The sequence below is a fragment of the Diadema antillarum genome, unplaced genomic scaffold (genome assembly GCF_040938485.1).
Source record: "Diadema antillarum isolate AM-2024a unplaced genomic scaffold, OU_Dant_1.0 seq00000931_RagTag, whole genome shotgun sequence".
Classification (NCBI taxonomy): domain Eukaryota; kingdom Metazoa; phylum Echinodermata; class Echinoidea; order Diadematoida; family Diadematidae; genus Diadema; species Diadema antillarum.
In genome coordinates this window covers 706,294-964,975 of record NW_027271782.1, presented here as the reverse complement: position 1 = coordinate 964,975, position 258,682 = coordinate 706,294, and the positions used below count along the sequence as shown (strand labels likewise).

Genomic DNA, 258,682 nt, shown 5'->3' with positions numbered 1-258,682 from the left:
TTTTTACTCAGCACAAAGAAAATGTAATATAAACAGGTCTCTTTTAAAAAGCACCTTAGCCCTTCACTCCCATAACCAACACCACATGCAGGAATTGATTGCCTGAACTTTTGATATCTGTTTTTTGCTCTTAAATTGCTCATTTTGCAGTACAGTGTAAGTGCTACTAAAATGCCAAGTGCTTCATGAAACTATTCATGAAAATAGACATTTGGTATTGCTAACAACATGAATTAACGCACTGAATTACCTGCAGAACACAATACAGAGGGTCATCTTTCCTACCAAGGAACACAAAGGACTGGCACAGCCTCCCAGAAGAAGTAATGGCTGCTTCAACCCTTGATACAATATGTCAAGGGTCAGCAATTAACCAACCGCTGCATCACTAGCATTTAAATTGTATGAATGAGGGTACCACCTATCGGCACCCTATGAATTTGCAGCTCATTTATTCCAAAAGTATAAAACAAATTCACCAAAGTTTTTCCTCAAATAAGCTGTAAATACTGCAGTTTCAAATCCTGTGACCGTTCTGTTGATATCCAAATCTCTGTTGTAAAATTATGCAATTTTAGTATGTGCGATGCATTTTCTTCGCGTGGCTGAAAAAGGGTACCTCACGATCTGCACCCCTTCCCTCCACAGGTAATACATGTGAATTTCATGGTCATGTGTTGTTACTGTGTGGATGTGTAATTGAAACGTGTTTAGTTTGTTTTGTTGGCTTGATTTTCATTTCTTTGTTACTGTTTTCATAGCTATAAAATGGCACTTAATCCCACGCATACATTTTTGTTCTATACGCAAACAGCCATGATACGCAGGGTGTCGATGTGCCCTGCCGATAGCTGGTACCCTTACCATACATTGAAGAAACCGTCCAAGCCTATTGATTGTGGGAAATGTGGGCATCTTTGGAAAGGCAAGACAAGATAATGCACACGTATGCTTACCACCTACAGTACAGTTACAGTTAAAGTGATTTTAAAACATTACCCTTAACTTGGTCAGACTCAGCCTGAGACTCATGAGAGGATTTGATTCACTTTCTAACAAGACAAATCAGTCCTACTTCACTGCCTGTCTGATGATGCGAGACTGAACGCAAGTAAATTCAAGTACCGTAGATTGTCTTTGTCATGCCAATGCCGATGGACAAAGTTGTGGTTATGTGTATGCATTTATACCAGTGCGGTTGCAGTATGGCAGCACAAAAACACCTACGTAGTACATGACCTAGATCTAGGCCTGTATAGAGGCAGAGTCAATGCCCAGAACATACCTAAAGGGCCTAATGCACATTAGGTCTAGAAACTTTAGACTAGAGTCTAGAACTGTGTCTAACGTTAACAATAACAGTATCAGGCCTAGAGGCTAGGTGTTTCTGTTGTTGTTTTTATTTGAATTTATTTGCCGTTTATTGACCATTTTTTCCCCGTATTAGCTCTAATCAACGCCAAATTTTTACTTATGAATTACCTTCTAATTAAAAAAAAATTTCCCTCTAACAAGATTGTTAGGCAGGGCCTACATTATTTTAATTCTATCAACCGTTGTTAGAAATAATTCAAAAATACTCTATGATATCAAATATATCTCACGTAGAGTGTCTAGTCTACTAGCGTAATAAGAAGCATTGTGACGTTGAATATATTACACCTGCCTACGTAACTTTTTTTTTTTAATGAGGATGTAGACGTCTAATAGGGCCAGGCCCTACCGCCTGCCTACCGGTATACAATCGACCATATTGTGGTCCATTTATCATATGAGAAGCCCTTCCCATCTATGGACCCATACATTACTGGTCATTAGTAGGTGTGGGACTAGTCAGATAGTAGGAGTGCTCCTACTGGACCAAGTAGTTCTAGATCTACTCTAGACTTCAAGGCTTCAGTACCACGTTGGCAGAATACTCTAGACATAGATACGCGTATATGGGACTGTGATATTGATAGACTGCTTTCTTTCGCTGGCGAGTCTGCGTCTATGGCAAAATACGTGGAAAGTTACAATCTGCAATGTAGCCTCTGCAAGAGAGTGACCGCTGTCAAGGGTCGAAACAAATGGCAAAACCTTGAGAAAACCAAATGAGCAACTTACCATTTAGCCCGATTTCATCACCAATGGTCTCCAATTCGATATTTTCCTTAAGAGTGTTTTTGTGAACATAATTGAGTTTATTGTACAAAAGTTGTCTTTTCTGGACGTCTTCGTTCCGCTCTTCGACCGACGTGTTGCACCTTCGCGAGACTCTTTTTCAAGCTAAAGTTTATGACCCCACCCCCATAATAACGTCACGAACTGAACTCTATTATGATTGGTCAATAGCAACCTCGCCGCAGCGGCAGACTAGAAAAATCGCTCAGCGGAGCGATTCGAGAAAACCGCTTGCGGTTGCCGCTCTGAAAAGTCACCGCTACCGCTCCAGTGTGAACGGTTGTACATGAACAACACGCGAGGGATTTTTGCGGCACGCCGCTGCCGCTGCCGCTGCCGCAAAACCGCTCCAGTGTGAACGGCCCTTAATACATACATGCGTGACTACGAATCCATCTATACAGCATGGTATGGCAGCGTGATATAACTGGTGAAGAGTGTTCGAGCGAGCGCCGCATGTGTTGGTGTGTGTGTGAAGCAGGCACACACAGGTTACATACCTGCGCATCCATTGAGAAAGGCCCACCTTCGTTTCACACACACTTCCTCAACATGCATGTCTACACGGGATGGGCACCGAACTAAAACATAGTGGAATGCGTGTTCACCCAGGAAATACGCAGCCACCAAAACTTGCTACCACCGCCATTTTGATAGGTCAATTTTTCCTTATATGGAGTGCACGCTATGTGGATCCAACCACTCTCTCATTTTCGATTGTTCATGCACGCGTCATAATCGCGCACCCCACCCCCACTTCCTCACCAATCGCGCACACACTGGTAACACGGGAGGTATATGGTATGATCAAGGAGGTATGTTCAATTCGGTGTAATAATGGCATAGATAAAAATGGCAGAGGTAAAAATGGCAGAGGTGAAATTGTCAGAGGTAATGGCAGAGGTAAATAATTAAGACAGTGGTACAAATGTCAGAGGTAAAGTTGTCAGTGGTCGAAATGTCAGTGGTCAAAATGCCAGAGATAAAAATGTCATTGATAAAAATTTAGTCGTAGAAATGCAAGATGACGAGGTAAAAGTGACAGAGATTTTATTTTCCTTCATGTTTCTGACACCTTTCTAGCAATACGCGCTTTTCGTGCCTTCTCCTGAAATAATTAAAGCACGGGGGAGACCGGGGAGAAATGGGACACGGGGAGAAATATAAACTCATGTATATAAGTTGAAAAATGGTCGGCAAGTCAACAATCCAATTATATCAGTATGAGCCTCGGTACACCTGAAAAAGGACATATTGACTACCATACAGCTCTACAGGTATCTTGTCTGTAAAATATCAAACTTATATCTCGTAGGTCCTATACTATGTTAATAGGTATTTTAATAAGCGTGCAAACTTCTGAAAATAAAATTGCTTGATAGCAGACATGCAGGTATGAAAAATTGGCAGGGATCTTTTACTGTTTTTGTTATCACTGGGAGAAATTTAATAGGGCATAGTGTTACATTTCTCCCCGCAGCACATGTAAATCCTACTTTGGTCATGATGGTTATCTAATTTCTCTCCAGGTTGTCTCATTTCTCAGCGCTTGATGTCCCATTTCCCCCCAAATTAGGGGTTAAACAAATCATTAATTACACGAAAATGTTATATATATATATATATATATATATATATATATATATATATTATATATGTAGCCCAGATGGCTACTAGCACATAAGATAAAGAAAAGAATCGAAGAGGATAGAAAGTTAAAGAAAACAGAAGCATTACAGTTGTTTTCCAAGTCACCCAGGTGACGTCAATATGAATCAGTCTTTTCCCCTTCTTGGAGTTTTTGAAACTCTTTATTTTGCTTCCAGCTAGACTTCCTTTTTTGTTTTGTCAATTCTCCTCTCCCAAGAAAAGTTATTGGTCCTAGGAATTTATGAGTTTGGCATTGGCTATACTTTCTCCAGCTAGTGGTCAGTTCCCCCGCACTCTCCATCCCCAAAGCCCCAATCCAAATTATGGGAATGACGTGTTTTTGCCCTCTGATCCCTAAAACATGAATGACCCTCGCCGGTCTAGAAGGTCGTTCTCCAGCAGAACTTCTCCTTTATTTCGATGTACTTTAGTGCAGTAGGTCAGACAGGAATTCCAAAGACAAATTCAGGGACAACAACCCAGAAAAATGATGACGAACACGTTGGACGTCATAAGGACACTATCTTCCATTTGGTTTATTATTTTGTTATCCAAGAAACAATAAAGTCTTGACCAGTAGTTACAGAGAAGAAGGAGATAAAGAAACTAAAAGACAGTGGGCGAATTAATCAGAAATTGAGATGAATCAGAGAAAACGGAGTTCCACAGAAACGAATGGGGGGAGCTAATGGAACAACTGACCAATAAGAAATTAATTTCCAGTGAAGATCACACCCCAAAATAAGATTTAGCCAATGAAATACTTTTAGGGAAAGGATACCAATAGTAAATTTGTTATAAAAGACCAAGTTTGAGCAAGTAGGAGGAGTGAGGAGAGGAAGCATGGAGAGCATCATGGGAGCGGCTTCACACTATAGTGAAGCAAAGGCTGCAGAATACTTTGGAACTTTGAGGTACTTTGAATAGTTGGAGACCACAGAGATAGAGTCAGGAGATCCCCCTTTCCTTGTACATCATGCTCCCCCTCCCCCCATATTAATCAACTAAACTCTATCAACGCTGCGAATGTGACGAGGATCTTGGTTGAACTGCCCAAGAGTTAACGGGTTACGCGAGTAACTGGTGGACAACGACAAGTTGAGAAACTATACGCCACGACAAGACACAACTTTGGTTTACACCAATGTGGGGTGTAACGAACTCCAAATAGTCGACTGGTACGTGTCATCAGAGATGTTGAAGCGTCCTGTCAGGTTGCCACAACGTGGACGGCAATGGTGACGAATCGTTTAAGGAAGCAGTGAAAGCAGACCGGTTAACAGACGCCCCGGCCCCGTGGACGAGCTCGATATGCAGGCGAGAACTTCATCCCGCGACCATGCCGATGTCGAGATAAGTGGCCACACCCACTAACATCATTTGCCCTATTAACAAACCCCTCCCCTTCCCATAACGTAAGATGGTACATATGAAGTAATGGTCTCCAAAGGTGTAGAATAGTTAAGTGATGAGTGATGTGTTCCATTGTGTAGTACGGGGATTGATTTGTTTATGATTAATTATCTGTTTCAGACCTATACGAGAAGGTAGGTCGGTGAATAAAAATATGCTGTTAGCAGCATTGACATTTCCTACGTAAATTCATTCTCCCGCATTTTATATTCACTGTTGTTGTGAAGCAATATTAATCTCTTTCTGATGTTTGGAAATTTGTTGATGATTGGTGTCTATGTGATTAGCTAACCCCCGACCAGTACAGAGAGAAGCTAACAGACCAGACCAAAATTTATCCGCCTCTGTACAACATTGGTCAGCCCCTGAGACAGTTAAAGGGGTGTGGGGGTTGCATATATATATATATATATATATATATATATATAATAGGGGTATCACAAAATGCTCTACTAATGTTCCTACACTCCTGTGCTACATACTCTCTCTAAAAAAAAAATCGAGTGAAAATATTCACTCTTAAAGGAGTGAATACAAAAAGAGTGAATTTAGAGTGAAATTGGAGTGAATTTTGAGTGAAAATGTTCATTTTCACTCATTTTGGAGTGACCTCAGGGATCACTCCTAAATCTTTGAACAATGTAATGAAATATTTTGCAAGAGCCTACTGATGTCTGCCGATACATCTAGCTGTAGTTTGTTTTTTGCGTTTTGTATTTTTACTTCTATATTATGTCGTGATCAGGCCTTGTGAGAAAGATATAGGCTCCTACGAAACCTGAATGTGAGAAAATAACATAAAACAGGTGAAAAATTAGCGGTTCGCTTCGACAATGTCTCCTTCACTTCTTTACACTAAACAGTTCAAAAAATGAAAAATAATGACAATATACTAGCCTGGAAGTGAGCGGATTTCGTTTGTGTAAGAGTGTGTATATGTGAGAGTAAATGTTGTATATCTGCGTATAGAAGTATATGTTTATAACAAAAGTGGGTTCGTGCGTGTGTGTGTGTTTGTGTGTGTGTGTGTGTGTGTGTGTGTGTGTGTGTGTGTTTGTGTGTGTGATAACTTCATTGGGCGAAACAACGTATAGGATTATACTGTTTAAAGGGAACACAAACCCAAAGAGCAATGTGGATTGAGTAAAAGCAGTAACATTAGTAGAACACATCAGTGAAAGTTTGAGGAAAATCGGACAATCGATGCAAAAGTTATGAATTTTTAAAGTTTTGGTGTTGGAACCGCTGGATGAGGAGACTACTAGAGGTTATGACGTATGAGAGGACCACAATATAAAGAAAATAATAAAAGGAATTCCACAAAAATTCACTTTTCTAGCAAAATGAAAGAGTTCTTGACTAACCGCTTTCAGAAAGCAGGGGGAATAAGTGCTACCCCTAACATATGTCAGTATCAAGTTGATGGAATGTGTAATTTTCATGAAAAATGAATTTTCATGGAATTCCCTTTTTATTTTCTTTATATTGTAGTCCACTCATACGTCATAACCTCTAGTAGTCTCCTTACCCAGCAGTTGCAACACCAAAACTTTAAAAATTCATAACTTTTGCATCGATTGCCCGATTTTCCTCAAATTTTTACTGATGTGTTCTACTAATATTACTGCTTTCACTCAATCCACATTGCTCTTTGGGTTTACTTTCCCTTTAAGGGCTATGTAGCATTGTTGAAACCCCCTTTAATAATAATGATAATAATGATAATAATGATAATTTCCCATAGGCCTATACTAGGCTCTTTTTTAGCTGGTTTATTATTCCTCTGAACAGACAGATTACGCCACTGCACTTGAATCAAAATCAGAATAATGATAGTGCTGTCATCTTTTTAAAACATAATTCAATAAATATTCTTCAAATCTGCAATTTGGATTTGATAATTTGATAAATACAGTTTGCTCTGGCTATAGGTCATTATTCAAAACCTCTTCATACGCTTACCTCTGACGAAATCACTCTCATTACTTCTGCCATTTTACCTCTGCCATTTTTACTTCTGCGATTTTTACCTCTGCCATTTTTGCCTCTGCCATTTTTACCTCTGCCATTTCTACCTCTGCCATTTCTACCTCTGCCATTTTACTATGACATTTTTACCTCTGTCATTTTTACCTCTGCCATTTTTACCTGGCACCAATCAGGTTCCATAGCTAGATAGAGCTAGGGCCTATGACAGTGACACTGACAGCGTGTAGATTTATGATGATCGATGGTGATGATGTTGATGATGCCATGATTAAGATCAAATCCCCAAATGAATGTTCGTTTTGCCAAATTTTGGTGCGTTTCAAATTCCATGAAACCGTGGTCCCGAAACCGTAGGCCTAATGTTTGTATTTATTTAAATTTTGAATGACAAATTTATATCAATAATTTTCCTTAACTTAAGGTTGAGTCTATTTTGATGGCAAATTTTCACACACACACACTCACACACACACACACACAAATCAGCTCGCTCTCTCACATATCATTGAGTATCATGCATTGACCCTCTCCCCCAGCTCACAATTAATCATGTATTTGTAGCCTGTTTGAAAAATTCCAGGATATTCTTGTAAATTCCAGGAGTTTGTAGTGTTGATTTCAGGAGGACTGACCTTGAAAAGTGGAAGCACTGATGATATGAAGCAATAAGACAGACGCAGGATCTTGCCTGCTTTTGATGAGCAACTGAAACTCTGGGCCTAACTTCTTTTAGTGGCGAGCATTATGCCTAAATTAAAGTGCTTATTAATGAAGAAACTTGATTTATTTACGGTGCATATGTAATTCTAGGTTTAATAAAGCAATCTAGAAATTCAACAGCAAGAAAAAAAAAAAACGCCGCAAACATGTTAAAAGAACTAATGTGAGTCCTCCGCATAGCCGCCATACAGCCTATACACACAGCGCCCGTGCCTACATGATTTCGTCTAGCTCTGGACCCTTTTTATCGACTTTGTCAGACTGGCAAAAGATCGAGAAGTTTAACTCGAAGTTTTGCCAGTGTGACCGCAAACTTTCCACGTAACTTTCCGCCAAACTTCTCGATCTGTTTGTGGGCTATGTATCCGAAGCGCAAGGCCAGTGTCATGTACAAACGTGCATTGTTACGTCATAATCACTAGCCACTGGACGGCGTACTCTTGCTTGCGCGCGTACCAGTGGCCCAGTCTGACCGCGCCTAAGCGTGCACTCCATATAAGGAAAAATTGACCTAACAAGATGGCGACGCAACACGGTAAATTTGGCTGCACGGTCTCGTGTATGTTGGGAATAGGGACACGCATTCCACTATGTTTTAGTTCGGTGGGGATGGGGCGCATCGCATGCAATTGATGCAGTGGACTGGTGAACCATTTTTGAAGATATCTACACTGGCGTGGCACTACGTCAGTACGGTGAGGTTGCTAGAAAAAAGGATTGCCGTATTTATGTTTATTTATGATGTCAATTTGAAAAGAGTATCTGACATATTAATTCATATTGTTTTTAAAGCTTTTTAAAATATATAATTTATCATTTTCAACTATAAAATTTATTTTTAACTAGAAAATAATATATTTTATGGTAGTTGTTGATCTTAAAATTTTGCAAATGTTGAAGTTGTCAAGGTATGTACAACTAACAAGGAAAGAAAATGAAGGCCTAAAACAACGAAAAATCAGGTAAAATTTTAGATTTATCATTTGGAGATTTTGATTGATTCTCGTTGCAATTCACCGTTATTTTCCGTTAATTTTCTTTCACATAGTTTGACGAATGGTGAGCTTAGTGTTTTGGGGCAAACTGCGAAAGTTGAGGCCACTGTCGGGCCCGTTACTCTCGATTTTTTTTTTCCTCGGTGGCGAACGCTTGCCTCTGTGTGTTGCATGTTAAACCCATGTCGCGCCTGTGCTGTGTGTGTGTGTTTACCAACCTGTATGAACTGTACGAGTGTGTATCGTGATTTGTGTGTCTTCGTCTGCGTGTTGAGTGTACGGTGCGTTAATCACGATTTTTTTCCTTCTGATCCGTCACGAAAACCGGTGGCAGACTAGAAGTCCGCTTTCCTCTGCCAAATAAATAAACACGAATTGATGCGCGATTATATGTATTATCTCTTGGCTTTCTGTTAGTGACACAATTGGAAGTGTTAGCTGTTGCCACTAAAGAAATCATTTGGATGCACATTCTAGACGACCACAGTGACCCGACATGCCAACCCAGACAATTGGTGGTGTACTGCCCAAACTAGAGTCCATGTACCCGAGCTGTTTCAGCTAGGGGCTACAAACACATGGGATGCACACACAACCTGCATATTGTTCACAGCTACGGCCTGAGCTGGGGACTGGGCTGGGGTACACGGCTAGCTTACACTAGACCACCATAGATCATTTGCAATCATTGTCATATCAGGGTTCAAATTTATAAAATGACTAGAGATCTAGATCTAGAATGTTGAGGGAATTCTAGATCTACATCTCCCTAGATTGTAATTGTAGATCCAGCAGAAGTCAGAACTGTGATGATAATGGTAGCATTGTGAACATCTTCGACCTTGTGTCATGCCAGGGATTTTCTACCCATCATTTCTAATTTGAAAGTCGAGGATGAAAAATGAAACTTTTCAAGAAAGAGTGTACGTTAGAGCTAATGTTATGTAAAAGGTACAAAATGTGACAGCCGAATGTACTGGAATAAAAATTAGTTACTGTGACAAGACTCGAGTGTCTGTCACTCAAGTTTGGCTATGGTGAAAATGGCCTTTTCTGTTTTTGATTTTTAAGTTTGCATAGAATTATGCCAATATTTATGTTAAGTGTATGATATTTGCTTGATTTCCAGCAAAACTGAAGCTATTTATCATAAACTAGACATGATCATTTGTATTGCCTAAAGGGATCGTGTATTATTGGTTGAGGTGAGATTTCAGAAATTATTTTTTTTCTTTGCCAGAAACTAACTTTGAAACTTTATGAAATGCTAAAGAGCATACAATTCTAAGAGGAATTTGAACTTTTATTTGATGAAAATCAGTTTTGCAATGTCTGAGATATCCGAAGACTAAGTAAAAAAGGGATCCTAATAAAAGGTGGGTCCTACCTTTTATAAGAATCACTTTGTTTTGGATATCTCATACAGCTATTTCAAAACCAATTTTCATCAAATGACCTTTGCATTCCTTTTAGAATGTATATGCTCTTTCATATTTCATTTATAACAGGTTTCTCATTGTCTCAAAAAATCATTAAAAAATGTTGGAAACATGAAGTCCTGTCTCAGCTGAAACTGTCCTATCCCTTTAAATTCTAAATGGTATAGATCTCAGTCCTACACTAACTAGTGTACATTGTATTTTCAAGAAGGAAAGTTTTGATGTAGCCTGTAAGTGTAGGCATCTCAAGTTTCACAAGTGAAAACACACATTTTTCATGCCATATACAAGTAGTGTAGTACCTGGCAATTTTGCAGTTCATACATGTATGGCATTCCTTGCTGGTAATTTGTCTATTTTTGAACTAAACCTACAAATTGTACCTTAGTGGCCACCTGCCATAATACAGCCACTAAGAACAAGTTTCCCCAAGAAAAGAAGCCATGTTAAAGACCCTGTCTATAGCGGGCACCTGTCTATAATGACCACTTCATCTCCCATGGGAGGCCTCTGTAGACATGTTTGACTAGATGGAGTATTTTCGATTACACAAAAACTCTGCAAGTACAAGTACACTGTTTTGTATTTAGAGACAATGCATTCATCGACATGATTTTATTCATGTACAGGTAGACCATTGTAGGCTACAAACTGTGTTTTGGCTAAAATATTCTTGGCTGGGGTCACTGGCATGGTAGGCTTCCCTCTTGCTCTAGGTGTGATAAGATGTGTTTTAACTAGTCTAGATAAGATGGAAATTGCTCTTTTTCTTTTTTTTTTTATTGCACTCCCTACCAACATGGAAATAATGATGAGCACTACTGAATTCATGTAGATAAAACATGGAACAATAAATCTTATTATATATGGATTTTTTTATTTTTACATCGGTATCCCAAAGCACAAATAATTGTCAATGTTTACATTTTATATGTTCATGAGAATTGACATCATACTGAACATTTTCATGCCTTGGTGTTACAATGTATGCTGGCTAAAGTTTGTTTTAGATATTGCTGTAGGAGTATATGATTGACCCTAGAATATCATACTGGTATTACATAAATTTCAGGTCCCGTATCATGAAGAAAGTAGAAAATGCTCATGTGGTATCTTTTCACTGGTCGTGAAGAGAATGACTGTGTGAAGTTGCTGTTGTATAATGTACACATGTACATTTTTGACTTGTGTTAGAAACATGGGTGAATATTGTGATTGATGGATGATGAGTGTATGTCAATTGTCATTCTACAGTTATAACAGCAACACCTGTCATGCATTGTCCAAATGAGCTGCTTATAATGTACTTTCCCCTTGTGCTGGTGACTTGTACCTATGTTTTTTTGTTTTTTGTTTTTTGTTTTTTGTTTTTTGTTTTTTGTTTAAATGGAAGCATTATCACACATGTAGCTTAATTTAAAGACAATTTGCCACTCATCTTCAATCTGTCATCTTTCATACTCAAAATTACAGCCTGCATAAGCTTTCATTTCTTTTCTAATAACATCCATGCATTGCCATACACATTGCAAGCACTGCAAGTGTACTGAAAATGGTGAAGCATGCATGACAGTCGTGCGATGCCTTGGAATAGGTAGTGCTTGTTCTGTGCATTTACATGTGAATCTTGAATACATAAAAGCTATGATTTTTGCATGCTTTTTGCATTTTGCAAAACAGAAAAGAAATTGAGACTAATTAAGTTTTGTGACTGACAATGCCTTAAATTGTACTAATAGCTGTATTTTGCCTTCATTCTTAATTCTTTGTATGATATTCAATGGCAGACAACTCTGTAGAATCTCATTATTTGATGATTTCCAAAGTCTGTTTCACACAGTAGATATTTTGAGTACATTCTGCACATCTAAATTTTATGAATACATGATATAAATATGTAATTTGTCTATGAAGGGTAATCTGTGAATACATGTAGTTGCAAGTCCTTTCCAGGGCCCATGTGACCCAGTGACAGAGATATGCACATATAAAGTAGACATAGCCACTTAGAATGTTGTTGATGATGGGAAATGGGAATGTCGAAGGTGATTGCAAGATACATTTTACATTATTAGTTTTCAGTTGAATAAATACATTACCCAAGCTGTCGCAAATTCTATGTTCCTTTTTGGTTTGTTTGTTTGGGCAGGAGTGTTCCGCACAATTAAAAGTTTACATAACACTTAGCAAGTTTTGGTTTGGAACCCCTTGTCCCCACCCCTAAAACTGTATATTGCACCTCTGGTACGGAGGTGATGATTATTGATGTCAGTTCCTTTTATGTTTATCTTGTAGAAACTTTAACAAATTTGCATGAAAAGTAGCGACGACAATGCGCGATCACATATGAGAGGGACCTGGTTGCAGCCACGTATCCTAACTCCCGGTCTACCCCCTGTTCAGCCCACAAGCAAAACGAGTCGACCAACCAGATAGATGTGAAGAATGAGTGAAATCAGTATGGCATCCTCACTTCCAGCCAACCTTGAGACTGCATATATATGGGCTCGGGACCAAATGGAGGTATGTTGTTCACACGTGAGCCCTGATGGGAATTCATCGTCCCCATTTCAGAGCTGTACTGCCAATTCCCCAAATACTGATTTGTGAGAGTTCACCACCCAAAAGTAATTAATGCGTTCTATCCAATTCTTCTTGGGTGAGACTTCGCAGTGAATGTTACCGTCTTCAGCTGGTAGTGAGATGGGGGTCTGTCACAGCCAACCAGTAAAGATGATCCAGACATGCTTGATCGATGCAAGTGACGATAAACTCTTCATTTTGTGGATTTTGATACATTCTGCAACACAGAGGCAATGTAGTATTCTCTTTGAATAATCTCAGTCTAAATAGACAATCTTGCTGTCAAAAATGACACAAGTAGCTGAATGGGTGTGATACAGAGTTAGTAGAAGGGTCTTGAGAGAAAAGTCAGGTGATAGCTTTGATTCTTTTTCATTACTGGTAGTCTGTCTTTTTTTTTATTTTGAGGGGGGGGGGCCTCTTTCCAATCAGGGTCAGATTAATCTAAAGCACACCACAGCTATGGAAGTTGTATCAATAGTTCAAACTTTATGTCCTTTGGCACCTTTTGCTTAAATCTGTTGCATATCAGGAGTGAATGCTCCTATTTCCTTACTATCTTAAAGGAGATTGCGTGATAGTTGTCTTGATCACTAGTCAGAATGTATAGCATGAATAACTTACAATTGTATAAAAACGTCTAATTCTATGATAATATGATTTGACTGCATACTATGGTGCAGAGTGAATAGCTGCAATGTGTAAAAACAATCAGAGCAGATGTCGCATCTATGAATGAAATTGGCATTGTTGCACAAAGAAATACAGTTGAACTGGTAAACAAAAATGTCATGGAGGGGGATCCACAGTAAAGCACCAGGTCAAAACTTTGGACATCTGTTTAATGAGAATAAAAATTACATGTACCCAGTATTATTTTTTACTTATCTCTATATGAAATTGGTAGAGTGCTAGTGTTTACAAGGGAAGTCAAACTGCATTTCTGATAGAAGTTGCTACTATAGCCCATCTGAGATTTGATCTGCAGTAATTCATATCAGGTTCTCATAGATTGTGATTCTGCATTGCCCATGATTTGCAGTCTACAGTTGTATAGTCTTGCTCCCAGTTGTAGCCCTAAAAAGAGAGCATTTTATGCCCATTCTTCATAAACACAGTCCGGTACACTTCAACTGGCATATATTTGGTTTCCCACTTCCACAATAGAGTCAGTGGCAACCAATAATCAAGGTCTCTAACCAGCCATCACCTCTGTACACATTTCATGCATTCTGTGCATTCAGTGTTCTATCTAATCATGAATCTACACATCCATGCTATCTACAACATTCCTGCATGATATCTTCACCAATAGTACCTTTCCTAATAACCAATACCTTTAAATACAGTTAAAGGTCTTACACGCTGTAGACAGTTACTGGTGTACAAGTGTATGTAGAATCTTACACAGTACATGTATGTGATATTTCTTTCCCCATCTTTGCTGTGAGATGGTTTTTGAAAAAATGGTGAGTTATCTGGTGATAATATGGAATTCAGATAAAAATCTGCCTTCTGTAATGAGATTTTCAAAGTTGTAGATACCCATAAACACTGAAACATTGTCTAGCATTGTCTGCCTTTCATCACTGAAGAATGAAGTTGTTGTGTTAACAGAGAAAAAAAAAACCCAAAACAACATTGGGTTCAACAGGGAATACATGAGCCAGGCAGTGAAATACGAAATACAGTACACACATTTTCACACACCACAACCTAAATGCACACAAACAGACACACAAATGAGGGCGGTCACCTAAAGTGCTCTAAAACTATAATGGGACATCATTGACATGATTACTCTAAAAAATTTGTCATTTTGCATCATGGTACTATGAGGAAGAGAGTGCATTTTCACAACATTTAAAATTGATCCAACTGTCACATTTTTAGCATCACTGTTCTCTACACTTTTGGACTGGCATGTGCCTTGTATTACATTATATCTCGTAGCATGTGCACACAGCTGCTTGATCTTAACTGTTTGCAAGTTTGCATGCATTTCCTTTGAAACTTTCTAACACAAGTTTTAAAGCATAGCATTGCATTGTGCAACATATACATTTACTGAATTCACAGCTGAGACGTGTGTGAACACCCTGTATAGCTCAGTCAATCTAAATGGCCCGAATTCACGAAGGTGGAACAATTGAAACCATGGTTCAAATCATGGACAAAGACCGTAGTTTTGTATGGGGCTCCAAGTGTCGCATGGCCTATTTCGTTACAAAATCAGTCATTTTGTCGATTTTGTCAGCGAAATGTTAACATTACGTCGAAATGACTGATTTCATAACGAAGTAGGCCATGCGACACTTGGCGCCCCATGAAAGAATACGGTCTTTGTCCATGGTTTAATCCATGGTTTCAATTGTACCACCTTCGTGAATTCGGCCATGGTGTGTATTACTAGAGGTGTTGTCTGAAATGATGGATTTGTTTTTAAAAAATGGCAGTCTACATAATATATTCATTTTAGAGTAGGGCTTCTCTCCCAGGCCAGCCTTTAGCAAGCAAACAAAATCAGAGGGACCTGTGTAACATCTTATTCATAAATGCTTCATGTACACTAGGCAGGATGCAAATCTTTGTTTTTAGAATAGCACAAGTTGGATTCTGTTTGATAATGCCTTGTTCTTCAACTTCAAAGCAATTTTCATGTTAACTTTCCATAACATGCTGATGGATATGTCATTCATGATATTTTCATTAGGATTGATGTCATGAGGCAAACCTACAAGTGTAGTATTTTTTTCTACTTTTTTTTTTTTGTCTCCTGAAATGTAATGTCGTAATTTTACCCCATCATACAGTCTCAAATTACGGGCAGTGTACAACTTGTACTTCAAGATACATTTAAGTTGCAAGCCCTCAAAATATTCTCAAGATGCCAACATCAGAATAGTTTGTGAAAAACACAAGACAGTGTGTATCCAAGCTGCCTATTATGACAATCTTCCCTAAACTTCTATTTGTGTTTTCTCTGAGAGTTTTTGGTATCATACATATGTTGTAAAAATAAAATTAACTGAAGTGGGCTTCATGTAAATCATATGTGTCCATATTTATTTTCTGTGAGAGTTTTGGGTATCGCGTGCTGTTAAAGTAAGATTTACTGAAATGGACTTCATATATAAATCATTAATGGTCAAAATGCACTGTTCAGATGGCAGTATAAGCCAAGTAAATGTACTGTCTCTCATGAAATTAACTTGTTTCATGTTTGTATTTCTGTCTCTTCCCTCACAGCAAGTTACAAGATTTCCTATCAGAGTGCCTCATCTTGTCAATGCTACGAAGCAAGAGAGGGCAAGTAAGTGACTCCAAACGGAACAAATGTGGAAAGAGAAATACAGTGCACTCCCGTTATAACAGACACGGTTATAACAAAATTCCGGTTACAATGAAGTAAAAATTCAGGCCACAACATTATCCACTCTATGTATTTTTATTGTTTATTTGTTCGGTTAGAACGAAATTTCGATATAACAAAAGAAAACTGCCGGTCCCGAGGACTTCGTTATAACGGGCGTCTACTGGGTATGTATGCAACCCATATAAATGATAAAGATGATACTGGTCACTCTAATGGTCTTCTACAAAAGAACGGTGAACTTGGGCTATATTCAGGCAAGCAGATTTATTTGTTGTCGTAGGTGCATAGCAGCATAGCGGAAATGAGACTTGGACTGACCAAAATGTGGCAGTTTGGTCAGTCCATGAAACATACCGTCTGTATGTTCACCATCAGGTCTAGAAATGGTATAGAAGAAACTCTGTGTTCGATAGCATATTAAGGTTCCTTTTATTGTCGAGCCCACCGGGGGTGAGGGGAGACTGAGGGATCGCCTATGGCGTCCGTCCGTCGTCTGTCCGTAACGCTACAAAAACTTCAATAAACACTTCACTCTGGGCTTCAATTGCAATCAAACTTTGAGGGAAGAGGGGTCATACAAATTTTCACATTTTACCATATGGGCAATTCCACGGTAACTAGGACACAGGTGCCAAAAATTCAAAATGATATTTGTTTCAAACACCATACATTTTCAGACAGTACTTGAGTTGAAGTTTTAAGAATCATTATGTTTTTCAATAAAAGCGGCCATTTTGATTTTCAAAATGGCTGCCAAAATATGCCTATAACTCAATGGTGAAAAGAGTGTATTGTCGCATAACTTACTCTCTGTATATCCACTCTATTAGTACTCTAAACAACAATCTTTCATATGTATGCAGTTACCAGAGAAGTCTTTTACCACACGATAGAAAAAAAAGCTGGTAGCTTTAAAGAATTTGATAAAAACTGTTAATTACTTTGATAATGATGGATGTAACGTCAGTTACCAAAAACAAGGAATTTTTAAGTTTATTCATCAAAGGAAGTGAGCTGTATGATGTAACTTGGGATTTCTAATGTATGCCCATATGCCTTTATTTTAATACCAGAAATAAGGATACTTGGCATACTGGAGAGTCAAAATGAACACTACAAAATGTGTAACGTCAGTTACCGAAACGTCATACACGAGTATGTAACGTCAGTTACCATGACAGTAATTATAACTGAGGCAAATTTTTTGACTTTTGGCCATTTCAATACATCTGGGAAGTCAACTTACAACAAAGAGCAGCAATCCCTTTCATAGGAAATGATGTCATTACCATGGTATGTCCATTGATATTTTTTTTTATTTTATTTTATTTCTAAATTCATTTATTCATTCATTTACCATGATTATCTTTTTTTTTTGGGGGGGGGGGGAAGCTTGAGCTTTCGATTTTTTATTCAGCACAAGTTTAAGGTTAAAACATCTGGAAGTTTAGTTTGCCACATGCAGTATATATGCACTCAAATTAGTACATTCCCAGTCCTACAGGATGATAAAGCTACCAAAGTTTGTAGGCCTAATCAGTGACATGATTGCATGTTAACCACATTTCCTACAACAACAAAAAAACCAAACAAACTTCTGCACAGCTGTATACCAACAGTTTAACAATCTTTACCAATGTTTGCTTTTGCTGGCATTTTTTTTTTCAGGAAGCTTAGTCAAGTTTCTACCTCAAGGCAAATGCACAAACAGATATTTCTTCTCTTGCACTTAAATGTGTGGTGTAGTTAACATGGCTCATCTTGTATTATGGTACGTAAGGCATGTACTCATTATTGTTTGAAACACTGATGTTGCTCAAAGTGAGAGAGGATTCTATAGGGTTTAAAAAAATGTTCATACAGTGTGTATTTGTTGATTACTTTATTCTATTCATGCAGGGACATTTTGTAATACAACACATGATAATTATGAACAGGGAGAGTTTTTTATATTGATTTTAGTATTCTTTCGTTGCAAAGTCCGATTTTTTGGTATCTCGAATGGATTTGCAAGCCGTGATATATCAGTGAAAAGGAAAAGAAAAACAGTTAAATTACTTCAAGCTAGGAATAAAACAATAATGCTCTTTTGACCAAAAAACATTTATTTTTCTTCTTCACAGAGAAATATTAAAAGTGCGACACTTTTCATTTAAATCAATTGATGATGGAGATCATCAGGAGTAAAATAAAGAAAAGAAGGAGAAATATATCACAATAGATTTCATACATATTTATGCATATTTATGAGTTGATACATGTTTTTTTCCCCATGACCTGGAAGATATTTTGATATTTTTTTCAAGCACAAAAATATCCATGTTTTGTGTAGTACTACAAGGTATTATGGGTGGAGCACTCTACAGCTTGTATGTAGATAAAAACTTTCCTGTTCATTAAAAAACAAACAAACAAACAAACAAACAAAAAAGCCCTTAGCCATGTCAATATATTCATACTTGGAACTGCTTAATCTATTAATGGCTCTGTGTAATCATAAATGTTGAATAAAAATTAAATCTTCAGACAAATGTCAAGAAATATCCTCTTGTGCATTTACATTATTTTTGCCCAACTGTGCTATGGCATGGGGGGGGGGGTGCCCCCTAAGGGCCCACCCAATATTATTTGTGTCTTTAAATTTTGTTTTAATTTGTTGCTGTAGTTGCCTGGGATTGTCACTGGTACATTGCAGCAGTATAATAACCTGTTAAATGAATTAGTTCTCTGTAAACCCCACGGCAAAGTATGTGTAACGTCAGTTACGTAACGTCAGTTACTGACATGTTTACCTTTAAGTTTTCATAGAACACAAAGAAAATGGACTACTGTTTCATTTCATTGTGTATTTATGACTGATGAACCAAGGTATGACTCCATATCAACCAAATCATTCTGAATGGTCAGAATTATGAAATATCACATAGCTATTCCCAATCATGATTTTGCATGTGTAAACCCTATGGCAAATGTAAGCGTAACGTCAGTTACGTAACGTCAGTTACCGTCATGCCTTCACTGAAATTGGCATGGTGGTAAAAGGAGATAACTAAAGTGCACATTATTTTGCACACCTGTTCCTAAGAACCTAGGTGTATTGCCATATTAAACACATAAAGGCTAAAAGTCAGGGACATGAGATATTTCCATTTACATCTACACCATAATTTCCCATGTCCTTTTTCCGTAACGTCAGTTACCGACACATTTTCACTTGCTATGTGATAAGAAATGCAGTTTGAGAGAAAAACTTTCCACCTATTTCTTCATTCTCATGAACTTATTCATCAATGCTAATTGCAAGCCCAAGGTGCTTTTATTCACAAAACTACAAGGTAAACAATTTCATGAAAATCCTTACGTGTAACGTCAGTTACCGTGGAATTGCCCATATATGAAGGTCACCTCAAGGTCAAGGCTCACAGGCAGGGGTCAATGAACTTTTAGAGCCCAATGTTAAGTTTTTATGGCGCGTTTCTATTATGGATCATAACTTTTGATCCATAACTCCATTTGTGACCAAACTTGGATGGTAGATGTCCCTTGGGGAGTGGATGATCGCCACAAGGTCAAAGGTCACAAGCAGGGGTCAACAAACTTTTAGAGCCCAATGTTAAGTTTTTATGGCGCATTTCTATTATGGGTCGTAACTTTTGATCCATAACTCCATTTGTGACTAAACTTGGGTGGTAAATTTCCCTTGGGGAGTGGATGGTCACCACAAGGTCAAAGGTCACAAGCAGGGGTCAACAAACTTTTAGAGCCCAATGTTAAGTTTTTTTGGCGTGTTTCTATTATGGGTCATAACTTTTGATCCATAACTCCATTTGTGACTAAACTTGGATGGTAGATGTCCCTTGGGGAGTGGATGGTCACCACAAGGTCAATGGTCACAAGCATGGGTCAACGAACTTTTAGAGCCCAATGTTAAGTTTTTATGGCGCGTTTCTATTTGGGTCATAACTTTTGATCCATAGGTCCGTTTGTGACCAAACTTGGATGGTAGATGTCCCTTGGGGAGTGGATGGTCACCACGAGGTCAAAGGTCACAGGCAGGGGTCAACAAACTCTAAGGGCCCAATGTTAAGTTTTTATGGCACATTTCTTTTTTGCCATAAATTTTTACCCTTTCATATCTCTTTTCATCTGTTATCTCTTTTCTTTTTCTGTTATATCCCATTCGCGTACAATTTCTTGTAGGCGAATGGGCGAGACACATTATGGCACTTGTCTTTTCAAATCAATATCAGGCCATTCAGTTAGTTAAGAAAAACAGGTTTTCAATGAACATTTTATTATTTGACTTTCATGTGGCAGTACAAACAATGTAGATGCCAGACCAGTGTAAAATGCATTTGCCCAAAGCTTTCATTTTGACATTTAAATTCTAATGACCGTTTGGTTTGTAGCAATTTTTTGGGAAAGCTATCTCTCAATAGAGTGTTCTAAAAGGACATATTGTATGGGGGGGGGGGGGTAATGATCATTGGAAATGGAAGATTACACAGCATCCCTGAAATGGCCCCTTTTACTGTGGACATACCCATGAACAAATTGGTATCCAGCAAGTGTAACAAAGCACCATTTGCATAGTAAATACTCCATGAGATGCCTTGGAACCAATTCATTAACCCATTGAAGATGAGTCCAGACTATACTCGGGTAAGTGTCCATGGGAAATAAGTGTTGTAGCAAAATCAGCCTTTCCTCAATGGGTTAAGCAAAGCTGCCAGCTGCAAGGGCTCCCAGATAAATTCAGTTTGATCTCAGTCTCACATTTATTCCCAAAAAAAATGCAAAGCATTTTCTCAAAATAATTCTACAAAAGTTGGCTTTAGGATACTAGTTGGTATCTAGATTGTTATACCACACATTGTATCAAATCACTGGTTGGGAAGTGGTTATTGTTCAGTAAGGTATTTTGTCTATTGCCTTCTTTAAAGAATCAAACTAATTCATTGAAATCCTTGACTTTTGTTGTGTAGAAATATCTTTACAGCAGTCACAACAAGCTCTCAGTGCTGTTTGTCAAATCATTAATCAGAATAATGATCAGCCCTTTTAGTTGGTTGCACAAGCAAATGCTAAAATTATATCTGTTACAAATAGACCATTCATATATGAATATTAGAGATTCTTTTCAATGTGAACTTTTAATTATATAACGGAGGGATATTGACATTCATATTTACATGTAATTTGGTATCATGATATTTTCACAGGAAGATAATTGACTACAAAGAAAAATATTTTGATAAAAGGCAGAGAAGCAAATTGCAAGAAACCATCGTTCTAGAAAACATGATCATATGTGACCTGCTACAACAAAAGGATCCGAAAGTTGGAGGAGGACAATTTTCTGAAAATGGCATGACATTATTCCCTTACTCTTCTACTTTAATTTCATATATAGCCTTACTCATAAAAGCACTCGGTTGCGGAGATATCAATGATTTTATTAGTGCATGTCAAGTGGTTGAGGAAATTAGAGTTTCGAGAAAAACGCCTTCAAAGTTTTCCTTCCGATGCTATCATGATCAAGGGAAGGCGAGTCAGTTTTCACTGCTTGACAATAGAAGGCATGCTCCTAGCGACCTCTGTGATGTTCATTCAAGCTTAGCGCCAGTGGTCTACGCATGACCAATCAGTAATCAGGATGCCACGCACTGACCAATAAGATCACTCCCTCGTTGCTAGGGGAGGAGTCTAGCTGCGGCACTCAATCCAAATCCTCGGACACGTTTCTGTTACTTTGAAAGTCGGGAAATCATGACCCAGAAAAATGCTGATTTCTTGCCTTTCCTTTGATCATTTAGCTTCGAAATTTTGCCAGATGATAGACAAAACGTAAGACTACAGAGTTATGCCAAAAACAGAAATCCGGTTGTATTGACCAATTTTGATGATGTGACTTCAAACTCGATCTTCTCGGCTCAGCCGTCAGCGACTTTAAGACCCTTTTGTTGTAGCGGGTCACATATAGTCAAAACGTCATGACAGTTTTAAGTGTTTAAAATCAACTTAAATGAAATCTTCTGCCAGTGATTCGAGGAGATGAGAGGAAATTTCATGAATCTGCTTTTCCCACTTCATACCATCCTGTGCCAAACTTGGGTGTTCATTGTGCACTCACAAGCAGTTGCACAATGTAGGCCAGCTGTTGCATATCTGGACTGAGTTTCTGGTCCAAGTTGCAAAATGTTAGAGTGTTTTATATATATGTAATAAGCCTTGAAAAAGAATTATTGTTTTGTGCCTAGAATATGTGCCGAGGATAAGTTATTAAAGTTGAATTGAATTGAATACAGACGCTGAATGAGACATTTATAAAACTAAGTGAATATATCGGTGTATGTGTGTACTATTGTTTGTGTTCGTGGATGCATTGTCACCGTTAATGAGAAATCACTCTTTCTAGTGATGTATCTTGAAACAGCATTTTTTTTTTTCAATTTAAGTCCATGCATATAGCCTAAGTCTGTTTCAGTCATTGTGGAAATTGTGTAAAGATGACATTGTACAGATATGTGAGCATTTGAGAAATATGGTCATACAGCATGCATGGTCGGTAAACAAACATATCGAACTGGATGCAAGATATGAACCATTGAATAATATGTAGAAAATCCTATTTTTCTTGTTATTAATCATATGGTGATTTTATTTAGTTTTTCTTTTTCAACGCCTTCTATTTGAATTTACTGAAGAGTACAGCTTTAGAAAGGGACTAAAATAATGAGATTGAAACAATTAAGACATGGATATACTGAAAAATAATAATTTGCATCTTACTAATTGCCTGTGCATGTTTTCTTGCTTATTTTCAGATTTTGAACAAGCCAAAGCAATGGAAAGGTTTCCACTGCCTTTGCCACCACAGCTTGCCCATGATATGAATATAGGCCTCCTTCAACAGCAACAACAGCAGCAACAGCAACATCAGCAGCAGCAGCAGGCACAACAGCAACAACAGCAAAACGAGAAAGCAATCAACAACCACCAGCAGTCCTCTGGTAACAGCGCCAGCATGATCTCCAGCCAGGCCGCCCACAGCCAGCCCGGTCCCAGCCAGCCCCCGACCACCCAGGCTGGCCCGCCCACATCAGGGCCCGGCTCTGGCAAGCGAGGGAGGAAGCCTGGATCCAAGTCCCGCAACAGCCAGGGCCATCTGACCTCCCCTGTGACGGGGGAGCCGCGGGTGAGGCCGGGCCCCACACTGGAAGATATGGCGGGGGATGGGCGAGAGTATCGGTGCAAGATCTGCCCCCAGGTCTACTACAGTAAGTCTGATGTCCTGCTCCATGCTCGTTCACATAAGGAGGGTAAGCCTTATAAATGTGATGATTGCGGTAAGGCCTTTGCCAGTACATCGTACGTGAACCAGCACATGAAGGTGCACACAAATGAGAAACCCTACCAATGTACTTTTTGTGAAAAGACGTTCAAGCAGCTCTCCCATTTGCAGCAGCACACTCGGATCCACACAGGGGAGCGCCCCTACAGGTGCAACCAGCCTGGCTGCGAGAAGTCCTTCACACAGCTGTCCAACCTGCAGCAGCACTGGAGGCGGCACAACAAGGATAAGCCGTACAAGTGTCGCGACTGCTACCGAGCGTTTGACGACCTGGAGATGCTGCAGAATCACTCGCATTCGCATGAAAACAACCGGCGCGAGAAGCGCTTCTCGTGTGGTGTTTGCGGGAAGTCGTATGTCCAGGAGCTCTACTTGATGAAGCACATGGAGAAGCACCCTCATGTGGTCGGCCAGACGATCAACATCATCAACCACACGACCAACTCCGTGACGACTGTCACCCCACCCATCAGCTCGGCTCACACAAACCCGCCACCGGAGTTCAAGCCGCGGCGGAAAAAGAAGCGAGCGAACCGCACACCAGCAACCACGGCTTGCCTGGATAACCCTATGCCCCTCCCACCGGTCAGCGTCATGTCCAACTCCAACCCCTCCCTAGAGCGCAACTCTTACAGCGTGCCCCCGCCCCCAGCTCCTCACCATGAAGTCAGACAGGGTAGCGAGACGCCAGGACCAAGCATAACGATGCCCCACTCACAATCAGCCCAGCTGCACCACACCAACGGCATCATGGCCACCCAAGCTATGGGTCTAGCTCACAACATGTCCACCACCATACATTCAGCCCTTCCTCCTTTCCACAATCCGGGCTCCCTTTCCATGCCGTTAGCGGGCGTCAATCCTGTCCTCTCCACGGTCTATAATATGGCTAGGTGAGGCAGCAGCGAGGTTCACATTCTATGGTCCATCACTATCACAAGTCCCAGAGCCATCCACATTTCTGTACTTTACGTGGAAGGACAAATTACATATTCCTTGCATCTGGTTGTAGAGTTGTCATGTTTGCAATCATTAACTTGTAAAGATGAGGACATCATGCCAAAGCTCATCAAATTGTCAAGTTATTGCCGGCAGCCACATTAAGAATTAAGTGTGAGGTCTGTCCATGATATAAGAGAGGTGCTGGTCAACCAATCTGTATTTAGTAAAGAACTGTAGTGAACACTGTTGTGGTGGCAGGTCACTTAAAGGGAAGTGGTGGGTTTGCTGGAATTTATTTTGTGATTCTGGTCGGGTACAATTGAGGAAGAGTAGTAGGGGAGGGTAGAATGCTCGTGGATACATAAGAGTCCAACTCTATATGGCTTGTAGAGGTAATTCCCCCAGGCCCGGGTCCTGGATTATGGCATGGTAGATTGAGTGTCGTGGCTGTGCCAGACTGACTGTACAGCTGATGGCTGAGAATGGTTAAAGGCATTATTTACCATTTGCAGATGAAACAAAAACCCAGCTCTAGTGCTTCAAAATAGTTCTAAAATGTGATTGAAGGATAAAAACCACCTATGTCAAAATTTTATTCATTATAATGACTGTTAAATGCTGTTAATTATACAAAATGTGAACAATAGTTATATAATAAAATTGTTTCCACACTAAGCAGTCTACACTTATGGTTTAGTGAGAAAATTAGTGATATCTCCTTTTATTTTAGGCTTTATTGCAAAATTTTTATATGGTAGGATGTTGTGTGATACAACTGACCTACACATAATGATCAAATGTGATAACTCGAACATTTGTTGAAATCACTGCTCCCAATGGTAAACAATACCTTTAAGATCATAATGTCACATTAGATTTTACATGTGAACATTTTGCAAAGAAGTATAGGATAAGTGGGAAGAGATTCAGTAAAACTTTACTTCATTAAATGGTTGACAGGTTATGTACAACAGCATTCAGTGCATTTTGTGGAAAAAAACACTTTCGCATGTGAATCTTGGTTCCTTATGAAATTTGCAAAAGTGGAATGCATGCGAAAATTTCTGGTTTTACAGTATGTTATGGGAGCATAGAAAAAAAAAGCAATTTGGTGTCATTGTCCAAGTCTTGGTTCTTCTCTACTTTGCCCAACACTTTGTCCTCAAATGTATTGCTGCAAATAACATCATTCTTCTCTAGAAAGGGTAGCGGTAGAAAACCACAGCAGTCAGACATACTGGTATGCTGCAGCTCAGTGCAAAGCTATCTACCTGGGGGAAATGTGTGACAACTAGGTAAGCATCATGCTCCTCAGCTGTAATTGCCCAGCATAGGTAGGTAGCATTGAATCGTTGATGCATTGCTGTCCGTTAATGGCTTCAGATGTTTGCAGGGCGGTATCGGATGATGTGGATCTGGTGAGCACCGAAAAATCTGCACTGTTCCACATCTGACCAACAGCTCCTGCAAAGGAATATGTATTTTGTCCTTCAACAGGGTACTGAATGTGGACCAAACTACAATGAAAGAATACTTAAAATTGGCATATGGGGCTATTTTTGTAAAGTAGTAGCAACTATAGCTGAAAAATTGTACTTCTCGTGTCAAAGGTGTCTTCTTGTACAGTGTACAAAGTTTTACTGGTATTGTTCCTGTATCATTGTACTTTTTGTGAAACAGAACAAGTTCTGAAATGCATTTTTGATAGATTTAAAAGTTGTAACTAGGTGAGATCTAAAAGATGTGTACATTGGCATTCCTGTAAATTTGACTTTAGCATTTAGATCTGTTTATATTCGAGCCAACTTGTATTTTTAAAAGATGACCATGTGTTTTATTTGTAATGTGTCACTACTAGAAAACTAAGAATGTTTAATGTTTAAAGTGAATGATACTGCTGTAAATGTGAGCATAAATAATCCGTATCGCTAGCCAAAATTGCACAAAACTTGTCACACAGGTCCAGAAACCTTTGCGCTCTGAGTGCAATGCCAATGGGGATGGAGATATTACATGATGATAGTATGTATTCATGTACAATTCCTGCATGGCAACGAATTAGGACAAAACACCTTGAAATAATGTTTTAGGTAAATCCTGTGTGTTCTTTTTTTTTTTAAATGGAAGAAATCAATTATTGCATTTATCCTGTGTGTCCTTTCCTGTTCGGTTTTTTGTTTGTTTGTTGTTTTTTTTCCTTCAGAGGCTGTTTGTCACGCCCCATGTGACACAGTGGAAACCAACTCTATTAAGGGTATTGGGAGATTTAAACAACAAAACACCGAAAACCTATTAAAAACTATAAAGGGGCGGGGTGATTGGGTCCATACAAATCATTCTTTTTCTTGGAGGGGGGGGGGGTGGGGGTGGGGGAAATGATAACATACTTAATTCACAAGGTGTAACAAGTGTGTTTGTGTGTATCAGAAGGTATATGAATTGCACAAATTTGATTTACTGAGGCAATTTCTTTGAATGATATTCTATGTACAGTATGGTTACAGCAATCAGCCAAATCATTTGATTTGAATGAATTTTGATGGTTTGTTAGACTATATTGAAGGGGAGGGGGGAACCATACTGCCAAGTGCAGAATTGCAAGCATGGTGCTGATTATTGTCGCTAACAAGTGTATTATGTAGGTTAAGTTAGTGCCTAAAATCCAATATTTGTGGTAGGAAAACCTGTGGGAGTCAAGTATACAATGTATCTTCTCTACACAGCTACACCTGTACTCCGATTACATATACTACGTTATGCTTGTAGTTGGCTAAATTTCTAGGCTTTTTGCATTGATATCAAGTGCATATTTGTTTTTGTTCTTTTATTTTATTTAGGATTGTATCATATACTTGAATATTATTAAGTTGCCGTGACCAAATTCATGTTAAGCTTCCGCTGATGTATGTACACGTGTATTAAGTTTGAAGAGGATACGACTTCATATCTGTTCTATTTCGTCTATTTCATTCTATTCCACTCTGTTTAATTCGCTTTCACCCTCAATGTGTAATATTTCTGATGATGAAATTTGGGTGTTCATGATTTTTGGTCGTATTTGGATTTTTGTGGTGTAGACGAGAAAGTCTTGTACACTGTTTAGCTGTAGTTTTGTGTAAATGCACCATTACAGAGGCATATGGCTGAATACTTGTTAAGAAATAACAAAGCAGACCATACAGAGACTGATACAAGTTATAGGTAAGGGGTTTTTCCTTCTGTATTTTACTTAATGTGAATCAATTTCTCACCGCTAATTTGCCTTCTTCACAGTATTTCTTTTCTTTTTCTTTTAGTAATTACATCAGACACAAGTGTTTATCTTTACAGAAGCGAGGATGACACGAAAGAAGTTCTTGCACTAGAATCTTGAATGCAGAGAATGCAAGACATTAAAGACCCGGTAGCGTGGGGTTTCATGGGTGGCCCGATTCCTTCGCTGCCCACCGGGGTACATTCGAAAGCCATGAATAGCCCCGGTCGGCAGATATGTGCATTGAAGCGTACGTTGCTCATCGGTAGCATTTGACCCCAGGTAAGATTCTGTGGCTGTGTGCGTGATAAAATCTACATACAATTTGTTACATGGATCCTTGAATATATCTGGAGCCCGTTGCATAAAAGTTGCAATTATGGTAACTTTGCCATCCGATGGTAACTTCCATGGAAGTCTTGATTTTGATTGGCTGTTGAGTGTTGTTGCCATGGTAGTTACCATTGGATGGCAAAGTTACCATAATTGTAACTTTTATGCAATGGGCCCCTGGGCCATGCCAGCCTTGCCACTCCATGGTATGCCCATGTTACCAGGTCTTTAAAGGGTCAGTCTAGGGGAAGGAAACCGTCCAGTTATCAGTGAGTGCATTATAAGTGCATCGCCAGTGTCTGATCACAGTTGAGGCTTTGGACAGAAGGCAATGTTGAAGACAAAGCATGAATTCTGATTCTGTGGGGACGGACATATTATGGCTTCTCAATGAAGATTGCATGTCTCGATGAAGAATGCATGTCTCAATGAAGAATGCGTGTCTGTAATAGTTTCAATATCAGCTCACACTCTGCTCTCTTGACGACAACACTGCTACAACTATTTCAACAATGTGGAATGGATTTCTATATATGCATACATGCATTCTGTCTGATTTTGATGTGTTCCGATCAAGCACTCACCTTTAATTTCTCTGAGTTTCCTCTTTTTTGTGTGATGGTGTCGTTTTTCACAAATTCGAGACCACTTAATTTTGTTGCAGATTGGTTACAGATGCTGGTAAATGTTTGCTACATTTCCTGTTGCCCATAGACTCACATGAATATGCATAGGCAGGCACCCATGTACAGCACAGCCTTTGTACGAATACATATATCATGCAAAGCAGACACACACACAGACACGCACACACAGACACACACACAAAGTGATGCTGTATTGTGAACTGTGGGCGTCAAAGTGTGAAGAGGCTCTCTCGACGTCATCAAATAGGCACACAGTTTTGCTGTGAAAACTTGTGTTTGGCGGCCATTTTTGTGATGCTGTTTCACCAGAAAACCACTTTCTGCAACTTGGCAACTGGTATGTATTTGCTGCTGATGGAATGCAGCACCTGTAATAGAAGCTAATGCTTTTCGAGGCAGTGCGTCCCCCAAGAGTAGAACTGTCTTCGTGAATTGTGCATTTCTGTGTTGATATTGAGTGCACCGTGATCTATTTGCAAACCGGAGAGGGGTCGTGGAGATTGCTGATCCCATAATGCTGCAGTGAGATGGGGTCAATGCACTTTGTTGGTCTGCTCCCATTGCCTGTAATGTAGGCAGTAGCAGGAAATGATCTGCATTCTTCTATTTTTATCACCCTCCTCTTCTTAGTGTTGTCCCCTTTTTTTGTTTGTTTGTAGGAAGGGCTGTATCATAGAGCTTTGGATATTAACGTGTAGTGAATTTATACTTTTTTTTGAGAACTTTATCCCTATTGTATGTACTAGTGCTAGAGGTTCTTTTTTCAATATCAGTTGTTGTATGAAGGAAATTAAGTGCCAAAAATAGTATACATTGATATGGACAGGCCCCTTTGGTGTTGGTTCATTCAGTGACGTGTGGGTGGTTAGGAGGAGTCCTAGGTTGAACTGCTTCTCATTGGGATATTTAACCTAGAAGGTGTTTGACCTCTAAACATTGCGTAGGAGTAGAGTGATCATGTGTCGTCGTCATTTTGTTTTTTAGATGGAAATGTTTAGTTATGGAATGTTAACCATGTGAAGAAATGTCAAATTATACTGTTGTAATGATGCTCGTGTTGTACTTGTACATTCTTGCTGTAAGATGACAAATTTATGACATCCTGTGTTTTTAATCTGTAGCATTGTCATATTCTAGTATGATCTATATATTATTTTTCAATTTGATGAAGTTACAATCTATTCTCTCCTTGTAGAGCAAATTTTGTGTAGAATGTCTGTGTTCACTTTGTTTACCTAGGTACAATGTAATATATATTCTTTATTTTCTATGTATAGCATATTTTCATTGCCCTTAGGAATTCAACAAGCATTGAGATTTTATTTTGTTTAGAAGTACTATGCATTCAATTGCTGTAATTATATTTTTCCCCTATTACATTTCATTTAGTTAGATATATGATCATGTATCATGTAAGAAGAGTAACAACATAAGTGAGAAGTTTTGGACCTTTTTTTTTCCAAAGAAGTCAGATACACTGTTATTTGTTCATTGCCTTATTTGCCAGTAAGATGTAAAGAGTTTAAAAGTCTGCATTGCAGTTTGATGGCATATAGATGTTATAACAAATTCTTTCCAACCTCGCCTTCCTCATCCCCAATGAAATGTGTAGGATTTTTTTAGATAAAAATGTTTTGAAGGTAAGGGAGAGCTGAAAATGACGGTATACATTGTGGCTACACTCCATTACAAAATGAATATATGCAGTTCCCTGCTCATAGAGGGAGCTATTTGCACGATATTCCTAGAACTGAGGAAAAGAATTTTGAGATCCTTCATCATAGATGTTACATGCGTGTCCATATAAACTGCCTAATCTCTTACACTGCAAAATGATCTGCATAAAATGCCAAGAATTTGTGAACTTTGACTAAGTGTGGGGAAATGATGCCCTAGCTCTTTTTGATAAATTTTCTATGTCAGTATATAATTGTGAATCAATACAACTTTGACGATGTATTTACCCTCCCTTTGAGGACATTTTGATGGAAGATAAGAAATCTTGAACCAGTTCAGTTTTCTTTAAGTTCAATGATCACTGGCTTTGAGATTTGTAGGTTTCTGCCCTTCACTGCAAGAAAGTCATATCACCACAAGAAATTTGTATGTTATTCCCAGCAGAAGAGATATTGATGTTGGTGTGCATCTGTGTGTAATGTTTTGGAATGTCTGTTCAGTGTGCCATTTTGCAGGCCCTTGGGCGATATGACTGCACATTCAGACACAGATTCCCAATCCTGATTACATTTTCTGTGTGAAAGGTGCATTGGTTAATATTACTCACAAAGTGCATTATACTACCTACTTGATTGCCAATAGAGCACAACACTGTCAGGATTTACAGAAACATCCCCAAATCACTGTGTGGTAAACATGGTTTTAAACAGCACAGGTGTGGCCTTCTCTTTACTCGAAAAATTTGAGGCAGATTTTTGACGACATGGCTTGAGCATGAAACAAAGGCCGTGTCGCATGTAGGAATACAACTGTTGTGATGTCCTTTCTGACTCTGACTCTATTTCAGTGTGTAACCATGTTTCTCATGCTCTGTCTGGTTTATGTGAATGTTTTGGAAACAGCATCTCAATCGCACAAGACAACAAAAATACCTCATGTGTTGCTAGACAGTGAAGATCTTTTTTTGGCCGTAAATATTGTCAGGTAATTTGACCCTTGGAGGTACACTGCCAACTGTTTCAACTACTCTCTCGTTCCCTCCAAGAAGTTAAGCGTTTCATCATTAAAAAGCCAGCCTTGTGGCTGCAAGGAATTGATTTAAAGATCACCTTGCTTCAATTGTAGGAATTGCCAGTCCATTAACATAAGATTGCTTCGTTTACTGGTAATTTTAAGGTACAGAGACCTCTCTGCATTGATCAGAGCACATAATAATTTGGCTGTCGGAATGTATTACTTGCATGTACAAATATGCAAATGCTTGATTTAATTGAAAGTAAATTCACAAAAGGAATCAGTTTTGTGTGTAATCAGTTTTTCCCCCTTGACAATTTTTGACCTTTTTCATGTCATAAGATATGAAATTTCCTTACCGCTTGATAAGCTGTGATCTTGATTGGATTTGAAGTTGAAAAGGTAGGAGGGACTTGTGTTCCCTCAAGGGAATCTGTTTGAGGGGTGCCAACAAAAGTTTTTAGAAAAAATAATAGTAATCGGAATCATAATTCATTTTCCTCTGCCCCACCTTTACAACACCCCCCTAAAAAAAAAAAGGAGAGTAAAAACCCAAACAGTGAGAACTCCTCTGTAAAGTTTGCTTCAAGTTGTGAAGTTTCTTTTCCATACTTGAGTCCATCTTCCAGATCAGAAATTGAAGGAGGGAGGGAGGGGATCTATGGTATCAAGGTTACCTTCTAGCAGCTGGTGGTTGTTAATGTGTATGTACAACGATAAGTTTGTCTGTAAAGGAAACATCACACAGCTGGGGTTTGATTGCAAAACATGTGAAGCTGGAGGGAATGATCACCCAATGATTGTAGAGATCAGTGATCATCACCCTTCCTGGTGGCAGTTCCCCTTTGCTGAGGCTGAGAGGGTTAAAGTTCAGTGCTCCATAAAGTTCATGTTGTTCCTCATGCGCAGTTGAAACACAAACATCAACTCAATTGGGCGATGGAAATTTGCATCCGTCGATGTATTTCCTCAGCTCTAGTGGAATTACCTCGTTTTGGTTGTTGTTATCTTCGCTGAAATGTACGATCGTTTTGCTTGTTGACTGAATCAGTTTTATGAGTACAATTCTATTGTTGACTCTCAGTGAATTGGGGATTCCGTTGCTTTCATGTGACTTGTAAACAAAATATGCTGAATCATCGTCCTGGTCTTATTTTGTGCTCGTGACTCGAGCAACACAAAGTGGACTGGACTACTCGTGGCTGTACAGCATAAAATTATTCTGTACGTGGATGTCTATTACATGAATTTAAGTATAAAGTTTCTCATTTCATTTTTGGTTGTGTATTACTGCTGTATATTATGGAATCAATGTACTGTATAGCTGTAATTATGCAGACGATCTTTGAACGGTGTTGTATACAAAATGCTTCAGTATGTTCGACTACTTAGTTCCAACATAAATGATGCACTATTGTGACTTTGTAAAAGTATGTTTGTATCGATGCCAATTTGTTATATCTTGTGTACAAACTCCTGCTGCGTTTTAATCCAGTGTTGTAGATTTTTTGTTTGTTCCATCCCAAACTGATATTTTGCACATTCTAGAAGCGGGAGAACTTTTACTGTTTTTAGCTCTATAGAATTTAGGGCGAAAGTTGCGCAAATATATTTTACACACACTCAAAAAAAAAAAAAGACGCATAGATTAGATAATGTGCAAATAATGATTAAGGTTGATTTGTTGGTATTCGCATGGAAATGGACAGGCGTATTGCTTGATATACTAGCAATTGCCAAATGTGATCATCATGACTAATGAACCATGTATGTGTATAATGCTACAATGTAACAAAAAAACTAATTGGTGTAAGTTAGCTTGTATATCATTAAATTGGGGCAAGTATATGGTTAATCTGTGACTCATGTGTGCATAATTATTGTCTGTATTTGTTTTCTCTTTGTCAGTTGTTGGTGGAAGGCGTGTGGAGTGGGTTGTAGGTGTTTCTATCAGCTTCTGTCATTTTTCATCCTGCTTTGGGGGTATTCTTTGCTTTGTTGGCATATTTCATAATCAGGACCATCAGGGTTGTTTAGAAGAAATCATGTTTGTGTGCCTTTGGTAACACATGCAATATAAAGTATACTAGTACACCTGTACACATATATTTATATCATATATAAATGTATGTGTGTAAACATTATAATACAAGTATATAAAAGCAAACACACACAACACACATGCACGCACACAGGAATTTTGTTGTGTTATGTGAGGAGATGGCAAATGTGCCCCTATGTTTACAAACATTATATTATACACATATATAAATGTCACTTAAACAGTTATGTGGTGCTATACAAATTCTGTGGAACATCATCATCATCATCACCATCATCATCATCATACAGTACTTTTTAATATATGTGTGTACACATGTATATAAACAAACACACGCAGACTTCCGTTGTGTTATTCAAAGAGATTCCCGGGAGTGTTCCCTAATCTTTCTTACCTGTGGATATCTGAGACAAATCCACTCCTTGAATTTTTCTCTGACACCTTCCAAAGCACAAGTTAGAAATAATAGGAACAGTGAAACAAGTAATGTCACAGTTCACTTATCAATATTTATGCCCAATCAGACAACTACATGCACAGTGCACATTGTGCAGTGGAGCTTCGTTTTGAAGAAATCTCAAATATGGTAAACTTTTGTTACAGTGAATAATGATTGTTTTCTATTCCTAAAGTTCAAAGTTTCTTTTATTATGTTGTTTTGCGATCCCCGATATGACAGAAGCCAATGTAAAAAAAGAAAAGAAAAAAAAGAGTTACTTTACTAGTCTCGAGGAGTTTGTTATGACAGTCCACTGTTGGTAGAAATTGAAGACAATACATTGTACTTACATAGGTAAGTGTATGTCTTAATCATCTACAGCATCACATTCAAACCTTTAGAATAGCTTTCTCGGTCACGTGGCTACGATGCCGCTTGTATTACACAAAAAGAGATTCTTTATACTCACAAGGATTCAGGAAAAAATCAGAACACAGAAAGTTTTTTGGAAAGTCGGACAATGCACTCAATAAGTTTTATTTTGGTTTAGGTCGAAATGTGCCGCCTGCCCTCTTACGGCAGAAACTCTACAACAATGCCCAAATGCGTAACGCCACAGTACCGGAACGCTGATACACTGTAGTTAAAAAAATAATTTGACAAAATTCATGACGTGGAGTATCGAAAGAACACTTGACCTAGCTCCTCGATCCATAGGGCATGGAAACCCAAGGATTGCTTTATTTGACATACGTAAGAGGTCAAAAGAATGTGCATCTGTCATAAGGATTATGATTTCAAATTCCGAAGATTACGACTTTTAAAATTCCTTTTAATAACGACTCCCTGAAAAAGAAAACAACCCCCTTCTTCAGGTGTGAGTTTCTTCAATTTTTTTGCCTCCCTCTACAAATCAAATTTGTTAAGATCAGCAGTCCAGAGGGAGACAAATTGAAGAAACTCACACCTGAACCTTCACCCCTCTGAATAATATCTTTCTTTCATTTAACTCCGTTCTTGTTTTGCTTTGGTTCTTCTCGACACTACTCGAGATACAGATCTTTTTTCTTTCTTTTTTAAACTCACTACTTTGCATCATCAGAACATACAACTGAGGTCTCTTGTTTGTAAACAACGCAGGGAAGCAACACCAGACACTGCAAGAATTATCAGCCACGTCACGTGACCTACTTTTAATGATGCGCCCTGTAAAGAAGACAAAATATTCGTTCCTGCAGCGGTGTCAGCTCTCTCTCCTATCAGTCTAATGTCGCTCAAATATCCTATGTTCATGCGTCACCACTCTCACCTGTAATCTGGGACATGAACATTCTCCATATATAATAAAGCCAGTTGAGGAGACTTCATCTAGTATTCCACGTAACTGAATCAATTAAGTTATTTAACGTACACTATACGAAGACTTGTTTCTGATTCACGACATAATTAAGGCAAAAAAAAAAATTCCAACATACATGTAAAAGTCACTTGCCACATGTACGATCGATCGTGTATCCTTGTGAACTGATTTATATTACAAATATAAAAACAACACAGGTCTTAGTAACATCACCAGTCCAAGCACAACGGATAATCTGGCCAGCATTCAAACAGTTTAAACATGTGGTTCTATCAACTTTATTAGAACACATTATCTAAAAAAAAAAGAAAAAGAAAAGAGCGACACATAAAACATTCAAGAAAAAGTTCGTTGACCCTGTAACAGAAAGCAGAGTTGAAGTTGCTTCCTTTACGTGAAGAATTCGGGCGAAGTTTATACTATTAAAGGAAAACATTCCGTTTTATTTACATTCTCATGGAGATGTGATATAGTAGAGACAAGGAAAAAAAACAAGGAGTTTATAAAGATTATACATTTTGTTGTAAAGAACTTGCGGGCAGAACAAAAGTCGCAATTGTTTTTCGCATCGTTTCAGAACTACTCGGCTGACATCTACAACATTGTCTTAATTCTTAATTTTTGAACTCTCTACGATCTAGAGTTGAAATTATTATCCCAGCACGTTCCGACGACCTTTAAGGAAACCAAAACACATATAAAAATGTGGATTGGGTGAAAGCAGCAATATCAGGAGAACACGTCAGTGAAAGTTTGAGGAAAATTGGACAATCGATTCAAAGGTTATGAATTTGTAAAGTTTCCTTGCCGTCATCGCTTGATAAAAAGACTACTACAATTCATGACGTCATTTGCGGACAGCAATATAAAGAAAATGTATAAATAATTCAACGTATTTTAAACGTTTTAGCATAATGAACGAGAACTTCACTTACCTCTTTCTGAAAGCAGAGGAAATAATATTGCCGTTAACGATAAGTCAGTGTTCAAATCCATGGAATGTGCACTTCTCATGAAGAATGAAATTTTGTGGAATTCTCTTCATATCTTCTCTATATTATTGTCCATTGTGACGTCATGATTTGCAGCAGTCTTCTCATCCAGCGATTTGAATTGATTGCTTGTTTTTCCTCAAACTTTCACCGATTTGTTCTACAAATATTGCTGCTTTCACTGAATCCAGATTCATATTTGGGTTTAACTTTCCTTTCAATGAGATCATAATTAGATAACAGAAAAGAATAGTCTACTTTTTCCTGCTATCTAATTATGATCTCATTTAAATGTAGACCCTGCCTCTCGTGTCCGTTATTCTCGTATGATGCAAGCATGTAACGAAATTATTTTTACCAGTTCAGTATACCAGTGTACATGTCATCGCGTACAAACCAAAGCTTCGCCTGCTTTATCATTACAATCTACATACAAGAGAAACAACCAAACCCCAACAGGTTTCATTATGTGATACGTTGCACATTACCAGGGATTTCTCATCCGGCCGCAAACGCAATACAAAAAAAAAAAAAGAATACAGATGATGTTGCGAGGTCAATATAACGTCTGAAAATATAGCAAACAAACAAAACGCTGTAGTTTATGGGTTTTTATAATTCACCTGGAGTCCAGGGGAAGGACTATACAAAACACGTGATTTTTTTTTTGATTCTTTTTAAACTACATCATTTACAAAAATACTAAAGAAACTAAAGGCATAAGTGCAACGTTATGTACAATTTCATATATAGCATTATGCAAAAAATGGAAAATTAAGAAAAAGCAAATTTACTAAAACGAATATTGCACAAATACAGCAGCAGGGGCGAGTCCAGGAGTTCCGGAAAGGGGAGGGGCCTTCACAAAACTAAAAAGGGGGGGGGGGGTGCGCACTCAACCCCCACCATTTTTTCTTTTGTTTTTTGTTTAAACAAAAATAAAGTTTGTGTTTGTTTTAACAAAAGAGGGGACGCGCGCCCGGTGCACCTCCTCTGGATCCGCCACTGCAGCAGTGACAAGGAGCGGCGAGTAACAGCTCAATCTGCAACATAGTTTTCAAGTCAAAGGGACACAGTTATATCGCAAATGGAGGAAATTCTATACTATCACCATGGTCCCTCCGTACCCTGTGAAGATGATGAAAACACGTTTCTTAAAATCCTCAAACGATACCTTTAAAATGTCTACAACAAGGTTGTATGTTTCTTATACTTCTACACAACAAATTCAACGGTACTGATGAGGTGTCCGTTTCTCGGATATGGGCTAGTACCCAGTTAACGTTCTCAGCGACCAAAATGACAGAACAACTATGGGATTACATATAGCAGATCAGACGGGAAAATTCTTTTGTCTGGCAGAGTATACCACACATCAGCCATTTGAAATATGTAACATCAAAAGATAGATCACATGTCGGGAGGATTTGAAACTCTACATCAAATCCGGAAATTCGCAAAGTATATCACATTTATCGTCATTACCTAGGTAGTTTGCAATTCCATGAGAATGAGAGTAAAGGCTACCGCACGTTTTACGACTTTTGGTCGCACAACTGACCGACTTTGGATCTGAAATAAACAAGCGTGTTTACTCTGAATCTATTGTGATGTTTCCTTGCGGAGCACCAAGTAAATTATGAGATAAGCTTCCTTCCCGTTTGGGGCTGAACGGGATTGGGATTGGGATTTGGACTAGTGGTCCCGTGTATGGAGGTAGCGTTACGTGCATCACTGGTCCTTTTTTTTTCTACCAGAAACCCCATGTAAGTCACACAATCCTTGCAAAAATACAAGGTGTTACCAAAATGTACAATAAATGCTTTTAAAAATCCCGGAAATTGAGAATACACACAAACGTAACCCAGCAAAGGCAATCACGCTTTTTACCATGTTCTGGGCCCTGTTGCATAAAACCCTTACCGCTGGACTTACCGCTCCTTTCTAGCGGTAAGTCTTCAATTAGCGGTAAATTTTATAATCCTTGATGCTGATTGGCTGTGACGCCGAATTTTGACGGTAGTTACCATTGAAATTCAATGGTAAGTTTTATGCAACGGGCCCCTGGTCATCAAAATAGGCATAAAATTTATGACAACAGACGTTAAGCTTCTACCGTGGTTAAGGTTTTATACACTCCTGCGGACCTTCACAAGCCAAGTGATTATACTGTTTCTGTTGTATGATCATATAAATTAAATTTTCTGTATGGTTACCCAAATATTTGCACATCTGCAAAGAAGAAATCAAGCGCGTTACTGGACACCCAAACAATGTAAAGATTATGAGAAATTGAATTCTGCAGGCATTTGCAATGAAGCAGCAAATATGGAGTGATTTATTCTCTTCTATTTCTTCCGAGAGTGTTCGATATTTCTCGGCACATAGACTCTGCACAATTAACAATCTAGGTCGTACCGACTTATACTCCCTACGATAAAGAAGATTAAGGCTTTATATTTATGACATATCGCAAGATATATCTAACCATAGTAACTGCAAAATAATTTTAAAATTAACTGTTCTAAGCCAAGAACAGATACTTTAACATGTTCTATAAACTTTGATGACAGAAATGACAAAAAGCAACAAGTTCGAGCACAAAATAGAAATTACAATGACAATATGATAAATTCCACTTTGACGTCGATTCAATTTTTTTTTCTTGAACACTCAGAGCAATTACAGACCAACAGAAAGATAAGTCAATACAAAAAATAAATGTGCGTATCTCTCCAATGTGGGTATCTGCTCTGTAGTGGCTGCTTAGTATAAGTGTGTAGATTCAAATAAACAACTGCATCGTCACAAAACATCTAGATAATAAAGTTGTCCAATTTCCATGACAGTCGAACAGATAAAAAAGGAACCAGGGCAAAGTCGTACTGCCAATTCAATCATGGGAAATCACATCCTTTGCAGTACTCAATTGGGTGACAAAAGAAATAAAAGAACACGCATTCGAGTTGAAATTAGAAGATGATAAAACTGTTAATGGACGTTTTAATCAGATGAATGGAATTACCTAAAATCTAATAACGTATCATTAAAAATGCATGTAAAAGTAATGCGAGGACCGGTTTTTTTAATCATTCTAATCCACTCTTCTGCATTGGCTTAATTGATGACATTGTAAATACACGTACGTAACAATCGTCATTAGTGAAAACAGTTCGGAGCAGATCTACCCACGCACAGGCACCCATCGTGCAAACTAGATGACAAATTCTCATCGTTGTAAAATTGACCCTATAATTTGGACATCAATAATACTAGTAAACGGAATTTCCCTCGAGTATTCATTGTGTCACGTCAGCCTATACCCACCATAATGCACTTAAAGAGATGATGAATTTGCGCGTGCGTCTTTTTTACTCGAGCTTGCACCACAAAGAAAAAAAAATCCCCTTACTTTTGTTTTGTTATTTGCATAACGATTGTTCTGTGAATGTTACAAGTCAAAAAGTGGAAATGAACTGCAAGGTCAAAATGGTACAAAAAACTGACAAAAAACAAGCAAAATGTGAGTCATTTGTAAACAGCTTTTCTGTTTCTTGTTCAGTCACAAAGAGAGGAAGATAGTCAGTGCAAAGAAACACAGTGAGACGAAGTCAGAGCGTGTCAAAGCATCTCCTGCTCCTGTTCGTACTCGTGCGTCGTCTCGTCCATGTTGCTGCCCGCACTGTGAGACGCGATCGACTGCGTCACCACTTGGTGACAATTAGACGCCTGTTTGGTCGTCTGCATGCGCACGTTCCGCTGGGGACGGAAGAGGATGATGTAGACTTTGGGCGCGAAAAGGCACGCGAGGTTGACAGTGGCACACAGGCAGAAGGCTACGCCCACACTGATGAGGCGGAGCCTGATGTTCGCTGACGTCAGCACATAGATGGGCACCATGGCCAGCCAGATAATGCAGGTGGTGTAGAGGGTGAAGCCGATGAACTTGGCCTCGTTGAACTGGCCCGGGATCTTGCGGGTTAGAAAGGCGTAGGCCGTGCAGAGCAGCATGAGGAAGATCGGGTAGGCCATGTTGAGCAGCGAGAAATAGTCGACGTAGCTCTGGCAGACGAGGTACACTACCTGATAGCTGACGACGAAACGGGTGACGCGTGGCGGGCTGGCCACCATCAGTGCGCCGGAGAGGATCAGCTGCATGCCGATCAGGACCACGGTGATGATAACCTGGGAGGTGGGACTGATGAATTCGGGTCGCTTCGGGGTGACACGCGCGTTCTGGAAGATGCGGTGCACCCGGTTGGTCTTCACCAGAATGGCACTGTAGCATACCGTGAAGCCGTGCGCCATCATCAATTGGTGCGCCGCGCACAAGCCGGGTGTGGGATAAACAAAGAAGAGCATGGCCATGGTGTAGCAGAGGAACACACCAAAGAGAAGGATAGCCATCAGCTCCCGTCCCGACGCCTTTACGATGGGCGTGGTGCTGTACTTACACAAGACGACAGTGATAAGGATTGTCGTAAGGATCCCTAAGATGGCAAACACGACCACCAGCACCGCCCAGCCCTCCGGGTGCACGGGCTCGGCTGGCACCAGAACACACCCGGTGTACGATGCATTAGTCTTGCGCCCCCTCTCACACTCGCCGCAAGCCCGTCCCCCATCCGTCACATAGAAGCGGTGAATGTCGCCGCAAGGTTCGCATCTCGAACAGCATTCGTCCTCCAAAAGAATCTTCTTCTCCCACGGCTTGCACGCCACGCTGCACTCTGACTTGGGGTACTCCGGCGAGGCGAGCTTAAACTGAGCTTCCGAACCGTTCAAGTAGATCTTGTCCGAGAAGTGGCCAATCGTCACGTACTTGTACTCCCCCGAGGCGACCTGTTGGTAGTTGAGCAGAGTGTAGAGAGCAGGGCCGTCGCCGTGTGAGTCGAACTTCAGCGATGCTCCCGTGATCCCTGCATTGACAGCGAATGACAGAGGGAAAAACATATCGACATCAGTGGTTAGGAACAAATAGACTCCAACGCCGAAATATACGGGGGTGGATGAGAGAGAGAGAGAGGGGGAAAAAAAAGGGGGGGGGGAATAAGCAGTCTGGTGCAAAGGAAATATCAAATCACTTAAACTCGAAGGACAAGATAGTGTGCTGCTATTTCTGACGCTACATAAAAAACATCGAAGGTCACGGAGAGTTCATCTCTTTTGCACTATAAGATAAATCAGACTGCATTAAAGTCTCCCGTCTTTTTTAAGTACACGTTTGCCTTGGTTGTATAAATTTTGTCTACTTCATAAATCAAGCAGTGTGTGGGCATGGTATGTGGTTTTTGATTTATGCAAAGCAAGGAGCTACTACAATATCAAGCAACATAATAGGCTCTCTGCAGCTTCTAAATCTGAATTTCACTTACGTGAAAGATTTATTGCGAAAATATTTCAGAACTTCATGCCCCATCAAATGCGTACTTGAGAAGGCAATAACTGAATAATGCAAGGTCATTATATTACCACAGATTTTAGACTTGGAAAATAATACCAGCCAGCAGACATTCATTTTCAAGCTATTCCGAAGGGGTTTAAGAAAGAATCATCCATTAATTTGAATACAATATTTCTCACCATACAAATCCTTTGACAAGAATGATGAACACACGAATCATCTGTAAACTGAACTGACAAGAGAAAAGAGAGAACTCCACTTCCATCAAGAACACTGAACACAAAAACGAGTGTTTGGTATAAAACACACCTTCAAATTGAACCGTGCTCAAGAATCTTTTGAGGTCGTCCCCCTGCACGGGTCGCATACGATCGCACAATCCCGGAATGCCTCCGCAGAAATCCCGGTGCATTTCTCTCAGCGCGTAGGCGAACGCGAGAAGCGCGTCGGACACGAACTGCAGCTGGTAGAGTTGGTGATAATTGCTGGAAAGCGCGTGCGGCCGCTCGTCCCCAGTGCAGCGGCGCGTGAATCGTGGGGACATCGGGGGTCGGTGGACGACGCGGTTGTGGCTGGCAATGAAGTCCGTGTTGGACCACGTGCAGTTGTTTAGAACCTCCCAGTACTCCAGGAACCAAGGGTTTCGCCGGTTGGTTCGCGGATTGAGGTTGGTGAAATATGTATCGAAACCTGCACGGAAAAGACATTTAGCAAACAGTTAAGGTGTATAATTACTATGAGGTCCTCAAATATTCTACAGTCGTTTCATTTCACAATGCTCTGTTTACCTTATTCTCTGTTATCAAAGGAAATGAAACTTATATATGTTTTGTCGAAAAAATGAAATAAACTTTGAATTGAATTGAGTTGAATTGGTGTTACAAGTGTGCACTTTTGACGCCCTTTCAATGATGGTAACGGGATTACACATCTTGATAATATAGATAGGATTTAGAACATCAGCGTCTTATTTTAATTACGTATGATTTGACGCTGATTCTGTATAGCAAGGTATGTTTTCTCACCATCACTGCTGGAAGAGAAATATGTTACTTCTGATTCATAATATGTGTGACTTATCTTTATAAATTTTATCAAGTTCATAATACGTTTCATGTTCTTCTTGGCAGCAAAATGCAATCACTGTGTACTCTGGCAATTTCAATGCAAAACCTCTTTTTAGGTTTAAAAAATCTGAATTTTAATTGTGTCGTCAAATTACATCGAAGTCGAGAGGTTTTCTATCTCTGGTGCTCGTTCTTACTTACCTTTGATGAGTTTCGTTGTTGGATGAATCGTTATGGCGCCCTCAAGCGCCGCTTCGTTGTGCAGTGTATGGTACTGACGTCCGCTGAGCGAATCGCTCCCAATCCAGATGAAATGGCCCTCTTTATTTCGTCTCTGGACGGCTTGAAGGAGCCTCGATGCGTGAATCTCCAAGCTCCAGATGATAACCACTGTTTTGACGAAATGGTAAAACAACAAGAGGAAAGCAATATGTATCCAGTTACTGGCGACAGAGACAACATATTTTGTAGGAGCGCAATGAAAATATTCGACGATCAGCCGGCAGATTTACGATAACCTTTTTAACCATGGCATGCAGGGATCAGGCTTTTGGTAACACGAGCTCGAAAAATTGTGTCATTTTTGCGTTGAACTCTCTTCCCAAATAATCTTCCCTGGAGCAATGTCACAACTGAGGATGTTTCCAGCAGTTTCACGTTTCCATCAATCAACTGCAAGCCTTATGCACAGATAATAACTGTCTATGGATGCAAGATAATACCCTGATAAAGGGGATGATGGGTTCTAAAGACGTATGGAAATCACCAGCTTAGAGTGGTGTATGTAGGTACTCCAAGAGTGGTGTACAAAGCGCCCTCTACGATACAAGAATGTGGATGAACCCGATGAATTTCTGATGAGAAATGTCAGAGGGATCATTCCCCACGTTAATTTGAGCTCAAATTTAAAGGTTATGAATGACCACGTCTCAGAGAAAATGTGATCGGTATGTCAGAAAACTGTTTCTAGATAACATGTCTGATGAAGGACAAGAATAAACAGTAAATCAACTCAAGAGAAGATTATGATTATAAGAGACCGTCTATCAAGTTCAGTAGCACGTCCATTGCTCAATTTCTCTCATTTTGACAAAACCCTCATTACCAACCAATATCTCCTGATGAGTGACACGACTGATTCATTATTCGTTACATAATAAAAATAATAGATTTTCTTTTGTTGCCATTACCTGCACACCCTTTTCGGAAATGTTGCACTGTAGTCTGATGGTTTCTTGTATCCCTATTACGGTTACAATGCAACGGATTTGTTGGGAGGTATCGCATACCTCCATTCTTCCATGATACTAGGATAATTGAATTTGAATAACTATTTTATCGTAAGTGATGTAGCATACACCTCTCAGTTTCTTTTTTTTTCTCTCTCTCCTTCTATATCATATTCTTAATCATATCCTTAACTCTGAAACGTACTGAACGTGCATAATACAATTTCTTGTATAATGTTCATGCATATGATAAGTCTATGCCTTAAATTTCACTGCGATCTTCTCAACCGTCATGCATGAATCAGCTGGTACAGAAATATTGCCAGAAGTAAGGAAACATTGCCAAGAGCGAGGTACAGTCAAGCCCGTTGGTGACAGTACTAGTTCTCTCGTCATTTATATAAGAACATAGACTAATTATCAAACAGAATGACGATTGACATAGACCAAAGCACAGTCCATTCATGGCGGAAACCCACACATAAACTTTGCTCCAATCACACATCTCGACAGCTTCGATGTTCACTCTCGGTTCACGGACGGGAATAACTGGACTTGTACTGGGAATGGTCTCCCATGGAGCTGATGGTATGACCTAATTGCATATACATGTACACACGTGGAACGGATATCAATATAAAGAGAAACCTGTTCAGCTAAAGACAACATTTGGCAACTTCAACAACAAAAACAACGGCAATCGACATTGGGCTGCTTCCCGACATTCCGCTTCCCGACATTCTGCTTGAGGAACTGGTGCGCCCTTGTACACAGTGTCATCGAAAGTTCAACAGGACGAGCGGTGATATTTTGCCTTGACACACAAGGGATGAACCTCGATACAGACTGGCTGTTGGCATTTAATGGGACGAAGCAAAACAGAACACTGAGGCCCTATTCTTGCGGAGATGAAGAAACTTTGTCAGAAATCAATACTCAGACAATTACGGAGAAATCAGAAAAATAGTGACATGGGGGGGGGGGGGAAGGAGTATTTTGACAATAGATTGGCACGAGAAAACAACTTTCACTCCTTCTCACAAGATAATATTATGCACTTCTCGCGTCCGTTTTCTCAGATCGATCCACCCGGAGCGATCGAATTTCGCCACGTCAATTAGCGTTCCATTTTCCACGCGACCTTCTGCCGATAAACAAACGACATACGACCCGTCGCTACTTAAAACACAAAAGAGGAATGTCCTACTATTCTTCTTGGATGCTCACCACCCCCCCCCCCCCATCACACCATTATCATCAGCCCATTAGCTCTCGGCAACGCATTCACTGATACGATTTTCTCCGTTTCAATTCCCCCAGCACGGTGAAACCGGATATCACCGTTATTCGCGAAGTAACAAACACCTTACAGCTCATCTTCTATGCGTATTGGTTTTCTATAGAATATCAAATGTATTTACCCCGTAAGAGTCTAATCGATGCGAAAATGAGAAAAGGAAATGAATGACAAGTCAAAAAAAAAAAATGGCTCGGGAGAAATCAATTTCCTGGAAGACAGGTTAAGGCATTTGAAATGCAAAACAAAACTAAACGGACCGTGTTGCAACACTTACGCTTCCCACACGAGTTGCAAATCAGAAAATAAAAACGATCTGAATTTGAATCAGAGAGAAAAGTGAGGAAAGTATTAAGACGAAAAGGCCCTTTGTGAAACATAGTAACATCTATTGTGCACCATAATAATGATAAAAAGGGCACACAGAATCAAAATCTTACTACATGTACAGTAACAAAAGTGTGCCTTCTTCCCAATCATGTTTTATACCAGTTGTAGGGCAGCGACAGAGGCCCCCCCCCCAACAAAACTAAATCCTTTAATTATGCAAACACAAAAATGCATTTCCTCTCCTACAGCGGGAAATGAGCAGTGACCTGACGATTTCTCCCTTAGGTCAGAGTATAGAGTATTGCCTGTAATGCATTAGTATTATTTTAATGTTGTCCATCCCGTTTCTTTCATTCACAATTTCTCTGTGGTCATTTCTTCCGTCGGATAAACGAGAACGTACATGCATTGATTGAAGTGAGTCGTGCTCGCGCAATTAATTTGCTGAAATCAATCCGAAATGATAATAATATGAGAAAGAGGAAGAAGCCGCCGGTACCATTTTCCTATTTGTCGGGGATTAAGATGTCACTGGTAAATATTGACGCAGAAGACTCGAGCATATTATTTTGCCTCACCCGAGCCGCCCACAGCTAGTCCGAGACTGGCTATCCCTGGGTCGTAGAAACCGATACAACGCAAGGTAAACTGACGCATGATGGAGTGCTGATGGTGAATCAGAATTTGGAGATGGCCGCCATTACTTTAGTAGTTTTGAAATACAAATATTAGTTGCATAGTTACAGAGTATATAAGAGAAAGTGAGATGAGAGAAAGGAAATAGAGGGAGGGAGAGAGGGTTACAGCTCGTTATTCCGAAGGTTCGTTATTCCAAAGGCTCTTTAGTCCGAAGATTCGTTATTCCGAAGGTTCGTTATTCCGAATTTCATTTTCGGATTAACGAATCTTCGGAATAACGAACCTTCGGAATAACGCCACAAATGTTCGGATTAACGAACCCTTTTTCATTTTCGCATTAACGAACCTCTAGGTATAGGGAATTTGTGTGTTTCGGATTAACGAACCTTCGGAATAGCAAACCTTCGGAATAACGAACAGCACCCGGAGAGAGAGAGAGAGAGGGAAGATGATGGGAAGAGAAATAATGACGAATAGAAAGAGAGATGTTATTCAAGAGTGTAACTTCATTTTGATCAAAACAAATTTGCATCCCCTGCTCCACTGGGTGACATTTGGCAAATTTCGTCAAAATCCGACACCATGCAAAATGCGTTTTAGAGCCTCAAGACTGTCAGGAAACACACATTGACACACGAAGCACCATGAACAACGGACCAAAGACGATCGCAGCAGCTCACTCGAGTCTATTGGCCCTATATAGTAAGCTTCGAATCTTGTGCGGCTATATACAACCCATAAGCACTATTACCACTGCTATTGCCACTCGTACTATATACCACCATACTATATAGCTACAGTGACAACGCGTCTTTCTCGTATCACCACCTTTTCGGCAAGAACGTGATAATACATTGGAGACAATGTCTAACAGTAAACACGCCTTCCTGTTTGGGCTGTTCATGGAAAGTTCTTTAAATCGCCATGATTCTGAGCGAGTTGAATCTTCGTGAGATGTGAACTTCGCATAATATTGTATATCTTTCTCTTCTGTTTGTCTTGTAAACATGAAATGAGATTTTATATATATATATATATACATATATATATATATGTATGTATATATATATATATATATATATATATATATATATATATATATATTTAGCATGTGGAATAAAATGAATTGAAAAAAATACAACAGACATTGCAAAATGCAGTATTGCTACGGATGGCTGTCACGGTAAAGATGAAAATACTACATGGCGGAGAGAGAGAGAGAGAGAGAGAGAGAGAGATGGGCTACAGACCGGTGTTACGACAGTAACGAGGACAGACTGACACTTAGACATAAAAAACACCCAAAAGCAAACAAACAAACAAACAACAAAATATTATAACATTTACTCACAAGGTACACGCAAAAGTGTTCATTGACATTTCCAAAGTAATGATTCGTGTTTATAGGATTTGATAACTTGTGACTATACTTTGAACATTGATTTTGGTCCATAACTTACACATTCACGAGTTATCCAGAGCTTTCATAACAACGCAATTCATTCTCTCTCTTCCATTTTGTTTTTGTTCTCTTTTTCTAAATATTACATTTCACATCCCTCAATCCATGCCTACAAGCTACATAGACCAACATACTCATGGTCACACAAAATTCTCTTGGGATTCTCGCAGTGAAATGCACAACGACACAGCGGAGAGGCTAGTCTCCCGTGGCGGCGTACTTGTTGGTTCAGAGCGTGACCTTCATAGGGCGAGGTGGAAGGAAGCACGCTTTAAAGATGTCGGTAAACAGATTGAAGTCATGCAAATCACACTGGCTGTCGACGAAAAGTTTGATTCTTGCTCTCGAGTGTGCACCTCTCCCTCTTTTGATTTTCATATTTCTCATCAAATCCTCCTCTTTTTGTTTCGACGGGGGGGGGGGGGGGGGGGGGGGTCGTAAACTTAGTACCGCGCATCAACAGCACAGATTCCTGTTGATCACATCATCATTATTAAGTCATGACAATGGTACCCGCTTACAGGGAAGTTAGATGACAAATAATGTTGTCTTGCAGGACTTACAAATACCCCCTTCCCCCGATGCCGTTATTCAAAACCGAGTTAACGGAAGTCTGCAGTACGAAAATTCGCCGATATGCCCCCTAAAATAACAATAATCATAACGGCAAGGCGATCACAGGGTAGTGTAGGATATGCACTTGGATGGTACAGTTTCACTTGAGATGGGGCTACAGGTTTCCAACGTTTTTAGATGATGATTTTTTGTTTGTTTGATAATGAGAAACCTCTTGTCAAGTATAAGAGAGAATAATTCCAAAAAGAATTTAAAGTTCATTTGAGGAAAATTGTTTTTGCAACGGCTGAGATGTCGAAAACAAAGCAATCCTTCAAAAAGGTGGGATCCATGTTTTATTATATGATCGCTTTGTTTTACTTTGTTTTTGGACATCTCAGCCATTTCCAAACCGATTTTCATCAAATGATCTTCGAAGTCCACTTAGAATTGTATGCTCTTTAACATCTCATAAAGTGGTTTCTAGGTATCCTGCAAAAAGCTAAAGGCTGAATCCTCACACCAACCAATATTATACCATCCCTTTAAATTTTCGTCTCCCATGCCCCCAACCTCTTTCTGAAAACGTACATACGCACACATGCCCACAAGCCCATACGTTTCACGCATCTTTTTTTCAACCATTTAAATAATACAAAGGCAATATCATAAATTGGCATACTGCTGTACAAAGTATAGATAATTTGGACAAAAGAACAAAAGAATTATACATACACATACCCACACATACACACACATGATTATACACTATGGGATACACTTGGATTCATACCCAAAGTACAACGTAATTCTCTCTCTGTTGGAATAGTCCCAATTTACTACTGTATCCGGCAACCGCAGTGTCGTGATCATAATGACAAGTCTCTAGAAACTTCAAGAAAACCTGACGAATGCATACATGTATTATTCCTCTTCTCTATCATGTTTAGCGCTGCAATGCTATGTTTCTTCTTTCTTTCTTTAAATCAACAACAATGCCAATTATGCTGATATACAACCTCGCAATATCAAACTTCATTACTTCAGTCAAAGGATCTTATTTCAGATGTTCTGAAGAATTCTGAAGAACTGTGTCCTCCTACTTGATAAAGGCTACTAGACAATATAGAACATTCTGTCTACGTGAATTAACAACCTTTTGGGAGCACTATTTACTCATAACTACAGAAAACTAGAAATGTCGCTGTATACCCCCGCCAAACAACATTTCATAAGCTTTGGTCAAAACAACATTTCATAAGCTTTGGTCAAAAACTGAGGAAGTAGTTAAATCCGCAAGATCTTTCCTTGATCTTCTGCCATTAATATGCCGTTACCATGGCAACGTACTTTCGGGTACTGTCGAAAAATGCGTCTTGCACATCTACAACCAAAGGCACACATCTGTACCAAGTTTCATGGAAATTGGGCAAAAACTGAGGAAGTAGTTTGCAACACAAAATTTTCCATCATTTTGGCTCATAATATGTGAGCTGTTACCATGGCAACATACTTTTTGTCACTGTCAAGAAATGTGTCATGCTGACCTATATCCTAAGACAAACATTCAATATGAATTCCATGAGAATTGGAAGAACACTGATGAAGCAGTTTTACCATGAAGCATTTTGCCCTATATTTTACAAATAACATGCCGTTACCATGGCAACGCACTTTTTGCCACTGCGGAAATATGTGTCTTGCACATTAACATATTCAGACGAACATCTGTACCTAATTTCATAAAAATTGATCAAAAACTGTGGGAGGAGTTCGCGACGCAAGATTTGTACCCATTTTTGCCCATAATATGCCGTTACCATGGCAACGTACTTTTGGGTACTGTCAAAAAATACGTCTTGCACATCTACAACCCAAGGCACAGATCTGTGCCAAGTTTTATGGGAATCGGTTGAAAACTGAGGAAGTAGTTCGCGACGCAAGATTTGCAACGGACCGACCGCCCGACCGACCGCCCGACCGACCGCCCGACCGACCGCCCGACCGCCCGACCGACCGCCCCGCCCGACCGCCCGACCGCCCGACCGCCCGACCGCCCGACCGCCCGACCGTCCGCTGATTCCTATATACCCCCTTCAAACTTCGTTTGGCGGGGGTATACCCCCTTCAAACTTCGTTTGGCGGGGGTATAACTAAGCTCTACCCCAGGTCTAAGGTATATAGCACAAACTTTAATACCCATATTCATCACTGAACACCAGTATAAGAGAATAATTCCTGACGTACAATACTCCCAGCGCTTGCAAGTATTGATATTTTCTGTGCGGGGGCGATGCTGATTTTAATGGTTATACAATGTATGGGTGAATAATGGTTTAGATGCAACACGGGATTATTAACGGGTTGCTGTGATTACTCCTGGGAGATAAACGTCGAGACTTTATTATCATCACTGTTTCGGCCAGACTTACGTTAGAGGGAAACCAATATTTGGCCCCTTGGCCTCGCTGGTAATAGAGCTACATATCTTTGCTCAGAATGATCGCCCAGCGGCCCATAAGTATATCTTGAGAAACGGGCAAAGCGATTATGAACTCTGATTAAATGTGATATTTTAGCCTACTAGCAGACTATCCATGGTACTACATAGTAATTGGGGTGAGGGGGGGGGGGGGGTGGGTGGTCTTTAGTATACAGAAGTGCCCCGCGGGATCTCAACTCCACGCTTACCCGAGGATCATTCGGGATTATAGAAATTATTAGAGCAAAGTGTTCTTTCGACCTGTGTATTACTGAAATGGAAGCAGCTTTTCTCCGTCCATCAATCTTGTTTGTGTACCCCAAACTTTTACTTCAGAGTTTTGTGAGGCTGGAGCTTAAAAATGTCTCCTTCTATTACAATGTTTATAACTGCACATCGAAACAAGAGAGCGTTGATGCGTAGAAACTATCCCGTATCACTAACTTTATCGATAAGTAATATTGGGGCAACGCTGGGTTTCACTCCAGATTGTCTGTACGTACTTTTAGGAAGAAGACGCTCTCTTTACCTACGATGGAACCTGCTACTAACTTATTAAAATCCACGTTGATTGAAAATGAGTATGCTCATCCTATTGCAAATAATCTCAGGGTTTCAGAATCCACTTTGATCGGTGAATGCTGTGGTGGATGATTTACGAATGACACGTGTGTTCTGCTCGAGGCGTTCCTAGAATGCAATGATGTCATTCAATAATGGCAAACTCACGAATGCTCGTCCTCTGGAGACCCACATAACACATTTCGCTACACTCTCCAGTCTGGCCAAATGTCTTAAACTTATCGGTTCAATGGCTCACTAGACCAAAAATAGTATTTAAGAGCCTCTATCCAACACTTATTTTCATCAAGTAGAAATGGCAGAGATATACAGAGAAAGACAGGTAGGTAGGTAGATAGGGAGACAGACAGATAGATATATAGATAGATAGATAGATAGATAGATAGATAGATAGATAGATAGATAGGGAGATAGATATAGATAGATAGATAGATAGAGATAGATAGATAGATAGATAGATAGATAGATACAGGAGGGGAGAGAGAGAAGGAGAGCAGAGAGGAGAGAGGGAGGAGGGGAATAGAGAGAGAGAGAGAGAGAGGGGGGGGGGAAGGAGGAGATAGAGTTTGCTAAGAACTAGAAATCTCAGACAACATCCTTCATCATTAAGCACAGAAAATGCTACTGCTCTCAGAGAAGTTTAGAATATAGAAATGAAACAGGTTGTTGGTATAGATGTCTAATTCGACATTCTAGGCATAATTATAATGGTGATTTGGCCATAATGCATTTTACTCGGCAGATCACATGACACGTCGATGAGCGGTGAAAGAATTACTGTTAAAGTAACAAATCTTATTTTGGCTTAAAAAAACAACCAAACAAACAAACAAACAAACGTACACATCGGCATGATACAATTGTAAACAAGTCATTTTGAAAAATTATGTACACTGTACAGTGGTCATCGCTTAATCGGGAGGGGTAGGGAGAGCGTGGTTAGTACGATAGGCCTATTGATCTCTCTCGATTTAGCGGTTACCATCACTGTGCAGTACATAATACTTTAGGCAAATGAAAAAAAAAAAAACTACATGCCATATATATCATGTATTGTAAATTGCTCTGGATTTAGGTCGTCTGCGTTGAGTCTGTATTAATCCGGCAATTTATTTCATGTTTACATTGTTGCATTATACAGCTATACATGAAATGTTGCTGATATCTCATCCATTCGAAGGCCGAACCAGCAGACCATGGCGTACTCTTAAATGGATAGGCGTACTATACGTTCTACACACATTCAAAGTCATAGCTGTAAGAACATTTACGCTATCAGGAAACAATTGAAGTTAGGTCCAAAATGTTCAAGGATGAAGGAAGCAGATTACCATCAAGCAGAAGAATTGAAGAAGGTTTTGACCCTTCTAGGAGTACTCGTCAAAGGTCGCTGTCACATGACCTTGTATGTTAATTTGAATTCACCACGTGACGCCGTTATTCATTCACTTGCTTCAGCACAGAGTGCGAATTTATGAAGCACAGTACCTAATTCAGTACTCTCTGTCGTGCATCAATGTTTTCTGCAATGTCGATAGGGTAATGACAGCGAAGACGCACGCAATGAGGGAATTTCGCAGGTTCGCAATTTTACTCTGCGTACCAAGGATTTACACTGCCATTGGGAATAGAACTGCGCTCTGATGACGGTCTCCGAGACCTCGCCGGTAGTCACGGGAGGGGGAAGAGAACGAGATGAATGCTTCGATCTTGCGGCCATGACGTCATTGCATCGCATTCATCAAGGTTAGTCCATCAGGCGGTACTCTATAACCCTATATATTCTCACCCGTGAAATAATTTCATTCTTCGTATAATCCGCATCATTTGGTGATTCTAGAGTGTCAGCATCTGAACGTTTTTATACGAGAACAAAAAAAAAGTAAAAAGAAAGCCCACTTTGTCTCTGAGTTGACTTATCTCAAGATGATAAACAAATAAAGTCAATTAAACAAAACAGTAAAAGTCTCATTTTAATAGGAAAAATAATGAGAAAGTCACGGAATTCAAACGCAATCATGGTTTCACAAAAATTCGCACAATCACTTATTTCAATCTGACAGGACGGTGATGCCATAACCACCACGTCATATCCATTCTAATCGGCGTGTACGATAAAAATAAGACATCGCTCATTTACTTTTTATCAATATTTCACCATTTGTAAACCCCTTTTAAGAGTCATTTAATCGCAAATTAGTTCGTTAAATTGACTTTGTATTTCATTTATGTATGAAAAAGAAAAATCTTTCTACTCCATAGTAAAAAATGTGAGATGAAGGATTTGTTTTGTTTTGTTCTGCTTTCTAGTTTTTTGTTCATTGCACGTCTATGCTGAAAATTTAATGACGGTTTGTATAGTCAATAACATGAAGAGAGACTTATGATGTTCAAGGCACTTAATATAGAAATACACAAGGGCACATGTACACACAACACCCTGTCAACAGCATGCATATCACAATTCATGTGTATTTAGTCAATCTGATTTCTATACTCTACAGTTTTAAAGTACCTACACCCGTCATTAGGGCAGTTGGAACCCGGGGGCTGGAACGCACCATGTATATAACACAAAGAACAAAACATCAGATAGGTTTGAGAATATGCCGTTCCACTGCGGCATGTGAAGATAGGTTGACTTGAAAGTTTGACACATTCATGCCTTGAAAGTCCGTATCATACAACATTGATGAAGTCTGACGTGTCTTTCACTACGAGGCAAGCTTTAACCCTAAAAAGACTGGGCTATTTTGGTAGCTCGAAAGACGGGGGGGGGGGGGGCCTCAAGGGCCCCCCCCCCCTAAGATCTCGGCCGTGGATCGCGCGATCGCCGCGGAACTTTGCACAATGGTAGTGTGCGATGTAATCTACAAGATCGTGTTTTTAAATTTTCCAAAATAGACTTCTTTTATTTTATTTTGATTAATTATGATAATTTATGCAAGAAATCAGAATCTTTCATCTAAATCAGTAAATAAAGTTCCAAAAGTGCTCATTTTTGGTATAATTAATCTTTGTGGCATTCTTAGCAAATGTACTTGAAAAAAAAATTCGGTATCAAAATTAATTTCTTATTTATTTTATTGTTTCATGAATTTCTTATGTATTTCTTTGTCTTTTCGACCTTTTGTTTTTGTTGTTTTTTGTAACAAAATTTGTCACAGACACTCTTTGAAGCATAATACTCCTAAAACAACTAATTTTAGCCATTGAGAGTAAAAATAAGCATATTTATATGAACCATGTGAAAAAACTCAATTTGCATTGACTTTGTACACAAAATCAAATTTTTTAGCCATATTTGGCCTCACGTGCATGTACAAAAAGTCATGTAACTTCAGAACCGTACCCCCAGGTGTCACAAATTTGGTGTCAAAATGTGCGGGAAACTCAAAAGAAAAAAGTCATGGAGCATCGCGGCGAGAGCATTGCGTGTTGCAGAGTAATCGTGCGAAATGTCGAGGGGGGGGGGGGGGCTCCGAGGCCCCCCCCCCCCCCCCAGTGCAGTTAGGGTTAAGATTACCTTGACTGATCTACATTAGATGTTGAATTGACATGCTGTAGAGGTGTGACGTCTTGAACAAGCTGTATATGCCCACGTGTCGCTAAAGATTGTATGGAAGCTCCCGCAGTGTATTTAAACCCTTGATGTCATCACAATGCAGGGGGTATGCATTCAACGGTCTGTTTATCACTGAACGTAAACACAGCTGCTGCGTCACGCATTATCGGTCAAGATCAGTTTCAACTACATGCATATGCTAACGAGGCTATACTTGGTGTATTCTGTGAAGTTCTTGTGACTGGATGATACTAAAATAACATCTTTTAAAGAAAATAACGAAATTACACATCATTTCGATACCATCAAGACCTAGTTTCCACTTGAAAATCATCAAGGCTATGCAATAACACTGCCTCGAACTTTCTCATTATGAGAATCCTGTATAAAGCACTGAGATTCGTCTCACGTATCGTATACTATATAGCATGTATAATAGTGCCAGCCGAAATCGCCGATAGATCATGCCGATGAACATCCATCCGCTCAAGTCTTGTATGCCCTTGAAATTGCAGTGCGATCACAAGGTCGTTTCCAAGTACTACTAACACCAATCATTTTTCCAAATCCAGCTGGAGAATTTTAAGCAGCCTGAGGCAAAATATACGTAAGTCTGCTTAATTTCATGGCAGCGATTAATTTGACCTAAAGAACATGGCTTTTGGCCATGTTGACAATTCAAGGAAACGTAATCAAGGAAATTGTACCCTATAATACTGACCAACTTCTGATCGAACTGGGATTACTTGGAAAACTCAGCAACAAAACGGGATGGTGGCACAAGAGTATGCTATCGGCATGATAGGCTTGGTTGTTTCAAGATTTCACCCGCGGAAGATAGTTTTCTTGATCGTCTGCATCTGACAAAAGTAATGTGAATCTGTTAGCTGTGTTTCGTGTCCTTTGGCAACTTAATCTTTCCCTAGCGCGCGTATTTAATCAACATGGCTCCACGATGGATTTAGATAGAATGCCACTAGCAGACATATTCTGTTGATATTTGATGGATATTCGCTAGAATTCGGGTATATCACAATCATTAAAATGAACAACATCGAAACATATTAATCGAAATCAAATATTATACGAGAAGAAATATGAACTATCTATCATTTTGCAACTGCCGCAAATTGACCGCCCCCTCCCCCTCCCCCCCCAAAAAAAATGGTCGAAGCAAATGAAAGCTTTGTGACTTTTGAACTGATGGATAGGACTTGAATGAAACCGCTGCACTTTTACCTTTATCTAGGCCTCGAAAAATGTATCGCTTCTACTGCTTTTAATTCATTGTGACAACACACACATCCGAAAAAGTTTCAACATTGCAGTATCTAACTCGTCTGAAGGGTTCACTACAGGACATGTCTTCTAGCTGAACCTGACGTTGTCATCGCGATACTTATTTACGAGTCTTCACGGTAGATTGAAATTGTTTATATCCGACGATACACAATCATTCTTTGGGTCAGCATTATACGAAAAACAAAGTGATGCAAGTTCACGGGAAGGGGTATTTTATCAAGAGTTTTATCAGTGATTTTCACCGAAAAATTTCTCTCAGCCAGTCAGATGCAAGGATTTCAGTAGCCAAAAACAGCTGTCATGCTGTAGCTGACAAGTTTCATGAAACGCTGCCTAGAACCCTCTGGACTGTATGATGAAACGTTCCAACAGCAAACACGAAGACGCATAATGGTACTCTCTCTCTCTCTCTGCACTATACTATATCGATAACTTGTTTGAAAGTAATATCGATAACCTGTTTGAATGGCATGGCATGTACAAGCAGCTTGCTTGAAAGAATAATCATGAAGATTTAGACCCTCGGGCAGCTGTGCCGCGTCATGGGTCATTATGCACCTTGAACGCATGCTGTGAAAAAGCTACGAAACGTGGTGTAAGTCGTTTAACGACACGGCGTTTAAGACACGGCGAAGTCTGCATAATTTCACCATTGTAACGCAGCAAAGTAACAAATGTAGAACCACGTTTGGTCTTTTTTCGTCAACCCTATGAAATCAATATATCATTGCTTGTAGATATTGCTAGGATGTAGATCAAAATGTTTGTGGTACCAGGCACATAATTATCGTGGAGTTGGGAAGTAGGTTGCCACGTGTATTTTGGATCTTGGATATTTCTTGAGGAGCTATACGAAGCATGTGTGAAATCCTGGAAGTTGCCACTATCTCGTAGCGATGAATAATCATTGGAAATTCCTTGATTAAAAAGGTTATCACGCTTGCCATAAAATGTCGTTTGTTTCTTGCTCCATTTCAAATGATTCATGATTTTGGAATCCACTCACAACTGTTCACACTATCTTGCAAACAGACAATCAAACAAGCAAGCAAGCATACGAAGAAACACCTACAGCAAAAACTTCACCTCCTTGATGAAGGTAAATACTACTACTACTACTACTACTACTACTACAACTACTAATAATAATTTTAAGACATGTAAAAATAATGATGATTATAATAATGATAATGATAATAATGATAATAATAACAATAATAATAATAATAATAATAATAATAATAATAACAATAATAATAATCATAATCATAATAATAATCATAATAATGATAATGATAATAATAATAATAATAATAATAATAACAATAATAATAATCATAATCATAATAATAATCATAATCATAATAATAATCATAATAATGATAATGATAATGATAATAATAATAATAATAATAATAGTAATGTCTTCTTTACCCAGGCCAATTTCTTCAGGGATGTCACTGTTCTGCCAGAGGGCCCTGTCATTATTATTACCCTGGCGTTGCCAGGTATACCCATTTATATACTTGGGTCGAGAAGGACGTGGTGGGTAAAACATCTTGCCCAAGAACGTAAGCACTGGACGGGAATCGAACTCGGGTCCTCAGATTTTAAGTCAAGAGTCTTATCCCCCATGCCAGAGCGCCACCAAATAATAAACCGAAAACGGTTGATATCTTAAAGATACAGTAATTATCCCCTGCAGCAATGAACGTTCTATTGCCTAGATGTCTACTACTACTATATTATGGCGAACCAGTGTTGACTCCTAGTCTTTCTTCTCGGTCACGATCCCAGAAATCACGGAACGCCACTTTCGAAGCATGTGAGGGGAAATAAAAAAGCAACATCATAAGAGCAAGCGAAAGTTAAATCAAGCCTCACCCCGGGCCCGTGGCTTCAGCAACAAACCGGAGACAATCTCGTCGTAGTCGTTGTCGTCCCCGTTGCTGACGTCGGAGGGAAACTTGAGGGTGGTCGCGAGGCAGATTCCCTGCTCCTTGAGGAGCCGCGTCAGCTCCTCCACAGCTCGCATGGCGTAGTTCGACCTGTCGTGCACGATCGAGGCGTACGTCCAGTTGAAGTGACGCAAGAGGTGCAGCATGGCCAGAGCCTGGTGACGGTCCGGGGGAACGGTCCGAAAGAGGTACGGGAAGCGGTCCTTGTTGCTCAGATCATTGATCGTCGCCCAGTAAGTCACCTGATCGGCAGGGGGGGGGGGATCAAAAAAAAAAGCATATTAAACATTTCACATATTCATGAAGCACACGACTGTAAAGCGTAAGCTGGTCTATTAACTTATCACAATCTATACAATTTTTTAATCCACTGAGGTCCTGGTATGAAAATATTCCGTTCAATCAATAATGAATTCCTATCACTGAAATTCAGTTTGAGTACATTTGTACATACTGTAGCTGCTTTGACCGTGAAGCCTATGGCAAGCTAGCCCTAGTGGTTTTTTTTTTCAAAATAAAGGTATGCGTACAATTTGTAACAATAAACTTGTCTTTTAGACGTACTTGTATTTTATACATATCCATGAGCGTCCCATGATACATGGCAGTGTGCAAGATCTGGGCCCTGTTTTATCAAAAGATATAATCGATTATAAATTTCCTTACCATACAGGCTGCTATAGACTTATGATAGAAAGCAATTGAAATCATAAATCTTCATAAAACAGGATAAAACAGGGCCCTGGGCTCCATTTTATAAAAGATTATAGGATAGCAACTGTTATTATTACGATTTACGAATTTATGGACGTTGTGTCTGAATGCTCTCATATCAATACGTCGTATATGGATACAAAGACTACTCGATGTGAATGGTCTCATATCGATGAAGTCCTACAATAATATATCCTTACGATGTATGGATATGAAATAACTTGGTGTGTCTGAAAGTGGAGGAATACACTCGTATATGTTAGTACTTCATACATTCCAACTATTAAAGCGCTGAAAGAGCAAACTTGTGGAATACAATTATACGTTTATTGGTGGAGCAGCTGTTTCAAGACTCGTGATATATCGACACACACATACACACATACACACACACGCCAAGTCTCTCTCTCCCCTCTCACTCTCTCCAAAAGAGAAGAAATTAAGTTTAAACACATCAACAGACTCCTTCACCTTGACGATGCTCTTGACACTGACCTTTACACATAAACTATGAGAAATAATGAATTCCTTCACTTTCGGTGAGTCGAGTCTTCATATCTTTTCGTCAACACTATCCCTCACCCACCCATCCCCCCCCCCCAAAAAAAAGAGAGCAGCAAGTGTTTTCTACCGAAGATCAACACTTGTGATTTACAACCGAGAAAAAGATACGCCACTCTTGAGAAACAACGCGTGATTCCTGGACGTCTTCGAGTCTGTGATATCAAGTTTCTTCTACAGCTTATAGCACATATAATGTGTTCACGGAGCTACATGGTATCTCCACGGTGTGTTTACAACTAGCTTAGTGTGTCCACACGAGAAGAGAACAATTTACATAGAACGTATACAATTTTGAGAAGGATTCGGGGCTGAATGAGTACTTAACTACTTATGAAACGTGTGACAGGAGACAAAACAACAACTACAATGTATCAGTAAAGAGGCGGCAACCCAGAAACTGCTTTTCTGTTCTAATTTGCCTAATCGTTTTATTTAGAGTTCATGCATGCGAGGCCATAATCATGATAGGCTACGCAACAAACGTTTCCTGACAATTAAAAAATAAATAAATAAACACACACCGTGCAATAAGGAGGATTTCACATCTACAACCAGACGATATACGCCAGATCAATGAGATTCAAAAGCGGGAGTTCCAACTGGCTATGATTATTCAAACAGCTGTCAGTTTTCTACGGATGGACAAGGAATTCAACCACAACAACAACAACAACAACAACAACAACAACAACACGCTGCCAGTGCTGTATGGTTCGCAGTCAACGTGGTGGTGTGATGCAGATTCTTTAAGGTCTATATTCGCGTTTTTGTAATTCATTGTGCAAAGAAAAAACAACAAGACTGTCAGACATGATTGTCATCTTTCTGACTCTCGCTGTGGTAGCCGCAGTAATTGTACATTAACATTTCGATTAGGATTATCCGTCGGTTGAGAATGATAAGGGCGTTAAGTTGTCACTAAACCCCTATGTGTTCGAGACAACTTAAAGCCCTTCTCATTCTCAACAGACGTATCTTGGCTTGTTTACTATAAAGCGTGATGTCAAATCATAGACGATGCCATACAATACAATATAGATACCTATTATAGCGCTCTTTCATCGAGTAAATATGTATCACAGTGCTTCACAGAATTATATCAAACTTACATTTAACAGTACTGACCAAGGAGATAGGAAAAATACAAGAGACGAGGGTAAAACGTATGTATCTCCCATCTCATGCAAGAGTAACAGGAACAAACAGTCCTCTCCCATTTCCCGCTGCTGTCAATCACCAACAATAATATATCCCAATCAGTGCTGATTTTTGCTATGTCTGACTCCTTCTTTCGTTTCTGCTTCAATCAGATTACCCACTGTGAGCGGCTTCTTGACTATTATGCTCAAGAGGGTTCTTTTTTTTTCTTTTTCGTATTCTAACTTATTTAATCTAGGTCTTTGTGCTTCTTTTTTTTTTGTCTGATATACCTCACATCCACTTCTTAGGCTAAAAAGATGATGACGTCACACATCTAAAAGATCTTGCTCCCTTTAGGCCAAAAATGATATCCCCGTAACCATTTCAGACGGCCAAGTCTAGTGATTGTCGGCGGTGATCACTCTCGCGAGCGAACGTAAGGCTCCCTCGGGCAGATTACCATACACACGGATGGATATCATGCCTAATACGGAGAGGGGATAAGGGAATTCTTTCCATAAATCCATTCAGACCATTACGACAAAATCTGTTATTGATATTTTATACACTGTCTGCTTCATGCCTTGTCAAACGTGCTTATATAAGATATGATACACTTTTCTTCTTATATATCCATTCTGGCGACATGGCGCTCTTTACATAATGCACATTAATTTTGACTGTACGACGAACTCAGCGCTGACCACTCATTACATTACGTATATAGCTCACTCGAAAGAGGATTTCAGTTGCTGTATACTAAAGTGATTGGCAGAGTTTCGCATTTGCTGTTGTGCAGATGTGTAGGAGAAGAACACAAGCTGAATTGAATATGTGACAACTGTAATGGCGAAAATATTCGCAATGTATGATGTCTGACTTTTCCCCCCTCAAAATCGCCTTCTCTTGACTGTAGTGCAAGCACTTTATTTCAGGGTGTATATGGTATTAACTGCGATACAATTACGCTCTTCCTAATAGGTTGAACACACATTTTTAATCAGGGGTTGCGAAACCGAGGATACATCCCACCTCCCATACTTTGGCTAAAAAAATAAAAAACAAAACAAGACAAAAACCTAATCAAAAACAATCCGACATCTCATGGATAATCATGACTTTCGAGGCTTCCGCTAGAGATTCTTTCAATGTGGGGAAAAAAGGAGGCATTGACCATTAAAGGACAAGTTCACCTTCATAGACATGTGGGTTGAGTGAATGCAGCAATATCAGTAGAACACATCAATGAGAGTTAGAGGAAAATCGGACAATCCGTTCAAAAGTTATGAATTTTTGAAGTTTCTGCTCAGTCACGGCTGGATGAGAAGACTATATAGCTTGTGATGTCATATGAGTACAACTATATAAAGAAAGTATAAAGAAAATTCAAGATACTCTCACTTTTCTCACATAATAAAAGAACACTCGACTTCTCTCTTTCAGAAGTCAGGGGGAATAATATTACCCCTAACATGATTCAGTAACAAGTCGAAGAAATGTGCACTTTATTAAACAAGGCAATCGCCAAATTGTGTCTCGCCCATTCGCGTACAAGGAATTAATATTTTTTATAACTCCCAGAAGTTAATTGACCTGTTTATGACCTTTGACCTTGTGGTGACCTTCAACACCCTAAGGGACATTTACCATCCAAGTTTGGTCACAAACGGACAAAGGGATCAAAAGTAATGAGCCATAATCGAAACGTGCCATAAAAACTTAACATTGGTCCCTAAAAATTTGTTGACCCCTTTCTGTGACCTTTGACCTTGTGATGACCTTTAACTCCCCAAGGGACATCTACCGTCCAAGTTTGGTCACAAACGGACATAGGGATCAAAAGTTATGAGCCACAATCAAAACGCGCCCTAAAAACATAACATTGGGCCCTAAAAGTTTGTTGACCCCTGTCTGTGACCTTTGACCTTGTGACGACCTTCACCTCCCCAAGGGACATCTTCCATCCAAGTTTGGTCACAAACGGACAAAGGGATCAAAAGTTATGAGCCATAAACGAAATGCGCCCTAAAAACTTAACATTGGGCCATAAAAGTTCGTTGACCCCTGTCTGTAACCTTTGACCTTGTGGTTACCTTCAACTTCCCAAGAGACATCTACCATCACCCAAGTTTGATTGCCATTGTAGCAACATGTGCCGAGTTACGTGTGATAAGAGAGTCTTGCAAGCAAACTTTAACGTATGACCTCAAATGACCTTTGACCTTATCATGTGACTTCTTACTGCACCATAACATGAAGGTACCCCCAGTGCATCCATCACCCAAGTTTAATTGCCATTGTAGCAACATGTGTCGAGTTGCATGTGATAAGAGAGTCTTGCAAGTAAACTTTAACGTATGACCTCAAATGACCTTTGACCTTATCCTGTGACCTCCAACGGCACCATAACATGAAGGTGCCCCCAGAGCATCTATGACCCAAGTTAGGTTGTAATCCAAGCAACTTATGTGAAGTTATTTGTCAAAAGAGAGTCTTGCAGGAAAACTTTAACATAGAAAAGAGAGTCTTGCACATACTCTTTAATATATGACCTCAAATGACCTTTGACATCATCACATGACCTCTGACAACACCATAACATGAAGATACCCCTAGTGCTTCTATCACCCAAGTGTGGCTGCCATTGCTGTAACAGTTGCCAAGTTATGCATCATAAGAGAGTCTTGCAGGTAAACTTTAACATTTGTGACGGACGACGGACGACGGAAGACGGACGGACGACGGACGGACGACGGACGGACGACGGACGGACGCCATTTGGATCCCTTAGTCTCGCCTTCACCTCCGGTGGGCGAGACAAAAAGTCCAGTTTTGTGAAATTCTCTTTTTATTTTCCTTATATCGTTGTACGCATGTGACATCATACACTGTAGTAGCCTTCTCCTCCAGCAGTGATTGCACAGATATTTTGAAAATTAATAACTTTTGAATGGATTGTCGGATTTTCCCCAAACTTTCACTGATATGTTCTACTAATATTGTAGCCTTCACTCAATCCACATGTATATGAAGGTGCACTTGTCCTTTAAACCAACCAAACATACGTGCATTATACGATATCCCCTCCCCCCCCCCCTCCCAAATGAAAACGCTCTGTGGCCGTGGATAATGACGTCATAGAGCTTCTAGTTTCCCAGCAACCATTCGTCAAACATGACGCCTAAGTTTGCACTCTTCTTCAAAGAGTAGTACACCAGTTTCAAGTGCATCGCTCTCACTCTTCAGAATAAGAACACTGAAGTCTGTCATGACATATCTCCTCATCGGGAATAGGTGATGTACCGTGGTGTGAGTTTGGTTGCCATAGCTCCAAGCTGTGGAAAGTTATTGAGAGTACACGAAGTTGTTGTAAACTGCTCAATACCGTAAGTAGTGTTGAGCCTAATTCGAAATATCACGCCACGTACGGTGAGTAAATTACATTGTGTGTACGTGCATTAATGCGTAGGTGTGAGTGTGTGTGTGTGTGTGTGTGTGTGTGTGTCGGGAATTTGTGCTTGTGTTTTGATACTTCTTCATCAAACTTCACCGCAGCATGACTAACACATTTTAGATTTACGTCATAAGGGATGTGATTAGAGCTGGCAGGAGATTTCATCGCTCATTAAGCCTCTGCAATCGTAATTATTTCAAGTCGCCTTGAGACTGAACCCAATCCAGTTTCCTGGATTTGGATTTTTATGCAGCTGCCTTTCAACAAACAGCATCGGGTTTCACCACGTCTAAACAACCGTTCAGGGCGCTGCACCCCCTCCCCAAAAATTGATATGTGGATTGACATAACTAACCCCAAGTTCATCAGGAAGATGACCGCACGGAGGAGAGTGGGGAAAGCAATAAGAAGCGGAACTACAGAGGCTGTTACTACTTTGTGGACAATGGGAGATGTTATAGCGATAGGTTGTCCTTCCCAAGTTCTTATAAGGTCATCCTTTGCTCTGATTGAAAAAAATATAACATGGTTTTTAAAAAAAAATCGGGAAAAACGCAAAAAAACACACGTGACTTTGGAGTGCTCCGCCCCAGATTCTTCCCATCGAAAGGAGATGGGAGGGGGATGGGGATGGGGAAAGGGAGCATTGACCATTTACCAGCAAATCACGAGCAACTCCCCCCCCCCCCCGGTCGAACAGCACCCTACAAAAAAGTCCTTCCGCTTCCAATGATAAGTGACTGACACAGAGGCGACGAAAGTGCTCTCTGTTATTCATCTAAACGGAGATACACGTGAAGGAGATGGGGAGAAAAAAAAACTACTCAAAGCGGAACTGCGGTCCCTTGTCGACGGCTATCATCTCACCATTGCACATGTACGCTTGTATTTTTTAGAAATGCATGCGACGATTCGAAACAATCCCCGCGTACAATGGTTTCTCTACGAGGACAAGCTTCAGAATGTTATCACTTCGTACGTCAATCAGATTCCCTGAGACAAACCAGCAAACAAACTTGTATCCTTTCGTTTAGGTAATTAAACCGTGCCTTGCTTTATCTTTGCGGTACGACAAGGTGTTTGGTACAAGTTTATATAATTTGAAATTAGAAGCACTGAGATTGGATATGAATACTTATTTACGTGCACGCCACAGCGCATGAGTCTATACAGGTAGTTGAGAAGCGTATGTTTAGATGCAAACGGCAAGGGTTAAATTAGGTCAATTCACTCAGACCCTTTATAGGAGGAAATTGTACAGAACAACCATGGGTCTATACTACAGGTCTTTAAAGAGCAGGGCTATTGATATTCCTTTACATGTAGGCTCTCGCTGCACACCAGTGCACCGGAACTCTCTCAAAAAGCAATCAATCTTAACACTGTAAAGGATAGAGCCGATATTATTATTATTATCATTATTATTATTATTATTATTGTTATTATTATTATTATTATTGTTATTATTATTATTACTACTACTACTATCATTGTTATTATCATCATCATCACCATCATCATCATCATAGTATTGTAATTACATAATATCCGTGGTGGCTTACTGGAACTCCCCGTTTAATTATGGGGTGTATGAGGATTAATCAAGGCTCCTTGCAATGACGATTATTCCTACTCCTTCAGGTGAGCGTTGTCATCCTATATGGAGGAAGACTTTTGGCGTAGCCATGTTCCCTGCTTGGTAATTTGTTTGATTACAATAAAAACAGCAACAACAACGTGTGTGTGTGTGTGTGGGGGGGGGGGGGGGTTGTGGCATAGTGGATGAAACTCCCAACTCCCAATCAGAGGACCCGAGTTCGACTCCTGCCCAGTGCTTACGTCCTTGGCCAAGATGTTTTCAACCACCATGTCCCTCTCGACCCTGGTGTACAAATGGGTACCTATAGAACTCTAGGATAATAATAATGGCAGGGCCCCCTGGAAGAGCAGAGGCAACACTGAAGAGGCTACCCTGGATAAAGAAGACCTTATATTATCATTAAGATTATTATCAACAAAGAACAAAGCCCGTAACCTGCTCAAATTCGTTTTTTGTTTTGTTTCCTCGAATTAAAAGTGTGTCATTCTCGTCCCACAACACATTTCAAATGCCCATATTCTGAGTTGCGTTTGGCCAATCTAAGGAGGCATACAGACCCTACCTCATTGGTCTGGCCTACTTTCTGGTGTTATGGTGTGATTGATGGAAATAGCTTGACTGTTAATAACTTGATGGCATCGGGTTCCACGCGCGTTCCACGGTTCAACAATCGTCATCTCGCGGGTTTCCGATCAATTCCCACCTACCTTCCGCATGCGATGTCACCAGAATTAATATTTCCTCCTCAATATGCCGAGAACATAACGGTTATTCGTTGCAGTGAGCATGCTACGTCTGTTTCGTAAGTGCATTTAATGCACTTACCTTAATGCGTTTCCACAACGTTGCATAGTTTTCACTTCTCTCGCAGTGTCATCGTGGACTCGCTTTATAGCTAATTTAGGCACGTTTTGAGCTGCCTTCAACCATGATGTTACAGAACTCACATTAAAAACGTCGAGCTTTGAGAATTCTTGGTAAATTTGCCTTGATGTATTGTGCGCAAATTAACAATACATGCAATAACTTTTGCCAAAATCATACAGATTACAAAGTAACAAAGGAATTTATAAATATCCCGCATATGAAATGATTACTGGAATTCAAGTTTTTTTTTTTATAAAGTACAAGAAAATTTTTGAAAAAACAAACAAACACTGACAAATGGAAAGTCAGAAATGCATATTCATAGTGGGCCGTTGTTATGGTGGTTGGTCTTTTTTTGTGTGAGGATGATTAGGGAAACGAAGATAGAACGCAAGAAGCAGGCATTAAAAAAAAGGCTTCAATGATGGTGGCCTCGGGAAATAAAACTGCTTGAATCTAATGTCTCGTTCACACTGTTATAGGAGCTAGATATGGAAAAAAGAAAAAATATCTAAGTGGAAAGCGACAGAGTTTGAAAAAAAAAGTTGAAGGAAAAAAACCAGGTGAAGGTTCGGTTAGCGCAGGTGTTTTTTAATCAGTTTGTACTGTGAAAGTTTGGCATCTGGTGTATTTGTGTATAAATTACTAGTATATGACATATTATATGAATAGCTGCGAGATCCTGGGTCTATAGGTTGTAAATGAGTTCAATGAAGCCTAAAGGCCAGCCATCTGCGGATGAAGTTGTTTGATTTATGAAACTCGCACGATCTCTTTACCTCGTTACATTATTTTTCGCCATATCCCGCAGCATCTCATCAGTAATTCATGCAGCATTCTGTTAAATCTCGCCCCGTCGGACAGGGGGAGTTAATGAGATACTGTGCCCAATGAGGCAGCCGTCTTTCCTAAAGACAAAACAAAACACCCTCTGATACATCGCGGAAATAATTATAGACGAACCAACGAGACATACAATATTGATAACTGCCACACAGTCACACTAGTCTGCGTATCTTGATTGTGGCCCCGGTAGAAGTAGACCAGAATACCTATTATTGTATATATACAAATTCACTGTCTGTACGGGGGATTAAACTCCTGCACACGTTTAACAAATACATATTGTTATCAAAAAGTCACTTCGACAACAGTTTTATGTACGACATTGCAGAATGAGAAATAAGTATCCACTTCACCTTATACATTGTATAGGCCTACTCTTCTCAGCTTATGCCTTGTATAAAATGAGAATGCAATCAAATAAATGATTCTGTTCAGAAGATTGTTTGGATAGAATCTAACCTCAGGGTATTCTGTCTAACTTATTATCATCGAAAAGGCGAATAGGAACTTCTTATGTTTTTTTTTCTATCTATCGGCAAAGGCCAGCTGAAGAACAACCACTGGCTGAAGCTCGTCCCGCGTTAAAACAAAATAAAACGAAATGACCTGAACTTATGATTTTTTGAAACTTAAAACTAGTGTTCGTCGGCTGTTTGCAATGTTGAAAAAGATTAAAGCACACGCAAGTTCGCCTATCTGTATTTCGCGTTATTACTACGTTCGAAATGCAATTATTTCATCTTGTGTATATTATTCTCACTTAAGTTAAATGTGTTCAGTGTTGAAGAGCTAACGATATACATCTGAATGATTCAATTACATGTTGAAATTCACGATAGACGCATTTCATAATAATATGTATTACACAGCAACACATCCTTAGTGTATGACGTTGAAATGACAGCTTCACATCTACGGTAGATTATGAACGAACATTGCGCGAGCTCACAGCGTTATTTGCCCTCGAGAGTTTACCGTTGTATACACAAGCGTATTACTGAATATGTTTGTGGTTTATGCATATGTGTTTGTGAGTGTTAGTGTGTATGTGTATGTACCCATTTATGTATCAAATTTTATACGCACTATTATAGAAATATACTTATATGTATGTCATTCAATTATCATAATATGGGATCAAAATTGACAGCAATGTCCATCTCACACCTCATTTCTTTCCATATTCATTACACACTTAAAATGAGATACCGTGCACGTTCATGTCGGTACACATTTCTCAAACCCTACACACACACACACACACACACACACACACACACACACACACACACACATATATATATATATATATATATATATATATATATACATATATATATATATATATATATACATACATACATACATACAAACATATAGATACTGTGATGTGAGGAGATAATCCAAATGAAGACGTCGATGGCACGTACATGGTAACTTTGCCAATATTTTCAGCGTTTCGCAAGCAGCTCTAATAAGGGATCACACATTAAGAAAGGACAGAATATAGGGAAAGACAATAATACCGGCCCCTTTCTAACCTAAAAAATCCGTACCCAAAGTAACTTCTTTCAATTATTGTTTTCATCGTTTTGCTTATGCTGGAGAGCTGGAGTAAAATGACCTTTACTGACTAAAAGTAAGTACACTCCATTGACACTGATGCATGACTTGTAGAGCGCATGTCCTATGAATGCAAAGAGGGATACAAATACGAAATATGTGTCAATGTACAAACCCTGCAACATCAACAACAACAACAAAAACAAACAAACAAACAAACAAAAAACAAACAAACAAAACACATACATACACAACAGTTTAGTGCCAACCACAACAAACGACATTCAAAAGTTTTCCATCAATCCCTCTTTCGCCGATAAATCACAGAATTCACCTTTATTTCTATTCCATCACGGAAGAAAGAGCAAAATGAAAGTACGTCGACTCACTTAATGGAAATCATATCGATCATTTGGGCAGAATGAGTTCCGAGACCATTCAGCAGATTTGACCTTACCGAAATGGAGCGAGAAAAATGGGAAAAATCTAGATATCTGACGGCAAAATGAAAAAAAAAATAACCAGAACAGACATACACACACAAACAAAAATAAGACCGATGGAAGTCAAGCGGCACGCCACAGAAAATGATTAAACCGATTAAAAAGAGAGGGAGGGTGGAAGATAGATATGTGTACAGCAGGAGAGAGAGAGAGAGAGAGAGAGAGAGAAAAGGGTAGTAGATTTGACAGACAAACAGACAGATCTGGACATATACACAGACAGACAGACAGAAAGAACAAAGCTTTGTACCCTGTTCACGTATTTCTCAATCAATGAAAAATCACATCAGATACACCGGGTGCAAATGAAGTCATGCGTGCATTATAATGGGCAGGGATCTCTACTTCTCATTCCAGGATAAAGACGTTGTTTACTGTACTTGATAAGGCATCCCTGGGCATGATAACCACCAGCAAATCAATAATCCATACCTGATGAGAATGATGATGGTGGCGGGCTAAATTACGACTGGTGGGAATAATAATGGGCACGTGATCATCACCAGATTATGTAGGACACACTTATCGAGACATTATACTCGAGAATGTGCTGCGTATATGTACTAAATTGAATGTCTTCTTCAACACCTTCCCCCATTCCTTAAGAAAGGAAGAGAGAAAAAGGGTAAAGCTCTGAAGGTATCTTTCAAAAATAGATAGATCAAAGTTTGACCCAGCTATGATTTATTGATTGACAGAAAAGACACTTCGGGCGTAATTCAAAAGTCAAACACGTCTTACACGTCATATAATCAGGTTTCATCAGTTACACACTGTGTTCATAGATGTCATATCACTGAAATCATGATAGGCTTTACGGTTTCGTATAGTTACACAAAGGTTTAAATTTCATATCTACAGGTTTACTGTAATTCATCAAAGCGTTCATAGCAACAATTGTTTTTCTCTCTCTCCCTCTATCTCTCTCATACAAAAACAGAAACACACACACACACACACACACACACACACACACACACACACACACACTTTCTCCCTCTCTCTCTCTCTTTCTCACTCTCTATATCCCGGGGTCAATATCAGATTATGGACCAATTCAGGTTTATCATTATTAAAATCAAAGCAACGCCGTGCGTATCTGACCCAGTTCAGGCTCGTGCACAAAATGCCCAATAGCAACGTATTCCTTTTAACGAAGCATGTAGCTATAGCAGAGGTAAAATAATTGGTAAGGATAATACATTTTTTTCTAAAGCTGTAAATAGCCACCGTGAAACTTGACGGCGTTATAGCGCACCTGCGCATCACAGCAAACGAGCCCGCAAGATGGGTTTCTGGTGACACTATGATCATAATCCCCTCGAGGATCCTACGACAGTAAAATGACGGGAAAAGAGTTAAAGGAAATTTAAAGTTAAAGTTATGACTTTTTGAAGTTTTAGTGCCGTCACTGCTGGATGAGAAGATTCCTACAGCTTGTGATGTCACATGTGTAGAAGGATATAAAGCAAATAGGAAGAAAATCCAATATATTTTCACTTTTCTCTCATGATAAAAGAGCACTTCACTTCCCTCTGTCAGTAATTTGTTTGTTCAAACAACTGATTGTTTGTTCATTTCCATCTGAGAAGATGGCTGGATCGCCCATATTCAGCTATGCTAAGCTGGTCTTCCATGGGGTCCAGTTGGATGTGAGGTGGGACCACTTCACCGGGTTAAACACCCTCCTCTTTGCGATGAATGAATGCAGCGGGATCTTTTACGTGCATGAGTTGTACACGGGAGCTCCATTTTATGTCCTATCCGAGGGACAGAGTGTTTTGCCTCTTGCTAGAGGAGACGGTATGCTTACACACAACATTGCTCAGTCCAGACTCGGGTTCGAACCCGGGCCCTTAGTATCGTGAGGCAGACGCGCTACCAACTGAGTCAACTCACCGCCCTTCTAGCAAGGGGATATAATTATATTACCCTTAACATACGTCAGTAACAAGTCGAAGGAATGGGTACTTCTTTCAGAAAAAGAGTTTTTGTGAAGTTTTCCTTAAATTTTCCTTTTATCGTTCTTATACGCATGTGACATCGTGATAAACTGTGTACAAGTCTTCTCATCCAGCAGTGACTGCGGAGAAACTTTAAAAAAAATATAACTTTTGAACGGATTGTCTGATTTTCCTCAAACTTTCACTGATGTGTTCTACTAATATTGCTGCATTCACTCAACCCACATGTCATATATGAAGGAGAACTTGTACTACAAATACATGTACACATCACGTGCATGATATAGACTGGTATCTCTGAATTGGTTCATCCAGTCAAAACATATGTTTCTGTTTTCGAAGTATAAAGACGATTCAAGGTTCAGTGTTAAAGGGGACAACTTGAGGATCTTTCACCTGGTGTTTGTAAGAGCATGAACCCCTGACAATACACACCAATCAGATTCTATAGTATCCTTCACTTTCCATTGGTGAATGAATCATGAATCATGATACAATCAATATTGTTCATCACACAGATGCATTAAAACAGATGTTCGATATGAATTACACTATACAATATGAAAATACATATTCACGTTGTAGAGTATCATTATGATTATGCGTCTATCATGCACGCTTTTCAGATTACTTCAATCAGATACTGTACATCTTGTTCTGTATTATAGAGGCAGTAGACCGTTTGAAATGCTTGTGTAAACAACAAGAATCCCATATCACCTAACCGTACTGAAAGTATCTGTGGGTATACAATAATTATACTGACAAAATGACGGTTGTAGGTTCTACATCATCATGGTTGTTTCAATCAATCAGTGGATATTGTTTATATAGGTATCGATTGATATAAATCTTCCTCTGTTTATTGAGGGCCCTACTTACCCACAATATAATACAGACAAAGATCTTTTTTATTTCATTTTCTCTCATTTGAATGCACTTAATTACAGTACAGAAACCACATCCGATTCTTTATAACTGGGTCAAGAACGTCAAGCACAACGTCCGATCCTTCTTATCTTATATCGCTGAAAGACAGCAACCCAACGATGTAAGCATCCTCTCCTGTGTCATCGTCCGACCACTTACCCTGCTTCCAGTTTCGTTCATCATCATCCCGCCGCACACTAATCGATTCGCGACTTTGCGACTGACAGACTTTGGATCCGAAAAAAAAAACATCACAATAGCCTCAGAATAAACACGCTTGTTTATTTCAGATCCAAAGTCTGTTCGTCGTATATAGTCGCGAGTCGTACAGTGCGCGGCGAGCTTTATAGACACTAACTATGTCATGCCACGGCAGCTCATTTTGGACTTTCCACGCAACACAAATCAATATCGTTTGTGTGATGGTTGGTGTGTGTGTGTGTGTGTGTGTGTGTGTGTGTGTGCGTGTTTGAGTGTGTGTTTGTTTGAGTGTGTGTTTGGAGTTTTGTTTTCAATTCGATGAACAAAATGTTAAGTTGCAGGCTCCTTGTGCAAAATAATGAGATGCAATACTTTGCAACAACAAAAAAAAAAAAAAAAACCAGGAAGTTTTGACAGAAAGCAATTTTACAGCAGTATTATACTTGATAGGACATTACCCTCTTATACATCTTACAAGTATTATTTCTAAACAATAATGTATATAAATAAGGGGAAGAAAGAACGACGAAAAAAAAACACAAAAAAAGTAAAAGAGGAAGATTGAACCCGAGCCAAAGGATATGGGAACTAAATTGAAAACACAGTGAGACATACAACAGATTAAAGTAATAATTTTTCGCCTTCAGCATTCCATGCAGACAGTATTAATTCTGTCGGCCACAAGTTTCACGCGCAGTTTTACACGCCGACTACTGGTTGACATCAATCATTTACTGCGTTCTCTCGTGCTTCAGTGGAAAAAAAATTACAACTTCTCCAAGAGTCATTTGGGGGAGAGAAAAGAATCATATTTTCCCCGAGTGAATGCAAACTTACCGATGGACCACATCCACGCGTCTCGAAATCGGTATGACGTACTCAGGTGCTTTTTTGGCAGTGACGTTCTTCTTCCGAAGAGAGACAGGCTTCATGGAAACCACCCCCCCCCCCCCCCCGTCCTCCTTCAAGTCATTTCCGTTTTTGGAAAATACTCTTATCGTGACCGGCAGAACTAAATATACTTTCCCTGAAATTCGGGGGCTGAAGAGCTGTCCTAGTTTCCCATCACGTCGTCGGATGGGGTACGTGACGCGGTGCTACGTTAAACTTGCCTGATTTTTCTTTTGAAGAATTAAAGAGGAAATACATCCCCAAGCTAATACTAAAATGTCTCCCCCCCCAAAAAAAAAAAAAAAAAAAGAGAAAAATGTTCCCTACAGAACGATACAAAAATAACAAAAATTGGATTAGAAATAAGGAAGATATAATATTTTGACATTTCAATTTATTTTAGAAAACGTTTCTTGACTAGTACTTAAAGATATTCGAATCAACAAGTTGACGATATCATGCTCTCTCGATTCCATTGCTTATACGGAAAATTTATAATGACAAAGTCTCATATTCCAGCCTTTTAAATATAAAACTTGCCTTAAAACCACCCAAAATGAAAAAGAACAAATATTAGCTCTGATACAATCTTGTTTCAGAATGTCCCTGGCAGAAATATCCGCTCACGTAATAATAAACAATTATCAATTAAAAAAACAATCTCGACTGTCGGAAGAAGGCTTTTATCATTTCCTGCAGTCCAATCTCTCTGTTATGCTCTTCCACGGAAGATCCGATCGGCAGAAACCACCGAAACATTCAAAAAGCATCTGAAGTCATGTGTCCGCATTTTGTTTTAGTTGAATATTTGTCATGTTTGTTGAATTGCTTACCGAGTATATATATTTCAATCTCTTTCTTGTTCTTGAACCTTTTTCAAGCCAACAACAACAGCAACACGGAGATGCATGACGTGTTCGGTGACGTTAGGTCAAAATGGCCGCATTTGTGTAGGATAGATTTGTTGATTTATTCCGCTTCAGAACACAGCACACTGAGAGTGATATTTCTGCATCTCTTGATACTTCTGTAATAATACTAGCATGGCTGTCTTTGACCATACTGTACTTCGTCTTGGGACATGCTGTATCAGGGCTGTTGTTGTTGTCGTTTTTTTTCTAGTTTTGCTATAATCAAAATGAGAAGATAACCAAAATCTGCATTACACTAATCAAAATGAGCAGATGGTCCTTTCGAGAGTGTCTTCTTTACCGAAATGCAAATCGTATTTTCCAGCGTTCTTTGAACTCCTGGGAAAAATTGTACAACAGATATCACATATTGCTTACATTACTACTAATAATGAAATGCATTTTCTCTGGCGTACACAACACCGCTCTTAAGTACAATACTCGTCTGAAGAATAACGTTTGTCAGGTGGGAGCTAAAGGATGTGACATTCTGTAAGCGCCGTTCACTTTCGCTGTCAGAATTAGTTATGGGTAATGTAGCTTGATTCGTGACTTTTTTGGGTTTTGTTTTAGAGGGGGATTAAGTAGTTGTTTGGGCTCTCGGAGGAGTTAATGCAATTTTACTGATGTGAATTCATAATAATATGTGCTATCGAATGAAGCCCTTGGAATCAACGATTGAACTTCTACGAATTAAACATGTAGGATCACACGTCAGAAATGAATACCTATCCATGACGTCCATTGTAAAATAGCTATTAGAGTTGACGAAACGATCGAGTCGACTTACTAAGCTCACCCATAACCACTGAGTCCATCTATGCGTCTTTCCTAGTATTCTGGGGTAGCTACATCGATGATGATATAAATACCAAGTGTTTGAGTGCAACAACTACGGTGAGCATATCTAATTTGGCTTCGATGAATGAAGCAAAATAAAATCAAACGCAATGGTGGGGATTACAGCAGATTTGGACCTAGGAAAGTTGCGGATACTATAAAACCATGTGTTCAAACGAAACAGTTTACATGTACATTAAGGTGAGGTGATGAAGTCATGGTTTCACAAGTATCCCATTGACCTACACACGAATCTTCTCAAATTGCATTCTTTTGCACAAAAAGCCCAAGTCATATATAAACACGGATCCTCAAGGATCTACATGGCAATCCCCGGATCATCGCCGGCGTGATCCGGCCGAAGAGTTCCGGGCTTATTTTGCCCCGGATGGAGCGTCAACGAGCGTTGATGATTGTACTCACGGTATCAACACAGCAGCTACACGGAGGAGGCCGGACCAGCACGGCACCCACACGGCACTTACGCGGCACTTACGCGGACCTCCATGGATCAAGACGGACCCACCCAGCAACTACACGGTCCATCAGGTCGTCTGCCCGGACCAATAAGAAATCTACACGTACCACTCCAGCAGACGAAAATCTGCCATAAAATGCGAGCTGATTTTGGATTTTCATCAATCTTCTTCTCGTTCTCGTCATAAAGGGACAGTGTAGATCCGCGTTCATCCCTGCTCCGTGTAGCTGCCGTGTGGCTGCCGTGTAGGTCCGTGTAGCTGCCTTGATGATCCGTGACGGTCCTTGATGTGACAAAAATACGTCATGGACTGCCAAAGATACTCACGGCGCCTAACCGATCGTTCCAGGCAGCCACACGGACCATCACGACAACTACACAGCATCCACATGGACCATCCCGGATTCCTCTGCCAACAAGGCAGTCCACGGATGACGACGGATGTTTTTAACCTCCAAAAACGGCCGTGTTTGCCTTCCGGACGTCCATGGACGTCCCCTGACCTCCAGGAACCTCCAAGGATGCCCAAGGCGTCTACATGGATCTCGATCCCTGGATCACCCCGGATCAGATTCGGGATGATCCGGCATGTGTATGTGTACCCACACACACTATTATGCATTTTCCCTTTCGAGTACTAGTATTCCGCTGCAAAGGAGACTTCGAAACAAAAACAAACGTTTGAATGAAATGGGGAGGTGGGGCAAGTGCATGGCCAAGCTGTAGGGTTTTAATGCTCCGAGAGGTCTGCTACTTACAACTACACACACTACTACAACCCAGGAACTAATACATGTATGTCTGATCTTCATTGTCTCCCGGACTCCCCTGTATATATATGTATATCTGAATCTCTCACTCTCTGTCTCTTTCTCACTCTCGATGTTGGCGACGGTGAAAAATGTTAACCAAGTTTCCGTTCACTCCTATCTACTTGGTGGCGCTGTGTCTCTCAGATTCATCTTCTTAGTTCATATCCACGTTGCCATGTCAACAATATCTTTCTTCTCCCATCTCCGGCCCTTCTTTTCTTCCAATCAAATGCGAATGATGACCAGGGGTCTGTTTTTGCTAGAGGGTGAGCGCTCCTCTAACCATTATGTCTAAAAGTCGTCCGGTTCCGAAACACCTGCTAACCAACTATTACCTGTCAAGGCTGCAAACAGAGGTTATTTTTCTAGCATTATACGGTGGCGATAGTTAAGAAGTACCTTCTGGCGTCCATGAGACATAATGAGACTATACACATTGATTGAAGATGCCCACTGGGTTATCTGGGTCAAGAACGGATTATCCGTGAGGGCCACAATAACTCAACGTGATGTTTGACCATTATTTTGTAGCGGCTATCGCCCTACATTTATCTCTCTATATGTGTGTATGCGCAGATGGGAGTGAAAAAACTTTTCTCCAATCGTTGCTGCTGGGTCATTTTTCTGTCTTTATACCACTGTGGCCATGATCGTTCGGTACTTTACTTTAACAGTATTTCTTCGGACATACAGGCCACCTGTATAGTCAGCCACCATTCAACCTGCCTCCACGTCCCACTCTTGGTAAATTTTGTCTGAGAGCGCTGGCATATGGATTATACCTTTATCACAGAAGAAATCCCGTAGAGCAATGAATGCTTGTTTTGCATTATTATGAAAACTGTGCGTTATACATGTTATAATGGAAAGAAAACAATGAAATACACACGTAGCTTCACTTATCAAAGATGTATGAAGTCAAGAGGCTGTAAAAGCCACTGTATTACTTTTTGACCCCCCCCCCACCCCCACCACCATCAGAGCAGTGCACGTGGAGCTATACAAAAATCGAACACCTGTCTGTAACGGCCCACTGTTCCTTCTGTTTGTCATGGACAAATGTCACTGCATGAAGCACATGCTTACGAATCACATTTCGTTTCTTTTTTTCAAGACGTCCATGAAATACATTTGACTCTCTCAATCAAGACAAAAGAAGTCAACCTTGTGAAATTCATAACAGTTTTTGACTTGCCGCGGTTATTCACCCCCTGACAAACGATTAAGAATAAAACCTAATTCTTTTTTTTTTTTGACAGAGCGAAGACAGCTCTATCCTCCCACATAGTATTAGTCGAAGGAACACCACTGCACAGGTCTAATTCATCAAGCTGTCATGAGGATGAGTCTAAGGCTTAAAGCTGATCTGCCACCTAATACGTGATGTACATACTATACCGTAAATGGATCATATGCGGCAGATCAGAGCTCACCAGTCTCTCTGATAATTTTTCCCTTACGAAAAAACGTTAAGCCTTTAATGGGGAGACGGGGTGGGCGGATGCTGTGTGGGTGTCGAGTGTAAAGCAGGTGGTGGTTGCCGACTTTTGCGGTAACAACACATGATTTAAGGAGGTCACATAAGTAAGCTAATGTATTCTGTGTGCATGCACAGAAATGTATGTGTTCAACTGCTTCTAAAGGTACTAGATCTAGACTTAGGTACTCGATCCAGATCGACATGCATGATTTGCAATCTCTAAAAGTTAAGCCATTTGATAGTCTAGAAGCGCTCAGACATCTATTGGAAACGTCTGCTTTGAATTTACTAAAAATCGTGTAGACGCAGTTAAGAGCTTGGGTGGGGAGGGGAGCTATACGTGTATGTAGTTCCATTAATACATTGTTAATAATGATTTTTTCGTGATGATACTCACGCGACAATAACAGATTTCATATTTGACCCATCCTTACTAGATTGTGATTTCCCATGTTGGCAAAATAATAATGGTATAATGATGATAATTCTACTTCATTATTATTCCTCTCACAGGAGGAGACCTCTAGTGTTTAGGTCCCATCTGAGGCACAGAGGTTTTGCCTCTACCAGAGGGAATGGCTTGATTACACACAACAAGACTTACTTGGATTCGAACCCGGGACCCGAACCAGAGCCATTCGAATAAAAGGAAGATTCGCTCTACCGATCGAGCCGTCTACAGGCGTCAGCTGATCAAAGGGCAGATGAACGCAATACAGTGTCATGAAAGAACGGATCACATTTTAAGTACAGATGTCAGTAGAAGCCTATGTCTAGACATTAAGACGGTTCTTAGTGTTTGACAGTTAGTAGTATGAAGTATGGGTCAAACTGAAATTTTTTTTTTCATCACCACTGAATAATCCCACACATTACCGAGCCGCTCAATCTATACATCTCTTGAGATCTGCAAATCGGTGTTCGGCTGTACATGTACAGCAACAAGGATTATCATGATGAATCGCTTCGGTTTAATATGAAAGCTTATACAGGGTCTAAAAACTGCCCAGACGCCTTAATGATACTTTTGATAATGCTTGTATTTGGTCGTTTTCAGAAACCACGGTCGCAAAAGCTTAAACAGGGCTCGGAGGAGATTAATTCTTGGATTTCAGGAATGGCTTATACAAGTACATGTACTAAGAGTAATCTGTCTGTCATATATACCATAATAAAAGCGTAGAATGATTGATGAAGTCCTTTTGAAAACCAAATAAAACAGAACATACAACGACAACCAAATATTCTTTCAGCAAGTTAGATTAGATATCGAAATTAACATCTAAGTTTAGTATAGGGTCAGTTTGTCATACTTATTGTCATCGATGGTTAAATACTCTTCTTTCTTTTTGCAGAAAATCAGTTGTGTGTATGTGATCAAAATATAGTTCGTTGTACTAAATCATAAATATTATGTCACATACATACATACACACACACAAAACTCTGGTGAATTAGTATTAAAGCGAAGTGACGGAGAAATTAACGGAGCGGTATAAATCTGATCACAGATGGGACTGAAGAGAGACGGATGTTAGACTTAATGTTTAAATGTGCTCATACAGATCATTTAACATGGCGTATACAGTTACCTCATCTAAGCAGTCTTGGCCGCAAGACTTATTATGTTTAACTAGCAGTATTCGTTGATTAGCTACGGAAGTGTATGCAATAAAGGTTGTTATGGGGCCTAAAAGTATACCACGCTGAAACTGTCAACAAACAAACAAACAAAAAAGTGGGGGGGGGGGGGGGGGGTCAAAAAAGTGTGGCCAGTAGAGTGTATGACAAGTCAACAAACTATTAAGTCACCGACACTCTGCAGGGGCAGTAACACCAAACCCAATAAAGGGGTTTCATTATGCACCAGTTTTAAAGAAAGTCGATTGAGAAATATACATAGTAGAACACATGCACCATGTATATTAATGATAAACTGTGCCTGTCTTTGACCTCAAGGCGGAACACGAAGGTTTTCATTACAAAAATAGGGGTTGAGATCTGACTATCATAAACCTCTCAAAACTTAACGAAATCCGTCCAGAAAATGTGGAAAATGTGACAGCGCACACAAGCAGGCCCCTATAAAAAAAAACCCAATCTTTTCTTGTATACAGACGTAGCAAGCAAAGGAGTTATCACAAAATGATACAGGGGCTAGATTCTTAAATGATACATCTCCGTACTGGAATTTGAATAACATCCGTCGAGAAACATGACCAGTATTGCGCACACGGAAAGTGACGGCGGCGGCGGTGGTGGCGTATGAAACGCCGCAAAATCCAAAATATCCTCCGGTATATATGAACAGCGGGATATACAATGATAAATTTTCTTGCCCGCAAAAGCGCAGAAAGTCAATTTTTCCCTCGAATGTTTCAATTTACGAAATTGACTTTCTTTGTCCTCACTGAGAGACAATGATTTTTTTTTTCAGATGTGAAACAGTAAAACTCTACACAAACATCACGTGACCAAAGCAGCTCTTCCGCGAACAAAAACTACGTCATACCTATTGATGATGACTGCATAAGTATTTGTATTTTATTTTCTTATATTTTTATTGTGCCTTTCAATCGACGTTTCAATGATTTCTTGCTAGCATGCAGGATATGAACTGAATTTCAGGGCATTGTTGATTATTGCACCGACGGATCTCGACTCCATACCACCTGAGTAGTTTGCGAGCTATCCCAATTCACTATACTACATCGTGAACAAATTGTCGTCTGCCCAAAAAATGCAATCGGATTTCCACATTGATAACTTTCAAAATGATTATTTATCTATCTATTTATTTATTTATTTTTTTTTTTTGGGGGGGGGAGGGGGCACATACGATGTGAAAAATATGGACCAGCTCGAGCACCATTACCTTTTTCCGTATCAAAGGTACTATTCTTTATCATTCTTTATGTATTCTTTTATTGTTTGATCTTTTATTTATAATACGTGTGTCTATAGATAATTATCTAAAGGTGTGAAACCAACACGTACATAGGGCCTACATGCTGCTGACACGAACAAACAGAGTTTGGTTTCGTACTATAAGGCAGTTTGCGTACCATGGTAAAGTTTATTTGTGAATAATGTTTCTGCAGGGAAGTTTGGAATTTATGCCGGAAATTTTAACCAAAAAAAAATTATCAAATGAGGTATGATACATATCGGTGTTTTTTTTTTTTAAATACTTGTATTTGAATTACCCCGAACTTTAAATCTGCAACACGTTTAGCCATGTTAGAGCAGATTCTGTGCTTATCGCGGGTAAATGTCGAATACACATACACACATGTACACGCATACACACACACACACACACACACACACACACACACACACACACACACCAACGCTTGTCGCTTGCGTGGCTCTTATAATGCAAGGTAAACTGACTCCCCTGAGTAGTCTCCGAGTCGTTGACGTCATGATAAATGCACTCGGGAGTATATAGCACTGCGCTTTGCACACAGGGAAAAGTATATTTCTTGCAGCACCAACCAACATGACAAATTAAAAAAAATATATATAGGATAGTACTCATTGTATCGTTTTCATCAACGTGCAAAAGGAATCAAACAAGCAAACAAAGAAAGAAATTCAGGCACTCACAGGCATTATAAATTATGACACTCACGTTATAGAATGACGCATTTGCTTTGTTTGAGAAAGTTATCTCGCTGTGGTTGTTTTTCCCCATGTGAATACAGACTCCAGTGCCTGGAGTGTAAGCCAATGAGATTAGTACTGACGTCCACTTTATACCATGAAACTGAAAGCTTTTTGAAAGCAGCCTAAAATCAGAGAGGATACAAATCATTTTGTACAATTCGGCCCATCACAACAAAAAATGTAGACCTTAAAATGACCTATGGCATGGAAATGCATGTTGACTTGCTTTCATCTATAATACCCTGATCATGAATTACATGGCAAAAAGGATACAAAAGTAATCCCACATAATAATTATTTCATAATAATTTGTATGCTTTTTTTTCTTTACATTACTTGAATAAAATCCACCAAACCAAAATTTTGTCCATGACACCACCTGTCAATCCCTGCTATACATTACTATACTGCGACAAAAGACAAGGGAATGCACCTTCCCTTAACTATCTTAAAGGGATCGTACAGTTTTGGTTGAGACCTAATTTCAGGTTTCTAACATTTTTGGTGAGATAATGAGAAACCTCCTATAAAATATGAAAGAGCATGTAATTCTATGAGGAATTCAACGTTTATTTGATGAAAATTCGTTTTGAAATGGCTGAGATATCCAAAAAAAAAAAAAAAAAGAGCGATTCTAATAAAGTGTGGGACCCACACTTTATTACGGTTGATTTGTTTTACTTTGTTTTTGGATTTTCAGTCATTCCAAACCCGATTTTCATCAAATAAACTTTGTATTCCTCTTAAAATGGTATGCTCTGTACTATATCATAAGTGTTTTCTTGGTATCTCGCAAAAAGTTAAAAGCCCAATTCTCACCTCCACCAATACTGTACCATCCCTTTAAAGTGCATATTCTATACTCGCACTATATTATGATTTAATAGCCCTCCTAGTGCCATCCACGTTTAGTTCTTGTCCATAAGTATTACGTGTGAAATTTGTGCACATTCGACTCATCGGCACACAGAGGGTTTACAAAAGGAACTGCACCAGAGATTTTAACTCTTCTCATGCATGTATTAATATACAAATTGCATGAAAGAACCTTGAGCCATTTCAAATATAAGCAAGTAAGAGATAAATAGTAAAATTTGAGTATTTTCATTCGACCATTGACCTTTGGCGTTTGATCAAATGGCCCATGACTGTCTATGAATAATCACCTGCATCTGCTAATTATATAAATGATTTCCATCACAGTGCATCTTTCCGTTTTTAAACTAAATGGCAAAATAATGAAATTTTAGCATCTTCACTTCACCTTTGACTCCATGGCATAAAATGGCATAAATCTTCCCCTATTGTACAGTAGGGTCTAATGCATATTCATGAAAAGTTTAATTCAGCGTATTTAGTCATTTCCATGGTATGGGGTGAAATTTCAGGATCAAATTGTGTTATCTAGCATTTGAACCTGACCTTTGTCCGTTGTTATTAGACCCCATGACCCAGAATTTCCCTAAAGAATCATTGTCAGGTATAAAATAGGCGTATGATATTATCTATATAAAGTTTCATGATGATACCTTGAGCCATTTCAGAGATATAGAGGAAACAGTGAAATTTTAGCATTTTCTTCAGTTGACCTGTGACGTTCGATCCCATGGTTCATATCACTCCCTAGAAAATCCTTATCCAATACATGTAGAAGTTCACGAAAATACCTTCAGGTATTGCAGAGATACGGGGAGAAATAATGAAAATGTTGAATATGACCTTGACCTATGACCTTTGACCTTGAGTATGCGCCCTCAAGTTGATATGCGCAGCTTTGTCCACCTATACACATAACTATAACTAAAACGGTTCTTAAGTTTTACTTCATCCACAAAATCGATAACGGACTGGAGGACAGACGGACAGAAGAACTCGAAATCATAGTGCCTCCGGCGACACTTAGTATAGCGGAGACATAAAAAAAAAAACCAGAAAGCAATCGACATTGTGTACTAATTTTCCGAAATTCTCCAGCTAATAAAAACCAAGGCAAAATGTCATTAATGGCATTTACCGGCATCTTTTATACAATTACTAAGGGGACGGTTTTAATGGGAAGTTGGACAAGACAAGCAAGTCTCTTTGTATTAAGATTAACCATGGATTGCACACATTGTTGTGTGTACAAATAATGAAAACACTCACTTCTACAAAAAACAATATTTACATTGTATTATACTTTGTATCATCCTTTTTCCCCTAAACGAGCGTATTGGCTACAGAGTGCTGCATGCATAGATATAAAGTAAATTACCGACACGACTCTTTGTACGTGTTTTTTTTTTTTTCATTAAGCATGTGTCGAACAAAGTCAGGAAAATGTCTAAAAAGGCAAGCAATAGAATTGTCTTGCATCCTTCTTGCTTGTTTTTCCGACTGTTGGCACAACGATATCAAATATTCATAACAATGGAGGGGAGGGGGGGGGGGGGGGGAGGGTAGAGCTGACGGACAAGGCTTAGAGACTTTGCAATTATAGAAAGTATTATCGGCCAGACTTGAGATATAGAGACAAAGGGATGAATGTTTGTCTCAGAGCTCAAGGGAACTCTATTCACGCAAGAAAGAAGAAAGGGTATTTTCTTGTTATGATTGCCCGTTTAGTTGCCAGCGTCTGCATGAATGCTTTCTGATAATACGTATTTACATCGACAAGAAGTATGGACATCTAAGACATGTATAGGACACCTAGAAAGTTTATCCCATTTGAAGAGTAAATTAGAAGACACACATACATAGAAAAAGAATATGTGACAAGAAAGGCCAGGTATAACCAAAGGAGTGATAATGCCCATCTCACTATAGAGTCAATTCTTACTCCTTGATTCTTCTTGGTAACTTCAAAATATAAGGGACGAATTAAGAAGAATGAGGTAGTTTACGTGAAATCCAGGGTAATAGAGTTTATGTGCTTCAAAAGCCCCAAATAGGCCTCAACCAGCGTGTGGTTTACGTAGGGCGACGTCACACTCACTGGTCCGACATTGACACAAAATGGCCGTACGAATATGAAATTTTCAATTTCGTGCGAGGTTGGGCACGAACAAACATTGTCAAAAGCCAATCAACAGCATGACTCCTACAAAAGGTCACACTGTGGCATCCTATCAACGCAATACAAAGATGGGAATATTTATTACCCGAAGAAAACACGAAGGAAACAAAGTGCCTATCCACACAATACGAAGATGAGAATATTATCACTCGCAGAAAACATGAAGGAAACACAATGGATACACTAAGATTTTGCACTTGTCGCAAAGTTGCTGCTGACGGCGCCTGAGAAAGTCCATGGACAGTCACCAGAATGTTTGAATGTTTGAATGTTTCTGTTAATAAAAGTTGATATAGTTGAATAGGTAGTCGATTCCAAAGATTTGGTCCTATGTTAAAAAAAGGCACAATCATCCATGTTTTATTCTGGGTTTTTGGAGTATAATAGCAGTGCATGTGATGACGAACGCAGACTTCGTGTCTAGTTGTCTTCGGAAATAATAGTTATTATAAACAGGTATGGGGGGAATAAACAAATAACAGAATTTAGTTTTCTTTTCTTTTCAGCGGGCAGCTAAAGTAAAGAATGGGGGATTGAATAAGACGTATTAGTGTTTCTGTCGTTGAAGTTTTATAACATCTTTGTTTGGAAGATTACACGGCAATGAATTCGAAAAATCCAAACGAGAGCAAAAGTAATCAAAGCATGAATAAACATCTAAGACGCGGATTTGTAGAAAAAAAAGAAGAGAGGTAATGAAATGGCATTTACCCCTAGAATCAGACCATCAACACACAGCAGTACAATACCAAATGTTGCGACGCAAACAAGAAAAAGCACACCAACAAATCAAAACAAAATCAAATCAAAACCACAAAACACAAAAGACATTACATTGATGTGAAATCATATCAAGATAATTGCATATCTGAAATGCAAATAATTATGTATGCGTCTCTTTGTGCCCTTCAAAAATCACAAGTTTAAGCAATGTATCAATACTCCTCCACCCCCACCCCCCCCCCCCCCACCCCCGGGAGAGGGCTATATCGACAGCTGCTAGACAGGAAATTAGATGGTATGATCATAACGAAAATCAATTCGTATTTAAGACAGCTAAGGAGAAATAGCGAGTCGAGATAATAGAAAGATAACTTAAGACAGGAGGAGAATGAAAGATGTCCGTTTCGTCTGACGTCATAATGTCTAGATGTTCATACATGGGATCGTACATGGAGTCCTTGACTAATCTTGAGATGCCCTTTCTTATCGTCCAGAGTAATTCACAAAATTTACAGGCTCTGTTTTTCTTGTAGATATCTTTTTTCCCATATACAGTTAAAGAATATGATTTTAATTGCTTTATACTTATAATTCATTTGTTAAAATGTATAGTACAAGATTGCTAGGACTGTATTATTTTTCATTGGAATTTTAGTGAATTCAAATCCTTTATTCATGCCAGCGCTATCATGTTACCTTGTATATACTTGATATGAAAATAGAATTATTTTGATTGAATTGCATTGATTGAAGATGGCTTATTACACCTATTGCAATGTACAGAGAGGAATATATATATATATATATATATATATATATATATATATATATATATATATAATATATAAAGACGATGAAGACAAACAAGTTGACATAATGCATTAGAATCCAACTTCATTTATTTGTAAACCAAATTTTCGACCCTTGCACGGATCTTCCTCAGGGTAACAAGATCCGTGCAAGGGTCGAAAATTTGGTTTACAAATAAATGAAGTTGGATTCTAATGCATTATGTCAACTTGTTTGTCTTCATCGTCTTCATGCTCTTATTCCAACACGCGGATAATAATACCATTAGCTCTTATTCCAACACGCGGATAATAATACCATTATATATATATATATATATATATATATATATATATATATATATATATATATATATATATATATAGAGAGAGAGAGAGAGAGAGAGAGAGAGAGAGAGAGAGAGAGAGAGATTGAGAGAGTTGGATACAGAAACAGATAAACATCACAGGTCATGATATAAGTGACTTGTAAGACGAGGGGCCATAACATGCTGATGAGGCATGATAAATGACGAGACTTAAAGGGACTGTACAGTACTGGGTGAGGTAAGGGATTCATGTTTTGAACATTTCTAAGTGAGATTATGAGAAACCTCTTATGAAATATGAATGAGCATGTAATTTTAAGAAGGATTCAACGTTTATTTGATGAAAATTGGTTTTCAAATGGCTGAAATATCCAAAAAAGTGATAATAATAAAAGGTGACATGCCACAACTTTATTAGGATCTCTTTGTTTCACCTTTTTTTTGGATATCTCAGCCATTTCAAAACCGATTATCATCAAATAAACTTTTGATACCTCTTAGAATTGCATGCTCTTTGACATCTCATAGAGTGGTTTCTGAATATCTCACGAAATGTTAAAAGCTAAATCCTCACCTCGACCAGAACTGTACACACCCTTTAAATACGATGCTCATCATCTATCTAACTGACCCGTTTGTTATTCACCCCTGCCTCGTGATAGACCTCTTAAACACCAATGAAACATCGTAGCTATAACCCAGGGGTCCTAACGTGTGGCAAACTGAATATGAGCCGACATTCGTCTGGCGATAAGGAGATAAGGTAACTATAAAAAGATTGTAGACGGTATCGCATTGCGCACCGGAGATTGCAAAACAGCTTTGGGGGAAAATACAGCGCAATTATTCAATTCCTAATTACTCTCAATACAATCAGATTCTAATACGAAAGCCTACAAGTTCCCAAGTCGTTTCGAGTTGACAAGACAATTATTTCCTGTCATAAATATAGTGTGCACCACCATTGATTTGAGCGAAGTCTACCTCCAACCAGGGAGGTGGGAAGACCTTCCGACCTCCCTGCTCCTTACAAGCAATATCAGTTTCACTTCATTCCGCTATGCATTTTATGTCAGGATGCGGCTGTATTTATGTGGCTTCAAAAAGAAGAGGTGGAGTAAAGATGAAATGATTATCGATAGATTTGGAAATAAAGCAAGTATATGTGTGAAGAAAAGTGCAGGTTTTTCCAGCCAATTCATTGTTTTATCATTCACTTTCATATTAGAAACACTTGTTTTAGCCAAATGCGCTCAGGCATCGAAATTCAGGTTGTTGTTTTTTCGTCGTTAGAAATTAGACTATAATGTGGTAACCAAAATTGCATTTCCGCATTCAAATTCCTTGAGGCTCATGCATTTTTTGGCAATGGTTATTCAACTTCATCTCAACATGTCGCCAGCTCATTCAGAATTATTCAAATTCGCATATTACTATATAGATGGGCAAAAAACCAAGTTCCTGAAAGTTCATAAAGAGTACATTGCTTCTATCTAATAGATTGAAAGTTAGAAACGTCTATATCATGTGGATCACACATGATGATGTAAATAAGTAACGTGAAGATTAAAACAGATGTGATAATCTTGATAAAAAGAAGGATTTATGTTGAAGTTCATATGAAATGTTGAGTAAAAGAAGAAAATCTGGATGTTTAAACAAACAACTGCTGATTATGATTATGAAATTTAGGATATAAAGGAAAAACTTCTTTCTTACTTTATGTGTATTGCAAATTTAAATGCTCCGTTGTGAATATTGATCGCACATAAACGAAACTGAAAGTGTGTTTAAGTGCTTATACACAGTTTGGAAACTCATGCCCAACAACGAAACTGAATGCTTACATCCGAATTTGAACTTGTGACCATTGATTTGGGTGGCTAAAACGAATTTGAAAGCCATAAACGTGAAATTCTTTAACCAAAGTCACTCCACTGCTTCCAAAATACGAATTTAAATGCGCACAAAAATGAAAATGAATGACATTTTTTATTTTCATAAAATTGGCCTGGAAAACCTATTTTAACCGCATGCCGACACTCGCCAAATTTAGCAGAGAACTTGCCCAGTGGTTATGATAGCTAGAAGCACGGCTGGGAACGCCAATCGGAACCCGGTGACCCTGTCTTCCACAACACTATTGTCTCGCCCGAGGCATAAGGTATTTTGTCTACAATTACTTACACATCTATTGATAGGAATGCCCAAATTGCATGGTTATCGCCGTACTGGTATTTCTCAAAACAATGTCGCTATATGATATTGAAAAGCGTTTAGGTATAGAGAATAGCATAGACCTGTAGCTTTGAATTCTAGCGTCATCAACGCGCTAATGCTTTATACAGTTAAGCCATGAAAATGTGACACAAAACAATATGCTATTCGATGCGCCAATGGACAGATCTGCGGGCAAATTCATTGGTGACGAGTCCATTACAAAAGGTACAGCGCAATTAAGGACGATCATCAACTATATCAAGTGTTCTTTTATTTTGTTCTGTTTTTCCTGAGGGGGGGGGGGGGTGTTTCCATTACAACGAACACAACACTTCGGCCAAGTGATTTTAAGCATCGATATCGCGCAACTCTGAATATGCGACAAAAATGGATAGCAGATCCTATACCAAAAAATTATTGCCCTGTATGGTAAACAAGGGATATCGTTTTTATCGGACTATAAAATATACCCGGATCATATTGTGTGACAGCCAAAATAATAACGACAGGTCACGGGTATCTGAAAGTCTATTGACCGTAGACACGTAAGGAGTTAATTGGCACTCTCGATGTGGCTAGATGAGGATAACAAAATAAAAAAACGTTTTGCTTGTCCCAGTCTAGATGTATATATTGTAAATTATCATTATCCATGTTGTTCTGTTTTACCCCGATATTGAAGAGTGTCGACATGACCCTGATCATCAATCCATGATCGTTACCGTCCACACACTCCATCAGACTCTCATAGTGCTTTCATAGAGTTATCGATGTATATATCACTGGCCTTTCTATTTCAGCAGTTCAGTATTCGTTAAGTCTGAATTTATCTCTCTGAGCATGCTGTTTTGATAACGGTTGTGAATACACTTAATTGTCGCCACCTTTACACCTGAAACATATCACAAAGCGAAGGCGTAATCTACATCATGATTGTCAGTATCTATAGTTTGGAAAGTGGCTTCATCGAAGATTGAATAATCTTATATCATATAGCAGCGGGATACTGGAATACAGGATACAATCTTAAGTGTGAAAGTGTTTTCTGGCTAAGAGCAGTTTCGCGTCATTCGTGACATAGTGATAACGTATAATGATAATGTTTTATACAGATGTAAAAACAAGCAATGAAATCAAATGGATGAACTATAAACTAACGGAAGGATTTGTACATATCAGGCAAGAGTTCACAATATACCAATAAGAAATCTTGTTAATCACACCTGAAAAACGATAAAATCATGACCTAAGACAAAGAAAAAGATATAGAAAACGATCCACAGGAGACGAGATGGTCGTGCAAACGTAACAAGAAAATGTTGTCCTTTAAATAGTGCAGCCCATTCAAGACCTTGAAAAAGTACACTGAGAAAATTGTAAACAACATTTATAAGTTTGACTCGAATACCGTCTTTCGATCAATAAAGCAGGTTAAATTTCTGTGTTGGTGTAAATTCGATCACGACATCTATGCCACTGCCTTTGAATAAATCGATGATATTGATACACTTACCCGTTCTAGTATGTCACAAGATCATAAACTGTTGCTCCGATTATTGAAATCGATAAAGTTTCAGTGGGATGTGATCAAATATCTTTGCATGGACGGAACTGATTGCTTTTCAGAGAAAGCAAACAATAGTTACGAGTAATTAATACCCTATATAAAGGGAGTAACGAAACAGTTTATAACTATAGAAAGGCGTCAAAAGTATTTACAGTTTTTTGAAGAATGGAATAGCCATCACTGTAATGATATGGATATACTTTTCTTTAAGGGCAAGCGGAAGAAGATCTTTAACCTTTACAAACACAAATAGTTCAAATACACACAGAGTGCCGCTGTTAGAGAAAGAATAAGAGGAAGAGTGAGGGGGGGGGGGGGAGGGGCGTAGCGCTGTGTGTTCCAGAGTCATAGCTACATAGAGCCTTAAATAATGATAACTATATGATAACGGTATACAATTTTATTACCTCATATAATAGGAACAGATAGACAGACAGACAGACAGATAGACAGACAGACAGATAGATAGATAGATAGATAGATAGACAGATAGATAGATAAATAAATAAATAGATAGATAGATAGATAGATAGATAGACAGATAGATAAATAGTATAGATGGATAGACAGATAGATACATAGATATATAGATAGATAGGTAGATACATAGATAGATAGATAGATAGACAGATAGATAGATAGATAGACAGATAGATAGATAGATAGATAGACAGATAGATAGATATTGAAGTCCGATGTATTTCTTGTTTGTCAGTTTCACAGAAGTTTAAAAAGCATGATAATATTACAATTCTTAATTTTCTTTTGAAAATAATGATAAATGTTCTACATTGATATCGTCATCTACCTCTTTGTATAACACCACATGGTTGTTGTTTTCTTGATATTTTGTGCTACAGTTTTGTTCTGTATGCACCAATCACAAAACTAATTTGCAACTCAAACCTGATTTTGAAAACTTTTGCGGGTAGCTAATATAATAACTGGCAATCATATACCGACTGAGTGACCCGGATATATCGTAACTGTCGCCTCAATAAAAGAAGGTGCACTACAGAGAGAACGTAATCTGATACAGTATGTAGGGTGCACATCGAGTCCTAGGACTTAATGCTGAACACCTCGAAAGTCAGGCATGTCAGGAGGAGATGTTACAAGGGTAACGACTAAATTAAGTTTTTGTTTCACAATTCACTTTGCTGGTATTAATCAGTGTTTATAGTTCTTCCACTAAGAGCGAAAAAGGAGAAACGTTTTTCTGATAATTTCCTCACCGATGGGTTCGCGCCTTCGGACTATTAATTTCACTCGTTAATCCTACAAACAACATAAATATGTTGTAAATAGTGTTGTTTTTTTGTCTAAATAATGATAAATGTGTCGTGATAACAGTACATGTATATACAACTTTATTACACATTATATAAACATAAGAACAGACTGACAGAGAGATAAGATATTGCAGTCACATATACTTTTTGTTTATCAGTTTCAAAGAGGTTGATGGATAGATCAAGACAATATCAAAAGCTGCGCTGATTTTTTCACGAAAATAATGATATACTAAGTATCATAAGGTTCTTCATTGATATCGTCATCTATCTCTGTAACACAGCATATTTACCGTTTTCTTGATCTTTCGTGCTCCATAGTTCGTTTAGTATACATACATCAATCACAAAACTAATTTGCAACTCAAAACTGATTTCGAAATCTTTTGCAGGTAGCTATAATCAATTTGACCGACTGACTGACCCGGATATCGTAACTGTCGCCTCAATAAAAGGATATGATTACAAAGAGAAAGTAACTTGATATAGCATCATACATATCGAGTCACAGGGTTAATGTTGAACGTCTCGAGAGTCAAGAGGAGATGTTACAACTATTAGTACACAGAGTATTCCATTTTCACAATTACTTTTACTGGTACAACCAAGCATGATAGAGGTCAATTATAGTATTTTTGCACCTTGGCGGGGGTGGGGGGGGGGGGGGGAGGGAGAATTGAGAATTAGTCCGATCATTTCCTCGCCGATGAGGGTATACGCCTTTGAGGTATACATTTCTCCCTTCAAGTCCTATACAAATCACATTTTGAAGTAATCTGTATCGTTTTGTCTTTTTATGATGATTTTCACAATCCATTATTTTGTGGCTCACAAGATTCTCTCTCTCCAGACCCTTTTGTTTGTTACTATATTAGCTGTTTCCGCCATATTTATTCATATCTACCGAAATGTATTCGGTTTTCTTAAAAATGCACAGGGTATAGTTTGAATCAGATGTAAAATACGTCGCACAATAATAGGTTTCAGCATTAAAAACAATAACAATGATAACAATATAAAACACTCAAAGAGAAAGCGTTGAAACATAGAATATTGCAGTAACCAGAAAAAAAAAACACACCTGGAAATGTTGTATGCATATAAAGAATTTGAAAAACAAAGCCTTCTGCTAGATGTAATATTAAAAAAACTAATAAATCTTCATCAATTTTGACTCATGTTTGTGTAGATTTAATAAATCCAGCCAGCACCATTAAATCATGTCCTATATATGTATAAACAAGATGTGCATGCGGTGAGGTTCAGAGGTGCCAACTTAATGACGGGATTTTCTGAAGCAGAATTCCCTATGATTAGGAATGGTTGAACATGTCCCGAAATGCTGGTGGGGGCCATTCACAGTCTTCCCAGAAAAACTCATATAGCGCGTCATGCAGGTGTCATATCTTCTAAGTTCAAATCGATGTCAATAGATAGTTTGTGTGTCATCACCATCGTCACCGTATCTCGACTTTTTTTTTGAACCATGCTTGAACTAAAACAATATTTTGTAGCGCGGGAAGGGGGGGGGGGGACTGTTCAGATGGGAAAACAAAAGAGGTCCATATGTCTGAGAGTGTGGATAGTCTGTATACAGAATAATAATTTATAATTTCAAATGTTCGCTCTTGCTCAGACGCAAGCAGATCCCCCGGTCAAATTATCCAACCAGTTTGTTTGGTCGATGCTATCACAATTCAAGTGAGTGCAAGCCCTGCGGACAATAAAGTAAAATAATTTTCCTCCTGTGTTTGCAAAAATATCGGGATGTGACCAGAGGGATGTAAATCCCTCTATATACGTATCACCGTCGTATGTGAACATCTCCATTTTCACAAACTGCTCCCACGTGTGACACACAATGCATCCACATGCTCCAATTACATCTCAAGGGTGTGTCGGCGTAAAGAGCGACCGGTGTGCAGTATCAGCTGGTGTAAAGTCTATAGTTCTGCCACTTTACATGAAATTATCAGCAAGAAAGTCTGGCAGCAAGGAATCGTACAGGTTAATGCCACTTCTTATCTTCTATCGCTGTGAAATAATCAAAAAATAAACAGGGTGAAGAAGTGAGTGTAAACAATGTCGCACTGTACATATCTGCACTCTACTTACACTTGCCGTCTCTGGCGCTTTACAAGGCCTAAGCCCCGTTTCGTTATGTGAACAGAGAGAAATTATCTGTAGATGCTGAAATTCAAATGCATATATAAACATACACCTTTTTAAACATAATACCAAATAAAGTGAAACACACCCAGTCGCAACCGCATAAAAGATATACGAGATTGTTATACATGCAGATGTAGTACCGCACTTGAAACGAAGAGAGACAAAAATATAAATACATCATCTCACTCATGCTTTGAGAGTGACAAAGAGCTGACACCAAATCATACATGGTGGTGGAAAGGTCAGTAACGTCCATCTGTTTCATAACAGACGATGAGTGACATGTAGACGGTAGGTGTAAGGATTTTTCTATCTATTAAAAGGTAATATACACGATGCCGAATAAGAAAAATATTCGTGGGAGTTCTTGTCATATTGTTCACTTCCGGTAAGTCGCGATCTCATCGTAATGTTGCTAACAATCACTCATCGCGCGATGCCAAGACAATTTTCTTATTTTGCGAGCTAGGTCGCATGCCATTGGTCTAAGATCATCCTATATCTTACGAAATGTGTACATGGCAAGTTCAGTGTTATACATGTCACTGCAAAATTTCCCAGCCGCTTTTCTGCGTTTTGGCTTCAATATCGCAATTAGAATAAAAAATATCAAATGTTCATGAATGCATTCATGATTTAACAGCATCAACCGCAAAAAAAAATAAATAAATAAATAAACAAAAAATAGAGAGCTCTGTAAGATAAGAGCGACACGAGACACGTACACTTGTGGCTATGGCGTAGTCCATCCCAGTTGACTCTGTAAGATAAGCAGATCGTATACGTTTTCCAGCCCTTTATAGAAATGCAGGAGCGCGTGGTTAAAAGAAAGTAGGTATATAGGTGGCTGAAAAAATCCTATTAAGCTATGAAATCCAGGCATCAAAATGAATGTTGGGTGCTATCGTGCTTTTTTTTGTATTACGTCACACGGTCAAAGTGCTAGCATGTTGATTGAAATATGACAGACGTTTAAAAACATAATTATATACATGTAGATGCAAAAAAGAGTTGTAACAGAATCAGCCCAGATTAACAGCTTATAACAACGCTATGAGAGAACAAACAAACAAACAAACAAAAACAATAAAAAAAATGGTGTGAAGGTTTATTATGGATGTGTCTATGAATCCAACAACTTGTCTCCATCAAGTTATGATAGAAAAAAAGAAAGAAAGAAATAATACAAAATTATACAGAGAAAAGGAGGAAGGGCTTAGAAAGAATGTACATTTGTCGGATCGGCTTTAAGTGTGTGTGTGTGTGTGTGTGTGTGTGTGTGTGTGAGTTTATGTGTGTTTGGGCAGCTACGTGTAAGTCTATGGGTTTCATGTAAGTTGTATGTAAATTTCGGGTCACGCACCGACTGCTACGTGTAAGTCTATGGGTTTCATGTAAGTTGTATGTATTTCGGGTCACGCACTGACTGCTTTTTTTTTTTAAATCAAATTAATATTGCTGATTGTATATTTTGTTTCCTATATACATTCAAGATGAATGTATTTGTGATGTGAAATTACAGAAATAAAATAAAGATTATTGAAAAACAAAAAAGTATGTGTGTGTGTGTACGTGCGTGCTTGCATGTAGGTGTGTATGTTCTCTCAAAAATTGTCCGCTTCCAGTTTCAATTGCTCGTGGGTGCACAACATGGCGGGCGTGGGAGGGAGCCGTGACACAGAATGTTAAGTAGCAAGAACTTAGAATATAGCGTGAATTTGAGGGACGCTTTCAGCTTGGAGACAGACTCGAGGGACTTAAAAAACTTCCCAAAATAGCATTTCAAATCACGCAAGGTTTGGAACGTTTTTCTGTTCATGTTCTATAGTGAGACAAGATAAGCAAGGATGATAAGCATGCATGTCTTCAAGGCGAAAACAGTTTCACCATTATTTCATAACGATCACGCGATACCTTGACTTACTTCATTGAAGTTTTCTTATACTGAAGAAAATTAATACAAATGTGGGTCTTAATGGCCTCGCACTGAAGTACAGTCACGGAAGCATGAACTATTCATCTCTTTACAAGAAGCGAACCAATTACAAAGTGACGCTCATTAGAATAATGGATGTTACTCCGTTACAGATTTGAAAACACACCTCAAAGAAAAGACAGATTATCTTCTCATCTTCTATCCGTCAACAAAGGCAGACAAAGATGGGGGAAACTGATTAGTGGATTCCACCCACAATACTGTATCACAATAGACGCTAGAATATAACATAGTCACTGCCCTACATCCTTAATTACCCCTGATGGTTGTAAACACCAGACAATGGTCCGTCCATTAGTCATAATATTATGATATTTGTCCATTAGGCCTAAAACTCGACCACCGCAGTCAAAAAGAAAACCTCCATACCGAGCCCCGGTTGCAAAATTCTTGCACGCGCAATCTTAGTGATGCCTCACATATTATCATCTCACGAACAAGGACAGACGGTACATTTTTTTTTTCATGAAATACGAGTGATTGTATATCAATAAAAAACTTAACACATCAGTTTCTATCCAGAGTCTGCATGAAATTTCGCACAGAGCTGACAATATCATTAATGGTGTGGTATACCACACGGCGTTTCTTCATTAGGAAGTATAATGCAATGTATATCTCTTTGGGATGATGTGTGGGATGATGTATGTCTGTGTGTGAGTGTCTATATTGTGCCCCATTCTGTCTGTTTACCTGTAGGTCTGTCTGCCTGTCTGTCTGTGTGTATTTGTTTTGTTGCTTCTGTGTGTATGTGAATGTGTGCGTGTATGTGTGTGTGTGTGTGCTCTTTGGCTGAAGATATTATACAAATTTTACACTAAGCGCGTGATTTCGTATATTCATGTATCGCACTTTTTATTCTGTAGATTAGAAGAAAAAACAACAACCTACACAATCCAAATCTTGGTGGCGTCACGTTCTCGTCTATATCCACTCCGATCTTGACACGTGCACGGATGTTACGAAGAAAAGAAGACTGTAAAAACGGAAACGGACTTTGTTATCTCGATTCTGGATGCATGCATGGGGAAAGTCAGATCTCGGCAGGAGAGATCGTCCGATTCTAAACATCGATGATCGAAATCGTACGATATACATTACTAAGTCCTATACATATTCCTCAGAAATCAATATGAGAATGATGATGGAGGAGGGTTGCCAAGTGACGGAGAAGAGCATAATATCAAACGATTTCAGGTACAAAGTCAACTGTCAGAGAGAGAGAGAGAGAGAGAGAGAGAGATAGACTATACTTCACACCGCTTCAGGTGAAAGATGTCGGCATCGAATTACTCACTCTGTTTTGTCAGAAGAAAGTGTGCATGATTGTGGAGCGCCGTCTATCTAAAATGTATATCTTTACAAACTTGATTTTATGCTTATCTAGACTTCGTGGGATTACATTTTTAGGACAGAGCGATTGAATTGTTTCCATTTATGAGTATAAAGTTTAGATCTGCGTGTGTTTATATGACTCATGTTTCATCTGCAAGATTCCATGCCTGACCATTCCCTTTGACAACTACACACAGGAAGGAATACGCGTGGTATAAAAGTAGGCCAAAGGCAGGGAAATTATCAGGCTGTGGTAAATGCAATTCTTGAAAGCTGCGTGTATGGATATCGTATCTAATAGGATCTCATATACTGTACATTAACTCTGTTCAACGTAAATTGTACCATACCGGTACACACACACACACACACATACACACACATACACACAAACACACACAAACACACAAATAAAGTACATATAATTTCACTAATTTCATACAAACGCATGTCAACACAGTCAATATACAAAATAGTCACACACACGCGCGCGCACACACAGCACACACTAAAGTCTTAAGTATACATCCACTGAACAGATTGGGCTACTAGCATGTTGCGGAATCCGCCCGAGTGCGGCATAAATTCACCGTAATGATGCTTGGGTAAACCTTGTGACAGGGAGTGAAGACACGAAACCACTAATCACAAATTACACACACGAACCAATAACAAACCGACACACCACAGATACTACATTTCTATCTCATCCAGACGCAAAACATTTCAAAGTTATATTTTGCGATCTGGGTATGTTGATCCACTATTTGCAGTTGTCATCATATTCACACACACACACACACACACACACACACACACACACACACACACACACTATATATATATATATATATATATATATATATATATATATATATATATATATATATATATATAAACACGATATAGGTTTATGTAATAACGACTGGAAAACGTTGACGCGTACAAACGCGCGACACAAATTTAAACTTCCAGTGATCTATAGCTACACTGTTCAGTATCGCATTAATTTTGTGTGTCATTACTTTACGGAATCATAAATATTCTTAAAACTATTTGTTGTATTGTAACATATAATGCTCCAGCTTTGTTTGTTTGTTTGTTTTTCAAATTGTATATCACTGCATAGAAGAAATTTAGATTTTCATATTGTAAATCCGTTACGGATCACCACCATCTTAAAAAGGAACTGAAGAATGTTCTTGCTGCAGGCACAGATGGGGTGTTCATATCAACTCTAGATTAAGGCGGAGAAACGTTCTCTTCTGTTTTTTGTTTTGTTTTGTCTTTTGTTCTGATTATATTTCCTTCCGAGTGTGTCTGCGTGCATGTGTTCGTTTGCTTTCACACTGATCATGCAGGCTTGTACAGATTGTGATGGTGACATACATGGTATCCATATCGCTATACCATCCATCTTGTAATCACCAAATCCTGTCAAAAATTGAAGAATCGCGAGAATTTTTACTCTGCTGATATGGCATAATGAGTCGCGTGAATGTGCGTAAAATGGTGTACATGTATGTTTGTGCTCGTGTATGTGTTTGGGGTTGATACTTGCGAGGAATTATAAACTTGGGTGAAGTTGGTAGGTCCAAATCCGTTGGGACTGCTGACAAAAAAAAAATGAGTATGGATCGCTTATCAGGACCTATATTTCATCAAAACGTTTTGTCTTCTCAAACAATACGATTACTGATAGATGGCGTGTCTGCTAACAGGCTAAACTGTGTCACTCCTCGAATAACGGGAGATATCTTCATTACTCATGCATGTCATAATCTGTTATGTAGGTGTATGAAGAAAAATAAGAAAAGGATCCATGATATCTATGTCGCTACATTAGACTTTATATCATTCCCTATATACAGTTGCACATTTCATTGTAAAGTTCTTAGATCAAATTGGTAATTACTTAGCTGATTGTGTTATTCTAGCGTCTAAAAAAAAGCAAGATAAACACACACACACACACATACACACACAAATGTGGTACAATAATGTATAATCACTAATACTTTTATGCACCTTCACCGAGTAATATAGAAAATTCGAGGAAAGAAAAAAAAAACCCGCCTAACAATAATTTGAGAATGAAGCTGATTTTATTATGAATAAAAGTTGGACCTCTATGATGAAATGTACAAGGGCTACGTTCAACCCAACAATACTGATTTAACACGACGTGTCTACCTTTATTACAGAGTCAATAACCATGATAGAATGGTATACATCTTGAATTACAAAACATAAAAGCAATTCTAAGACATAATCTTTGAACACATAGCTAATGAAGTGCTACATGAACGTAAATCCTTCTCAAAGAATTTGTCCCGTCACACTTCAAATTGATTAACGTGTCACGAGGCGATTGCATATAGGGCCGTGTCCCGAATAGTCAGTGCAAGTCAGCTATTTCTTTACGACGGTCGTAAACTTTTACGATCAGCGTAAAATGATCGGGAATTTAACTACGTCTTCAAACGACTGATAGCTGTTTGAAGGCTATCAGTAGTTTCGGGCGATGACATCTCCTTTAGCGCCAGCGCGACGCCTCCGAAAATGGAGGGGAGGTTGAACAGAGTTATCAATACTGTATCACAAATTCGCTTGTGATATTTTGTGAGATTCAAAGGAATACTATGGCCATTGCAAAATTCTTTTTAAAACACACATAAAGCAACTTCTGCAAGAGTCAATGTTCTGAAACACCATGTTCCATGAACAGAAATACCTAAACAGAAACACACACCCCCCCCCCAAAAAAAAAAAATCACAAGGGCCTTTACATCGTCAAATTTTCTTTCAGATTTTTACATTAAGATTAATCATTAATTTCATTATAAACTCTTTCTGTTTCTCTACATAAGCTCCCTTTAACCGTGAAATAAAATGATACGAATGAATATCACATCCCCCTGCATGCAACCACATCAAACGGTCACTATTATAGACAGTGCGTTATACCCCCTCGTATAATACAGTCATAACGCACATAATGTGTTTATTTTGTTTTTCCAAAGTTGTTAGTTTGTTCTGCCGAAACACTATCTGAAATAGTTGTCACCTTATAACATCCTGATCTTCGTCTAACAAATACCTTGAATGCCTGCTTCATTTTCGAGAAAAAAATGTAAAAAAGTGAGCACATTTTACCAGATATCAAAGCCTTCACTTCATGACAAAATTTCGAATTATATCAACTATTTACCAGTAGAAGAATTAAACCAAAAGGAAATTATCAGGGTCGCCTTCCGAAGGCAGTGAGTCTTAACGTTATCATTCTGGACAACGTTATCGCAGAATAATGTTTTGGTGTTGTGTATTTCATGGACTGTGAATAACATGGAATAAGTTAACAGGACAGAGGACAATCATTGTGCATTGCAAAACAAAAGAAAAAACATGAGATGAGGTTTATCGCTTGGTGATCCTTTGAACACAGAGATCTTTAAAAAGCCCCTCGATCTGGACAGGAGAAGCCATAGCATGATTAACAATATTTTGTATGCTATTTTCGGAGCTGTTGGGTCGAAAACAATTGAATCCGCTCAAATTATGAACCAAACACTTAAAAAACAGTATAAGTCAGCTGCAGTAAATTGCATCATCTACCATTAAAGTATCCTACACTATGGCCTCTCCGAACGACCCCGTTTACAGATAACAGGATGAACTGCTTGCATTTAAGTTTCCTAACTCTTGTCATTCACCTGGCTAATTTCAAGACTTACTTCGCTTTTTAAAACTAGTTTTGTATGACATTGTCTTGCCTCCTTTAAGAGTATTTTAGTGTTTCCTTTTCACGACAAGAGTCATAATTACATAATAATAATAATTTTTGCTGAGGGTCCTGTCGAAAAACCCAACCGTGCTTGCACGAAAGAAGTCCGTACAGAGAGGGAGACAAAACCTAACCTCGCTTTCGATACGTCAGGGGAACCACGTAATCATGGACAACAAATAACCTTTATCAATTTTTAGTTTTTCATCCAATGGATAATATTGTTTAACCTCCTTTGATGAATGGATAGATATACCCATAGTTTTTGGTGGTTATTTTTGTTGCTGACTATGTTCTTCATGTCATTGTTGTTGTTGCTGTACATCTATATAGACTTGCCGATTCAATGCGTTTGGTATTCCACGACGGTGTCAGACATCACTGGTGTGATTGAAAGGAATATGGATGGATGATCGTGGAGGCTGCGGAGCGAGACCATGAAGACGGCCAACGAGGTCGAGACCATGTAGTTAATGTTGGCCCATAAAGCATTCGGACATCTTTATTGATCGTTCGTGGGACTATTTTGCTGACACGTTATTACATCAACAGGGACATTCATCACATTTCCAGCGCGACCCTCGAGATCGACAGGGTAAGTTTCCCGCGCGCACCTCAAACCATCCCGCCATTATACTACGAACGGGTGGACTTGTTGCACCTGCGTTGGTTGCATGAGAGACCGCTTTAAGAGCAAGGAGCTGCATCACGAGTACTGATTTATCATCTCTATTACTTTGTCGAAGTTTTGCAGGACCTGGGTTTTAAGAATGATAAACATTTAAACCTGTGATGATCATGGGGTGCTGAAAAACAAATTACGAATATTCAGTCCGGTTAAACACTGCGTTTCGTTAATTTTTCGTTTGATATCTGTAGTTTCATTCAAGTTTTGTAATGCGAATTCATGCTTTTGATGACTCTTCTGAAAACACACAAAACATCTGTTTTCAAAATCTCTTTGTCGGGCGATATCCATGTGTATCTATCACGTAGTTTTACATAAGATATTGATAAAAATCCTCTACATGTTTATTTTCATGTGTCTTTGACGCCCCTTTATAAGCATAGGGCGGAACTGAATTCACAAAAGGGAACAGAAAGCGAAACGTGTTCAGGAAATTTTCATTTCGGCGCAGTTGCAGCTTATCAGATGTTTACAAACATTCGGCAATTCGACAATATTCACCTCATAGTTTTAATGTATATGCCGATCAGCAGTCTAATACACTTTACGCTCAATAAGGAAGCGTATAGCTTATACATGCATTTTTAAATGAAGCTACAGAAAAGCTTGCGAGGGTGAGTATAATAGTCGCTGCTCTACCGGCTGCGAGTATACAGTATTAAAGGTTCTGTGTAAACACCCTGCTACACTCGATTACAGTCAGGCTCGAGTTTTGTAATGATCGCTAATGGAACGTCATTAGTATTTAATCGCAATTAATCACGCCTTAAACTCATTAGATCAGGGCAAACGGTTGATGAAATTCGCGGTCCCCAAGGGGGATGTCCTATTAAAGCTATGGAGCTATATCACGTGCATGATCGTCACGTGCATACCAGAACTCCCATGCCATAATCTGTTATAGTGTTCAATCATCGAGAAACATGTAGGACCTACTATTTTTCTTTCTTCTTTTTTTTCTATCTAAAACAACAACAACATACTGTTTTATGATCAGAAATACACGAATACTGTATGATGTCAATTTGTCAGCAAGGGAAAAAATCTACAAGATCCGCATATTTCCATTAATCATCACCAACTTTGAAACATCTTTTGTTGACATAATTTTAGAAGATTTCATAGCTTGAGAGTAACATCAATGCAATCATTGTAATAAATGCTCCATCCAAAGCAGTACTCCATTTTAGTACGTTAGAGTTTGATTTTTTTTTTTTTTATGGGGGGGGGGGGTGGTGGGAGGGGTCGCAAGCCATGATGGGTTGTGAAATAATTACAGCGGGCAAAGCCTTGAATTATCATAACTCATGAGATCGTGAAATAATCGAAGATGTTGTAAACCAATGCGATGGATCGTCTGTCATCATTACTACCATTATTGCTTCTTCGAGGGGGCTATACTCTGCGTCCATCGCTCAAAGTCTTATTATCGCGTCGGTTGAATCACCATGCAGCTAGCTATTCAGTCAGTATACTATTCCGATTGACTCCTTGCCAACTATAACGTCAGCGACAACCCCCGTTCGTTTGATCTCTCCATTGAATCTTTGGATACCCGTGCCAAGAGACGTAATGATGTGAGTGGAATGTAATTAATCCGGTTCTCATCTTGCTCGCATGTGTCGCGCCAGCGCAGCGTAGTAAATTGGAACATTCCCCGCTATCACACAGGGTTGGGAATTTGATTACATCCTTTGATTTCTCTAAAGCCCACAATGAGTACCACACACACACACACACACACACACACACACTTTTCCTCTTCCTCTTCCTCTTCAAGTTTCTATTGAAGTTAAACTATCACCTTCTTTCGCTGTTTATTCTTAATTTCACTTCATGGATGCACCTTGAAATATTAATCATCCTATCACCTTGATACCTATTGTCACTTGGGCCAATGTCAGACACACGGGAATTGGCGGGAAATTGGCGGGAAATTGGGAGAGTGCCTGGAAGACACCACACATTGATATTGACCCTTTATTACTAGCTACGGCTACGATATTAGACAGGTTTGCATAATATTACACTCATAATGTTTCTGGCCCTACCGTTCCCTGCTAAGAGTAATATGACACCTGCTACTTAGAAGCATACATGATTAGAGGTACAAAAGTCCCCTTGCCTGATTTACCTATGACCGATAACAGTAAACAAATTCCATCGATAGAAAGAGAATATAGATAAGGTCATTGACATATTCCAATCACATGCATATCACCTGTATACAATAAAAGAAGTTACCGACGATCAGAACAGAGAATGCCCAAAGGCATGCCCAGCATAGCAATAACAACTGCATGCATGTAAACATATCACTGCATATACAGGCAAATTCCACGTACTCATTGAGAAATGACAGGTGTATATTCCTTATGCTATTGGGAAAACATAATGATACATTCAAATAAAATCTATCACTCATTTACAGCACCAGGAAAAAGAGAATGATATGTGTTAGATATCTTTGGTTTGGCTTTACTGAAAATATCGCTTTACTAACCATTCATCTTATCAATGTATTTCAATTCATACTGGTGGAATCAGGCTTACATGCATGCATTGTTGTTACTTTTACATGACGATCACCTCTCGGAAAGTTTATTGGTTGTGGACAACAGTAAACTGAGGCTTGAAATGGGTCTACTATAGCTGTTCATCAAAATGATTCAGTTTAATATTGCTATGTTCTGCCAACCTCCGCGCTGATTCGACTATCGGAGGTGATTGCGAAAGCATACACATTATTATGTGAATGCATGATACAATAATGCAAAGCACGATAAGAATAATGATCTATATTAGCCCGTATATAATTTGCAGATTATATCCGATTTAGATGCACAACACATGCGGCCGATGGGTAAAATGTCATTTTCCAAAATGTATTTTGCGTAGAATTTATCTAAATTGTTCGCAGATATGGGTTTTTTTTCTCTCTCTCACTCACACACACACACACACACACACACACACACACACAACACTAATACGCACATATACACGCGCTACACACACATACACACAAATACACATTACAATCATGCACACATGAGCCTACACATACGCATTCATATGCACACATTACACTTTATACAACACCTCAGAATGATGTCGAATTGTGATTGGCCAAGAACATGTCACATGACATTCAATAGAAAATACCTATCAAACTCATTGAGAGTGACAGCCATACAATAGGCCCCTGGCATGGGCCTATAGCACGGCTCGAAGGTACTATAGCACGGCTTCGCGGGGGGCTACTAATGCATGGCCGCTCACAGAGTTCTGTGGCTCACACCCGTAGCAAAGCGCCAGCAAACTACATTGTACAGTGTACGTGCTGGCCGGCTGCGCTGCGCTGCCGGTAAGTCTCACAGACCAGGCGCGGCGGAGTACTGCAACGTTAACGTGTACGCGCAGTTACTTTACCTAGCTAGTTGCATGTATCGCGGCCTGTATACACCTAGCGGTACTGCTGTGTTTTTACTTTTGACTCTGATCTGCTACGTGGACCACAGTGATCCCAACATCAAGACTTCATTTCAAGTTGAGAAACCGTAATTTGATTATTTTTCTGTGTTTTTATACAAAATCATTTTCGGAAATAGACAAAGTCTAGACCTACTACTAGATCTACCGACATCTCAGATCGACCTAACAGTCAGGCCTAACTCGATCTAACGTTAGCGTAGAATGGGTATAGACCCTGCGGAGTTCGTGATTCCTGTGACTGTGTGGTCGAATCATGACGAGTGTTTGAAAGCAGTACACAGGGTGGTTTACAATTCTCTGCCTAATTGTTACATTTATTTTTGCGCCTTCCTGAGTTGGCGGTCACTAATTTTGTATTGTGATTGTGGACAAGGTGTTGTATAAAACGAATAATTTATGATTTTGTTCGTGCATTGGGGCACGTAATACCGCACTCGGCGCGAGATTCGCCACTGGTCTATTCAACGCGGCGCTACGCGCCTTGTTGAATAGACCAGTGGCTCATCTCGCGCCTCGTGCGATATTCGTGCCCTATGCACTCACAACTCATAAATTATTCGTATACTATACTGGATTAACTGTGCAATGCCACACCGTATATAGCTAAATTTTCTGTATTGAGTATAACTATGAAGTTAAAAGATGGGGAACACAAATGGTCAAAGTGTCATAAAAAATAGGACCTAATGAACGCCATGAATTTTATAGCATCACTTCTTCTGACCTAATGATGAAACTGGTTGTAACCCCACAAGCAAATGAGAAGAGAACAGTCGCCGTGGTCACCTCACAACTCGTTGTATGATCAAATATTACATCGTTAGAAAGTACAAAACTTTGATGATAAAGATTCAACTTACCAGGTACCCGTTGTTTAGTTCATGTCAAACATATCAAAAGAGAAAGTTTTGTAGTGAAGAATTATCTGTACAAGTCAGTGTTTACAGAAGTAATGATGTCACAGTCCTTTGTTACTGGTATAGCTTGGGTAGGTACTGGGTGCGCGCATAAGCACGATGAGGTTGTTAAGAAGCAGCTTCCATGGCAACGAATGGCTATGACATCACACTTTGGTACTCTGTAATGGGACTTAAGAAGCGATGATATCACCTCCTCCAATAGGCCTTTTCGTAATGTATTCAAATTTTATTGATTTTTCATTCCCGGGAACATAGAGACGAGCGATATTCCACTAACCTGTCAACCTCATGCTCTTCTTAAAACATAATTTAATTCAATTGCCGGGATCCAGTTTGCATTACCTGTTGCTATGTCGAACAAGCATTGGACAAGCTTTCAGGTTGTCAAGAACAACCTCTGTTTGAAAGGTATGCATAAAATGTGAATATGTTACGAAAACTGCCCATTTATTATGTGCGTGGCTATAATAGGCGTTTTCACATCCAAGCTCGAGATATTTTTCGCAGAAAATAGTCAGCAAAGTAGCGCGCTATTTCGAAATATCGGGCTGATGTGAAAACGCCTACTGATTACTGTTCTGTGTCAACGTGTGAAACTTCTAAAAAGCTCCATAACTTTCTTTTTCTAGGTCCGATTCGATGAAATATCTACCGTACACAGCATGCGTCTGACTTTACGGTCATTTTCAAAGCCATCTTTAACAAAGGGGTTGGGAATGCATTTAAAGAGCCCGCAAGTGTATAATGTTGAAAAGGACATCGAATTTCAGAACGCCTCCCGCTATCTTGCATATAGAGCACCGTTGGAACAGGGAGGTGCACCTCCCTGGTTGAAATGGCTCCCGTCCGAGAGCGGAACGGGGATAGCTATATATACCAGATAAAGCCGAGAAAGGGGGCATTCCTATCGCAGCATCCCAGGCAGTTCAATCACTAAATGCATGCTTGGAGTCGATGGTATCTGGATCACTTCGCTCCATGCTCTCTTAGTGCATCTTCCCGGATGACACAGTGTTGGGACGAAGATAACATTCTACTATACCACTGGCTATGGAACGCCATTAAGGAAACAATACAAAATTCATTTCACTCCAGCCAATATTCATTTCACTTTTAACAAATACATTTCACTCACAAACATTGATTTTACTTTTTATAAAAATACATTTCACTTTTCACAATAATACATTTCACTTTTAAATTAAAATTCATTTCACTTTTCACAAAAATACATTTCACTTTTGAATTAAACTTCATCTCACTTTTCACAAAAATACATTTCACTTTTGAATTAAAATTCATTTCACTTTTCACAAAAATACATTTCACTTTTACATAAAGATTCATTTCACTTTTCACAAAAATACATTTCACTTTTACATAAAGATTCATTTCACTTTTCAGAAAAATACATTTCACTTTTAAATACAAATTCATTTCACTCTTCACAAAAATACATTTCACTTTGGCGTACCATATCACTCAGACGAAACCATTTCACTGCGCTAAAACCATTTCACTCTGATAAAACCATTTCACTCCGATAAAAAAATATACGTTCCTCTTTTTTCTCGGCCAAAAGGTGGCGCCAGTCTGAGAGGAGTCACAGTGCCATTTTAGCACTGAGCTGAGGTGAGTGGCCGGCCAGCTGGCCGGCTGGCTATGCAGTACCTAGATTTAGCGCGCTACGCTGGCGCGGAAGCGACGCGAGGCGAGCTAGCAGTCGACGGTCCTCGCCTCGGCCTCACTCACATGCACGCTCGTGCCGTTACATGCATACTACATCGAGAATTGAATCTACGCCTGACTTGCTGAATGATTAACGTGTGTTTTACAACGCTTTTCAACAGCGATGTTGTGGGGTAAGTTTGATGTCTGACTTCTTGTGATCGACATGCTATTTTTTCCGGTTCAAAATGAGTATTTTTTTGCCGTTTAAATAGTATCTCGAAGTTGACATAGTATTTTTCCTCTTTCAAAACATTCCCGTGTTTATAGCTGGCTGCTGACCCATCTAAAAAGGGGATTGATGTGACTTTTTGTTCATCAGGTCGGCAATACTTCGTGCTTTACCATTGTTTACGCAGATACCAAGATCGACGGTGCCCTAGAAGCATAACTTGTTAAAAATTAGGCCTGAAGATTGCATTCTTAGAGGCCAAATAATGTATTCTAGTCCTCCGGAAGGTCACGTGATCGCATCTAGTGCGGAAGGGGACTTTTTCGGACCGTAAATGCACCGTTGTTAACGATCTCTGCGGAGGTGCAGGGTCAGTCCCATATATTGAAATTAGCGTTGTTCATTCGCTCAATTGGAACTTCGTGATATCGTGTGTTGTGTACACTTCTACTTCTACGAAGATACTCAGCAGGATCCATAAGTCAGGATGTAGTGCTAAGGAGTTGAACTTAGGTGCTCATTTGCAGTGCATGCTTGTTGGTGCATTAAAAATATATGGTGCGAGTAAAAATCTAGTTCCTCAGTCTAGATGCTGAGTGGAAGAGCTCCCTTAAAGGCCTCCAATGAAGTGGCTTCAAGGGCGTTTTTAGGAAGCCCATTCCAAGCAGTTACTGTACGTGGAAAAAATGAGTTCCGATAGAGTTGGGTTCGGGTAGGAATTGCCAGCAACTTGTTTGGATGGTACTGTCGTGTGTTGCTAACAATCATGGGTGATGTGTAGTGCTGTGCATTGATGGCTGCCATGTTGTGCTGAATCTTGTTGTACATGAGGAAGAGGCTAGCAGCATTTCTTCTCCTCTCCAGACTTTCCCATTTAAGTTGTTCAATCATGGCAGAGACACTGTCTGGACGGTAATACCTCTGGAGGGTGAATCTTGCTGCTCGCCTTTGGATGGCTTCTATTTGGGAAATGTGTTTGTTTGTATGTGGGTTCCAGACTGAGCTGCAGTATTCTAGGTGTGGTCTCACTAGGGAGAAGTATGCTTGTTGGCGGATCCTTTGCGAGGTCTTTCGTAGGTTTCTGCTGACTAGTCCTAGCATCCGATTGGCCCGGGATGTGATGTTGTTGATGTGACTTTGCCAGGATAGGTTGGATGAAAAGGTTAACCCTAGATACCGGAGATCTGATACAGATGCAAGGGGAGTGTCTCCCAGGGTGTATGTATTTCTGATGGCTTTGTGTCCAGTGTACAGTGAGTCAGTGTAGGCCGGTGGCGGTAGGCCTACAATTGTATGTGGCGATGGCAATTTGTAAATTTGAATTTACAACTTATTCACAAAAATTGTACAGTGTACAATGTGTATGCTGTCTATAATAAACAGGGTCTTAGTCTTCATCTCTTAGTAGTTAATTATTATATGATTTAGGCACCTACTCATCACTTAATACAAACAAGAACAGTATAGATTCAATATTATTATTATTATTAGTTTTTTTCTTTCGCATGGAGAAAGAAGGCACAAGAGCGATTCTAGTATTTGATGTAAACATAATTTTCATGACATGTTTAAGAGTTGACCCGGCTGCAATGTTAACACTAATAGAGTACCAGGCTATTTGAATTTTTCAAGTTGGTATACAGGTTGTCAGTAAATATAGAGATGTATTATTAGTCTTCTGCATCTACAATTTGTAACAATAAAGTTTACGAGGATGTCTGAATGAATGCAATTATTCTCAGAATAATATGAAGAGTTTGTTCGCAAAAACCGATAAGTCCATATTTGCCAAATGGAGATATTTGCGATTAAAGGTCAGGAAAAATAAAGAGAATACTAAGAAAATTTTTGCTTCTTTTGACCATAACTTCAAAAATGCCCTTTTATATGTAATGACCAATATCTCATTTAAAAGGTGTTATTTTGTACTTTATGACAGAGACCGTACTTGAAAATCTTCAAAAATGGACTTATCGGTTTTTGCGAACAGACTCTTCATATGTTTACCATAGTACAGTGCATGTCTGTAGTTTCTCTCTGCTTGAATTGGGGTTTACTCCAACATAATGTTTTCGGACATGTTATTGTGAATAATGGTTTATAATATCATCTATGATTAATTTTCTCTATTTGTGTCACATTGTATATGTAGGTATCCCCAGTACCTGACATCACACCGATGGAACATGCATATTTAAGGTGATTCTCTTCTCTGTGGCCTCCAGGAAAATCTGCATGACATAAACGAGAAGATCTACACTGTCAGTTCTATAGTGTATTTTGTTTTCTTGGATGCACACGTACCATTCAATCTCTGACAGATTTTTATCAAGGAGAGCACTGCTGTTTTGCAAGCGCTGAGTGACTTCCTCACAAGAATAGAAACAACTGATCAGTACACCTGTCAACTTTTTCATTTCATTGAAAAATCTAGAGCAGTATGTGATCATGATAACCTACCTCAGAAAGGTGCTAAATATGTGATATGATACAATAGGAAGAATGAAGTTGATATACAATTGTAACATATCACAGTATGTTACTGTATATCAACTTCATTCATCTTTACGGTAACATTTTTAGTAAAGAGGATGTACATGTATATTCTTTGAAAAGCACGGTTGTTGTAGTAAATGTGAAGTTCGACCATTACAGATACATCAATGTGTGGAACTATGCAAGATAGTATATGTTAAATTATGTGCATTTAAATTACTTTGGAGTTTGTACAGATGGCAGAATTATGAGCCCTGATTAAACTAAATATTATCCTTCATGATATTCTTGATAAATGTTATGGAAGCAAGTACATTGTACAGTATGAAGTAGTATCTGGACGTACAGCCATTACTCGACAGGGGCATGTCTTGTTGCTGAAGGTATGAATTTAATTTGTACATCATCACTGAAGCACTATAAGAGGTTTAGTTAGTACATGTACAATGCATGTTTTATTGCTAATATTTTGGTTGTGACCCATTTCAGAAGAGGTTTCAAAGATGTAAGAATTCTGTTCGATCAGGAAGATACACAAGGTATGTCACCATAAGGAATTGAACGGTCAAGAAGGGATAAGGAAGATGAAGATTTTGACACAACAGTTAGATAGATGATACATTACATTAGTACTTCTTCCAAATCAACCAAAATTTTGAACATGTTCGCATTGAACGGGCATGCTCTTATTAGATACCTATAAAGAAAAATTGTGGACCTTGTGAAAGGTAAGATGAGCAGATTTTTATAACACCTGGGGGGTTTCATGTTGGCCTGTAGTCTACCCCAGGGTTGTCGAGTGTTGTTACTGGTAAGGGGTTCGAATACACATTTGTATCATTCACTCAGTCATAACCATGAAGAGAGTGACACACAGATATTTTAAATGTGTATGATACTGCTTGTGTACATGTACTGATACATGTGTATTCAGTTGACAGAGATGTTGGGATGATTAGTTTGCCTTTTGACATTTCAGATAAGATTATATACAGTCAATGCTAAAGTTGGGAATGAAAGATTTCTTCACATAGATGTTTTGCAAGATGCTATAAGGCCAAATCTAATCTGTCTGCTTCGATTTCCAGTAATATTGATGTTTTAAAGTTACTTTAAATTTTTTATCTGTTTAGTTTCCAGTAAGTGTACTTCATACATTGGCGGATCCAGTTAGGACCGCAACTGGCGCATACCCCCCTTTATTTTTTGTTTAAACAAAAGAAATTAAAAGAAAAAAATGGGGGGAGGGGTGCATGCACCCCCCTTTAATTTTGTAAACGTGTCCCCTCTTTACGGAATTCCTGGATCCGCCCCTGCTTCATATGTAGTATGTACACTTCTGAATTGTTGATGCAGCTGCCAGTTCATGTGTTTGAAACATTGGCAGTGTGACCAATAGATACATTGTACTTGCCTTCAAAGTATTTAAGGGCATATGTACACCTTCAAAACATTCTCTGCTGTTTGGACTGTCGATGAAGTTTATATATTTTGTACATGTTTCATTTTGTTTCCAGTAAGTACACTTCATATGTATACATGTACACCTTCAAATTGCTCTTGCAGCTGCCAGTTTACTGTCACCCTCTATTCATGTGTGTGAAACCTTGGCGATGTGAATACTATAGTAGATACACGTATGTGTACCTGCCTTCAGAGTACTCAAGGGCATTTGTACACCCTCAAACATTCATGCAGTTTGAACTATTAATGAAGTTATCTCTGTACATGTATCATTTGAGTGAAACCTTGCCAAAAGTGTAGATGACATGTAATTTACAGAGTATTGCCTCAAAACATTTGTGGTATTCTTGCTTGATTTTATTCACTTACATAACATTCAAGCCATATTCACAACTGTTTCATGTTTGTGCAACATCGGTATCAGTATAGTTTGTTTATTGCCAGTGTCAAAATTTGCCGGCATTTTATTTGTACAGATCTGCTCCATACAATGTAGCTCTGCAATTGTTCAAACTACCTGGTACATTCATTTGCTCTTGTCTTATTACTGAGCTTCACCAGAAGAATTTTTTTTTGTTGTTGAAATGTTCACTGTACATCACTGTTGTAGTCAAGACAGACTGATCCTACTCGCGTTCCTACATGTACTCACAAGACCGCTGACAGTTGTACCTTTTGCAGGTCTCTTACATGCCACTTGGCTGGAGACTGAGTCCAATACCACCACCAAAAAATAAATTAAAAATAATTAATAAATGGATGAATAAATAAATGAGAGTTATAAATAAAAAAAATAAAATGATCTAAAACTGCATTTGACTATACTGCTAAAAAGTAGATAAAACTGTAGACTGCTTATGCAGCTCTTACTTTAGGTATTATTTTTGTTGTTGTTATGTGTGTGATACATTGTCATGAAGATTGGTGGATACCTTGAAACTTAACTGCGATGTAGTTCTTTCAACACTTACATGTAATAAATAAATATATATATATATATATATATATGGAGATGTATATACATTTATAAAGAAAAAAAAAACTTGTGGATTGTGCTCCTTTCTCTGTTGTTATTAATGAAAAAAAAAGGTATTTTATTAATTGATGAGAATGGCACGTGCAATAATGTATGTAAATTTCTCTGCCTAGTTAGGTAGGCCTATAGTAATAGAGTGAAGTAATGTAGTGAAGTCCTTGGGATCAACAGCTTTCTTTTGTTATATCAAAATGTTGTTATAACCAAGCATGTAAAAAAATGTAAGCGGAATTTCGATATAATGTAACTGTGATCACTTTAGCGGAGTGAACGGTATAAGTAGTGGTTATAATGTGTTTGAGTGGATGCTTAGGATGCTTTGAATTGAGAGAGAGTGATGTGAATGATTGATGGCAGAATGAAACTGAGAATCAGACACTTCCTGTTGACGAAATCAGAAGGGTGGACAAAAGCAAACAAAACAAACATACATTGTATTATGAATAACAAGAACAAGACATATAATCAAAAAAAGAGAGGGAGAGAGAGAGAGAGAAAGAGAGAGGGAGGCCCAGCAAGAGGCTGTAGACTATTAGTACGTAATGTCTAATGACAGACACAAGTACAGTATATCACAGCTAGACGCTCGAAACTGACCACGTGTATTTACGCTGGGGTCGCTCATACAGTTAGACACACACGTACAAAGGCATCGAGGACACACGTCAATTTCTATATGTGGGACAGTACAGTACTTCGCGATTTCGTGCCGAGAAAAAAAGGAATGACATCCCTATGATATCAGCTGGCTGCTGACCCATCTACAAATCATCACATTACACTTTTAGGTATCATCTTAAAGCTGAATAAATTTCCTTTTACATGATATCACTTTTGTTGGTGCCCCACGATGAAAAAGAAGACTTTTAGGAGAATTTTAGAAGAATATCTGTATCCATTATTTCCGGAACATCTGCAATTAGTTAGCCACGAAGTTGATAATCTTTCATGTCGTTCTTGGAAAAATCAACAAGATAGCATCCAAGTTTTAACCTTTACCTATCAAATAAAAGAAAAATCATGTGAAAACGTAATTCAGTGACCAAGATATGAGCATTTCAAAACGATTCTCCAATCGCGCTCTCTATGACTTGCGGGGTCAACTCGCGTGCGAGGACTTGGATATATTCTAGACGGGTTTTTTCGGGCTTGCCGACTGACTGGCTACTCAGTAAATCTAGGTACTGCATGCATAGCCAGCCGGCCAGCTGGCCGGCTACTCACCTCAGCTCAGCGCTAACAAAGTGCCATGGCACTGTGACTCCTCTCAGACTGGCGCCACCTTTTGGCCGGGAAAAAAGAGGAACGTATTTTTTTTGTATCAGAGTGAAATGGTTTTATCAGAGTGAAATGGTTTTAGCGCAGTGAAATGGTTTCGTCTGAGTGACATGGTACGCCAAAGTGAAATGTATTTTTGTGAAGAGTGAAATGAATTTGTATGTAAAAGTGAAATGTATTTTTGTGAAAAGTGAAATGAATCTTTATGTAAAAGTGAAATGTATTTTTGTGAAAAGTGAAATGAATTTTAATTCAAAAGTGAAATGTATTTTTGTGAAAAGTGAGATGAAGTTTAATGCAAAAGTGAAATGTATTTTTGTGAAAAGTGAGATGAAGTTTAATGCAAAAGTGAAATGTATTTTTGTGAAAAGTGAAATGAATTTTAGTTTAAAAGTGAAATGTATTATTGTGAAAAGTGAAATGTATTTTTATAAAAAGTAAAATCAATGTTTGTGAGTGAAATGTATTTGTTAAAAGTGAAATGAATATTGGCTGGAGTGAAATGAATTTTGTATTGTTTCCTTAATGGCGTTCCATAACTGGCGGATCGATACGCGTCTCGCAATTACCGGGGCTCGGCTCCCAGCCTTATTGAATGACGGAGTGATCTCTTTATCCGAAACATCTCGTTAAAGGTGGTATGTGGCTTTTTTATGAGCCTTTCGGTATTATAACGCACACACCAAGCACGTGCCAAACTCCCATTAAACGGAAAAGCTCTTAACATTCATTGGTCCATCTTATATGATTCCTCTCGCGGCAACTGATGAAAACAAACTTAATTATCTGGAATTTTAGTACATTTCCTGCAAGAATATGTCAAGATTTAATGAATAACTAATACACGTGAAGAGTCCAAAGGAAATTCATGCATCAACACTTACTGTTACATGTATTACATTATAGCTTTATCATCATTTTATTTTCTGCAAGATACGGCAGCAGCTATAGCGGACGCCATTAACCATATCACACATTAAATTAACTCGACTTGATAACAAGCACGACAGATGACAGAAATATCCATCTCATATCGCTACGATTGTGATAAAGGTTTTGACCTTTATCAAAAGTCTTTTAGCAGTTCCATGGCAGTGTCTGACGAAGTCAAAACTAGGCCAATATTCAATCCATTAATGATTGACTTCTATGCGTCTGGAGAAGAAAGTGGATCTTTCTCTTTTTCACAGTGGTTAATTCCGACATGCGCAGCTGGGGCTTGTGATTATTACGTAAGGTTTGTGAGGAGAAAACATCACAGACCGTTTCTGTATTAAAGGCCCCGTCACACTATACAGCGAATGCCCAACGAATGCCAAGCGAAAGCCCAACGAATTCGAAAAGGTGAAGACAGTTTGCATGTCTGACGTTCTTTGAATTCATTAGCTATTCACAGGGATTCGCAGAGATACGCTGGAGATTTTGGACATGTTTAAAAAATGATATCGGCTCCAGCGTATCTCTGCGAATCCCGACGAAATTAATGAATAAAAAGAATGCCAAGCATGTTACGAACTATTCTACTATTACCAATGGATGTTAACATATCTTCAAATTTTCAAATTTATTAGACATACGTTGGGCATTCGTTGGGCATTCACTGTAGTGTGACGGGGCCTTAAGATTTTGCGCATGCTTTGTCCATACATGAAGAAAATATGCTTGCCGGAGGCTTGGGATCTACGTATATAGGCCTACTTACCAACAACTACGTGAATTCCTATGAAACCGAATGAGAGGGAGCAGGTGAATGTAATGCTTCGTTACTAGGCTATAGAAAGGGAAACATCCATGAACAGACCATTTTTATAATGTGTTCAAACTTATGGACGTTTCATTCCCTCGAAGATAGAGACGAGGTATTCCATTAACCCGCTCTTCTTAAATGAAATTCAGTTGGTGGAATCCAGCCTGACACCGTCAGTCTGAATACATTAGTTGTTGCTATGTCGGACAAGCCTTGGACAAGCTTTCAGGTGTGTCAAGAACAACTTTGTTTAAAAGGTATGCATAAAATTTGAATGATATTATGAAAATAGTCTATTGCAATACAAGTACATTAGAGACACGGTCTATTCGAGTCATGTCAATTTTGCCTGCGTCACACATCCTTTTCTCCTTAGGCGTTTTCACATCAGCCCGATAAAAATCCAAGCTCGAGATATTTTTCGCAATCGCAAATTAGCGCGAATTTCATTTCCTATTCACATCAGCCCGAAGAGAATTACCCGAAATTTTTTCAAGCTAATTCGACAGCTGAGCATGCGCAAACAGTAGGTGTTTTCACATCAGCCCGATGTTTCGAAAAAGCGCGCTATTTTCTGACTTGGGAAATTTTCCCGATAGCGAAATAGCGCGCTATTTGATAATGTGAACACAAATGAGCGCGCTAATTATTGTATCGCTCTGATCGAGAAAATTTTTCGAGTCCAACTCGGGAAATTTCTGAAATAGCGGGATAGTAGCGCGCTATTTGAATATAGGCGTTTTCACATCAGCCCGATAAAAATCCAAGCTCGAGATATTTTTTAATTTCCCTAGTCAGAAAATAGCATCCCATTATGCCTATCGTGTGTGACCCGATCGAGGCAAACTGCACACAAATCATGAGGAATTTTTGAGAGGGCACACACATTACTTATGCTGTTTGCACATACTCAGCTGTCGAATTAGCTCGAAAAAATTCGGACTTAGTCTCTTCGGGCTTAAGTGTCGGGTATACTAGTAGAGCGCGCGTATAAAAAACAAACAAACAAACAAACAAAAACACGTTAGGCATGATGGGATGCATCGCGCTAATTTCTTGAGGCGACTTCACTTTATCAAATAGCACGCTAGTTCGCAAATCATCCCGCTATTTCGGAAATTTCCCGAGTTGGAGTCGAGAAATTTTCTTGATCAGAGCGATAAAATTAGCGCGCTAATTTGTATTCACATTATCAAATAGCGCGCTATTTCGTGATCGGGTTAATTTCCCAAGTCAGAAAATAGCGCGCTATTTCGAAACATCGGGCTGATGTGAAAACGCCTTCTCCTTGTGTTTCCTTTGACAGAAAATGACTGTTGATGCAGGGAGGTGGGTCCCCACCTCCCTGGTTGATGCAAGAGTAAGTAACAAACAACTAGGATCTCCGGAAGAACTGTACTTGTGATGAAGATGCCATTCCATGGATAAAAATCTTACTTCTGTAATAGATAGAACAGACATATTATAAGCCCCTTTTTTCTTCCTCGTAGACCTATACACCGGGTACCTGCAGGTGCTAAATTATGTTGGTATAGGAATACAAGATTAATGAGAATTAGTTATTCAGCTGTGGATGGCATAGTTTTCATCATCCAAAGATTCCAACCATAATTTGGAAACTGGGGATGATCTCCTTTACAGGTTAGAGGAATATGTTGTTCCGGCGTATAATATATTCACGAACTGGTGCAATTTTCACTGATTAGGGAGCGAGGAAATCGTATATACACCCGTCTCCTATAAAGACCTTTGAGAGGAAATCCCTTTTGCGAATTTCACGTCTTAGGGTAAAACAAGCTGGTCTTAATTATTCCCATGTTTGTTTGTTTGTTTGTTTGTTTGTGTATGTGTGTATGTGTGTATTCGTTAATGCTTAATTCATTGTGGCAAGTATATATAGTCCCAAGTTTAAAGCTCGAATAAAACGACGTATCATTGTATACTATCACCATAAAAGCATATTTCTGGCACACACAACAAATTATCTGTGGGCAGATGGCGTTCATGCTCATGGGGAGGGACACGTGAAAATTATGTCTTCTCGGGAGCTGGAAGCATGTTGACTTTCGAGAAAGCACTGTTAAAAACTTTCAACATTGCACTGGAAGAACAAATCTACGAGGGAGAAAAATTTCCCCTATGCATGCTCTCCAAGCCAATATGCGTCTATTCTGGCCTTCATGATTATCTGTGAAGGGTGGTTCTTTACCAAGTTTGGTGAAAATCTGTCATGGCGTTTTCGAGAAGCAGTTGAAAAGTAAAAAGTTTCGCGCGACGCTCGACTTACGACGGACGCCGGACGATGAATAATCGCAATATCGAGCCTCTGGCACAGTTGAGCTAGAAATCACGACATATGCCTCTTTAGATATTTTCAAATGGCTGAAACTCACTTATAGTGAGATAATATATGCATGCAAAAAAACAAACAAACAAATAAAATAAAACAAATTTGAATAGTGCGTAATACCACGACATATGTATGTGAATATCAATGATTCATAACATGCAATAATTCTCAGATGAACAAAAATATGAATACGTACATGTAAACGCAAATACAAACATATTCACGAAACGAAATGTTGAGATAACATGGATTCTATACTTAATCATTCACATTAAAGTCTCACTCTAAGTGCGAGTTATAAAGTGACAATTCGCTGACTGAAAAAATACGATGTAATGCTTAAGTGACATGCAGAAAAAAAGTCAAATTTATTAAGATTTTTTTTCTCTCAAATGTGATCGTAAAGGCAGCAGAGAACTCTTGCAAAATCCTGAACGTCAAAAGATTTTTTTCCCTTTCTTTTTGGCAAATCCTGCTCTGTATACACAGCTATCTAAACTCCTGATATTTTCTGCGAAATAATTCATCTCTTATCCACGAAATCTTCATTGATGACGTCTGCCCTCACATTATTTTGCTGGCGCCTTCCTACAGCTGCATGCAAGAACATCTGCTTGCTCCTAGTGGCGGATAACATCAATCACTCATCAACCACCTAAACAACGGAAGATTTGTGTTTGTCATTTTAAGGCACACCGTATTAAAGGCGTTCTATTTTAGTCTTTTATATTCTCAGTCATTATACACACCAGGTACACACACACACACGCATCTTTCAAAAAAAGAGGAGTCATAAATTTTCCACAATCAAAGCTTGTTTTGAGTGCGACTGCATGGGGATATTGAGAAAATTATGGGGCGATAACGTGACAAAATACTATTTTTGATGTCAAATCATTGTGATTGCTGTATCACCGCTGAGTTTATGGGAAATTACTAATCTCGATCTCGCTCACACCAATGTCACGGTATTAACACACCGCCACCACTCAACATCGACGTTTTGTCTTAAAGGGATGTATATGGTTGAGAAGGGGATACAGGTTTTAACTTATCATACGAGATGATTAAAAACTACCTATAGGAAATTACAAAAAGCATACAATTTTCAGAAGAATCAAATATCCATTTGATGAAAATCGGTTCTGAAATGGCTGAGATAGTAAAAAAAAATGTAAAAGAAAGTGGTTCTAATGAAATAAATGATAGGACCACATTGTTTTGCTTTGTACTGAATATCTCGGTCATTGCATTCAAAGCCGATTCTCATGAAATAAACTTTCAACAATTCTTAAAACATTGTATGCCCTTTAGTATTTCATATAAGTAGTTTCTAATCATATTGTAAAAAGTTAAAACCTGAATCCCCATCTCAACCAAAAGTACATATTGCCCCTTTAAGAGGCGGTGACAGTCGTGTGGGTCATCGTTTCACTGCATGCACCCACGTGCACATATAGAGTTAATAAACGTGACTCATACGGAGATGTAAACCTCTGTCATCCTTACCAAGAATGCTCCATTATACTTTAAATCTTTCTTGAAAGTAATAACCTAAATGCGGAAAGGCTTGCAGCTGCGACACTCAATTTTCACGCGAATATCTTATACATTGTCTTCACGCGAATCGTCGCCATATTTTACCCCAATATGTCGGGCCGGCAATTATTCCAGGAAGGAGCGCTTCCGCAATTTTGCCTAAGATTATCAATATTAACGACTCCTTTCATGCCCAGAGTGAGTAGTGGAAACAGGGGGTTACTGTGGATGTAGTTTGATCTTTAGACTGATGCAAATGTTGGTTTATCTCATAGAGGCCAGTATAATCACTCGAAGCTGGATTGGATGACGAGATAATTATCAGTTTAACTTTTTCAGCTTTTGATTTTAATGATTGCCTTTGCGACTTAATACCAAAGAGTTGAGTTGATTCGGAGTATTCTTATCTCACAAAATACTGAGTCATGCATGGGCTTTCACACACTCATCATTGATCGCTACTGTCTTGGTTGCTTCTGTAATCAACATCGCCCGAACTACACCTCGAAGGCCACGGAAATTCATTTCAAGATACACTAGCCACATATCCGGGGTCATCCCACCAGACCGACACCCACGAGTCATTATAAGCCCACGAGTTCGACATCTGAAAAAAAAGGTCCATGAGCCATACAGCCCATGAGTTCTCATGCACTATAGGCATATAAGGCCTATGTGAGTTCGACACCAGGTAAAAACAGCCCACGAGTTCGACATTACAACATAATGTGGAGCCAAACCTCAAACAGGTGCCGCCATGCACTTAAAAGTACTCAGTATAAGATGAATTTGACACGATGGAAACATTCGATTTCTATGAGGTGATGCTGACAAAAAAAAGGAAAATATTTTCTTTTCATTGTGTATGGAATAAAATTGTACAAACACAACTGTCGCGAACATTCAACCGACCTACATTATACAACAGATACGTATACGTCATTGGTCCTCTGGTCTCCCAAAAGCCGGCGTCGGCTAATGGCGGCTCCATCAGCAAAATGGCCTCTGTGAGTGAATACACGCTTCTCTTTATTATGACACACAGCATCAGCTTCGCCCTCAATGGACTGTATTTCCGTCAAACTCGGCGCGTTTGCGCAGAAATTTATCTTAAAAAAATACTTTAGAAATACGAGATGGGATATTCATGTGTTCTATCATTCATAATTGTCGTCTATATGGACGGCAGTATAAGCTCTTGAATTTAGCATGCATGCGTTTTATGGCTTCAGCAAAAAACTTTGCACGCTATGAGGTCGAAGCTATCATGAATCATTTTTGAGGCTGAATAATGACTTGCAATGAGGACAGCTCATATTGCATAGTATGACAACATATTATGATACTTCGATATAACGAAGATATCGAGTTAACATAAACATTAATAAGTCACGTCAATTCATTCAGCATGATCTGAGAAATAGTTATTATCCACAGCTGATAGCAATAGGCAAATTTTTCACATCGTATCAAAACTTGTGGATACATTGTATATGTATAAAAATATATCTGGGCCTTAAAAACAAACCTATATGTAATTCAACTGTTCTTCATTAAACTGCATTCCAACATTCTGAAACCAGATTACAGTAATTAGTTGTTGCTATCTTCGAATTGTAAAGCAAGTCTCACGCGGCAACTCCCGGGTAGTGTCCGGGTAAAAAAAAAAAAAAAATCCTCTAAAATTCCAATAAAACCATGAAAACCGCAGGAGAGCGCGATCAGGGGGTCGCATTTTAAAAGACACGGACCGAAAACCTTACCCGGGTAGGTTTCCTCTCTGTTACTCTCTGTCGGCAATCTTGCGCATGCGTGTTGAGTGTAGCAAAGGAATGTCACCGCAGTTCTAATAGGACAGCTGTTCTGGTAGTGTCGCGGTATCGTCAGGGTAGCGTCGCGGCAATTTTAGCAAAAGTTACCGCCGCAACGTCCGTGCAGCCGTTTTACAGGTAGGGTGGAAAAAAACAAAAAGATTACCCTGACGTTACCCGAACGTTCACGTGGTAACTCTAGTTTGAAAGGCTCTTTTAAAACGGGGCTTTAGACAAGCTTTCTGTATGTCAGGTAGGTCAATATAGGGCCTACGACCCCTTGTTCTTTGTTCAAAAGTATGCGCATGCATAATCAGTATATCCCGATCAGTATGTGCTGGTCTATGATATGCAGCTGAGCATTGCAGAGAGAAGGAATATCAATGGAGAGCATTTGAATTCATTAACCAATAGACCGTTTCTGCAATGCATTACAACAGTTGATGTTTCTTTTCCTGTACGGCCTAGTTACGAAACATTTCATTCACCTGCATGCTCCCTCCAATTAAGTTCCATAGCCAGGAATTCACTAAGTTGTTGCTTTATAGGGTATATAGTCCATGGGCCAGGCCAGATATTGGTACCATCTGAGGTGGCAATACCTTTTTGGTGTCATTTTGTTTGTCGGGCATAGATATGCTTATCAAGCTATGATAGCATTTCCAAATGAGTAGCTTAGTCATAGTAAATGAATTTTTAACCAATTTGGTTTCGTTGTTATATCCCTATACTTCTGAATCGAAACTAACCGCCATACAAAGAAGAGCACAGTCTTCTGTATGTTCCATAGAGCTGTAAAATGCAGCTCTATGGTATGTTCACAGGTGTTCTGTTGTAAACGCGGTGCGCTTAGTCTTTATTCAAGGCAGCGAAGGGAATATCCAAAGGTTATGATGTTCACAGCGCTTAGTCCTTATTCTAGACGGCGAAGGGAATATCCAAAGCGTATGATACAGTGTATATCCTTTTATCTAAAAACAACAACAACAACAAAAGCAATTCCTAGTGAATTTTACCGTATTTTTCAATCATTTATCATTTTCCTGTGAAAACGCTACGGTGAAAATGCTGATACCACGCCAATGTCGCTTTATTTCCCTCCAACAATATAAGATAATGCAAAAACAATGTACCGGTACACTACGATACATTATAATGTATGATATTGTAAATGAACAGAGTGATTTTTGTTTAAAACTGATGTATTTGTTGATAGGGTAGTATAAAAACAGTATAGATAATCCCTTTTATGAGGAACTTTAGATATGATAACGGTACATTGGTCTAGATAAAGAACTAAGCGCACCGCGTGACAGCTGTGGACATCATAACCCTTTGGATATTCCCTTCGCTGCCTTGAATAAAGACTAAGCGCACCGCGTTTACAACAGAACACCTGTGGACATACAGAAGGCAGTGCTCTTCTTTGTATAGCGGTTTAGTTTCGATACAGAAGTATAGGGATATAAATACGAGACCAAATTGGTTAAAAATTCATTTATTATGACTAAGCTACTCATTTGGAAATGCTATCATAGCTTGATAAGCATATCTATGCCCGACAAACAAAATGACACCAAAAAGGTTGTGCCACCTCAGATGGTACCAACAACCCATTTTTCGGGTCTTGGCCCATGGACTAATAGGCAGGGCAAGCCACCGGCAAGCTTTGTGGTTGTCAAGGGCGACTCTTGTTAAAAAAAGGAACATGCACAAATCTGAAAATAACAGTGAAATGGCTTAATATTATGTTGAGCCTATAGAGCGTTATGCACGGAGAAGAAAATGCCCGTCACGCACTATCATCGCAGTTTCGAACTGACACGCGCACCCCTCTAAGACACTGATCTATATACACAACACACAGGACACTTGCAGGATGATTTTTTTCTTTTCATTTTTTTAATGTTTTCAAGCCTTGCTAATAAATCAAACATTCTCAAATGGTGTCTCGTAAAATGCCTTCGTCTGTTCGACCAACAGATAATATAGGCCTACTTCGCTGTCGTCCCCTGGTTTCGTCTTTATTTTTCTTTCCTTTCGCTGACAATCTCTAAGACTAAGAGCTATACATCCCAAATAACATCATACTCTTAGGAGTCATCGAATATAGAAAACACCTGTTGCTCAATACATCATTTCCTATATCAGTATCATAATGTCTCAAAACGTGATGCATATTTGCACCATAAAACTTGTCGCGGGCGTATACTTTATACAACTCATTTGACAATGAGAACAGCAACAACGAAAAATAAAATGAGGACTCCCCCATAGGATGCAAACGATCACATCAAATATCAAACTTGGACCTTGGGGTTTAGTACATTGTGCTAGCTCCATACTTTGACTGTGCTTGCTAGATCGTTACACCTGTGCATTTGAAAATTTATTCAAGGACGGGTATAAATTATGACATCAGGACCCCATTCAATCAAAAGATATAATCGATTGTAAATTCCCTTACCGCACAGGCTGCCATTATTACGACTTATGATAGAAATCAACTATATAATCAATTATAACTCGTCATGAAACAGGGCCTAAAATAGTTTAGGTAACGTCAGACAGGTATAGACTTATACACGGTTATAAAACACTATAACTAACATCAGCCATTTCAAGAAGGGGGGGGGGGTGCTTCCAGAATACAAAGAGATGATTCAAACTTGGTTATGCAATGAGTCAGATGCATTGCTATCATGTCAGAGCATATTGTTATTCGTTAGGCATACTGAAGCCCCCAAGTTCCGGCTCAAATAATAGCAACCAAACCGAACGGGTCCATAGACCGTGCATTGATTCTATACACAAAGTAACGACGATTGGAATGCAATATAGGAAGTCACAAGACTAGTGGGATCTCGAAATACGGCTGCCCAACGATGTGGTATTTTGCCTATGAATAGACACTAGGCCCTAACCTTACTAAACTGCGAGAACTCCATAATTTCCCCCTCTGAATTCAACTTATTACTTTTCTAACATGTGTCTTAACTAAAGCTTATTCAGCGACTTCTTTTACATAGAAAGAAGTGATTTATGAGGCACAGTTGGTCGTATAATTTCTATATCTTGCTCGCTGAGTAGCTTTTACTTGTGATTACAGTAGTAATATGACGTAATCAATTACATTTCGACCTTTAAAAGTTTAATCATATCAATCACTTTAATCCGTTGAATCGTCGCAGAAGTCTGTGATAAATCTAAACATAAGCCGTCCACTTCTCAAACTAATCCTCACCGGAGGAGACGAACTTGAAAGATTTTCTTCAATTGATCTAAGAATTAACTATCATTGTATGATTAGTCTAAGTATGACTCACTTAATGCTGGTTCGACCCTTAAACTTTGACCCCCACAAAGGACCTACTATAGTACAATAATGATGATGATGATGATGATGATGAAACAGCATTTATATAGCGCCATTTATCTGAAGAAACATTCAAAGGCGCCCAGCTCCCACAAAGTGTCACACATCATTCACAGAGTTGCTGGAAAAGATAAGCCTTCAGTTCAGACTTGAAGGTATTGAGGCTGTTGCAATTCCGAAGCTGGACTGGTATAGAGTTCCACAAACGTGGCGCAACAGAAGAGAATACAACCAAGGAGCTTCAAAGCTCCTTGATACAACGCGCTTACCGCAGGGCAAGGGGATAATGATTTATGTTGTGGACTCATGACCCTCAATAGGAGGGCTATACCACATATACCCAAGGAGGTACTAGCCTAGTAACTCCATGGTATACCCCTCTCTAACTCCCAGGGAGTTACCAGTTGATATCCCTTCGAAAATCAGCCCTAACTATGGTTGAAATGGCAATCCTTCCCATGAGCGGAGAGTGAATAAAAATAAATCAGCGGATTATTTCTGGGGGATGATTCCCATCCCCCTCCCTCCCCCCCCCCCCCCGGTCGAATTTTAAAGCTTAATTTTAAGATTTTTCAATGTGCTTGTCTTTTTTTTCTTCATTTCCGATAGATTTTGTGTCTGCAAACCTGTTCGAAAGGTAGACATTTTTGGACTGAAAATTTTTCAGATATTTCACCAAAGTATACACCACGTCACTGAGTTTCATTTCTAAAAATACAAAAGCTCCAACACGTTACACCCTCCACCTTAGGTCTATAGCTATCTCTATACACTTAGTCTACACAGTGAAGACGCACGCACGCGATTTAGCCAATGAAAATTGTCTGTGCATAGATTTACGTCTATATTTTTTTCTTATTCTCTATTGAAAATTTTGGAATTCCTGTTCTAATTAATAAATGCAAAAGCTCCTTTTATAAGTGCGGCAGGGCGATACCCCGTCCCACACACACTCACCCCTGACTTGCGTGGGATGTCCCCCCCCCCCCCCCCCCCCCCCCCCCGTGAGGAAAAAAAATATCTTCGTTTATCGAAATGATCGCGACTCCTTGGCGTTGCTTGGAACCAAGTACAAAATATCTATCGATCAGTGCACGATGTCACAACTGCTTTTTGACATCAGTTCACATATAGTATACAGGCCCTATCATATTTTGGATCAAAAATTTATCATCTATACAGTGATTGGTTGAAACAGCTTCAAGTGATTATGGGTATTTTCAGCTATGTCAGAATGTTGGCATGTTTGACACTCCATGGCGTAGGCCTGCTATTTGCAAAATGACGTCACTTTTATGACATTTTGCAAATAGTATACTGTTTGCAAAATGTTACAAAACAATGCCGACTAGACATTACGCGCTGCTTCGTAACGTCACTCTGTTATATGTCACAATTTCAAACAAAAACGATTGTGACATCACAAAGCAGCTCTAACAGTGCACAGTGACTGCTGCGTATCGTCACTTTGTGCAAGGAGGTGTTGGTAGAGGACTTTAAATTGCAAAATTATGCGTAGGTTTTACAGCATGACAATTGAATGCCTAGCATTCCACTGGCTTTGATGTTCCATGCTCCAAGCAGCTCTTCCATGGATTTTTTTTTTTTTCATATGGAGACCAAATAAAAGGTTCTTGATTTTAACCATTTTAAGCTGCATTTCAAAGGAAATGTTGAAATCTTGTGTAGAACTTTTTGGTTATTAGTATAATTACGGAATAAATCTTTTAAAGTTTTTCTTTAAATTTTCTTGGTACGTTGTATTAATACCGGTATTCCGGGACTTAAAAAAAGGAACGTTAGTATCGAATAAAAAGTTAGCATTTAACCATCTGGCGCACATTTGTGCATAATCTTGTTTGCCAGGTTTAGTACCTAAATGTGAAATCCGTCGGATTAGGTGATTATTGACCAATGCGTGTTTCCGCGTGCTTTATAGCATTTTACAGTTAAAGTAGTATACACCGTGTACCTTTTTTTCCTTTATCTTTTTTAAACTGATTTTTGTTCGCGTGTCCTTTTCTCTACACACTAATGACTGCTGCAAAAATGTTGAACAGGCCAGCGAAGTTGCTGTTCGCTCGGTTTGTTGTGAATGAGAAATGATGCATAGGCCTACTTAGAAATGCTGTATTTTGTCGAAGCAATTCGTTAACACCTGCAACAGAGCGCATAACTTCATTCTGGGCGGCAAGGAGAGATGCGGTACCTGTTTCTTCTCCTTCTTTACACCTCCCTGCTTTGTGAAATATAACAATGTCTGACGAAACAACTGTAACAGTCTGACATCAGCGCTGCTTCGTACGGTCAGTGTCGAATCCATCCATCCACAACATCGCATCCACCACACAATTTCTCGCCTCACATTAACTCCCCTTTCTTGTACTTAAAATTTTTTATCCAAAATATAAAACAAAAGTTTACTCTGTCTAATTTCGAGTTTCTGGCTAAAACTATAAGCCCCGGTGCTTAGCTCCAAAAGTGCTATTCAATTCGGGGCTGCGCCCCTCAGTGAAAATAGGCCTACTATTTTGGAGTCAGGCTCTGCCCATTGATTTAACCAGAAACTCTCAAGGCAATACAAATTGTATATTGTATACTATTTGGAAAATGGTGTCGTCATAAAAGTGACGTCATTTTTCATATAGTACGCCACGGAGTGTCAAGCGTGCCGACATTGACATGATTGAAAGTACTAATCACATGAAGCTTTTTCAACCAAACGCTAACGGTAGAGGATAGTTGGGGTTTTTTAATCCAAAATAATAAGAGAATCTAGAATCTAGCACGAAGTCTGTGCTAGATCTAATTTTAGTTCTAATTAAATTTTAGGGATTTAGGGTCTATTGAGTGCGATTCGATCGCAACTTAATTGCTCCAGCAAAAGCAATCACGACATATGACTCGAAGTTTATAGAAACGAAGTAGATTTAGGTATCAATTCAATGACATGTAAATCGAGGCAAATGAACGCAAAACATCGATAAACACTTTGATTAAGGCGAAATTTCGTTTGTACAAACGAAATTTCGCCTTGATTAACGTTAGAGAATTACCAATCAGATGGACCTCTTCCAAGATCGATAAACACTGTTCAACATTTAGACTTGGACCAGTCATAAAATGACTCACAGAAAATATCTTTTTGTAGCTGCAAAATTTATTGCAGGAAATAAATGTTAGCAGTTCATTTGTGAACATACCTGCGGTATTTTGAACAGCTTCAGCAAGTTAGCAACTTGAATCGAACAGGCGCTGGAACTCGCTCCAACGACACCAGTCACACGCTGAGGGGAGGTCATCTCTTCCCTCCACTTGGTCCAGAGTTCTGTCAGCGATTCGTTGGCCTTGCAGGCAATATCGGCTCCGAAGTTTTGATCGTAATCGAACCAGTCGTCGAGTCTGACAAATTTGACGGACTGCTCGAGCGAGTAGGCCTCCTGGTTGCAATCGTCAAATGCCCGCAAGCCTAGGGTAAATCCAGGGAGTATGGAACCGTTATTTATCATATCCAGGGTGTAGAGCATAGCTTCCACGGATTGCATTCCCGACTGTTTCAAAAGTTGTCCGCAAACATGTTGGTCCGACGACTGGTGTACTCGAAGCAAACCGCCTATAACGATATCGCCAGGTATCCAGATAGCTTGTTTAGCAGGCCATGGGAAGGAGGTATTCATTCCAAAGGAAGAGCCAAGGTTAAGGTGAGCAAGAGTTAATAAAATGAATAATTCCAGGACTAGATTAAGAGCCATGTTTCACAGCTAGTAGCTATAGGAACCAGCAGCCTACCGCGATTGAATGAAAACAAAAACAAAGCCTGCTAGCTAGAAGCTGGAGCGGAGTTCCTTTTGAAGCAAAGCGCACGCGTGCCTACCTTCGAAGTGGCGGATCTACAGTGTACTTGATGAGTCGAGAGTCCGCACTGTCGTCGCGTCGTCGCACTGAATTTCGACGAACGGATGCCCAACCCTCAGCCAAACCTATCTCGAGCTCGCAGAAATTCGTTCGCTCGCCCAGCTCGCTCGCGGGATCGCATCTCGCAAGCACTGGGCTTGTGGAGTACGACGCAACCTGGTCTTGAGAGCGCCCTCCAGCGACGAATGGGTGACCACGCATACGACGAACGATTTACTAGTTTTACTAGGTAGGCCCACGTTTATTGAGAGGTACTCGTAAGTCGTGTACTAAGTAGCTGAGAAACTCGCTCAAGAAAAAAAAAAGCAGCACCATTAATATCGTTGAAATGGTATAATGTCATATCGGGGAACGTCTCCTGCGCTGTTAAATGAGGACGATATTGCTATAATCATAAATGTATCGATCTTTGGTATTCTGTCGCGATCTTCTTGTCCTGCTTTTTATTGTCATTTACTCACCCTGCTCCGCCCTGTTTTCTATATTCTGTTTTCCCCTTTATTTTGCCACTAATGTCATTTTCTTCATTTCCTCGCCACCATGAACGCCATCTTCTTCTTTATTTTTTCTTCTTCTCTTAGGAAGTCCAATTTGGCTTAATTATTGTGTCGCTTGTTTTAGAATGAGTGTGCAATTACGATTTCCACTAATCTAATTTCAATTTGTTTGTTTCGTTTATTTCATTTGCAAAAAAAAAACCCCACATATAATTTCAATAAAACATTTTAATACACATTAAGACACAAAATCAGTATAACAGTGTAATCAAGGAAAACACTGTGAATGTGCGGTAATGATTTTGATTGTGCTAGATAGGCCTACTTTACAGTCAAAGTCTTTGGTCGTCAAAAATAGTATGTGACGTTGAGTTATACGCATAGATTATTGCGTAGAGTCACCCTTGCTACTTCCTTTGAATGACCTGGGCCCTTTTACATGAAATATGCCGTCAAACAAAAGTCAGGAAAATGAAAACATAAGTCAGGCATTATTATGGATCAGCCAATCAGAGTTGAGCTTTTGGCGACTTACATAATTCTGACCTATATTCGACCTCAATTATTTTGTGCAACATATAACACTATCACTGATGGAAATAAAACAACGTTTTGCCAGTAAAAAAAAAGTAATCCATGGACCGTGACATTATCATTGTTCAGTGTTTTCTTCTTGCCAAACAATCAATACAACATCGCGTTGAAAAAACAAAACAAAACAAAACAAAAAAAACGAAACGTAGGCTGCGCGTGATGGATGTGCCTGAAATTGATGACGCAACATTCACAAGTTAGCATTACCATCATCCTTTGTTCCAATATTGAACGATGTTCACCCTCCACTCGCAACCGTTGGGGACGAACAGAATAACAACAAAAACAACCAGCAATTAGAAACTGCCTTTCATTGGCGGCAATCGATGGAAAACCGATGCGACGCTCAACACATGCTGACGTATTTGTGTTTTACCCATCATACCTCTCCTCCTCTTCGAAGTTGCAGCTGTACGTGTCAAGACTACTGAGCATAAATTGTATCCACGGAGACATCATGCTCTGATTTCACTGCGAGTATTGCAGAGTGAAACAAACTAAACGATAGCTGAAATGCAAGACGTACCTCTACAGGGGATAGTTTGATATTTGAGGGGGTGAGCAGAGGAAGTGATTCTTTGACGCAGTTTTGAAAGACTACAGTTTTGAAATCCCCGATTACCCGATTATCTCATTCAGAACGTCTTTCACAGATAGCGAAACATGAAGAAAACCACAGGGTCGGCGGAACGGGAAGGGGGGGGGGAGGGGGGTGGGACTCGCCCCCACTTTTTTTTTATAGGACATAGGAATACATATGGCCCGAATTTACGAAGGTGGTACAAATGAAACCATGGTTTAAACCATGGACAAAAACCATGGAACCACCAGTCATTTCGTCGATGAAATAATTATTTTGTAACGAAATGACAACATTTTGTAACTAAATGATCATTTCGTCCACGAAATGATAATTTTGTTAATGAAATGGTCATTTTGTCGACGAAATGACCAATTTCTTAACGAAATATTCCGTGCGACACTTGGCGCTCCATGGTTTTTGTCCATGGTTTAAACCATGTGTGTGTGTGTGTGTGTGTGTGTGTGTGTGTGTGTGTGTTGTACCAGAGGGCTTAGAAGCGTGGGTAAGCCCCCCCCCCCCCCCCACACACACACTTTTTAAAACGTGGCGCCGGCCATGAACCAAACCAACGAAAAAAAACTAACAAACAAACAAATTTCAAAATTTTCTAAATGTCGGCTGCATTTTCAAGCGCAATTCAACACACATCCAGCTCTAGTAAAGTGATCTGCCCCTCGGGCCTCTGCAAACCAAGAACCCATCAAGCATGTGTCAAGTAATTTGCCAGCTCACAACCCTTTTCTGACATTGACATCCAAAATCATATACGGACAGCATAACATAATACAGACAGTATGACATTGACAACCATGAAAATAAGGACGACGCTAATGAGAATGATTTTATAAGCATGATATATAATATTATGTTACCTTTATATTTTTCTGACTTTTTTTTTGCTAAATATGAAAACGAATAAATGAAATGGATCTAATGAGAATGATTTTATAAGCATGATATATATAAGTATGTTACTTTTATAATTCTTTTGCTGAAAATGAAAACGAATAAATGAAATGAAATCCAATTCAATCAAATGAAAATATGGTATAAGAAGGTTGAGAAAGATTATGCTAAGCCATATACATGTACTGTAAAACGTGTAAATATAATGTAAAATGTATATAGAGATATTTTGAGAGAGAGAGAGGGAGAGAGAGAGAGAGAGAGAGAAAGAGAGACAGAGACAGAGACAATCAGGCAGGCAGACAGGACAGAGACATATATATAAAGAGGGAGGGAGCAGAAAATACCAATAATCATTAATCAATCACAACCAGGGTTGCAATATATTTTGTTAAAATCTAATTGCGCAAGTGAATTAAAAGTTAGGTTCACACGCTGTTCCTAAACTTTAAGTTCAGGTCGAAAACTTAACTCTCGATGATTAGCTTGTAGTTTAGCACAGTGTGGACGCACTCGAAAGTTCGCAATCTTAAAGTTTAGTCGGTGATTAGAACCACGAGACATCTCGAGTCGAGAAGAATCGTTTCAACATTCTGCTAAATCTGAGTTGAGCACGCTCTAGGGGGATTGTATGAAATAGGACACCATTGTTCAAAAATAGAATGAACTTCGGGGACGTCAGCATCTGTCGGAGGAAGAACATCCTCTTCTCCACTTATACCAATTATAACATTATTATTGGTAACCCTCCCATAAGGGAAGATTCCCATTTCTTAAGTAATTCAGGATCATATCTTTCTAACATACAGGTAGCAGTTCGTAGATACACTCGTCGATACTGTTGGTTTTTTCTCTTTATCTGCTAATGTCTGCTATGCTATCATCTAACACCATTAGCACGGCTATTTTCCCTGTCTGTTCTGCAGCTTCAACAAAATGAAAACATGAATGCGTCATCACTTATAGTTGGACGTAAGCATGGTAAGTATATAACTTACCGACTTATGGATATTTTAACTGCGATGTTTTGACTACCGAAAACTTTCTGCACTTCTCTGTATGCATCTTTTTATTCTGAGTCGGCTTATCAAAACAAAGACAATCCGTGTCATCTTTTCTTGTTGCCGTCTCTTATTCTGCAAACCTTTCTAATATTCCTATAACAATTCCAAGATAGTAGCAGACGAAAAGATTGTAATGACACACAGCCTAATTCCGTCATGATGGAAAGTATTAAACTAAAACAGTTTTACACATCTGTTACCACCTTTGACATTGAACACTAAAAATGACGACATTGCGATTGTCAAATCTATTTTCACGTAATTTGTTTGATTTGCCAGTGTTTTTGAGCTGACGTGGGCCAATTTTTTTTCTTCTTAATCCGACAAGGATATTTTATGTTCGGTTTATTTTTCAAACTTAAAAATGAATCTTTTAGATATTGAAAAACAGCAATAAATGTTGACAAACAACGGTAAACACAAATGGTAAAGAAATATACCTGATAGGCCCTACACCTATGTGTAACGTATTTACACAGTATAGACCATTGAATAAGTGCCTTGAATACACATTACGAATTGCCTTCAAAATGTTTATACTTTTTGTGAGTATGCGGTATTTGTCTTGCTTATACATGAGTGGTCAAAACTTGATTTAAGTTTTGGGTTTTCGTTATATTTGTCGCCAGTTATACCCCACAAAATTGAGGAAAACAGGAGTTCAAGAAATAATGGAAGTATTCTTCCGGCCATCTCCACGACACGTGATTCCTGCAAAAGTTCTTGGCAATGCAACAAAATCAAACTAATCCTTAATTGGTACCCTACATATTATGCCCTAGCTGATTAATTCTGTATCCCTTGTCATAAGTTTTTTCCCCTGCCTTTATTTAACGAGTAACCAGGCGAAAAAAAAAGCATGTGCGGAGCTCCAAACATCAAAAACATCAAAACATGGGCAATTAACTTACTTTCCTGAACTACATTCTGAGATATTGTTCCTTTGCTCTCCCCATTCGTTTGGTCGACGCTTTGTTTTGATGTAGGTACCTATCTGTGGTAGGGTGTATTATTGAGATCACTAGATCTTAATTACGATGTCATTCAAGGCTTACTGATGGCAAGGCAGCTCTGAATCAGCTCTTCTAATTCGGAGTGAGACTTGGGAAAAGGCAAAACAATCGAGAGTTGAAGGCTTCTAGACTTCTCATATTATGGTCGAAACTGACCAAGGTCTCATGAGTGTCCACTCCAGAGCTGGGGCATAGAGTTTCCCTCTGTCCTGCTGATTTGCTTTCTCGACGAGCGGTCGTCGTCAAGTGCCTGTCTTTTGGCGCCGGAGTTCATGGTGAAGCTATTTCGGAACTGGTGGCGTCCTTTGGAATTTCGTGGCTGACTCAACATGATTCCAAGCAAAGTATACCATTACACTAGGCTGAAGTACTGCGCTTGCTAATATTTATTTTGCGCTACTACAGTGGGCAGAAATCGAGGTCAAGGCTGCAGTTGCTATTATGTGCAGCCAAGCCACGAAAGCTCTTTCGGGCCATATTTTCATTACACAAGACGGGTTGTGGCAGTGCAATCTAGGTTTTATGGCATACAAATGCATGTTGATTTGTGTTGATTCATGATACCCTTTTTATCACTTTTCCGGTGAAACGAATATCTAGAAACATTCCATATATTTCTTGATAATTTTCGTCTATTTTTTTTTTTCAGATTACTTGGATACGCCCACTCGTGACAAAAAACAAAACAAAAACAAAAACAAAATCTTCCACACCAAGATTCTGGTGGTGACCTCATCTGTCAATCGTTGCTAAAGTACTATATAATATGATTAAGAACAGACACTGGAATGCACCCTCCTTGAGACCGAGCATAACTTGCACGTTCCCTCGCCATGTCTTTTGTTAGTCACATTAATATCCCAGAAACATGCAAGTTATATGCTGAGTCGAAGGGAAGGTACATTCCAATGTCTTTTGTTAAACATATCAGTACTTTAGCAATGATTGACAGATGAGGTCACAACCAGAATCTTGGTCTGGAAGGTTGTTGTTGGGTTTTTTGTGTGTGGCGTAACGAAGTAATCTGAAGAAACATGCAAGAACAATTATTTAGAAATACACTATGGATTGTTTCTAGATATTCGTTTCACTGCAAAAGTGATGTTGAGGGTAACATGAATCAACACAAATCAACTTGCATTTTGTATGTCGTAAAACCTTTAAGCTATAAGATACACGTAAACGTATAACACACGGTGTCTATCTCAACGTATATATCATAGACAGAAATTCAAAAGGTTTTATATTCTGTCAACAGCCCAGTGACTTCTGTTGTGTTTACTCAGTATGCTTTCACACTATATCCGCGGAAGGGGTTCTACACCTACGCGGATTTCCCGCCTCCCCCCCCCCCCCCCCCCCCCCCGCAAGAAAACACAATAGCCGGGTTCACACGTACATCAATTAGCGGGATGCAAATCTCGAGATTTGCATCGCGATCGTCATCCCGCTATTTTGTACGTGTGAACCCGGCTATTGATGCTGCTACCTTCTATCGTAGGATCCAGACAATATTTTGATTCATGGTGACAATTTTATTTTATATCACGACTCTTCATCACGTGTCAGTACGTGTTAACACGTGTCAAGTGATTCTATGTGGGCAAGTTGCCTGTCGTCAGCAACGTGGAGCGGACTTAATGTGCATTTTATGGACATCATCTGTACAGTATGCCTCCCCCCCCCATGATCACTGAACCAGATTAAATGGGGTTTCGACAACATGTTATATAGGTAACAAGTTATAATTTCATACTCTATATTAGCATATAGATGGTTTGATTATTTTGAAGGTTATCAATACGAAAAGTCCAATTGTATAATATTGGGGTGTAGGGGAGTGGGTGGGGCATACTCTTACAGAAAACTTTCGCTTCGAAGCAGCTTCATGATACACATGCAGTGACATGTATTTTCGATTTGTTTTCGAGAGCTCCCACACGATAGACATGTTTGTGCATCGACAATAAAGAGACACCTCACTAATTGAGGTGGAAGTAGGTCGTGTATCCTTGAGCCTTTGTTGTTGATATATTCCTGCATCCGCTGCGATATTTGATGTGTGATCATCTAATATTCATGCCTCATACCAGGAAAAGACAAGAGAGAGAGAGAGAGAGAGAGAGAGAGAGAGAGAGGAGGGGGTGGGTTGAGGGGAGGGATAGAAAGCGAGGGCAGCAGCGTTGGGATTGACCTATCTTCCGATAACCTCTACCGTCAACGTGGTCAAACATGGAAGAAACGTGAAGGTTATACAAATAAGATTATGATATATACATTGTAATGATTGTTCATGAAAGCAGAAGAACGTGGCCCACCTCGCTGGATAAAATACTGACTCATGCGCACCTCTTCCCATATCAAAGGCCCTCATAAAGAGAAACGTAATTCTCATGAAAAATTCCTGCAGAACTGTTAAATTTGCTTGTAGATGTACATCATTTACATAAGAAATGAGCGAAATAACGCTGTAATAACCATGATAACACGATTTTAGTTGAGGAACGACGGAAAAAAGGGAAATGCAGTTGTATTACCCTAAAAGGTTCACCGAAGTACAATTTCAGATCATACCAGACCGTGAAATCTGGTTGCTAAGCAAATTTTTACAACAGATTATCGATAACCGACAAATCGGGCCTCGGCCACGGCCACGGCAGTATCCACCGATCTTTCGCGCTCGACATGCTAGACAGAGTGAGTCGCACGCAGCTTGTTGGAAAATACGATTGATCGATCATCACTTAACATTCTACCCATCCACACCACTAAATAGAAAGGGCGCGTTTCATGGATAAAAGCCGTATGCATACGATCGGAAATATTTTACACTTTTGATCTCAAAATACAGTACATGTACTCTAAAACAATACTTTATCATGGAAAATCTCGTCAGCCAGACAAAGTTTCCTGGTAGACCCTCTCGACTTTTTGTAAGCAAATTCCAAATGGCGGAAGATGAATTTTGAGCCCTTCTGAGAATTATGTTTTAGCTTTAAGTTGGGTGTACGTATGTTTGATGTCAATGACTTGAGGCAGAATGCATTAGTCAAATACAATATTATTTACATGTACACGTATACTAGTAGTTCAAATGCACTGCGTTATGTATATTGTATACCCCAGAGAGCTCATTTAGAAGTTTACATCGAAGGCGTATGTACATGTAAGTTAATGAGGAATTACTTATAACATGTATATTCACTAAGCTTGACCTTCTTTGCTTAAATCTCCCTAAATCTCCGTCACTGACAAACACCTATAACGAGCAATTTTGCCGATAAATATAGGCCCTACCATCCTGTTGTGCATGTCAGGGCTACCCCACATTTGTGTGGGTATGTGTGTGGGTATGTGTGTGGGCGGCGTGTTTTTTTTAAGACGGCACAGATTGGGGCATGGCGCGTGTTAAACCTATGGGAAAAACGTTGGGTTAGGGTTTTTGGTTATGGTTAGGGTTAGGGTTAGGGTTGGGGTTAGGGTTAGGGTTAGGGTTAGGGTTAGGGTTAGGGTTAGGGTTTGATGGTTAGGGTTAGGATTAGGATTAGGGTTAGGTTTAGGGATAGGGTCCCCGATAGATTTTTAGTTTCCCCAATCTGTGCCGTCTAAAAAAAAACACGCCGCCCGGCGGGGATGAAGCTGAATTCCGGTTCCGCGAACTGTATGCCTGTAATGTCTTTTGTTTGAATTACTGTGCGCAGCAAACATGGCGGAGGGGACTTGGTCTTTGAACATGCAGACCATTATTCAATATTTGCACAAAGAAACGAGATGGAGTGTGTAGATCACCACGGAGTAAAGTGACAATGCAAATACATTTTACTCTCGCCAAACAGAACTAATAAGAACGTGACTTCGACCGAGCTGAGTCGCATCCCTCCACCAAAGCTGGATGTTTTCTTCCTTTTAGTTGGCCACACCGAGTTTGGCGCTTACCATTAGTCTGTCAAGAACGCGCGCACATTGGTCATCGTAAACACGTCGCTGAAGAACATTCGGCTCCACAGACGTAGCGACTAACAGCGTATAGCGGAAAAATGGGAGAGGATAAAAATTGGCAAGAAAGAGTCTTTTTCACAAAAAAAAAGAAGAAAAAAAAAATGTCGAGAGAAATCATAAATAACTTGTTCAGCACTACCAATTTTGATTACAGCTGTACCATATTCACATAGGAATTCGTTTTTAAATTCGGTAAACCTACTCAGGGCTTTAAATGAAGTTACCAAACTGCATCCGAAACGTAACAATCCATTCCTACGACTTTTTTTAGAGAGAGATGAGTATGTGGCAGTGCGCATTTGTTATTAGATGGTCTGCAATGAAGAAAATAATATTTTGACATTGCGATCATAAAATCATTCAAAGAGAATAAGGGCACAACTCACTGTACACACAAACAAAATGGCAAAGCGGTAACACACAGTCAACGCTCTCGACACACCCACACTAATTTGTATGCGTACTAAGAACACACATTGCAATGCCTGACACAGAAGCTCAAAGACACACACACACACACACACACACACACTCGCAAACACAAAGAGATGCATACACATAATCTATGCACAATATATATATATATACACACACACACACACACATACACAAACAGTATGTCCTGGACACTTTCAATAAAGTTAAACACTGATCTACTACTGATGTGAAACTACCAAAGTGACTGATGTAACACATAATTTGCAAATGAACGGTTTAAAATTACAGTTGAAAATAGGAGAAACTTCACTACACTGAATCAAAATTCTTACAAACAAAACAAACAAAATTCAAGACTGCAGGGCATTGGTGCATGGATACATTTTTATTAGCTGCACTACACTATCACCATAAAAAATATTTACACCGAACTATACAAGATTCATTTTCAACACGTTTCTAGATTTCCTATGTCATAAGGATTAATGATAATAGAAAACTTGAAAGTGGGATATTTGTTCTATTCCTTTCTTTCAGGTGATACTCAACCCATTGAAGAAAAGACTGATTTTGCTACAACACACACTTCCTATAAACACTTGCCTGAGCATACTTGGGACTCATCTTCAATGGGTCATTAAAGGCATAATATACTATTTGCAGATGAAACAAAAACCCAGCATTAGTGCTTTAAAATAGTTCTAAAATGTGAGTTCGGGATAGAAACAACCACTGTAAAAATTTGAATCGCTAAAATTGATGTTAAGTATTGTTAAATATACAAAATGTGAACAATACTTATAATAAAAATGCTTCCAGACTAAACCGTCTACAGTTACGGTTTATTGAGAAAAATACAGACATCTCCTTATATTTTAGGCTTTATCACGAAAATTTTATACGATAGGATGTTTTGTGGTACAACAGACCTACACATATGCATTAAATGTCATATCTTGAATTTTTTTAAATCACTGTTCCCAAAGGTAAACAGGACCTTTAAAAGCTAATGAACAGAAATCTGTGAGATGAAACATAGCCATAGGCTCCACTGTGTATTCCAATTGACCCCCAAAAGGCAGAAAAAGTCAAAATACATGTAATGAGCTACAATTCAGCTGCTCACTCTTTTCCCACCACACAATGCCAGCTCTCATATTCTTAGACATAATCCTCAACAGCTAATACAGAATAATTATATATATATATTTAAAAAAAATCATATTTACAATTGACATTCACTTGATCACTCAGCAGATCTGCAAAATCCATCAGATATACAGTACATATACCAGCAATGGAATGAAAGTCTTCACCTTTTAGTTCATTGCAATCTCTATAGCAAAATCTTATTCAATACAATATGTTGGATGCAGATTTCAGGTACAGCATGTTGTGTTGATAATACTCTCATTGACTGCAAGTGCAAGGGAATGAGATAATTATAGAGCTTGCAACTCAGTTGAGCATTAGCATTTGACTGTTTAATTGGCAAGTTTCAAAAACTTAACAAAACTCCATTCAATGTCAATTCAATGCAAATGAAAAACTGTTCATCTCATTGAATAGCTCTGGCAGACTTTCTGAGATGCATCCCATCACTTGTATCATAAAGTTATGTTTTTGAATGGTCTTTTTCTTCAGAATACACATGTGTATTTCATATTCAATTGTAGACATTAACATTATGGTATTTTTCTTTTGGTATGTTATTCAAATGTATATCAAATTTCAATTATTTAATGGTTTATTCTGTTGCAAAATGAATATAAAATTTGAAATGAATTGAATTGACACAAAAACAACACAGACTTTACATGGACATATTGTGTTTGGTTCCTAATGCATGCCGACCGTGGGCTGAAATTCAAAGGAACATTACAGGGGAGCAATTAAGAAGAGTATGCCAGGGGACATGAGCGTCTCTAAGCTTGCCTGAGAAATATACAATTTAAAGTGCTCCGTCTTTAATTAACCACATGATTTTCTATTTTTACCTGATGTCAGCTATCAGGTGTCTTCCATATTCAGAGTGCTTATTCACAGTGCAAAGTCTTTTTTAGAATACAGCATAATGATATACAGTTCCGCATTTATCATAAAATATCATGACAATCCAGACACAAGTGGCAATTTTGAAATTTTTACATAGGACAGTATGAGACAATGGGGTATAGCCACGGAGATTCAAGTTTCAAGCTCGGAGGGTTGCTGCTGCTGCTGTTTACGTCTCCTACCCGGTGTTTTGGCGCTGGGTTTGGCGGATCTCTTGCTGGTGGATCTCCCGGGATTCACATTCTCATTGTTCTCATCATCAGACTCTGCCTCAAGTTTCACCTGTATGAACAGACAGTGGGAATATAGTGAGAATGGAGCGAGAATGGAGTTAGAATAGAGTTAGAATGGAGTTAGAATGGAGTTAGAATGGAGTGAGAATGGAGTAAGAATGGAGTAAGAATGGAGTGAGAATAGAGTTAGAATGGAGTGAGAATGGAGCGATAATGGAAGGAAAATTGAGTGAGAATGAAAAATGGAGCAATAATGGAGTGAGAATGGAGTGAGAGTAGAGCGAGAATGGAGTGAGAATGGAGTTAGAATGGAGTGAGAATGGAGTTAGAATGGAGTGAGAATGGAGTTAGAATGGAGTTAGAATGGAGTGAGAATGGAGTTAGAATGGAGTGAGAATGGAGTTAGAATGGAGTTAGAATGGAGTTAGAATGGAGTGAGAATGGAGTAAGAATGGAGTGAGAATAGAGTTAGAATGGAGTGAGAATGGAGCGATAATGGAAGAAAAATTGAGTAAGAATGAAAAATGGAGCAATGATGGAGTGAGAATGGAGTGAGAGTAGAGCGAGAATGGAGTGAGAATGGAGTGAGAATGGAGTTAGAATGGAGTGGGAATGGAGTTAGAATGGAGTGGGAATGGAGTTAGAATGGAGTGAGAATGGAGCGATAATGGAAGAAAAATTGAGTAAGAATGAAAAATGGAGCAATGATGGAGTGAGAATGGAGTGAGAGTAGAGCGAGAATGGAGTGAGAATGGAGTTAGAATGGAGTGGGAATGGAGTTAGAATGGAGTGGGAATGGAGTTAGAATGGAGTGAGAATGGAGTTAGAATGGAGTGAGAATGGAGTTAGAATGGAGTTAGAATGGAGTGAGAATGGAGTGAGAATGGAGTTAGAATGGAGTGAGAATGGAGTGAGAATGGAGTGAGAATGGAGTGAGAACTACAAACAGAATTCAGCTCATGCTGATTACACATTTTTGTCATTCCAAGGAGACCGGGACTTTAATAAGGTAAGTTTATTTCCCAATTACAAAGAAAAAGATTAAAAAATTGTAATTGATACGAAGGTAACTATAGTGTACTGTCAGTCTCTGGTAGAAAGTGATATGATTATGATAATTTTAAAAGTAATTTATGGGGCTTGCCCTCCTGTTTCAAACTGCTACATCATTATCTTAAATCTCATGTTAATGGTCATTCCATAAATGTAGTACAGTTGAACCTCTCGAATCCGGAGAAGTCGGGACCGGGGCTCATCCGGATAAGGGATTTGGCCGGTTACGGGAGACTCAATGCTTTATACATGTACATATACATACACATGTACTGATGTAGCCCATTGTAGTACCACATGTAGTAATGTGTATACTGCAACCTTTTCATTGTTACATTTGGGGATGTTTGGGGATGTTAAAATGTCTGAGGGTAAGCAATTTGGAAGGAAATTTGATGTAATGTATGTTAATCATGTTGGAAGTAATATGTAATTCATGTGTGTTTGTGTAGGAGTTCTCAAGGAGTTGGGAATCCCCCTTTCCTCCCGTAATTATTTAAAAAAAAAAAAAAATCACGGCGAGATTGCGTCTGTATAATAGAGAGATCCGGATAAAGGGAGGCCGGATAATAGAGGTTCAACTGTATTTGCAACTTTTTAAAGGGGATGGCTAGTAACCGACCAGTGGGAATCAGTGGGAATGCTGAGGGATGATTGTTCCAATCATTCTGGGATTCATTTAAGAGTACATTATATATCTACTGTTGTGTGAAAATTATTTGCTTCAGAATGGTCTCATATTCAAGTAATGTGTAGATTAATGCCCCATCACTGACCAGGCACGCTAACCTGGAAACATAAAACTGCACATTACTTGAATATGAGACCATTCTGAAGCAAATAATTTTCACACAAACAATAGATATATAATGTACTCTTAAATGAATCCCACAAGGATTGGAACAATCATCCTCCAGCATTCCCACTGATCAGTTACTAGCCATCCTCTTTAAACAAATGCAATGGAGATGGGTCTGATCAAACACCCTTGCTACATAAGGTTGCTTCTTCCAATATGTAATTCACCCATTCTTTTTCAGTCTGTGTTATGGTTTTCAGTTATTTCTTTCAAAGTGGCATCAAGATTGCACCAACCTTTGGCTTGGGAGGCGGGGCAAACACGTCATCACTGTCCTCATCGCTGGAGAAAGGGATGGGAAGGGGGACCTTCTTACGCCCCTTCCTGCTGATACGAGGTGCAGAACCTGGGTCTGGTAGAGAGGCGGTGAGGCTTGACTTGTGTCTACCAGCTCTGTCATCATCGTCATCAAGGTTGTCGTCCTCATCGTTTTCGCTGTCGCGATTGAGGTCCTTCTCCCTTAGAGCTCTTGCAGGGGTTTGCCCCTTCTTACCTCGTTTCCTAGCTGTGGTATCAGGACACAAGACACAGTATTTCAGTTGCTGGACATTTCTAACACCAATTGGACTTCACAAAGGAGAGGAAAAAACAACAACAAATAAACTGTATGGATCTAAAGAAGTTTTCATCTTTACTCTTCACCCTTCCTCTCTTGTCTTAACAAAAAATTTCTTTCAAAAGTTTAGCTTCGGAGATACACAGATAGAATGGCACTATTTGCATCTGTTCAACAGATAAAAGGGCATGATACCCAAACATAATCCTATCAAAGTAATAATGGGAGGATTGATCAACTAATCATATTAGCATTCAATCAAATTCTAGAGACAAACAGCATGTACAGAGAGGACATGAAGTAAATATGTCACTTTAGTAACAGTAACTTGGCAAATCAATGCACTTGTACTTTGTGAACCAAAAAATGATTTGCCATGGAACAAAGTAAACAGGATCTGAATGTACAGCACCAATCAATGCTGTGCTCTTAGTGAACAATGAAACATTCCAAATATTATTCAGGGTGCTACATGACTTTTTTTTTTAAAACCATTTGCCCGGTTAGGCAAGCAGACTTCCAAATTGTTGCAGAACATGAATCTTACTTGCCTGAAAAGTAGTACAAAAATATCAGAAATTATCACAGAAAGATTTTAGTGTTCATATTGTTTACTTTGGGAAATTTTGACGGAACATATTCCAACAAAGGAACTAGGAACTCCCTTTCAACAGCTTGATTTTGAACTATTAACAGGTCACAAGAGCCGGCAACTACAGTAAGCTGTAGACCATACAAGCACCAAAAACAGAATACAAAGCCAAACTAAATCGATCCAAATCAAAATATGAATTCTCCCAATAGAAGACTAAATCTGTACAACAATCTGTGCTTTACGGTTGTGCCAATTAAACAGCGGCATTCCCAAATGGTGGATTCCTCTTCATTCAAAGGTGTCGTCAAACTTACGTCCTGGTGTACGAGTGTTTTTGGAGAGAGCAGCAGCAGCCGAGGAGGCCTTAGTAGCCTTCTCAACGGTGGCGTTTTCATCCACTCCCTTGGTGTGAAACTCGGCCATCTTCTGTTCATAGTCCTCAACCAGCACCTGGGTTTAGGGATGACAGATTGATTCATCAACAATTAATGAAACCTTACTACTTCATTCTCTCTCCTTCTTACCTGTTTGGTTTGATTTTCTGTGTTTCTGCATGGTGCAAGTAAATGCAAAATTAAGCATGACAGTTAAGCCATAGAAAAATGATAAAACAATTTTCTACTATGGAAAACAAAAAATGCATTTGGCAAGCAAAATATTAAGCAGGAGAAACCCCAGTACACAAAGTCAGTACACAAAATGAAAATCTAGGAATGCTAACAACACATCTTCAACATAAGTAAACGTGCTCAACTATTACCAGAAGAAAGTATGTACTCCAATGTGATGTTGATAAATAATTACAAAAAAAAAGAAGAAAATGATATCATTCACAGCTGGGATTTATTTTTACATTTGTACCCCAGCCATATGACTGCTACAACATGCTAGGCACTACTCGTAATGATTGAACTTTTTGTTAAGTGTGTATGTTTATCTTTCTGTACTCATGATATGAGCTAAAACATGACTGTCTACATATGAATGAACCTAAATGTGATTTCTGAAGACCCATATCTTTTCAGCCCACGTACTGTCTGTTGTGTCTTAGACGTCCTGGCACTCAAACAAAAAAGATCATCTCCATCGGTCTCACCTTGGTCTCCTGCTTGACAGTCTTCTTAGCCTTGGAGATGATGGCGGTGAAGTAGCCATAGACTTCTGGGTCGGCCACTTTGTCTGCGTAGCAGGCCACGTTCTCCTGCAGCTTGCGGAATCCCTTATCGTTGAAGTTCAGCAGCGACAGGCAGAAGGCCAACTCCCGGACCTGGCACTCCGACCTGGGGGTCACAGGTCAAATGTCAAGATCGTGATACACTTTGTTTTATTTGATCTTTTGTTGTCAAACTTCTAGATCAGGTTTCATTGTCTACTTTGTCGTCTGGTGAGCTGAAACACTTTGTTTATTACTGCACATGGAAAACAAGCTCTTGGAGCACGGCACTGCCTAACTTTGTTGTTAGAGGCAGTGGTCTTGGAACAACAAATGTACAAATTGGTAAATGATCTGTCAGTGTTTCAAGATGATGACAGCTGGATGATAAGTGTATTTTACACATGATCTGAAAATGAGATAGATGATGTCGATGAATAATTGGTAAACTAAAAGCATTGTGCTATGTCTTGGTCAAAATTTATATCATGATTTAAACCTAAGTCACCATTAAACAATCTACATTTGCTGGTAATTACAAAGGAGGTTTACATCCATGATCTGAACTGATATAAAACTGGTTTAGATTTGAAGCACTGTCGGTAAACAGATCATCTCGTGCCTTGAACTTTTGTGCATATTACGTCCCATCGAGAAATTATCATAGAAGTGATCAATACTTTTCATACAGACTGTACAATGTTGAGTTAGCTACGCAGATAACATTCCAATACACATTTAGACTTTGAATTTATATATGGATCTGGCACGCTCCTCATACCTGGTGGCCCTGAAACGGTGACAAAGTTTCTCCACCAGAGACTCTGCCTGCTTGTCTTTCTGGATGAAGGCCAGGAGGTACCTTGTGTGTTTAATAGCAACAATGAGGAGAAAAAGATAAATGGAGATGCATGGGTGTGAATGGCTCATTGAGGGAAACCCTGTATAACGAGTTCACTTACAAAGAGGAGATGCTCTTAATGAGGTGTATTTGGTAGTCCCAATTTCCATTACTGCATTAGGCTGGTTTTCTTTTTGGTACGTTTACTATGAGGTACCGGTTATAACTAGTATATCTAGTCCTGGTGACTTTGTTATAACATGGTTTCCCTGTATTACATTCCTGGAACAAATCTCAAGGAGCTTAAGGAGTATTTTTAATTGATATCTACTGTCTCTCAAGAATTCATGATATTCAGCAATCATTTTACAACAAATTTAAAAATGCACTGAAGGGTATAGTAAGGATTTCTTCAGGTTACATAACAGGAGACAATGAAGAAAGAGAAGTGAGTGAAGATGAAAGAAATTTATTGCATTGTGGAGCTTTCAGGAGGGCAGCAAAAAGACAGTTCTTTTCAGAACAGAAGCAATCAATACCTGGAAAATATTAACATAAAAAAAACTAGAAATGTCGCTACGGCGACTGGTGTATGCCTCCGCCATAATGCATGGTTCGCCTAATAGGTCTATAGTACAATATCTTGACAATGTGTGATGACAGTTTCACACAATTGGCAAAATATCAAAATGACAGGTTTGCCACAAATGTGCTGAATGTTCACTTTCCTAGAACTAGGTTCAATTGGATGAATGATTAAAACATCAGAGTGCAGGTATTTGGGGGAACTGATGATATTTACTTGACTTTTGACCCTTTTATAAGTTTATGCATTGAGTAATTTTCAAGGTATTGAGAAAAAGTATAATTTCAGTATCAAATGGTAAAATAGTATTATCTAAACCTGGCCTTTGACCTCACAGTTCCAAAGAGAATCACTGTTAGGTGGAACATGCATAAATATGTAAGTTTCATGATAATACCTTGAGTCACTTTTGAGATATGGAGGAAGAAGTGCAATTCAGCACTTTCACTTGACCTTTGACCTTTTGGCAAGAAACTTCCCACAGAATATATATTGGGTTATACATGCATACATCAAGTTAAAAAAAAATCCTTCAGGCATTGCATAAATATAAGGAAAGTAGTGATATTTTGAGGAGTTGACCTTGACCTTTGACCCCTGACCTTTGACCCATGACCCCCAACTTCCCTAGATAATCACTGCCCATCGGTACATGCATATATACTAAGTTCCATGAAGATACCTTGAACCATTTGCGAGATATGGAGAAAAACATGAAATTTCAACCGTTTTTTTCACAAAATAACCTGTGACCTTTGACCTTTGACCCCGTGACCCAAAATCCAAACAAAGTATCATCCCCCCAGGATATACCCTCATACCAAGTTTGATGCAAAACCACCTCACTGTTCTTGAGATATCGACAAAAACAAAACGGGACGGACGGACGGACGGACGACCCGAAAACATAATGCCTCCGGCCACTTCGTTGGCGGAGGCATAAAAACTCTTGCAATCATGATAGTTTTGCTATGGTAAAGAGATTGTGATAGTCATCTATCAACATGTGATCCAAAATATCTTTGATTTTTGTTTTAGAAGGAAAAAAAAAGTTTTATAGCACACACCATAACCTGTAGTCTTCATTCCCATTTTTGGTTTGGACCCTCTTTTCTGTTCAATTTTCATACAGTGTACTAAGAAATTTTCCAAATGGCAATAAGACTCCAGTGTCAAGTGTGTGGGAGATGAAGGGACTCACTTGAGGATGGTTTTGAACTGGTCCTCCGGCAGGTTGAGGTCAGGGTCTGACAGTCGACTGATGACATCAGGTAGGATGTTGTACACAGCATTGCCCTGGTGATGGGAGGGTAAGAAAGATATAAAACCAAATTGATATATCACAAGACAGAATATTGTACACAGCTTTGCCCCGATGATGGTGGGGGGGGGGGGGGGTATGAAAGATATGAGACAAGACTAATATATCACAAGGCAAGGCAGAATATAGTACACAGCACTGCCCTGGAGATGGAAAATTGAAACACACATAAATACCAAACTACTACATCACATGGTATCATAGGTCAACTATTGGCATTTGATTGGGAAACTGAAATTCTTCAAAAAGTACATTTTGATATTTTTTTCCAGTATTCTTCTGTTGTTATACCAAATTAAACAAAAAAAAAACCCTATGATTTTGCTAGTGATTCTATGTTTTGCATATCAAGTGCATATTGTCATAAACTTGTGTGATATGTCATCACTTTACACAGACATAATCTTTCTATGGTCCCAGAGTACTACGCTCTTGAGTGCTGCTATATCTTTGATGTAAGTGTAACATTGACAAATTCACATATTTTTTTTTTTTTTTGGCAAGGGTGTAGACAGCATTACATTTCATATCCCATAGAGCTAAGTTTAATTTTCCAGATACAAAGCGATCATGACGACGATGAAATGAATTCGGTGGTCGACGTCAACCACTCACCTTCCGCGAGAGCTCAAAGAAGAAGAGCTTGGCGAGGCTGGCGATGCGCGGTTCCTGGTCCACGATGCACGTCGCCATCTCACTGATCTGACCCTTGACCTTTACCATGTCGTTCAGGATGAGGTGGGTGAGCACCATCAGGGTGTTCTTGCGGACGTGGGCCGAGGGGTCGCGGAGTCTGGTGGTGACAGGAAGTTGGGGTGATGTGAAACAGTTCCTACACTTGAATATTCAGTTAATACAGTGTCATGTACCGAGCAAGGTCCTAATTATTTTCACACTTCATCAATCAGCAGAGGAGAAAACATGGGCTAAGCAGGCCACATTATGCAAATGATGGCTTGCAGGGGAGGGAACAAGCAAAATGTTCCATGTGAAGGGCTGTAAATTCCAGTGAGTGACTTTATTCACTAGCTTAGTGGTACTTGACTTTACCCAAATATACGTCTATTGCAAAAAAACTGATGTCCTTGGATGACAAAGACAAACCCAGCAATAACGATCAAGAAATTGATCAGCTCACTGGACTCTATGATGAAGCTGTCATTGTTCTATCATTGCATAACAAGCCGACAATGTAGGGTCAATTAGGGCATATCATCTACTCACTTCACATTTGCTGCACTTTTCTCCTACCAATATCAATGAAAAACACTTATTTCCCCTGCAAGTAAGCTTCAAAATATGTGTGCCCTAAGAGAATACATTTTTTTTTTAAAGGAAAGCCATCTGTCATGGTGCTTCAGGGAGAAAGTAAAAAGAGCATGGTATTCCTGGTTGCATGGCTGCACCACAACAGCTACAGGACTGCTTGTGATATGCACTGTTTCACACTTTATATCACTGATCATTTACAACGCGAGGATGAAATTGGATACTGTAAAACAAGGAATGTTTGCATGCATTTTAATTTCGCAAATTTTAAATGCACAGGAAAAGTTCTTGTCCATACTCTATGAATTGAATGCCAGTGACAATTTGCCAAAATTTCATCCTACGATAAAGGCCGTCCGCTCCAATTCGCGAAAATTTCACGCCGTGAAAGTTTCTTGCTTTACAGTATTGGATAGATAGGACATCACTGCCACAGTTTACTTCATTTTTGGTCCTCAGCTCACCTGGCATACATGTTTGGTGTCCATGGCTCCACGAGGTTAGGGAAGCGGAAGGTGAGATCACCGATGGCAATGATGGTGTTGGCACGGATGATTGGTTCTGGAGCCTGTAGATGTGAGAGAAAAATGCAGTGATGTGATGACCCTCATGTGAGAAATAAGGTTTGTCTATGAAGAGGTTGCTCTTTGCTGGTGTTTGACCTGAACATACATATTGATACTTGATACACGTTTAACTTCTCATCTCCACCCCCTTTTTTCAATTTCTTTTTATTTTCAGAAATAGAATTAATGTCATGATATTAAACCGAGCAGTTGAGCATATTATATCTCATCAAACTACCATTCAACATGCCATATTTGGTTGAGAAATTAAAGTGATTTCATCAGAGTTATACAAAGCAGCTTTTTGTGTTCTTAGGAAGATTTTGAACTCATTGCCATCACCAATGGCACACCATGTCCAGATAAGCATTTGTAGCAATATTGGCATAGCTGTGTGGAAGGTACTAACAAAGCCCATCCTGCCAAAGACAGCTACTAGCCAAGAATAAAGTTGAACGGAATGCAGTACGGGCTGATATTGCTGCAACATGCATTTCCCACAGACACCTGCCTGAGCATACTGGGGACTCATCCTCAAGGGGTTAAAATATCAACATCTGATCATTTTCTTCTTACCTTTTCCAGGACGGTAAAGAGCAGCTGAAGGTGCGCCTCACAGAACTCTGCACTGACCAGCATGAACTTTGCCAGGGCCAGGCTGGCAGCGGCCCGCAGCTCTGGGCTGGAATACTTGCTGGGGTCGCTGCAGATCAGCACAATCAGCGGCTTCAGGGCTCCCATCAGGTTAGGCCCTGGGAATCGAAAACCAGATGTTTAGGTCTTGGGTACTCAAATGCATCATTCCCTATTTCAACTGGTCATTTAATTTCTTGTTCTAATTTTTGACAAGAGGTGATCTCAAAGATTATGAATGAATAGAACTAGAATGCAAAAAAAAAAAAGGTAAAAAAAAAAGTCCATTAATGTAGTTTCACAAATATTTGGAAAGCTGAATAAATGGTGCATTCTGAATTGAAAAAAGAGGAGAAATTAGATGATAGAAAGTTACAAAGACATTTAAACAATCTGACTCACTAATTACTATCCTATTGGGCAAAAATATTCTTTTTGTGCATGTGTGCATGATGCACAAGTGTTTGCTAGTTACTGTCATGTATTTCCAACACATCAACATGTAGAAAAAAAAGATCTACCCATCACAAATATGGCTGCCATGTTCCATAGCAACACCTCCTATCAGCAACTAAGTGAACTCTGAGTAATCATTTTTTATTCACATCCTTCGTCTGCTATAGCATGCTCATAAGACACAAGGTGCATGCTAATCAGTGTGGATACGACGTAACCTAGTCCGTCCACATGATAACCACTGCGTGAGACCAACTTTGGCTATTGTTACCTGTGACAATGCTGGAGTCACAGATGCGCTTAATGAACTCGCCCTCTGCGTCCTCAGCCGACGCCCCAGCCAGCCCCATCTCATCTTCAATGTTGGTGTTGTCGCCCTCGCTCTGTGAAAACATGTCAAGAGTCAAGTGGTAGTTACAAAAACCCATGAAATTGAAACATCAAGGTAACTTATTGTCAAATAAAGATGGCTAAAATAAGACACAAGGCATTCGCTGACATCATGAAAGACAGAGACTGCAGGAAAGAGTTTATCAATGGATCACAGGTTTTCTACTCAACTGGATTGAATGATAGAACATATGTGACCCGCTACAACAAAAGGATCCTAAAGTCGCTGACGGCCGAGCCGGGAAAATCGAGTTTGAAGTCACATCATCAAAATTGGTCAAAACAATGGGATTTCTGTTTTTGGCATAATTTGGAGTCTAATGTTTTGTCCATCATCTGCCGAAATTCCTAAGCTAAATTATCAAAAGGAAAGGCAAGAAATCGGTGCTTTTCTGGGCCATTATTTTCCGACTTTCAATGTAAGAGAAACGTATCTGAAGATTTGGATTTAGCGCCTGCAGCTAGACTCCTCCCCTAGCAACAAGGGAGTGATCTTATTGGTCAGTGCGTGGCATCCTGATTACCGATTGGTCGTGCGTAAACCACTGGTGTTAAGCTTGAATGAACATGGCGGAGGTCACTAGGAGCGTGCCTTCTATTGTCAAGCAGTGAAAACTGTCTCACCTCCCCATGTCCATGATAGCGTCGGAAGGACAACTTTGAAGGCGTTTTTCTCAAAACTTTGATTTCCTCAACCACTTGACATGCGCTGATAAAATCATCGATATCTCCGCAACCGAGTACTTTTATGAGGAGTAGAAGAGTAAGGAAATAATGTCATGCCATTTTCAGAAAATTGTCCTCCCCCGACTTTTGGATCCTTTTGTTGTAGCGGGTCACATATATGAATAGAAGCCATAGAACATGGCGAAAATGTAAGGAAAATGGGACAGCAATGACAGAGAGATAATATGTAGTACATCCTGTTATAAGTCCTTTGGAATGGCAAATTTCTTTAATTATATTGACATTTCTTTATAGCCAAACAGCATAATAATGTGTCAAGATACAAAGATGATAAATGTAGGACCTGAATTTTGATTTCGTTGTACCAAGGATTTTGATATAACCATGTTCGTTGCAACAGGCATGCACTGTAGGACTAAAAACTGCATTCAGGCAACTCCCATTATAACAAGTCCTCAGGACTGGCAGTTTTCTTTCGCTACATGGAAATTTTGTCATAGCCAAACAAATAGAGTATACATAGATATTTTAATAATTTGGTACAAAAATTTGTTATAACCATGATCGTTATAACATGAGTGCATCGTATCATAAAATCATCACCTTTGCCTTCTCTTTCTTGGCAGCCTCCTTCTTGCCCTCCTGGATATTGCGTCTCCGCTTCAGCTCACACTGGACCATGACATCAAGGTGGATCAGCTGCTGCAGGGCCACCTGCCCAGAGATCGCCATCAACCGGCACAGCAGGCCGGACGGACAGCCGCTGCCGGCTCCTGGGGTGGCACAAAACAAGCATCAAAGTTGGGTCTCAACTTTAACATTAAAGGACAAGTTCACCTTTGTAGACATGTGGGTTGAGTGAATGCAGCAATATTAGTAGAACACATCAGTGAGAGTTTGAGGAAAATTGGATAATCCCTTCAAAAGTAATGAATTTTTGAAGTTTCTGCTCAGTCACGGCTGGATGAGAAGACTACTATAGTCTGTGATGTCACATGTGTACAACGATATAAAGAAAGAATAAAGAAAATTCAACATATTTCCATTAATGAAAGAACAATCGACTTCTCTCTTTCCGAAGGCCGGGAAAATAATATTACCCTTAACATATGTCAGTAACAAGTCGAAGAAATGTGCACTTTATTCAAAAAGTAAAGTTTTATGAAATTCTCTTTTTATTTTCCTTGTATTGTTGTACGCATGTGACATCACACACTGTAGTAGTCTTCTCATCCAGCAATGACAGCGCAGATACTTTAAGAATTCATAACTTTTGAACGGATTGTCTGATTTCCCCCAAACTTTCACTGATGTGTTCTACTAATATTCTTGCCTTCACTCAATCCACATGTATATGAAGGTGGACTTGTCCTTTAAAGGGATAGTACAGTTTTGGTTGAGATGAGAAATAGGCTTTTGAATTTTTGCAAGATACCAAGAAAACACTTATGATATAACACAGAGCATGCCATTTTAAGAGGAATTCAAAGTTTATTTGATGAAAATCGGGTTTGGAATAACTGAAACATCCAAAAACAAAGTAAAACAAAGCGATCGTTACAAAGTGTGGGTCCCACACTTTATTAGAATCATTCTTTTTTGGATATCTCAGCCATTTCAAAACCAATTTTTATCAAATAAACATTGAATTCCTCACAAAATTGCATGCTCTTTCATTTATTTCATATGAGATTTCTCATTATCTCACCTAAAAATGTTAGAAACCTGAAATTAGATCTCAACCAGAACTGTACGATCCCTTTAACAGAAACATTCAAATCCAAACTGAAAACTTACTTGTTCCTCTTGCATTACAAATAACATAACCATAATCTACTTTGTCCTGGAGAATTGTGTTCTTCTTTGCTTGCAGGTTAGTTTCTTTTTCTCAATCATTTTTCCCTGCCCTTGTATGTTTTGTACATGTATTTTTCTTGAAGCACCGTATGCACCAAAATGTGGATATGTGCATATATATAGGTAGCCAAAAATCTATCATTATTTCTATCATTATCATCATAATTGGATAAATACATACTAGGGTATGAAATTGCTGAACAAAAAACAATAATAAACAAACAAACTAACAAACAAAGAAACTGATGAAATTTTTCTGGTTTGCTAGTAAGCAGTCTAGACTGTTCATGATATTGCAGAGTTCTCATTATACAAAAGTCCTTTTCAATGTCAAACTACAGTGATTAAACATGATAACTTCGGTTTGTATGGGCCATAAATCTGTTTATGACTTGATCATCTATCACTTTGTATTCTGTGACAACTATTTCCAGTTAAAGACAGGTATGCAAAAGACAATCCCATGTATATAGTAATTTTTAGTGTAGCATATTTCATTGTTTAAGGTGATCAAAGGGTAAGGCTAATGCATTACATTGTGAATCAAGTTCATTAGTAACACTTATTGCCCTTTACTAAATGAATAAATGAAAAGACACTAGAGCAAATGGACATTTCCACAAAGGCTAAACGAGAGCAAGCAATGACAGAAGATTAGGAAAGGCAAAGGGTGACTACATACGTTGTTCTCCCTCTTCACAGCCGGCATCAGGGCTGCCCTCTGGCTGCTCCCGGCTAGCAAGCAGCACCGCCGCCAGCCGCTTGAGAATCTCGCCGCAGATGATGTCAGGATGCTCGGCCAACCTGTAGATGGTCAGGACCGCGGTCTCAGCCAGCGGCACCCAGTATCCATTCTCCAGCTCGTTCATTCCTGGAGTAAAGAGTGGGGGAGAAAAAGAGAGGAAAAGAAGGCATAGTTATGACAGCAAAGTTCTCTTACTTGCTGTTATCTCTATACCAAGGTGGTTATGTTTTGGCCAATGCCGGTTTGCTTCTTTTCTTTTTCTTTTTTGTTTAAGCATTTCATTTCATTTCATTTCAATTCAATTCAATTCAATTCAATTCAATTCAATTCAATTCAATTCAATTCAATTCAATTCAATTCAATTCAATTCAATTCAATTCAATTCAATTCAATTCAATTCAATTCAATTCAATTCACTTTACTGATAATCATAAAAATAGAAATATATACAGTGTAAAGTGTGTCGGGGAGTTCACAAAGAAAGCTAAAGGCTTGATACAAGTGATCCCCTTGGTAGAATTGGATACATATAAGAATATACAAATGCAGACATTTACCCAGTGATGCCAACCTTTTGACTCACTGTATTGCAGTATTCTGAGGGCTGGAAAGGTGTATTTTTGGTGAAAAACTGAATTTCTACCTGTCATGAAAGTGTTTGAAAAATACATGGTTTTCCATACCTCAAAATTACATCTGTATACTGCAGATTAAAAGTGACAATTACTACTTTCATCTTTATGATTTGCTGTCACACGAAAAGAAAAATGAGATTAAACTTTTGAATTCATTTTGATTTCTGCTATGTTTTCCTTTGAAGAACCGAGGGATCTTGTCTTCGAGCAAACGCCATTGTAGAACCAATAATATCAATGTAAATTCTAATCAGGAATGGTTCAGTAAATTAAGAAAATACATACGGAATGAGACATGACTATCTCACCTTTGACAAGAATGTCATCCAGACGAGTAAAAATCTTGTGGGTGCTCGGGAAACGGAACTGCTCCTTGCCACTCAGGACTTTAGGCTGAAAACATTATCATAGCAAACAAAATTATGGTACAGGGAGGCAGGAATATCTTGACTCAGAAAGCACAAAGAATGAATGAATGATACCTTCAGCCATTTCCGAGACGAGGAGAAAAAAGTAAAAGTTCATCATTTTCACTTGACCTTTGACCTTTAACCCCATGGCTGTAAACATTCGGTAAAAAATCTTCATCTGGTAATACATTCATACACAAGTTTCATGAAAATACCTTCAGGCATTGCAGAGATATGGGGGAATCAGTGAAATTCTTTAATTTGACCTTGACTCATGATCTTTGACCTTGAACGTGTGCACCCACAAGTTGATAGGTGAAGCTTCATCCACTCATATATAATATACACCAAGTTTTATTTTGACATTTTAGATGTTTCTCATGTTAAGTTAGCCACAAAATCAATTAGGGATGGAAGGACCGACAACAGAAAAGCGCATTATGCCTCTGGCAACACTTCAAGGCATAGGCATAAAAAGACAACATAGCATACTCCCTTTAGACAAGGCATTGAAACTATTGAGCAAGTAATGATAAAAAGCCAACTACAAGAAGCAATTATGTGGAAACATGTCCCTTCTACTCTTCATGCCTCATGTCTGTAATACTCTTGCACGATCTCATGGTTATAATTTGTATACTCTTGTAGGATGTCACTTTTCGCTGGTACCTTCTTGTTGCCAACGAGTTTGAGGAGGGCAAGGCATGTGTCCTTGGCCAGGAGAAAGTTCTTCTCCCCCCTCTCACCAAGGCCCTCAGAGACCAGAACCTCCACGTTGCTCCGGATGATGTCAGAATCAGCCCTGCAAAATGGCACACAAAAATCCATCAGTAACGTGATATATGTTTTATGTTTTCTTTCCTTACATATTGCAATTATGCACATAATATGTAGTTAACAAGTATTTCGTCCACCTTTATAGTACTCTCTGTAAAAGTGCAAAAATGTGCATTTTGTATTGTGGTTGACAAAATAATTAGAAATCGTACTGCACCTATCAGAACACCAATTCATAAGAGAATGATCAGTCTCATTTCATGCTTGTATTAATCTATGATTGTCGATTTAGGAGCACTCCTGGGCCCTGTTGTATAAAAAGATCTATGCAACAAACATAGGTCAGGTATCAGCCAATCAGAATTGGATATTCAGAGACTTATAAATGTTTGATTTTCTGACTTATGTTTAATCTGATATTTTATGCAACAGGGCACTAAATCCTCTAAATGTTCTGTTTTAATGGGGCGTATGTTTTCCTCACCCGGCCGCCATGCCCAAGAGCTGTAGGGCAGCCCGGCTCTCTGTGGGGGTGGTCTCGGGGTGCTTCATGGTGAAGAACTCCCAGAGGATCTGGACGGTCTGTGAGGGGAACTCCCCGCTCCTGCTGAACTCTGCCACCATCTCCTCCAGCGAGGTGAGCTCCCCGAGGCTGGCGCCGTACGTCAGCTGGATCAGGTTACGCACCACGGCCAGACTGCGAGCCCTGACAGGAGATCGGGAGGAAAATGACAACAACAAAAAAAAAGAATCATCAGCAAAATTTCTTTAACAATAGTAACAAACTTCAAAGGACATTACAGGGGGCAAGGGGGTGTCTTAAATGATTAGTGAAAGGTTGCATTCATCATCATGCAGTCATGACACACTTCAAAGATCTGTTTGTCTCAACCCAATCTAGGTTGTGCTTAGTTGTAAATAAATATCTGAATATTATATTCAGTTTTTGGTTTATAGCTGTCAACTTACTAAATGTGTGAAATTCTACAGTTCTACATAAGATATCTAATATCTGTAAACACAGAAACAGTGATTGTGCATGTATACCTCACACACAGCAATCTAGAAAATCAAGTCAAACTTGTGTTTCAAGCCTTAAACTTGTGACCACAGACCAAACACTTTCATTTCATCATGTTTAGCACCTGCCTTCCCACTCACTCTGCCAATCACGTATTTTCACCCAGATTGCCGTGCAGTAGACAGATTTATGTGTATGTTGATCAAGGATGACAAACATAATTTTTTTATTATGTTATTTGTTATGCTATCACTGTCTCTCTCTCTCCATCTTTTGCTGTGTTACTGTTTCTGTACCATGTGACAAATTTACCTGACAGTTTTGCCAGCTGGGTTGAGGTAGAGCCTCTTGTAGGCTCCCACCACGGCATCCTTGATGGACTGTTCCTTGGACCAGATGAGGGCTAGCATGCGGCGTACTCCTTCCCCGGCATTGCTGACCCCAAACTCCTGGGCAGTGACAAAGAAGCCGACAGCCTCCAGGATGTCGGTGGTCTGCTTGGAGGACAGCAGCTCACAGACAGTTGGCACGCATGTCTTGACCATGCCAGCAAAATTGACGCAGTCCTGGTCAGGGGAGAAAAAAAAAGGAATTAGAGACGTTATTGTTATCCTCTTCATATCTGATCTTGACTCTGCCGTTCCTTGTCCTTGTAAATATTGTACCTCATCATCACTGTCTGACATTCCATAATAATCACCACTATCATTATCTCTATCACCATCATCATCATCATTATCATCATTCCCATAATCATTAGCATTCCAATCATATTCATCATCATCTTCATTATCACCATTATCACCATCATCATAGTCCTCATAATCCCCATGATTACAATTACTATAATCCCCATCATCATCATCATCATCATCCCAATTGTCATCATTAACACAAGTGACCATCATTAATATTCAATCCCATCATAATAACTTGAGCATCAATGATATGATATGATTATCACCTCATCTAAACACAGCAGTAGCTAAGCTATTTGGCTCAATTACAATTAGCATTGTCACTTCTGGAACACTGTGACATTCCAGAACTGGTGTATTGAGGGCAGCCATCTACCTTGCTGATGTAGTCAGTGCATTAGCTCTGCAACAGTGATGATACAAGACAAAAACTGAACTTCCCACAAGTTGCTGTGCTGTGCATTGCCGCAGCTGTTACCAAAATTGTCATGGGTATGTCTGCTTTCATGGCAAGCAATAAAACTTACCGAGAGATACTGCACAAGAATCTGCTGCTTGCTGACTTCGTTGACAACTGGATCTTCCTCACCCTGGGATTCCGGCACCAGGATCTCAGGCTCACCGGCCTCGTCCAACTTGACAAGCTCAGCAGGATTGTAGTCACTTGGGACAGGATCGGCAGGGGTGGATCCTATAGAATACATCAGGAAAAATGAAAAAAAACAACAAAACAAACGTTAATCTCTCTGGCATGACATCATGTGCCCAAAATACTTACTTTTGTATGCATTGTTTTGGGGAGATGTGTATTTGTTGATCCATATAATGGCAACTTTAGATTTCATGTTGGTGGCATGTTATGATTGCAAAAGTGAAACTTTAACGTTTTGGTACGCACTATATGCTACATATCTGTGCACTTCATGATGTACGTTGGCGTGATGAAACAGAGTAAAGAATACATTCCCTTATGAGTCAGCACCACAACAATTTTGCTTTTGGCAATATCATGATACACACCAATCATGACTATAAAACATATATGTTTCAATAACCTTCAGGCTGTCACACATATTTCCAAATAATCTTAATCACTAAAGCGGTAGAGGGAATCTTTTTCTACAAATGTTTCCTCCCTCTGAAAAAGGGGGACAGAATAAGATAGGCTAAACACAACATATAAAGGTGATTATGAAATCATAGTATATCTTGGTAATCTCTGCAGTTAACATTGTCCCTTCAATATATCCGGGGCTCCTTTTCTCTTTCATTGAACTCATTCTATTCTAGATTGCTTCCCCCTTTAAGATTTAAAACCATGGTGAGCTAGGTATAATGGAGTGATTACACATTAGAAGTTGTATATCCCTTGCTTTTGTACATGAAGAAATGTGTTTCTTACATCCATTGTAACAGCAGAATTATTCTGAAAAACTCTGCAAAAAGTGAAATAATTTTATAACTTTGACAAATGATAAGAAATGATGAAAGGCAGCCAATCTCACCCAGGTAAATGGTCTTCAGCAAGTCAAACAGAATTTTCCCTTTGGAGGAAAGTGCCTCATCTTCGTTCTCTTCTTCATCAGTACTATAACGGTTCAGAGAAAAAGAAAAAATATGAATGCATTAAAGTCACTTTAAACACATACATGTAGGCTTCATTTTTTACCCTTAACAGTCCAGAAGAGTTGAGATGTTACACATTTGTTCTGCATGACACATTTGATGACTGCTATCATGCTCAATTTCTTAATGTAGTTTGTTTGCAATAATTGAGGAAAAAATAGATAAGTATTCCTTGTGAGAAATTTGAAAGGAACTTTATTAAAAACATGTTAAACCATGGTGCTATGAAATGGTAGGAAGTTTTCTCTCAGTCAAAATAGCACTGGGTCAAAATAACACAGGGTTATATAAGAAAGGCAAGTCCAACTCTGTGCTGGTTCTAGCAACAAGAAGAGAATAAAAGATTGTCAAGTCTGCAAATATTCTTACGATGTAGTTAATATATGAAATAAGCAGTTCACAAACGAGCAAGAAGCAAAAGTAGTATGTGATCTCAACGAGAAATGAACACATTATTTTCATGTCATGACTCACGGGTCAGTGTCTGCTGTGAGGACGGTGAAAGCCTGGTGGTCAGGGAAGCAGTCCCCGGCAGCCTGCAACAGACCGATAGCCCTCGTGTGGTGGGATTTGTCCAGGAGCTCAATGATTTCATCGATGACACTGAAATGTATGATAACAAACACACAACACATGTAAGTTTGCAAGTGTCGGAATGTTTGTAAACATTTCTAAAATCACTCAACATGGCAATGATATTTCAAAAGCCTGTTTTTTCATATTAACATCTACGAAAGCATTTATATGAATTCATCAGTTCTTATGCATGCTTACTAAGCACAAATACAACACAAACCCCAAAAGTATTAACGAAAGGGGGGGGGGGGAGACAAAATCTACTCCTGAAATGCTCAAATACTGCATGGCAGATATAATTCATGAAAATGGAAATTACAAAAAGAGGACAAAAGAATGAGATTTCCTGGGCACTCATACTTAAAGGCAGCCGATCGTCATCCCTAATGGTACGTAAACTCCGAACGACCGAAGTTTGTGCGTGCAATTGCGCAATGGCAGACTCGGTGCTATATCCATAAACGTGTGGGACAATGCTACCACTGAGACAAGTGTGTGTGTGTGCGTGTGTGTGTACGCATCATACACAAACATTGTCACCGCGAGCTGCGGTGATTGGAGGAGAGAGGCCAGAAGACGCTGCGGCGTGTGTGTGTGTGTGTGTGTGTGTGCGTGTGTGTGTACGCATCGTACACAAATATTGTCACCGCGAGCTGCGGTGATTGGAGGAGAGAGGCCAGAAGACGCGTGGCTCTTTTGGCCTCTCTTCATGCGCATGCGCACTGAGAGTGTGCGTCCATTCGGAAGCTCTCGGGACAGCCATTTTGGGTTAGGAGATAAGCACAGGGAGCTCTCTTGTAGCCTACCGTATTTTCGCTGACCCATTGAGCCAGCGCTATTCTCATTCGGGGGTCACTACATTTGATACAGAATGGGGGAGGCAGCGTGTTGCGTTCGTCTCCGTGCCGCACAAACCACCTCGCCACGACTGAGTGTCTTTAAAGGGTGGTATAGTTTTAGTTGACAAACCAAACAAAGTGTTCCTAATAGAAGGTGGGAGTCAAATTTCAAAATATATCACCTGTTTCAAAACTAATTTTCACCAAATTAACTTTGAATTCCTATTGGAATTGTATGCTCTTTAATATTTCACCTAAGTGGTTTTTAATAATCTTGCAAAAATTCAAAGCATGAATCCCCATCTCAACCAAAACTATACCATCCCTTTAAGTCGAGAAGATGGTAAAGATGTGTCTTATCTTTATACTCACTCTACAGGGGCTGTATCCTCAGGGATCTGGACTGGAATCTCCTCATCAGCTGCCAAGGCTTTCTCAATGCTGGCCTTGATTTCAGGCTCCATGGCTGCCCAGTTGTGCTCTGGCTTACCGCTCACATCTATTCAAGAGAAAGAGACATCATCTGGTATATCTCACAGCTCCGTATGATGACTATGGAAAAAAGCTGATTGCCTGGGCATACTTATGAGTAGTGGGACTCAAATGTTGACTGATTGTACATCAAAACACCTATAAAAGAATATGAGCCACACCATGAAGCTGAAGGGCATGATTCACCCAATCATGTTACACAGATATATCTCAATATATTTTCTTTTAGAAATTGTAGCGCTCTAAAATATAGAGAAATTTCTACAAAATTTCCTCTTTTTTTAAATACATTTCTGTGACTTGTTACTGACATATGTTAACCCGTTGAGGACAAGTCCTGAGTATACTCGGGCAGGTGTCTATGGGAAATGCGTGTTGTAGCAAAATTAAACCGTCCTCAACGGGTTAAGGGTAATATAATTTTCGATGCTTTCTAAAAGAGGTAAGGCAAGGGCTCTTTCATAATGCTAGAAAGATTAAAATTTGTTGAATTTCCTTTTTATCTTTGTCCGTAGTGACATCGCACAATGTACTTAGTCTTCTCGTCCATTCCAGTAATGGTTGTACCAAAATTTTAAAAAATTAATAACTTTTGAATGGATTATCAGATTTTCTTCAAACTTTCCATGATGTGTTCTACTTATGTTGCTGCATTCACTCAATCCACAAATATATTGGGTTTCATTTTCTGTTGGTTGTTATTTTGCAGGGTTTACCAGTGCCAGTTGAGTCCTTTTGTTCTGGCATCATCTCTTTCAGCTTCTCTTGCTCCTTTTCCAGAGTAAGTTGGAGTTCTTCAGCTGAGAGCTGCATAGGGGAGACAGTTTATCAAAGCTGGGTCACTTTTTTTTTGTCTATATGTGATAGCTTTACAGTTAAGAGCTTGCTAGTTACCAAGACATAAGATGATAACTACAATTCTACTGTTGCTATGCTGATACTGCTAAATTCTGGCACTACTAATATAGTATTTGGCTATCAATCATTACAATTTTAAATCTAACAATCATGCAATTCACTGTGTTAGTATTGTACTGTTCTCTATCAAATAAACAAAATCACATTAACGTTTAATACATTTGATACCTACCGGTAGTATCAAGAGAAAGAAACTATACTTGAGGCTATTGTGCTGCTTCCATTATTGCACTGATTAGCCGGATTTACACGTACAAAATAGCGGGATGACGATCGCGCTCCAAATCTTGAGTTCTTTTGCAACCGTTCAGACGCTCCAAATTAGCGGGATAGCGATCGCGCTCGGAATCTGGAGTTTTTTGCAACCGTTCACATGTACAGAGAAATATCCCACTAATTGCCGATCAAGATAACAGCCAAACCTGCAAACTGGGTCACAAAGTGCGCTTCACTGCCTGCGCTTGTCTTTGCCCATTGTTTTTTGTGCGTTTAAGTGGTGTGGTACGCGCCCTGTTGTTGTGGTACGCAAAAGAGGTGAAGGACTTCTTCGCAGAGGCCTCACTGTTGTGATGTGCGCATTGCATTGCATGATGGGATATAAAAACTCAAGATTCTAAACCCGACCGTTCACACGTACCGGCGGGGGAAAATTAGCGCGCTAATTTAGAAATAAGTGCAAGATTTCTTGGGATTAGCATCGCGATGTAAATCTCGAGATTTGTATCCCGCTTATTGGTGTACGTGTAAACCTCCCTATTGAAAGTGAATACATAAAATTTGTAAAGTGGGCATTAATCGCAAATGTAAATCAATTAATTTTACCACAAGGCATTCTTTCTGTTGTTCTTGAATGCTCTGAAGGCTAAGTTGACACTGATGATGCAAGTAAGAAAAAAATCAGAGCACATGACACATGATACTATAGCAGTACCGGCACATATAATTTGTATGAAACATGATGTAAGGGACTGCCAAAACAGAAAGTTCTTGCATAGCCAGACCTTAGCAGCAAACGGGTTACTGGTGAGGAAGGCTGAGATAAGCTGGACGGCGGCCTTGCGGACCATACTGGACTTGTCCTTGAGGCGGCCCACGGCCAGCTCCATGACAGAGTGCTGTCGGGTGAGCGGGATGGCTCGCTCGTTGCAGAGGTGCAGCCAGACCTGAAGGCAGCGGCTGCGACTGAAGGCGTTCACATCATGGATGTGGTCCTACAGGGTTGGAAATCAAAGTGGGAAACAAGGAAATTCACAAAAATACAGCGAAAAGCCTAATGTATATAATGGACGAAGTGACATTTACTGGCAACTCAAAAATGCAAAGCTAAACATACAGATTTTAGAGCTATATCTGAAGGTGGTTTTGTTTTTTGTTTTTTTCACAACTTGACTGCCAACCATCTGAGCATGACCTTTTTATAAGAGTGAAATGAAACCTATCATTTAAATATGTGGCCTTACTGCTGCATACAGATTGATTTTTATGTTTTTGACCTATCAGTCACTATTCTTATGCAAAAACAGGGCCAAACTCAAAATATGAGAGGAACTTATCATCCAATCTTCTGTCAATAGTAATCAGGAGAAGAAAAAATTAAATTAACACCAAATTACAAAACATCTCTTTTATGCTCCACGATACTGTATATGTCATATATTTAGCCAGTTTAATTTTTCATGGAGCAGGACTTTCTGACATTTTAGTGAATGGATAAATTTGCAATTATGAAGCTATGTGGACGAAGAAATGTACGCATGCATGTCACATATCTATATTGGGATCAGAGTCAATATTTGTTAGATTTGGGAATAGCACCCGACTCACCAATTTGCAACAAATAAGAACTCCACGAAATATATGGCATACACAGTATATGATCAGGGCTCTTCCCACCTCCCTGATATGATGTCCTCTTACCTCCAGTTTGTCCAGAAGTTGGTCACGGTCCGTCTTTGCCTTCTTGTCGAGCTGTTCCTTGGTCAAGACTCTTACCACTATTTCCCCGATAACACCGAGTATGCCATTTCTCATGGTGTAGGACTAGAGAGCATAATCACAAAATAATAAATGGACAGGAAGTAGACTTCTCTTCCCACAATGCAATGGGGCAAGGAGTGAAATGTGGAGGTGGTCTCAAACAGAATCACATTAGTCCATTTAATGAATTAATAAGATTAACAAGACAAATATACAACATTTTACCCCAACAAAATTTCTTTCCTCCACGGACAATTACAGTATTATCTTCAAATCTAAAAGTCACTAGACAACAAATCTTCACAATATGAGTTTCTGTGTACGCACAGAGTACAAAAATGAGTTAAGAACGAGTGACACCTAAAGAAATTCATATTCTAGTCACGGCTAGATAGTAGGGGTGAGCCACAAATGCCAACTGACTGGAAACCAGACACCACAGCAACTAGACAGCGTTTAATGGAAATTTGGAGTACCTGTAAAGCTACCCCAAAGAAGCTTAGTCATTATGCTGACCTGAATCTACCAAAGGGCATTATAAAATACGTTCTGGAGGGGACTTGAAGTTTTTACTTCAAAATGTTGAGTCCATGCTGGCTTCCCTTACCTCACCATCCAGATGACAAAGGATAAGACTGATGCAGGGCAGCATGAGGTCTGGAACCTTTTGGGCCATCTCCACCAGGAAGGCAGCGTAGGAGCGAGTGCCACTGTTGTCCCTAGCTAGGTCATTGGGATCCATACTACCCAATTCTCTGCCATGGACACAGAAAGATCAAAATAGTCATTGTCAATGTGACCAGGACAATAAAAGTACAGTTCGACCTTGATTATCCGGCCTCCTTATCTCCGGAAATCTCTATTACCTGGACGCGTTCACGCAGTGAAGGACTCTTTTTTTTTCATCCAAAAATTGAGAAAAACAGTGACTTTAACATCTTTTTGTGGATCTATTTCACTAATTTTATAAGATGTGCATGATAGGTTTCTCAATATCTAATGAGGTAAAACATGTATGATTTTCACATAAAGATATACTTTATTTTTGTGAAGAAGGGACTACAATTTTGCGCAGGCTAGCATAGATTACACCACCGTTGCGGGGTACGCTACCTGCCTAGCTGCCAGTGCACTGGGACGGCAGCTTGGATGGGAGCTATATACATTAACATTGTGTCTCCCATATCCGGCCAATTCGCTTATCCGGATGAGCGCCGGTCCCGACATGGCCAGATAATCGAGGTCGAACTGTACTGGAGGCAGTATCCATACAGACGGTACCGTGAGAATAATAACAGCTATTCTATTATTCTTGTTTATGTTTCTATTTACAAAAATGAGAGTAGCAGCAGTATTCTACCACCACCACCACCACCATCACCACCACTACTACTACTACTACTACTTGTACTTTGACTACTACTTCTATAAATACTACTACCACTACTTCTACTCCTACTGTTGCTGCTGGAAGTACTTATGTGTCTTCTGATAATACTTTTACTGTTACTACCAACAGTTATTTTCATTGATAATATTAGACTGGCATATGCAATATAAGGCAATAAGGATAACAATGAGACTTTATCCATTAATTTATAATGCAAAGTCAAACCTCAACAATGCTTTACAGATCTCCGTTAACTACATCAGTATCATTTGGGATTTCATGTCGCCATCTGGTAAGTTTACGCTGAGTTTATGTCAAACTGCCACATACGACAGCACATTCATCAATCACCGAAGTACATATAGTGTAACATCAGTTTGTTTAACCCTAATCAGGCTGGGCTATTTTGGCTATGCTATATCTGGGGGGGGGCGGATTCCGCCCCCCTTCAGATCTCGCCTATGGAACGCATGATCACGCCGAAAATCGGCACAAGCGACGCCCGCGACGTATACTATCAAAATGTATGGTTGCTTTCTCTGAAAAATTTTTCTTATATTTTATATGAATTAATTATTGTAATTTATGCATAAAATCAGTTTTGGGCTCTAAATCACTTATTAATGCTCTAATTAAGCTAATTTCTTTATTAAAATGTTTCTTGTATCATTCTCCTGAGACATAGGATAAAAAAAAAATCTGTATCGAAATTAATTTCTTATGTATTTGATTGTTTTTTAAATTTCTTATGTATTTCTCTGTTTTTCGACCTTTTGTTTTTGTTTGTTTTTTGGCCAAAATTTGTCACAGACATTTTTCAAAGCTTTATTATGCTAAAATAAATTAATTTCATCCATTCTAAGTCAAGATATGAATTTTTATGTGAATTAATTGAAGAAACACAATTTGCATTGGATTTGTACACAAAATCACGTTTGGAGCAATTTTGGGGTTGACAAATTTTTTTCGAACGGGTGTCGCGTCAAAACGGTACGCGCGGGCGCAACAATTTTGGTCTCAAAAGTTGCGCGATACTTGAAAGAAAAAAGTCATGAAACATCGCGGCGGGAGCTTATCGCGCTGCGAAGATATTGCGCGAAACGTCGAGGGGGGCGGATTCCGCCCCCCAGCCTGATTAGGGTTAAAATGTTATTGAGGCAATACATGCACACCAGCAATGGAGCATCCACCCACCTCATGATCTCACTGACGACACTCTTGACCCCACACTGGGTGGCGATGGTGTCCACGGCCTGGGCCAGTGGGCTGGGGAGGTGCTCAAAGTGCTGCAGCAGCTGCAGCATCTTCAGGCTTCCACCTGCAAAATGAGAAAGGTTTGTCTGTTTGTTTGTCTAATTTCCATCAGAGAAGACAGCTTGGATAGCCCATATTCAGCTGCACTATAGCTGATCTTCCATAGGGTCCAGTTGGGTGTGAGGGTAGACCACCTCACCAGGTTATACACCCTGCTCATTGCGATGAATGAAGCAGGATCTTTTACGTGCATGAGTTGTGATTCTCTCACACGCAGGACCTCCATTTTACGTCCTATTCAGAGCTACACACGAAGAGAAAATAATTTATCTAAAACTAGAAATGTCGCTATGGCGACTGGTATGCCTCCGCCATAATGCATGATTCTCCTAATAGGTCTAAATAGTACATGTGGACAATGTGTGATTACATTTTCACAAAATTGGCAAATGTTAAAATGACAGGTTTGTCACAAATGTGTTGAATGCTCACCTTCCATGACCTAGGTTTAATTGGATGAATAGGAGAGCATGTATTTGGGATTTACGGACTTTAACTTGACTTTGACCAATTCATACGTTTATAAATGCATTGAGTAATATTCAAGGTATGGAGAAAAAGTGCAATTTCTGTATTGAATAGTAAATTGTTACCATTTTCATCTGGCCTTTGACCCTAAAATTCATAAGATAATCACTGTCAGGCAGAAGATGCATAAATATGTAGTACGTTTCAAGATAACTTGAGCCACTTCCGAGATATGGAGGAAAAACTTAGTTCAGCACTTTCACTTGATCTTTGACCTTTTGACCTTCGAGGCAAAAACAAAAGAAAACAAAAAAACTTTCCAGAGAATCTCTATTAGGTTAAACATGCATACACCTAGTGTAAAAAAAAAAAAAAAAAAATCCTGCTGGCATTGCACAAACATGAGGGAAATATTTAGTAAAATTTTAAAGTGTTGCCCTTGACCTTTGACCCCTGACCTTTGACCCCATGAACCCTAAATTCTCTAGATAATCACTGCCAGTCAGTACATCACTATGTTCCATGAAGAGACCCGGAACAATTTCCAAGGTACAGAGAAAAAAGGTGAAGTTTTAAGATTTTTACTTGACCTTTTGACCTTTGACCTTTGACCTCAAGACCCAAACTTTCACCAGAGAATCTTAATTGGGTAATACATGTATACACTAAGTTTCAAGAAAATATCTTCAGGCATTGCATAGATATGATGGAAATAGTGAGATTTTACGTATTTGACCTTGACCTTTGACCTTGAGCATGTGCACCCAAAAGTTGATAGGCACAACTTCACCCCCTAATACACATACATGCCAAGTTTCATTAGGATACCTCAAAAGGTTTTGATAGTTACCTTGTCCACAAAAAATTCATTACGGACGGAAGGACGGACGGAAGGACGGACGGACGGACGGACGGACGGACGGACGGACGGACGGACGGACGGACGGACGGACAACCCGAAAACATAATGCCTCCGGCACCACTTCGTGGCGGAGGCATAAAAAAGTAACAATTCTATTTCTTTGCATTCTTGCTTTTCAAATCAATGAAAATCAGTGGAATCACAGAAATTGATCATAATCATCAGCAGGCAAATCTGTGACAAGTTGACACTCAATATTTCACCTACTGTGGTTTAATCTCAGAATCTGATTTGGTGCAACTCCACACCATTTTTGATGTTGACTTTGCTGACCACAGAAAAGTCAAACAACCTGTTCAGTCTGTAAAATGTAAATTTGGGGCACTCTTTCTTCCCCTTCTTTTGTTTGTTTGTTGTTGTTTTTTCTAATGATAACTTTTATTACTGCAGCCACTGCCTTCAAGATCACTTTGAAATGTGACCACGCTGCTCAATCCCCATAAAAAGTTGCAGATTAGGATTCTCTGTAATGCACCATAATATGTCATTTTGGTTGACCAACTAAATCGTTTTTTTTTAAGTTTGTCTTACCCTACAGAGTAGTCTTTTCTTTGCCTACTGTCAAAATTTGGTGGCTTAAAACAAAGCCGAAATCAAGATAACAACAGTTTTTCTGTTCCATATCTTTTTAACATGTACAGGCATGCCTAGGCGCTGCTTTCACTGGGAAACAGAGCATGTTTTCATTGATCCTTCTGCACAGCATGTTTGAGTGACCCCAATCTTTAAATCCCCTTTCCTCCCTTGTTATGAAACTGCACCCCCTAACTATCTCTTATTTCATTCACTTTTTGAATGGGTTAGAATGGTCCAATTTTAACAAGTTATATACCATTTTAAAGCTTAGAGCTTACTCTTTCAAACTATGTTTAAAAGTGGACACTCGTTTTGGCCTACTTTTTGTGGGTTTGAGCTGGTTTGTTTCATACACATATTTCCTGTGCAATGGCCCCCATCATGTAAGCTTACCAAGCACATGGTTGTATCTCTTGAAGAGAAGTCCAAGGACCTGCGTGATGACCTCTCTGGCACTGTGATTCCTGGTGATGCTTGGATTCTCCAGCAGCTTGTAACAACATCCGCTCACCAAGCTGATGGCACACGAGAAAAGAAGACGATAAAAAGAATAAGTCTCATTTCATTTCTTGTCATGCAAGCTTGGTCACTCAATTACATTTTATCAACAACCATTTAAAACACACAAAATTACAGCCCATTAATGAAAAGCAAGAAATGCATGTACATGTAATTCAGTTTATCAAGCCGTCGAAGACTAGTCCCAAGTATACTCGCACAGGTGTCAATGGGAAACAAGTGCTATAGCAAAATCAGCTTGTCCTCATCAGGTTAAAACAAATTGGAAAAATAAGATGAGGAGACGGCATCATTCGAGGCCTCACATGTCTTCCATTGACCTACATGCAAATCTTCACTAAATTTCATTTGTCACATGAAATTAATAATAAAAAAATTATCCTCTCCATCAACTTTGGCCAAGTTGTATGAGGCAAGCAATGGGGGGGGGGGGGGGGGGGGGGTGTGTGCAGGGTTGGTGATAAATATTAAACCCAAAACATGACTTTCATATTTCTAGCACAAAGCAACAGGAAAATTGTAGGTTACTGATATCATCACCCAAGCTATGGTGAAGGTAAAGGCAGTTGCATCCAGCCAATATAATCATTCAGTAAAAACAAAACTGATAACTTTATATGAAATACATTTCTTCCCATCCTATGTCTGATTTTGATTTTGAAATTCTTCCTTTCTGTTTGTTTGACACCCTGAACATGGAGTTAAGAGCTGCACTTTTCGCTTACTTGACAAACTCCTCCTCCACAACAGGTGGATCCCAGAGCCTTGCAATGTCCAGCTGAAGGGTCTGAATGAGGCACTGGAGTGACCGCTCCTTCTCGTTGTCCCAGTCCCACTCACCGGCTTTGACGCTCTTCTTGGCTCGGCCCTGTACAAAGTGGGGTGGTGAAGAGGTGAAGGAGACACTGTGTCAGAAATAATCTTATCAAGTATCCAGTGTTTTTATACATTGTGCCACATTTTGTATTGGTTTTTGTTCCAGTTCTAGGCTATTGTTTTTGGTTTCCTTGGGGAGGAGGCAGTCAGGAGTCTTAAAACTTGCTGAAAGAGACTAAAAATTAATTAATTGACTCAGCATGTAATGAACAAAAAAAAAAAAACTTTCAAAGTTTCGTTCCAGCTTTGAAGATTGTATAGAAACTCACAGAACTTAGTTTTGCCTTTGCTAGACACAGGATGGTAATAAACCTTGGCATATAACCAACTAGTTCAACATCTTGTCTACAATGAAGAAAAACTCATATGAAATAAAGAAACCTGAGAGGTATTACACTCGACATTGAAAGTGATGTTTAAGCTAGTTATTCATTTTCTTAAAATTCTCCACTGTGCTAAACTTCCTTACATTACAATTTCTATCAAACTACATGATTAGCCGACTCTCAAACGTGCATTGAAGTAACAATGTATGTTGGGGGTGGGGGAATGATATGCTGACAAACTTGTGATAAGTTATTACGAAACTATCTTTTAAGAGTCTTGAAGAAAGCAAACAACAACCTTCCCAACAAATAATGCGATGATGTTTTAACCCTAAAAAGGCCGGGGGGGGGGGGGGGGGGGGGGGGGTTGAATCAACCCCCCCCTCGACATTTTTCGCGACTACTCCGCCGCGCGAAATTTTTTGACCGCGCTGTTCGCTGACTTTTTACTTTCAAGTCTCGCGCATCTTTTGACACCATTTTCGCGAAATTTGCGCGTACCGTTACGACGCTGCATGACTTTTTATACATGCCTGTCAGGCCAAAAATGGCTCAAAAACGTGATTTTGTGTATAAAGTCTATGCAAATGGGGTTTTCTCTTCTTATTCATAAAAATATGATTATTTTTACTTTCAAAGGCTGAAACTAATTGATTTTAGCATAATTATGCTTGAAATAGGTTCTGTCATAAATTTTGTGGAAAAAAATGATAAAACAAAAGGTCGAAAAAACAATGAAATACATAAGAAATTCATAAAACAATAAAATACATAAGAAATCGATTTGGATAACAATTTTTTTTCAAGTACATTGTTAGGAATGCTACAAAGAATGTTTTCACCAAAAATTAGGATTCTAGGAGCTTTAATTTCTGATTTAGAGCAAAATGTATGATTTTATGCATAATTAATCATTATGATGAAAATTTCCATTTCTTTTTGTATAGCGTGGTAGAATACGCCACAGGCAACGCACATGCCAAATTTCATGACGATTGCGCGATCGATGGCCGAGATCTCGGGGGGGGGGGGGGGGTTGAATCAACCCCTCCCCGGCCACAGAACACCCAAAAAAGCCTGGCCTGGTTAGGGTTAAGTGCCTAATATGCTGCAGAAATGTATCATATTACATAGATTTATCTGGTCAGTTTTTCTGTTTGCATTTATTACATAGATTGATAGCGTTTGTCAAAAATATTTCCCATACCCTGCCCTTCAATGCTGCTGTGTCAGTAGACGGCTTGCATGCCTCCGTCTCAAAGGCTTCTGTTAACTGGCACAGGATGAACGTCGTCATCTTGGTGCTGTTGAGGAGCAGGTGGCGATTTTGGTGGTCACTGACAGACTCTGCGATGAACTTGGTGACAGCTTCAGTATTCTTAGCACAGGCTATGGTACAGAGATAAGCATGGTAAGATACCAATCATGAAATATACTCTTACTACAAAAAGAACAAGAATTGAATATGAGTAACATGGCACAACAAGCAGGATTATTAATAAAACTACATGATGAAAATGTAAGAAATGATAAGTGACCATTTTCCCCCTTTTTTATTCTAGAAATATATGGAAGAATTCACACTATGTCACATACCTGGAAGTTGTGAAGTAGTGTAATTTAATAGTGTGACTTCAAATCTTTCAAAAACACTATGTCACTGAACATGAGAACATCTACACACAAACAAAACCAAAAAGTGCGATCATAAAAGTGTCAATGTCAATCATAAACCATGTTTACTATTCTAGAATGCTTATCACATAACATGGACTTTTAGAGGAATATTCATATGATCATAACTGCATCTAAAATATTTCCATTTCACACAATCTCACATTCATCTATTACCTAATGGCCGTGATTACGTTGAATTGAGTTGAAGAACTGAAACTACACCGGTCTCACACTTGAAACTCAGTGGACAGTTCCAGTTACTGTGTTGAAGGAATTTGTAAGTTTGTCCTTGAAATAAACAGTACACAAATGAAATGTACAAGGTGATGTTAACCCTAACTATGCCGGGGGAGGGGGGGATGTTCCGCGCGATGCATCGCCATCGCGAAAAACTATCGCCGTGATGTTTCATGACTTTTTTCTTTCGAGTCTCCCGCATCTTTTGACACCGAATTTGCGATACCCGGACACGCGGTTCTGAAGTTACGCGTAAATATGTACATGCATGTCAGACGAAAAATTGCTCAAAAACGTGAATTTATGTACAATTTCAATGCAAACTGTGCTTCCAGGCAAATTTCATAACAGCATGATTATTTTGGGGTCTTAGTGATTAAAATCAATTAATGACATATTTTCATGTTCGGAACAATGTCGCGGACAAATTTCATTGAAAAAATAGTGAAAAACAAAAAGTCGAAAAAACTAAGAAATACATAAGAAACTAAAAAAAAACAGTAAAATACTTCAGAAATTTTTCTGATGGCACAATTATTTTCTCTAAAATTTGCTAGGGACACTAAAAATATGCCTGTTTTGAGCCTTATTTAGTGATTTATGTCAAATAGTCTGATTTCATGCATCATTATGCATAAATTAGCATAATTTAGAATAAATGATAATTTTTTGAAAATCAACTTCACCGTATTTTAGATTACGTCACATACAATGTGTGTGCCAATTTTTGTCGTGATCGCGCGGTCAACGGCCGAGATCTGGAGGTGGGTCTATCATCTACCTAAATAGCCCGGCCTACTTAGGGTTAACAACTGTAAGATTACCATTTACATAAATTCCAGGTATAATACCAAACAAAACGATCAAACACAAAACTAAACAAACCTGAAAGGATGATTTCCCATGCTTCCTCTCTAACATCTTGCTCTACACTCTGAAACTGCCTGTAAAGCAGGAAAGAAGAGAACATGTTTGTTGATGTTAAAAAACAAAAAACAAAATCATTGCACAGTTATAGAAACAGAATATGTCATGATTCTGTAAGATTTTGTTCTTCAATGCTTAGAGGTGCTTTTTCTCACACACATACATACAAACAAAATATTGAAGAAATACTCAAAGACTCTCACTCACATGCAAAAGAACTGAAATCTACTGCAAGGGGATATGCGTTATCTAGTGGCATTTTATGACACAAAATAATGACATAAGGTACAGTGTCAATATCTGAGTAACATCAAGTTCATGTGCCCACATACAAAACTTTCATGGTACCTAATGATGTGCTGTGGTAAGAGACTAAATGAGAGTCAAGCAATCACTTGCTTGTGATTAGATTTTACTTTGTGGAAAGTTTCACAGAGTTCAGAGTTATTATGGCCACTGGAAAGCACTACATTAAAAATTCTGTTTTGATTTCACACACATGTATCATAGAAAGAAAAGAAAGTACAGTGTAATCTACTATCAACACACTGTCATGTACATTGTATTACATCATTCATGTTGGGGAGACTTAACATTGCAAGAAAGCCAATATATATATTTTGCCATAGAAGTACTCACCTGAGAAGACTGTAGAAACTGTCAAAGTGGTCCAGAATCATAAAGGAGCCATCTTGATGCAGAGCAGACTTGCTTCCTGAAAATATGAAAAATTGAAACACTTGTGTGAACAGGAAAGGAAAGAAAGAAAGTGAAGTGCCATTATCACAGGTTGACTACAGTGTAAATGTTGTACTACAGTGCACTCCCGTTACAACAAACACGGTTATAACGAAATTTCGTTATAACGAAGTAAATCTTCTGGTCCCAAAATTATCACCATTAAAGTCTATGGTACAAAATTCGCTTATAACGAACACGGTTATAACGAAATTTCCGTTATAACAAAGTCTTTTCCGAGCGCTACAGACAAAGAAAAACAAAAGAAATGTGCTCCGTTATAACGAAATGCGAATTGCTTTCGAAAATATGTAGCGGAACAAGCATTTATAGCGTCTCTGCATGGGTGAACGCTTCACACCACTGTGTGTTCGCTCCTTGTGTCACACACAGTTTCAGAGGGGAACTTGCGTTTATTATTGTAATACAGTTATCCCATCACATTTCACATAGCTTTGCAGTGTATGATGAGTATTCAGCAAACATAATATACGTGGTTCCTTGTTTTCGTTATATATTGTATTTGTTCGGTTATAACGAAAGAAAACTGCCGGTCCCGAGCATTTCGTTATAACGGGAGTGCACTGTATATGCAATACAACATTGCATCTTTTATATGTATGAGAATGCCAGTGCATGTATTTTGTGTGTTCATCTCTGAACTACTATCAATTATGCCCATTCTCCTACATTGTATGCTACAATGTAGTAAGTAATATAACATACTACAAGCACCAGAATAATAAAAGATGTAGTGGGGTTAAAAAATGTGCAAAAGTAGGTAAGCAGTTGTTTGTACATAAATTCAAAGAGTATAAATGTGTTTGGTTGACGATTTTTGCCCATGTCTGTATTCTGAGTCAGAATTGTAAAGAAAGAGAATTGTTGGATAAATCATTCCATACAGTTTAAAGAAAAAAGAGGACAAAAAAGAATTGGGCCTGAGACATTTGTTTATAGCCATATTTATTTCCTTTTTTTAATTTATTCCAAGTTTAGTCCAGCAAGCACTGAGTGAAGAGATGGACTGCATTAACAGTACTATGACCTGTCTCTCGCGGGAGGAAGGTACAATGTATATCTCCCGTGGTGAAGACTTGTTCAAAATTGAGCACTCCAAAAAGCCGTTGAAAATAACATGTGGCAAAAATTTAGTCCAAAGGTGGCTGTCAGTTTTCAGTGGACAGGAGACCAGTCTTATTCAGTACTTGACATATAAACAATAATACACTTTTTTTTTTTCGAAGAAGAAGAAGAAACCTCTAGATTTTGCTTGCTAATTGATTTCATTCTACAGTGCATTTTGATAGAAAGCCAACTTTCAAAATGGTGACAAATCATCCTTTCAAGCTCTTTTCTTTCGTTTGCTTGGTCTCTTTGCCCGAAAAGAAAAAGTCACATCCAGGCTCGTGGACTTACCAACAACCTTGTCTCCTACTTGTCTGACTGGGTACACCTCCTCGACAATGTACTGGTTGATGCCAGTTCCTTGCTGGAGGTCCTTCAGATGAAGGGGTAGTACAAACTCCCAACTCATTGTGGTGGCGTGCAGATTCCGCTAGTACTCTGGTCTCTTCTTATGCTTTATTGGGTAAGAAAGTGGAGCGAGGTTGGGGGGGGGGGGGGGGAGGAGAGAAATCAAAACATTTGATTGAATCAAAATTCTCAGTTCAGACATCTGACAGAGAAATACAGTTATCACAGAATCTACTTCCATATGACACTTCTTGGGAGTGACAACAGAAAAAAAAAGAACGAAGAAAACAGTGATGAGAGAAACTCCTGGAAATGCCAATAATGCTTCAACTATTAAAGGAAACCAAAACCCAAAGAGAAGTGTGGATTGAGTGAAAGCAGCAACATTAGTGTTGAACACATCAGTGAAAGATGGCTTTCTCATGTATAATAAACTCAAAACGGGGCGCAATACGCTGGAACATTCAAAGATGAATACAAATCAAGAGAAATTAGGGGGATACACAACAGCCTACAGGTAAATAACCTGAGGAAACAGGAGTAAAAAAGAAAAAAGAAAAAAAAAGGAAAAAGAAAAAAGAAAATCACGTCTGGTGAGCCCCCGCCTGGATCCGCCACTGATCAATGCTGATCTCATCTTCGACCGAAAGATCGGTCTGTATCTGGTCGTCAGGGATATGTTCCATGGAGACTGCGTCTGGCTTCACAGAATCCCCTCCTATACAGACCGAAAACTATCCTACTGGCCCCTGTATTGATGCTCTGCCAGCGGTCATGCACAGATCAAACGTTACCACAAACCCAATTTCATATATAGCTTTTTTACATTCAAACAAGTTTGACATGACATGACACATTATGCAGTCAATATTTGGGGTAACTTTCTCACATTGTGCAATCGAAATACAGCTCGACCTCGATTATCCGGCCTCCTTTTATCCGGAAATCTCTATTATCCGGACGCGTTCATGCAATGAAGGACTTTTTTTTTAATCCAAAAATTGAGAAAACAGTGCCTTTAACATCTTTTCATGGATCTATTTCACTAACCTCATAAGATATGCATGATAGGTTTCTCAATATCTAATGAGGTAAAACATGTATGATTTTCATATAGATATACTTTATTTTTGTGAAGAAGGGACTACAATTTTGCGCAGGCTAGCATAGATTACACCACCGTTGCGGAGTACGTTATGCCTGCCTAGCTGCCAGTGCACTGGGACGGCAGCTTACATTAACATTGTCTCCAATATTCGGCCAATTCGCTTATCCGGATGAGCGCATGTCTCGACATGGCCGGATAATCGAGGTTCGCAACATCGCCGTTCGCTAGCTGTGAAGTAGTGTGACTTTTAATGTGAGCAGTGTGAGTGAAAGTCGCCATTTAAAACACGTACATCGTAAGTGATTGGCTAACGGATTCATATGTTGAAGAGCTGTTGCGACTGTATCGACGGGCTGGTCCTGGTAGTCATGGTAGTTTTGAAGACACTTTGACTTGTGTCTTTTTCCATGAAAATTTCACCCAAATCTTGGATAAGTTTATTTCAAACACTAGTGGTGAGTGCAATGCATTCTAGAAATGTTGATTTTGCTATACATCTAGACCTACAACTTACAAGTTTGAATTTGCCGATCTAGGGCTGTGAATTGAATTAACGTTAGGGCCCTAACGCTAGACGCAATCGAGAAGGGTGAGGTACGGCCTCACCCAATTCTCCATAGAGACAGTGGTTAAGAGCATCAATACAGCGAGGTATGGGATCATGAGACAACCTTTCTGTCTGTCTCCGGAGGAGAGCAATAACGACTCAACGTAAAAAAAAAAAAAAAAAATGGAAGAATCCTCCGGACAGACAGACTTCTAGTTCTAGCGTTAACGGCAGTAACACACTACTCAATCTCATCTGAGCCTGGGATATACAAATCTGCGGTATTTTCTGCCTTGAGTGATATGAAGTGAAACTGAGGGATATTTTCTAAGATACGTCAATTCAGGTATTTCATCAAAAAAGAGGTCGATGAGTAGTAGTAGGTCCAACTTAGGCAACTATGTAACGTCGTTAGCATCGCATCGGGTTGACCGAAAGATCGGTCTGTATCTGTCCGTCGGGGAATGTTCCGCGGAGACTGCGTCTGGCTTCACGGATCCCCTCCGTATACAGACCGAAGTCAATGATTGCGGCTCCTGTGTGGAGCAGTCGCGCACAGATCAAACGTTACGATAAACCAAATTTCAGACAGCTTTTTTACATTCAAACAAGTATGACATGACATGACACATTATGCAGCAATATTTGGGATAAATTTCTCACATTGTGCAATCGAAATACTCACATAACCTCGGTTATAATGCAGAAATTTTATCGATATCGCAACATCGCCGTTCGCGAGCAGTAAGTCGCCATTTTGAATCTGTAACAATTGCTAAGCCAATCACATGCGAGGTACTTGTTTTAGTAAAACAAATACGTAGAAACTACCTCGCATGTGATTGGCTAATAGATTCATAGTGTATGTTTCTGCAGTTTGAATGTGACGACGCGACAGGCTGTGTTTTACGTTGAAAATTCTCCTAAAATGTTGGATTATTCATTAATCTGGTGAGTGTAACGTATTCTTAAAAAAATAATTTCACCATACAAGCTTAAATTTGCCGACCTAGGGCCGTGAATTAGACGCAATCGAGAAGGGTGAGGTACCTCACCCAATTTTCCATAGAGACAGTGGTTAAGAACATCCACACAGCAATGGGTACTGCAACCTTCCGTCTGTCTACGGAGGACAGCGTTAATGGCAAAATATAAAAGAGTCCTCCGGACAGACGGATCTTTCTGTCTACGCATCGGGATGGTTGCACGTACCGCCTGGCGATGGCTGGCCGGGGAGCGCAGCGCAGCGCAGGTAGGTCGTCTCACCTTCTTGTTCCCATACGTTGGTTGCACACAACGCAACGGCCGGTAGCGCGCTTTGTGTGCACGGTATGACGTGAGCTGAGCGATCCGACGAAAAATAAATTGGCAATAATATATCGTTACAGTTTTACACACTGTCAGTAATTCTCCGATTCAGTCATGTTTCAATACAAACTCAGTTACAACAGAATGATATCATATTGGATCTTTACAAGGAACAAACTCACCATATGAACCCTGCATGTAAGATGTGTACACACGCTTGTAATTTGTTGACGTCTTCGAAATACCGCCGATCGGAAAGTGTCGCTAATTGACCAATCATAAACGCGCAATCGTCAGTCGCGTTATGGTAGCCGCAAATACCGCATAGAAATAGAAGGCATGACGTTTTCCCTGAACATGGCCAAGGATATTTTTTACATGTCATTCACGCAATTCATTTCATTTCGTTTCATTTCATTTCATTAGTTTTAGTTGAGCTAGGGGATTCAGATTTTAACTTTGAGGGAGATTATCAAGAAACTACATATGAAATATTAAAGAGCATACAATTCTAACAGGCATATCAAATTAAAAGTTTATTTCATGAAAATTGGATTTGAAATGAGATATCCAAAAACAAAATAAGACAAAGTTTTATAAGGATTTCTTTGTTTTTGGATATCTCTGCCATTAAAAAAAAAATCATCAAATAAAATCTGAATTTCTCTTCAAATTGTATGCTCTTTATCGTTTCATAATGAGGTTTCTTATTACAATGTACAGTATCTCACAATATGTTGGAAACCTGAAACCCCTTTGATCTTATTCATAACTAATCCATCCCTTTAAGGGTACCAGTAATATCATTCCCCCCTCCTCCTGAAAGAGGTTCTGTAAATCGCAAGTGCTCTTTCATTATGCTATCATAGAAAAATATGAAGATACGTTGAACTTTTTCTTTATATTTTCTTTGAATTTTGTTTGCCTGATTTGGTTCTTTTCACTAAAGCCCATTTGAACATGGTGTGGAGTTGTATCTTGAAGAAATGGCAAAACAGCTGTATCACCAGAACAAAAGAGACAGAAAGAAATATGTTGTCTTCAAGTCCAGTTTTTATTGTCAGGTTTTAGAAATATATTATGTTATTTGATCCACATATTGGCAGTAATAGTCACGATAGTAATGTCACAATAGAGGAATGCATTATGCCAATCCCTATTTGTTAGAATCTATTTATTTGGATTCTAATAAACAGCAATTGGCATATAATGCATTCCTCTATTGTGACATCACTATTGTATAAATAAATGAATATATATATATATATATATATATTTTTTTTTTTTTTTTTAAATATATATATATATATATATAAAAAAAAAAAAAATATATATATATATATATATATACATCATGGATGGTTAGCAAATAATCAACGTTGGTGAAGGTGATGTGACAAACTTTCACTTCCGAGGCAATCTGGATGTAGCTATCTTTCCGAAGCGCAGCTGAGGAAAGATAGCGTTCACATTCAGATCGCCGAGGAAGTGATACATGTACAGTAGCTTGTCTCATTGCCAGAAACTAAAAGTTGATTATTTGCTTTATATTCCACATCTAGGGTCCTAGATATTCCCATTTTATTCCTCATCTGAAACCGTTTCAGCTGTCTTTAGGTATATCCTCAGGGCTTAGGCTACATAGTTTACTTTAGACGTATGCGCGTAGATGACAAACCAACGAATTTGCTCCGCGCAACGCGGCACCGAAATAAAAGTGCGTGGCACTGTGAACTATCATTTTACCTACATGTAGTTAATGTGATAGTCCACAGTGCAACGCACTTTTATTTCGCACGTACTCATCTCGCGTTTGGACTGTATGGACTGAAGAGATCAGCGAAACAAAAGGGACTATCAACATACGGTGTAACAAACTTTTCTTCTCAGGTGATGTGATGGGCAAAACTATGCTTTATCATGTGATCAGCTCTTGACCAATCCTATAGCAAGATTCTTACTATGTGGAATATAATTACAATTAGCCCCATTGTACTACTTTGATAGGAAGTACAAATGTATAATCTATACAAATTCTGTAGAGCACATTTGAATGCAATCAGGGAACACTCATTCATACCATCACACACCACCTCACAGTTATAGAAAAAGGACATAATTTTTCAAAAACACTGCATATACACAACTAATTCAATCATAGCTTTGTTTATTTAGCACAAGAACATGTTTCAAGATTCTAAATGATGGTTCTACAGGCATTTCATGAGACTTTTCCAGTTCAATATACAGCAACATGAATGACAGGAATTAGAACCGATTTTGTTGCCATTGTTGAAGAGGTCAGTGTGGCATCTGATTACAGTCACGTTTTATTCAACAAGATATGATACAGTATTTGTCCCATTTGTAATGCACATTTTCAGACAAAACACGGTACACCGATGTACACGTACAGTCTTACAACCTTGTGCTCAAGTCACACACATGGTTGGGTTTACAGACAGGCATGTGGTACATACGAATGTATAGATATAAAAATACAAGAGGCAAAGAGAAAAGGTTATGTTGGTCACATGATCATGGAGAAATGCACACCAGCCTATACAGTGGTGTCTGCTAGTATCCACTACTACCCCTAAATACTAGTACTCCATCTTTAAAATATAGAAACCTCATGACTGTGCTATCTTCATGTGCATTTTATATGACTTCAGCTTACAATGTGACGTTTGCAAATTAGCAATGATATAAAAAAAAAAGAGTGGCCAATGTCGCACATACTACACAGGGACAAGCATCTTAACCCGTTGAGGATGGGCTGATTTTGCTACAACCAGATTTCCCATAGACACTTGCCTGAGTATACTCGGGACTCGTCCTCAACGGGTGAACATGAATTTGAACATACAGTCTTGATATTCATGCCCTTGTCCATTTGAAGGACTACATAACAAAAAACCGAAATAATCAATAATAGGAACAAAAATTTCATAAACACGTCTTTCATACACTACTGTAAAAGTGGAAATTTCCGCGGTGTTGAAATTTTCGCGCATTTCGCGCAGTCAGAAACTAGCGCAAAAATAAAAGCACACGAATATTTTTGCTTGCCATATGTTCCTGTAGTTGATGTCTTGATACCGCGGAATTAAAAACACGCGAAACTCTTCTTACCTCGCTGAGCGCGAAAAATTAGTCGCGCGAAAATATCCTTTTTTACAGTAATCATTCTGCTGCATCAAAATGATGTCATACCTGGGATTGTACAATAATGACAAGCAATGATAATTTTTTTTTTAAATATAATTGTATTATGTAAAATGTTAATACTCTAAGCAAATTAATAATTGTTTTTATAGTTTGTGAATTAGCTTCCAACTGTAAAATACAGTGTTACCTGAAGGATAGCCCTATGGATTCATGCCTTCCTTCACATCAGCTAGATAATATTGCTGCACTAAACATAACATAACATGGAGGTGGGGTCTTACAGAGTGCATGTTTTGTTTTGTTTTGTGTTTCATTTGCAAAGAACAAATGTTTGAAGGCCAACAATATTTTGACTCTTCTTTTCCCCAAGTACTGCTTGTAAGTCTAAAAGCTAGTGACATTCCTTGAAATCCACGGGAATGACTCTCAGAAAGATTGCTACACATTTTTGCACAGAAACAGTGATGTTGAATGCTGAAATCTAACTCCACTTTCTATGTCATTCAAACTAAAAGAAACCAATGTAATTTCAACCTCTGCACAGCTGTGTATGTACTTCCTCTTAAATCACTGCCAAAAGGTTCTGGATACATATGTTGTTTTCTAAATTCAAGTGAATTTTCATTTCAGAGAACGACTAGTTACTTCTTTACCCATTGAAGACTTGTCCCATGAATACAAATGTACTTGGGAGAAGTGTCTATGGGAAATGCGTTTTATGGCAAAATCAGCTCGTCCTCAACAGGTTACTGTGCGACACATGTACATGTAGCTCTCTGTGTTTCATATGCAACTCCGACAGAGGAAGTCATAAAGCGCTCAAGATTTCTCTGAGTACAGACAAGCCACTACGTAAAATCTGTACGCACTATTAAAATATACATGTACCATGCACTAAATACATGAAAGGATAGCCCGACACATCAGCTTGGGACTTTTTTTGTCCTCTGTTGTCTATCACTGGATACATGCATACATACCACATTGGTGTCTGAATAACAACAAAATAACAAACAAAATGATTTAACAAAAGGTGAATTTGGCACACCATTAATGATGCCATGTATATGAGCATGACATTTAATAAAGACACTGTTTAACATCCTGATGTCTAAATTAAAAAAAAAAAATTGTCAATCTCTGCTGATTGAGGGTACCATTGACCCTTGACCCCCACAGCACCCGACCTAAAAAACATTCCACAGCCCCAGCAAGACAACCATTTTCATCCCTTTCCCCCCCAAAAAAGAACTTCCTAATAAACCTAGTAGCATGGGGAGACCATGTAATGGGAAGGCTGGCCTCAATCAGATATATGCAGACATCCCTGTAATGAATGGTGTATAGCCTTATCACTGATCTCTATGCAAGTACACACACAGCCCGAGAATCTCAACTGGGGTCGAACATGTACGTAATTGATTATTCCATGCACATATTCGCTGACGTGCAATTCTATTCTACATTGTAGCAGGCTGGCACTGATCACTGTTTTCAAATGTACCACAGTGAGCAATTGAAAATTGATTCAATCAAAACCTGTCTCCCAACACTAACAGGTCTTTTAAACAAAAAACCCAAACGTAATATAAGAGAAACTGACAGCATGTAGGACCATGAAATTCAGACATTTTAAATTGGAAACATTGTTGAAACAACACCTTTACTGTCAATTCAAGTGTTCCCAGATGGTTAATCGAAAAAGAATTGCAGGTACCTGGTATGACTTTTGTGGGAACTGATTTCTGTGTACACGTACATAGAAAAGACAGATTTATCATCTTATGATACAAATGTATATACAATGAACAACAAAACTATACATAAACAGACCCATCTTGCATTTTTCTTCATAATGAGAAAAATGCATGTAACAGGGGCAAGTGAAAATGTCAGCTAGTTGGAGCAAAAGGGTAGCTATTCATATATGGTCACGCTCATTGTATCTGCACATTATGCTAGTACACTCACTGTGTGAAATCTTTTGCCGTTTTAGCAGAATTTTTGACTAAGGTGATTGACCATTTACTTAACTGAAAACTGAGTTAAGCAACTATTATCAATATAAAAAATGAAGAGGAATTATCTGCTCTTTGAAGTAATACAATAAATTGAGAAATTTAGTTTTGTATCTAATATACCCAACTAACATCCAATTATAAAATGAACCTTATTTTCTTCCTGGTCATGTGTTATATGCAATATGGGGCTCGACACCAACCTCATTCTCTGGTGGCCTGGATTATAAATGACTATCCATTTGAAATCTTAAGTGCCCAATTCCGCCATCAAAAACAGCCTTTTTGGAAATTTGGTAGCCCTACATCAATTTTTAGGAGGCCCAGGCCACCATGCCACTGCTAATGTTGAGCCCTGAATCTTATCGATGTCTGTACAACTATTCCCACTTTCAAGCTAAAGACCCAATATAATGAATATTTACAACCTTCACAGTATAAAACTAGAAATGTCGCTTTGGCGACTGGTATGCCTCCGCCATAATGCATGATTTTCCCAATAGGTCTAGATAGTACATGTGGACAATGTGTGATTACATTTTCACAAAATTGGCAAAATATTGAAATAACAAATTTGTCACAAATGTGTTGAATGTTCACCTTCCTTGACCTAGGTTTAATTGGATGAATAGGATAGCATGTATCTAGGGATTTAATGACTTTAACTTGACTTTGACCCATTCATACATTTAGGCATTGAGTAATTTTCAAGGTACAGGTGTGGAGAATTGGTGTGAATTTCTGAATTGAATAGTAAATTGTTACCATTTTCATCTGGCCCTTGACCCTAAAATTCATAAGATAATCACTTTCAGGTAGAACATGCATAATATGTACTAAGTTTCAAGATAACTTGAGCCACTTCCGAGATATGGAGGAAAAAGTTAGTTCAGCACTTTCACTTGATCTTTGACCTTTTGACCTTTGAGGCAAAAAAAGAAGAAAAAAAAAAACTTTCCAGAGAATTTCTATTAGGTTACACATGCATACACCAAGTGTAAAAAAAAAAATAACCCTGCTGGCATTGCATAAATATGAGGGAAATAGTAAAATTTTGAAGTGTTGTACTTGACCTTTGACCCCTGACCTTTGACCCCATGAACCCTACATTCTCTAGATAATCAATTCCAGTCAGTACATGTATATACTATGTTCCATGAAGATACCTTGAACAATTTTCCAAGGCACGGAGAAAAAAAAGAAGTTTTTATATTTTTACTTGACCTTTTGACCTTTGACCTTTGACCTCATGACCCAAACTTTCACCAGAGAATCTTAATTGGGTAATACATGTATACACTAAGTTTCAAGAAAATATCTTGAGGCATTCAATAGATATGGTGGAAATAGTGAAATTTTATGTATTTGACCCTGACCTTTTGACCTTTGACCTTTGACCCAAACTTTCACCAGAGAATCTTAATTGGGTAATACATGTAAACACTAAGTTTCAAGAAAATATCTTCAGGCATTCAATAGATATGGTGGAAATAGTGAAATTTTATGTATTTGACCTTGACCTTTTGACCTTTGACCTTGAGCATGTGCACCCAAAAGTTGATAGGCACAACTTCACCCCCTAATACACACACATGCCAAGTTTCATTAGGATACCTCAACAGGTTTTGATAGTTACCTTGTCCACAAAATTCATTACGGACGGACGGAAGGACGGACGGACGGACGGACGGAAGGACGGACGGACGGAAGGACGGACGGACGGACAACCCGAAAACATAATGCCTCCGGCACCACTTCGTGGCGGAGGCATAACAACAGCTTTCCTAATGGAGGAGCCCATATTTGTATGGAAGTCAATGAGAAAATGAGCTTGTTCGACAAGAGAGATTCAGTTTTACTCTAAATGACAGTTAATCAAATATCAAAAAAGAACAGGGAACAACAATCCTTGCTCACATCCTTACACATGGAAAACATGTCATTCATGTTCATAGGAAATAGTTACAATGCCACTTTAAAATTTGCATTTGTATGTACATATGCAAGGAGTGCACACATCAGCACGGTTTGCAGAAAATATCAACAACATCTCTCCCTTGCATGATTTTGTATCTTGTCCCTGCTCTGCTGCAGAAGTCCCCAAAGTAATTCCGCAAAAGATATTCACAAAGTATAAGACTGAAGTTGAATATATAAGAATAGATTTGTGGAATATCAGGGAGGATTTAATGTGTAACAGATTGCTATCACCTCCTCCCTGTTTTACTCCGAAGTTGTCGGAGCCTGTTTGCCCTTCGTTGGTTGGACGCTTGACTGCTTCCCGCGGTGCCGATGGAGAAACCTCCCCCCGGTGCTCCGCTCGATCCTGCTGGACTGGGGGAAACCCCAAATGCTGTAGGGGTGGCGGTGCCTGCACCGGGAGTGGCTGCCGGAGAACCAAAACCAAACTGGCCAGAAGCCCCTCCTGTAGAAAGCCATATATGACAAGATACGTTGGTAAGTGCATCGTTTCACACGCATATCTCAAATTTGTGACCGCCCAGCTCAAAACCACAAAAAGTCACAGATTAGGATTCTGTGTAATTGACCAAAACATGACAATTTGGCTGATCCACCTCAAATTTTTAAAGTTTGTCCTACCTGAGAGGGCAATCTTTTCTTCAGCTTCTGTCAAAATTTGGTGGCTTAAAACAAAACAAAAATCAAGATATGAGCAAATTTTCCTGTACTGTATTTCTTTTCATTGATACTTGTGCACAGCATGCATGAATGACCCTTATCGTCGAATCCACTTTCCTCGATTTATGATTGTTCTAGCAGTCATAAAACAATGCTTTTTCAACAGAGTCCAGGAGTATAAATTTGGCAATGTCCTGATATGATACTCAGCAGATCGATTCAATAATAAAAAACTGCACAGTGTCAGAAGCTCATATAGATACAAACATTAGCTAGTCAAGACACTTTATCTTCATTTCTTAGTCTGTGACTGTTGCTGCTGGTCCTGTGGTTGGTCCTGCAGCTGCTTGCTTACAAGTATTCATTGCTTCATTAGTGGTCACATTTAAGTATAAACTTTGATTAGATTAAACTTGTAGACTGCCAAGTGTACACCCTCAGGAGTACTTGGAAAGGGAATTCATAGACCAGATTCTATCATTCAGCATTCTTTTGTCATTCTTGCACATTCTTTGTCCAAATGTCAGGTGCATCTTGAAATCCTACAATTCTTTAAACAGCTTGAGTGCACAGCAGACTGACATCATCTACAAATGTACAATGTGTTTTCTCTTTCACATCGAAAGAGGGTCTAGCTCAACATGCTCATCTTTGTTATCTCTTGGCTGTCCTTCCCACTGTGTGAACAAGACCAAATCACTTACCCGAGGCTCCTGAGAAGAAGTTTTGCTGGCTGTTGGCCCCTGCTGGTTGGCTTGGTGTCTGGCCAAACTGAAAGGCAGAGCTGCTGGGCGCTGCTGGAGATCCTGTGACAGAATCAGATCAGGCAAAAGTGGATACTGTTTATCTATGAGTAAATGGCAAAATCTTTTCAGAGTTTACTATGTTCAGGGAAAATGAAATAACAGGTGCCAAAGTATTATACATGAGCTGTCATGGCTGATTGCTTGAGAGCTCACAGACAAGACTGTGGAGGCATGTTTTAATAACTGATTGCATGAAGAAGGAGACACCATACAACACTGTAATGCATAGGTGTTTGTGGGAAATTATATTTTGTTGCTATCTGAAATGATTTCCCATTCTTTTAAGTTGACGCTAGGCTGGATAGGCCTCAATTAAGCTTGAAGCATGGTTCGAGGCTGTCTCAGTCTTGGATATCCTGAATGAAGGGATGACCCGAACAGTTTGAATGCCTGAGTGAGCCAGTCTCTACTTTGTATGTATTGTTGACTGTACATAGATCACACTTACAGTGAATGGTCATCATGAATTAGCTTACATAAATCCATACAAGCAGGATTACTGATGTGTAAGGTCTGGCTCTACGACTACAGAAGTATGATGCACTGGATGGTGGTAAACTCACCAAAGTTAAAAGAAGGTTGGGGTGGTTTGGTTCCACTAAAGTTGAAGCCTCCTGAAAGAGGGGGCTGACTTGGTTGCTGGGGTGCCGCGGCTGGTTGGGTTGACCCAAACTGAAACGTGGGCACAGCTGCTGCTGGTTTGCTCGGCTGACTCGCTCCACTGCCAAAAGGGGTCACCGTAGCTATGGGGTTGCCAAATGCTGGCTTTGTGGTGCTGGTGCCACCAAACATACTTCCCGGGGTGCCGGGGGTTCCACTGGAGATAGATCCCCCGCCAAATGGAGGTCCCTGTTGGGTGGTTGGGGCACCAAAGACACTGGTTGTTCCACCTGTAGAAGCTGGATTGCTACTACCAAACAATGAGTTCTGTTGACTGGAAGTCCCACCAAATATACTGCCTGTGCTTGCAGCATTACTCTCTGTTGCCTTGGCTTGGGTAGAAGCAATGGGAGTAGCTCCAAATACACTAGCAGTAGAAGACACCCCTGCTTTGCCAACTCCAAATGATGGAGGATTTTGGAGATTAGTACCAAATGCACTGCTCGACTGGTTTACAGTGGATGTGCTTGTTGGTGCAGCATTAGATCCCCCAAAACTAAACGTGCCAGGAATGGCAGAGGAGGTTGATGTTGCCGCTGGTGTAAATGTGAAACCCCCAGCTTTGGTTTGGCTTGACTGATTAGCAGGAGTACCAGATGGCTTCCCAAATATGGGGGTGAATGAAGAGCCTGGTGCAGATGGTGCAGATGTACTAGCACTAGGCATAGAGAACATTGGCTTATTGCTTGATGCTATAGTAGTAGCAGTTGATGCTGTTGATTGGAATGACGCTGTTGATGTACCCATTCCCAGGCCTTGAGCAGGGGTATTCCCAAACTGAATTCCTCGAGACGGTGTTGATGCAGCACTACTTGAAGACTGTCCGAATTGAAATACTCCAGTTGCCTGAGGAGCAGCTTTGGTTGCTGAAGTCTGGACATTCCCTGCCTGAGATGTTGCAGCATTGCTCGGAGCACCAAAGATCGGTTTGAATTGAGGTTTTGAAGTGGAGGTTGTAGCTGTGAATGCAAAGTTAGAAGTGGTTGCAGCAGATGAGCTAGTGTTGGCAGCTGCTTGGTTGCCAAGACCAAATGCTGTGCTGGGAGGAACTGCAGATGTGGAGGTGGCAACTGTCGTGGCAAGTCCTTGAACTTGGAATCCAAGGCTAAGTGGTGTCTTGGCATTGCTGTCAGTATTGGTATTACCAGCCACTGCAGACTGTCCACCAGGTGGCACGGATGCATTTCCAGGGGTCACACCAAGTACACTTCCAGGACTACTAGTTGTTGCCTTCCCAATTCCCTGAAAACTGAACGATGCAGGTGCCTGTGAGGTGGTAGGAGCACCTGCAATGGATGCGGTGGGAATTTGGAAGCCATTTGTCTTCTCCTTTGGTTGGGTGGTGGTCCCTGGAACTGTTGCAGAGGCACTTGCAGAAATGGTGAACTGGGTGGCTTTGCCACTCCCAAGAGACTTCTCTGAGCTGGTGGCTGACAGCTTCTCCCTGTCCGATGCTGATAAGAGAGGATTGGTGCTCGTTGTCTTCGCTAGGGAGCTAAGGGCTGACAGAACTGAAGCTCCTGTTGTGGCGATGGTCGGAGGTGCTGAGACACTGGCTGCTGTACTTTTTGCGGTGGCTGCAGCGGTGGCTGCAGCTGTGGCAAGGCCGAGTGAGAATGTTGGCGGAGTTGCTGAGGGTGTGGACAGTGCTCCTATTGTTGTGGAAGTCAACAGTGAAGGAGTAGCTGTAGGAGTAGGCGCAGAAATACCTGCATGAATATTGGAGAGCAGACATCAGTTGTATGTCAGATGGAAATTATTATTCTTATCTTTTGTAGAGAATCCATGGAAAGATTACAATTGTGGGCTATAGGTAGAAGAAACACATCACACTATTTGGCATCACAGTGTGTTTTCAATGGCAGGGGGAATTTCTAAGTACTGTATACATGGTTCAATTTGTAAATTTTGCAAGTCAACCAGTTTTGCCAAATAACAACTCATGAAAATATTGCCTCCCATAGCACAAATGCAGTGCATATTTAATCTAAGGTGGGAAATGGCTATTTCTTTCTTGAAAAGCTATAAGCCTTCTTTCTCATTCCATCAATGTGATTCTAAATTACAAATTCAATCACTCAAGAAATTGTCTAATGAGTCCCAATTTGCAAAATATTGCAATTCTTGCAAACAAACAAACATGGTATTATACAAGAAGGTGTTTCCAGTGAAGCATGGTGAAGTGCTGAGATAAAAGACTGCTTGCAAAATTTCATGAGACAGAGATTGTCCTTTTGTCCCTGCTAGGTCTATGCCTTTCGTCACGTTGTAACGGAAGTCTTCAGAAACGGAGTTTGTACTAATGGCCTTCTGGGGCAGCATACCTTGAGAAGCTGGCGTTTCCGGCTCCTCTATGAGCATCTCCTTGAGGTAGTTGAAGCGCCGCCTAGCGTGGGCCCTGTCCTCATCCTTATCAGCTGCCGTATATTCCCCTGGAGTGTCCACTCTCTGTGCAACAACAAAAATTAAAGGGATGGTACTGTAAAAGTGGAAATTTTCGCGGTGTTGAAATTTTCGCGCATTTCGCGCAACCAGAAACTAGCGCGAAAATAAAAGCACGCGAATATTTTTGCTTGCCATACGTTCCTGTGCGTGATGTCTTGATTCCGCGGAATTAAAAACACGCGAAACTCTTCTGACCAGGCCTAGCGCGAAAAATTAGTCGCGCGAAAATATCCACTTTTACAGTATAGTATTGGTGGGGATGAGAATTGAGCTTTTAACTTTTGTTGCGAGATGTCAAGAAACCACTTATGAAATGTTACGTAGCATACCATTCTAACAGGAATTCAAAGCTTACTTCATGATAATCACTTTTGAAATGGCCAAGATATCCAAAGACAAAGCAAAACAAACCAGTTCTAATAAAAACTGGGTCCCACCTTGTATTAATATCACTTTGTTTTGCATATCTCAGCCATTTCAAAACCAATTTTCATCAGATAAATGTTGAATTCTTCTTGGAATTACATGTTTTCTCATATTTCATAGGAGGTTTTTCATTCTCTCACCCAAAAAAGTTAGAAATCTGAAGCCAGGTGTCAACCAAAGCTATACTATCCCTTTAATAACAATGAGTTCAAAAGTTTCTTTTGTTTTCACACTTCTTGTGCTCTCAACTACCCATTATTTTTTCTATATAACACATTTGCCATAATGTATCACAACTATGTGTTTTTGTGTTTCATTTTTGTCTTTTTTCTTGTCTCTTGGGCTCTGGCCCCTGTTAACCTAGGGTGAGATGGTTGGGGGGGGGGATAGTAAAAAGAAAACCCAAGATTCCCTTTGATATTTTGGAATCCTTGACAATTTACTTTGTATAAATTCTACACAGCTGATGTCAACAAGAAGCTGGAAATGTGATAAAGGATACATTTGATGTTCACCATCACATGTGCCAAAATGAGCTTTCCAGATAACTCAAGTGATCCCGATAGGTGACTTCCTCTTTCAAACTATTGCAATAAACACAATAAATCTGTTGAAATCCCCCCCCCCCCCCCCCCCCGAGAGTTCTGAATAGATAATGAAAAGAAATGGAAAGGTATTCTATTGAGCAACTTACCTGTACGCGGGAAACCTTTTTTGGAGTAAACAGCATCTTTCTCTTTGGCGTTGTACCTTTGGCAGCGTCAGCCTCGGATGAGGGAGCTGATTTCCTCTCCAGGAGCAAGCCTTTGCTCCCTGACCGGACCGGTATCTGTGCTGAGAACACGCCTGCCTTGTCTGGTCCTCTCTCATCAGACTGGGCGGGGCTCTGAGCGCTCGAAACTTGCCTGGGCTGTTGGGACAGGGCTCGTTTCTTAATGGGCGAGACACCATCCTCCTCTTCCACTTCCACAGACTCGCTTCTTCTCTTCAGCATCCCCTGCAATATCAACATCAGTAAAAGATGAAAAGCCATTGCTATTTTTTTTTTCTTTGACAGATCTTTTCAGTCAAATGAAATATTAAAATATATAAATAAGAAAAGATTATACTACTGAGAAATTCATGTGGAGTTACGTCATCAGGATCCCCCTCTAATAATCAGGGCCAAAAGTACTTGATTGATTAAACAAAGTTTAAATAATAGTATTAGTGGTCAGTGCTTAAATAGGGTGGGGTTGGGAGACAAGGTTGTTGTTTTTTTTCAGATTTAACAAAATGTCATTCTTTTTATGAATTTTCTCTCAACTTGTTACAAAGACATATCAATGCGAATACTAGTCATGATGACTTTTAGAGGTGTTAGAGGAGGTCGGTCAAGCTTGATTTTAAAAAAAAAAAGCAATTTAGTGAAATTAATAAAAGCAATTTAGTGAAATTTTCTTCACATTCTCTTTAATATTATTGGATTATTGTGACACCACAAATGAATCCAGAGTTAAATCCCAGAGAGGGCATAACATGACACTATAAAGCAAATTAAAAAATTTGGAACAAATTGTCAATCAAATCTTCCTTAACCTGTTGAAAATGAGTTCAGAGTATACTCGGCAGGTGTCTATGGGAAATGTGTGTTGTAGCAACATCAGTCCGTCTCAACGGGTCAAGTTGTCTCTGAATCTTTCACTGATCTTCAGCATTCAATCAATCCACATATATTTGGGGGATTTTTTACTATCACACGTAGCTTAAAACTGATTCACTATGTAAAGTCAGTCAGCACCCCCCCCCCCCAAAAAAAAAAAAAAATTAAATACATACATGCACACATGCATATTTATATGTTTGAGATATGAATGTCATTGCTATTCTTCAAAAATTTGACCATAGAGAAAAGATAATGTGTGACTGTTTGCAGAGTCACAAAATCCTGGCACAAAAGATATCAATTCTGACATACAATGTAAACTAGGGCTGTAAACATTTTCATATCAAAATCACTGAGAATCTGAAGACCAATCAGGAAGACACTTGCGTGTTGCATGTAGCTTAGTAAGCCAAAATACACATAATACCCAAATCAGGGAGGCTCTTGTATTCTCTTGTTAAGCCCCAGTAAAACAGACATCCCGGATCACCCCGGATCTGATCCGGGGTGATCCAGGGAGGGATCCCTGTTGACGCCTTGGACATCCTTTGACATCCGTGTATGTCCGTGTAGATCCAGGGACATCCGGGAGGCCAACACGGCAATTTTAGGAGGTCAAAAACATCCGGCGTCATCCGGAGATTGCTGTGTTGGCAGAGCAATCTGGGATGGTCCGTGTGGCTGCCGTGTAGCTGCCATGTTGATGTAGATGATGTGTTTGTGCGTGTAGACGCCGTGCTCTTCCGGCCTTATCCGTGTAGCTGACGTGTTGATACCGTGTGTACAGTCACATCAACGCTTGTCGACACTCCATCGAGGTCGAAACTAACCAAGATCTCCCCGGATCCGGATCACCATGTAGATCCTTGAGGATCCCTGTTTATATGTGGAATGTGACTGGGGCCTTAGGACATGAAGAGAAATTTCAGTCTTCAGGAAGACTTGACAGCGACTCAAACTTACCTCTGTTCTCTTGGTTGAGCTGACAGAGCTTTCAATTGCATTTCGTGGAGTAGGGGAGAGAATTCCACATTTCTGCGCAGCTTTCGATGCAGATCTCACGGGATTATGATCCAAGTCCATGTCAATATCATTCCAAGGAGATTTTTCTTCGGCAGACGGCCCATTCAATTTCCTAGAAAAGCGATGAAAACATATAAATAAATCTCTTTAAAAATGTGTCCTTTTTTTCCCCCTGTCTTGGTGCCAAGAGGACTATGCAACTTTGTACAGTATGACTCGGTCCACTTGACAACCTTGTCCAAATATAGCATTAAACCATTCAAACCGATAGTCTAAGCAGTAGTCTATGGCCCCGTTCGAGCGCTCAAAAGCTAACCAAAGCAAACTGATCCAATGCCTACGGTTCCATACTGTGCAAGGTTAGGAGCGTATGAGTGCTCTGTGGAGAAAGTGTACCTCATAAGTTAATTTTCAGAGGAGGTCACACATTTTGTAGGAACAGAATCATTCATCTGGCACTTTTAGATGTCCCAAACGAAGGAATGAACTCTTTGCATGATGATGTATGTGTGTTATGTGCATTCTTCTCATGCCACCTTCTGGTACGGTTAATATGGTACGCTTTTGGAGCACATTGGGAAGTGGTCCACTTTTGGCTCGCTAAAGTACACTTTAGGAACACTATAGGAATGCTCAAGCGCTCCTCTGATGCAGGTACGGTACTTTAACACTAAAAAGACGGGGGGGGGGGGGGGGGGGGGTGGGCTGATTGAGTCCCCCCTCGACGTTTTTCATGATAAATCCGTAACGTAAAAATCCCGGGCCGCAACGTTTCATGACTTTTTTCTTTCAGGTCTTGCACAACTTTTGAGACCAAATTCGATACTCCCAGGTATGCGGTTCCGAAGTTAAGCAATATTTTTTAAGTGCACGTCAGACCCAAAATTGCTCCAAAAAATGTGATTTCGTGTACAAATCCAATGCACATTCTGCTTCTAGCCAAAATTCATAAATGAATCATCTTATCTTTACTTTTACAGATTAAAATCAATTAATTTCATGTTGTTATTGATCAGAACAGTGTCGCCGATGATTGCCATAAAAAAGACGAAAATGAAGTACATAAGAAATTTTAAAAACAATAAAATACATAAGAAAAAAATTTCGATACCGCAAGTTTTTTTTATGTACATTCAATAAGAATCCTACAAAGAGTACCTAGACCAAAAGTTGGCAGTTTTGGACCTTGATTTACAGATTTACAGCCAATTTGTTTAATTTCATGCATAAATTAATTTATCAAAAATAAATCTGAATAATTGCGGAATAATTACCTATTCAGTTTTGTAGATTACCTTGTGGGTGACGTGCGTGCCAATTTTCCTCGCGATCACGCGGTCAACGGCCAAGATCTTGGGGGGGGGGGAGGGCTGAATGAGCCCATACCTCCCACCACCCCACCACCCCAACCCCCCCCGTCTTGCTAGGCATCAAAATAGCCCAGTCTTTTTAGGAGTGCTCGAATGCACCTTAGCCTACAATGGTAGAGTTGGCAAGTCTGAGACAGACCTAATAAGAAAATGAGGGTGCTCTGACTCACCTTCTCTTTGATTCATTCCTGATGTTGGACGAGGCTATGGATGTGGGTCCATCTGCATTGACCTCCTGGACTGGACGCTTCTGTCTACTCCTAATAGCCATCAGAACTTTGTCTGTGCAGCTGGATTTCTGCTTCTCGCCTTCAGCTGCTAGCTTCCTAAACCTGGAGGTTAGAAAAGGAAAGTGGGTGATTTCAAGTTTGGTGCTAGTGCTGGCAGTGGTGTACTCTCTACAACAGCTGTCTTAATTGGAGATCCTACACCAACGATCAGATTAACAAATGTGATAGCTGCTGATCATAATCATCGATAATCATAAACCTGCTGACACCAACTGACTTAAAGTTCAGGATTAGTGCTGGTGTTAGTGTAATAAACAAATATGAATGAAATCTTTCACTAATTTACTCTCATGAGCCCAAAGTACACTATACACTGTATACCACTCAACTTTTTTTAAACCTCAAAAGGATCACTATGTATAACTTCATCGACAATAAACAGGTGAAGTATTCCCTTTCAAATAATTGTAAGCTGCAAACAAAATTGGACAATGCGATAATCAATGTCACAAAACAAATGAGATTTTTTCCCTTCCCTTACATCGTTAATTCCTCTCTATACACATTAGGCATTTCTCCATAACCCTTCTTACCTTTCTCCTACCCGACCCTTCAGCTCCTTTACCTCCCTGTTCCATAGTACTGATCTAATCCCAACCTTGTTCCCTAGCCCATGCACAAGTTCCCTAACCCACAAGTACAAATGTTCAAGTTATACACACAAATACACAGTTAAAAAACCTTGACACTAGTCATGTCTCAGAGGCATGCGAACATTGATACCAGAGCGGGCTGAAAATTGTTTCAGGAAATGGCTTTTCAAAGTATTACATCACAGAAATGAACATGAAAAAATGAGGATGTTTTCTGAATCTCAGGCATACATGTAGATGAGGGACATAGGGACAGCATAATGTACACTAAGATGATGTACGATCATGATAATTACAATTCTTCTTTTTTTAATCTGAAATTCTTGTATGCATCCACTACAAATGATTCCAGTTCATGGACAATAAGTTAGTACCTTCATCAATTCTGTAATGAATCCTCATAATTATTTAATGTTTTATCTCATGCAGAAATGCTTGTTTCTGCATGATTCGACACTCACAGGGGACTTGCCGGTCTGTTTGGGAGTGGGCTGGCAATCTTGACCATGACTGGGTTTTGGACCCGCGGCAAACCTTTCCTCTGCCGCGGACTGGTAAGATTGTTGCCCCCAAGCCAGCTGACCGACGGGAAGACGCCGGGGGAGGTCACTAGGTCCGGCTGGTGAGTTGGGTAGTGCATGCTGGGATGCAGCAGGGAATCCTGGCCAGAGTTGAATCGCATCATTGTGGGACTGGGCTCCTGGTCTGGGCTGGTGGCGGTACACATTGACAAAGAAAGAATAATGTACAATGTAGGTACAGTAGATCCACTTTACAACTTCATGACAGTAAGAAGCACTTTGTACAAAGAGAGGACTAGTGTCTATACAACCTAGGTCTACAATTTTGTAGATCTAGTCCAATACATTGTGCCATCATCAAATCAAGAGTAAATTTACATCAACATTCTTCAATCTTAAAAGATGGTTATTGCAAATTATGTTGGTTTTTGTTTTGGTAATATGCCTATTTCAACTACTCAGTACTAGCCAGGTTTTCATGATAATTTCAAGTCTTTATATGAAATATATTTACGTTTGCTAGGGAAACCATCCATCTTCTCTTCAATACTGTGAACCGTGTCTTTGATTACTCAGCTACAAATCTTGTGCTGTCTTTAGCACTTGGCAATACTGTCAACTGATTAAAAAGTTAACACAGAAAACAGTGTGAAATAAGTTTGTCAGACATATTTAGGTACAACTTAACTAAAAATGTGCTTTTAGTTATATCATTAAACTTACAAAACGTAGAGCAGAGGTCTAGAAAAAATTGCATTGTGTCACAAATTCACAACACTTGACCAGTGTTTTGTTATTTGTTCTTTAATGTCATGGCAGAGAGTAATTTAATAGCCCCAATGCTACTATCTGTGAGAATGTTTAACAGTACTTAGTAGGTAGAGCTGTATATACGTAAATGCAGCTCTATGGTTTTAACACTAACAATTAACATTTCAACACTTCCAAAATGTCAATCCCTGTGATGATCACAATCACTGTCAAACAAAATACAATTCATAAGTAATAAAAGTAACACTGGTTAGAGTCTAAACAAGTTATTAGTTAATTTACCTGTTGTTAACTGACTTATTTGGTGGGAAAATAGGCGACAGTGGTAATTTTGAAAAAGACAGTTTTTCATCAAATCTGTATCCTGTAGAAAAATTTGCCCCTTCTCGCCAACTTCGATTCATCATATTTGGGGCAGGACTTCTCGCAGTCGTATGCAGATGCTGAATTGTGGAAGGAGGTGATGACGGAGGTATCCTCTTTTGTTGCCGGTGTGGAATGGCGAGATTTCTGTGACCAAGCAAACTATCGTTTTCATGAATATTTCCGAATCGTCTTTGTAAGCCAGGTCTGACGAAGATTCTAATATTTTCCTTTCCACGATCTATCATACTTTGCGATGCTCCCGTTTCTCTTGGTCTCTGGGCCCGAGGCTGAGGAGAGCGAAGACTAATGCTGCTGAAATCGTCTGCAGACTCGCCGTTTGCATTACCCGTCTCTTCCGGCACAAGCTGCCGAAACTTTCGGGTGGCAGTCGCTGCGGCCAGCTGCACGTGGGCGACTGCCCGCGAGACACTGGCCGGATCATGAATATACTGATACAAGACGAAGCATCCCACCGCTGCGATAAGAAGAAGGGTCACGGAAAATGGCAAGAGAGATAAAATGACTATGGTAGATAGGGAAATTATTACAACCATTTCCACAACGCTGCAGCATACCAAGTTTGAATTCTTTCCTTTTTCCGCTGTTCTGGAAAGTGCTAACTCGTAGATCATCTGCTTGTGTACACACATGCGCAGTACCAAATTTGTGCAAGAACTGTAATGATAACAAATCGTGTGCTTCTGCTCGACTTTTGTATTTTTACACTGTACATGTATTACGATTTTTTGTTTCTTTTAGACGTACCATGGACCTAGTGTGTCCATGGACGTACCGACACAAGTTACAAATTGTTTTTTTCCCCATTAACAAGCAAACTGTTTCTTCTTCTATCATGGGCCTCAATAATGACCCGAATACTTAGTACATCTCATCTCGGTGTAAGTGTATCTTATCACTGGAAGTGCAGCCTCAATGAGACTCTCATGGATGTGCAGGGGGGAGGGGGGGGGGGGTTCCTAAGTGCAGCAGTACCAGATTATTTTCATCAAATCGCAGGGGCCTTGAATTTGACATTTTTGTGTTTTTGTGTTTGTTTGTTTGCTTGTTTTGTGTTGATGTTGTTGTTGTTGGTTGTTGTTGTTGTTTTTGTTTTTGTTGTGTGTTTTTTTTTTTTTTTGGGGGGGGGGGGGTTAGGGCCCGGGGTAAGGGTGTCAAGGGCAGTGCTCCAGGTTGGGAGAAGGGTCAATGGTATCCCTTTCTACCGCATAATTTACGGAAAGAATCGAATTCTTTCGTGTTTTGTTTTATTTTTTTTTTCATGGGATTGCGGTGGAAATCAGAGCTATAGAAGAATGATAGAACTTACTGTGTATGACAGAATACAGCAACAGCAACGAGAGATATAAAAAGCCTGGAGAATTACGCATTTTATGTTATTGAACACTAGGGTACACCACTGATCTCTTTAGGAGGTTTATCCACTACCCATACCTCCTGTGTGTACTTTCAGAGGGGCCTTTCAGAGATAGGAGTGGGGTAGGCCTACAGTACAATTAGTGCAGGTCATTTGCACGTAGTATGTTGTTGTTCTTTTGAATTGTGGAGCTCTCTGCCGGGTGGGCAATTTGCTCCAAAAAATATAATTATTCAGATATGCCTTAAATCTAATCATAAAAACTTAAAATACTTTTAATTATTTACAAAAAAACCCAATTACATTTATTATTATATTTACAATGATATATTTACAATGATATTGCACGTAGTACGTCATGTTACCTCTCTTTATACGAAGTATACGGCACTAAAGTGCGCCATCTACCGGACAACATGCCACACCGTGGTTTCTTGAATCACTGAAATAGTAACGACAGTTTGGTGAATAATTCAGTGCTACTGTTGCAGTCTACCAACGAAGACTATCCGTTATCTTGTAAATTGAGCCATTTCTACTTCGTAGTCGGATAAAAAAAACAAAAACAAAACAAAAACAAAAAACGATGTAGCCTAGGCAAGTATCGTTCAAGAAAAAAAATCAGTGCTAGAATGGAGGACAATCCTACACCAGAATCAAGTTGATCTTGAAAATAAAGACGAACAAGCACAGGTACAATAATGAACACTTTCATCAAAATTGGATGAAAAATACAAGCAAATAATGAAATGCTAAAGACTATAGCTAGATTTTGCAAAAGAGTTCCAGAATAGTTCATATGAATCAATGATTATAATAAATCTTGGGATGCAAATAAAAGAGTTGATAATGTCTTCACTCCACAATTTTCCATTGATCGTGTACAAAATCTGAATAAAATTAGATTTCTCTGCTATAATGTAAAACATAATGCTATTCCTGACTCCGTTAGCTTCGATTATAATGATCAATAAAATAGATTTGAGATTGGGGCATATAGTTACGTTAAAACAAAAAACCGGGCAATGCCAAGGTTTTGTGAATGAACTATATTTCAAGTTGTAAGACAATGGCATCATCAACTCATTTTCATATTCATTGACTGTTCAAGAACTTTTTTTTTAAACTGCAGAAACTTCACAAAATCACAATATTACTTCCCAGTATGAATTGTGATCATACCTATGTTGATCGAATTTATGCTGTTACGCTTTCGAAACTGTACTCTTCTTTTCAGACTATAACTTTAACTGGTCAGGAATTCTCTTCTTATAATTTGATGACTTGTGGCTTTTAGACCTGGGTAGATGGTTAACAACAGAAATATGGAGTGGTTCCAGAGCATGACAATGCAATGGATGATTGCATCACGCAATTAAACTCATAAAATATAGTCTAAGAACTGAGTTTAGGTAACGACTCTGTGTAAGTTAAGTATCTGCATAACCCATGAGAAGGATAAAAAAAGCAATCTAATTTTGAAAATCAAGGACTGAGGCCATCTTCATATAAGTTATCGGAGTGGAGACATAAAAGAAGTAATCTATCATCCTATAGTGTATGCAAATTCACATCGTAAAACTCGAAGATGGAGAAGACGCATGATAGCACGCACAACAGGAAACAAAACACAACACTGCAATCCATGTACACTGCAAGTATATATGTGACCGTGCATCACAAAACAACAAAAAGGTCGCACACACTGATTTTGCGTGAGGACTGAAAATAAGTGAAATGGGTCAACCTAGCCGATCTTGACTTTTTCATATTTTCTGAAAGAGCAAGTCTTCTTTTACATTATGCTTAAATTTAGGGTCATAAAAAGGGCGGATAAGTGTGTTTTTTAGGAGTTTATCTCGAACATTTTTGGTAGAATAGTGTGATTAGGTGTGTCTTTACAGTCCCTTTTTCATTTCTGAAAAACCTTGTATACACTCTTAAATTTCAACTCTAATAACTTTTGAAATGATAGTGCTACTGCTTTGAAAGTTGGCATTGATTATGGAGAGAATGTGTTGATGAGGCGTGCTTAATTTCAGTTTAATCTGATAATCCCTTCATTGTTGTTACTCGGGTGGTTTATTTCCTGTTTTTTGTCCAATTCATCGCACAGCCGGCACGGTTTGGTAAAGATTAAGCGCTTGAACATGTTGAATAGACACTGTACTTCAGAGCCTCTTTTCTCAGTTCACACTTTTCCTAAGTTTGTGCTTTCTTTCCAATATTTAGATAAGTTATATAGGAGAGTCCATTTTGATTTGAGTTAGATATCATTTTAAAGCTTAAAGTCTCCTCTTTCAGAATATGGTCTTAGCTAAAAATTCATGTCTGGCGACTTTTTGTCTGTTTTGTGGTGCAGGGTCACATATTGTTTTAAAAACTAGAGGCAGCGTCTCCGTAACGGGCTCTATGCAGTTGACTTACCACGAACAATTTATTTTCATAGACCTCACTGACCCCCAGTAATACCGGGATCATGAAAAGGAAAGACAGGAAAAGGAAACAGGAAGACGTCTTGTGGTCAAGTCCATGCAAAACATTTTTTTTGTGTGTGCCCCAAATCGAGAATTTGCGTTGTATACGGCAGAGGAATACAGCCATGGCATTTTAACTCAAAACCATTAAAGTGTTATCGTACAATTTGCGAACACACACACACAAAAAGAATAGATTCTACTTTCACATCCTGTCCTGCTGATCAATTCAGAATACTAAGTATAGATAATTATCATTCGTCTGAAATAATTACCGTTTAATGATACAGATTGCAAAAGAAGAGATGGCAACGAAAATGAATGTAATCTCGGAAATGACTTGTACGGCGGTTTTGCATGATGCACAATGTGAAAACAACATCATAACAAAGCAAACAAAGGACTCCGTGCTATGTACGCCCAAAGACCATGGAGCAAACAAAACATGATTAGAAAATTATCGAGCGCTTGGTCTATGATAACTGCAGCGCTATCCAGTTTCATTCAGAAAAACAACCTTAATGGCAAGAAAATTCAAATAAGAATACCACAGACCATGCATCATCAATCTCTTCCTCCCCACCCCCCCCCCTCCTAAAAAAAATCCTACATTTTTAAATGCAGGAAAAATGATCAAGTATATAAAGCAAAATACCGCACAATTTCAGAGGTACGGAAATTTCTTATCTTAAAGGGACATTCCAGACAATTTTCATAATTTCACATCATGTAGTACATAAATCGACGACTCCATGTATAGAATTGTGGAATTTATTTTGGTTCTTGAGCAGAGAAACAATACCATGAAAAAACCTTAAATAAATTACACTGAACAAGGATGATGACATAGGAGGTTCACATGTTTCAGAAATGTAGCAGAGTAATTCCATTACAATACCGCTTGCTTGCGAGTTCACCTAAGACAAGTATAATCTATAATGCATGCCTTCTTCTTTTGTTCTGCTTCCTTGCGCCCCAGCTCATGCATTCTTATGGTGACTCTGCCATGTCATCATCCTTGTTCATTGCGATTTGTTCTAAATTTTGAAAATATTCTTATTCTTCATCCCAATTATCACAAATTCTAAAACTCTGTCCTCAGTAAAACTAATTTATAGTTGTTCAAATGAAAAAAATCTGAAAATCATCCGGAGGTCTCCTTTAATTAGATTGATTATTGACCATTTGGTCAGTAATTCCCTCAAACAATCAACCTATACTAGCTGCCACCTATATACATGCAGTATACGGTCACCCCCTCCCCCCCCCCCCAAAAAAAAAAAAATGTTAAAGACCCTGTCTACAGCGGTCACCTGTCTATAATGGCCACTTTTTTCCCGTCTCGTTTAGATGGCCATGCTATGATAGAAAGGTTGACTGTATTATACATGCGTTCCTGCGTTCTGCATGTCTATACCAGGGCTCTCATGTGCCAGATATGCAGCTCAATAACAGGATTGAAGGAAATTGATGAACCAAACATGCTTATTTCATGAGGAAAGGTAAAAAAAATGCACCAAAGCATGGCCCACTGCAACATGGCTAACAAGTCGCGTAGACTCTGACATCTCGTCTGGTTCATTTCCTTGGCATAATGTTGCACTTGTGAGGTTCACCTCAAGCATGTCTGGATGTCAATTTCACCATTTCCAGACTCTCACACGAAATGATTTTACCTTCTGGAAAACATAATGGTCTCTGTACATTCAAACACAGTGCACAATATGTGACGTGTTTTTTTTTTTTTTATTAGTGTCTTGGAAATCGATTAATATGCTGGAGCAGTCTATGTCTTTTGTTTCCATGACGATGTGAAAAATACTCTTTCAGCTGGGAAGAAAAAAAATAAACCCTTGTATCTTATATTTTGATTTTCAATCTTGTTTGGTGGCTACGTAAATTTGCATAGAAGTGATGATTACGTACAATGATGATGATGATGACGAGGAGGAGGAAGAGGAGGAGGAGGAGGAGGAGGAGGAGGAGGAGGAGGAGGGGGAGCATGATGAAAATGCATGGAGTAAGCCAGTGTCATAACTATGGTAATGTAAAGGTTCTGTATACCTCTCAGAAAACAGAAGAGTTCGCAGTGAAGAGTTCCTTTCAGAAATCCTGAAACCCTGGTGATAGTACATGACTGTATTAGGCTACCCACAATCACTGAACATGCAATTCGGTGCTCTTATAAGGATGGACCTTGGTTCTCGGTGCTACCTTCACAGATGTAAACACTGGGATACTACTGCAATCACTTCATATCAAAAAGAGAAAGAAGAAGAAAACGAGAGGCGTGTTGATAGAAGGAGAGCTATAGGGCGGGGAAGAGGATAAGGTAATCATGTTGCAAATGCAATAGATGCAAACATATAAATACTTATGCTTAGATGTAAAGATATATCATATTCACAAACCACCGACAGATAGAGAGAAACATATAGGTAGATCGCTAAATAGATAGGTTGATTGAACGAAAGATGGAGGGGGGGGGTGTCATGATATGACATATTTTGTATTTGTCACGTAATAATTTGTCTCATTGTACTACTGGTTATTGTGTAGCTCATGTAAGAAATTGATGTTATGGCAATGGTTACAAAAGAAGTGCAGCTTTAAAGACAAAAGCTTGCATCAAAATAACCATATAAGGAGATGTTGCGATGCACAATCAAAGTAAAAGAGAGTGATTTGGAATTAAATGTTTTAGGGATGAGTAAACCCTACATGACGTCAAAATACGAGGAAAGGGTATCCCTGGTAGTATGCCTCATACTATCTGGTATGTGGACGTCATTCACGACGTCAAACACAAGTTTCTAGCTAGGTCAAAACAGGACCACTTCAAAGAATTTTGGTTTCCGTGGACAGGAAGTGATGACGTCAAGCAGAGGCTTGACCAATGCAAAATGAGATACTCAGGAAAGTTTTGACAGACAGAAAACGCCAACCAATAAGAAAAGGGGGCAGGACTTCTATGAAAACTTTCTAGGAAGTCACTTGACTTCATTTAATTAATTTTACATGGAGACCTATGGTCCAACAAATGTATAAATATGCAGTGTTTGGGCACAAAATTCAGATGCCACATTATTTGCGGAACACTCAGGACCAGGCTACGGTACTTCGAGTTTGCGAAGTTAGAGTAGCAGAGTGTTATTTGGAATCAGTGTGATTCAGGGATTGTTGCATTTCGGCTGGGACAGCCTGACCATCCAGCAGAGAATCTAGGAGGATTCGAGTGTAAACACCAACAACTGTTGTAAGTACACGATCATTTAATTGAAGTTGTTTATGCCTTGTAAGTTCCTATGTAATTCCCGATATTGCATTGTATGTGTGATGGTTGTATGTCAAACCGAATTTTAATTGCATTGTGAAAGAAATAGAGAATTAGAACAACGCTAAGATTTTAATGGGCTGATTAATCACCCCTATTCCACATTGAAAGATAATTATCCATGGTGAAACATTATTATGGAAATTATGTGTGGCTAATCAATGTTGATATGATGGAATATATAATCATATGTTTTGTTTAAGTTATATGAATAAGAATCAGGAATAACTAAAGACCACAAATTATAAGGGAGGTATCATGTTATTAAATTAACAGGGTGTTTAGGGTTCCAGGGAGAGAGCCACCGTTTAGGGTTCCAGCGAGGACCAAGTTTAGGGTTCCAGAGAGGACCAGAAGTAAGGGGAGACGACCCGCTACTTCAGGCAGGGCATCGTCTACAACCTAGAGCAACCAAGCACGGGAGCTTCTAGAATAAACCAACGAGCAGAGCAACCAAGCTCAAGATCAAGTGGAATTGGAAATCTGTATTCAAGTTTGTACCATGTTATTATAATTGTAAACGACCATAATTTGAGACGAGTATAATAAATCTTATTGCTTGTTACATTATAAGAACACTGTGTAATTGGCTACTTATTTCGAGGCACTGTAGTTGCACAAGTTGAAGGAGTTGATTGAGTGAATGGTCTGCTTAACAATCTGCTGCATTTAGAGAAAGTCAGCCTTTGACTATAGAAAAGATCCCAGTCGCAGGGAGGACTTTCGTTCCCCACATTCAGAGGAAAGTCCCCTGTGACAGGGGGTAGGGAGGAATGAGAGGGAGGAGTACGTGATGCGGAGGGAGAGATGGAAGGGGAGGCATGGAGACTAAATTGGCGGTGATGTTGAACCCCCCCCCCCCTCTCATTTTCAATGTAGGGTAGCTGAAAGCACCTCCATGCAGCCATCCAATCAAAAGGCTCAATGTTAGGGATCGTCACAGCAGTGCTTTTCATTGGCCCCGTGTTGACGTTAGATCGTGCAGGAGTCATCTAAGAAGTTCAGCCCGGAGATTTCATTTTTCAGCCCATGACCTTTCAGGAGATAAAATTATAAAGTGAAAGCCACTCCCAACTGAAATTGACTCTTATGAACAGACTGAAAGCAAACAAGCAGAACAGTAAGCAGGCGGATCAAGACTGATATTACCTCTGATTGAAGTCTCGTTATGTTTTAGAGTAACGGTTTGATATTTCGGTCAGACTAAGTAATGGCTACGAGCCATACGTATAGGGGATAATGGTATGACCTCGTAAATCTCCAGTTAATTTGCACACATATCGTTGTAAGATTTATGCGTGTGTGTGTATGTGTTTGTTTGTTCATGTGTCGTGTGTGTGTGTGTGTGTGTGTGTGTGTGTGTGTGTGTATGTGTGAAATATATTTAACAAATTAAGATCATATCCACCACATCAACTTGTTCGATAGTTGTAACAAGTCTGACAGCGATGATGATTATGAAGAGCTGGAGGGTTATATAGTGTTTTTTTTCTTTTTAAGAGCTGAAGGATTATAGTGTTTTTCTTATTTTTTTTTAAATACTGGGCAAAAAAATCCAAACAAACTATGAAATCGCCAATGGGCCAGTGGGCCAATGGGCCAATGGGCGAGTTCTTACAGGTGATAACATCACAACTTTCAGTGTCAGTGTTTCGCAAAATCACGTGAAATCATCACTGATGGCAATATTGCATCATGATCGCCTGATGATGCAGTGGCCATTATCATGATGCGGGTCTACACCAATAGCATCACGTCGTGTATTAAAGTGATCTTGAGAGCTTCTGAATGTCAGCTATTGACGTAGAATTTATTGACAGTGGTGTATAGATCATTTTATACAACGGAATATGATAGGATGCATGAATCCTTGGCAAACATTATGGACGCTAACATTGGATGCAGGTTGGCTTGACTGACGATTTAATCTTATGTGATGATTATTTCCATTCCCTGTTTCCCTTATTTCCCTTTGTTAATCAGTTGCAATTAAAACAACTCGACGAAAAAACAAAACAAAATAAAACATGAATTTGAATATGTACGGAGTACCCCTTCAAATTACAAGGATTAGAACCATACGACGCTGGCTGTCAGGCCCCGGCGGAAGCTTAGTGGTCTCATGAAACAGGCGTCTGTCCGGAAACCAGGAGGTCGTAGGTTCGAATCTTGCTTGAGATTGATGTTGTCGTATTACGATTATAAATGTTTGCAATGAAGATACTGTTTGAATAAAATGGGTAACGAATCAAATGATTTTAATCTTCTGTGAGTTGTTCACTTAAAGCATTGTCACGGTCATTTTCAGTCAGGCATGTCTCAATCACTTCTTTTTTCCAATTTATCTCATTTTACGGTGGTCAATGCATGTTGTCGAATCGAACAGAAAAATAAAACATGATTATACCGAACAGGAATGCCATATTCTTTGTCCCATTTAAAGATGACGCTACTTTTCTTTCTGCATTGTGTAACATATTGATGAATATAGCATAGAATGCATCCATTGTCATAAAGATGGAGGGAGAGAGAGAGGAGGAGAAGGAGGAGGAAATGAGACAATCTAAATCGTGAACACTTTTGAGACGGTCCCTCGAATTGCGGGTTGCATTTTTTTTTTTTTTACGCTTCGCAGCCGGTTGAATTTGTATTGATAATGAGGTAGAAAGCGACACACAGAGTGAACGACCGCCCGTTAGATGAGCGAACGGCTACTTGCCTTCCGCGCTCGAACGCAGGTAACCCGATTCACGGCCACCATCTGCACACTATCAGAGGGAAACCGCCAGGGAAGCCGCATCTCATCAAGCTATTCTCTCCTCGCTTTTTTTGACATCTCGCTGAAATTTCATCAATATGCGCGAAATTGTACACATTCAGGCAGGCCAGTGTGGAAACCAGATCGGCGCAAAGGTATAGTACACATTGTTCTGTGATTTTGAACACGATTGGTGAGGAGTGGAAGATGTATAAGAACAAAAAGATGCTTTCTGTTATTCGTTGCGTTAGTGGTAGACGATCAAAAAAAAAAAACTCCTCTTTGATGGAGCTGTATAGTATGCAACAGTCTTATACATAGCTTTGCGTTTATATTCCTTTTTTTTAAAACAACATATCATTAACTAGCTGATCACTCCAGCTTTTAGAGTAAGGCATGGACATGATGGGGAAATCAGCTGCAATTTGTGCTATGCGATTAGTGTATAAAGAAAGCATAAGAAGAGAAGAAACTTGCTTCTTGACAATGTACGTTCTGTGCATTTGTGTGGGTTTTTTTCTTCTTCTCAGAGCAGGATAGGTGTTGCATCCATGACCCCCTACTGATCCCCACTGTACATGCATAATGTGGAGTCATCGGCGAGCTGACCAGTGGTCAAATTTCCTCTGTGTTTTTCTACAGTACCACTATAGAGTTGTCATTTACATTTTTTAAAGAAACTCAAAACCCATTTATTTCAAGAACAGAACCGATAATTATGTAGTTGTGGATTATTCTATTTGTTCTCTTTTGTTAATTGTAAAGCGCTTCGAAACAATTTTGTCTTAAGCGCTATTATAAATTTTCCATATCATTATTATTATCATCATTTATAAGATATAAAAAGATACATTGTATAACATGTACTTGGAATCTTTACTTCTGAGTTAATTCCCCTCACATGTTGGGCACAAAGTGATCAATAGAGATATAAGGATTATTGTCATGTGAAGAAAAGCTGGATTTGAGATTGGTTCTAGATATCGAACTGTTTGACATTTATAAATAGTATAATAATTATGATTGATTGTTTGTTAATAATATGTGTGTATGTGTGTGTATGTGTGTGTGTGTGTGTAATGTAAACGTCATGGCTTTTTATAACAAGCTGTGTGACATTATGCTCTCATACACACACACGTATACCAACACACACATACACAGAACTCTAGTTTCCTCAACACACCGTATAAAAGAAATGCTATTTTTATTTTATTTTCGGAATCTGCGTGCGGAGAGTAGTATTGCATTGCAACTCCGTCTATCTTGCTGTGGTTTGAAAGGAAACTTTTTATGGTGGTTCCTCCTCATACTTTGGTATCAAATTAATTAGTGCTTGATTAAGTATCCATGATTATGGTGACAATACATAATATTATGTTGTATACATGCATATATAATGTATACCATTACCAAGGTGAAATATATTCACCAACAGCTCGCAACGAGTATACATTTTCGCTTTCTTCGTTTAATATTCACGTGTTTGTGCATGGTCTCATTGCATTCTGCTCTGCTACCTGTGTAAGAAATGGGTCACCAGTTCTAACGCCATTACGGATTTCCCAGAGGATGCATTTTGTAGTCGACCGTCTACTTGACCTCCACTTCAGCGTGCTTAGCTTATGTAAACATGGGGAAATTAGCCGAACCAGCACAGATGCGCGCCGTTTAATGTCCAGACGGCGTGTCGTCAATTAGGGGGCTACTTTACCAATCGATGTACCAAACGTCAGCCGTCTGTGGAACTTGGTTTCGTCGATACCAATCAGCGGCGAGGCTTGATTAATGCCAAGCGGACATGGATCTTGCAATTATGATTATTCATACGCGAGCTCTGGCTGTCCCATAGAGATGTATACTAAGAACACTAGAGGGCAGACTCCGTAAAATCACTGTGACCGATAGAAGGAGGCGTTCGCCATTTTGGTCCGGGCAAATTTCGACTAGCGACCGTACCGATAACGTGTAGCGCTACGGAGCATTCAGGGAGATCGACGACGGGATGCAACGGCAGTAGGCTGACATCTATGCCAAGGTCTCCATCGGAGTTTGGAAATCGAAAAATGTTCTGAAATTCGCAAATTCTACTTAAAGTAGCATAGATCTATGTTGCAAAATGCCTGGTTCATGTGCTGCTTTTGGATGTAGAAACAGGAGAAAAGAAGGGGAGCGGAGATTCCTTTCACAAGTAACTAAAATTACATTTATAGTGTGTGTTAAACATTATTGCAGATTGATTCAAGGCAAAAAAAAAAAGAAGGAAAAAGAAAAGAAAAGGTCTTGCAAAATTCGTCAGGGGCACTCCGCCCTCCCTCAGCTATTCTCGATCTATTGAATATAGATAGCTAATACAGTACATAACTATATGCAAGGTCGGCGGAACGGGGGAGAGGGCATTTGCCCCATTTCAAAAAAAAAAACTCCCCTTTTTAAGTTAAAAAAGTGCTCATTTCTAAGTGCCCTATTTGGCCATTGAGCCCCCCCCCCCCACAAAAAAAAAAAAATCGTTCCTCCACCCTTTGCTATACCAGCAGTTAATTTCACTAAGATAGTGTGAGAAAAGCTCAGAATACGTAATATATGCCTGGTGACAGGACATATGCTCCGGCATTGATATCTTTCTGAAAGTAGAATTACCATCATGGGTCTGATTGGGCTTTTGGTTCTTGTAAGAAAGGCAGGGTGAGGATTAGGATTAGGGTCACCGTGGGTGTTATGATTTGGGTTAGGGTTTATGTAAGCTTCAACATTAGCATTTCGAGCTTGAACATCAATATGTCATGGAACCAATATGCCTACACGTACCTATAAAAATGATTTATTTCATTTCCACCACCACCAGAAAAAAAAAAAGAAATACAATAAAACACTCGTATACACAGATAGGACTATAGAATGCAGTCCCCTAATACAGAAAAAAAAAATAACTGCAAAAAAAAAATACAAAAATTGACGCAGTATACTGTATCACAAGGGGCATCCGGCAGTCTAGAGACCAAGAGAACCCTTTGTATTGCATGGACCATGGTCGTGTTGGTCGGCTTGAAAGTATTACCTCGTTGAGAATAAAGTAATTTTTTTATATTTTCATTTTCTTTACCACTCACAATAAGAGATTGCTAGCAACTTAAATTTTTGAGTTGTTTCCTTCTCTCATCTCCGACCCCCTCATCTTTTTGCTGAAAGGCAATACGTGTTTGAGCGCTTGTTGTATACGTGTTCACGTGTCCACCACTACTGCGCTGCCCGGACCGATGCTTGTTTTTGCCCGGACAAAGATGGCGCGCGGCCTCTTCATCTCGGCACACGAGCACTGCGTACGCGCCACACGCAGTCCTCGCTCTAGTATATTATTAGTATACATCTCTATGGGCTGTCCTAAGCTCGTCCATGTGTGATTTATGATACGGAGTTACATGTATTAACATAATTTGGACAAGCAACGTTAACAGTGAATTCACGTCATGCACAGTGTACGGTTGACTCATGCGTTAGCTCTGAGTTAGGCGTGGACTCAACGATGCCACAATGTCAGGCAGAGTCTCTTTAAATTCTTTAGATTGAGCTGAGGGACAAATCCAAAAGTAGAATCAGATTGAAAATATTAATCTAATAGATTTAGAAGTCAATCTTTTTTCTCAGTCTGATTTTGGATGTATCCCTTACTACAATCTTAATAGGTTGATTTCCAATCTATAAAGGACTTGGGGAGTGGGAGATGCATGGGAAAGGGGTGGGGGTTGCAGTCTCCACACTTTGAGCTACAAACACACACACATACACACACACACATTGATACATCAAAGACTAAAAAAGGATAAAGAACAAAGACATATCAATCAAAAGTCAGGGGTTTTCAGGATCCCTCCCCACCAAAAACAAACAAACAAACAAACAAACAAACAAAAACAAAAACAAAACAACAACAACTCTCCGAGAGTCTTACAGTATATCATGCCTAAGTTTGTGGACAATATTTATGCAGTGTGTACGTCGCAATTCACATATTATTATTACACCATACTTTTGTATAGGCCTATTGTTAATATCTCAGGATACTATCATGAGATGTCATTCTCTTCCGTAATGATACGTACACATTGGAAAGTGCGTGGACTGAAACGAAGATACGATAAAACATAAACAGATGCATTCCATATTTTAAAACCACACACACATTCCACGGAACACCAGCAAAGCTTGGTAATTAGATCAGCATAAGTGATCAGGTCTGACAATGCCGAACAGAAGTCATTATTTCCATTTACGCTCGATCAAATCTCAATCATGGCAGCTGAAAATAGCGTTGGTCTCAGTCAGAAGCGCGTGGCAGCTGTCCGAGACGACAAGCCCTTTCCCGCCAACTTTTATACCAAAATTCTTTTGTCTTTTACCATGTGCGGAGGATGGTTTTTGTGCGGTAGCTATAAAAAGCGTGGCAAAAAGCAAACAAAAGCAAGGACAATGATACATATATGAGCATTATGTCGTGGCATAGCGGGGTGATGACCCTGCACGGCCTCTGGTCCCTTGTGTGTTGTTTGTCCATAATCCATTTCCAAATGAACCATCTGGACCTTGTTTAATTGATGAGGTATTGATTCATATGCCGGTGTAAGTGGGAACAATCATCGAGTCTAAATATGCAAAATACTGACATTCTTAAACTTTGATGCAAAATAAATGTAATTGAGGTTAATGCTCGATCTTCATATCTAATGTTTTATTTCTTGATGAATTTTGATTCCATCTGTTCATTATTTTTGTCACATTGATTAAAGTGACACAAAGTACGTGGCATTGTTCAAAATATCTGATGATATCGATACTTGTTTGTGTTTAAAGGAATGTTGTATAGTTTTGGTTGAAATGGGATTCAGGTTTTGATTGTTTTTTTTTGCGTGATAACCACAAGCCACTTATAAAATATCAAAAAGCATACAATTCTAAGTGGAATTCAAAGTTTGTTCGTTGAAAATCGGTGTTGAAATGGCTTAGATATCCAAAACGAAGTAAAACAAAGCGATCCTAATAAAGGGTGGGTCCCATCACCTTTCATTAGGATCGCTTTGTTTTGGACATCTCAGCTTTTTAAAAACCAATTACAATCAAATAAACTTTAAATTCCTCTTAGAATATAAGCTTTTTCATACTTCATAAGAGGTTTCTCATTATCTCATAAAAAGTTGGAAACCTGAAACTCCATCTCGAACAAAACTAGTTACATAGGCCTACCTTTAAAGTAATCTTACGTAGCCACTATAGAAGAATCACTTTCATACTTATTAGCAAGTCACTACGGGACCAACTGTTTTTTCTTTCCGAAGGACAATGTGTCTATAGTGCCTTGCACAATGTGCAATAATATTCTCATAAAACATGTCATGTGTTACAATATTAATATTATACAGACAATTCGATTTATATTTCTTGCAATATTTCTTATTACGAGTCCAAATGTCGCATTGACTAGTATACATTCTAATCGGCGGGTGTTCACAGATTGCAGTGACTGAAACAGATGCGAAATACACTGTCGTCGCCGATTATGCAGACAATTCGATTTAGATTTCTTGCAATATTTCTTATGACGAGTCCAAATGTCGCATAGACTAGTATACATTCTAATCGGCGGGTTTTCAAAGATTGTAGTGACTGAAACAGATGCGAAATACACTGTCGTCGCCTAATCAGCTCCCACGGGTGACGCATACATGCTCTTGTATCAATTTGGCACGTGCTCGGAATACTTACATGCTGATGGTACAGGGCTGTTGACATGGTACACTGTAATCATCATTAAATATCCGTTACTAGATCAGACTTTTGCTTTACTCGAACAGGAAGTAAAGGGTGAAATGAAATATTTTGAAGCGGAAACTGTTCTGGGAAGATTGTCTTCTCCGATTTTATGCGGTGCCGCTATGTCAGTCATACCCAGATAACGTTGCCTTGCTGTCTATTGCGATCGCAGTGCATGGTTTTAAAGTTATCATGATAAAAGGAGAAAAGGAGAGATGAATAGGAAAAATTCTTTCATTGATCATGTGGACAGACACAACAGCTGCTGCAGTTTCATCAAACTTTCGGCACAATGAGAAATTCATGGAATATCAAGTTTCCTACGTTTTTACGAAACAGTGATATCGTGAATTCCCATGATCCCATAACATTATGCGTGTAGGAAGAAGAGATGATTTTTATCCCGAAGCGATTCCATTTTTATGTACATAAAATAAACACACACACACACACACACACACACACACACACGCACACACACACACACACACACACACACACAAAGAAAACCACACATACACAGACCGATGCACGTACATTGTCAGATTGTGATATACGTGTAATCTATAGACATCAGATCAACGCGCCGTTATCAGGGGCGGATCCAGGAATTCCGTAAAGAGGGGGCGTGTTTACAAAATTAGAGGGGGCGCACGCACCCCTCCCCCATTTTTTTCTTTTTATTTCTTTTGTTTCAACAAAAAATAAAGGGGGGCGTGCGCCGGTTGCGGTCCTCCCTGGATCGCCCCTGGTTATCGCTAGAAATTCACCATTAGAATAATTCTTCTTGCACAAAATACACCATTTCTAGCGTCTGGGCCCTGTTGCATCCAAAGATGCATTCAAACTGAGATGCCAGATAATCAAACAGAAGACGGATATCAGCTAATCAGAATGAGTGTTCGGAGACTTATGCTTTGTTTTTCTGACATAAATATGTTTCATCTCAGCTTTTATGGAAAAGGGCTCTGAATTCATTGATTTTCAAGAGGGACACTCACTGATTGTCTGTAAGTCAGTGGCAACTTGTTGGGCGATTATATCATCACTTTATCTATTAGTTCTCATGGATATGTTGTTCGCGCGACGTTACTTGAATGGAGTTTCACATTAAACAGATGCACGATATCGAGTCGACAATTTTATTTGTTGTACTGCTCATCCATATCCACCTAAGGACATCATTTTCATGAGAATGTTTCTTTATCTGAAATTCGTTACGCGAACTGAACAGACTGCTCCATAGATAAAAACGTTATTTATGTTACGCAAACTGACTGGATGACATGACATGATTATCATTTCACAATCTATTTCCTGATATATACAGGACATGCTTGGCTTCATTTAACATGACAGCAATGGTTGATATTTTCATAACCAGTTCTGGGAGGTGATCTCCGACGAGCATGGTATCGATCCGACTGGAACCTACCATGGCGACTCCGACCTCCAGCTAGAGCGAATCAACGTCTACTACAATGAGGCCACTGGAGGCAAGTACGTCCCTAGGGCGGTACTCGTCGACCTCGAGCCCGGCACCATGGACTCGGTTCGATCGGGACCCTTTGGTCAGATCTTCAGGCCGGACAACTTCGTCTTCGGCCAGAGCGGAGCAGGCAACAACTGGGCCAAGGGACACTACACAGAAGGAGCCGAGCTGGTCGACTCCGTGCTCGATGTCGTCAGAAAGGAAGCAGAAAGCTGTGACTGCCTCCAGGTAATGACCAATTTCTGGGTGCCATTCCGTCATCTAAGCGATTGTGATGTTTTCTCCTAAAAGCAGTGATACGCATACAGCTCTACTCTACATAAGGCATGCCCGAACTGCAATGCTCGAGATTTGCTAAGAGCCAGATAATTTGAACACTGAAGAATTTCTTTCATTGAACGGGAAGAAAGTTACTGTTTTAAACCAAGAAAGGATATGAGTATTTCACGTGAGAACACATATTTATTTATTTTTTAATCGTAGAATTGATTTATGTGATTATTGATGTAATTACCCATTTATATGTTTTCAACTTTGGTAAATGCCATGTTTGGAAACATATGATTTTATTTTCTTATTACAGGGCTTCCAGCTAACACATTCCCTTGGTGGTGGAACTGGTTCCGGCATGGGAACCCTACTCATCAGTAAAATCCGTGAGGAATACCCTGACCGAATCATGAACACATTCAGTGTGGTTCCCTCACCGAAGGTTTCGGACACTGTGGTGGAACCTTACAACGCCACCCTGTCAGTCCACCAGTTGGTCGAGAACACTGATGAGACATTCTGCATCGACAACGAAGCCCTGTACGACATCTGCTTCAGGACCCTCAAGCTCACCACACCAACCTATGGTGACTTGAATCATCTGGTGTCCGCTACAATGAGTGGTGTTACCACCTGCCTCAGGTTCCCTGGACAGCTCAACGCCGATCTCCGCAAGCTGGCAGTCAACATGGTTCCCTTCCCGCGTCTCCATTTCTTCATCCCAGGCTTCGCTCCTCTGACCAGCCGTGGAAGCCAACAGTACCGCGCCCTCACCGTTCCCGAGCTGACGCAGCAGATGTTCGACGCCAAGAACATGATGGCAGCCTGCGACCCACGTCATGGTCGCTACCTCACCGTTGCATCAATATTTCGTGGTCGTATGTCGATGAAGGAGGTCGACGAACAGATGCTCAACGTTCAGAACAAGAACAGCAGCTACTTCGTCGAGTGGATCCCCAACAACGTCAAGACAGCGGTCTGTGACATCCCACCACGTGGTCTCAAGATGGCAGCCACCTTCATCGGCAACAGCACGTCGATCCAGGAGCTCTTCAAGAGAGTCTCCGAGCAGTTCACTGCCATGTTCCGACGAAAAGCTTTCCTCCACTGGTACACCGGCGAGGGCATGGACGAGATGGAGTTCACAGAGGCTGAGAGCAACATGAACGACTTGGTGTCCGAGTACCAGCAGTACCAGGACGCCACCGCTGAGGAAGAGGGAGAGTTTGATGAGGAGGAGGAGGAAGACGTGCAAGAGACTTAGAACAAACATGGGCTGCTTCTGAAAATATGAGCAAAAGGAGTAATTTAAAACCAATACAGCAAAATAAATACTTTGTGCAGGGTCAAGCCTGTACATCTAGCCGTACAGTTTTATTATTGTGCAAGTTTTACTTAGTCAGTGATATTTTATACCAATGCAGAAGAAATTATGATTTTTTTTTTTCACGGACTGTTCTGCGGGGCCAACAAAAGCCTTACGGATCACTACCTCCTTATCACTACGATCAAAGGCAATTTCTAGTAAATTTACAAAAACGGGTATTTTTCATAGATAACATTAAGGTACTTTTATACTGCCTTTCACTTAAAAGGCGACAATAAATACACTGTATGTGAACTTCTTTCAGGTATTTTTATTGCTGAGATTTCGATTGATACACACAGCCTCAGAAACTGACTGTCCATGTTACAACTCATAGGCTGAATTTGCCAAAGGGATGGGTTTGCACTTATTTTCCCCAGGGTTTTTTACAACTCTGATTAAATGGAATATCTGAAGACACGAATTTGATTCTTTTGTCATTGATTTTGACGTCTCCTGGTTTGCATTGGTACATTGCTATTTTGATGTGCATACATGCGTTTAGCGTGGGTGTGTGATTTTGACAAGCGCGTGCACTTCATACAGTATTGTGAGTCATATGCTGCCGTGTTTTGTGTTTTTTTTGTTGTACTTTTTCCTGCAGATCAGATGTAAATTTGGGATAATCAAAGGACGTCCGCCTCTCTGCAACAGAAGCAATTTAATATGGCTGCGTAAATGACTAGAAACATATTCAATGACTACTACAACAACAAAGGACTTGACTTTGACAGTTGCTGCCAACCAATCAGAACCAGAAGCTTATTCACTCGCTCATGGCACCTCCACATTGTTATTAGATTCTATAGATGAACCATTTAGAAGGTCAGATGAATTGAGCCTTTTTATTCTTAAATGCAAATGTATTTTTGAAATGTAATTAAGCACACCATACCCATGCAGCTTTTCTTGCGACTAATTTTCGCTACAGAAATTAGACAGGTACAAATCTTACTTCAAATCAAGGTGGGAAACGAAAATAAAGTTACTTATATTAATGTAATCATATCTATAACATGCACTATTCCAGACTGTTTCATGCACTTAAAATGCATAACTGGCCTTCCTTCAATTCCCATCTCACCTTGGCAGAGACTCCAACCCCAAGCACCTTCTGATCTGGAGATTCTCCCGCCTGAAACCCTTAGCAAACGAGAGATTCCAACTTGATGTGTGCGAAGCGCGAAATTCCCAGGGTTCTAGATGTTTTCTGGTGCTATCTAAGGCTTATGTTTTCAACATACGATAGAAATAAGTAAGAAATCCATTGCAACGGGAGACAAAGAGCCAGGGCGGGAGAAATTAAATCTCAAGCGGGGGAACGGGAGATTTTGCAAAAATGGGTTTTCGGCGGGAGATCTCCCGTAAAAAGCAGGATAGTTGGAGTCTCTGCCTTGGTCTCCTGCCTCGCTGAACTATACTGAAGTGCACTTTCGGTCAATTATGCATATTTTGTCCAGCATAAGATGTAGGATACACAGTCTGTACGTGTAATTCATTCGTAATCATTAACTACTAAGTTCATGAATTCCCATACATATTATAAGCCCTACTGATTGTATGATTGTGCTCGCATGTACAATACATGTGTGTGTGTGTGTGTGTGTGTGTGTGTGTGCGTGCGTGACGGAATAATTCATGCTTTCTATGAGAGGTCAGGGCGCCGGGCATTCAAAGACGTCGAGACGACCTTTAACCTCGACGGCCGGAGCACATTCAATGCCGCCTTTGTTAAACCAGGTGGTTCGACCCATATTTTGAGCAACCTGTTCCATCGGTATATGGGCCAACGTCCGAATCTGAATAGGAAGGTAAACACCCTGGTTTGGGAAATTGTGTGTGTGTGCTTGTGTGTGAAGCTTGCCTAACACAAAATAGTATGAAAAGAACGCATATCTCGCCCTCCTAAAGAATATTTATGAGAGGCAAACGACATAGGGCGACCTGTTTAGAGGAAACTGATTAATTGTGGGTCACCAATCTTTTGAACGAGAAAACTCAAGACTGACAAAATGAAGGCAAACAATTTGATTGTATCATAATGGAGAATATCACTACAGTTACAATTTTCTCACTTTCTCTATTTCTCATACACAGATAAACGTACACACATATAGTTACTGCACAAAATGAGACAGATTTATGTAACTGTTATGCGAAACAAATACGTTGACGCTAAAAATCCCAAACTTGCAGTTCCCCTCGCTACGAGGACTGAGGCAAGACGACTGTTATTCAAAACTCTCTTGTCTTCTTCGAAAATTCGAACAATTTTGTCCACTTCTTTTATTCCCATTCAGCCAATCATCCTCGGTTTACGTAGCACCATTTTCACATTTATGTAGTCATTCATATGCATGCTGTAAAGTCAGGGGAGGGGCGGGGATAAATGGGGGGGGGGGGCAATGGTATATATGATATGCCCATCTCTATCCCAATATTTCGCCAAAGGGAAACAATTGGCAACAAGTTCATTCACATGCAGCTGAAATGTAGCTGGATCAATTTGCATATACGACACAATTAAAGTTCTTGCGTCTGTGTATAATGATAGAGACGATATCTTTGGTGGCGTAATCCAAGAAAGTAGAGGTAACTATATGTCCTTCATGCGCGTAACATGAACCGAACTTGAAACCACTGATCATAGTACTAGTATCAAGTATACGTGTATGTTCAACGCTGTTCAGCTCTATTATGACCCTCCCTGTTATATTATTACTGAGGTCCCCGTTGTTACAGAGACTCTTTCGCGTGAGAAGGAAGCGCCATCTATCGGCCTATTACATTTAGAACTACAGTACCTGATTGATCGTGAGATACCATTGGATACGAGAAATGTGATGATTAGCTCATACAATGCTATTATAGACATTGATCCAAAGCGCAACAAACAATAACACATACTAGAAGGAACACAAGAAATATTCGACAGAAATATCTGCAAAAGTGTAATTCAACATAATTTTCAACAAGCCATTTACATGTAACGTTTAGGATAAGGAGTTTTCTTCCAAATTCATGAAATTCTTCCGTCGAGGCTTTTTTTTAAAAATTGCAACTGATTGACAAATTGCCCTACATCGACGTAAATAAAAAGCACCGCGAATTTCATGAATTTGAATAATTACGCAGTACTCGCTGCATGCTACAAGGATTAGAACCAACACTTGCTGTCGGCGGAAGCTCGCCGTGGTCTATTATAGTGGAGATGACGCCTGTCCGGAGATAAGGAGGTCGCAGCCTGGTTCGAATCCTGCTCGAGTACGTATGCCCATGATTTTATATCATTACTAAAACACTGATCAATTCAGTACTTATTTACGTCGATGTAGGGCAATTTGTTAATCAGTTGCAATAAAGTATTTTTCTGTATAGGTAATGGCAACGAAGGCGAATGAAGGATATCAATGTACATGTATTTGATTGTACATTAGAGGGCCTATCTCACTCGAAGAGACTTCGCCGTGACTGCCACGACTGATCAGCACCTCGACACTTGCGACTCGAAGACCAAGATGGCGATTCTATAGGGCAACGTCCGAGACGTCTTCAAACAAGGTGACAACTTATTCGCCAAAAAGTCGTAGAGACGTCGCTGCGACTTTTTCGAGACGTCTTCTCAGTCGCGGAGACGTGTCGGAGACCTTGTGGACAACACTAGTCTCCGCGACTTGGCTGCGACTATAGGGAGACGTCTATAGAGACCAACTCGAGACTGGAAAAAAAGTCTCTGAAAAAAAAAAAGAAAATCGAACATCGATTCTCTCACGATTCTCTTGCGATTCCCTATGGAGACCAGGCTAGTCTCCAGTAGAAGAAGACGTCGCGGAGACGTCTCCGCGACCACTCAAGCGACCAGCGAGACTCTAGTCGCCACCAGGTAACCACATCTTCAGTATATCCAAGCTTATGAGAAACCCACTATAGTGTTTCTCGGACAAGGTGGTGGACGGGGCTTTTAAGTCGTCAAGCAACTGGTGGCTATAGCAGTTCTGTTCTGGTGCCTCACACACGGCAAATGATTCTATTTCCTGTTTACAAAGTTGCAGTTCTAAGTAGAAAGGATATGTTTGTGAATTCCGGAATTAGAGAAAAAAAATTCATGAAAAACTTAATGACATCAGCAAAAGGAGAAATTATAAGTCTGTTTAGTTTTTTTCTTTTCTTTTCACAAGGTAGTCTTTGGTATGAAAAATAAAGTCAGTAATAGACAGAAACAATTACTGGTAACTATACTGGTATAACGACAAGGAATAAGACCACAAACATTCGACCCCACTCGTAATAAAAAGGCAGAGAGGGTTTAAAAAAAATTATATGAAAATTATAGTCACCTTAAAATCTCTCATTGACCTCTTACTGTACAAGCCATTATCGTATTATCTTGTAGACTCTCTGCAAACCCTAAGACCAAAACCTATCCTTCATATGGAACAATCATAGAGATCATGTGCACATTCTATAAATACAATAATAAGTTTTCAGGTTGATCTCGAGACTAAAGCATCGAAAAGACTTTAATACCCCATGATTTGTGTTTGTATAAACCAATAGGAATGGTGTAGAGAGAATACATCTAAATTTGCATTACAATAGTGTTTGGGAGCGAGATCACAGTATCGTCAATATTTGAAAAATCACAGTCGTGGTTCACCTTTAGTTTACATTATATAAATTTCACATTCAAACATTCAATTAAATTCGATTCAACTTAATAGTTTATTTCTATTTGATCTGGTCTGAATTTTCTTATCCGCTCTCCGTGTTTTATTCAAACCATTGATCATTACCGCAAAACAAGCTTGCTTTTATGTAAGTCCCGCCAAACTTTTCTAATATTTGTACAATATCCGAAACGTAAATCTCGACTTTGACCAGTTATCATCGAAATTTTAATGTGTTTGTATTCTTTTATTTGAGTACTATTGACAAAAAGTAAAAAAATTTGTTTCACATTGTTTTCAATGTAACCTAATGTGAGAATGAAATAGATTGCTTGTAAATTGAATTAAATCGAAATGAATCTTAATGTCCAACTTTAATCAAAAAATTTTAATAAAACATCTGCAGTTCTCTTTGTATGCTGTTTTCTCCATAGATCAAAGCCAACTTCCCTGTGGGGTGGCATTTTGATTTAAGTTCTGTTGTCGACCCATGTCCTAGAGGAGAGGTTCATCCCTGCAACTCAGGAAGTACGTGTACGTAAGCCAGTTCCGTTGGCAGGAAAGAGAAGTGTTGGAGATTTTCATGAAGGTTGCGAGCGCTTTCTCATACGGCGTTTCGCTGAGATAAGAGGAGATATTCCATTATTGGCCATGCGTTGTATCAATGTAGCTCTTACTTGTGTATAGCGTGTTTCTGTATATAATTACGAAATGAGAGTTCATGTAAAAAATAACTCATTAAACAATATCCAAAGAGACTGATCGCAAAACTTGCCAATCGTAATTTTTAAACAGTACTGTTGTAAGTAAGTCCACCATAAGACAGATCGGATTTAAGCCTTTTCTATGATACCTCACTTATAACAATGAATAATTCTTGAAGTAATGATTCAAAACATCCCTATTTGTCATTAGTTTTTTTTTTCAGCAGCTTTAATCGCAAATACCTCAGATTAATGGAGTTAACTCATTTTGCGAACAAACTCTTAAGTGTTAGACATCATTGTTGCGATTACGTTTTATTGGAATCCTAAAAAATCTTTTAGTGTGAATTTTCACTATACTTTCATTTCTTTATTCCATTTTGAATCCAAAAATGATACTGTGTAGTAAAATTCCATTCTGATCGGATTTTTTTGGATGAATTTGAGATAAAAAGACAATGAGCATGACCTGGTGAGTATGTTGTTCGAGTGAATGAGATAGAAATGAAAGAATAAGGGAGAAAAGAAAGCAAAGAAGTAAGGTCTGTATTGTACCTCTCTGGATGAAAAAATATAAGCAATGTGCCTTTCGCTTTTTTTAAGGAAAAATACTACACAAACAAACAAACATGAAATTATCCTTTGTAAACAGTTTATCTCAGGTCTTCAGTTTCTCAGGTCTTGAGATTGCTAAGGACTTTTGAAGGGCTTCAATGAGATGCCATCATGATGGACAATCACATTTTTCATTCATCTTTCTAACATTTAGAATAAAAGAATGACAAAAAGGATGAGTCGTCTCTGACAGTCCCGTGTGTATAATTTCTTAAACCTATTTGCTGAACTGTTTGCTGAGTTATGCAATGAATTGACACTTGCTGTTTTGTGAATTGCTATCTTTGTGTGTTCGGTGCAATCATTTTCTTGCTTGATATCAAGTCACCTGTCCCTATAGGCCCATGACTTCCTCATTGTTTAATTTGCTTTTTTAACATTAGCAAAGAGTGACGTCACAGAATCGGTAACCAGTGCGCATGTGCGAACGACGAGACGTGCGTGAATGAAGGTTTATATTCCGTCTGAACTTCATATCCATTGTCATCATTAAACGTTTGCAGCACGGCAGGGACAGACCTCGCGATACTTCTTCACTCTCTCTCTTTCTTCCAGTGGCTCTAAAAGTACATCAAAATGAGGGAAATCGTCCACGTTCAGGCTGGCCAGTGTGGTAATCAGATCGGCGCCAAGGTAAACATTCATCATTACATATTCGTTGTTGTTCTTTAATACTATCAGAGCATTAGAGGAAATCATTTCTAAAAACATTCTGTCTTTTTCTCATTTTATTCTGCATCACACCTTTCCATCATCGGTGACCATTTAGAAAACTTCGCAAACTTTTTAAGGCACAGGTCAAGCCAACAACTCTATTTCGTTAGAATCGCTCTTAAAGTTGCTTTATAATAAGCTATGAATTTCCTTCTATTATATTCATTGAAAAATTTTCGCTTCAGACAGTTTTTAAGAGCAGTTTGGGACGAATTCAGCGGACCCGTTCGTCAAAGAATGTTAGATGTAGCAGTCCAGGGGCCTGTCTTTATAAAGACTTGTGATAGAAATCAATCACAAGTTTTTTGAGAGCTTCGATGCAAGTTGCGATTGATTCGGGGACTTGTGATTGATTTGAAGGCTTTATAAGACGGGGCCCAGATTATCTTGTAAAATACAAACAGATCTTGTAGTTCCTGAAATACAATACGAAAATGTAATTCATTTAGTTCGTTTGTAGATTATTAATATGTTTTGTTACACTATATGTTGTAATTTATCATGTTCATTTTCTGTTTCCATGAGCCTTATTAGTATGTTTTTAGATAGAATGAGCACTTTTTAAGAGTCCAGTCCAGTGTTATAAACATTATCATTGTGACTCCTCACACCACTCTGGAACTATATTTTGTGGCAAAGAAAAAAGCAACAACCAAGATACAAAAAAACAAACAACAATTCCTATTGTGGAGGTATGGATGAAATTTGCTCACATTTTAGAGTCAATATAATTCTCGCTCCGAGTGATGATTTACCAAGCATTTGGCAAAACTTGTTTGGCTTGGTCGATAAACTCCCTTATACTTTTTCTATACCATAATCCATAATGTTTCATATTCATCTTTCCCAAGTTTATTGCATTGTAAGTCATTAACATAACATGTCTGTGAAAAAGCTACAAACTACGGGTCGTCGCAAACAGCTGTCATAAATCAGTACGAATAAATTAGAAAGGGTGCAATATCTATACTTTAAAAACATGTTGTGTGCAAAGTTCTGATAATCAAAAACATCATTGTTTCACATTTTCAAGCAAGAAATGAACCTTCTAACAAAATATTTGATCATTGTTGGTTACTTACAAATTCTCCATCAAGAATTGAAACCATACACCTTGATGGAGATTTAACTTTGGAAAGAATGTTCAAAGTCGGAAGACAGCTAACACTGGACAAATTTGCTCCTTTCTTGTTCTGTCTTGTTCTCCAATGTACTATAGGAACTCTCACCTTTTAATAAGCCTTGTGAGACTTTTTCTTGTCTTACAACTCAGACATTTTCAGCTTTAACCATATCGAAGCAAGATTCACGCAGAGACTATGTTTCCTATTCATGTTTGTGACCAAGTCGACAATATGAAACTAGCAAACATATGTAGCAGAACCAGCTAAATACGACAAATTATAATTAAGCAAAGCAATTCATTCTCGATATTACAAAAGCTACATAGCAGCACCTTCAACGGGGAAGCTATGCTTTCACGCATGCGCGAGGTGGGCGTGGCAAACGTGACTCGCGTAAAAAGTTGTTCACTGCCAGACTCGTTACACCGTCTAATTTTTGTGAACCCATGTGTTTAGTGATTTTTCGAATTTTTGTTATTTGTTTGTTTGTTTGTTTGTTCATATGTTCCTTTGTTTGTTTGAGAGGACAGTATGATGGTATATGGATTTTTTTTTTGTCGGTCGCCTGTATCACAGTTTTCTCTTTCCAAATGTCTAACAAGAAAATGAAGAGTGGTGTTAAATGAAATAATTATGTGGAATTAAAGTATCCATACATTCACTATATTGGTGTTATGGTATGAGTTATATCGTGGGAGGAAGATGCGAATTGAAAATGCATGGACAGAAAGAGGAACAAGTGCTGATCTGAATTTAAGTTCCTCGTTTGAAAAATGAAATCCCGTACAAATAGGGTCTGTACGAAAAAAAAAAAAACAAACGAAATCCATTATCAACCTGCTGCTCAGGTTGATCGACACAATCTCATCCTGTTAACCCATTGTGTCCTTCCTGCACGCATGCACGTTTATCTGTCCAGGGTTTTCCGCCCTCTTTATCCCCAAAGATTATACCTGCTGTGGCACATACCATATTTGGAGATGTTGTTTACGGAGTCACGTGTTTATCTTTCTATGGTATAATCATTTCTCTTACAGTTGCGCTTAGAAAGCTATTAAGTCATTATTATCGTTATCTATTATCCTGCATTGCCTTGGTATTGCAATTTCCTTTGATTCTTATTCCCCTATTGATATCACACGACACTGGTATTTCAATGATGCGAACGATGTTTGTCTGCTTAATTACCTTACCGAAAGGATCAACAAAAAATCACGCACGGCAAAGAGGTTTGATCTGAAGAATATTTGAATACTGATATGCAGACGTGTTTATTGACTAATGTGTTCTTTCTTTTGCCACATTGTGAATGGAGAAATATTTATTGGTATACATGGTTTTTTCTGTTTTGATTGCATCATTTTTAAGAGTAGCTGAGCATTCACATACGAAAGAAGAAAAATGCATACGTATATACCAATGTGAGGGCATAGCAAATTGGTGGTGCTGCTATTAAGCCCGTCTTGGGTGTGCATAGACTTTGATATCTATGATTTCCCTAACTCTTTTGCCAATACAAGTACCAACTATGGAGGAATTTTGTAAAACTTAGTAATCATACCTCAGTGGTAAGACACTGTTGAGATGTGTCTTTGAAAGTACCTGGTACCCGGCAGACGAAAAGCGGACGGAACCAGACATGCCAGAGTGGGAGTACAAATTTCCAATAGAATTATGCTGAAGGAACGAAGAAGAAACACAAAGAAAAAGATCGAGGAGGACATCAAATTTCACAATTTGTTTCATTATGATAAAAATAATGCTAATAATGATAATGATAATGATAATGATAATAACAATAACAACAATAAAACTAATGATGGTGATGATGATAATAACGATAATGCATAAATACCAGAACATTTAAAAAGTGGTCTGAATGGTCATTCTTCATGCTGGGCACAGTTTTCTTAAATTAAAAACACCTTTCTCCTCCCCCTAAAAAGATCAAAGATTGAAAGGGAAACTAGTTCCATTCTGAATCATCTGCAGATGGATGAATTTTATGCCCTCAAGTATCCTTTTCGCTGTTTCGCTGCTTGAGTGTTGTTATTGTCCATAAGGTTTTCTCCGAACGAAGCTGAACAAAGTTGCAAGCAGGTGGTCTTCCAGCGTGGAAGACTACGTTATTGAATACACAAGTCAGATTTTGATAAAGCTAACATTTATCCATCCACTGTTTTATATGGCTCGTTAGTTCTGGGAGGTGATTTCCGACGAGCATGGCATCGATCCGACTGGAACTTACCGTGGAGAAACCGACCTCCAGTTAGATCGGATCAACGTCTACTACAATGAGGCCTCCGGAGGCAAGTACGTCCCTCGGGCGGTACTCGTCGACCTCGAGCCCGGCACCATGGATGCCGTTCGATCGGGACCCTTCGGCCAGATTTTCAGACCGGACAACTTCGTCTTCGGCCAGAGCGGAGCAGGTAACAACTGGGCTAAGGGGCACTACACAGAGGGAGCAGAGCTGGTCGACTCCGTGCTCGATGTCGTCAGGAAGGAATCGGAGGGTTGTGATTGTCTTCAGGTATGTTTCCATTTTTGTGATTTCTTTTGAACTCTCAAGGACTTACAGACAAACCAATGATACGCTTTACGCGCCAAACGCATTCCAAGTGACGCACTGTACACTAAATCTTATATTCTGGAGTGCCTTACAAGATGATACCAAAGCCGCCTCAATCATTCTACCATGTTGATTCTATACGTTGACCGAATGAGAACTCATCACTTCTAAGCATACATTTATCTTTGTTTTTCATGGTACAGGGCTTTCAACTGACGCACTCTCTAGGAGGTGGTACTGGTTCCGGTATGGGCACACTGCTGATCAGCAAGATCCGAGAGGAATACCCAGATCGCATCATGACCACATTCAGTGTGGTTCCCTCTCCGAAGGTTTCAGACACTGTTGTGGAACCCTACAATGCTACTCTGTCAGTCCACCAACTGGTAGAGAACACAGACGAAACATTCTGCATCGACAACGAAGCCCTCTACGACATCTGCTTTAGAACCCTCAAGCTCACCACACCAACCTACGGTGACTTGAATCATCTGGTGTCTGCTACCATGAGTGGTGTTACCACCTGCCTCAGGTTCCCTGGACAGCTCAACGCCGATCTCCGCAAGCTGGCAGTCAACATGGTTCCCTTCCCTCGTCTCCACTTCTTTATCCCAGGCTTCGCTCCTCTGACCAGCCGTGGCAGCCAGCAGTACCGCGCCTCCACCGTTTCGGAGCTGACCCAGCAGATGTTTGACGCCAAGAACATGATGGCTGCTTGCGATCCCCGCCACGGCCGCTACTTGACCGTTGCTGCAATGTTCCGTGGTCGTATGTCCATGAAGGAAGTTGACGAGCAGATGCTGAATGTCCAGAACAAGAACAGCAGCTACTTCGTCGAGTGGATCCCCAGTAACGTCAAGACCGCCGTCTGTGACATCCCACCACGTGGTCTCAGGATGGCGGCCACTTTCATCGGCAATAGCACGTCGATCCAGGAGCTCTTCAAGAGAGTCTCCGAGCAGTTCACTGCCATGTTCCGACGAAAAGCTTTCCTCCACTGGTACACCGGCGAGGGCATGGACGAGATGGAGTTCACTGAGGCTGAGAGTAATTTGAACGACTTGGTGTCCGAGTATCAGCAGTACCAGGACGCCACTGCCGAGGATGACGGTGACTTCGATGAGGAGGAGGAAGAGGAGGAGGAGGCCTAAATTGGTGTTTAAGTTTTCTTTTCCTGTTAATACAATTTGTAAATTGTGCAAATAATTTCACACTAAAGGAGTTATAAGTTAAAGGCTGCCGATGACAGAGACAGGCATTTGTCAAGCATCAAGAATCGTGAGACTTATTCGAAACTACTTGTTAAAGGGATCGAATAGTTTTGGTTGAGACCTAACTTCAGGTTTCTAACATTTTGGTGAGATAATGAGAAACCTCTTATGAAATATGAAAGAGCCTGTAATTTCAAGAGGAATTCAAAGTTTATTTGATGAAAATTGTTTCTGAAACGGCTGAGATACCCAAAACAGAGTGATCCGAATGAAATGTGGGACCCGCATTTTATTATGATGGCTTTGTTTGTGGATGTCTCAGCCATTCCAAAACCGATTTTAATCAAATAAACTTTGAATTCCTCTTAGCATGGTATGCTCTGTACTATATTTCGTAAGTAGTCCCTTGGTGTATCACAAACAGTTAAAAGCCCAATTCTCATCTCAACCAATACTGTACCATCCCTTTAAGATCTGAAGTCAAGGGCTGAACGCGCAACTAACCGAGTCCCTGGTGGCACTCGATCGTTCCCGCATTCACCTCTTGCTTCGCTGTTTCTCTCGAACGAGACGCTCAGCGGGGAAGAAAGACTAAAGAGCAAAACTAAGTCATGAGGTTCTTTTCAAAGGCTATTGTTGGAGGCGGAATTGACAACACAATTTACCGATTGCACAATCAAAACTCTTTTTTTTTTTGTAGCAATATTCGTTTCAGTGAAGAGAAGGTGATGCAGTGCAACCCCAGAATGTTGATATTCCCCAAGGGTATTTGGTTTGAACTTTGAAAAAATAATAGTTCCACAGCTCTGCAGGCTGTCAGAAGTTCTTAACCCACTCTGTACGGGAACCTTGCGCATTAAGTCTATGGGCATTTCAGAATTCCGAATGGAACGGGTTAATGTGTTCCATTTACAAATCTTTTGAAGTCGTTATCGGAAGTGTTGGCAAGGCCGAAATCATTATGGTTTTATACTTAAAGTATATCAAGATCAAATCACATCCTTTTCTGGGAGTTCTTCAAAACCTTTCTCTCCATGAGAACTGTTTTTTTTGTGTGTGAATTCTGATTAAAACAAACAACGTTTAACATAATTATCGTGTCTTTATCTCATTCTTGAGTGCTTCATGTGCCATATCGCAAAGTGCCTTCGCTACATGCACCGGGGGCATTACTCTAGAAGGCGGTAGAGAGGTATGATATTCTCACACGGGCATCTTTCTCTCTGCATCAGTGATTTAGATATTATCATCTTGTTTGACAATTATTTCTTACGAGCTGACCCTGACGATACTGATAAGACCTGAACAATAAACACTATTTGGGGGAGCGGAGGGGACATAATAAAAATTATCGATCATGTCACAAAGTCGCCCTTTATGTACGAATCGAAATAAGTGTCACTACTATCAAATAGATAATGGATGATAATCGAATCGAATAAGTTTTGAAAACTTCGATGAGTATGAGCAGCAGTGAGTGGCGCTTTACGAATAAAACACAGTGTGTTATTCAAAGGACAAGTCCACCTTCATAGACATGTGGATTGAGTGAATGCAGCAATATTATTTGAACACATCAGTGAGGGTTTGAGGAAAATTTGACAACCCGTTAAAAAGTTGTGAATTTTGAAGTTTCCACTCAGTCACTGCTAGATGAGAAGACTACTACAGCCTGTGATGTCATATATGTACAACGAAATAATGAAAACAAAGAAAATTCAACATATTTTCACTTTTCTCGCATAATAAAAGAACGCTTGATTTGCCTCTTTCAGAAGGCAGGGGAATAATATTACCTTGAACATACGTTAGCGACAAGTCGAGGAAATACGCACTTTAAAAAAAAAAAAATTGGTAAAATTCTCTATATATTTCCTTATGGTATCGTTGTACGCATGTGACATTGTACACTATAGTCTTCTCATCCAGCAGTGACTGCGCAGACACTTCAAAAAAAATTCATAACTTGTGAATGGATTATCCGATTTTCTTCAAACTTTTACTGATGTATTCTACAAATATTGCTGCATTCACTCATTCCATATGTATACTATGAAGGTGAACTTGTCCTTTAAGGACGTAAGTGTCACGATAGGGACTGTATCCTCATTGGAAAATCACAGGACAAAGTCACGCTCATCTTGACAAGATAAAGGCTAGAAATAATTCCCACGTCAACACGTATACTTTGTGGAAAGTTCAGACTTGAATGCCGGTCAGTGCCATTTGGAGGAATCTTTCTTCTTCCTCTCTTCTTCTTCTTTTCGAGCCAAAAATAGGGGTAGCCCCTGGCCCGCCCCTTCTCATCCCCCGCGGATCCTCCTCGTCCCCCTCAACACAAACAACGAAAGAATAGTGTCAAACGAACCGTCTCAGAATGGGGGATATCTGTGTATAATGTGTGTAGGTGTATCGTATGTGAATGTGTATGTGTGTGTGTGTGTGTGTGTATGTGTGTATGTGTGTGTGTGTAGGTGTGTGTGTATGAGTCTGGATACTAAATCCTTTTTTTTTTCATGTAGGCATCTAGGCGATCAAGCAGTATGAGTGGGTGGATGAATGTAAAAACTTGCATATCATTTTTTTTTTCAGCTTGGTTAAACTCTTCTAAGCGTTTGAAATCATCCCATAAGACAATATTTGACAGCGTACAAAACATAAAAGCTGGTAAGTTTTGTTTATCTCGGGGTTACGTCCGGTCATAGAAATAGATCGTCAACAATGAAATACCTGGCTTATCTGCATGTTACAGGTGTCCAGGTATGTTGTGCACGTTGAATTATTGAAAGAGAGTGAAGTTAGCCAAACCATCAACAATGGAACAGTATCTGGCTTCCGTTCTTATTACAGGTGTCCTGGAATGTGGTGAACGTTGGGTTGAAAAACGGGGAAAGTGTGAAGTTATTATGGAGACGAACCCACAAAAAATACAACAGTAACAAACAAACCATCTTCACAACCATGTTTGTTTTGTTGCCAGGCATTAAGAGTGGTTTGACCAGTCACACTTCGAAGCTTGACTCGTCATTGAGACTATCACACAAGTGTGCAGAAAAGAGGATTTTGGAGATTACGCCCATGTGTTTAGGGATCGTCGTCTAAAATCTTTTTCCTGTTGCTCTCTTTGTATAATCATTGGTATATTTCTTTCCTGTTCCCTCCTCCGAAAATCGAGAGTGATAACACAGCCCTGCACATTTTTTTCCCCCGCACCTCTGGACTTTATACCTGTTACACACAGATTGTCAAAAGAGACAAAATGGAAACCTTGCATATTTGCGTACGTGAAAATGTGCAAAATTTGTTTCGTTGTCGTAATTCAATTAAACTGGAATCATCCTCAGGAGTACACTATTCGGGTATACGGTGTACGTTTTCGAGGGCACGCGAATAGCTTGAATCGAACGATAGGATTTCCTAATACCGGGTCACATAAAAGGGCACTATTCGAAAATGCCGTACAGCTGCGTATAGCATAGTATAGTGGGAATAGTGCTTGTTAGATTTTCGTGCAGCGTATACCATCTCTCGTTTATGAAACGATGAAAATTTTGGTCTTGATTTGCCCTTTAGCAAAATAAGCATGTAGACTGATATTCTGATGCAGTGTTGTGTATCATGATCACATATAATGTTATAGCCTGACCAGACACTGTGCTGCGCACAGGGTCTGACATGTGTTAGTGTTTCAACGTTGTAAACGACCGTCACTATTGACGGCAAAATCACATAAAATACCTTTTATTTTGTATGATTTTAAGAGTAATATAATTTGCAACACTTTCCTACAGCGTATTTTCCTGATGGTTGAGTTGAATTCGGCGTTTTGTTTGTATCCAGACCTTATTGTTGAATTTTTCGGAGTAGATCGTGCGGTGGCATCTTTTCCTTCGAGAGCTTCACAAAAGCAACAAAGTACCACGCATGCGCATTCAGAAGTGGTTGCTTTTTACGTACACTCGTGCGCCCGTGCGTTTAATGTGTTACGTAAAGCTTGTAGTAGATCCGCGCGTGCTGCACCGGCAATGATTTGAACTTTTTTAGTCGGGGTCATCCGACTATCTCATCACTTCCGCCCCGACTACCTACGTTGTAGTATACGAGAGTGAATGCCATTCATATAACACGCAGATGAGGAGTGAAGCAGTAAGGACGTTTACAGACCTGATTTCAGCCATAGATTTCGGTAAGTTTTAGATGTAATTAAACAAAAAATTGCATACCGGTTATTGAATGATGGTCATAGATTACGATAATTCCTTATATTTTAGTTTTCCACGATTAATAAAGATATTCATGAAGGAAACAGTGAACGATAACAACGTCCGCGAAGGAATAGAGGTGCAGCGCTGTCGCTTTGCGACAGCGCTGCGTGTAGTTAATAATGTTATTAAACAAATCAAAAATAATCAGTTTTAATTGATTTAGTCAAAATGACCTAGGATGGAGTTGGATCAGTTTTTTTATTCATATACTCAATTTCTAACTTTCTTGTAACAAAAATGGTACGTTCCACTGTAATCTCAGTTTAGAAACACTTAATAAGATTGCTGGGATGGCTGTGCAGGAGGAAGAAATCATCGCTGCATGGGATAGGGAGTTGATTGTGCGGGTGATGGTGTATTGGGTCAACTTGACGGCGCCAAAAGAATATCAAAATAGGACACGCGTGCTACCTAAGGCTGCGTTCACATAGAAGTATTCGCTATTCGCTATTCGCTATTCGCTTTTCGCTATTCGGGCACCCAGCACACCATCACCCGCACCGTCAACTCACCATCCCATGCAGTGAGGATTTCTTCCTCCTACATCCCAGCAAATCTTATTAACAATTTCTAAACTGCATCAGAATGTCAGTCTACATGCTTATTTTTGCTAAAGGGCAAATCCAGACCAAAATTGTCATTATTTTATAAAAGAGAGACGGTATACGCTGCAAGAAAATCGAGCAAGCTCGATTCCCTCTTTGCTGTACTATTCGCAGCTATTCGGTACTTTCGAATAGTGCCTTCTTATGTGAACTGGTGTGAGGAAATCCTATCGTTCGATTCAAGCTATTCCCGTGCCCTCGAAAACGAGCCCCGAAAAGCCGACTAGTACTTTTATGTGAACGCAGCCTTACAGAAGCGGTTCATTATACAAGATCTTACACGCTGCGCATATACATTGCATGTAGAACTTTTGAGAAAATCCCTGACGGAGCTATGTCATTGCCAGTCTTTACGTACCATGACTGGTGCGCGAGGCGTGATGCAATATTATAAGCGGTGCGCATTGCAAGTTTGAATTCAGTTTTCGTAGAGCACCGGCATTAGACTAGTGCAGTGGACGAGTAGTCTGCAAAACAAGCAGGAGACTCCACCTTTGTACTTGTTTCATCTTTTCGAAAGAGCAAAACAACGACAGAAAATGAGGGAAATCGTCCATGTCCAGGCTGGTCAGTGTGGCAACCAGATTGGAGCCAAGGTAATGTGTCTGCCCTCGTTTATTAACACCTGCACACCTTTAATTAAAGTTTTATATGTTTTCAAATATCGATATTTGAAAATCATTGCATCAACCGCGCACATTAGAAGAAAAAGATGGTAATTCTATGTTTTGTTAATGTAAGCATTTCAAATGAATTCAATTCAAAACTACAAATTATAATGAATGAGAGAGGTACCAATAACATGGTGTCCATAATTTGAATCGGAGGAACAAGATAAGCGTTGGTTCCGACATGTAGAAATTCCCATCAGTTTAAGTGTATGGAAACCAAAGTCTAGAGTCTAATATAAAGGGATAAATCAGTCAACACGCGTTAATGAACCAAGACTCAGTTATTTTCATACTGCCATTGCTAGGCACAGTATATTCCAGCCTATGTTGCTCTAAGCCCCTTGCCCCTCTCTAAAGTCTTCCACGTGGAAGCCATAGGCCTACGTGCGCGAGGCGTTACGAGGCGCCACGCCCGGGCGCCACGGTGGAACATCTGGACGTGTTGATTTAAGTATGACTGTTTACAAAAATCAATATCACACGAGGGCATGTTATTAGTGTCGCGGCGGAGCCATGTTCACAGGTGTTCTGTCGTTAATAGTCCAGGAATGGCAAGCATGATTAGCGTTGTTGCGATATACATCGAGGTTAACCAAACCGGTATAGCATAGATGGAGTGGTTATAACAGTGTTATAGATCTAGTGGGCTATTTTCCTGGAGATATTTTGAGGAAAAGAAATATGCTTTAATGTTGGGCAAGGGATCATGTGCAACATCCATGACGAAAGGAATGCAGAAGCTAGATCTAGAGTGATGTTTTTGTGCATGAATAAGGGTAAGAGTTGAATATCATAACGGTCAGGGGAAAGCCGGAAAGGCTTTGGGAGGAATCAAGTTGTAGAACACGAATTTGTGGCCAGTCCGAGTGGAAAATGAATAAACGAATGGGTGGGAGGGGGGGGGGGATGTGGCGGAAGTTCATACGCAACCTCCATGAAGAAAGAAAATATGTCTTATACTAACGTGCATGGGTTAGAATTTAAGTGTTGACATTGCCGATAAGGAAAAAGTTTGCTGCAAGGATTAAATTAAAGAACATTTTTGTTTAAGAACATTCTGGGCGGGAAATGCATAGAATGCAGACTGGGGGGGGGGGGTATGAGAAGGAAGGGGAACACAATGGTGGGGGTGGCAACCTGCGAATCTCGAATCTTCCAAGATTTTCATGACGGCCAATAATTTTTAATGGAAGTTTATTTTCTCAACATAATTGGACACAATATTTACCTCCAAAGAACTCGGAGAGGTGAGGGTATAGCGGAGGGGAACAAAGACCAACAGAATTAACCAAACCGGGAACATTTGAGGCACTCTTTCGCCATGTTCGCACGAAATGATCTTTGTGATAAGCTGAATGCATGCTTCGGCAGAGCTCGACAACAGTCTTCAGCCTCATTCACTGTCTGAAGTAAGTAGGGCCTAGCTGCATCCTAGAGTGAGTACAACGACCAGGGACATACCCTAAGTCCTCGCTCAGTTTTTTTCCCTATCAAACAAAGTGAAGAATGTGTACAAACATATCTTTTGTATACCAAATCGTTTGTGTACTCCGGCTCAAACTGTGTGAGAATAAACAGAGCTTGACACGATAATTTGAAAGCCGTTTGGAAATCTTGAACAGGGTTCGCATTACAATGCCATGCATACAAGTCGTGAAGAACCGAAGGCGTTACCTATTTGAAATTAATTTCCGGGACGCTTACACGTGGCAGAAATTACATCAATCGGAATAGGATGCAAATGTATATAACCCGTGTTACATGCTTCAATTGGCGCTGCCGTGTGGTGTTTGCGCGTGAGTTTTCCTCCTGTGTTTGTGTGTGTGTGTGGGGGGGGGGGGGCGGGGGTATACCGTTGTGATGATCGCCGTTTCGTCGATGCCAATGTATTTTCTTTTCTTTTGTCTTTTTTATTCAGCTCTCCTATGAAATACAATTCAGTATTTCAAATCTGTTTGCATGCAAGACTTACTGATTCTGGTTGTTAAAGAACCTCCTTTTTAAATAGTAGTCGTAAAATTTGAAATGGGGATTATTTCAGCCAATGCAAGACACACACACACACACACACACACACACACACATACACACACACACACATTAGGTCCTCCAGAGTGTAACGGGGGGGGGGGGGGTTCATCAAGGGTTTTGACAGTGATTTCCGCCGACAAATTTGCTCTCAGCAGATTAGATGCGATAAATTCTGGAGCTTGTAACAGTTATCCGTGACTAACGAGTTTCAGGAAAAAGCTTGTGAAAGATGAAAGATTGAAAGACTGTGTATTGACGATTTAGCTTGTTATAACTTCGGTAGGCAAAAAATTGAATTCCTTATTCGACCGAATGATTGTTTGTCGATGGAGCGCAATTAACTGCTTATATCGAATTATTGCAGCTGATGCCTACATGAGAATACTCAAGTGGAACTATGCAGGATATAGTCTTGTACTGAGCTGATATTCGTAAAGCATAGATCAGCAGTGTCTTGCAGAATAAATAAGGCAATGTAACTGTCATTGTCGAAGTTAATTGATACGACTCCTTTCTAACACTTTCACTTCTCTAATGCGAAAAGGGACTTCCTTCATGGTATAACTGTATGCGCTATACAATCAAAGTTAATGATTCCAATTACCATCATTGTATTGATAGTGGTAGTAGTCTTTTTGAAAAAAAAATTTCAGCATGAATTTGGCTACTTTAGCAAATATGCCTCCTTAAATACGAGGCGTAAGATTCGTCCCATGCGGAACTCCAGTAGCGGAGAGGAGTAATCAGCATTGGGCAATACACGATGTAAGGGGAGAAGGTAATGTGGTGGAGGACCTGCAGTGAGTTCCTGTTGACGTCGATGACACCAGTCGAGTCAAGTGGAGGACAGATTGTGACTTCCTTTCCCACGTTCTGTGGTATAAACCCATCAGCAAGATGATTAATGAACTCGTTAACGTGGTATCATTATATCGGGTCATAATGATATGGTCGTTCTTCCTTATGATTTATTACTGCATGCTGCCAGTTTAGAGAACGGATACTTCAGGAGCTATAACGCCTCATATTTCCTGCAGACATGTTCGTAGTGGCATCAAGAATTCTTTTATAACCAATTGTCATATCTTTAGGGACCAGATATTCGGTTTAAAGTAGTTCCCGGTATGTTACGATCTTTTTTTCTTTCTTTATCATGTGAAGTATAATTTATCACTCACTTGTTTTTACAAAGTCGACAGTGGGTCAGATTTCAATATGCAAATATGGGACTGTTTTTTATTACAGCGAACCAATTTTCATAAGAGATCGACCGTGCCAACGTGAAGACTACGTGATTAAAGCACTTGAGGTAATTCTAGGCAATCCGTAATCGTATCAAACTCTCAAAAAACAATCATGGTAGAACCCTAAATCGTTTCTCTTTTCCCAGTTCTTTCTCGCCATTAAAAAAAAAAAAAACACTCGAGAATGTGCGAGGATTGACTGAACAGTATACCAGAACACATCGGTGAAATGTTGAGGAAAATAGGACATTGCCAGGGGATTGCGTTCAAAAGTTATGGACTTTTAAAACATTTCCGGCGTCGTCATGATGGCCGGATGAGAAGACTACAGCAGTTTGTGATGTCGCTACAGGACAACGATATTAAGATAATATAAACAGAATTCAATATATTTAAATATTTCTAGCAAAATGACTCAAATGAGAGCCCTTGACTTCCCTCGGCACTTTCAAAAAGTAGGGGGAACAATATCTATTTTACCCTTAACACGAGTCAGAAACAAGTTGAGGGAACACCGTTGTGTAATGTTAAAATTGTTTATGATAATCGCTGTCCTGATCACAAACTGCAGTCTTCTCATCAAGCCATAGCAGCCACTGAAACTTTACAAATTAAAAAAAAAACTTTTGAACGGAAAGTCCAATTTTCCTCAAATTTCACATGTTCTAGTGATATTGCTGCATTCACTAAAGGACACATATTTTTGGTGAACTGGTGGTCCCTTTAACACTTAAAAGACTATTCTGAAGTTGCCGTCAGGTTGTTTGTGTAAGGCAAATAAGCAGACTTTTTTTTTATTCAAGTCAAATTTTGCCTGTGACTAGATTACAAGAGGTCAAAGACAATCAGCAGTTGGCTGGGATGTTTGCATCGATTATCATATTCCCAGTCTGAACTTGATTCACTTCCTTGGAAAAAAAAAGTGTCGATGTCCATGTTTGTGCGCGAGGGGTGGAATAGAAATAACGCCAGTCGTCTGTCTGAGAAAATGCCAATAAGACACGTAAAATCCTTTCGCGAATCCGCTAATGGCGGTTTATCCTTCAATCGCGTTATTCATTGAAGCTCGGCGTCAGATTCTCTCTTGGATGAACACGGAAAGAATGCCTCGTCATGATTAGGTTTTCAAAAGATGCAAAGGCTGTCTCTGCTGTATACAATGATTACGCCTCGATTCTTGTGACCCTGTATAATGTCAGGAGTCTACCAGATAAAAGGGATGGTACCGTATTGGTAGAGGTGAGAATTGGTTTTAAACTTTCTTGAGATATCAAGAAACTGTTTGTAAAATAGTACAGAGCGTACCTTTCTAAGAGGAAATCAAAGTTTATTTGATGAAAATCGGTTTTGGCATGGCTGACAAATCCAAAAATAAAGTAAAGCAAAGCGATCGTATAAATGGTGGGTCCCACATTTTATGAGAATTGCTTTGTTTTGGGTATCTCAGCCATTTAAAAACCAATTTTCATCAAATAAACGTTGAATTCCTTTTGGAATTACATACTCTTTCATATTTCATGAGAGGTTTCTCACAATCTCACCAAAAAATGTTAGAAACCGGAGGTTAGGTGTCAACCAAAACTATACGATCCCTTTAAAGCTTTTCAACGCGTACCTTAGACTTATAGTGCGGTTCAGACTTTGGCATAAGATGACGTACGTCGATCGCAACACCTTCCGTAATTTGTTGTTAACTTTAACTCAATGCGAGGGGAGGATTGTTGTGGAAACAACCCAAAAGTTCATGCGTTGGCTCACCGTGATAACTACGTCAAAATTACGCACCCTTTTATCTATTTGATTGTTCTGTATAATGTCTACAGCAATGACACTCCACTCCCCCGCCAAAAGAGAAAAAGAAAAAAAAAACTGAAAGGGCAGCTCACCCCACCCCTTTGTCCTGCGTTCTGTTTGATCTTAATGGGCAGTATTGTGTAAAGCACTATGGCGGATGTTCAAAATCCTCTACAAATTGAAACAAATTTAATTTCATTTACTCACCATCCTGGAAAGTCAATTCATGCCCTTTTTTTATTCTTTCATCTGAATGGATTTCATTGGACTCAACGAAGCATTGTGTCCTTCGTAGGCCTTTATAATCTTAAATCTTGCAAGACTAACGGTTGTCATTGGCTCTACAACTTCCGTGTTTGTTTTTAAAGGGCAAGTGCAACCAAGGAGGTTCTAGAGAATGGAGTCACAACCGTCTTATTTCCTTTGCTAGATGTTCGAAGCCGCCGCTCAAAAATATTTGAAGCATGTGGCAAACTGGATCTGCCGCTCAGATAGGAAGACAATTGACTCGTGTCTCATTGCATAATCACCAGCCACTTTCAAAGGAAGATATGTCTTTGTGATGGTACATGTAATTACTTTTCGCTATCCCTTCTTATACAAGATAGGTGGTACAGACACGAGGATGCGCGAATAGAAACTGAGCAAAAAATGTTGAAATAAAGATGAAAATTACTCGACTGGGCATACCCGGGCACTAATCTGATATATCTATCAATAAAGAATTATACTTGAAGATTATTCCATATTAGTTTCATTTGTGGAAATTAAGCGGGAAAGTGATAAAAGCAGCTTTCCAGGATGGTACAGTTTTAAATATTTTCACATGATACAGCTCTGATTTACACTTTTGCGCAAATTTCTGGACGGAATTGACTTTTGTTTTACATGCTTTGTCATTACGTAAAATTTCATTTCATTTAATAAATAAGCAAATATGGCCACTATTATGATAACGTTCAAAATGAATCGTCAGATTGCTCAGCAAGACGGCGGCTTGGAACATCGATCATCAAAGGCACAAGCGCACCTGTGGAATTCTTTTGTACATCAATAGAAATCTGACAACTGTTTGAATAATTGCAGCCAGTTGGAACTCCAATGTATTAAACCTCCTTGGTGCAACTAGTGGGTGTGTGTGTGTGTGTGTTGTGTGTTGTGCGTGCGATTTGTGTGTTTTCACTGGAAGGAACGGAGTCATTTTTGGGTGCCGAAACCGTTAATCTTTGGCGGGAACTCGGACCGTTGATCAAATTCAAACCCGAGAAAGGGGTGAAAATTAAACCACAAGCTACAAAGATAAATATCGTGACAAAGGGACGTAGATCGGATTGCGGAGTCTTACATTCCCCCTTCTTGACTCCCTTCATGGGTCGTGGGTTGTTCGATATTTAAAACGTAAATGAATTCAAGAAGAAATTTCGTCCAATACGCCGAATCGCTGAAGTATAGTAGTAAAAACGATTTAGCAATGACGTCTTTGTGAAATCAACCACATCTGGAGGTGGGGGGGGGGGGGGACACTGTGGCATGGTGGATAAGACCTAATTTTTCAATCGGAGGTCTCGTGTATCGAATGAATATCGTCTAGTGACTATACTTCGCCCCATGTTCCTTTTAACCCAGGTCTTTATAAAATAGTAACTGGCAATGCTAGGTTAATCATAATTGTAGGACCCTCTGATAGAGCAATGACACACTGAAGTTAGCTACCCTGGGTATACAGAAGACTTCAGGTGGAGGTAGGGGAGGGGGAGGGGTATATACAAAAGCGAATTGGCTATTTGAGTAGAACAGATAGTTTTGAAATATTTTTCAGTGGAAGAGTTGTTAGTAGGTGATATTATGGTTTTAACTAATTTTCAAATGAATTTGTTACCGATTATCATTTCATAGTACTATTTAAACCTTTACTGGTCAATTTAGTGTCACTGTACTGGGTGCTCGAGTAATCTTGAAGGCAGAGTAGTTTGCAGTTTGCTTTCAAGTAGAAATTGATATATTGTGAAATCTAGTGCCTTAAAATTAGTTTAGTTTAGATTTTTGGCTGAATATGGAAGTTGTGACTTTCCTACTTAGAAGTTGGTGAAACCTTTGATAAGCTTGGAATAAGCTGGGGATAAGCTTGTGTTAAAGTTTTTATCTAAACATTCGAGTTCCTCTTTATCTTACCAGTTCTGGGAGGTGATCTCCGACGAGCACGGTATCGACCCGACTGGAACCTACCATGGCGACTCCGACCTCCAGTTAGAACGAATCAACGTCTACTACAATGAGGCCACCGGAGGCAAGTACGTCCCTCGGGCGGTGCTCGTAGACCTGGAGCCCGGCACTATGGACTCGGTGCGATCGGGACCCTTCGGTCAGATCTTCAGACCAGACAACTTCGTCTTCGGCCAGAGCGGAGCAGGCAACAACTGGGCTAAGGGGCACTACACGGAGGGAGCCGAGCTGGTTGACTCCGTGCTCGATGTCGTTAGGAAGGAATCAGAAAGCTGTGACTGTCTTCAGGTAATCGCTATTAGCATTACATTTGATCCGATTTGACGAGGTTCTCGTAGTTGAGCGAGGACTATTATTACGAAACAGCTTGCAAAATAATTTTCAGATTCTTACATTTTGAATTTTACAATAGAGTGTCGTGTAAATCATGTCCACTGTTCACAAACTGTATGACACTTGTCAACTGACAAGCATCAACGTGATGTCGGGCTATCTTCACAGCAAATACTAGTCTCTTTTATACCAGGAGTGAGTCTGATTTGTGTTGGCCCAATTGATCATGTCAAAAAACGACAGTAATAAAAAGTAGAGACTCGGACATTGTCTTCAGAGTATGAAGATGATCCGTCTCGAAGACATGTATTATGATATATTTTTTTCCTTTTTAAATTTCTACAGGGTTTCCAACTTACACACTCTCTTGGCGGTGGTACTGGTTCCGGTATGGGCACACTGCTGATCAGCAAGATCAGGGAGGAATACCCTGATCGCATCATGACCACGTTTAGCGTGGTTCCCTCACCAAAGGTTTCAGACACTGTAGTTGAACCTTACAATGCCACCCTGTCAGTCCACCAGCTGGTCGAGAACACTGATGAGACATTCTGCATCGACAACGAAGCCCTCTACGACATCTGCTTCAGGACCCTCAAGCTCACCACCCCAACCTACGGTGACTTGAATCATCTGGTGTCCGCTACAATGAGTGGTGTTACCACCTGCCTCAGGTTCCCTGGACAGCTCAACGCCGATCTCCGCAAGCTGGCAGTCAACATGGTTCCCTTCCCGCGTCTCCATTTCTTCATCCCAGGCTTCGCTCCTCTGACCAGCCGTGGTAGCCAACAGTACCGCGCCCTCACCGTTCCCGAGCTAACCCAGCAGATGTTTGACGCCAAGAACATGATGGCAGCCTGCGATCCCCGCCATGGCCGCTACCTCACCGTTGCCTCTATGTTCCGTGGTCGTATGTCGATGAAGGAGGTCGACGAGCAGATGCTCAATGTCCAGAACAAGAACAGCAGCTACTTCGTCGAGTGGATCCCCAACAACGTCAAGACCGCTGTCTGTGACATCCCACCACGGGGTCTCAAAATGGCTGCTACCTTCATCGGTAACAGCACCGCCATCCAGGAGCTCTTTAAGCGCGTCTCGGAACAGTTCACCGCCATGTTCCGGCGAAAGGCTTTCCTCCACTGGTACACCGGCGAGGGCATGGACGAGATGGAGTTCACTGAGGCTGAGAGCAACATGAACGACTTGGTGTCCGAGTACCAGCAGTACCAGGACGCCACCGCCGAGGAGGAAGGAGAATTCGAGGAGGAGGAAGAAGATGCCGAGGAGGCGTAAAAGGACCAGTGTAAACCACATGTTCAGGCGCTCCGCCCTGCACACACCGATTGGATATTCACACCCACCTGTTTCCATGTAGGCATGACTGCGAACACTAGGTGACGAAGCCAACCCCTGCCCCCGCCCAAAATAAAAGTAACAATTGGATTCTAAATCCGTTCAAATTTATACAATTTATCTACAGAAAAAGAAAATTATGAACTTATTTTCGGAGAAAAAAAATCATTTATGCCTCTTTAACAGAAGATTAGAGGCTCTTGACTTTGCACGAAGTAGGCTGAAACTGTTTCAAAATGCAAAATGCCAATGACTGTTAAAACATTTTGAGTTGAAGAAAAATTATTGAAAAATTCCACGAAATAAATGAAAAACGCAAAGTATACTATCTTGTTTGATATTCTTTGTCAAGACCTTGTATTTGAGTGGTGCTCGTTGACACTGTATAGGAGTGGTTCATAAAATTTGCGACTTTTAAAGGGATGGTATAGTATTTTGTTGAGGTGAGAATTCAGTTTTTGACTTTGCAAGATACTTAAAAAAACTTCATGAAATGTTAAAAAGCGTACAATTCTAAGGAATTCAATGTTTATTGGATGGAAATCGGGTTTGAAATGGCCGAGATGATTATATGAAAACAAAGTGATACAACACGTACAAGGCGAACCTAATAAAAGGTTGATTCTACCTTATGCGAGGATCGCTTTGTTTTGGATATCTCTGCCATTTCAAAACTGATTTTCAAGAAATAAACTTTGAAATCCTCTTAGAATTATATGCTCTTATATATTTCATGAGAGGTTTCTCATCATCTTACAAAATCATCAACAAAAAACGTTAGAAACCTCAAACCCCATCTCAACCAAAACTGGTACCATCTCTTTAATCTGCGTCGAGTCACAAGATCAAGAGGTTGACACGGGATCGTCTTTACTACTCCTTCATCGGTTGCTAATTTATTTCTAACCAGACTATCAAGTTCTGTGGTCGGAAACTTTGAATAGTGTGAACCATACCTTCCTTGTGAAATTATGTTGTCACAGCGTGTGTATGTGCGTGCGTGTGCGCGCGAGTGAGAAAGTGTAGGTAAGGCATGAATCCCTCGTGATACATTCATTAATGTCTACTCAACTCGTGCTAGGAGAAAGGACACGAATTCAGACGCCAGCAAGGTTAACACTCAATAGTCCTCGCATTGAAATAGTCTTGATTTAATTCTGCTGAATGTATTGATCCACGGACATGATATCAACAAAAAATCGCATACATCACACACACGCTCACGCACACACACATACATGACATAGAAAAAGACATTAAATATTCATTCACAGTGCCTGTCGAAAACAGGTGATAAGACATAGGTTGGGAAAAGCCCTCGTACAACATTTGCATGCTCACTTAACATTTTTCATAACTTCAAACGTGAACAGACGTAAATAAAGACCATTGCAAAGACTGTCCTCAATGTACACAGCAAGTAGGTGAATAAAACCTGACAACCTCGAAAATGACAAGTGTTCCAGATATGGTTTAACATGCATCAACCTTGAAGAGATTCATTTTGATAGGTAAATCTCTATAAAAAGTGAATTCACTGTAAAAATTCGCTTTCACCTCCGTTGGCTATTGCCTATTACATGTTCTAGTATTTTTCGCAGGCTTCATCAGACTGGCGTTGACTTGCCGTAGATGGAGTATCGGCAGTCTTACGGTCCAAGAGAATGGAATATAACACTGTTCATTGCACAGATCATGTACGGACGTGAGAAAGTGTGTATTGCGCGTAGAGTATGATATGATACTGTTCCAAGTACATTCCCATTCTCTCGGATCTCAAGACTCCCTATATGACCCAGCTATGGCAAGTTAACGCCAGTATGGCGAAGTCTTGTCACCAGAAGAATAAGGTAGGCGAAAACTCACGAAGATAAAATCAAACTTTAGATATAGATTAATGAAATTCGCTTCTTATACATTAAAAAAGAAATAACCGAAAATGTTAACTCGGATCGACACATGAAAATGACTTTGTCCAACATTTTATACTCGGCTCGGAAAGATGATTTTGTACATATATACTTTTTCACGTCACTAAATTGTATTCCAAATATTCTGTTTCATATAAAGCAATTCCCTTTTGACTGTCGGTTATTGTTGGCTTACTTTATACAGTTTGTCTTGAAAACGTGAAAACGTACACAAGTAATGATATGGCACACAAGTTGATGTGAACAAACACAACCACAAGTCAATATCTCCACTTACTTACTTTTTACATCAGCCCGATGTTTCGAAATAGCGCGCTATTTTCTGACTTGGGAAATTAAAAAATATCTCGAGCTTGGATTTTTATCGGGATGATGTGAAAACGCCTAATGAAAACATCTCGACGGAAGAAATTCATGAATTTGAATAACAAAGCAGTACCCGCTGCATGCTACAAGGATTAGAACTAACACTTGCTCGGTGGTCTAGTGGAGATGACGCCTGTTCGGTGATCAGGAGGTCGTAGGTTCGAATCCTGCTCGAGTATGTACGCCCATGATTTTTTATTATGGATACTACTAAAACACTTAATTCAGTGCTTTTCTATTTACGTCGATGTAGGGTAATTTGTCAATCAGTTGCAATAGGCGTTTTCACATCAGCCCGAAAAAATCCAAGCTCGAGATATCTTTTAACTTCCCAAGTCAGAAAATAGCGCGCTATTTCGAAACATCGGGCTGATGTGAAAACGCCTAATGAAAACATCTCGACGTAAGAAATTCATGAATTTGAATAAAAGAATCGTTTCCCTCATTTCAATCTTGTTTCGCTGATGTGCCTTTTTCAGACGGAAATGTCTTTGAATAAATACAGATGACGAGGAGTAGCGAAACTCGAGATCATGACAAATCTTGAGTCAAAAGATGGGTAATTGCTGATTCGCACATTTTCGCGCACTCATAAGACCTTGCCTAATGGCAAGATATACCTGTTCTCTACCATTACCATCCCTTTTTGCTCCGGAATAAGCTGCGGAAAAGTGAAATATCGAGGTCAATGGCAGTCATTCTGGCAAAATGTTAGCTTTTCTTTTAAAAACTGCCTGCTTCTCCCAAGCAAAATTGTTTGAGGCATGATTTCCTAACATTCACCACAACTGCACATTCACATTACTTTATTTTTGTAAGTTATTTTATTCTGCACATATAGTTTTAGATTTCTCGAATCTCCGTCTTGTTCTTCTCCCGGCTTACTGGCGGTGACGATGATGGGATCAAAGCAGTGAAGCATGCTAAAAATGTCTTTGTGGCACTTTTGAGATGTACAGGTGCATGAATTAATCAACGATACGATGAATGTCCTTGTATATTAGGTTCATGTTATAAGCGGTGTCTGGGACCACTCTGTTAGCGTGGATTAATGACACTTGTGTCCACAGACATATGGACACGGATGAAAGACGAATATTTTTGTGGCAGTTTCAATTATTAAACGTTGACTGATGGCGTCATATCTGGTCGTACGTAACAATGAGATCGATTGCTGTGCATATATCATGCACGAAATGAGCACGAAAATAACAATGAATATAACATCCAAAGATAAATCTTTAAAGGGAGGCAGTCCTGAGAATTTTCACTGTATGATACACTGTTGGTCATAAAGGTGGAATATTTTTTTTTCTCAAACTTTAACGGCATATCTTTTACAATGTGCTTGGAATATAATAAGTTTGACGTATATCAATCACTTAAATTTGTTATCTTACCGCTTACACACTTTCACAGTGACTTTGAACAAGTAAATGTCTAAATCATTATAAACCATGGCCATGAAACAACATTGATAATATTATAAAAGAAACTTTATCAACATAATATTTGTTTTAACGTCATTCAATTTTCCAGAAATCTTGTTTTGTGATTCCATTGACAAGTTCACGTCAAATTGAGTCATTATTCTTCAGATTTCACATTGGAGTGGACACTTCGGGTATGTCCACTCCGGGTATATCCGCCCCTAGCACGAATCAGTGCGCGTAGGCGATGTGGCATGCTGTCCACCAGGTTGTTGATGACGTCGACAAGTATGGCTTCCGCTCTTCTCTCAACGCAGCTGCCAACTCCTGCAGATTTTGAGGAATTACCTCTCTGCTGTTGATGGCTCCGCCTAGGGCATCCCATTTATGTTCTATGTTGTTAATATCTGGCGAACAAGATGGCCATGGTAACTGCTCAACCTCCTCTACCTCTAGGAATTCTCTAACTACAGCTGTCCTGTACGGTCTAGCGTTATGATTCTGCAGTCGGAAATTGAATCCATACACATGTCTTTCATATGGAAAGCAGTGGAACTCCAAAATCTCCCTGCAGACAGCGGCGTTCACCAGATAAGTAAACGCCATTAGTGGTGCCACCCGACACCACTCGTGGCGTTTTTCCTCCGTAATGGATTCCGGCCCAGACCATCGCTGGGCCTCCTCCATCTTGGATTGTCTCGTAGACACAGTCATCCCGAAGGCTTTCCCCAGCTAACCGACGAACTCGCTGTCTCCCATCTCTACGGTCAAGGATGAAATGGCTCTCGTCCATGAAGATATCGTGTTGCCAATGTCCCAGTGGAAGCGTCCTATGCTGCCTGGCCCAAAGGAGACGAGCTACCCCGTGGCGAATCGTCAGGCGTGGATATCTAACCAATCATCGTGCTCGGGAGCGATGTTGTATTACTCTGAGATTGACTGTTGATATTGAGACGTTGATTCCATGATGTCTCCTCCACAAGCGTTGAAGACGACTCGAGGGTAACTTCCGGTTTCTGCGGCTAAGATTCAACAGTTGGCAATCATCTCTACTTGTTATCAGTCTGGGACGTCCTGGTGATTTCCATGGCAGTACATTTCCTCTCTCACGATGACGCTTAAGAATTCTAGAGACTGTAATCTGTGAGATCCCTAGGATTTCTCCTATACGTGCCTGCTTGTAGCCCTCATGCCTAAGCGCTATCACTCTCTCGCGCATTGCCGTCAGCATTGGACCAGGCATAGTCTAAGGGGATTCTGTACCGATTTTTTTAATGTACACAGTGCAGGGAACTTGGAAAAAATAAACCTTCTCTACGCGGTGCAAAATTAGCAACAAAAAAAAGGCAATATTTCAACTGCACAGGGCTTTATAGTCTGCATAAGGTAACTTCGTTACATAATAACACATTCCTCATGTTCAAATATCACCTGAATAATGGGGTGACATTACGTAATCAATAACATACCAAAGATGGTCATTTCTATATACACGAATATAAGGGTACGAATGGACAGAGGTATTAAACCTAACATGTTATTGAAAGATGATGGAAGTTGATCATGAATATAATTATTAAACATAACAACTTCTACTTGAATAATATTTTGTGTGGCGGCGTGTATATCTTCCTTTTTGGTTACATTTTCCAGGCATACACGACCAAATAATGTCTGTGTCATAAATGTGCTATCTTATATAGTTCTTATGTTTGTATTCTAAAATCGTATTGATTATATAGTATCAGCATCATATATCAATGAGGAAATGTACAATGTCATATAGAAAAATTTGATATGAATGTATTTTATTGGTATAACTAATTGGTACTGTTGTTGTATTGTTTCCAGTGTTTCACGTCTTACAAGCTTGGCTTTTTCGTAGAACACTAGTTTCCATCGTTATATGATTATTTACTTTTTTTGTCGCCATTTCAAAGTGCATTGTTTCTTTTTATGACATCATTCTATACTCATCATATACTTTATATTGTATTTGAAGAAAAACTGCCCTTATCACACGAATGAAAGACAAATCGACAAAAAAAATAATCAATAAAATACCAGATTGTCTACAGACAGCCTTTTCAGAGTCGACTTTTATTCAAAACAAAATTATTCCACCTTTTTGACCAACAGTGTAATTAAGAAGAGTAAACAATATAACTTTTCACCAATTTATACACGTGGAAAGCAAACACTGTCTCTGTACGCGATTTTTAAAAAAATAATTCCTGCAAGCGATCGCGTAAGAGCCTGCAAAAAGGTGCAACGTCATTGCTGCCCAACTCACTAAGTTGACAGCCGTGCCTCAGAAAACCAATTCAAGTGTTCAAAATGATCATATTTGATTTTGTCATAAAATGTGACAATAAGTGGTTTTATCATTTCTAACAAAATATTTCAAGCATATTTATATATCTAATCAATATAAAAAAACAGTAAACATGAATTTATAAATAACTAGGGAGCGTACGCGTGACGAGCAGAACACGGCTGGGAAGAGTTGTGCCTCGGTGACGTCTGACTCTCCGCCAAGACTTGCTCATTAGAATGTTCACCATGCAGATTCACACTTTTTCAATCAAAATTTACGAGCTTATTTGATGATTTGAAAGTTTGTTTTTGGTGAAAGTAGTTCTTTAGAGGTACCAACAACAACATATTTTTTTTTTTGAAATTCGTGAGGACTGCCTCACTTTAAAGTGTCAGCGACGACTGTAAATGAGTTCCAGAATTGCACTTTCATTTATTACAGCAAAACATTACGATTTTGCTTGATACAACTAACGTCTATAAAGGACTTGAAATGCTTCTTGGTAAGCGGCAGTCTCGTATGGGTCATGGCCTCTTTCTGCCGCGGGGTCGGGGGAACTGTCTGACTCTCTACCCCCTCCAGCAGCAAGCACCTCGGCACGCAGTCTTTCCAGCTCCCGCTCTTTGTCGGCAGCCTTCTTCTCCTGATGCACGACGATGAGGCGATAGATCTGTAGCATCAGCACCAGCGCGTTCTTGCAGGTGAAGAAGACGCTGAGATGCGTGAAGACCTTGTGGTGAATGATGAGAATCAGTCGAAGGACTAGGAAGGGTCCATCCTGCAGCAACAGCGCCACCACCACTGCCCACATCTCCGACTCCAAGCAGGCGCAGCGGTTGTACGGATACACCTTGTCCTCATCCTCCGGTCGCACCGGGATCACTCTGTTTCGGCTTGGTGGATTCGGCAGTGGCACAACCTGTCGGAATCGACCCCACGGCCACGGTATCCCCGTCACCAGCACCACCGCTTTCATCTTGGCTAGTCGCTGCCACTTGTTTATCTTGTCCTCATTCACCTTTTCCTCCTTCCCCGGCGGGGGCGCTGGAGAGGTGTACTCCGGATGACCCCTTGTGGATGTCAGTACCAGGGTGAATTGGATCAGACTCCAGGACCAGAGTGTGAGCACAGCGGTGATAAGTTCGAAGCTGAACGAGGAATCGTCTGAGTTGAAGCTGTCGAAGAACTCGATGATGTCTGCCGCCGTGGCGATGTACACCAGAAGGAGCTGGGAGAGCTGATCCCGAGTGATCTGACCCTTCGGTAGAAGCCATCGACCCACGACCAGCACGAAGAGCAGCAGCTGCTCCAACGCCAAAACCCATGTCCGGGCCTGTTGTATGGTGAGACAAATAATGACTTCAAAGAATAATTTGTTTTAAGTGACCACTCATCAAGGACGGAATGAATGCTTGAAAACGAGCATGAACATGACCAACGGCCTTAAGTCCCCTTCGACAAACAAGGTAGTTCCTGGCCTTTCATAGGACACAACCACTGTCATCTCGGAGTTCGAACAAAGACCACAAGATATCTGGTATTATACAACTTCTCTTTTAAATGAATATCAAAATATAAAACTTGCGACTGATTTCAGCTGGTGTTTGATTGAAAATATTTGTCACAATATCACGATCAGATTCAAATTGCTATCAATTTGTGTGAACTGCACGAACTCTAAACCACTGAAAAAATACGTGTCACAATTTTTTTTTTGGTGAAAAAAACTGCTTTAATGCTAGGGGTTATGTCTTTTCCTATCCCATGATATCCTATCCATAATTTTGCTGTCAAGAGTGACTGACGATAACTTGCAAATTTCGTATAGCTTCCTAAAATTTCCCATTAATCTAGAATTAAACTCAACGTTTGACTGATTTAAGATCAATCGCAACTTTTCTTAAGTATATTGCAATGGATTGGCGGATTTACGATTGATTCGAATCAATTGCAGCATATTGATAGTCTGTGGTGTCATCCATTGAGCCACAACACCTCTTCCGATTTGATGTAAAAGGGAAAATGAATATTGAAGGAGAATTTATGAGTGCATTTTGAGACTTAAGTTTTTAAATGTTCTTTAAGAGCACAAAAAGGATAATTTTTGACATCCCTACGCGCACGGTCTGTTTCACCGCACTTGGCTGCTTGGAAGCCAATCTGATATGGGGGAATTAAAAGCCACATGATGGAAAGCAAACTGAATGGTACTATTGAATATAAATGCAATCGATAATTATGGGATATAAGCAAATCTCTGATATATAATTTCAATGAAGAATGTGGCATTTTCTTACTAAAACAACGTAAAAAAAATCATACGTTCTCCAATTCAGAGTAGAAATTATCGCCCCGAGCCTTTTCGGGCGATTGCCGTCTACGCAGTAAGTCGAACTCCAGGATCCATATGGAGGGCACTGAACCAGCCAAGAAGCACAAGACACTCGGACAAAACCTGCCAAGGGAGAAGGGGGGGGGGGGGAGTGAATGGTGAATTGTACCAAGTGAACCAGAGCATCTTACCTTGACTTTCTGTTTGCTGCAGTAAAGTTGCCAAGAAAAATGCACATGTTCTGATTAATCGATGCTTGAGTTTTGTATATTTGAATACGGATGATGTTCGTTTTTTCAAAGGTTCATTAATCCGAAAATGAAATGAGATTCGTTACTCGGAAAAAGAACAAAAAGGAATGTACTAAATTAAAAAAAATAAACGAATCAGAATTACCAACCCGTATTCGTTCTCGGATGAACAAACCTTCGGAATAGCGAACCTTTTTTTTTTTAAATATTCGGACCAACGAATCTTCGGAATAATGGACCTTATTTCGTTTTTGGATTAACAAAATGTAACCATGAACACAGTCGTAATTCAATAGCAAAGAACATAAATTACACAGAGGATTGTCTATTAAACATATGTTGTACATATTCTGTGATATTGTCTTTTCGCAAGCTGTTTTGTATCTCTTTCTTCTGTCCACGTTGAGATAATTTGACTGCATGTGATCACGTGAGCAAATAAAGAGTATCACATGGTGGGAGACCGAAGAGAGAGGGATAAAAACACAGGGATGAACTAGTATAGGATCCTCATCTTCAAAACCAAAATGTTTTCCCGCCAACAGAACATACTCTGCTCTGGTTACTGGTTAATGTGCATGTGAAAGGAGGAATCTCAGAGGTGATACAGTTATAACCAATATAATTATAATTATAACAATATAATTATGGCAACCCCCTAGGCTCGTTGAAGATAGATGATGCAGATTAGCAAACGCGCCATTGAGGTACACTTTCATTCGTACGTTAAAATCATGCCAATCGCTGATTTAATTTGATGTGAGATATTTGATATCCCCAGAATGTCCCACAGTGTCTCATATGTCACATTAAAACAACCTCATACCATGGTGTAACCAACTCCATGCCCATACTGTGGCATTTTAACTGCATGATCCCTTCAATGTGGTCCGCAGATTACCACTTCCACTCAAGGGCTTGCAAATTCTAATAAAATCGCATTTCCATCAACCACGTCACTTTTTGATATGACTTGTTTAAAGGGGCAGATTTGGTCTGTTGGAAAAGCGCCTCAGATTGCTTTTCTTCTGTGTGACTTGATAATATGGATATCAATTCCTATTTCCGTGTATGTATCACTTCACTGAAAGAGAATTTTAATACCAATGACGCCAAACGCGCACGAATATTCATAACCATTTACAGAAAGCTTTGTAGTGATGGTGCCGTGTATATGTACACTCAAGGGCACACCGTGAATTTTTCAAAAGGGAATTATAACATTGTAATTTCAATGAACGACTCCAACGCATAATATTGCACCATATTAGAAAGTATAATATTTATCATATCTATACAAACATTTTTTTTCAAACCAAATGGAAAACGACTTAGACTATTATGAAAGAAAGAAAATTAAATGAAATACAGAATACTCTCACCTCACTGTCCTATTTGACACATTTGTTTGTTTTTTTCTCCCAAATTTTAAATTTTGGGTGCCTACTAATATCTAATTTGTGACAAGAGATTGATCATTACGTACGTGTCCTCACCCTCATTATCGATGCGTCGCCTATAATTAAATTTCAACCGTATTCTCAGGTCACCACGTTGCTCTATACCATTGTGGTTATGAAAGGTGACACACTCCCTCTTTGTTAGCCGTCTTCATTAATTTTCCGCACAATGAATCCATATCGCACGCGTGTGCCCGCAGGTCAGGCTCCCTGCCCCCCCCCCTTCTCAGAATGCTCAGAAACAATACAAAAAAGAGAAAACATAATTAACGTCATCCAATTTTCCCAAAGATGCCGTAAGGTCATGCTCTCACAATGTGCCAAAATCAATTGATTACTTTGTTATTACACAATATGCGTGTAATCAACAACTCGCCCTGAAAAAGCACATCACGAAGCGAGCTATCTATCAAAATTCATAGCGTTGGTCAATAGCAGTAGTATCAAATTATACTCGAAATATCAGCGTCCATTAATGTGACTGAGGAGTGCTCGTAAACAACGCGATCATTAATTACGAATGCAACCTCTGAGTTTCACAATCATCAAACAGCACCAACGAGACATGCATGATTACGTACCTGTATATTCCACATGGTGATCATATCCCTTACCTTTCCTAATCATCAATTTCATTACTATGTCTGTTATTGTGACACTGCCACTATACCAGTCCGTTATGATAATTATAAAGATGGTAAGAATAAAGCGAGCAATAATGACAATAATGACGGTTGAGAGGGTAACCATGATAATGAATATAATGAATCAATTACTATAGACAACACTATGATAACAAGAACAATAGTACTAACAGTAATAATAACAATAATAGTGTCATCAACGACATTATCACTCATTATTCACTCTGGTACAGTATAGGTAGAAACATTAACACAATGCCCTTACCGTGCATTATTATTATCATCCCTGTCATATTTCTCACTTTGGCCACGAAGTCATAAGCTTATTATCGAAAACTGTAAATTGGATGACTGTCGTATACTTCTTTTTTTTCTGAAATATCTGAGTCAACCAAGATTAGCTCTAACTATCAAACAAATTATATGTCGAGAGAAGGAAAGCCAGTCACGTTATTCGGGAGGGGGTGTGCGAAGATTGTTAGGCTGCATTCGTGAATACTGTTGCATGTGTTATATTCTGTACTTATTTTATCCGCGGCACAAGTCTCCACCGAATAGTTTGGGCTGTTTTGTGTCGGTTTATTTTCCTTCCGGGTTGGTTACAGAAGGTTGAAATCTGTAAATCTTGATCGATTTTGGAAAAGGAGAAAAAACGTGAATCTCATTTGAAGAACTTTATAAAATATCATGTTTGTTAACGAAGATGACCCACAACAAACATGAAGATGCATCTGTATCACGCATTCGACAGAGAACGGGACAAAGAAACATGAAAATATCTAAATTCAAATCATCGAGCAATATCCCGTGATGGCTTTTGTTAATGTTTGATACAACAGAAGGATGTAATTAATATGTAACACTAATTTTGACGTTCACGTTTTTGTAATATTGAGTATGAACTGATGAATGACATACAAAGAAAGATCGTTCTGACCTGCTACTCAAGTAACACAACACTCCGTGACAGTCCAAAGAGACTTTTTGAATTAGTAGTTCAATGTATGTTACGTTTGTTTTTGTATTATTATGTATCATTATTATTTTCATCATCATTAATATTATTATCATTATTATTATTATTATCATTATTATTATTATTATTATTATTATTATTATTATTAATATTAATATTATTATTATTATTGTTATTATAACAAATATTATGGGTTACCCGAAGTGTAGTGAGGCAAAGAAATTGATATAATCACTCCCTTTAATTTTTATACCACTCCGCCTACAAAATAATGCCACTTGTTCTGCGGGTTGTTACGAGTTCATCAAATTTTCCGAGGTACCACCTCAAAGTCTATCAATGATGCATAGGCCTTCTCATCCGAAACAGCAGTTTGGCGTCGTGCCCTGTTCCGCATCACGATTTAGCTGCCATTATCTCTGGAACTCTGTCCCAGCCCCCCCCCCCCCACCCCTACCCCGTTTCCATGACAACGAACAGGTATACCTGTATACAGTTCTGTAAAACACTTGAGCAAATACAAAGAAAAAGATAGATGGCAAGATATATAGAGAGAAAGACACGTACAACAGCAATACTCACAAAACAGACACACACCAGTGAGGTGGAAGAGTGACTCTCTACCTCCCTGTACTCACTAATCATGCTAATGTTCATCTCTGCACATTTTCCGACTAATGTGGAAAATCAGATGTCACAATGGTTTGGTTGACTTCATTTTTTTAATTTCCTCTATCATGTGTACCCCGATGCTCATATATCCATGCAAAATGCATGTATATTTCAACATTTATCATGATAACACGCTGTTTGGCAACGAAGCATACATGGGAGCAATGTCTTGTAGTTGCATATTCTAAAAATGTACTGGGCTCATTATTTCGGATGTCTTTTTCTTGGTATGTATAAGCGTTTCTTTTTACTTCTGCATGTGGACACATTTCCTAACATTCCTTTCTTCCCCTTGAATGTTTCTAGAGATAAATGACGCCATATAAATGCTGTTTTATCATCATCATCATCACCATCATCACCATCATCATCATCGCCATCATCATCATCATCACCATTATCATCATCATCATCATCATCACCATTATCATCATCGCCATCCTCACCATCATCATCATCGCCATCATCATCACCATCACCACCATCACCACCATGACATCACCACCATCAATACCATCACCATTATCATCATCGCCATCATCATCATCGCCATCACCATCACCACCATCACCACCATATCATCATCACCATCATCATTATCATCACCATCATCACCGTCATCATCACCATCATCACCATCATCATCACCATCTTCACCATCATCCCCACCATCATCACCATAACCGCCATCACCATCATCATCATCTTCCCCCTTTCTTTCTCTTGCCTCAACCTCACTCTCAGATATTTTTCCTGTGTAGGAAACACTCACCATTTCATTTCCTCTCCCTTGTTTCTGACGAGGGTAAAGACGGTCTCCCCGGCTAGTCCGATGAGAGTCAGTCCAAGTAGCCACGAGTCTGTCCTCCCTCTGACCACCGCAACTCTCCCGATGGCTATCAGGTTGTGTGCGGCGAATAGCAGCCGGGTAACGATTGCTTGAGTTACCTTCACGCCTGAGCACGACAACTTCTCTTCGCACCTCATCTTCCACATTGTTTGGGTTGTTGTCGTTGTCTCTCTTTATTGAAATGACTACCTTTTTTTTTCTGCAGGAAGAAATGATTTTAATCCATCGCCCTACTCTGCGGTCCTATATCAAAGTTCGTCAAATGTCGACTAACTCAGTGATGACACAAACGCTGTAAAGAGAGTGAAGGCGATGAATGTTTGAAATCCTGGCGGGTTGATAAGAGCGCATATGATAGATGAGTTTTACTTTCTAGACGTTGCAACGTACTGGCGTTGAAGCGTAGCCCTATTGCTCACAAGCCCTCGACACTCTAACTGCATTGGACCCATTGCCAACGGCGCAACACCCAATTTCATACTACTTTCTATAGATTACTTGTAAGACCAAGGAGGTACGAGCGACCGACTGAAGAATTCGACATTTTTTTTTTGCAGGAGAATTATTACTTTGCAACATTACTTTGCATTTTATTGATTGTGCGATTTTGTAGATTGATGTAGACGTTATATTTCTTGAGGCAATCGGATTGCGATTTGTATTAGTGTCCGACGGGCAATATAAATAGAACATTTTCTTATTTTCAAAATGATACGAGCTATGTATTCGACAGTATAACCAAAAAAAAAAATGATCAGATACCATATCATTTTATTCTAATTGAGAGTTTGAAATTCACAGTAGTCATGGCAGGGGTCCAAATGCTTCATCTTTAGCCTAATATGAAGATATTAGCATCCAAAGTCAATAATAAGATAAATATGTCGGGTCTACATGATCACGATTCCATTTTAATCAATTCCTCTCGCTGCTAGGAAACACAATGAACGTTTTATTTTGCTGCCATTAACCCGATGAGATTTTAGCCTTGTAGTTTATTAATCCCATCAGGATCCTTGGAGACGTCTCCTGGCAGGCGTCAAAATGATAATGAAATTTTGAAATGCTACTTTACTGATATGAGCGATTAATTTTTCATATCGAAAGGTACTATTTGGATAATATGAGAGTATGATAATAAGCAAATATCGGGATGAACGTGCTGGCTGATAGCATGAGACTTAATTCAATTCTCTCTATACTTCGTTACACTCACTGGCGCCCACGAGGAGTCCCCCCCCCCCCTCCCCCGCCTCACTCTCTCTAATTATGATTTGATGAGTTCGATACATATTTACACTGGAGCCATTTGACCTGTCTGAGTATTGGAAACACCTCTAATGAATGCGGGCCCAGGTTAACAATGGGGAAAAGATTTATTGTCACACTCGTGTATCATGATTATTATTATAGATTGAGCTTTTATTTCTGAGTTCGCAAATGTACGCGTTAGTGTGGAGCTGCGTATTTGCTATGTGTGTGTGTGTGTGTGTGTGTTCTGGTTTGCATTCGTAAAATAAATTGGCTCTAGAGCAACAGTTTCTATGACACATTTTTGTACTCAATCAGTGAGCTTTAGATTAGGCTGTTTGATGGAAGCAGTTCGGTGCATTTAAGCAGCTATCCATGAGACCGAATTAATATGTGAATTGAAGCTCTATCTTGCATTGGCTTATAATAGTATATTTGCCATAAAAATCTTTCATAACTATTTCATATAAATGTGTTTTAACTTACATCGGGTGTTTTTCTAAATTTCAACACCAGGTAGTAAAATTCTGCCACTAACTCAACTGGGCTTTTTTTTCTCCCATCAGCGATCGTTTCTCTTTATTCTTATGATATTTGTTTTGTGTTTAGACTATTTTGTATGTAATGTTTTGACATTCATTTGTACAGGAGCTTGATATAAACAACATACACTTGCTGATCTGGTTGTCTTGTCAGATACAACCATTACACGGTTTGCATGGTTTCTTTTTTTGTCCCTCAAAACTAAAGTGAGAGAGATTTTAAAATCTATTTGTATAGTATGTAATTACCCGGTTGACCACGGACAGTTTTTTATGCCTTTTGTAATCTCAGTCATGTTGTGATTGCATACATGAATATATACATGCAATTCAGAATATATTTTTCAAGTGGTGATATATGAATTATTTTTTTTTGTATCATTCATACAGTCAGATACAGTATGTAAACACAGGTATGTAGAAATAGGTTTTTTATCTCTCTCAGGAACACAATACATGTATTGAATAAGATGATGTCTGATTATGCCTGCGTAATTTTGAAATGGGTTGTTGGATTGAAGAAATTATGTGTTTTTTTTTTTTGGTATTATACAGCTAAACATATTTTTGGTAAAGAATTATTGTTTGAAATATATTCATATGATTTTATATATTTGTGATATCAAATGGATAGATTTTATGTTTACACACATATATGTGATTTTTTGTGTAGTAATATCTGGCAATTGTTTTGTGCAATATATCTTGTGTCTAATTTTTTTTTTTATGTGGATGTAATGTACGACAGGTCAATGTATCTAATTGTCATTGCAATGTATTTTAGCCTTCGGGCTACGATTTTGCAAATTTTACCCAATAAACCATTCTAATAATGATGATAATAAAGTTGTACAGCTTTAAGGCTACTTGTGTTAATACGAAATCAAGTGAGACTTTCTCTATGGATATTCTTCCATATCTAATTGCTATAGAGATAAAACACCACTTTTTTTTTTTGTGTAAAAGCTTGGTGGTTTTCTGCAAAGCAACTTAATTTCAAGACGGCCGCACACGTAGGCCTACTCAATTTGAGCACGTATGTAATTAGCAAAAGTACGTAAAGTGTATATACAGATACTGCAATGCAAATAAGACCAAGCTGGAAGTAATAATTGGACTTCAACAAACTGGGCACCAGATCGTTTAGTACGGGGTCATAAAACGGATCGATGATTGTTTACACTGCACAATTATCTTGTGTATGCTCGACTATTTATCCAGGAGAGGTGCTTTTGTGCCACGAAAGTAAATCTCCCTTCCTTTAATGATGCTTACATTTGACTTTATGATTGCCACAGGCAAGCATACACGGCAAGAATTTTAAGAGCATTTCTGTCGTACTCTGGCCTATAAGGCAACAAGTGATAAATCATCCAAATCTGATTTGTTGATGTTTTGAGATGTGACTTAGTATGTCTAGCTTTGATCTCATGTTCTCAGCAGACACACTCGGCCTACTAACCAAGTCAGGATGTATAATGACAGTGAAATGTGAATGATGTTAATTGGCATTGACTTCATTTAAATTTGAAATAGTTGGCACATAAATACTACTGATATCCAAAAGACACATGTGAATGTATTATTGGCCTGTTCAAGCTCATGT

The 258,682-nt window shown here is 39.4% G+C and overlaps 8 protein-coding genes and 1 non-coding gene across 10 annotated transcripts; 5 read left to right on the top strand and 4 right to left on the bottom strand.

Moving 5' to 3' along the window:
• Nucleotides 1-8,864: 8,864 nt before the first annotated feature.
• Nucleotides 8,865-26,695, top strand: LOC139741452 (uncharacterized). The gene is made up of 4 exons (XM_071652033.1): nt 8,865-8,897; nt 12,665-12,892; nt 16,202-16,265; nt 23,156-26,695. Exons 2-4 carry the CDS (start codon nt 12,815-12,817, stop codon nt 24,577-24,579), a joined length of 1,566 nt encoding a protein of 521 aa, XP_071508134.1. The 5' UTR covers nt 8,865-8,897; nt 12,665-12,814; the 3' UTR covers nt 24,580-26,695.
• A 13,327-nt stretch (nt 26,696-40,022) lies between these two features.
• LOC139741451 (metabotropic glutamate receptor 8-like) lies at nt 40,023-128,624 on the bottom strand. Its single transcript, XM_071652032.1, has 6 exons — nt 128,472-128,624; nt 128,268-128,411; nt 58,200-58,515; nt 43,074-43,262; nt 42,115-42,495; nt 40,023-41,320 (listed from the first exon to the last, which is right to left on the bottom strand). The coding sequence occupies exons 1-6, from the start codon at nt 128,607-128,609 to the stop codon at nt 40,023-40,025; spliced, it is 2,466 nt and encodes an 821-aa protein (XP_071508133.1). The 5' UTR covers nt 128,610-128,624.
• An 11,636-nt stretch (nt 128,625-140,260) lies between these two features.
• Nucleotides 140,261-178,545, bottom strand: LOC139741453 (condensin complex subunit 1-like). The gene is made up of 32 exons (XM_071652035.1): nt 178,489-178,545; nt 175,287-175,449; nt 173,769-173,844; nt 173,088-173,146; nt 171,496-171,677; nt 169,812-169,954; nt 168,961-169,082; nt 166,482-166,605; nt 164,505-164,652; nt 163,838-163,960; nt 162,922-163,131; nt 161,719-161,809; nt 160,883-161,009; nt 159,570-159,698; nt 158,975-159,057; nt 157,997-158,160; nt 157,084-157,337; nt 156,235-156,456; nt 155,643-155,775; nt 154,872-154,956; nt 153,866-154,054; nt 151,930-152,096; nt 150,521-150,632; nt 149,737-149,912; nt 149,059-149,162; nt 147,941-148,118; nt 147,206-147,300; nt 145,359-145,439; nt 144,521-144,704; nt 143,739-143,874; nt 142,510-142,778; nt 140,261-140,410 (listed from the first exon to the last, which is right to left on the bottom strand). Exons 2-32 carry the CDS (start codon nt 175,402-175,404, stop codon nt 140,261-140,263), a joined length of 4,434 nt encoding a protein of 1,477 aa, XP_071508136.1. The 5' UTR covers nt 175,405-175,449; nt 178,489-178,545.
• A 7,157-nt stretch (nt 178,546-185,702) lies between these two features.
• LOC139741480 (uncharacterized) lies at nt 185,703-197,644 on the bottom strand. The gene is made up of 9 exons (XM_071652064.1): nt 196,968-197,644; nt 195,855-196,103; nt 194,681-194,842; nt 193,081-193,252; nt 191,167-191,469; nt 189,926-190,049; nt 187,505-189,310; nt 186,840-186,941; nt 185,703-185,920 (listed from the first exon to the last, which is right to left on the bottom strand). Exons 1-9 carry the CDS (start codon nt 197,603-197,605, stop codon nt 185,703-185,705), a joined length of 3,774 nt encoding a protein of 1,257 aa, XP_071508165.1. The 5' UTR covers nt 197,606-197,644.
• On the top strand, nt 185,830-216,338 carry LOC139741450 (tubulin beta-4B chain-like). 2 transcript variants are annotated; one of them, XM_071652031.1, is made up of 3 exons: nt 185,830-185,952; nt 214,185-214,520; nt 214,876-216,338. In XM_071652031.1, the coding sequence occupies exons 2-3, from the start codon at nt 214,344-214,346 to the stop codon at nt 215,824-215,826; spliced, it is 1,128 nt and encodes a 375-aa protein (XP_071508132.1). In that variant the 5' UTR covers nt 185,830-185,952; nt 214,185-214,343; the 3' UTR covers nt 215,827-216,338. The 2 variants fall into 2 exon arrangements, with proteins under 2 accessions (XP_071508132.1, XP_071508131.1); XM_071652030.1 differs by lacking the exon at nt 185,830-185,952 and adding an exon at nt 207,020-207,150.
• A 6,089-nt stretch (nt 216,339-222,427) lies between these two features.
• LOC139741448 (tubulin beta chain-like) lies at nt 222,428-228,592 on the top strand. The gene is made up of 3 exons (XM_071652029.1): nt 222,428-222,547; nt 225,950-226,285; nt 226,528-228,592. Exons 1-3 carry the CDS (start codon nt 222,491-222,493, stop codon nt 227,473-227,475), a joined length of 1,341 nt encoding a protein of 446 aa, XP_071508130.1. The 5' UTR covers nt 222,428-222,490; the 3' UTR covers nt 227,476-228,592.
• Nucleotides 228,593-232,804: 4,212 nt separating this feature from the next.
• Nucleotides 232,805-242,365, top strand: LOC139741447 (tubulin beta chain-like). Its single transcript, XM_071652028.1, has 3 exons — nt 232,805-233,001; nt 240,321-240,656; nt 241,047-242,365. The coding sequence occupies exons 1-3, from the start codon at nt 232,945-232,947 to the stop codon at nt 241,992-241,994; spliced, it is 1,341 nt and encodes a 446-aa protein (XP_071508129.1). The 5' UTR covers nt 232,805-232,944; the 3' UTR covers nt 241,995-242,365.
• Nucleotides 242,366-244,457: 2,092 nt separating this feature from the next.
• Nucleotides 244,458-244,530, top strand: Trnat-ggu (transfer RNA threonine (anticodon GGU)). Its single transcript has one exon. It is a non-coding gene; the product is annotated as a tRNA-Thr (tRNA).
• A 1,983-nt stretch (nt 244,531-246,513) lies between these two features.
• LOC139741479 (transmembrane protein 26-like) lies at nt 246,514-255,429 on the bottom strand. The gene is made up of 4 exons (XM_071652063.1): nt 255,206-255,429; nt 250,421-250,553; nt 248,573-249,431; nt 246,514-246,620 (listed from the first exon to the last, which is right to left on the bottom strand). Exons 1-4 carry the CDS (start codon nt 255,427-255,429, stop codon nt 246,514-246,516), a joined length of 1,323 nt encoding a protein of 440 aa, XP_071508164.1.
• Between the last annotated feature and the right edge of the window lie 3,253 nt (nt 255,430-258,682).

What these genes read in the sequence shown, in the direction of transcription:
- LOC139741448 (XM_071652029.1), top strand. Translation starts at nt 222,491, where the DNA reads ATGAGGGAAATCGTCCACGTTCAGGCTGGCCAGTGTGGTAATCAGATC. An exon ending in GTAATCAGATCGGCGCCAAG is followed by an intron (nt 222,548 to 225,949) that starts GTAAACATTCAT and finishes ATGGCTCGTTAG; the next exon opens with TTCTGGGAGGTGATTTCCGA. An exon ending in AGGGTTGTGATTGTCTTCAG is followed by an intron (nt 226,286 to 226,527) that starts GTATGTTTCCAT and finishes TTCATGGTACAG; the next exon opens with GGCTTTCAACTGACGCACTC.
- LOC139741450 (XM_071652030.1), top strand. Translation starts at nt 207,094, where the DNA reads ATGCGCGAAATTGTACACATTCAGGCAGGCCAGTGTGGAAACCAGATC. An exon ending in GAAACCAGATCGGCGCAAAG is followed by an intron (nt 207,151 to 214,184) that starts GTATAGTACACA and finishes TTTCATAACCAG; the next exon opens with TTCTGGGAGGTGATCTCCGA. An exon ending in AAAGCTGTGACTGCCTCCAG is followed by an intron (nt 214,521 to 214,875) that starts GTAATGACCAAT and finishes TTCTTATTACAG; the next exon opens with GGCTTCCAGCTAACACATTC.
- LOC139741451 (XM_071652032.1), bottom strand. Translation starts at nt 128,609, where the DNA reads ATGCAATCCGTGGAAGCTATGCTCTACACCCTGGATATGATAAATAAC. An exon ending in TCGAGCAGTCCGTCAAATTT is followed by an intron (nt 128,412 to 128,471) that starts GTCAGACTCGAC and finishes ATTGCCTGCAAG; the next exon opens with GCCAACGAATCGCTGACAGA. An exon ending in AGCTGTTCAAAATACCGCAG is followed by an intron (nt 58,516 to 128,267) that starts GTATGTTCACAA and finishes CCTGCCGATCAG; the next exon opens with GTGACTTACTGGGCGACGAT.
- LOC139741479 (XM_071652063.1), bottom strand. Translation starts at nt 255,429, where the DNA reads ATGTGGAAGATGAGGTGCGAAGAGAAGTTGTCGTGCTCAGGCGTGAAG. An exon ending in TCTACTCTGAATTGGAGAAC is followed by an intron (nt 249,432 to 250,420) that starts GTATGATTTTTT and finishes ACCATACAACAG; the next exon opens with GCCCGGACATGGGTTTTGGC. An exon ending in ATTTCAAGTCCTTTATAGAC is followed by an intron (nt 246,621 to 248,572) that starts GTTAGTTGTATC and finishes CCTTTGGGCCAG; the next exon opens with GCAGCATAGGACGCTTCCAC.
- LOC139741480 (XM_071652064.1), bottom strand. Translation starts at nt 197,605, where the DNA reads ATGGTTGTAATAATTTCCCTATCTACCATAGTCATTTTATCTCTCTTG. An exon ending in AATAAGTCAGTTAACAACAG is followed by an intron (nt 196,104 to 196,967) that starts GTAAATTAACTA and finishes TACCGCCACCAG; the next exon opens with CCCAGACCAGGAGCCCAGTC. An exon ending in GGAAACGCCAGCTTCTCAAG is followed by an intron (nt 189,311 to 189,925) that starts GTATGCTGCCCC and finishes ATATTCATGCAG; the next exon opens with GTATTTCTGCGCCTACTCCT.
- LOC139741447 (XM_071652028.1), top strand. Translation starts at nt 232,945, where the DNA reads ATGAGGGAAATCGTCCATGTCCAGGCTGGTCAGTGTGGCAACCAGATT. An exon ending in GCAACCAGATTGGAGCCAAG is followed by an intron (nt 233,002 to 240,320) that starts GTAATGTGTCTG and finishes TTATCTTACCAG; the next exon opens with TTCTGGGAGGTGATCTCCGA. An exon ending in AAAGCTGTGACTGTCTTCAG is followed by an intron (nt 240,657 to 241,046) that starts GTAATCGCTATT and finishes AAATTTCTACAG; the next exon opens with GGTTTCCAACTTACACACTC.
- LOC139741452 (XM_071652033.1), top strand. Translation starts at nt 12,815, where the DNA reads ATGAGTGAAATCAGTATGGCATCCTCACTTCCAGCCAACCTTGAGACT. An exon ending in GGGCTCGGGACCAAATGGAG is followed by an intron (nt 12,893 to 16,201) that starts GTATGTTGTTCA and finishes CTTCCCTCACAG; the next exon opens with CAAGTTACAAGATTTCCTAT. An exon ending in TACGAAGCAAGAGAGGGCAA is followed by an intron (nt 16,266 to 23,155) that starts GTAAGTGACTCC and finishes GCTTATTTTCAG; the next exon opens with ATTTTGAACAAGCCAAAGCA.
- LOC139741453 (XM_071652035.1), bottom strand. Translation starts at nt 175,404, where the DNA reads ATGAGTTGGGAGTTTGTACTACCCCTTCATCTGAAGGACCTCCAGCAA. An exon ending in AGTTTCTACAGTCTTCTCAG is followed by an intron (nt 173,147 to 173,768) that starts GTGAGTACTTCT and finishes CCTGCTTTACAG; the next exon opens with GCAGTTTCAGAGTGTAGAGC. An exon ending in TGACTCCAGCATTGTCACAG is followed by an intron (nt 149,913 to 150,520) that starts GTAACAATAGCC and finishes TTCGATTCCCAG; the next exon opens with GGCCTAACCTGATGGGAGCC.